Below are 243793 nucleotides of genomic sequence, written 5' to 3'. Positions count from 1 at the left end.
ATCATGCCGTCATAATATAATAATATATAATAATAAATATGCTAAAAGTTAGCATATTTTAGCTTAGGTCTGTTAAATGTTATACCCTGTTTTTGCTCTGGGAAGTCGGGGGTGTGTGGGGAGGGGGGGTTGAAGGTTGTGTGGGGATAAAATTGTTGTAACATTTTTAATAAAATAAAAAGATAGAGAAGTGTTAATAGAGAAGTAAGAAATGTGGGGGAAATGTCATAATAAATGAAATGATAATATTAAGATACGATAAATATTGGAGGAGTAAGAAAGATGTACTTAGATGACATATTGAATGATTGATTATGTATTGTTTGTTTGTTTATAAAATAAAAACTTTTTTTATATAAAAAAAATCATGCCATCATGGCTACCATCTTGACTTTTTAGGGGACAAACACACACCTGTGCTCCTGTAGAAAGATGTTATGGGCTGCATCTACTTGGACTCACCTGATCATCTCTAATAAAAACAGAAATCTTTCTGTTTCAGTTTTTTTTCCCTACTATGCTAGACCTGAATGTAAGTCAATTAGCGGCCCTGGGAAAAAAAGACCACCATGACAATTTAATTCAGTTCTAATGACACATAAGACCAATACTTGAAAACACAAAATCTTTTTATTTCAGCTTTGAGATCACGAAGAGGCTTTCTAGAAACATGCCTTGACTGGCAAATTCAGTAGGATTTATTGATACAAAGGCTTTGACAAAGAGAATAATTTAATACTCACATACACATTGGTCCTGAAATAGTGAAAACTTGGAGAGGGTATCTGAACTGGATGAAAAGTTGCAATTCTCTGGGGAGAATGGCCTTTTCTGCTAGGAAATTCTCAGCTTCATTCCTTGTTTGGTTTATTTTGAATAAAGTGGGAATGTGAATGTAGCATAAAACCTATGTAGGCTTGTACTCTGAAGTGTTCAGAGAGGCTGCAAAGCTGTTCCTCAAGGAAGGCAGTAGGTTGTATAGTTAACTCCTGATTGGGGCAAAATTACTACCCTGAAACCACACAACCTACTACCTCACCCTGCTGGAAAGCTGGGTGAAGCTTCAGCTGACCTTGATTCTTAATGCTGGATCTGGTTCCTCCTTGGTGGGGAGATCATGTCATGAGAAACTTGAGGATACTCGTGACTCACATGATTTGGTCATGTCCTGCCATGCTTCCTTTCTGATTTCAAGTTATAATATATACCCCGTTTCCCTGAAAATAAGACCCAACCGGAAAATAAGCCCTAGCATGGTTTTTCAGGATGCTCATAATATAAGCCCTACCCCAAAACTAAGCCCCAGTTAAGATCGTCAACAGACGGAGGCGTTTAGTACTGTATTTTCCCCAAAATAAGACCTAACCAGAAAATAAGCCATAATGCGTCTTTTGGAGCAAAAATTAATATATAGCTGGCTGGGGAATTCTGGGAGTTGAAGTCCACTCATCTTCAAGTTGCCAAGGTTGAGAAACACTGGTTTAAACGAATTATAAAGAAAGCAACAATATTAGCACCTTCCTCATCTTAAAGCTCTGGATCACCACCTCACTGTGAGGAATTACCTCACAGCCTTTTCTTTCTCCTCCTCCATGAATTCAAAAGTTAACTGTAATGGGAATGTTTCCTGATCTGCGATCTGTCCATCCAGGAGCATTGACTAGGAATAATTCTAGTCAACATCAATTTCGGGATAGCCATTCCATTACTTTTAGACTGATACTTGCATCCATTTGGAAATGGTTTAAAGCTTTTAGGAAATCAGTACGCAAAGGGAAATATTTTTTGTCCTTTTTTTGAATTCTGCAAGTGTTATTTCTTTTCTTTTAGGACCCCCCCCCCCAAATTCAGTCCATTGTTACGATAAATTTATAAATCTGGACCCAAGACAGTTCATTCTGTGTACGGCACGTACAAAAAGACATTATTGGGGATTGGGGTATCTGAGGGGTATGTGGGTATGTACGTGCGCTGTAGCAGGTGGAAAGAGATGGGGGTTTCATGAGGTGGGTGCAGCCACCATCTTAACATCGGGGGGGGGGAATTTGTGGTGGGTGTGCAGGAGGTGTTTGGGGATTGTTATGTGTGTTGGACCTAGTCTTTGGGTGTTAAGTGAATTTCGTTGTATGGGTATACTGTGTATATACGTACAATGACAATAAAGTTATTTATTTATTTATTGTAATAAACGGACTATTGGACTGTAACGTTCCTTGAATTTCTAACATGCCACTATGTCTTCTAAGCTTTTACTCAAAATGCATCATGCACACAAAATAATAAAGCACGGTTTCTAGAAAGCTGGGACGATGCCTCCTGTGTTGCTATCACAGCCACTTCAGGAAAGACAGTAGATTGTATAGTTATCTGACAGTCAGGGTCTAACCCTAAAACTATACAACCTACTACCTCACCCCAAAGGACAGTCTATAAATTCCAGGCCCGTCGCTGTTCATCCATTCGCAGTGTTACCTCCTTGGGCAAATCTGTAAGACAAAAACACAAACTTTCCACAGTAGCGAAGAATTGTTCGCAGGTGCTGGGCCCTGTCACCCCAGAACTCTCTGGACGCTGACTCTTTGCATTTCAACCTTGAACTTTTAATTTATTTGCTGTTAGAGAGCCTTTCATCTTGAAATATTCTAATCAGCAGAAGAAAGGGATCCGAATAGTGGTGGGATTCAAGTAATTTAACAACCGGTTCTCTGCCCTAATGATTTCTTCCAACAATCACTTTGCCAAACTGCTCAGAAAGTTAACAACCGGTTCTCCCGAAGTGGTGGGAACTGGCTGAATCCCACCGCTGGATCTGAACAATTCTTGGGCCCACAGAAGACAGATTCCAATCTTAAAAAGGAGATACTAGCACAAGCATCTGGTAGAAGCCACAGCAATGTGAGTTATTTGTAAAAATAATAAAGGTGGGATATACCGTATTTTTCGGAGTATAAGACGCACCTTCCCCCCCCCAGAAGGGGGTGAAAATTTAGGCGCGTCTTATACACCGAATGTAGCCCCGCCCACCCACTAGCCCCCACCCTTTGGCCTCTGCCTCCCAGCAGTTTACCTCCTTCCAGCAAGCAGCAAGAAGAAACAGCTCGTTTCAGCTTCAGCACAGCCTAATTAGCACAAGTTGATTGGATTGGCCTCCTGACTCTCAGCTGTTTTGCTCTCAGCTGTTTTGCCTGGGCCTTGCTGAAAACGAAAACGAAAGTAAAGCAGGCTATTTGCTGTAACGAGGCAAAATTGCTGGGAGGCAGGCACTGTAAAGCAAAGTTATTCCAACCCTATCTAGCAATGCTTTCTGTTCTCTGATCCAACCAGTATTTGCTCTAATGACCCATATTTTAAGAACCTGAGTTTGGTGAAGCATCCCTTGTTTTGATGTATCTTGGCAATGCTCTCGTGGAGAAACGGAGGAGATTCTTGGTCGACCTTCTTCCTAATACACGGCATCTTGTATGCCTTGTACACGGCATCTTGGAATCCGCAATCTCAACTGCAAAGAAAAAAATATGAAATGCGTAACAGTTTGCGACAAAGTTGATTTCCTGGTAAAGAACTTTCAGAAGTTTTTACTTAGAGGGCTTTAAGAACTACTTGGGCCAACAGACTCTAAATTCTGTTACAGACATCAACTTCCCCCTCCATCTGTTGGTTTATTTTTATTTCTCCCAAAGGTCCATCTCACTAAAGGTGACTCTGGGTGGAGCCCAAGAAGTGGATAAAACCAGGGGTGAAATCCAACAGGTGCTGACAGGTTCTGGAGAACCGGTAGCGGAAATTTTGAGCAGTTCGGAGAACTGGCAGCGGAAATTTTGAGCAGTTCAGAGAACCAGCAGATACCACCTCTGGCTGGCCCCAGAGTGGGGTGGGAATGGGTATTTTGCAATATCCTTCTCCTGGAGTGGGGACAGAATGGAGATTTTGCAGTATCTTTCCCCTGCCATGCCCACCAAGCTACACCTCGCCCACCAAGCCAGACCCACAGAACCGGTAGTAAAAAAAAAAATTGGATTTCACTACTGGATAAAACCACATATAAAAACAACAAGCAAAATGCTTATAAACCACATTTTTTAAAAAAAATATTATAAAAAACAGGAGAAGGTAAGAACAACCAGCAATGGAGCCATCTACACTTGAGTCCAGATTCCTGAGACTCTAGGCCTGATAATAAACCAGGTTTTGAGGGATTTCTAAAATGTCAGAAAGAGATGGAGCTAATCTAATTTGGGGTGGGGGGGAGGGGAGAATAATATTTCATAAAATGGGCCCCACAGCAGAGAAGGCATGTCTCCTGGGACCCACCAAATGCTGGTGGTACCTCTGCGAAATGTAACGGGGCAAGGTGATGTAACTGGGGAGAGATAGTTCCTCAGATAAACCAGGTTATATTTACTGAGAAGTAAGATGCCCTGGACATTCATGGTAAGTTCAGAGCTGATGATCACTCTTCAGGCTCCATATGGCACAGATTAGGAATATTTGGTGTAACAGACCAATCCCAGATGTATAGATGATACACACGTCTGTCACAATTATCAGAAAAAAGGAAGAACCGTTTACGTAAGGCAGAACTATATAGTATCAAAAACATCACTCTGATGCTGAAAATGTACAGCTTGGTGTTAATTTCTCTCTTCCCACTCAGTAACAATTTAATTTAATTGTAATGCAGGCAACTTTTTGGCAGATGGGATCCACAGTGATTGAAACTGTTTATTTAGCTGCCAAGAACCTAAATGGCAGGAGATGACCCAAATCTATCTCCATCTTTTTCCTTCTTTTTTTATTTTTTTTGAAGGGAAAATTAAGAGATATATCAAACTTCTCAGAGTTTGAATGCACCCATTTTAGGTGGCATTCCAACAAAACCTGGTGGAAAATATATACTATTGCTGTTCACGGTTTTGGGAAATTTGATCTAACTTGCGGTCTGTGGGCTGGATTGCGTCATGCGCTGACCACGCCCACGCCTGGTTTAGCGAAGGGGAAAAAAGTTGTGATATGTCATGTGACGCCGCCGTGACAATGCAAGTTTGACACCCCTGATCCACTGCCTCAAAAGGCTCATCTCTATCTCAGAGTAGTAAGTTTGAAACACACCAAATGTGGGAAGACGAGATTTCCTATATTTTAGCTACTGCTTCTATTACACGCCTTCACTTATAACTTCATATTTTTTTCATCTATTGGTCTCCATCTATTTTAGCTTCTTTTTAAGTGCTGTTTATGAGCCAGGGATTGCCCTCAACAGGACTTTACAAAAATCCCTTCCTTTTATGTGTGCAGGCACAACACACATTAAAAAGGAACAGGCTTTGATCTTATACCAGTGGTGGGTTGCCCCCAGTTCGGACCGGTTTGCAAGAACTGGTAGTAAAACCGGTGGGAGGCCCCGCCCACCACCCTGTATGTTGTCATCAGCGATCTCTGCATGCACAGAAGCAAGGCACACACACACGAACCAAGCGATTGCACACACACGATCCTGTTGCGAACCGGTAGTAAAGGTAAATAGAACCCACCCCTGTCTTACACGCATGGCTGCCATCTTGAATTTTTCAACCCCAAGGACACCCTGTTCTCTGTTCAACAGCTTCTTAAGAATTTAAACAATAACTGTCATTAAACTGAGTCATTCAAGTCGTGCATTTTATTCTGGAAGGAGACGGCTGAGTGCCAATGGGTGCTGAAGTTGTAGGAGATTCACACGGCTACTGAGAAAAGCAAATTTTAATCTCAGATTCTCTGCTTAGAAAAATCAGGACTCACTTAATTGCTTTTCAGGTAAATCCAACCTTCATCCTATATATTAACTTCAAACTTGTGTTTAATCCTATTTGTTCTGTGGTTGTCAACATCAAAAAGGTTGGGCTATATCAGTGCTTAAGGCACCTGGCATGAAACATTTTTGCTCCAGGGTAAAAATTTCATCAGTTTTGAAAGTTCTTGTAAATTTATTGCGACTAGTTAAGGTCTTGCTTAATAAATCTGACAACACCTACAGAGCCAAAGTAAGACCTATTCCCCAGTAAAAGCTTAGCTCATCTCCCAAACCACCCCATTCCTAACCTTTAAAGGATGGAAATCATATTCATACATATATATGCAGCGTGTCTTATTACTTCTACTTATTTCTTCTAATTATATGAAAAACTAAAAAAAAAAAAAAAAAAAATCCTAACAGCTGCAGTCATTTTGTCTTCACACCCTTGCATGTACCAAATTTGAAACTGGGTGTTGTTTGTGGGTTATTATTATGATGGTTGATCATGCAGTTAGCCAGATGTTTTATAACTCGATTTGGCATTTATTTATTTATTTGCAGGATTTGGGTATGGCTAGTCTAGAGAAAAGAACTAGAAGTGACATAATAGCAGTGTTCCAGTATTTGAGGGGCTGCTACAAAGAAGAGTGGGGTCAAGTTTATTTTCCAAACCACCAGAGAATAGAACAAGAAACAAGAAAAAAAAAGAACAAAGAACAGGAAATTAATCAAGGAGAGAAGCAACGTGGAATTGAGGAGAACCTTCCGAACAGAACAATTAACTAGTGGAAGAGCTTGCTTTTAGAAGTTGTGGGTGCTTCATCACTGGAGGTTTTTAAGAAGAGAATGGGCAGCTGTGTTCTGCCCCAGCTCCGGATTCCCAAGGATTGTGACACACACCAACGGTCCTTATCAAAGTTATAATGTACAAAGTCCGGCAAAGGTTGGCAACCAGCCCAGAAAACAAGATACGATAAGACACACACTCTCCAAGCTGCTCTGTAATAATTACACATTGTTTCCAGCAAGAAATTACTAACTGCGTGCGACTTAAATAGGCTAAGGGAGTGCCCAATTATCCTCAAACCTTACTCTCGAGGAGACCTCCTCCTCCTGAGTAGCCACTCCTGCCTTTTGGCAGCCCTGCATGCTCGAGCATTGAGGAGAGGCTCCTCCACTTCGCTCTTTCCACTTGAAGGAGCCTCTGGAGGTTCTGAAGGCCCTGGCTGAGTCTCTGCCTCTGGCACCACATCCTCTTCAGCCTCCTCACTGTCCGACGCGAGCGCTGGCTGTGCAGGCTGCTGGCGTGACTCCACACCAGCCTCCTCGTCGTCGGGATCAGCCACGATCCGCGCAGGCCACTAGCGGACCACAACAAGGTGCTTGTCTGAAATGGTATATATGCTTGAACAGGGGGTTGGGACTAGAAGACCTCCAAGGTCCCTTGCAGCTCAATTCTGAACTGAAAAAAATTGATTTGCCCTCTCTTAGCAAACATCGTTTCTCAAATCTGAAAGAGTTGGATTCTACAAAACCAGACATGAATAACTAGGTCAATAACAGAGTTTGGCATAGTGGGAGTGGACTTCCCCAATTGACAAAATGCTCACTACACAACCATTCTCATAAATAGTGCAAGAGCAACCTAGCAACAGGTGGAAAGTACTTATCAACATTTAGGAGGGAATGATTGCTCACTGCCCAGAGTCACTGGCTGAAATGGGCAGCCGTAAGAATTGATTTCATGAATTAATGAATGATCTTCAAGCAGGTCGACACTTCACTCTCAGGATTCTCAGTCAGCATGAGGATCCTAGCACCCCCATCCCCAGGGGACCCCAATTAGAGGAAACCTAACCTGGGTAATGGCAAATGTTTGGAACCTGACTACTCAAGAGGTTCAGCCAGTGGGGAAATCCATTTTTTTTTACTACAGGTTCTGTGGGCAAGGCTTGGTGGGCGTGGCGTGGTGGGCGTGGCGGGGGTGGCAGGGGAAGGATACTGCAAAATCTCCATTCCCACCCCACTCCAGGGGAAGGATACTGCAAAATCCCCATTTCCTCCCCACTCCTGGGGAAAGGATATTGCAAAACCTCCATTCCCACCCCACTCCTGGGGGAAGGTTATTGCAAAATCTCCATTGCCACCCCACTCCGGGGGAAGGATATTGCAAAATCTCCATTCCCAGCCCACTCCTGGGGGAAGGATATTGCAAAATCTCCATTCCCAGCCCACTCCTGGGGAAGGATATTGCAAAATCTCCATTCTGACCCCATTCCAGGGGAAGGATATTGCAAAATCTCCATTACCATCCCACTCTGGGGCCAGCCAGAGGTGGTATTTGCCGGTTGTCCGAACTACTCAAAATTTCCACTACCAGTTCTCCGAACTGTTCAAAATTTCCATTATCGGTTCTCCGAACTGTTCAAAATTTCCGCTACCGGTTCTCCAGAACCTGTCAGAACCTGCTGGATTTCACCCCTGGGTTCAGCTCTACAAAGCATGGATAAAAAATAAGAACATTTTTTAAGAATGGGGACTCGTGGCTTTCAGGATATTGTGCTGCTCGATGGATTTACTGCAACGTGGGTGTTTCAATGCATTTAATTCCTGGAACAAAACTTCTGGGTAGCGCAACCTTCATTAATGGAGCACAAGGAAGTCTTCAAGATGTCAAGAAAGAAGCAAAATGTTGCTGCCATGGTGTTCCACAGCATGCTGTTCTCCAAGTCAATTATTCATAAAGCTTTTGCGGCAAGAACTCTAATTTGACACCAATGAAAGCAACAAGAAAACTGTTACCACAACTGGCAAAAGAAAGCCTCTTTTTGACATTTTTTTCCTTCTTTAGCTGATCCCACGCAATATCCTAAAAGTCAAGCTGGGCTTGAATCCAGGTGATTTCATGAATGCAATCATGTAGTTTTCTTGGAAACTGATTGCCATAATCTGGAATGTTTTGTTTGGGAGGTTTGGGGGGAGGGGGGGGGCTGTACAGCTCAGAAATTCCTGGTGGTCTCTCATCAGAGTGCTAGCAAGATCCAACCCTGATCACTTCTGAGCCAAGACAATGCCGGCAAAGGGGTTGGCATCTGTTGAGGTATTCAAACTTCCTATTTGCTGTTTAAATATATTTACTCTGATCCAATTGGTCTCGAATCCTCCCCGATTTGTTGTGACAAGTCTAGTCCTACTAGAGCAGGGGTGGGGGAACCATGGCCCTTTTATGACTTGTGGACTTCAACTCCCAGAATTCCTTAGCCAGCCATGGACTTCAACTCCCAGAATTCCTTAGCCAGCAGTGGGCTTCAACTCCCAGAATTCCTTAGCCAGCCGTGGACTTCAACTCCCAGAATTCCTTAGCCAGCAGTGGGCTTCAACTCCCAGAATTCCTTAGCCAGCCATGGACTTCAACTCCCAGAATTCCTTAGCCAGCAGTGGGCTTCAACTCCCAGAATTCCTTAGCCAGCCGTGGACTTCAACTCCCAGAATTCCTTAGCCAGCCGTGGACTTCAACCCCCAGAAATCCTTAGCCAGTCATGGACTTCAACCCCCAGAAATCCTTAGCCAGCCGTGAGCTTCAACTCCCAGAATTCCTTAGCCAGCCGTGGGCTTCAACTCCCAGAATTCCTTAGCCAGCCGTGAGCTTCAACTCCCAGAAATCCTTAGCCAGCCGTGGACTTCAACTCCCAGAATTCCTTAACCAGCCATGCTGGCTCAGGAATTCTGGGAGTTGAAGTCTGCAAGTCATAAAAGGGCTGTGCCCCTGCACTAGAGGAAGAGTAAGGGCAGGTGAGGGATGTGTGTGTCACTACTCTTCGATCTGGTACTCCAATTATTTGCTGGCTAGGATTCTACTTCCAGAGCTGTGATCACAGCAAGAAATCCGCTCACAGCAATTCATCCGGTCCTGACGTGCCTACAGAAGACATAACTCAGCTTCCACAGGAACAGCTGAAGCAGGAGGCTTGTGTCTTTCCCACATCTTAGCTTCCTGCTGGCTTAGAGCAGCCCACCTTTTCCCTTGTGTGAGTCTTTCTAAAACAACACTTCATAATTTAGCACACCAATTTATTTTCTCTTCGATCGGCCTTCTCAGATAACTTTCTAAGTCTTAAAAAAAAATTACATTCGAACCATCTGGGTGGTTTGTTTACTAATTGAGACTTTGCGTTCTGTGTAGTCAATTCTTTTAGTAGCTGGCAATCCTCCTAAATTTTAATCTCTTTCAAAAGAAGACAGGACAATAAACAAGTCTATAAAATAATTAGAAAATGAAAAATTACTACCATTTAAAACTATTCCTGAAGCCATTCATATCATATCCCCAAGGCAAAGTGATTGAATATTTAGTAATACGTGTATTTGTGGGAGTGACATCATGATGCATTGATGGGTTACATTTTTTATTTAAGATGAGGGACTATGATACTATATATTATTATTTGACTATTATGTAATATCTTTCATATTTTTATATCTTCTTCTTTTAAATGAAAATAGAGTTTATTTTATCCTATAACAATATCTGTATTGAAGAGAGCTGGAAGTAATTTTTCCCCTACTTTATTTTTTCGGGAGTTGTCATGTTTAAAATTTTCCTTACTGTTCCCCTCCCCCACTTTTCTCTTTGCGTCATAACTTTGTATTTTAACTTTATTTTTGAAACTTAATAAAATTCTTTTAAAAAAGGAAAGAAAATGTCATCGAACCACAGCTGTCTCATGACAGGTAATGTCCATTTGTTATCCATCCATCCATCCATCCATCCATGGAATACACATATGTACACAAATACTTGCTGTCAGAGGAAGGCGGCACATGAATTAACAACCAGTTCGCCCCAGAACTGAAAATGTGAGTGTGCGCGTTCTGTGCATGTGCTTTGCTTGCACACGCGCTTGCATGCATGTGTGCGGCTTAAAAAACTCAGCTAAATAGGACAGCATAGCATCTGCGTGAATCGTACCGATTCGCCCGAACCGGCTGAATCATACCCCTGCTTGCTCTTATATAAATAAATATAGCCTAAAAATTCAATCTCTGTGCCCATCAATGGTTCATATGTGTGTCAATATCTAATAACTTCTATATTTATTGTTGATGCTTACTATTTCAGGACATCTAGCTATGCCAGAAACACAAACACAGGTTTTGCTTCTTCTTTGCACTGTTTGGCAGTATTAACCACTTTTAAGCTCTCTAACTCAGCTTCATGCTTGGGGCACAATGGCTTGGCCCTGCCTCCTTCTTGGATGTCTTTTGAAATCTGTCTATCCTAAAACACTGGGTTTTTTTTAGAGGTCTCCCATAGAAGAACAAACCAGGGCTTAATCCTATTTATCTTCCAAGATGAGCGCAGATGATATTTTATTTAATTGTCATTAATTTGGCCTTGAGATTTACTGGTCTTTATTGGTCTGAGAAAGCAAATAGTAATACTAATACTAATGATGATGACGATATACATTCTTATTTTGCTTACTCCTAGCACTTATTTACCTTAGCAACCAATAAAGTGGATGTTTAATCCAATACTAAGTAAAGGTAAAGGTTCCCCTCGCACATATACGCTAGTTGTTCCCAACTCTAGGGGGCAGTGCTCATCTCCGTTTCAAAGCCAAAGAGCCAGCATTGTCCGAAGATGTCTCCGTGGTCATGTGGCCGGCATGACTAAACGCCAAAGGGGCACGGAACGCTGATACCTTCCCACCAAAGGTGGTCCCTATTTTTCTACTTGCATTTTTACGTGCTTTCGAACTGCTAGGTTGGCAGAAGCTGGGACAAGTAATGGGAGCTCACCCCGTTACACGGCACTAGGGATTCGAACCGCTGAACTGCCGACCTTTTGATCGACAAGCTCAGCGTCCTTAGCCACTGAGCCACCGCGTCCCTTTATTCCAATACCAACAAGAGACAAATAACTCAGGGAAATTTACTTTTTAAAAGAGTAATAAGTAAGCACGGGCAAAGAAAGAGTCAGATTTCGGATTTCCTGACAGTGATTAAGCAATTCGACAACTGTTGCAGACCACTGTGAATAAAGAAAGACAGGAAAACACTTTCTGTAATGAAATTAAGACAAGATGTGAATTGAGACAATACCCACAAAGACCACTAGATGGCACACACCAGTCTCACAAACAAAGAAGGAAGATTAATGCTTGGTCAGCATAAAAAGCCGTTGAGATGTCAAATTTGTTTAAACTTACTCTTTCTCTCACACGCCCATAACATTAGGACACATAAAAAGAGCAGTGGATATAATTCCCCATCAAAAAACCTCTCTGGCTGTAACTGTGTGACTGAATATAACAGTATGAATATGTGGGTGCTGGTAATAATGTATTTATTTATATCTCACCTTTATTTTTGTAAATAACCCAAGACAGCAACTCTACCCAATGCTCTTTCCTTCTCTTATTTGCTCCACAACAACAACTCTGTGAGGTGGGTTGGGCTGAGAGTGACCTCCCCAATAGGATACAAGCACTGAGCTCCTCTATTGTTAAATTGACAACTGTTTTCTCTGACATCTTGATTATGGTTCTTATTTAACTTAGTTGACAGGGAGTTTTGAGGGAGAAATGCCTTCTGATAGAAGTCATGATAATACCACTTTTGTTATGACATCAGTGATCCCCATCATTTGTATGATGATGTGATGATACATTATGACATGACTTGTTCCTGCAGAAAAAACAATGGCTACCAACCTGCCTTCCATTGAGGACCTGGATACTGCACGTGTCAAAAAAGAGGGCTGTGAAAATATTTACAGACCCCTCGCATCCTGGACATAAACTGTTTCAACTCCTACCCTCAAAATGATGCTATAGAGCACTGCACACCAGAACAACTAGACACAAGAACAGATTTTTCCCGAACGCCATCACTCTGCTAAACAAATAATTCCCTCAACACTGTCAAACTATTCACTAAGTCTGCATTACTATTAATCTTCTCATCGTTCCTATCACCCATCTCCTTCCACTTATGACTGCATGACTGTAACTTTGTTGCTTGTATCCTTACGATTTATATTAGTTCCTAGTATGATTGATTGCTTATTTGTACCCTATGACTATCATTAAGTGTTGTACCTTATGATTCTTGACGAATGTATCTTTTCTTTTTATGTACACTGAGAGCATATGCACCAAAGACAAATTCCTTGTGTGTCCAATCACACTTGGCCAATAAAGAATTCTATTCTATTCTATTCCTTGTGGATACCAGGGCTTGCAAGTGTTCTGTCATCAAACTAGCTCCTTCTATACTCAGTAATGTTTATTGCATTTAGGGGTTGTAAAACAATCATTTAACTGGTTTTCCAGTCAAAGGTGACTCCTGGTGACCTCATAACTGTACCCAATTTTGGGTGTCATCTGCAAAGAAAAATGTTGAGAGGGATCTTCTCCCTTACATGTCCATCTAGTAGGATGAATGCAGGCACTGAGACTGAGACAAGAGCCTTGGTAGTACAGTGGTCTAAGGCACCCTGTTATTAAGCTGGCTATTAAGACCAGGTGCCTGCAATTACTGCAGGTTCGAATCTTGCCAAGGCTCAAGGTTGACTCAGCCTTCCATCCTTTTTAAGGTAGGTAAATTGAGGACCCAGTTGTGGGGGCATTAAGTTGACTTTGTATAAATATACAAAAGGATGAAGGCTATTGCTGAGCACATTGTAAGCCGCCCTGAGTCTCCGGAGAAGGGCGGCATATAAATCAAAAAAAAAAAAAAAAAAAAAAAACAATTCGACAATTCGACAATTTGAACTGGGAGTTTATAAAGCAACAACTGAATATAATGGGATTTGGACAAAATTTTACAAATACAATAAACACGATTTACGAGAAGCAAAGGGCCAATATTTTAGTAAACGGTGAACTTACCAAAACATTTCAGCTCAGCAAAGGAGTAAGACAGGGATGCCCAATGTCACCACTTTTGTACATATTGGCACTAGAGGTGCTACTGAAGAAGATTAGAGAGAGTGATCAAATTAAAGGGCTTAAAATTAGGAAAGAAACATATAAAGTTCAAGCGTTCGCGGACGATGTCGTTTTAATTATGGAAGAACCGGTGGAAACAGGTATACAAATATTGGAAATACTTGATAAATATGGAGAAGTAGCGGGGCTCAAATTAAATAAATCTAAAACCAAAATGCTCACCAAACATATGACGAAAAATCAGAAGGAAACATTGGAGAAATCTATGGGAATCCAAATTGTGAAAAAAGTTAAATATCTGGGAGTATGGATCTCAACAAAGTACCTGGCCCTCAAAGAAGATAACTATGTCCCCTTGGTAAAAAGCATAAAACAAGATTTAGAGAAGTGGGGGAAGTTGCAAATTTCCTTCCTTGGGAGGATAGCGACAATTAAAATGAGCATCTTACCCAAATTGTTATACCTGTTCCAAACAGCGCCAATTAAATTAGATAAAATTTTTTTTAGCGAATTGAATGCCACTATTAGGAAATTTATTTGGGGAGGAAAGAAACCAAGAATAGCAATTAGGAGTCTACAAAACAAAAAAAATAGAGGAGGGCTCGGATTATCTATATGGGAAACATATTACAAAGCAGCAATCCTTGTATGGCTAAAAGAATGGGTGACTTTAGCGAACAAAAGAATTCTAACGCTAGAAGGGCATGATCTCCAAATGGGTTGGCATGCCTACTTATGGGAAACGGGGAAAAAAACCAAAACACATTTCAACAAACATAAATTGAGGGACATATTGAAGTCAATGTGGGAAGAAATAAGACGAAAACACTACACTAAAATTCCCAGTTGGCTCTCAACCATGGAGGCGATAATTTACCCAAACGTCTTAGATCATGGTAAAACCGTAAAATATAAAGAAATCCTAGATGAGGCAGGGAACCTCAAAACAATAGAACAATTAAAAGATCAAGGCACTTTTGTTGAATGGTGGACATATGCACAGATAAAATCAAGATATAAAAAAGATAAAGAACAATATGGTATAGAAATGGGTAGCAAAGATTTTGATAAGATTTGGATGAGTACAGATAACAAACTATTAGCTAAATTGTACAACTATTTAGTAGAATATGACCTGATGGAAGAAGTGGTTAAAGGCCCAATGCTAGCATGGGCCAAAAATATTGGGAAAAATATAAATCTGGAAGAATGGGATCAAATATGGAACAACAATATAAAACTTACCAAGGCAACCACTTACAAGGAGAACCAGTATAAGATGATTTATAGGTGGCACCTAGCACCAGCTAGGATTGCCAAGATTTACCCCAACTCAAACCCAAAGTGCTGGAAGTGTGGACACCAGCAAGGTACTTTTTACCACTGCTGGTGGACCTGCTCTCAAGCAAAAAAATATTGGAAGATGATTTGCAATTGGCTTTCAGAAATAATAGGTGAAACCTTTGAATTAGACCCTAAAATACTTCTCCTGGGAATTCTTAAGGCGGAAATGGCAAAAAAGAAGAAATACTTGGCAGTGCATATAATAACAGCAGCAAGAATCGCTTTCGCTCAACAATGGAAAGAGAAAAAAATACCAACTAAGGAACAAGTAATTGGCAAAATAATGGAATGTGCCAAAATGAATAAATTAACATTAGAAATTAATGACAGAGAAGATTCTGATTATTACAGCGTATGGGACAAGTGGTACGGGTGGTTAGAGAAGAGGAAATTGAAATAAAAAGGAAAGAGACCAGAGCAAGTACAAGAAATAGTAAAATGAAATAGAAAGAGAAGATGTACTGTGGATGGTAGGAAATATAATAAGGCAAGGAAAGGTTACATGGGTAAGCAAAAGACATGACTTATGTATTTACTAATTTATCGTTAAAGATTATTATATATATATATACACTAAGAATGATACGAGAACACAATTCTTTATACCATGTAACTGGTTTGCAAAGATTATCTATATATGTACAATATGTAAATTGTATTTATTTCTTTTTCCATATTATGTAACCGGATGGACAAAAATTGTATTATTATAATTTCTTAATAATAAAACATTAAAAAAAAAAAACAAAAAAAAAAAACAAACCAAGTTTAACTTGGTTATTTTGTGTCGGGGAAGGCAGAGAAGAAAATACAGTGCAGATACAGCTCCCTCAAGCACAGATCTCACCACGAATGGAGAGGAACTTACCTTGGAGGGTGGATTAGATTAGTGTTTCTCAACCTTGGCCACTAAAAGTCCATGCTTAAGACGGTCAAGTTTGAGAAACATTGGAGTAGATTCTACAATTTTTTTCAAGTTCTGAGGTGGTTTTATATAGGAATGGTAGAGATGGGTGCCTGAAAGTTCTGCTTCCATTCCTCTTGAAATCTTCCCCAAATGGACAAAGAAACCACATCTTTTCCAGAAACTTCTTGGCCTTGTTGGGTGGCCTTCAAAAGATTACAAGATTTGAGTTGCTTAATGCAACCTCTAAACGGGGCTAATAGTGAACGAGTGGGTGAGCTTGTAATTCAGTGCTTCTGCAGTGGTGGGTTGCCCCCGGTTCGGATTGGTTCACAAGAACCGGTAGTAAAACCGGCGAGAGGTCCCACTCACCGCCCCGGATGTTGTCATCGGCGATCTGTGCATTCTCGCTCGCGCGCACATGCGATCCCGTTGCGAACCAGTAGTAAAGTTAAGTAGAACCCACCCCTGTGCTTCTCCCTATGTTTGTACCAGCATCTCCTTGACTTCTTGGATACTGCTATCTCCTCAAACCACAAGCACTGCCATAATTACCCCCCCATTTGTTCTCTTTTTTACGTCTTGCAGATAATGCACGAAAACGTATCTGCGTGCCACACCGACAGAATATTTCTCGTATCTATTTGCCGAAGCGAACTAAAAAAACGATCAAGGCTGCATTTTATTTGCCTCTGGAGGAGGAAAAAAGATGTTTAAGTGGAAAAAAGGGAGAAGAAGCACCAATATGGTGTACAAAATCCTCCTGCTCTCTGAAAAGCTTTCATCCAAAATATTTTACAAGGCCTTTTTTTGTTTCGCTGCAGACATCAGGGAGCATCTGCCATGCCAGGAATGTTCCTTTTAGGGGAAAACTCTTTCTGTGGTTGCAAAGAGAATTGGTGCCTTTTGTCAAATGACAATAGGGCTTGCCCCCCCCCCCCAAAAGTGACAACTCTTATAGACAATATCACTGCCAATGAGAAGCTTGTACAGCTGTACCACAGCCTGTACAGAAAGTCAATTTTTGAAAAGAATAGCTGGGCAGAAGCAGGGATGTCTGCAGAGAGGACCCAAAGAGACTGCAACCATGTGGGTGAAGTCCTCACTCCTTTTCTTATATGGGTTAATGCATGAAAAAAGGATGGCTCTACAATCACACGGCTGTAGTTCCTTCCCCCCCGACCATTTCAACAGTGCTGTGGAGTCGGAGTCGGAGTCGAGGAGTCGGAGTCAGAGTAAATTTTGGGTACCTGGAGTCGGAGTCGGAGTCGAAAGTACAAAAAACTGAGGAGTCGGAGTCAGAGTCGGAGTCGAAACATTTATCTCCCGGCTCCATAGCCCTGACAGTGCTGTGGAGTCGGAGTCGAGGAGTCGGAGTCGGAGGAAATCTTGGGTACCTGGAGTCGGAGTCAGAGTCGGAAGTACAAAAAACTGAGGAGTCGGAGTCGGAACATTTATCTCCCGACTCCACAGCCCTGCATTTCAATACAGTCTTTTCGCCTTCCAGGACTCTGAATGGTAGACCCTCCAAGTTGCTTTTCCTCTCGGATTTATTGTGCTGTAACCAAGATTTTATTCTGAATTTTTAGATGAGCAGTGCAGCACAAAAGAACTTCCAAAGCTAATAATTAGTTCTTAAAATGATGAGCAAGAAGGGAGCTGTCCAAATGCTAAGGGAAGGCATTATATTATTATTATTATTATTATTATTATTATTATTATTATTATTATTATTATTATTTAATCTTTAGTGAGATTCAGAGCCTTTGAGGCTGGTTAATAGCTCAGCAGCTCGAGTGCTAACCAAGGACCTAGGAACTGTTAAGGTATCGTCGGAGGATGTAAACTGTTCCAAGTAAGGTGGTTTTTTGTAGAGTCAAAATGTTCAAGTCCGGCAAATTTAGAATTTCTAAATAGCGGGATAGCCCTTTGGGTATTGCTCCAAGGGCTCCAATTACAATCGGGACAACACACGATTTCTTTTTCCACAGTCGCTCAACTTCAATTTGCAAGTCCCGGTACTTTGTGATTTTTTTCTTGCTGCTTATCTTCAATCCGTTGTTGTTGTTGTTGTTGTTGTTGTTGTTGTTGTTGTTGTTATTATTATTATTAACACAAAAATGACACTATACACAGCAAATGAGATAACCATGCTGGATTTCGTATCATAAATCACTAGTCGAACACTTCCCAAGCTTTTAGGACTGCATGATGTATTGGCGGATTATGCAAGCAGATCCAAGTGAGGTGGCCTTCTGCAGCTGAGCAATGGTGATCTTGTCAGCACCAATTGTTTTTAAGTGCTTGCCTAGGTCTTTCGGCACAGCACCCAGTGTGCCGAGTACCACCGGGACCACCTGCACTGGTTTATGCCAGAGTCTCTGCAGTTCTATTCTCAAGTCCTGATATCTGGTGATTTTTTCAAGTTGTTTCTCATCGATTCTGCTGTCACCAGGTATGGCAATGTCGATGATCCACACTTTTTTCTTCTCCACAATTGTGATATCCGGGGTATTGTGTTCTAAAACTTTGTCAGTGTGTATTCGGAAGTCCCACAGCAGTTTTGCATGCTCATTTTCGACCACTTTTTCAGGCTTATGATCCCACCAGTTCTTTGCTACAGGCAGATGGTAGTTGTGACACAAGTTCCAGTGGATCATCTGAGTGACTGTGTTGTGACGTTGTTGTTATTATTATTATTATCTTTTATTCATTAAACATGAAACTCAGTCAACTCAACATTTAAAAATGTATCACAAGTATCACTGATTGGCTTTGATGGTTGATATGGGTTGCTGCCCGCATCCTAGATATCAACCAAGTATCTTCTTAAAATGTACGATGTTCCAAGTAGCGCAGTCTTTTGCAGTTCTGCTGGTGTTATTACAGGAAACTGCAATTTCTTGATATACTTTGCAAAATTCTTGGACATGGTGCCAAATGCCCCGATGACAATCACTTTATTATTGTTATTATTTACTCTATTCATCAAACATGAAACTCAGTCAACTCAACATTCAAAAATGCACCACAAATACCATTGACTGGTGCTAATGGTTGATACGGGTTGCTGCCAGCGTCCTAGGTATCAACCAAGTACCTTCTTAAGATGTACGATGTTCCAAGTAGCGCAGTTTTTTGCAGTTCCGCCGGTGTTATTGCAGGAAGCTATATTATTATTATTATTATTATTATTATTATTATTATTAGTTAATCTTTAGTGAGATTCACAGCCTTTGAGGCTGGTTAATAGCTCAGCAGCTCGAGTCCTAACCAAGGACCTAGGAACTGTTAAGGTATTATAATTATAATTATAATTATAATTATTATTAATAATAATAATAATAATAATAATAATAATAATAATAATAATAATTGCACAGTCAGCCAGATGTTCAGACTGGGTTTGGCATTTTTGTCTACCTATCGAGTCCTTACCAAGGACCTGGGATAGGCAAATCTGGATGTTTGACGGTGTTACAGATATCGTTGCAGGATGGAAGCAGTTCCAAGTAAAGCTGCCTTCTGCAATTGACTGATGGAAAATTTGTCAGTGCCTATGGTGTTCAAGTGGTGCTCCAGTTGTTTTGGGACTGCACCCAAGGCCCTATTGCTATTGGTACTATCCTTGTTTGCCTTTGTCATAGTCGTTCTATTTCTATTTGTAGGTCTTTGTATTTTGTTCTCTTCTCCAGTTCTTTCTCTTCTCTTCTGCTGTCTCCAGGCACTGCCACACCTACCATCCAGACTTTTTTGTCTTTCTTATCGACAACTGTTAAGTCCGGGGTGTTATGTGGCAGGTGCCTTTCTGTTTGAATGCTGAAGTCCCAGAGCACTTTAGCTTCTTCATCCTCTATTACTTTTGTCTATTTTATGGTCCCAACACTTCTTGTCTGCAGGCAAATGGTATTTCTTGCAGATATTCCAGTGCACTGTTGTTGCTAATTTGTCATGTCGTTGTCTGTAGTCAGTCTGTGCAATCTTCTTGCAGAAGGTAATCCGTTGGCCCCCCTGTTTCTTTATTCTTCTTCTCAGATGGATTTCATATTGGCAAATCTGAGAAAACTCGAATCTGAAAGCTTCCAAGTTTTCCCCACCCAAAAGAAAGTTCAAGTCCCTGCTCCAGCACCCACATGTCCATCACATGGTCCAATCAATGCACCGTCCCAACTGGAGACCAGGTGCAGGGCAGGATGTCCTTGACTCTCAGAGAAAAGAATGTTATGATGGCTAGATATCTCCCCAACTCCATACAATCCTCCCTCCCAGTTTCCCACAGCACTAAATGTGGCAGCCCTGAAGATCCAAAGTAAAAGATGGCTTCCAGGACTGACATATACTTTAAAATAGATGCATCATATGCATATATGTAAATCCAACACTTTGCAATGACACAGAATCAGGCCGGAGTAAGTCCAATTCTCAATGATTCACATCACCAGAGACAGAAAATAATAATGTGACATTACCCTGATGTGAAAGTTTGCTATTCATTTTTTAATGAAAAATTAGGGCATTTTTCCTACATCTTTAACTGTCAGAGAGCAGGTTCTAGAAGCAATGAGTCTTAGATATATCTACAAGTCTTCAAACCCTTTTTAACCTAATACAGAAGCTGAATTCAAGAGGTCTTACTTTGAATAGGTGATGTCTCTCGCTACCCTTCCTGGATATCCTGAATCAGCAGAGACCCCAATGGCAAATTAGAAACTCAAGTCTACAAAAAAACCACTCATACTAACCAGGTGCTCCACTACCAAAGCAACAACCCAACCTCCCCCAAGAGAAGCTGTGCAAGGACTTTATTTAAATGAGCCCAGAACAGCAGAAAAAGGAAATGGAACATCTATACAGTGGTGGCAGAATGCGGCCGCGTGGGTGGTTATGGGCGCACCTCGTTACGCCCATGTAACACCTCTCCTGTGCGAGCTGCACTGGCTCCCAGTGGTCTTCCGAGTGCAATTCAAGGTGTTGGTTACCACCTTTAAAGCGCTCCATGGCATAGGACCAGGATATCTACGGGACTGCCTTCTGCCACCAACAGCCTCCCGCCGACAAGTTCGCTCCCACAGAGAGGGACTCCTCAGGGTGCTGTCAGCCAAATTGTGTCGGCTAGCGACACCTAGGAGAAGAGCCTTCTCTGTCGGAGCTCCTGCCCTTTGGAATGAATTGCCCCCGGATATTCGTAACATCTCTGATCTCCGGGTCTTTCGCTGCTGACCCTACTGTTCCGACAGGCCGGGGCTGTCTAATTGAATGATTTTAAATTGGGTTTTAACTTTGGGTATTAAAATTCGGCCAAAACTATTTAATGATTTTAATTAATTTTAACTATAATATTGTTATATTTATGTTTTTAATTGGCTGTACACCGCCCTGAGTCCTTCAAGAGGAGGGCGGTATATAAATAAAATTATATTATTATTATTATTATTATTATTATTATTATTATTATTATTATTATTATTATTATACAATACATTCCAACAAAATGGATACCCACACAATTTTATCAAGAAGTCCCCGACCACTCAGCCCAATATGGTGCAACCAACACAAACCCTAAAAAGAATTACACTGCCGTACATCAAGAATATCTCAAAAACCACCAACAGAATACTACAACCACATGGAATCAGTGTAGCACACAAGCCAACAACTAAAGCCCTTCAAAACACCCTAAGCCAGAGGTCTTCAAACGTGGCCGCTTTAAGCTTTGTGGACTTCAACTCCCAGAATTCTCCAACCAGCTATGCTGGCTGGAGAATTCTGAGAGTTGAAGTCCACAAGTCTTAAAGCGGCCAAGTTTGAAGATCTTTGCCGTTAGGAAACGAAAAGACCCAGCAACCCCAGAAGAAAAAAAGAGGAGTCATCTACACCATGCAATGTAAGGACTGCAACAACTATTATGTAGGCCAAAGAGGCAGAAGACTGAGAGAACCCATCCACGAACAATAACTGGCAGTCAGAAGACATGACGAAAATTCTTTAATTTCACAACATAAAGACAGATTTAACTATAGTTTCAACTGGGAAAATGTGACCATCCTAGACCAGGTCAAATCCAAAAATGCCAGGGAATTTCTAGAGGCCTGGCACTCTGACAAATCAGCCATCAATAGACACATAGACATGGACAACATCTATAGATTATGCAAAAGAGACAATTAACCAGCCCAAAAGAGAACAAAAAGACTCCAGCAACTCTCGAACAATAATCAGCAGAATTCTGGAAGTTGAAGTCCACAAGTCTTAAAGCTGCCAAGTCTGAAGACCTCTGGTATAGATTAACTCCAAGGTTAACTTCAGACCAACAATCAAGTAAACAATACCCCAATCAAGAAACTGCCAAAGAGCCATTAGTAAATGGCCCAACCAAAGAATCTCTAAGACCGCCCCACTCACACAGACAGGCAAGTCATCAGAATATAAACTAACAGCAAACAGCACTCCTTACACTGATGATATTACCTCCTTAGGGTAATGAAACGTCTTCAAGAAAATAAGCAAGTTCAGAGAGTACCAAGGACCCCTGATGTCTCTCTCAATAGAATTTGTGGCTCCCTTCATTTTCAAAACTATAACACTCAAAACAGGGGTGAAATCCAGCAAGTTCTGACAGGTTCTGGAGAACTGGTAGTGGAAATTTTGAGCAGTTCAGAGAACCGGCAAATACCACCTCTGGCTGGCCCCAGAGTGGAGTGGGAATGGGTATTTTGCAGTATCCTTCCCCTAGAGTGGGGTGGGAATGAAGATTTTGCATTATCCTTCCCCTGCCATGCCCTCCAAGACACACCACGCACACCAAGCCACGCCCACCGAACTAGTAGTAAAAAAAAATTGGATTTCACCACTACTTCAAAATCCCCTCCCTGATATCCAAAAACCAAGTTTAATTGTTACAATCTCTCCATTATACTGCTTCACCAATGGTGGGACTTCAACAACATGGATTTGAATGCCATCTTTTTTTAAATCCCCTTTTGTCTTTCACTATCTTAAAAGTATGGGAATTTGGTGGAAATTTCTAAGTGCTTTGGAGCCAACTGAGTGAAATCAATTCTGTATATCTACCCAACTTTAGATTATGCAACATACCATTCCTTTTTGCTAAAATTTCCGTAGAGTCTGATATGTAAAGCACAGTCCCTAATTAATTTTTAAATCCAAGCTCTCCAGCTCTACCAGCTTTTCATTAATACCATCCATCCGAAAGATATCAAAAGATAATATTTAGGATTAATGGAAATCACTACCACTCTTTTAAGCTTGTAGGATAAATAAACCTACAGGCTGATGGTAGGAGTAAGGAGATCAGGGGAAAAAACCCTTTTGTAATTACCTGACACCATTCTGCAGTTTTCCCCCAATTCGTGCTGTGAGGAGCCGATAGATTTACTTTTTGTTCATTTGTCTGATATAAGCCTAAAATGACATTTGAGAATGAATGAGGGTTGTCCTATAGAGTTTTAAATGAGCATTTAATTGTCTGATGCACCAGAAATATATTTTTTTTCTCCCTATCCCACTAAGCATATTGTACAATCTCTGTTTCCCCTGAAAGAGCTTACAAGCTAAATCTTTTGGAGACTGAGCTCTGAAATGCCTCTCTTTCAACTTTATTCCCCAAATATTTCAGGAACTATTAAATCTGAATTCGGAAATTTCTCCTCTAATGAAACATATATTTTGAGGGAAGTCAAAATCGTTTTTATTTTCTTATCATTTATTTTACACTATTTATATAGGTAAAGGTAAAGGTTCCCCTCACACATATGTGCTAGTCGTTTCCGACTCTAGGGGGCTGTGCTCATCTCAGTTTCAAAGCCGAAGAGCCAGCGCTGTCCGAAGATGTCTCTGTGGTCATGTGGTCGGCATGACTCAATGCCAAAGGCGCACGGAACTCTGTTACCTTCCCACCAAAGGTGGTCCCTATTTTTTGTACTTGCACTTTTTATGTGCTTTCGAACTGCTAGGTTGGCAGAAGCTGGGACAAGTAACGGGAGCTCACCCCGTTATGTGGCACTAGGGATTTGAACTGCTGAACTGCTGACCTTTCATTTTAGCCTCTGAACCACCGCGTCCCTTTTTATATATACTATTTATATATAGTGCCCAAAGAAAAATGGTCGTGGTCTATAAGGAGCAACCAGAGCATCACACAAAAAATAACAACAAAAAATACTTATATTTATGTGTATTATCTATTTTCAAGGTATGATCAGATTTTGGCTAATACTAAATATATTTCTCTGCATAGGAAGAACAGGCAACAGACTTCAAGTGAAACCAAAACCATCAGATTATCCCATTGGCCTCTTTCCTACTCAACTGTGCAAATCAAACCATTGATCCGTTCAAGCTGTGTGTTGAGAAAGAATCTAGAAACAGAAGCAACTGTTTGGAGAAGACCATGATTCTAGAAACAGAAGCTTACAAGTTTAAGATCCACTAACAGGGATGTCCTCAGAGCATGACAAAAAACGTCAAGATGGGGACCACGACAATGTGATCGAAGTACCACCCATTTTTATTTATTTATTTGGAAAATTTATATTGCCACCTACTCGCTCACGGTGACTCAAGGCGGCTTACAGGAAAACTTAATTTGAGGATGCACCTTGTAGCAGTCAGATCAAGGATTGTAATTTGCTCCTAAGGTGGGCAATTTAATGAGCCATAAAACTTTTATAACCTGATTTAAAAAAAACTGAACTTTTGAGGACTTTCATAGCTTCTGCATCTATTGCTTTTGAATGTTTTCTTCATTTTTTTTTCTCCATTCTGGTCTTTTCCATTTCTCAATTATTTTGGCCACCTTATATGACAATTTTCAGAAAGACAAGGGGAGTTTTAGATAAATGGGAGCACCAATTGCATGGCTCCAGGATATCTGGGTGAAAATTCCCAGATTTCCTTTTTTGTGGTGGCTGTAGTGCTACCTGGAAATAAGAACTTGTTAAATCTCAGTTGCATCTTAGATGAAAGCTGGGCTATCTTCTCCATGTGGGAAAAAAATACAGTAGCCCAACACGAAAAATTAAGACATTATCTCTAATACTGCAATCCCACTCAACAGCAAAGATGTTGGATAAAAACGGATAGTCATGATGAGGCAAAAATGATAACGTTGATAATATTTGAAGTCACAAGCCTACCTGGGGTTTACTGGGCATTTATGTTCTCCAAAATGAACTTTACTTGAGAACATCTATCTGGTATTAAGTACAAATTTATTTTGGATCTTTTTATCCAAACATGTTACCTAATATTTATGGTGGTGGTATGTATATCTACAATACAATGGAGGAAATCTAATGTGCCTGGTGGCTCAGCAGACTAAGCATTGTGATTAACACCAGCTGTCTGCAATTACTGTAAATTCGAATCTCACCAGGCTCAAGGTTGACTCAGCCTTCCATCCTTTCAAAGGTAGGTGAAATGAGGACCCAGATTATGGGGGCAATAAGATGACTTTGTATAAAAGTATGAAGGCTATTGCTTAACGCATTGTAAGCTGCCCTGAGTCTCCGGAGAAGGGCGGCATATAAATCAAATTAAAAATAATAATAATAATAAAATAATAATAATGTGTTGCCCATATAATGAAATTTCTATGAAAGAGAGAAAGGGAAGGGAGGGAGGGAGAGAGAGAGACCATCAAACTGTTGTATCCTTGCTTATCTGCCACTTGCTGATGGACTTAAGTGTTGCTTTGTTCTGAATTGATTTGTTGGGCGCTCAATCAAAGAGACTGTCCTATCATTGGGAGAAACCATTCTTGATGGGTTTGGCCAAGAGGAACATGAGATAATGCATGCTCAGGGGATCTTGGAAGGCCAGAAGCTGCAGGAAGCTGTCTGGATCCGAATCTTGTGGGACTAAATAAGAGGTTAACAGCCTTAGGCTGGTGGTTCACCACTATTTAGTGGAGGTAGAGGTTAAAAGCAAAAAGGGATTCAACAAGCGAAAAGAACTGAATTGGATGCAAGCAGCAACAACAAACTCAACATTTGTCAATGGTGCATTTGGAATTCTGGAGAAGGGTGAAAGTGAAAGTGAAATGAAAGAAACTTTCTACTGTACTTTCCAATCATCAATATTTTTCTAATTGGACAATAGTGGCCAAGGTCCAGAACAAGAGTATTTGTCTTTATGAAAGTCTAAGAACGTCTTTAAAGAAAAACCAGAAAGTCCAGTTGCCTCTTGAACGAAAAAAAAAAAAAGAATTTTTTAAAAAGAAAAATCAGGCTTCGTAGCCTTGGAGGATGTGTGTTTTTTTTCCCCCAATCAGAAGTTTGTTAAATTTTCAAGTATTTTCAAGGTTAAATCTAATTTCCTGTTAACCTGAAGCTCTTTTATGTAAAGTGTATAGATATATATTCACAGACAAGCTTCGCTGTGTCTTTATTTGATGGTGAGAGGTTTCAGTAGTGTCAACTTTTTGTGGGAGGATCACGTTGATGATAAAATGAGATTATTCATGTTCTGGAGAGAAATGCATCTTTTTTGTTAGCTAATTTAATCAAAGCTATCATATAAAATCTAAAGAGGTGAGACCTCTAACCTGTTTCTGAAATAGTGAGAAGAGCAATGAAGTAGACAACCAACCAATCTATGTTTATGGATTGGCCACATACAGTAGTGGCCAAAATTGTGGAAACCTTTTGGGAAAAGTGTATTTTCTAAAACTAGCTAATGACACCACTTTTTTTTGGAGTAGTACCATAAAATTATATATCAGTGGAAAGATGATTTAATCAAGAATGTAATGCAACAACTTTTATGAAGGATTTGCTATTAGAATAGCAGTTACAGTATAAAGAAGAAAAGTGAAACACGCAGAAAAAAACGAGATATACAAAAATTATCACCATAGAAAAAACAAGATATACAAAAATTATCACATCAGTTAATATTTAGTTGGGTAACCTTTAGCATGAATTACGTCCTTACAACATCTTCCCATGGAGTGAACCAAGTCTTTTATTTTTGCAGCTGTTATCATGTGAAACCAAGATTGAAGGATGGCTTCTATTAACTGAGTTTTATTGCTGGGTCGCTTCTGATTAACATGTTTCTTTAGTCGGCTCCATAGATTTTCAATTGGGTTAAGGTCTGGGCTATTCCCAGGCCATTCCAGCAGTGGAATATGATTATCTTGAAACTCCCAAAAAAAAAAAAAAAAAAAAAAAAAGTGGTGTTATTAGCCATCAAACCTCAAAAATACACTTTTCCTAAAAGGTTTCCACAATTTTGGGCACTACTGTACTTATTTATTGAACCAAGTGACATAGCTGTCCATCAACACAAGAAACATCCAACTCAGAAGGCCTATTTAATACAGGTAGTCATCGACTTATGACCACAATTGAGTGCAAACTATCTGTTGCTAAGTGGGACAATTGATAAGTGAACTTTGCCTCATAGTACGACCTTTCTTGCCACAGTTGTTAAGTGAGTCACTGCAGTTGTGGCCACTACTGTGTCTGTTTTAGCCTGTGCAATTTCCCACAGGTGTGGGAAACTCCTTCCCTGATGAAGGAGTTTCTAAGAAAAACCATCCTTCGTCTGTGCACTTTCTCTTTTCTGGATTAGTCAGTGAAGCTTTTCAAATCAGCCAACATGAAAATCACGGCTTGGAATAGCTGCTGGCTGCCACTTTGTTAATTCCTATCGGTGCGAGACACACACACATTGCATGATGTGGAATTGCTGAGGGAAGGGAACGCAGGCAGACATGCAAAGTGTTTAAAATAGGAAACAAGCTTTACTGTCGGAGCAGGTGTGTGTGTGCGTATGTGCATGTATGACAGGTGTGGGTAAACCAGGAATGCATTTGAATAAGGCTTTTGTTACAAGACTGAGGCCACTGCCAAGACCCTTTTCTCTCTCTCACAACCCGCCCCATCCTCCCCGCCCCGGGAACGAACTAGGGTGGCCTTTTTTTTCTTCTTCTGAAAGTCAGACAGGATAACCTCACAGTGACCTCCAATCTGGCTCCCAGCCAAGAAGAATGATACTTGAGGATGGTCTCCCTTTGCAGCATTCATTAGATTTCGGTCCATAATGCCTCCTCTGTTTTCACTCAGCAAACCTTACTGACGAGAGAGTCGAGAATAAAGGCAGATTCCCTTAAATAAAAGCCAATCTCCATGTGAAAGTGGCCCATAAAAATTAATAAGATTCGAGGTATCTTTTCTATTCGCAACCCCGAAGCAGAAGTGAAAGCAGGCAGAGGGCGGCATACTTGGACAAAAGCCCTGGCTAGCACCAACCAGCTCCATGAGAAGTTCTGAGACTAGATTATTGGTGGGGGTGGGGCAGGGGTGAGATTTTATAGATGGTAGAGATGCATGCAATGTTTGGCTCTAAATCCTCTCTTAGGTTCAACCCTTTGAATTGTTATTTCATGCATCTAAAAACAGGGCAGGGTTTCAATTGAGCAGATGCCATCTCAACCGTTTTGATCTCCTCTCTCTGGATGTCCCGCCTAGACCTAATTGTCTTGTTGGGAAGTACTACCAGAAGGAGTACTATCGGAAGGAGAAGTCAGATTAGTAAGGAAGTTGTAAATGGCCAGCAATGGGACAAGAGGGGAATTTCTGGGGCATGGCTAGTCTAGTGAAGAAAAGGACCAAGGGAGACATGATAGCGGTGTTCCAATATTTGAGGGGCTGCCACAGAGAGGAAGAGGGTCAAGCTATTTTCCAAAGCACTTGAAGGCCAGACAAGGAATAATGGATGGAAACTGACCAAGGAGAGATTCAACCTAGAAACGAGGAGGAACTTTCTGACAGTGAGAACAATCAACCCGTAGAACACAAGTTGCCTTCGGAAGTTGTGGGGGCTTCATCACTTGAGATTTTCAAGAAAAGATTGGACTGCCATTTGTCAGAAATGGCGTAGGGTCTCCTGCTTGAGCGGTAGGTTAGACTAGATGACCTATAAGATCCCTTCCAACTCTGTTCATCTGTTTCTGTTTCTGTTCCGACTTCAATCTTTTCATCAACATCCTGCTTAGAGTTGTGTAGATAACCCTGATCCAATTCAGTCTCGCTTTAAGCCTCTGATAAACAAATACTTCTCTTGGAAGAGTGGGATGTAGGCCTAAATTTCCTTATTTTTGGTCTCTACTGACCAAAGTTGTGATCAACATCATCATCATCATCACCACCACCACATAAAATAGAATAATTTTTGAAAATCTATCTTTGAGGTAGAGCAATGACCACAGCGTTCACTTAACATTGCAAAAAAAAAAAAAAAAAAAAAAGAGGTTGTAAAATTAAGTAAGTCACAAGATTTTTGACAGCAATGGATAGGGTCCATTACGCTCATAAGCCGAGAACTACCTGTACCTTCTTATTAGTGGGCTCCTCCTGTACATAGTGAACTCTTCCTTAATTTATTGTTGTCTAATTAGAACCCAATAGCTGTGAAGGTTACATGTAGCAATGGGACCTCAAACTATATAAATAAGGAAACCATTAAAACCCCAAATCTAATCTTACCTTCTGAAGTTGTACCTCTGCCAGGTTTCTAATGCTAACAAACACACAGAAGCCAAAGGAAGGGTCAATGTTGCAAGCAGTCTAAAAAACTGGCCAAACACATGTTATGGATTAAACCTTGTATATATGTTAATTCCCAGCGTTAAACATTCAGCTATTTTGCATTGTTTTCTAAGGGGGAGGGGGGAGGAAACACCCCAGAAAGCTGTTGAACAAACATTTTGCATGTGGTTGGAAGATACTTTTTTTTCCTATATGCAAGCTGATAAAAAGATTCCAGAGGAAGTTATACCCCGTTTCCCCGAAAATAAGACATTCCCTGATAATAAGCCCAATCGGGCTTTTGAGCGCATGTGCTAAAATAAGCCTCCTCCAAAAAAATAAGCCCTCCCCGAAAACATTTAAACGCAGAGCTGGAAATCAGCTAAGATGGCAAGAGGAGCCCTGGTGGCGCAGCAGACTAAAGCACTGTTATTAACATCAGCTGCCTGCAATTACTGCAAGTTCAAATCTCACCAGGCTCAAGTTTGACTCAGCCTTCCATCCTTTCTATGGTAGGTAAAATGAGGACCCAGATTGTGGGGGCAATAAAGTGACTTTGTATAAATATATATAAAAAGTATGAAGGCTATTGCTTAATGCATTGTAAGCCGCCCTGAGTCTCCGGAGAAGGGCAGCATATAAATCAAATTAAAAAAAAAAATCTTGCTCCACGCACTCCAAAATAATAATACGTCCCCGAAAATAAGGCCAAGTGCTTATTTCGAGGTTCAAAAAAATATAAGACAGGGTCTTATTTTTTGGGGGAAATGGTATAAATTGCTTTGGACGTAAAAACTTTTACAAAAAAATGCCTTTAAAATGAGGAAAGAGTCATTTATGGAAACATATGAATTGTACCACTGATTTTAAAATATATGGCACAAGATCAGGTGGGTGGGACACCTATTACAGGAGATCTAGCAGAGACTCGGCACAAATGTGGCCCCTTATGGATTTGTCTTGCACATCATACGTTCCCCAGCAATGGTACTCCTAAAAATTCCAGCTTCAAAATGCTTGTTCGCCCTCTTTGAGCACACAAAATATCCCTGCATATTTTTACATTCCTCCCACCCCCACCCAAAGCCTGGAATGCTAGTGCAACAGGTGGAAACACTGCTGCTCTGCCGAAACCTGACTTGTATTTTCACACACATACCCCCAAAGCTCACAGGACACCCCTAAAACCCTTCATCTGAATGCTGTGTTGATTACCAATCTGCTTTGCATTCGTTAGGAAAACCCCAAATCCATAAATACCATCGGGAACAGAGTGAGGTTACAAAGACATAAGTTGAGTCAAGTGGAACAGGGGTGGGCTGCTGGGGGTTCGGGAGAACCTTTAGCTAAGATTCTGTGCAGTTTGGAGAACCCCCAAATCCCATTCCTGGCTGGCCCCCTCTCACTCTACTCCACCACTCCCCTCCCCGGAGTCCCCACGCAGCCCTTTTTGGATGCAGGGCGTGCGCAGAAGCTCACGGAGGGCGAAAAATGGGCCTACCGGAAGTTTGGGAAGGCCAGAAACAGGCCCGTTTCCGGCCTCCAGAGTCTGGGGAGGCCGTTTTCACCCTCCAGGAGACTCAAGGAAAGCCTCCAGAGCCTGGGGAGGTTAAAAACTCCCACCCCCACCGTGGTGCAGGAGGCCAACTAGGCCACTCCCACCAAGCAACTGGGCAGAGAACCCCTAGCTAAAATTTTTGAAGCCCACCCCTGAAGCGGAAGCATTAAATCAAGGTCAAGACTCTTTTGAGGAAAGATTGCTTGAGTCTCTCTGTCTCTGTCACACACACACACACACTTTCTCTTTTCCTGCAGAGTAGCTTGCAAACTCCTATTCTCCTTCTCAGAGTCACTAAGAGGAGATCCCAAGGTTTGCAAGAGTGAAGCTGGTTGAACCTTTGCTGGATGAGAACGTTCACTGCTGAAACTAGCCAATGTCCCCAAAGAGTTAAGTAATGGTCTGGCTTTTCCCTTGACTGTCATCATCTTCTGCTCCCACAGCTCACAGATAGGTCATGAATAGTTCCCTAAACTTCACCTTTTGTCGCCCAGTCTATTATCTCTGAATCCCAAGGTCTGAGGTACCAATGACACAGCACAATTGTGCATCAGCACTGCACCAAATTTGTTGTAAAATTCCATGCAGAATTGGCTCTGCCTTGACAAGGCACTTGGCTCCATAGGAGGGAAGCGATTCTCCTGAAATTCATAGTTCTAGTAGCCACCACCATTCTCAAGCAGCTACCATGTTTTCCCAAAAAGAAGACATCCCCTGATAATAACCCCAATCGGGCTTTTGAGCGCATGCGCTAAAATAAGCCCTCCCTGAAAATAAGCCCTCCCTGAAAATAAGCCCTCCCTGAAAATAAGCCCTCCCCAAAAATAAGCCCTCCCTGAAAATATTTAAATGCATGCGCAGCCAGTCCCCGCCATTTCCATTGGTTAGGGTTAGGGAGACAGAGCTGGAAATCAGATAAGACGGCAAGAGGAGCCCCATCTTGCTCCACGCGCCCCAAAATAATAAGACCTCCCCAAAAATAAGGCCATGCACTTATTTTGGGGTTCAAAAAAAATATAAGACGGTCTTATTTTCGGGGAAACACGGTATTTATCTTCTGGAGGGCTAGAAGAAGCTTCTGGAGAACCTGGCACTGTCAGAGGAGATCTCAGAAATGAGACAAATCAAAGCAACGTGCCTGTTCCATTCTTAAAATCTAAGTTCCACTGCAACATGGCTTCATAGAGCAGCTTTGAAGGGGCACTATTTATTTATTTGTGTTCATTCATTCATTCACTTCTATTTATGCTTATTTAATTTGTATCCCACCATTATTATTTTTACAAATAATTCAAGATGGTGGCCCTATCCAACACACCTTCTTCCTCCTATTTTCCCACAACAACAACCTTTTGAGATGGGTTGGGTTGGGTTGAGAGACAATGACTTGCCCCAAGTCACCCAATTGGCTTTCATGGCTAAGGTGGGATTTGAACTCACGGTTTTCTGCTTTCTGGCTGATGCCTTAGCCACTAGATCAAATTGGCTTTCAAACCTCCGTCTAAGATCTGCATAGTGCACATAAGTTCAAAATACTAAATTTAGATGCTCCAAGGACAGTTAACTGAAGTCCTCAGGTATTGCAAAAGATAGTTGTTCAAATAAAACATTGGCACAGTACCTGAGCTGATAGGTCAGATTTTGGAAGATTACAGGTTGGGCAGAATAAAAAGGTCCTAACTCCTGGCAAGCAATCCTGAGGAGGGTGCTCCTTCTGTCTTTCAAAACTTCGTTTTCATTCTGTTTTTTTTAAACTGTTTCTTTTTATGTGACTGTATGGTTTTTTATTTATGAACTGCCCAGATTCACATATGTGAGAAGCAGTGGTGGGATTCAGCCAGTTCGCACCAGTTCGGGAGAACCGGTTGTTAACTTTCTGAGCAGTTTGGCAAACTGGTTGTTGGAAGAAATCATTAGGGCAGAGAACCAGTTATTAAATTAGTTGAATCCCACCACTGGTGAGAAGGGTGGTGTAAAAATTTGATAAGTAAATAAATACCGTGTTTCCCCGAAAACAAGACCCTGTCTTATATTTTTTGAACCCCGAAATAAGCGCTTGGCCTTATTTTTGGGGAGGTCTTATTATTTTGGAGCGTGTGGAACAAGACGGAGCTCCTCTTGCTGTCTTACCTGATTTCCAGCTCTGTCTCCCTAACCCTAACCAGAGCCGGGGGACCAGCTGTGCATGTGGTTAAATATTTTCGGGGAGGGCTTATTTTAGTGCATGCACTCAAAAGCCCTATTGGGCTTATTATCCAGGGAGGTCTTATTTTTGGTGAAACACAGTACTCATCAGTTTTTACCTTGTTGATTTAATAGTGTGCTGATATTTTGCGCTTAAGAAAACAAGTGTATCTTTGTCCATCATCTACCATTCCTACTATTTTATCTGTTGTCTTGCATGATTTATGTTTTACCAATTTATTTAATATATAAAAGAAAATAAATAAAAATGCAGCACACATAAAGATGTTTTCTACCTTTTGCTCATTTACGTTCAAAATCAAGCGCTGCTCATTTCTTGAGAAAATAAGAACAAAATGATGTTGTATCAGAGACCACTGCCGAAAAATAGAAGTTCCTTTCAGTATTTCTTTTAAGGAAGTGTTCTATCTTAAGGTCATATATTTTGTACAAAATGTCTCAGTTAGTTAACATAATGAAGTTGGAATGTACATATGGCACATTACCTGCTCAATAGAAAAATATACTGGTTAGGTGACTCCTTGATTCCTTCCTTCCTTCGTTTCTTTCCTTCCTTCCCTCCGTTCTGTTTTTCACATTTCCTCCTTTCCCTTCCCTTATCTTCCTTCCTTCCTTCCTTCCCTCCCTCCCTCCCTCCTTCCATTTATAAACTGTCAAGTTCTAATTTTCCAGGATACCCTAGAAACCTTCCAAAATGTTTAGAACATCTAAAATACAATCAAGGCTGGATTAAACTCTTCGCATCCACCAGCAATCATAATCACTGGCCTCCAAGGGAAATAAGTATAGAACAAGTCATATTTCTGGTCTTCACTTTCAAGACATCTCAGGTATTTCTTGGGGTCAGGGCAGAGGGAGAGTAATGTTTTTTTTCACAGGCTTTTTGGATTCCTTAGAACCTGAGCTCTGCATCCAACCACAATCCTACTTGAAGGCTGCTTTCTGCGAGTTGAGCAGAGGGTGGAATTTGTTGCAGAATCACCAGGATGTTCTTTGCAGAAATGAAGCTTGAAGGATTGGAGCTGGATGTGCTTGCTGGAGTGTCAGATCCATGAGTCACGACGGACTTCAGTTTATTGTTATTCGTCCATCGCTCTATCGCTCCATCAGTTCATTACTCCATCCATCCAACCATCCATCGACTCTTTGGGGCAATGTTCTGTGCCCTTTCAGAGTTCTGCCCTCCAGTAAGCTTCACTATTGGTAGCCATGAGAAGCTGACTCAACTTTTCCCACACAAAGTTGAAGAAATTTCTGAATTTCTACTGCCATGAGCCACAGGGCAAGCCCACTCCTCCTTCCCACTTTGTTGTAGGCATTGCACCTTCAATCCTTTGTTTGGGTCCATCAGGACAAAGATGGGGGATGGTTTCAAGGACCGCTTGCCCACCTTGGAGTCACAGGCTGCCATCACTGAGATCTAGAAAGAACATGGGAGCATAGGAGCTGTGATGGCGCAGTGGTTAGAATGCAAGTATTGCAGACTAACTCTGCCCACTGCCTGGAGTTCAATCCTCACTGGCTCCAGGTTGACTCAGGCAGTACCATCCTTCCGAGGTGGGTAAAATGAGGACCCAGATTGTTGGGGGGCAATATGCTGACTCTGTAAACCGCTTAGAGGGGGCTTTAAAGCACTATGAAGTGGTATATAAATCTAATTACTATTGATATTCAGAAGCTTTGCAGAAGCTCCAGAAGAGTCCTCTTGCTATATGACTTGCCTCTTAACCAAATAAGAAAAAGGAAGGACTATGGGCACATCCTCCTGTCCTGCTTACTGTATTTGAAATCATCTCAATCATGGGGATTTTGCAGTATCCTTGCCCTGGAGTGGGATGGGAATGGGGATTTTGCAGTATCCTTCCCCCAGGAGTAGGGTAGGAATGGGGATTTTGCAGTATCCTTCCCCCAGGAGCGGGGGAGGGGGAATGGGGATTTTGCAGTATCCTTCCCCTGAAGTGGGGTGGGAATGGGGATTTTGCAGTAGCCTTCCCCCAGGAGTGGGGAGGGAATGGGGATTTTGCAGTATCCTTCCCCTACCACGCCCACCAAGCCACGCCCACAGAACTGGTAGTAAAAAAATTTGAATTTCACCACTGGTTCAGGGGCAAAGAAACACGACTTCAGGAAATTCCAACGGGCATATTTTTTTGCAGAGTGGCAATTTCTACGTCTGATTTCTAGAATGCCCTTTGCGGGACTGCATTTGGCTTTTGGCTTCAGACCTGCAGCGAATGTGTTAACTTCACATTTGGAAAGAGCGTTGCCTTTCCGGGGGTGGGGGTGGGGGGAAGGTTCCAGAACTGGCCAAGTATAATAAAAGCTAAACGAAGCCCATTCGTTCGCCTTTTGTCAATATTTTCATAGCAACAAACAGATCAAATGCAAGATATACCAGGGCTGTTTATTTTGTACATCCATTGGGCTTTGATACATTTGATTTCAAATGAATTCCCCATGAATGGTTTTAAGCGCAGCAGATTTAAAACATCTTTTCAAGTTCCGTTTTTTTGCTTTTTGTGTTTGTAATGCAGTGTTCTTGCTCTGTGGGACCTTTTTTTATATATATACAGATTTTATTTTATTTTTTTCTTAAAAGGATGCAAAGATGCATCTGTTTTCATTCACGGCTTTCCCCTAACATTTTAAATGTTAATTTTTACGCTTTAAAAGTATGACTTTTAAGACACCGTCACAGAAATATATTTGATGTTTGCTCATGTTCCGTGCAGTTGCTTTAGAAACTAATTTGTACCTTTGTCAAAAACTGTAGGACGCCCGCTGCTCGCTTATCCTGCTTGGAACAGTAAAGTAAGAAGCAACGGCATGAGAAGGAAGGAAGGCAGTGGTGAAATTCAAATGAAATTAAAGACAGGAGACAGGAGAGAAGGAAAGGAAATCTACCATAGTTTATACCAACTCCATTGATTGTCCTTTCCCATCTAGTCTCAGTCCTTGTAAACCAACTATATACATTTCAATTACCACCTTTTATTCATTGAACCTCTCTTTCTTTTACTGGATCTCATCAACTCCATCAGCCACAACATTCTCAATCTTCCCCTTCCTTTCTACCATTCCCCTTCCCTCCATATATTCATTCTGTTAAGTGATCTTCATTCATTCTTTCTATCTTACTGAGTTACCACAATGTTTTTTCTTCTGGTCAGTGTTGACCTCCTTCATTCAGGACTTGTTAATTTTGACCTTGTCTTTCCTTATTTTATCATTTATCGGTGTTTCTCAACCCCAGAAACTTTAAGATGTGTGGACTTCCAACTCCCAGAATTCCCTAGCCAGCATCTCCTAAACATCTCATTCCCAAAACACTCAATTTATTCTTAGGTTTTTCCTGTCATATCAAATGTTACTTTCATGGAAGACAATGGATAGAAGAAGGGTTTTACTGACGGTTCTTTTTGTTTCTTACAAGAATATTTCTTCTTTTCAACCCCCTACAGAGTACTGAATTCCCCGAATAGTCACTAAACAAATAGTTGTAAGTTGAGAACTGCCTGTATTTCTTTTACCTTGATGCCATCCTTAGCTTATTTCATCCATGCCTAGCAAATTTAACAACATGCCTCCTCTTTTCTTTTTCGAAACAAAAGTATTCCTTCTCTAGAATTGTAAATGTCTTTTAAGTTCACAATGATCAATGACTTTTTGTGCTTCCCTGTATATTTTATCCAGTTGGGGATCAAATACATTTCATTGACCCACTAAATCAATGATTGATGACGAGCCCTTAGGACATTTTAGCGTTTTTTTCATTGTTTTCTTTTTCTACAGTCGTTCTTTTTCACGGGATACTACAGTATAGCAAGATGCTTTGCATGGAGATAAAACTATAGACTGCTTTTCTATTCAGCATTTATCCCCTTCATTTCATTGTGATTTAGGCACAATGGCAAGTTTTATAAAATGAAAACCAGTCCTTAGCTTTTTAAAAATTTATTCAGCCAGAGAGGCCATGGGAGTGGCTGGTACCGTGTTTCCCCAAAAATAAGACCGGGTCTTATATATAATTTTTGCTCCAAAAGATGCATCAGGGCTTATTTTCTGGTTAGGTCTTATTTTGGGGAAAATATGGTACTAAATGCATCCATCTGGCTGACAATCTTAACTGGGGCTTATTTTGGGGGTAGGGCTTATGTTACGAGAATCCTGAAAAATCATGCTAGGGCTTATTTTCCGGTTGGGTCTTATTTTTGGGGAAACAGGGTAGGAATGCAAAAAAAATCAAGATGGCGGCTCTGGCTGCATGATCAAAGCCCCATACAACATTCTAATTACATTATAATTAGAATGTTATGTACATATGCATAAATTAGATATGGTAATAAAAACAGTAATAATGTTTACCTATCTATCTACCTACCTCTTAAAAATAAAAGTTGGGTTTACTATCTTAAAGTTATGGCTATCATCTTCTCAATGCCATTTTTTTCACCCCCCTCTCCCTCTCTGTAAAAGTTCCTGGTAGCTTCATTATAGTTTATTTTTTTTTCCTTTTAATTTCCTTTAACTGCCAGGAGTCCTATTAACTGGGCGATTTGCAAATACCATGTTTCCCCAAAATTAAGACCTTGTCTTATATTATTAGAACCCTGAAATAAGCGCTTTGCCTTATTGCATGCATGCGCTCAAAAACCCGATTGGACTTATTATCAGAGGATGTCTTATTTTGGGGGAAACAGGTATAATAAAACAAACACATTACTTTTACAAATAATGTTAATAAACTAGGAATATTCTGAATCCTGACCTCCAGTTAGCATCTGACTTACCTGACTCCAAAAGAGATCCTTTCATAGGGTATAACGTAGTGGTGTTACTGGGGATTATCATCAAAAAGTAGAAAAAAATTGATATCCTAAAGGGGGGGAAAAAAAGAATGGGTTGAAAAAAAGTCTCATTTTTTTGTGATTTTTTTTTCTTTTGTAGAATATTAACAAATTATTTACATTAAAGAATATTTATAACTGTTGGAATATTTTGTATTTTCAAAACACAGCATCCTCGTTATTTCCAAAACAATGAAATACAGTTTCCCCAAAAATAAGACCCAACCGGAAAATAAGTCCTAGCATGACTTTTCGGGATGCTCGTAATATAAACCCTACCCCCAAAATAAGCCCTAGTTAAGATTGTCTGCCAGATGGGTGCATTTAGTACTGTATTTTCCCCAAAATAAGACCTAACCAAAAACTAAGCCCTAATGCATCTTTTGGAGCAAAAATTAATATAAGACTCGGTCTTATTTTCGGGGATATTATGGTTCTACAAAATAAAATATGAATAGGCCATAAGCGTTTGAATGCTTGTGGTTGTTGCTGGAGAAGGAGGTAGGAAAAAGAGAATTGTTATGTCTTTTGCAGAGATTTGAATGTCATGGAAGAAAGAAATGGTGAAAGAGGCTTGCAAATATTCTTGGAAAACTCAGGAGACTTCCAGATTTTCCACCATGTAAAAGGTGGAATCATGTTTGGGCTATAGCCAATATTGGATTTAGAGATTCCAGATGTGAAAAAACTGAAGTGGGAACTTCCAGAAGATTATAACCAGACTTGGAAGCCATGCCTTCAGCAAACAGCTTCTAGTTACAATGATAATGGACCTTTTTTATATAAACGTTAACAGTTTTCTTCTTATGGATATTATGTCATATTTTCCACAATTGAGAAAAGCACTGAAGACATGAGAAATGTGTCAGCCAGTTCTAAGCTCCCAGTTGGGATGAATTAATCTGAAATGTGCCTAATTTTAATTCTTGAAGGCTTTTAGTTTGTGGATAGTTTTCACACTATGTTCTTCTCAATATATCAGCTGAAGATTTTGCTTCAAGGCTCTTACGTTTTTTATTATGAGGACACTTCAACCCACATTAAGAATGATTGCATCTTGATAGATGCAGGAACACATCTTTGTGATAGATTATTTGAGATCAAACTCTACTCTCTATTTATTTTTCTTCCACTGTCATTTTTGAGGGAAGAAATATCCTAAGGTATCACAAACGAGGTCCATCAACACGAAGGATCAAAGAAGCGCCCTGTTAGAAATCTTATAATTTTCTTCTTCTCTCCTCTCCTCTCCAAACATCTGGTAACCATATTTTCTTAAAGGGGTTATTTAGCACAAAAAGTTGGGGCAAGTATTTTTTTGGCAAAGGAGTCTGGCATGAGGCTCACTTTAGATCAGGTGTTTATTCCAAATAAACTCCTCCTTTCCTGAAAAAGGGACAACTTAAATATCTCTTTAAAACAGCATAGGATGTGATTTTACTCAAAAAATGTATTTTTACATGTGCCTAAGTCTATTTCTGGCAAATCCTTGTTATCTGATGCAGTGAGGTTTACTTAAACTAGACTGGCATAATATCCGGAGGCCTTTACAGATGTTAGTCTGAAACTTAACAATTTGAAAGAGACCCTTCCTGTTCCAATGTTAATATTATTTTAAAATCCTGAGTAGTTTTGCACTTGTTTTTACACAAATGTGCGCTTCAGTTTGAAAGATAAGGCTTGCTTAGTTTTATGCAAAAAACTTCACAACTGATCAACAATTTAGTAAAGTACCTTCAGCATCTAGCCTGGTGATGGTGAGCCTATGGCACGCATGCCACAGGTGGCACATGGAGCCATATTTACGGGCACATGAGCGTTGCCCTAGCTCAGCTCCAGCTTATTTTTGGGCCTTCCGTTTTCGGGCCTTCTGTTTATTTTCGTTTCTGGCCTCTGGAAGGCCTCTGGGGGGTGGGGGAGGCTGTTTTTGCCCTCCCCAGGCTCCCAGAAAGGCTCTGGAGCCTGGGGAGGGCAAAATAACAGGCCTACCGGGCCCACCGGTAACCCTTTTGCCATCACGTGCCAAAAGTGTGGGGAACGCGGGGGGTCCACACGTGCATGTGCGGGGGGGGGAAAGGCGCGGGAGCATTGAATTATGGGTGTGGGCACACACACGTGCGTGACACACACCCCGCTTTCCCCACTCATGGCACGTGACAGCAAAAAGGCTAGCCATCACTGGTCTAGCCTATCACTTAATTTGTTCTACCATGTTTCGTCTATAATCTTTCCCATTGTTGACAAAACTTTGATCGTTGTTCATGCCTACTGCTCTTTTCACTTACTTTTCAGCCTCTCCATCATCTCTCATACAGTATGTTAGTTTTGATAGGCAGTAGAACTTCCTCAAAAATCTTCTCAACTTGTAGGTATCTACAATACTATTGTTACAGTTGCTATCATTTTAGGTTTGTCAGCTTACCAGCAAGACATCCTCCCACTAAGTCGATCAGCTACATATAAATGCCTGCTTAATTGCAAAACCAAGACAATTTGAAACTCCTTTTGCCCTCCCCAGCCCCTAGGAGCACTCTGCAGGCCTCCCAAACCCTCTGCGCACCCTGTTTTTGCGAAAAATGGGACAAACGGGATGGGGCTTCGGGAGGCCAAAAATGGCTGTATTCAGTGTGTAAGACGCACCAACATTTCCACCCTCTTTTAGGGGGGGGGAAAGTGAGTCTTGTACTCCAAAAAATACGGTACCTTCCCTACAGGTTCGCCAATGTTTGCATGGTGTCATCTGTGTCATTTGCATGCGCAAAGCCTTCTGTGCATGTGCAGAGGCTTAAAATGTCACAAAAAAGCAACAGCATGATGTCCGCGCAGGTAGGGAGAGCCTCCCGCAGCCGCCGCTACCGGTTCTCCCGAGCCGGTTAGAACTGGCTGAATTTCACCCCTGCTCTGGAGCACCCACAGAGTGCGTGGGATTTAGCGTTTTTATCTGTTATTTTGTATTTCAAACTTTTGAAATGCATGGAAGAGAAAAGGTAAATATGACTCGTCTTACTAACGGAGCTGATAAAAGTAAGCCTGACTGAAGACAATATGACGTAAGTCGCATAACTTTGGAGAAGAGATATGATTATTTCTCATATCACGGGGAATGTTCCATTGACTCATGAGGAGTACACTTTTTATTGTTTTGTGGGGTCATGACATCACTAAAGTAGAGAAAACCTACTTCCCAGTTTAATAAACTGAAGTTGACATTCAGAAAATAAGTTCATATTTAACACTTCCTTCTCAATTTCCAGCACATCAGAACCAGAATGATCTCACTCAACAAACAAAGCTTGTTATTACGTGTCAGCTTCGGGATTAAAATGACCTTGGTCAATGCAAATTTGCCTCTTCTGATTAATCCACTACAGCTAAATGAGTATTCTATTAATTTAACATATTAAATCCTAACAGTTCTAACACCTTCACCTTCTTAGCAATTAAACCACTTCTTATTACAGTTCAGTTATCTTTATGACAATATTTGACCAATGCATTATTTTATAATATTTAGTAATATAACATCTAACCCTGAAAATGTCAACAGATACACAGGCCAGGTGATTTTGGCTTTCAATCCTGTCATCTTTAAAATACTGCACTAAATCAAACTGTGGTCCTAACAAGAAACTATTTCAAGACAAAATTGCAAAGAAGCCAGCTGACTCAGTGGAGACATGTGTCAACTTATTATTGCCAGAAAATTCTAGAAAGATATCCATGGAGTGACCAGAAATTGATCTCGGCTCAGGAAAAATCTAAATTTACTTTATGTTAAAAGATGGAGAAAATAATCAATTTCCAATGCAATCAAGGCATCTTTTATTGCTTTCTCAGAATATACAATTTTCTCAAAAATTGCTAAATCACTCATCTCTGAAATCTGATTCTTTATATCTGGAATTTTATATCTGGAATTAATCTAGCTTTTTCCATCTCCTAAAGATTATTTTTTTCCTATTATTAAGTGTCTTGTTCAAAATTAAAAAAAAATATTTGTGCTCTAACAATAGCAAAAGAAATAGTTATTGCCATATTTTACTTTTACCATTTACTAAATGGTAAAAGTATTTTATATTGTAATTTCTATAGTGTAAGCCACCCAGAGTCATTGAGAATTGGGTGGCATACAGGTGTTATAAAATATTATTAATATGCATATCTTTGGGAAAGTTGTTTTATATTTGTTAATTAATTTTAATATTTTAAAGCTCTGTTTGGACTTTTTGCTGGCAATTGGATAAGAAAAGGTTAGTTATTTGATTTGTTTATTACTAAGAGATGGGTTATGGGATAAAGAGCTTTATATTTATTAACAAGAGGGGTGAAGAGATTATGAAATTCTTTATACTTGTGATGAGGATGGGAAGTCATTTACATAAAGGAGAGGGATTCTTTGCATTTTTTTCCCTTCCTTTTATTTTTTCTATTTTGTACTCTTATTGGTCTTTCTAAAAATGTTAATTAAATATAAAAATATGCATACTTTACTAAAAATAATTAAATATGTGTATCTTTAAAAATCAGAGAAACATCTACACCTAATTATCTGAATTAATCTGTTCTAATTGTTCCCCAAAGTATTTCATTCTTTATATCAACCGACTTTAAAAAATGTTTGAGCTGGAAACTACTCAGGTTCACACATGGCAAAACTACTTATTTATACATCGTTCTATATATAAAAAATGAAGATCATAGAAACAAACCAAGCAAGAATAACATTTATGTTCAGGTATATTATTCCTGAAACATTATTTTGACAGTTTAAATTAAAACAGTTAATTTAGATTTTAAGGACATTAAATGTGTCAATGGGCACAAATTAAATTAGCACATTTGATTCTCTGTCTTTAAGTGTCAGGCACGAAAGATCAGATCCACACATGAATTAAACTGACATTAATAATGGTTTGTTACAGAATAGAGTTGGAAGGGACTTTGGAGGTCTTCTAGTCCAACCTCCTGCTTAGACAGAAAACCGTACATCACTTCAAACAAATGGTTATCCAACATCTTCTTCAAAACTTCCACTGCTGGAGCATTCACAACTTCTGGAGGCAAGTTGTTCCACTGGTTAATTGTTCTCACTGTCAGGAAATTTCTCCTTAGTTCTAGGTTGCTTCTCTCTTTTATTAGTTTCCGTCCATTGTTTCTTGTCTTGCCTTCTGATGCTATGGAAAATAGATTGACCCCCTCTTCTTTTTGGCAGCCCCTTAAATATTTGAACACTGCTCTCATGTCATCCCTAATTCTTCTTTTCAATAGAGTAGACATACTCAACCCTTGCAATCATTCTTCATATGTTTTAGTCTCCAGGCCCTTAATCATCTTACTTGTTCTTCTCTGCACTTTTTCCGAAGTCTCAAAATATTTTTTGTAATGTACTGACCAAAACTGGATGAAGTATTCCAGATGCGGTCCTACTAAAGACTTAATTTAGATTATAAGAACATTAAATAAATAATGTTCTTTACTAAGGCTATGCACAGAGACTCTAGGCTGATTCCTCTTTTACTCTGCCCCCCCAAGATTCGACCACTCCTTCTCTTTGTGAAGCATAATATAATTTTTCTCCGTTTCTGAAAAATCGGTTTCTACTTCTGAAATCTATATCAGAACTTTGGAATAATTGGAAACCAGCTATTGACTTCTGATTTTCTTCCTCTTTCCTATTTGTGAGTTTTAAAACTAGAAGGTACATATTTTAATAAAACAGATACCTTTTTCATAGAAAAGGAAGTCCACCTATTTCTGTTAATGATATGTCTTCATAATATTATATTAAAATTTTTCCTACATTAAACCCGAAGTATCTGTATCAAAAAAAAACCCTCTCAAGATAATTTTGGGATTTCAACTCTGTGAATCTGTTTGGAATTATTTTAGGCTGAGAATCCTGATTAAATCAATTCCACTAAGATATTAAAAAAGTGACTTTGATGATAATCCATACATGGCACTAAACGTATTTGAAATATATTTTGGTGAAATCAGTTTAACAAATATGAGATACAATGGATCAAATTTTCATTAATAATGCACCCACATATTTACAGATAAGTCCATCTGGAGAATTACCATAATTTGCATGATACGTGTTAATTTATGTAACTGTGAAGCTGACGTCTTTAGGTCATTTGAATAATTATGCAAATGACATTTTTAGGTTTTTTTTTTCCTGTAATTATACAAATGATGAAAACTGTCACAAATTATCTAAAAACACTGACTGTGTGATTTACATAAATGTCACAAATTACGTCAATCTTTATTTAGTGGATATTTAGAAGTAAGATATAGCCTTCTCACAATGATTAATTAAATCAAATTTCAATTTATATAGATTACAATCTTTCTGGAATATGTTGGAAAGGATGCAAGCAAATGAGCACACATTGATGCCTTGGTGTAAAGCTTATTTAGCTATTAATTCTGATCAAACATGTAGAATTGAGGAAAACATAATTAATTGATTGATTAATTAATTAATGTAGCTGTAAGAAGTAGAAGTCACTATTATCTATATTTTCCAGATTTATTAAACTCATGCCACCTAAAGAATTTAGCTCAATTTTTGAAACCAATTTATTATAGAAAAACTAAAGCACATTGTTCCTTGTGTTAGTAATATTAAAAGATGGGAAATTCAAATTGCCCTGATTGAAAAAATGCTGTAGTAGACAAGAGGTTTGAAGACATTTCTTGCTCACAATTTTTTACTGTGTTTCCCCGAAAATAAGACTGGGTCTTATTATTAATTTTTGTTCCAAAAGATGCATTAGGGCTTATTTTCCAGTTAAGTCTTATTTTGGGGGAAATACAGTACTAAAATGTGTCTGTCTGGCTGACAATCTTAAGTGGGGCTTATTTTTGGGGTAGGGCTTATATTACAAGCATCCAACAAAATCATACTAGGGCTTATTTCCAGTTGGGGCTTATTTTTGGGGAAACATGGTTATATTAACTTTGTGCTTTCTTTGGTCAGCACAAATATTCTTCAGGTGAAGCATATTTTATTTGGATGTTCCAAGGTCTTACTTTTCATTTGCATGCTTTTCTTTTTCTTTTTATGATTTGTTATCAAGAGGAAACAGTATCTGACCAAGATATAGAAACAAGGAGGATCAAGGAAGCAATGGAAATAATAAAGAAGCAAATAGCAGTCACAGCCAAGATCAGCTGATACGATAGGTAGAATCTCCAATTTTAGTCGTGCCAAGAAATGTTTCTACCAATCCATCAATGAACGGACTACGCCGAACCAGTCAATGCCTGACAACGAAGGAATAACGCACTTCCGGGTGCAGCTATGGGACAACCCAAAGAGATACAATCAGCATTCAACTTGCATAAAGGAAGTGGATCAGAATAAAAACGAAGCTGAAATGAAGTAATAACAGCAGAAATGGTGGAGAAAAGGGCAACAAATATCAAGAACTGATCAGGAGAAGGTGACAATGGACTGCATGGTTTAGGTTGAAATATATAATGGTTTACACCAGTGGTGAAATCCAATTTTTTTTACTACCAGTTCTGTGGGCGTGGCAGGGGAAAGATACTGCAAAATCTCCATTCCCACCCCACTCCAGAGGAAGGATACTGCAAAATCCCCACTCCCAACCCACTCCAGAGGAAGGATACTGCAAAATCCCCACTCCCTCGCCACTCCTGGGGGAAGGATATTGCAAAAGCCCCATTCCCACCCCACTCCAGAGGAAGGATAAGCAAAATACCCATTCCCTCGCCACTTCTGGGGGAAGGATATTGCAAAATCTCCATTCCCACCCCACTCTGGGGCCAGCCAGAGGTGGCATTTGCTGGTTCTCCGAACTGCTCAAAATTTCCGCTACCGGTTCTCCAGAACCTGTCAGAACCTGCTGGATTTCACTCCTGGTTTACACTCACTCATTGCCAAGCAGTTTAACGACATATCGCAAGAAGGTGAAACTGAAGACTGGTTAATGTCTAGAAAAATCTACTTGATAATGCAAGAGCCAACAAAAGGAGCAGCACCAGGCAACTACAGACCAACTGGTTAGTGTGGGAATTGACGCAGTCCAAAAGTATCTAATCGAAAACAAGCTCTTTCCGTCTATAAAAAAAGGAAACTGCCCAAACTACAGTAACGAAAACACTTGCCTAACTTAGATCCTTAGAAAGGGCTGGATAAGTGGATAAAAACACTAACTCCAGCTTAAACCTCCACAATCAACCATAAAAATGTATTCTTATATACAGGTTAATTTCAAAATAAGTTAATATGAGTGAAGTCTTGTTATTTCGGGCACTGGTGTATTGTGAATTTTGAGACCATCTGGCATCCACAGATACCTGCTCTTGCAGATTTTGAAACTATTTTTGTAGGTCCTTTAATAATCTATCTCTTGGCTTTTATTCAGCTTTTAAAGCAGCATAAAAGGACTTGAGATTTTTATTCCCTGCTTGTTTTTCTCTTCCCTAAAGTTGTCCAAGTGGAAAATGCTGCACCAATGACAGAGTGGGAAGAAATGGGCTGTGGGATGAAGACATTTCTCTAGAGGAAATTATATACGCCGAATAAATTGAGGATGATCCTGCTAGGAACAAAAATAAAATAAAATAAAACAAACTACCGTAGGCTCACCTGAATGAAAGTTTAGGAATTTCTGCTGAGAAACAATGAAACCTAATTGATTTGCATTGGGGGGCAGTTGTGCCATAATTAATTCTCCAAATTCAACATTGGTTCAGCTATTTGGTTCTCATTTACGAGTAGTCCTCGACATACAACCGTTCATTTGGTGACTGTTCAAAGTTACAACAGCATTGAAAAAAATGTGTCTTGCAACTAGTCCTTGCATTAACAACCACTGCAGCATCGCCAGGGTCATGTGATCAAAATTTGAGCGTTTAGCAATCAGGGTTAGACTAACAAAGTTGATAGGGGAAGCCTGATCCACACAACTACCATGGGATTCATTTAGCAACTACTGTGATCGGTACTGTCAAACTATTCACTAAGTCTGCATTACTATTAATCTTCTCATCATTCCTATCACCCATCTCCTCCCACTTATGACTGTATGACTGTAACCTTGTTGCTGGTATCCTTAAGATTTATATTGACTGTTTCCCTATGACTATCATTAAGTGTTGTACTTTATGATTCTTGACGAATGTTATCTTTTCTTTTATGTACACTGAGAGCCTATGCACCAACACAAATTCCTTGTGTGTCCAATCACACTTGGCCAATCAAGAATTCTATTCTATTCTATTCTATTCTATTCTATTCTATTCTATTCTATTCTATTCTATTCTATTCTATTCTATTCTATTCTATTCTATTCTTAATTGTGGCAAAAAAGTTTGTGAAACTGGACACAATTCGCTTAACTTTGCCTTGCTTAGCAATGAAAATTCTGGTCCCCATTGTGGCTGTATGTTGAGGAATATCTGTATATATTGCTTTACAGGTAGTCCTTTACTTACCACAGTTCATTTAGTGACTGCTCAAAGTTATAACGGCACTGAAAAAAGAGACTTATGACAGTTTTTCACAGTTATGACCTTTGCAGCATTCCCATGATCATGTCATCAAAATTCAGCCGCTTGGCACCTGCTTCATACTTATGATCGTAGCTGTGTCTCAAGGTCATGGGGTCATCTTTTGGGACCTTATAACGAGCAAAGTCAATGGAGAAGCCACATTCACTTAACAACAGGGTTACTAACTTATCAACTGCAGTGATTCACTTAGCAACCGAGGCAAGAAAGGTCGTAAAATGAGGCAAAACTCAACAAACATCTCACTTAACAACATAACTTTTGGGCTCAATTGTGGTTGTAAATTGAGGACTACCTGTAATTGACATTATAGTCCCAATGTTCAAAAGGCTTACAAATTCGGCACCGAGTTCTGAGCTGCAAACATCTGAATGACCACCAGAAAGGAACAGTTGCTCAGTAGCTCTTTGCAGCCCTCTAGTGGACACATAGATTTTTACAGTCCAGATCTGGTTGACTCCATGGGACATCCTGGAATAGGAAATCCAAACAGGTGACCGTCAAGATTCTCCGAAGTTGTCTCAGTTGCAGCCTCCTTTTTCTGTTCCATCAACATTTTCACTGCATTATTGCTGCAAAATTCATGTAATGAGGAGCAGAAATCCTTAGAGATGTTGTTGCTTAGTTCTTTTGTTTTTTGTTTGCTTTAAAAGGTTTCAATTCAGCTGGAATTTTTAATTTCCTAGCAATATTTGAATTGTTGGAATAAAAAGCAACTCTCATAATCTACCCCTCTGGGATTAAATCTGAACTCTGAATGGACTACGTGGGCACAGTCAAACGCTCTTGGCAATTTTACACAAGTGGTTTGTCACTCTTTTCCCTCTGAAATGATCTTTTATCTTCTTGGTCAACTTTTCCAGCCGTGGAATTCTTGGTGGTCTCCCACCCATCACCGACCAGATATGACCCTTTTTAAAGATTTTCTCAGCTTGATGCAAGCCTGGCCATTAAAATGCAAGCAAGGAAAATTGTTATCTTTCTTATTCAAATATTCAAATATGTTTTCCCGAACATTTTACCAGAATAAATAGAACATCTTTTATGTTAAAGGGCAGGTCTAGATTTCTTTTTTAAGAAATTTCAATTTCTTAAAAATTTCCAATTTCTTTTTTAAGAAATTCCAAATTTTAAGGACACTAAAGTACAAGTAAAATATATCTATGCTAGTTGTATTAGTTATAGTAGTTAATCAAGGAAAGTCAAGTTACAAAATTAAATTTATGGTTCAGCCACAGTGAAGTGCAATTTAGTTTCCGTGCCATAGAAAACTACTCCCCTTACTATCCCCTTACCAAAGAAAGCAGGATTTTAAAATGTTCAAATACTTTTTTTAAAAAAAGACTTTCAAGTAAAAATGGTTACCTTGTGCGGATAAAAAGCACGGGCAGACATCGTGAGTGATGTTGATATAAAATAAATTCGGGGCTTAATTAAAACTCTTGATTCCTTCCTTGTTTGCCTGCCTTTCATTTCCCTGAAAACTGCAGCTTCATCTTTTTCTCTTTCTTGGTACAATGTTCCTTACGCCCACAGAAAATTAGTATGATGGGTGTATGTGTGTGTGTGTGTATATATATATATATATATATATATATATATATATATATATATATATATATATATATATATATATATATATATAATATATATATGTAATTATAATGGAGAACTATGTTTTTGGAGGAAAAAAAATTGGAATGATAATATAGCATTTTTATTATGATGCTAGTGCTCACAGCTATCAGAATTTAAACCCACAACCTAACTGCCTATCCACCCACTTAGCCGTATGTTCCATTTAACTTAATATAGCTTGTTTCTATTCTGGAATAACAGACTTTATTGCATTTAAACAATTTCGGTGACTAATTCCTCTTCCAAGTAGATGATTGTGCTGCAAAAACCCTTTTCAAAGGGCTAAATTAGTCAGGCTTATTTGCAAGAAGAGATGTTTAGCTTCTCCATGCACCTGCTTTGCTATTGTAATGCACGAAGCTTTAATCTATTATACCAGTTGCTTGTTCTTCTCAACCTGGTCCTTGGTGGCAACAAGTGGAACATGCAAGAGCAAGGCAGAACCAACACTCTACCTGTACTTTCTCCCTTCCAGATGTTCTCCTCCGCCCGCCGTGGCTCCAAGTTGTCTCAGTTAAGGACTCCTTCTTAAGTTTTATAAAAGCACAGCCAAGATGCATCACAGGCTGCGTGGCTGAAATGTCTTCCGGAAGAAGGATGAAACTCTCAGCTGCCGCCCCCACCTCGCTCCAGCCTGGTCAGCAGCCCCGCCCGCAGGAACATTGAGATGGGCTTCCACAAATAGCTGGAAAGTTATATTAAGAAACCGTCTGATGTCCTGCCAAGGTCTTTGATATTCTTCCAGAGTCCAGAGGTCAGATGCTGTTTATTTGGGAGGCAAGATAGGTGCTTTGTAAATCATCCAATTGGTGCTACTTTAATATAAAGGAGCACACACACGCACACGGGAGAAAGTGAGGAGGTCTTTTTTTTTTGGTTCCATGGTTGGGTTGAACTCAAAAGGTAGGAGATCAGCTTGAAAAGGGTTGTAATGATTGGCATTTGGACCATGAATCTCTAGGACCAAAGAGGGAACTCCATGGGGAGAGGGCGAACAGGAAGGACTGCCTAAAACCAAATCCATAAAGGTAAAGGTAAAGGTTCCCCTCGCATATATGTGCTAGTCGTTCCTGACTCTAGGGGGCAGTGCTCATCTCCGTTTCAAAGCTGAAGAGCCATCGCTGTCCGAAGACATATCCGTGGTCATGTGGCCGGCATGACTAAATGCCAAAGGCGCATGGAACGCTGTTACCTTCCCACCAAAGGTGGTCCCTATTTTTTCTACTTGCATTTTTTACGTGCTTTTGAACTGCTAGGTTGGCAGAAGCTGGGACAAGTAACGGGAGCTCACCCTGTTACGTGGCACTAGGGATTCAAACCGCTGAACTGCCGATCTTTCAATCGACAAGCTCAGTGTCTTAGCCACTGAGCCACAGCGTCTCTATACAAATATATGTACTTGCATACATTTTCAAGGTAAGATGGAATGGACCAGAACCACCTATTCTGTGTGCAAAAAGTAGAGTATATATATATATATATAACCCCTGAGCTCTTTGTGTCAAGAAAGATGAAAGGAGCTGCTCACAGATAAGAAGGTATTACGGATTAGATGCCAGTAGGCATCAGCCAGGAGTCTCAAGACTTATAAATTGTATTTTCTAGGGAAGGAAAGCATTCAACCTGTGGGACCCTTTTCTGTATTCAATCCTCTGCAAATCGTATGTGGGATAAAACATATGAAGAACAGTTTCTGGAACTGGGTATGTCTAGTTTAATGAAAAGAAAGACTAGGGGAGACATGATAGCAGTCTTCCAATATCTTAGGGGCTGCCACAAAGAAGAGGGAGTCAAGCTATTCTCCAAAGCACCTGAAGGCAGGACAAGAAGCAATGGGTGGAAACTAATCAAGGAGAGAAGCAACTTAGAACTAAGGAGAAATTTCCTGACTGTTAGAACAATTAACCAGTGGAACAACTTGCCTCCAGAAGTTGTGAATGCTCCAACACTGGAAGTTTTTAAGAAGATGTTGGATAACCATTTGTCTGAAGTGGTGTAGGATTTCCTGTCTAAGCAGGGGGTTGGACTAGAAGACCTCCAAGGTCCCTTCCAACTCTTCTATTCTATTCTATTCTATTCTATTCTATTCTATTCTATTCTATTCTATTCTATTCTATTCTATCCTATCCTATCCTATCCTATCCTATTCATGGATTTGTAAACACCCAGCTCTTTCTAGTCTATAAAACCAAAGCAATATCCAACTTTCATTGATGACTAAGTAAAGAAAAAGAAAACAAGCTAAAATTGAACAAACAGAACCAGCTCTTTGACAGGCAACAAGTGTTAAAATGAAGAAACAGCACAAAGGCACAAACAGAAATGCAGAGTCTCCCTTGCACAACATCTCCCTAGTTGGTACGGTACGCTGTTCCAAGGCAATGTTAGGGAGTTGGTGAAAAAGGCAGTACATTAATGGAGTTCCTCCTGTAATATTTACCCCCCCCCCAAAAAAAAACCATGACAGAAATTAAGCCGGGGGCAGCATTAGACAATCTTGCCATATCATGGAAAGCTGTAGACCAGACAGGAAGAACACAAGGGCAAACCACTTAATACCGTTGCTAAGTGAACTACAAGGTCACTGCGAGTCAAACTCAACTTAAGGGTGTCAATTTTGTGTCAGGTACAAAATACTGTATATAGCAGCTCCAAATTAAAACAATACTTTTGTTTCCCTTCTATTGCCTTCCCTTCCTTTTTCCTTCTCATTTATTTTTCTTTCTTTCCCCTTTTGCCCTTCCCTTCATTTATCTTCCTTTCCTGTCTTCCATTTCTGAAAATTAGAGTTATACTCTTCCCACAATGGAAGTAAAATAAAAGCACATATCAGGGTGGATAAAAATCAATGATTTTTTTAAAAAAATCAAAAAAATCAGTTTTTTTTAATTTAAATCGGATTTTTTGGATTTTTATAGAATTTATTTTAATAAAAAACTTTTGGGGTAAAAATCTATCTTAAGATAGTTTTCTATTTAAGATACATAAATATTTAGTTTATTCAGCATGAAATGGAGCTTAGTTATGTAGCATGAGGCTGTATGTTCTGCAACACTGGGACTATCGGTGAGTCAACAGTGGGTCAAAGGAGTAGCAGAGATAACAGTTGCTCTTTAAAAATTATGATTTAAATCAAGTTGATTTAAATCAAGCCTTTTTACTAGTGATTTAAATCATGATTTAAATTGTGATTTAAATCAACTAGATTTAAATCAAATCCACCCTGGCACATATTATTAGCACCAATGAAAGAAGGTAATGAACAAAGACAGGCTTCAAAGGAAGAGCACTTTCTATTCCTTTGCATTGTCCAATCTCCTAATCAGCGGTGGTAAGATTATTCCGTCTTCCACAATCAGTTTAAAGTGAATTTCACACCCAATCTGAAATTCCTGATGGCCCTCTGAAGACCATCTGTAAAGGAATTGCTATGGGTTTCTCTCTCAGAGGAACAAATTACACCAAGGTCCTTCAAAGGGAATTTGCAGATTCAGGTCAACTTCTGCTAAATTTCAACTGAAAGTTTACAGCAGTTGTTTTAATCAGAAATAACAGTTTCACCGAACAAATGAAATAAATAACTAGACAAATTTCATCATGAGAAAAACAAGTCATTTTTACATCTAGCCATTTGGGACCTCATCTCCTCTGAGTTGGACAAGTAAGACCTTTAGCCAACTTCCAATTGCAGGGACCTGAATTAATCACTCAATACTAGTGAAATCACTCAATCCTATAGTGAAAAACTAAGAATGGTATGTATTAACCTTGCATTTAATCTAAACAGAAGATATAGTTCATTAAAAATGTTTCTCCTATGCCTTTCAAGCAACAATATCTAGTATAATATCAAATACAATCAAATATACATTAGTGACCAAAATTGTGGAAACCTTTTGGGAAAAGTGTATTTTTGAGGTTTGATGCCTAATAACACGACTTTTTTTTGGCGTTTCAAGATAATCATATTCCATTCCTGCTGGAATGGCCTGGGAATAGTCCAGACCTTAACCCAATTGAAAATCTAGGGAGCCAACTAAAGAAACATGTTAGTCAATAAAACGTATGTGGGATATACAATAAAACCCAGTTAATAGAAGCAATCATTCAATCTTGCTTTCACATGAGAACAGTTGCAGAATTAAAAGACTTGGTTCACTCCATGGGAAGACGTTGTTAAGGCTGTAATTCATGCTAAAGGTTACCCAATTAAGTATTAACTGACATGGTGATAATTTTTGTATATCTCATTTTTTCTACGTGTTTTATTTATTTATTTTATTTATTTATTTATTTATTTATTTATTTGCCGCCCTTCTCCGGAGACTCAGGGCGGCTTACAATGCGTTAAGCAATAGCCTTCATGCTTTTGTATATTTATACAAAGTCAGCTTATTGCCCCCACAATCCGGGTCCTCATTTTACCTACCTTAGAAAGGATGGAAAGCTGTTTTACTTTTCTTTATACTGTAACTGCTATTCTAATAGCAAATCCTTCATAAAAATTATTGAATTACATTCTTGATTAAATTATCTTTTCATGGATATATAATTTTATGGTACTACTCCACAAAAATTGGTGTTATTAGCTAGTTTTAGAAAATACACTTTTCCCAAAAGGTTTCCACAATTTTGACCACTACTGTAATGTATTGAAAGGCTGTGATCCACTTGGATTGTCTACTTTTCTGTAAAAGTAGCAACAGTAGAAAATTAGAGGCCATTTTCAGATAAGAGATCAAAAACATTCTGAACAGGAAGTAAAAATCAAATCTGCTCTTTGTTCCTTTCTTCGCTTTCCTTATAAAATAAAGTCATTCTAAACAAGTATTTATTCTGAAGTTGCATAATCATTCTGTGATTCTTTCTTTGCAATATTGCTTGGGCCAATATTGGATTATCTTTCAGGGCAATTATGACCAATTTTGTCTGGACTCCAAAAAGATTTAGTCAAAGTACCTTTAAACCAGGGGTGAAATGCTCCCGGATCAGACTGGATCGCCTGGTCCAGTAGCGATCTTGGCCATTGGTTCGGCGATCCGGTAGCTCCGCCCACCTGCCCAGGTGTCATTACTTCCTGGGTTTTTTTAACCTTCTGTGCACGCGCAGGTTTTGCACATGCGCAGAAGGTCTGAGCGCACACGTGACGCATGGCGCGTGTGCTTCGAAACCGGTAAAGAAAGTAAGTAGATTTCACCCCTGCTGTTTTAATATACACACACAAACACATATAAATGTTTTCATACACCTTCAACTTTATTGTTTATCAGTCGTTTACTCCTACTTTCCAAAGCAAGAAAACTGAGAAATGGTGACTTGATGTGAAAGATAATGTGGTACAAAATAAAGATTTCAAATAAAATGAGGACAGGTTGCACAACCGCTCGTAATTCTTCATGCAGTGTAGCACTCAGAACATAGGATAACGGAGCGCTGGAAAGTGGAAATATGGAGAGATTTCACACATACCTATATGTCAATCCTTGTCTCTAAATATTGTCCTCCCAGTCCTAAACTGCCGTGTTTACAAAATGGTTACAGATTCACTCCAATGTATTTATTTCTGATCTTGTGTCAACGAATCATGCTGACCTTTGACCTTGTTAGAAGATTATTATTATTTTTTTGCCTCTGTCCAGATTCACAGCACTGTAAGTTACTGTGCAATCATTTCAATAAAACTCACAGAGAGAGATACCCCACTTCTTACAAACCGGGCAAGGCTAAAAATGAGTATGATTTATTCCAAAAGACTTAATAACTCGATTTGCTAGAACATCGTAAAGTGTCATCCTACTATAAATATTCTTTCCTAGGCTTTTCCAGATGTTCCCTGTTCTTTTTCATCTTAATGCACATTTATGGGCTGAGACTAGCAAGAAAATAGGTCCCGCTGGGATGATATTAGGACGAGTTCCATTTATCAATCTCTTTCCATCCCTTTAAGCAGACCTTGACTCCTGGTGACATCATGGATGTGACTATATAAAGCTTGTCACAACAATAGAAGTACTGTATTTTTCAGAGTATAAGACGCACCTTAGTTTTTGGAGAGAAAAATAAGAAAAAAGCTGATTGGTGGGTGGATGGCCTCCCAGAATACTCCCAATCAGCTGTTCCCAGCAACAGGTTTGTTGGTTGTGAGTTCTGTGCCTTGCTTTATTTCTGCCTCTGAAAGCCTCCAAAACAGAGCTTCAGAAAAAAAGGCTTTTTTTCTGAAGCTCTGTTTGGAGGCTTTTTTTCCTGAAGCTTCTTTCAGAGGCTTTTATTCTGTTCAATCTCCTTTCTTTGGTATTGGTATATAGATTAACCTCTTCTGATCTGTTGGTTATTGTGTCATTCTCCAGATTTGTTAGCATAGTTTGGTTAGAACCTTTACTGATTCTTCTTTTATTGCTTACCATATTATTTTAGATAAAAGCCTTTCAGAGGCTTTTTTTCTGAAGCTTCTTTCAGAGACTTCTTTCAGCCTCTGGAATCTCCGTTTGTGAGGCTGGGCAGGGCTACATTTGGAGTATAAGACGCACCCAGATTTTCACCCTTTTTTTTGGGGGGGAAGGTGCGTCTTATACTCCGAAAAATACGGTAGTTTTGGGATTTGCCTGGAGTCTTGCTTCAAAATAGTGATCCTTTCTGTTCCTGCTCAGTTTCGCAAACCCAGTTGCCATGCTGAGAATCTCATGGTTACAATGCAAATGATCCATATCAGGAATCATAGAAGAATTGTGCAACTTCGGAATACAGTTTTTGTACGGTTTATAAATAGAAGTTAAGAGTGTATTCTCTCTGTGTGTTTTCTTCCTTGTGTCTAGAATAGATTGCGCCAATCATTTAGAATTTTTCACTATTTTAATGACTGCTCATTCTGCTCAAAAGCTTGTTTGTTTGTTTTTGTTTACTTATTTCCTGCCTTTATTATTTTTACAAATTAACTCAAGATGGCAAATACGGTATATCCTACACACCTTCCGCTTCCTATTTTCCTTACAAACGCAACCCTGCGAGGTGGATTGGGTTGAGAGAGAGAGAGTGACTGGCCCAAAGTCACCCAGCTGGCTTTCACGATTAAGGCAGGATTTGAACTCATAGTCTCCCACTTTCTAGCCTGGTGCCTTCACCACTAGACCAAACTGGCTCTTTATACAGCCAATAATAGTGTTTCGACAAAGAAAACAACAGAAAAGAACACCTTTTGAGTAAGTTTTCACTTGCAAATTCTTCATTCTATGGCTGGTAGTGAAAAGAGCCACATTCTCATTAAAATTTAGTCTCTTTTTTTTAGGAACAGAAACAGCATATAATTGGTAAGATTCGGCTGTGAGGGATTGTCACGGAAATCAATTCTGCAAAGTCAATTCTGAGTGAGGGCAACATTTCCAGTCCTGTATTGCCTTCATTCTGAATAGAATTGCAATAGCACTAGCACTTAAGACTTTACAGCCCTGTCTAAGTGGTTTACAGAGTCAGCATATTGCCCCCCAACAATCTGGGTCCTCATTTTACTGACCTTGGAAGGACGGAAGGCTGAGTCAACCTTGAGCCCATGAGAACTGAACTGCTGAATTTCAGACAGCCGGCAGGCAGCAGAAGTAGCCTGTAGTACTGCATTCTAACCACTATGCCATCATAGTTCATTAGAAATGGATAGGAATAGGCAGGGGTGGGCTGCTGGGGGTTTGCAGGGGTTCGGGAGAACCTCTAGCTAAGATTCTGTGCAGTTCAGAGAACCCCCAAATCCCACTCCTGGCTGGCCCTGCCCACCCCGCCCTGCCCAGGAATCCCTATGTGGCCCGTTTTGGATGCAGGTAAGTGCAGGGCGCACGCAGAGGCTTGGGGAGGGCAAAAAACAGGCCTATCAGAAGTTTCCGGCCTCCAGAGGGCCTCAGTATCCTGGGGAGGCTGTTTTCGCCCTCCCGGAGGCTCAAGAAAAGCCTCTGGAGCCTGGGGAAGGCAAAAACGCCCCCAAAAACACTGTGGTGCAGGAGGCCTACTAGGCCATCCCCACCATGGTCACGCCCACCCAGCAACCAGGCAGAGAATCCCTTGCTAAAATTTTTGAAGCCCACCCCTGGGGATATGGATAAGAGTAGAGTAGAGTAGAGTAGAGTAGAGTAGAGTAGAGTAGAGTAGAGTAGAGTAGAGTAGAGTTGAGTAGAGAAGAATACTATATGGGCCAAGTGTGTTTAGACACAAGCAATTTGTCTCTAGTACATAGGCTCTCATTGTTAATAATAATGTTAATATCATAATAATAATAATAATAATAATAATAATAATAATAATAATAATAATAATAATAATAATAATAATAATAATATTCCCTTGGAGCAATACCCAAAGGGCTACCCCGCTATTTAGAAATTCTAAATTTACCCGACTTGAACATTTTGATTCTACAAAAAACCACCTTACTCAGAACAGCTTACATCCTCCAAAGATACCTTAACAGTTCCTAGGTCCTTGGTTAGGACTCGAGCTGCTGAGCTATTAACCAGCCTCAAAGGCTGTGAATCTCACCAAAGATTAACTAATAATAATAATAATAATAATAATAATAATAATAATAATAATAATAATAATAATAATAGAAGGTAGTGGAACAGATGAGAACGATAAAAGTAATACAGGCATATGACATGGGTAAATATACTTAAAGATAAGACAGTACTGTGGGAGTTAGGTGTTCAGCAGAGTGATGGCACGAGGGAAAAAAAAACTGTGTGTGAGATGTGAGATGTAAGAAAATGTGAGAACATTTTCTTTTTTCTTTCAAACCTCTGCAGTAAAATTGCTGGGAACAAGGTGAAGGTATTTATAGGAAATGTCATTCTATCTCAGAGCACTCCTAGATCAAAAGACATAATCACTCAAGGTGTAAAATACCAGCTAGTTTAGCGCATGTAAAATAAATCCTAGCAATTCCTGCCTCCAGTGGCCCACATCAAAATCCTATACTCCAATGACAGCTTACAGCAAATAGGGAGTTTCTTTCAAATCCATATTTTAAATGTTTACTTTAAATTATTCACACCTTCTTGAAGACAGGAACCCCTAAATTAGCATGGCTGGGTTGTGTCATTTTGTAAGAGGGGCCGACTAAGTCAGCTGTTCTATAAAATTTGACATTAGAAGTTCCTCTTTTTTGGCCCTGAATGCAGCATTGAACTTCAAGAGCAAAATATGGTCTTTTGCCAATTATTCTTTCAGTTTTTCTCTTAAGGGTGGAGCCTTAACTGAAAAACGTTGCCCATTCCTGGTTCAGCTGAAATCTATTTCGCTGTGCATAAAAACCAGCTTTGAATGCCTAGTGTGGCTATCAACTTGACTGTTTGGTCTCCTGGCTTCCTTAATCTTCTTTTTTTTCCAGCGCTTCGGGAGCCTGTTCCGATAATTCGGGACTCACCTGACAGCCAGTGCTCCCTCAGCTGCTTGCGAGGCTGTTGCGTCAAGCCGCACACAGGAGCGCCAAAAGCTGGTTCTTCCCCCATCCCAAGGGTCAGCAGCGTTGAGCTAAGCTGCTGTCCACTGCCCTGCCAGAATTACCTCCCGGTAATCTGGATCACCACAGCACAGCCCTCACGGGATTTGAACCAAAAGCTCTTCACATTGGAATGCTGTCAGCGGCTCTACCAGCTGAGGCTGGGAGCCCGCCATGATGGAAACTGTAGGTTGTGTTAGGGAAAGAAATCCAGGAATTGTTGACCAGAAAAAAGACGTCTTATCTTTGACTGAGACCGAGTCAAAAGCTGGGGACTGTTGGCAGGAGGCGTGTCCTCACAGCTCTGACAGACTCAGTCTAATTGGCTAGCAGACGAGGTCAACCCATTCCTGGATGCTATCTCCACCACAACGGAGAACAAAGAGTTCTCTTTGAATCAAGTTCTAACTATAAATGCAACCTATCCAGCTGTGTAAGGAGAAAAGTTTGCTTTTTGGCATCAACTTTTCTCCACAGGCACAATGGCTTGTTTTCTGAACATGACTGAAAGTGGGAATTCCCACATTACTTCCATAAGATCTCCAAATACTCTGAAACATTTCTTTCCATACAAATTAAATACTTTTTCCTCACTACTCTGGAGGACAAAATTGGGTTGGGATCAGCTTATTCTCTTGTGTACTTGCAGTGCTGATACTTGTTTTACAACCATTACTGACGATTTGAAGTTACGGCATCACTGAAAAAGTGGCTTACAATCAATTCTTGCATTTACAACCTTTGTAGCATCCCCACGGTCACGTGATCAAAATTCAGGCACTTGGCAATTGGCATGTGTTTATGATGGTGGCACCACGTTGGGGTCATGTGATCACCATTTGTAACCTTCCCAGCTGGCTTGCAACAAGCAAAGTCAAAGGGAGAATGTGGATTCGCTTAATGATGGTGTGACTCACTTAACAACAAGCACGACTTTTTTTAACAACCATGGCAAAAAAGGTCATAAAATCAAGCAAGACTCCCGGAACAACTCCCTTGCTTAGCAATGGAAATTCTGGTCCCAATCGCGGTCATAAGTCAAGGCCTACCTATATTGATATATAATCCAATCATCTGATACAGGGACAGACTATTTTGTACCATCCAAGTGTTTGGGATTACAGCCAGAGGTGGTATTCAGCCGGTTTGGATCGGTTTGCCCAAACTGGTAGTGGAAATCGCGGGTTGACCCGCCCACCTTCCCTGGCTCTATGGCATCCTATTTAGGCATGTTTTTGAGGCCAGGCGCATGCACAGAAGGCGTGTGCGCGAGCAAAGCGCATGTGCGGAAGGCCGGGTGCATGTGCGGAAGGCAGGCACATGCGTGAACCGGGCACGCGCACGCATGAAGTGAGTGTGCGTGCGGGAGCCGAACCGGTAGTAACATAATCCAAAACCTACCACTGATTACAGCCTAACTAAGGCTGATGGAAATTGTAATCCAAAACATCAGAATGGCACAAGGATACCTATCCCCATTCAAATTACTAATTTTGCTTAGAGAAAAAAATAATTATTGCATCTTTTTAAACACAAACAAGGATACAGAAGATTATATTAACTTTATTTTACTTTATTTGATTTAGACGCTGCCCAACTCCAAGAGATGTACAACGAAACCAAGAAAATAAAAACACAATACAGTAAATTATGAAAGAAATAACAAAAGGAAATGCAAAACAAGAAGAACTGGTGGTGGATTCTGCTCATCACACCCACACACAATCCCACCTTCTTACTCCAAGGTCTTTAGGGCTTTTCAGAATGCCAGCATGGTGGGACACACACAGGTATTAGGGGATATCTCACTGTTCCTTGTTGGAGGAACATCATCCAAAGTTTCTGGGTGTCTGGCATTCTTCTCCTTGCTCTCTATTTTGCCTTGCAGTGTTAACATCTCACTTTTACCTGTTTTGTTCTTTAGCCTTTATTCTTGGCTTGTTTGTGGTTGTTGGCTCTCTTCAAACTGTGGCCTGTTAAAGGCCACCTCTAACACTGGCATGGAGATTTCCAAGGGTAACCGTCCTCCCTGCAAGTCCCCAACCCTCCTTGCTTAGATGTTGAGAATTGAGGAATAACCATGGAGATTGGACAGCCTCAGGATTTGGGCCTACACAGCACAATCTTAATTCCCACAATTATTTCCAGCTATACTTAGCCTTAATGTTTTTCTTAAACCCACCATTATCGAAGTACAATACAGCAAAATTCAATGGTAAAATAAAGTTTGAATAGTGACCTTTCTAGATGAAGAAGAACTTCTAGAAAGATCTCTTGGTCACACAGGCACACCTTTCTGCTTGCTTAGAATAATTTAGAGCAGGGGTGTCAAACTCAATTTCATTGAGGGCTGCATTAGGGTTGTGTTTGACCTCGGGGGAGGGGAGGGGGCATGACCAGGGTGGGCATGGCCAGCTCGACATCACTCGTGTCGGGGTCACCTTTGATGGCCAAGTGCTAAGGCAGGACTTCCCTCAGACTCTCCCTCCCTCTCATTATAATTTTATTTCCTTCCTTCCTTCCTTCCTTCCTTCCTTCCCTCCCTCCCTCTTCTTATTTTTCCTTCCCTCTTCATTCTCCTTTCTGCTTCCTTCTCCTCTTCCCTTATTTTTCCTTCCTTGCTCTCTTCCCATCTTCCCTTCTTTTTCTTTGTCTTTCCTCTTCCCCTTTCTCCTTTCCTATCCCTTCTTGGATGCTCAAATGCAAAAGGGGAAACATTTCTCCTCTTGTTTTGTTTTGCTTTTAGTTTGTTTTGCTAGCCCTCTCTCTGCCAGCGAAAACGGAGTCCGGGTAGCCGTGCACGACCCCATGGGGCCCCATTTTTGGCCACGATGGCCTCTTGCAGCCCTCTGCCAGTGAAAACGGAGCTCGGGGAGGGGGGGCGCGTGCGACCCTCCCAAGCTTCATTTTCAGTGGCAGAGGCACTGCAGGCTGGTCCTTTGCTGTTTCCAGGGCGATCCTGCGGGCCAGATCTAAGCACCCCGTGGACCAGATCCGGCTCACAGGCCTTGAGTTTGACACCCTTGATTTAGAGACAGAAATACCCCCAAAGCAGGTTAAGTGTGATTTCATTCTATATGTTCACCTCGATTTCGCACATTCATGTGAAATGCAACCCCCAGCAAATCTGTGCAAGAAGAAGCACATGAGGCGAGTTTTAAAACCGGTGAAGGTCAACAAGGAGAGGGAGAAGAAGGAAAAGGAAGGGTGACAACAGCTCAAACAGGAAGCAAAAGGCAGAAGTAATTAAACGCTTCTAGGTCTATTTAGATGCTTGATGAAACTCACTATGAGAACAATCTGTTTTTAATCTTAAGAGGAAATAATGTATACTAAGCCATCTCCTTCAGTTTTTCTAAGGGCTTGAACAACTGCCATCAAAATATCCAGAAATAGATGTAGAGAAATCTCCTGCTTTGTTATTACAGGTGGATTCTATTTTGCATTCATTGAGGAAGACAAAATTTTATAGCTCTATTGGTGGGGGGGAAAGACTTTTGCGTCAGACCTGATGGATATTTAATGATGCCTCCTTGGTATTGGCAAGCATAACTGGACGATTAAGGCTATATGTACTAACTTGCCTGCCAAGAAACAATTGATATTGTTATTACTATTATTGCTATTAATAATATATTCACAAATGGATCGGATTTCCTTTCACTGTTCTTAAAAGTGAAGAACTTTCTTAAGTTCTAAAATCGTTTTTAAGTTATATATTTTCAAATACTTTGGCCATCCTAATGAGAAGGAAGGACTCCCTGGAGAAGAGCCTACTGCTGGGAATGATTGAGGGCAAAAGAAGAAGGGGACGGCAGAGAACGAGGTGGCTGGATGGAGTCACTGAAGCAGTCGGCGTGAGCTTAAATGGACTCCAGAGGATGGTAGAGGACAGGAAGGCCTGGAGGAATGTTGTCCATGGGGTCACGATGGATCGGACACGACTTCGTAACTAACAGCAACATTTTCAGTACTGACATGCTTAAAAGGAAAAGGAAAGCTAAAGAAAAAAATATTTTTGAGAGATCTATACTAACGGTGGAGTGTATGAGCAAATGTGATATAAAATTAAATTATGGTTATTACCCCATCCCTAAAAGTTCAAAACAAAACAACGGGCAAGCAAACATTATGAACACCAGGAAGGAACAAGGAAATGAAAACAGATTTATGCAACTAAAATTTACTGATGGAGGAATTCATGTTGGCTGTGAAATGCCCCATTGCTTTTAACCATCTGGATTTTTCCTCCCCGTAGGCATATTCTGGGCCCTACTAGAACATCTGGTCTGTTCAGTCTTATTCACTACCTTTATCTGCTTGTGGCATGCTCTAACACAGGAGCTTCCACTGAATTTTGGTTTAAAATAGACTTCAAATAAGGATGGAGATGATGAATTATCTAAGAGCTTTGAGGGAATTCACCACATTTTAAGAAGCTTAATGGAATTATCTCTGGGATTTTATCTCTTATTCCATCTCCAGTCAACTTGAATGTCAGAGATGAAATATCCTTCAGTAATTCCTCTAATGATGTGACAACTATCATCCAGGCACCCTCTACTTTTTAAAAAAAAAAAAAAAATCCTAGCTAACATGGTCATTGTTGAGAATTCTGGGAGTTGAAGTTCACATATCAGGAAGATGCCCTGCTAATGTCTGAATATGAACATTCTTTCATCTCTGAAAATTTTAGTAAGAAAACTTCAAATATATGTTATCGATTCTTCCTGCTTTTATCCAACTCCTACCCATCTATCAGTGTGAGATACAAAACAGAAGGATCTTAACAGACTTGAACATTGGTCTCTATCTAACAAAATGAAATTCAATGGTCAAGATCACGTGAAGTGTTAATACCACTCTATAATGCCTTGGTAAGGCCACACTTGAAATACTGCATTCAGTTTTGGTCGCCACGATGTAAAAAAAGATGTGGAGACTCTAGAAAGAGTGCAACAAAGATGATTAGGGGACTGGAGGCTAAAACATATGAAGAACGGTTGCAGGAACTGGGTATGTCTAGTTTAATGAAAAGAAGGACCAGGGGAGACATGATAGCAGTGTTCCAGTATCTCAGGGGCTGCCACAAAGAACAGGGAGTCAAGCTATTCTCCAAAGCACCTGCGGACAGGACAAGAAGCAATGGGTGGAAATTAATCAAGGATAGAAGCAACAGTTAGAACAATTAATCAGTGGAACAACTTGCCTCCAGAAGTTGTGAATGCTTCAACACTGGAAGTTTTTAAGAAGATGTTGGATAACCATTTGTCTTGAAGTGGTGTAAGGTTTCCTGCCTAAACAGGGGGTTGGACTAAAAGACCTCCAAGGTCCCTTCCAACTCTTGTTATTCTATTCTGTTCTAAAAATTGTTTAATTGGTTTCAATGGTTTTCATTAGTTGTTTATTTGTGATTATTTTTGTCTCTCATTTAATTGGGTGAAGCACCCAGAGTCACTTATGTGAGATGGGTAGCAGGTAAATTGAACAAATAAAGTAAAACAAAATAAAAACATTGGATATTATAGACTTGAAATGTGGAGTCCCTGGTACTCTCTGAACTTGGTTGTTTTAAGATAAGGATATTAATAGATATCCTATTCCACTGCTGGAATGGCTTGGGAATAGCCCAGACCTTAACCCAATTGAAAATCTATGGAGCCGACTAAAGAAACTTGTTAGTCAGAAGCGACCCAGCAATAAAATCCAGTTAATAGAAGAAATCCTTCAATCTTGGTTTCACATTATAACAGCTGCAAAAGTAAAAGACTTGGTTCACTCCATGGAAAGATGTTGTAAGGCCGTAATTCATGCTAAAGGTTACCCAACTAAGTATTAACTGATGTGATAATTTTTGTATATCTCGTTTTTTCTATGGTGATAATTGTTGTATATTTTGTTTTTTCTACGTGTTTCACTTTTCTTCTTTATACTGTAACTGCTATTCTAATAGCAAATCCTTCATAAAAGTTATTGCATTACATTCTTGATTAAATTATCTTTCCATTGATATATAATTTTATGGTATTACTCCAAAAAAAATTGATGTTATTAGCTAGTTTAGAAAATACACTTTTCCCAAAATGTTTCCACAATTTTGGCCGCTACTGCACTTGCACTCAATAAGTTGATAACTTAGATGGGGTGGTCCACCAGACTATAACCCCCAGGAATATAGGCTAGCCCAGTGCTTCTCAAAACCTTGGGTGGACTTCAATACCCATAATTCCCCATCTAGCACTTCCACCGCTTCTCCCCTTCCCTAGATCTCATTTCAAAGGTTGTGATGAGTTCTCTCTTCAGGACAGTGTTTGTAAACCATGGCCACCTTCACTTGTGTGGACTTCAATTCCCAGAGTTCTTGGTGGCTGAGGAATTCTGGGCAATGAAGTCCACACATCTTAAAGTGGCTGTAGTTGAGAAACATTGGGCTAGACTAAAGAAGCGGGTATGTTTGTGTGTGGGGGGGAATTCTGAAATAGAATAGTGGCCGACCACATCTGTATTAGTACCAACAAAAAAGGAGCTGACTTTTAACTCAAGGGAGAAAGTGTAATTTGTCTTCTACGTATTCCAGAGCCTTAGGAATCTCTATAAGGCAGATCACAATAAAGATGGACCTCACAGCTATTATCCACTCAACCCATTGCCTTTCAGAAAACGATTTCTTCCCTTTGGAAGGAATCTCACACCCTTAGTCAAAGGCATTGGCGTCTTCTGGTTTGACTCTTATCAGCTTTGCAGTGTAGGAAGTTAGCACCCACCCCTTTCCTAGAAGAAAGAAATATTTTAGGAAATATTAAAAAGGCAGAATATTATGTTTCCCTGTATGAGAAATGGAGAAACATGTTTTAAAGACAAAGCAGCTCCCACCTTCCTGCCCCCCACCCTTTGTTAATGGGCCAGAGGCAGAAACTCAATTCCCTCCCATCTTTGTCAGTGGACCATCATCTGCAACACAATAGGATCCATCTAGCAACAGAAACTAACACAATAGACCCATCTAGCAACAGAAACTCACCACATGACATCTGGGAAGTTTACATCAGCCAGCAAGGCTAGCTAAGACCCCCACCCCCTGGGAGTCTGACAACCAATCAGGATACTCTTTCTGGGCCCCAGGAAGTTCAAAGCCAGAGAGAGCATAAAACCCAGAGACGCACTGCGTCTCGCCCCTTTTTCTGTTCAGGAACTCAAACCATGTGATCCTGTCCACCATTAAACCATCTTTCCAAGCAGTCTCCATGTTTCCAGTGTCTTTTTCCCCACTTGGAGCTGAACCCAGAAGGATATTTCTTCCGACAGCAGTCCAAAACCAAAGAATGCCACCAGATGGTATACCCGTATCCTTGAAAAATTGTTGACTTAAGCATTTCCCCCCACCCCACCCCCCCAATTTAAATTGCTGGGACTTTTTAATACCCACACAGCACATGGTATAATTATCGCAATTTTATAGCTGCCCTAACAAGAGAGATTGAGGTATCAAATGACTTACCCAAAGGTCAGGGAGGAAAGTGGGAATAAAGCTGCAAATAGAAGCTGGCTTCCGGTGTTCTGGACAAGCAACCATGAAACCTACTTTCCTGTTGAAGACACCCTACGAAACACGCCCGTTTTCTGTGTCACTATGTAAGGGAGTAGGTGTTTCAGCAACAGGAGGCAACCAATTAATTAAAACATCCATATTAGGATATTCCTGGTGCTGAGGCCAGGCAAAGCTGAAATCAGATTAAGACTTCTAACCAAAAAAAAAATCCTAAACACAGCTTGATATTATTCTGCAACATCAGAACCCTAAATTTTTAGTCATAAGATGAAATCCAGAAGGATCTCTTTAATACTGTCATACTGCAATGATAATCCAGCCCAGGCTTCTCTGGATAAATGAATTTAGTTTTTATGTCTCCCATGGTGGGGAATGTAATTTATGCTTGCAAAGGATGGTTGGAGGTTCCCCTGGGCCTTCAGAAGAAATGAATTTCTGCTACACCACTGGCTTCTTCCTGGCAGAAGTAGAATTATTGCCGCAGACTTCTCCAAGTTGTCATTCCCAAGAAAGGAAAAGCAAAAAATATTAGCTGAACTGCTAAATCCTCCTAACCCTGCAGTGCATTACATTCAGTTTGATGGATAGCAACATCCACAAGGTTAAAATGATATGTACATGTAGGGGAGATAGATTAAAATTATTTGCCAGATGAAAACATCTGGAAAGGGATGAGTAACACAGGGGGAAAAAAGGAAGTTTGCTCCCCCAGGGGGGGTGTTCCAAAAAACCGAAGATGATGGCTGCGACTGCATGATTGAAGCCCCGCCCCCATTTAATATATCTATCACATGCACGGATCCATCATCCAAGAACAGATTCCAAAGCAAATTTCAGCTGCCTTCACAATGGCTCAAACTGTATCTTTAATAACAATGTAGTAACTTCGTATTAAACTTCTACAAAAGTCCGTATCCTGTAAAATCGCATCACCCTTTAGAAGTAACATCAGCACTGGGAAAAGGGGCTTACGACCCTCACTCGCACTCTCACCCTACGGTCACATGATCAAAATTAGGGAACTTGTGTGTAGTTATTGTATGGTTGCAGCATCCCGGGATCATCATGTCTGACCTTCAGAGCCAGCTTCTGACAAGCAAATTCAATAGGGGAAGCTGGATTCGCTTAACGACCATTTGATTCACTTAACAACCTGAAGCTGACCTGACTGATGGTTTTGAGAAAGTGATAAACTTCTACTTTTAATTAGGTAAAAACCACGGGAACCTGTAGAGTCGGTTTTCACCAGATATGTACCAATATGATATATCCAATAAAGCTATTCTTTGAGAAATCTACCTGCCTCGGAGTTTTCTTTTCTTTTTTTTCTTTTTTTTAAATTTTTTATTATTATAACATAATATGATATTACAAGACATACAACACTTATATATATACTCTCTTAACAGCTATTTCGTGATGATCTTCTAGTATTTACATTTTCTCCCTTTTCCCTTTATATTATTCCAGTTTCTTCTTGTCCCCTCTCTTTTAATTACAGTGTAATTAACTTTATATTTTAACTATAAAGTTAACTATTTAACTAAAGTTAACTATTAACTTTATATTTTCTATACATTGACACTCATTATTTTCTTTTTTACATTTCACCCCTATTTTTCTTCTCCGTTATTCCTATTCCTATTCTCCAGCCACTTATACCATTTGTGCCAGATTATATAATATTCCGTATCCCCCTTTTTCTTTAAGCTCTTTTGTTAATTTATCCATCTCGGCACATTCTTAAGATTTTTTTTATCAACTCTTCTTCTGTTGGTATATTTTCTTTTTTCCAATTTTGTGCGTATACTATTCGGGCAGCTGTTATAATATGTAAGATCAAACATTTTATTTCCTTGGTATATTTTTCCATAAATATCCCTAATAAGAATGTCTCTGGTTTTCCGTTTATAGGTTGTTCTATTATTTTCTCTAGCCATTCTTTAATTTTAGCCCAGAACTTCTTTGCAGCTGGACATGTCCACCAAAGGTGGTAATATGTTCCGTAGCTCTTGTTACATTTCCAATACACTGGAGTTGTGTTTTCTATGGGTCTATACTTGGAACTCTGACAAATAGCTGCAGTGATTCGCTTAACAACTATGGCAAAAAATGTAAAAGCGTGCTGAATTTACTTAACAATTGCCTCACTTACAACAAAAATTATAGTCTCGATTGTGTTCATAATGTCAAGGACTACTTGGATTGTTGCCACAAAAATCTACTCAGGCCCTCCATGAACTCCCAGAGGAGAGCTCAACTCTAGGATATATTTATTTATTTAATAATTTATTTATTTACTTATTTTGTCAAACATGTACAAGATAACAGGTATAAGTATACACATGGACATGAACATAGGAAATGAGTACAGATAAATGGGGACAGTAGGAGAGGGACGGTAGGCACGCTGGTGCGCTTATGCACGTCCCCTTTACGGACCTCTTAGGAATGGGGTGAGGTCCACAGTAGACAGTTTAAGGTTGAAGCTGTGAGGGTTTGAGGATGTAACAACTGAGTCGGGTAGAGCATTCCAGGCGTTGACCATCCTGTTGCCGAAGTCGTATTTTCTGCAATCGAGTTTGGAACGGTTTACCTTGAGTTTGTATTTATTGTTTGCTCGAGTATTATTGAGGTTGAAGCTGAAGAAGTCGTTGACAAGTAGGACGTTGTAGCAGATAATTTTGTGTACTATGCTTAGGTCAGACCGTAGGTGGCATAATTCAAGGTTGTCCAAGCCCAAAAGACCCTTGACTACTTTCAGTCTGTTTATTAGAACATTTTTTAATAGCTGCCCTGCTCAGACAGCAATGCATTCAAAAAATTATCCAACAAAAATGCAATGAGAAGTTAACACACCACCATTAAAACCAACAAAACCAATTAAAAGGTAATTAGAACTAAAATGCAAAGTCTGCTGTTCATGACCTGGTCAAGGGCCAAGACTTAACTGCTTTTCCGAAGGCCTACAGAGAACAGATCACAACTACCCCTGAGCAATAAAGCTGAAAACGAAACAAATTGAACCCTGCTTATTTATAATCCGTTTAGAAAATGTGCTTTTTCCAAACTCATGTACTCAACCTCTTTGTGTATTTCTCATGTTAAACAATGCTATTTGAAATTCTACAATGGCAGAATAAATGAGGGAATTCACCGTAGTTCTCCCTATGGATTGCATTCTGAAGCCTTAAGCGTTAGAAATTTCACTGAGGCCAAGCACTGAAAGTATGAAAAACCACAATTACCCCAAAGCTGGAATCTGCACCCAATCGGACATCTTGACATTCAAGAAATTAACACACACATACCCCAGCCAAGACATACTTTCATACATCAACAGCTGTTAAAAATAACAAGAGGTATTTCGCTTCAGCCACCTCAGTTTTTGCACAATGACAGCAATCGGATCTTTGTGGGTGGATCTGGAAGCCCACACGGAAAGGATGAGCTGGTCAGGACCCAACAGATCAAGAATAGGATAGTAATCTTAATATTGTTGAGGTATAGAGCATCTGGCATTGCCAATGCAGTAAAAAAAAAAAAATTCTTAGCCATCTGCCCAAATTGATACCGAGGATAAAAAAAATCAGATCCAAGGAGAAGTGAGCTCCAAAACTGGTGCACTATTATGTTTTCTTCCTTGGATACCCAACTTTTTTTTTTTTTTTAATTAAAGATGTACAGGTAGTCCTTGACTTACGACTGGTTGACGTTACCAAGGACCTCCCCAGAGTTACTTACAACCCAGTTTCAAGGTTCTAATGGCTACTCCTTTCCCCTGTGGTCACAGAATTGCATTTTGGACAATCGTGAATGGCCCAAATTTACAGCTGTTTGCAGTGCCCCATTCTCACATGACTGATTTTTGGAGGTTTTTGCAGGAAACCAACCTTTATAGTACATTGGGTTTCCGGTTAAAAAAAAACACCCATTGGGTATAATTGGTTCATTTAATGGCCACACTTGCTTAATGACCACGGTGTTCATTTTATGACCACCACAAAAAAAGGTTATAATTTATTTATTTTTTAATTTGATTTATATGCCGCCCTTCTCCGGAGACTCAGGGCGGCTTACAATGCGTTAAGCAATAGCCTTCATATTTTTGTATATTTATACAAAGTCAGTTTATTGCCCCCACAAACTGGGTCCTCATTTCACCTACCTTAGAAAGGATGGAAGGCTGAATCAACCTTGAGCCTTGGAGAGATTCGAACCAGCAAGTAATTGCAGGCAGCTGTGTTAATAACAGGGTGCTTAGACCACTGTACTATCAAGGCTCTTGGGCACATTCACATGATGACCTGATGTACAATGACCACAATCTGTGATTGTAATCTGGGCTCAATTGTAAATCGAGAACCAAGTCTATTAAACTGTTTTTTTAAAAAAAGGAATTGAAATGATAATCACTACAAAGGCTTCCTCTCCCCCCCCTCCCCAACAAATAGATGACAATTGGTGTGTGGGTGGCCTACAATAGGAGTGTCTGACTGCCAAGATGTTTGGAGATGCGATGTCCTTCTGTTTGCAGGCCTCCAACGTGGGACCTCTTACTTAGTGGAGAAATCAAAAGCAGATTTGCTCTCAGTAAGAAGTCTAGTGCCTTATTTTTTTTTTTCTTTTAATATACCAGCGAATAGCATGTGTTTGTTCATACGGGAACAAATAAAAAGGATGTTTTAAGGAACATCACTGCCCCAGCACAGATATGAGATTAACCCTTTCCCTGCCACTCGTGAACTCGGCCATTGAGATCCAACTATTATTTTGGTTTGTTTCTTCCTGTTTCTTTAATACAAGTTGCTATGCGATGTTCAGCCAGGAGGATGGCTCAATTTTTCTAGGAAAACGTCACAATGGATGTCTTTGATGAAGCTGCCCGCCAAACTCTTGAAGATTTTGGGCAAAAGCCTTCCAGCAAAATGAAGCCCACTCTGATCCATTGGGGGAGGGTGCAGTGGTGAAATCCAATTTTTTTTACTACCGGTTCTGTGGGCGTGGCTTGGTGGCCGTGGCTGGATACTGCAAAATCTCCATTCCCACCCCATCCCACGGGAAGGATATTGCAAAATCCCCATTCCCTCCTCACTCCTGGGGAAAGGATATTGCAAAATCTCCATTCCTACCCCACTCTGGGGCCAGCCAGAGGTGGTATTTGCCAGCTCTCCGAACTACTCAAAATTTCTTCTACCGGTTCTCCAAACTGCTCAAAATTTCCGCTACAGGTTCTTCAGAACCTGTCAGAACCTCCTGGATTTAACCCCTGGGTAGGTGGGTTACAAAATTCACAATGGTGAGTGCAAGGACATGATCAAAGCCTTAGATCTTTTTATGTGTCACAACTATTTGATTTCTTTCCACAGACACCACTGGCCCCAATATATTCCCAGTATTTCACGATTCCAACCTGCAGCCATAAGTAGCTTTAGTGAGGCCATCAATGACCTTATTTTTACTGATAAGTAGACATTTCCCAACAGGGAGAATAATCAACCGATGGAACAGAAATTGCCTCCAAAAGTTGTGGGTGTTTCATCACTGGAGGCTTTTAAGAAGAGACTGGACAGCCACTTGTCTGAAATGTTATAGAAGACCTCCGACCTCCTTTCCAACTCTATTATTCTGTATTTATTTTTTTAACTATTCTTTTCTTGTTTTAAGATCCTATCTAAAAGCAGGACTGGAAGTAAATTCCACCAATTTATTATTTGATAATAAACACAGGTCGTCCTCGAATTATGACCACAATGGAGCCCAAAAGTTATGTTGCTAAGTGAAACATTTGTTAAGTGATTTTGCCACGCTTTACGACTTTTGTGGCCACAGTTGTTAAGTGAATCATTGCATTTGTTATATTAGTAACGTGGTTGTTAAGTGAATCTGAATTTCCCAATGGTTTTGCTTGTCAGAAAGTTGCAAAAGCTGATCCTGGGACCCTGCAGCCGTCATAAATATGAACCAGTTGCCAACCATCTGGATCATGTGACCATGGGGATGCTGCAACGGTCGTAAGTGTTATAACGGTCATAAGTCACTTCTTTTCAGTGCCGTGATAACTTTGAACAGTCACTAAATGAACTGTTGTAACTCAAGGATTACCTGTAGCTACTTTTGTTCTGCATTCTGAACTGTTACTTGATATTCCTATTAATAGGAATATTCCTATTAAGAAGCAGATGCTTGTGACTTTTGAGGGATCAATATTCAAACTCACATATAGCTGAATGTGGAAAGCAATGATAGCAATCTGTCAGTGGAAGGACAGGCTTAAAAGTTCTGCCCACACAGTACCAGGAAACCGTCATCAGTGCGGTGTTTCCAAGGACTTAGATACTTCACAAGACTCAAGGAGACCACAAGAGCATGGGGCAATTTTGCTAGTCCTTTCTAGATCTGGATTTCAATCCGTGAGACGGCTTATCTCCAGAAGGTGCTCCATCTCTGGAGGTTTTCAAGAAGAGATAGGATAACCATTTGTCTGGAATGGTACAAGTTCTCCTGATCAAGCAGATGATTGGACTAGAAGACCTCCAAGATCCCTTCCAACTTCATTTATTCTACCTTCTGTGTTCTACTGGTAAGCAACATGGTTTATGACATTGTATACAATGGGAAAGGGGACATTTGAGGGATCAAGGACCTCAAACTTCCAGAAAACCTTCTGGTGATGTTGGGACACTATTGAAGTATAAGAAAACAACTGAATTTTCTCTCCCTTCCTGTTGGTTTTTAAGAATATTAAGGCTTAAATTGTTCCCATTATTACTCTTAGGATTCCTGTTTTTCCCATTGACAGAAATAGCGGTTTGGGGACCGATTTGCACCTGGCTTTTGAGGACTGAGGATCAGAAGGAGGTCAATACATTTGCATCTTCCATTCCCATCTCCAGCCTTAGTTTAAAATATACCTATCACTTGCATTCGACCACGTGTCCTCCAAACTTGGGTGTAGAGGGACGTATGGGGTCTCGGGTGGATATTCCTTATTAAACAACGTCATTATTAATTGTGGAAGTTGTGTGTGAGATACTATTTAGCTGACATGTCGTAATGGGGAAAATGCTGAACTCCTTGGCTCGGAAGAACATGAGTCAATGTGAAGCAATCTTCATTTGCATTTCCAACGGGAGATTTTTATCACGGAATTTCTGAGATGCAAAATGTGTCATTATGGTATTGCTTATTTTTCTCTCCGCGTCTCTGAAGCTGTCAGAGAATAAGTAGGCTTACGTAATGATAATAATTCATTTTATAACAGTCTCGCTTCAAGACTGTGGTTCTAGCAGCGCTAAGCAAACATCATCTTTAAAACCAACTGGTGGGGTGTCCGTAAAAGCTTTTTTTATACTGATTCGTAACAACCCCAAACAGACACCCATATACAAATGGAAGCTGTGGTTTTCTCCTCCTCCAGGTTCTTCCGAGATTGGGGCTGATAAAGTGTCTAAACACAAAGACACTATGGGGGCTTTGTGACTTCCCACAAATAACGCACATTACGGTGGGTTTCATATAATTTTACCACCAGTTTGCCACACACCGAAAATGTGAGTGCATGTGCTTTGCTCGCGCGCGGGGTTTGCATGCATGCATGAGGCTTAGAAAACGTGGTGTTGTGACCCAGGCCCAAGTAGGTAGTAGTCGACGCAAACAGTTCCAAAACAAATAGACTTTATTAGAACAGCTGAGAATTAACTCATTCTCAGTGTAGTCCAAACTAAATCAAAACAAACTCTTCATAACACAAATTCTTCAGTCTAATCACCAACCTTGGTATAATTAGGCAAACTGCCAAAGGCTTCTCTGGGCAAAAGTTCAAAAGCAGAAGACGCCAACAAGAGATAAGTGCAGCAAGACTATCAACGTTGTTTTCCGACAAAGAGCCCAAGAGCCGTTGCTGGTCTTTTAAGCCTTATGGGAGGGGCCAATCATCTCTTGGCCCTACTCCCGAGTCATCCTCTTTGCTTTAGCTGCTCTTGCCTTCTGGCAGCTCTTCTCATACGTGCACTAGGAACAGGCTCCTCCTGTTCCTCTACCTCTCTACTGTCAGCCTCTGGAGGCTCTGGAGTCCGCACATCACTCCCCAATGGCCCTCATCCAGGCCTTCTCCAGCCTCCAGGACTGGCCCATGTTCTTCCTCAGCCTCATCGCTGTCCAACTCCGCTGCCAGCTCCGCAGGCTGTTGGCGCACCACAACACGTGGTTAAATAGGACAGCATAGCACCGGGGTGGGTGGGAGTGGACCCACCCGCAGGTCGTCACTACCGGTTCATTCAAACCGGTCTGAACCGAGTGAATACCACCACTTACGGTGCTTCTTATTAGTTTCTTTTTTCCAGTCTCTTCCCTCAACTTTCATTTGCCCCCAAATCTCTCTTTAAAAAATTACTTCCTTGGACTCTCTGGGGGCAATAATGTCTACAGAGATTCTCAATTGTGCCGGTCATGGTTGTCCCAAATGGTTGTCCTTTTTCCAAAAGCAATTGGGCTTTCCTTTTCAGTCACTTAGAACTGAAGAAGCTTCTTGGATGACAAGTGAAACGTTTTGAAAGGGAAAAAAAAAATAAAAAAATCCAATTGCCTTTTAGAAAGAGCACTTTTGGGACGAGCTCAATAATGTGAAAATGGCAGCCATAATGGCGCGAGGCCCAGAAAAAACAGATGGAGCTTTGAGTCATGGTCGCCTTCATGGTCACCTTCTTGACTACCTCCTCCAAATACACCTGGACTCTACAATAGCTGCTCCTCAGGGCCAAAATATACTGTAACAGGTTCTACACAGACCCAACAAGGTGAGAGATTTACACAAACCTCACTCCATCTTGCTCCTCTCAGGTTCTGAGCAGTTATAGTAATGCCATGACCTAATGATGTGATTTTGTATTTTGTACAACAATGTTTGAGACAAGTACAGGTAATCCTTGACGTATGACCACAATTGAGCCCATCATTTATGTTGCTAAGTGAAATGTTTGTTAAGTGAGTTTGCCCCATTTTACGACTTTTCTTGCCGCAGTGGTTAAATGAATCCACTGCTGTTGTTAAATGAGTAACACGGCTGTAAAGCTGAATCTGGCTTTCCCATTGACTTTGCTGGTCTCAAAAGGGGATCACATGACACACACACACACACCCTCCCCGGGACATTGCAACCATCATAAATATGAACCAGTTGCAAGCATTTGAATGTGACCACGGGGATGTTGCAACAGTCGTAAGTGTGAAAAACGGTCATAAGTCACTTTTTTCAGTGCCGTTGTAACTTTGAACGGTCACTAAATGAGCTGTTGTAAGTCGGGGACTATCTGTACGTTGCTTTATGTGTGCCCCATTGATGCAAATGGCGATGCTGTACATCCAAGGGTGCATGGACATGTTTTTACCTTATCTGCTGTTATTTGAGCAGGCTCAGTACAACAGTGTTAGCAATTTGCATCACAGACTTGAATGGGGCAGAAAAATCTTCAACTGTATTAGGAGCCCCCATCACAAGATCCAGGGATCTGTTTTGAACTGTTTCTCAGGTTTCGGATTAAAGCATATCTATAGCTTTCAGCAAAATTTGACAGATATACATGCTAAAAATGAGTTAAAGCTGTGGAAAGAGCGAGATAAAAGAAGAAAAAATGAAATGGATATGAAAAAGTTAGAAGGATGAACTGTAAAGAGACATATAGTAGTGTCATACCATCTTTGGGTAGAGACTGTTTCAGGATTTTGTGTAATTTCACTGTATTTCTTGTCCTTGGCTTTTATGTTGGGTCTTGGGCCATGAATAAAATATGGAAATAATCATGTGAACAGTTCTAGTCCTTTTAATTTGATTTTATCAGATCAGTCTGAAATTTCACCCAAAGTACATCATGAAACCAAATTGTCATTAAAATAAAACAATCCAGAGATTCGTAACAGTAGGCCTTTCTTCATGATAATGCAGTAGACTGAGATGTGGAATCACTGATATGTTGGGTAACCATGTTTGGACATGAGTGAGTGGAAATTTTAAATGAGCTAAAGGGAAGCTAAGAAAATGTTGAAAGACACAAGCTGCAAGAGCAAGATTTCCTCTGGAGCAGAAGGTGAGACATTCCACCCAGTTGGATGCAATCAACAAGGAACCATGTGAGAAAGGAGGAAAGGCTAAGAAGGACAGATTTCTCACCACAGGAGACAGAGGTTCTCCTCCCCAAAATCCTTCTGGGGTGTAACAAGACTGGCATCTTCCCAGATATAAAGGACAGCCAAGGACATGAGATATTTGGAACAGATCAACCCGAGAGAGTCCTCCTCCCTCTTCCCCTAAAACTATATTATAGAAAGTTAGCACCCACCCCTCTTAGAAGAATGAAGTATTTTAGGAAATATTAAAAAGGCAGAATATTTTATTTTCGCTAAAGGAGAAACATGTTTCTAAAGACAGAAACTCAGAGCTTCAGCTCCTTGCCCCCAGCAGATATTTGGTGTCCATTGAGAAGGACTGGGCCAGCCTATCTACAAAACAAGACTTTCAGCTCCAGGATGATGGGATTATCCTTCAGGGCAAAACCTTTCAGCCACAATAGAGATTGCACAACAAAGCCCGTTCATTGTATCAGCCCAAGGTTCAACCAAACTTGATTCAGACAAGCCTGACTCCACATGGCCCCATGGGAGTCTAACTACAGCCAACAGAATACATGCTCTTGCCACAGGAACAGGAAGCTCAAGGGTTAGGCCCAAGAGAGGGTATAAATAACCCTCACTCTCTACTCCATGTGGTCAGTGACCCAGAATCAAACGTGCTTGGTGGTTCTTCATCATTAAACCATCTTTCCAATCAGCCTCCATGCTTCCAGGGTCTTTCTCCCCACTTGGAACTGAACCAGATGGATATTTCTTCCAACAATATGTTGAGAGGACTACATCAATCATGCATTAAAAATCAAATTCTATCATTTCCCATCCACTTTGTAACACAAACATTGTTATAGGATACTTGGTGCTTCCATCCTCTTTGTAGCTGTGGTCCAAATCAGCAAGTACAAGTTTAAAATACCAACATCTACAAGAAGTCCACTCAAAATGGAGCCCAGATGGTATGAGTGAACACCCCCTAATGGTCCCTGCTTAACCCTTTTTTAAAAATCAACGAAGATTGTTCAGATTGTTCCCCCACCCCAATTAATTTTCCCCTTTTGGCTACTTTTAGTTACTCACACATACACAGTACACCTTGTTCACTCACAAGCCTCTGAAGAACTTCAATGCAGCAGCCAAGTAACACTTTGCAATGCCGAAATCCTGATCTGAAATCAAACACCTAGACAATACTGTTTGTCAAGTTTCAGATACACTGTGGGAGTCTGTTGGGGGCAAATTGTACCTTAGTGATTCAGAACTATTTTCATTTCAATTACAATTGTGCATTAACTATGGTCCTGTGTCTCTAAAATGCAAGTGAGCTTTCCCTATTCAAATATGAGAGAAAGAGGGAGGGAGGGAGAGAGGGGGGAGGGTAGGGGGAGGGCGAGAGAGAGGGAGGGAGAGGGAGAGAGGGAGAGAAATAAGAATCTATTTTTAACATGATACTTGTAGAATTATTCATAGAATTATTACAAAATGTAAAATATCCCATGCTTCCTCTGATTTGGAGGCAATCTAATTGACACCCATTAAAGGAGTGATAGGTACACCTATTTAAACATAAGCACCTTGAGCAAAAAGCATTTACTTCCAGAAGTGAATGCATTAAGATTGAACTTGCACAGTTTCTTTACATCGAATTCATTGAATCGCGTGTGCATTTCATGCTTTATGTTCCACAGAGTACTTAATGTTCCAGCAGTTATATCCTTCCCTCCGAACAAAATAGGATTTTTCAGTCATTTCCTGCGTACTGGAATTGAGCCTAGATTGAAATGATAGAGGCTGTGTGCAACAGGGAATTGGTTGAAATGGTCCAGCTCATTTTCCATCTGTATTGCTGAGCAGAAATTCTCAGCCATACAAAGGAGAATGAGTTTTTAACAAACGGCCCCAAACCTGAGAGGTATTACTTTAAAGGATATAATTTGTGGCAGAGCTTCAAACTGCATAGGAACCTATTTAATAACATGTATGCACATTATACATTCCCAGTCAGGGGTGGGCTGCTGGGGGTTTGCAAGGGTTCGGGAGAACCTCTAGCTAAGATTCTTTGTAGTTCGGAGAACCCTCAAATCCCATTCCTGACTGGCCCCGCCCCACCCACCCCTCCCCTCTCAGGAGTCCCTATGTGGCCTGTTTTGGGTGCAGGTAAGTGGAGTGTGTGCGCGGAGGCTCGGGGAGGGCGAAAAATGGTCCTATTGGAAGTTTGGGAAGTCTGGCCTCCAGAGGGCCTCTGGAGCCTGGGGAGGCTGTTTTCGCCCTCCCGGAGGCTCGAGAAAAGCCTCCGGAGCCCAGGGAGGGCAAAAGCGCCCCCCTCCCCACCCGGGTGCAGGAGTTGACTAGGCCACACCCACCCAGCAAGCGGGCAGAGAACCCCTTGCTAAAATTTTTGAAGCCCACCCCGTTCCCAGTGCATTAATTTCAAGTAAGCACATTCTGGGATGTCCATTTCAGCATGAAGTAACTTTGTTTTACATGGATACGAATGATGCAACTGTCCTCAGGTATATACTGGGATGTATATCAAATTACCCAATTTTGGGTAATCTTTTTTTGAACTCTGAAAAACCTGCATTCCCCTATTTATAAATCCGAGCCCAAACCAGCAAGCTGTATTAATAAATGCATTATATACTTGTTAATGCTTGCTAAGACCTAGCATCTGTTTATTTTCTAATTTGGAAGTGAAGTCGATAGAGGTGCTTTTTTTTTTTAAGCAGAATTTTCTTGCATAGTTTGGATATTTGTATAAATCACCTCTGATTTCGTACTCACAGTGACATTCACTTTAATAATAAAGGAAATAAATAATAAAAGGAAATCAGATCAACCAATCAGTTTCAGCCAGTGACCTGCTAGCTTTCAGCTTGTAAGTGAAGCTTGATTATTGCACTGAAAACTCAATTGCTAATAAATCTAAACTATTTCATTTTAACATTGTGAAGCTTATAATACTATGAGAAGCAGGCAATAATAACAGGCACACTAGAAGCCATACTGATTGACATCAGGGGAACTGCACAAATTACACAGGATAATGTCACTTTTTTTTTTAAATTTGATTTATATGCCGCCCTTCTCCGGAGACTCAAGGCGGCTTACAATGCGTTAAGCAATAGCCTTCATACTTTTGTATATTTTATACAAAGTCAGCTTATTGCCCCCATAAACTGGGTCCTCAATTTACCCACCTTAGAAAGGATGGAAGGCTGAGTCGACCTTGAGCCTGGTGAGAATTGAACTTGCAGTAATTGCAGGCAGCTGGATGTTAAATGCTGCCTTAGGAGGCATTAGCCTCCTACGCCACTCAGGCTTGTGCAATGATGTCACAACATCAATTGTCTTTCTTTCCCACACCAACACTGATGAAGGTATCCAACAAGAATCCAAGTTTGGAACAAATAAAATATGGTATGTATAATAGATCCGCACTAGTTTTGTAGACAGGAAAGAACACTTTTGATTTTATTTTTGATAGCTGGAATTGTCTTGAACCGATCCAAGACTTGACCCAAAGATGCTTTTTCAAGCGGCAACTGGACTTTCTGGTTTTTCTTTGAAGACATTTCGCTTCTTACCCAAGCAGCTTCTGAAGCTGAAGCTGAGTAGCTTTTTGGATGAGAAGCGAAAAGTCTTCAAAGAAAAACCAGGAAGTCCAGTTGCCTCTTGAAAAAACACCTTTGGGACAACCATGATCTGGATGACTGAGAATCTCCCTAGAGACCCAAGACTTGTATTTCTAAGTTTGTTTTTTAAAGCATGCTGATAAAACCAGGAAAATACTTTTTATTGGATGTGACGTGAGCAAAGATCAATGAACAGACCAGAAATTAGTTCTGAAATCCAAGTGCCAGCTTTGGAAGCCATATTAGCACCGGAAGCTTCCACGCTGCCACCTGTTCGTGTGTGGGAAAGTAGGAGGGGGGGATTTAGTAGAGGGAATGTAGTTAGACAAAATAGCATTCTTCTTTTCGGTCAAGGTCAGGATAATCCTGCATCTGGAGGAGGAGTGGTTGGAGTGATATCTCGAGATGGGACGGATGGTGATTGGACCATGTGATGGACTGATGGGCGCAGGGGATGGTTTGGGGGGTTTTGATTTACTGAGGGAAAACCCGGATCTAGTGATTTGAGTTTTCCCAGATGTGCCAGTATACCTACTCTAATAAATGGAACTTTGAGAAAATGCTTCCATCAATGTTTTTAATTGGAGTTGGGTTTTTCTGGAACACTGACACCAAGTTTGTGATTGGTATAAATGTAATTTTAGGCTCCGAAAGTTAAAACAATATTGGTTTCGTAAACGGATTTCAAATTAACAAGTTTTTAAAAGCAATATTACCCCTTTCCCCTTCATTAACATTACCGTGAAGGTCTCCAAAGGTGTGGTGGACTAGGGAGATGGGATTAAATTATCAACCAAAATGGAAATTTAAGTCTTTTTTCATTCTTTGACAATTGGAAAGGTTTGCCTGCACGTGAGTGGGAGATTAAGGAGGAAAAAAGGAAACTGTGGTTGGAAGCTATCTGATTAGCAAGAATTTTGAGAAGCTTCAACTCCAGATGCAGCTGGACATATGGTGCATTCTATGAAATAACCAGCCCTATCTAAATGCATTCCTCCAGTGTTGACCTGGAGACCAAGGCAAATTACGAGTGCATGTACCACTCACCATAACAATGTGAATACATACCAATGTTCTCATATCACATCTTGCGGAGTCTCACATCATCTCACCTTCAATTTCACCTTCTTACATATACAGTAACTGCATACGTATAATTGCTCTCTGCAGGTTAGCTTTCATTTAAAAACAACTATAAATCCTGAACTTCCAAAAAAGCATTGCTATAGTATATAAAATCAATAGCAGGGGAATCAGAAGGAGGTTCTTCTTATAGCAACCATCTAGAAGGACAGATGGTAGTTTTTAGCCAGGCTCTTTTGGGGGAACATGTTAAAAGCACAGAGAATCTCTTCCCAATATTAAGGATGTAAAGAGGTAATCCTAAAAATGGTTTTCTTCGAAGAAGATTTCAAGACAAGTATGAGCTTGCAGAAATCTGGGTAATTGCTTTATTTCAAGAAAAGTCTTGAACATGATCTACACAGTGAGGGTGAGAAGCTATGGCTTTTTTACAACCTGTGGACTTCCACTCCCAGAATTCCTGAGCCAGCCATAAAGAGCCCATAGCTTCCCGTCCATGGTTTATAGGCCCAAATCTCCCTGAACTTCCAAAGATTTGAGCCTGGGGCCTTTCAGTTGCAATGGCTCCCACCCTCCCACTTTTGAACAATGGCTTTAAGAGCGCTGTTTTTTTTAAAAACACCAGTAATTAAACAGTGATGGATTTTATCTATAACTGCGAGCTAAACAGCATTTTTAAAGGCTTAGAGGCTGAGACAAATCACCAGTTTTCAAATTTCTGCCTCGGTTCCAACATTAGCTTCCTGAATATTGACACCACTGCTAATATCAAAAGTCAGGATCTCTGGATGGTTTTTCATGGAGGAATAAATCACTGCCTGCCAAGAGAAATAATTTAAAAACTACCCCCAGATCTTTCTTCTCTAAACAAAGTGTATATATGTGAATGCTAAGACCGTTTATTCCCTATCTAAAATGCTTTCCTCACCAAACTAAACAAAGAGACTTTTTTTTACTTCAAGAATGGCTAAAGGGTTGCTTTTCTTTAAAAAATAAATAAATAAATAAAAATCTTGTTGGTTTTGGCTGATGAATCCCCGTGTGGGGAGATCCATTCTGCCCACAATGAGATTCCATTAGAGATTCCGTTTGTGCCATCAGAGGTCACTACAGCTCAAGCCTGTGCTTTTTCTTCATGCATAGTAATGCAAAGTGATTTTTGAAGTGCTCTGCTGTCTAGGAGAATACCTTGGGGCCTATAAAGAAATAAAAGGCCATAATTCGAGCAGTAATAAGTAGAAAAAATGCTGCCCTTGACCACTAGGTATCTTTTAATGATCTGTTATTATGGCAATGGCATGTAGGAGAAGAAATGTTGATATGGGCTTGTGTGCGCCATCCCACTCCAATTTTGACGGTATCTATGACTCCCCCGTGCCACAAACCACTGACCTTCATCCTTAAATATTTAAGTTTTCTCAATATTTTAAAACTCCAGGGGGAAAATTCTTGGAAAGTGAATGTCCTGCTGATTTTTATTTTTATTTTTTGGTTTCTAATAACACGTTAGTATATAAATATCCTATTTTAATAAACATTATATATTACACAAGGTTGACCAAAGGAAAGAGGGTTCAAAACATACCATCCACACAAAACAATGTTTATAGAATTCTATCCTGGGTATAATCACTTACTGGAAAGCGTAAAATCTGAATTTTATGTTGGTAATAAACAGGGAGGATTTGATTTAAATCGAGTTGATTTAAATCACAATTTAAATCACTAGTAAAAAGGCTTGATTTAAATCAACTCGATTTAAATCATAATTTTTAAAGAGCAACTGTCATCTCTGCTACTCCTTTGACCCACTGTTGACTCTCCGATAGTCCCAGTGTTGCAGAATATACAGCCTCATGCTACATAACTAAGCTCCATTTCATGCTGAATAAACTAAATTATTTATGTATCTTAAATAGAAAACTATCTTACGATAGATTTTTACCCCAAAAGTTTTTTACTAAAATAAATTCAATAAAAATCAAAAAAATCTGATTTAAATCAAAAAAATCTGATTTTTTTGATTTTTTTTAAAAAATCATTGATTTTTATCCACCCTGTTTCCAAGTCTGATTGCCAATAATGTATATGCTGATTGCACAAATTCTTTCAAAGATGATGCGAACAAGAGATCCAAAATATACAGGAGTTGGGCTGTTGGATAAAGCCAAGAAAGAAATTCAGATTTCCATTTAAAATATGGTTTTCAGGTAATGAGCTTAAACCTCAAACTCTCAGCTTAATGTACCTCCCAGTTGGTTGTGAGGCTAGAAACAAATCAAATTCCCATCAGCCATCCCATGCAGATTTTCTTCCAGATCAAATAGGTCTAATATCTAGGTTTGCCCTAACATGCTTTTGGTTTTCAAAGGAAAACCCTGAAGTAGGAAGAGTTGGGAGTTTACACATGAAGAAGAATCAAACCTGACTGGAATGGAATGGCTGACAGGAGGAGGTCACTGTTGTTGAGTCCTCATACATGAAACCACAAAAATATCTGCTGGCAAGAAAAAAACGAATGCACCCATGCATCAGGAAGTAAGCCTTCTGTTTTACTGTTAAAGAAGTACATTCAAGGTGTATCTCAGGTCCTTCAGCAATCTACCATGTCAGGAACCAGCCACCTTCTTCTGACATCATTATTTTGCATTTACCCTGAAAATAAGACCTCCCTGGATAATAAGCCCAATCAGGCTTTTGAGCACATGCGCTAAAATAAGCTCCCCTCCCCTGAAAATAAGCCCTCCCCAAAAATATTTAAATGCAGACAGAGCTGGAAATCAGGTAAGATGGCAAGAGGATCCCCATCTTGCTCCACGTGCCCCAAAATAATAAGACCTCCTTGAAAATAAGGCCACACGCTTATTTCGGGATTCAAAAAAATATAAGACAGGGTCTTATTTTCGGGGAAACACGGGATCACAGGATCTCTTAAGACTGAAAGATCAGTAAAGTCTAAAGAAAAAAAGACAGGATTTAAATCAAGGCTCTTGAAGTTCATAGGTCTTAAGTTACCAAGGCTAAACACCCCTGATTTAAAACACCTCTGATTTGATACTGTCAAACCCTATTTTAATGGCTCATCATGGGTGGAGGGGTGTCTGATGAACCCAAATGTCATAACATCCAAATGTATGCCCTTTGTGCAGTACTGAAAATTGCTGTAAATGGTGTAATTTGCATGAATTTGTTCTGACTACTTGGATACAATAGGCTTGTGAGAATAGACCACAATAGAATGGTGTATAGATGGACAGCCAAGATCCATTAAAAAAAAAAAGAACAAGAGAATTTTCTTGGCCTCATATAAAGAATTCCTTCCAAACCCATCCAGATCAGCCAACAAAATTAATTATCTTCCCGAATAGTTGCTGAATAGTTACTCATTTTCTATACCCAGCACCTAGATTGGAAGATTTTGGTGTAATGTTTCCAATTAGATGGGCAACTTAACTCTCCTACTTCATGCTGTCAATGAATGTCATTACTTCTATTAACACCAGATGCAAATAATTTGGTAAAAGGGTAGAGGAGAATCAAATTAAGGGCATAGGTTGCATGTTTTTTTAAAAAATCATAAACGTACCCAATTTTCAACTTCTATGTAGCACATGTTATTCTGCCAGTTAGTTATTGTAATTATCCTGTTTCATATGGAATTCTAGTATCTCAGGGTCAGGATTAAATGTACAGTTCTTCTATTTTGCTCAAGCTGTACTTCTAGATCAATTACTGGCAGGTCATTATAATATCATATTCTCTGTGGGCATATTCATATATAATGCAACTTGAGTCTTCAGTAACCCTTAAGACGGGCTGATGGGAGGCTGCTCCTCATTTAACTTGCATTTTTTAATTAGATAATCACCAGAGAATGGTTATCCCACAAATCATTTTAAAAACAGGGATGGGTTTTCAAAGCTGCTCATTCACAGTTCAACCATGAGACAGTAAGTGCTCACAAGTGCCATCCATGTGTCACAACAGGCCTCAAAGGATCACAATTGGTCTTCATATTCACTTTTAGCAATACCTACCACTCAGCCAACCAGGCGCAGTCCATAAACCATATTGGTTCTCCAAGGAGGTATAATCTGCTTTTGCAGATCTGTTGTGATCCACCAGCAGCCTGTGGAGCTGGCAGCAGAGTCGGACAGTGAGGAGGCTGGGGAGGAACATGGGCCAGTCCTGGAGTCTGGGGAAGGCTCTGCGTCGGAGGCAGAAATGGGGCCAAGGCCATCTGGGAGTTATGTGCGGACTCCTGAGCCTCCAGAGTCAGACATCAGAGAAACAGGGGGAGCCTGTTCCTAGTGTACATATGCGCAGAGCTGCCAGAAGGCAAGAATAGTTAAAACAAAAGGGACAACTCGGGAGTAAGGCTTGGAGATGATTGGCCCCTCCCATAAGTCATAAAGGAAGAGCAAGGGCACGTGGGCCTTTGCAGGAAGCAACGTTGTAGATGGTATCGGTTTGTACTTTGAAGCTCCATTTTTGACTCTGTGTTTCCGTATGGCCTTGCCAAGATAATTGCCAATTAGGTCTTTGGCAACTTGGAGAATAGAGACCATAGATCCCTGTTGATTACCCTACTAAAGGATCTATATTCCTCTATTTAATGAATCTTAAAAAGTGAAGTCTCTTTTGGTTAAATTCAACTTTTGGTGTCTTCATCAACAAGTCTAGACTATTTTCTTAGCCATAAATACAGAAGTGGCTTGCCATGATGTTCTTCCAGGATGTTTTCGAACTTCCTAGCCCAGACTACAATCCTAGAATCCCTAAATTGTTTCCCACCCAAAATCGAACCGACTCTAATCCTGTTAAATGCCTTTGAGATCAACAAAGGTCAGGTAACTGCTGCCATCTAGCTGGACAAGGGGTCTTACGTCAATGTTTTAATATGAATAAGAAAGCGAAAGCATAACTTTAACTTTTGTTTGAGGATGGATAAGAATTTATCCAGTTTTTGTAAGAAAATTCATGTGTGTTTCAACCTAATACGATGCCTGCATAACTGACTCCAATAAATGCTATGTAGTTTGGGGATATAATAAACAGTTCCTTTACAGATAGTTGTGTACAACGATCTCTGTAGTTTTCATTAGCCTTTATATAAAGATTACTGAATGAATAATTGCAACGAACCCTATCTATCAATCTTTGATCATTAAGGCAACATATATGATACACTGTCTTAAAAAATAGATATAGCTAGTCCTCATTTAATGACTGGTCATTTAGCAACCATATGAAGTTGCAATGGACTGCATTGTGACTGCGTTTTACAATATTTTTTGCCAGTTTCCAGTCTTTCGGGTGGTTTTTCTGCAAGAAACAGCCATTAGAAAACATGGATCCCTGCAAAAAAGTCATAAAATTGAGTCTGGAGACATGGGTGCCTGAACTTACAACTCTGATGACTTACGATGGATATTCCAGGCTGCATTAGGGTTGCAAGTCAAAGTCTACCTGTACTGCCAACCAGTTGTGCTATTCTAATCACAATACTACAGGTAGTGCTCAACTTACGGCAACTGAGCCCACAATTTCTGTTGTTAAGTGAGTCATTTGTTAAGTGAGTTTTGCTGCCCCCCCCATTTTACAACCTATCTTGCCACAGTTGTTAAGGGAATCACTGCAGTTGATAAAAGTTAGTAACCTGGTTGTTAAGTGAATCTGGCTTCCCCATTGACTTTGCTTGACAGAAGGTCACCAAAAGGGGATCAAGTGACCTTGGGAAAACAGCAATGGTCGTAAGTATCAACCAGTTGCCGAGCATCTGAATTTTGATCACGTGATCAAGGGGATGCTACGAAGGTGGTAACTGTGAAAAACGGTCATAAGTCACAATTTTCAGTGCCGTTGTGTAAGTCACTAAATTAAACATTGTAAATCAAGGATTACATGTATTCCCCACCCCACCTTCCGTTGTGGAAGATATAGCAAAACTAGATTCCCACCTACATCTTCTGCCTGTCACAACTACGTTTGTATTATGCATGTGTGTAAATTACACATCACTTACCCTTAATCTAAGCATGCGTTGCAACCTGACAGATGCTTTACAACTCTGATCTTATTTCAGGAATCCCAGAATAATAGGAGGGTTTTGTATGACCAAAGCTCCACCCATGATGAATGCAAAAAAAAAAAAAAAAAAAAGGGAGTGAGGCTTTGATTGCAGCTGCCATCTTGATTTTTTTTGACACAGGTCTCCCTCCCCCCCTCCCGCCCCCCAGAATACTCTTAATAGATTTTGTTGTGTCTATAAGGCGACCACCATAAAATCAGGGATGGGCTTCAAAAATTTTAGCAAGGGGTTCTCTGCCCAGGTGCAGGGTGCGCGTGGCCATGGTGGGCGTGGCCTAGTTGGCCTCCTGCACCACTGGGGGGGGTTGTTTTTGCCCTCCCCGGGCTCTGGAGACTTTCCTCAAGCCTCCAGGAGGGCGAAAATGGTCTCCCAGGCTCCAGAGGCCGGAAACAAGCCTGTTTTTCGTCCTCCCTGAACTTCCACATGCACCCTGCACTTACCTGAATCCAAAACGGGCTGTGTGGGGACTCCTGGGAGGGGAGAGGTGGGTGGGGCCAGCCATGAGTGGGATTTGGGGGTTCTCCGAACTGCACAGAATCTTAGCTAGAGGTTCTCCCAAACCCCTGTGAACCCCCAGCAGCCCACCCCTGCACAAAATGTTCTGTATTTTGCTCAGCAGAACTCAGTTGGGAAGGGCAGAGTTGCAACATGCAAGACCACCTCTGGTGTGAACTTCATGCGCTGATGCTCCATTAATTCCAGTGCACCTGTAGCAAACCTATCTGAGGACCTCATCAATCTGTTATCCTTTCCTTTGTGCAATAGAAGCAAGATAAATCCACCGAACCTTTCCTGCACAAATAATTCATTTCAGTCTTAAGAATTAATCCTTTAGCGCAAAGAGCCCGAGACATTCTCATTGTTTGCAGCTTCGTCATGCTCCTCCTTTGAGAGAGAGCTGTCATTTTGCCAAGGCCCCTTTCATGCCAAAGTGCTGGGTGTTTTTCCATTTATATTTCTAACACTCCTTTCCCACCTTGTGGGATGAAGAATAATGGATCTTATCGGAATTCTATTTTCTCTTTCTTGCCCTCTGAGAACTGTGGCTCACTTTCCTTTCCTTCTATAAAAGAACAAGCCCTTTATTTCATGCTTTCGTTCTGTTGACGCATAGAAGGAACAGGGATACTCACTCGTTTACACGTTCAGTCACCATGCCTGGAAAAAATTACCCAACTTTTATAGCAATAGCACTTAGACTTATATACCGCTTCATGCCCCCTCTAAGAGGTTTACAGAGTCGGCATATTTGCCCCCAACAATCTGGGTCCTCATTTTACTGACCTCGGAAGGATGGAAGGCTGAGTCAACCTTGAGCCTGGTGAGATTCGATCTGCCAAACTGCTGGCAGCTGGTGATCAGCAGAAGAAGCCTGCAGTACTGCACTCTAACCACTGCGCCACTGCGGCTCATAAGTTTGATGAGTTGAGTCACAGCCACAGATGGGGTACATCTGCACTAAAAACCATGTTGATCCCTTCTTTCATGCACCCTTCCTTCCCAAACACTCTTTTTCCCCAGCCATCAATCAGATTGAAAGACCAACTTGGAATAGGACAAGGTTCACACCAGGGGTGAAATCCACAGCTTCTAGAGAATCGGTAGTAGAAATTTTGATCAGTTCAGAGAATCAGTAGCGAAAATTTTGAGTAGTTCGGAGAACCGGCAAATACCACCTCTGGTTGGCCCCAAGAGTGGGGAGGGAATGGAGATTTTGCAGTATCCTTCCCCTGTCATGCCCACCAAGCCACGCCCACAGAACCGATAGTAAAAAAAATTGAATTTCATCACTGGTTCACATCTTACAAACACTCATGGGCAACCACCTGTCTTCGTTCTCAACAGGATTTCCATGATCCCTTCATAAACCTCTAGGTGCAAAGCTGTAATCTAGCAGAACCTCAAAGACCATTTTGGAATCTATACCAAACGTAGGATCTATGGATCACAAAGAATAAATTGCTTCTCTGATTTCATAAGCATATTTTTCTCTGAGACATCCATCTTCAGCAAAACTTATCACCTGTATATAGCTGAATTTTAGTAGTGAAGGGTAAAGAAGGAAAAGGCAGAACAATCTGTGTGGTTACTTTCTCCTGAGTCGCTGGGAAAGGATATGCTAGCACTCCAATTATTTAAAAACAAAAGAAAAAGCAGCAGAAATAGATATTTATATCAAAGCAATCTATGAAATATCAGGAGGAATCTGATAACAAGTTGTGATTTTTGGCTTCCCTAGACTAGCACAGCTGTCTTTCTACAATGTTGTTCAGATTTATAGTTTCTTTTAACTTAACCTCATGCTTTCTTTCCTTTAAAAAAAAAAGTTTAAAGCTTCTATCCCAAGGAATGAATTATATTCAGTGAAGCTTACTTCCAAGTAAACGGCACTCCAAGTAAAACATATTAATCCTTCTATTCTTTTTTCAATTTCAATTCCTACAGCTTATTGCATATCTAAAAACCAGAGTTAAATCTGACTTATTACTAAGCCAATTTTTCTTTTTCTTAAAAAAAAAATAATCCTATTAAATATCTTTAGAATCTAAAATTAGGTCTGAAAAACATTCCCCAAAAAATATTGCCAGAAAGGACAAATTAATATTAAACATTCATCAAATTAAGACATATACAATTGGATAAGTAACTTACAAAAAAATCATTTCAACTGGAAAGCAAGGAGGGTAATAGAAGCTGAAATCTTTCTCCCAAGATCTGGTATCAATTATGAGAGATTTACGCTCTTATATAAAACAGGGCCTATTTGTTTTGAATTAGTGTTGTGATTAAGTTGTCAGAATGGAGCATAAATGCAGAGGTGAACTGATTTGCAAAATGGCATTTTTATAAATTATGCAAGTATGGTGATAGTGATGGTACAGGCCCTGTCTGGGTTTTTAAAATTGTAATTGCACAGAGAAATGGATCTAACAGAAGACTGTGTGGGAGAGGGAGGGAGGTCAAAAAAGTCAAAATGATAGCTGTGATTTAAAGTCCACCTCTTTTTTATATGCCTCACATATGCAATGCATGTATAAAAGAGGCAAACTTTCCATTGTGGAATTTCTCCATTCCTCTTCTCATTGTGGATTTCCTTGGGAGCTGAACATAATTTTTGTTATTATGCTGAGGAAAACCAGCCACGTGGATAAGGGAGCCATAGACTATCTAAGAGAAAACCAGAAGCATTCTTTGAAAATAAATGCTGGATTTTTGCTGCCATGTTGTCTGTACAGCCCAAACAGTAACGTCCCATATAGCGTTTTTCACTGCAGTTACAGGCACAACAAAATGTAAAACAATAATATTTGGGCTAAATCTCCAAGCTACTTTAATTCCAGCTATATTTTTCTACCTGTGGCTACGATTCTAACCATAGTCTCCTTTCCTTGAAAATACAATTAAATAAGATGTAAACAAAAACAAACCAACTACCAAACTTTACCAGTATGAAGACAATTAAGGATAATAAATATTGAAAGAGAAATATATCACCCACCTATTTCTGTGGTCACCTATATAGGGACTTCCCTCTGGGAACAGCTCCAATTATGTCATATTTCCAAAATATACCTGCATCACTGCACAAGGCCTGGTCCAATTAGGTATCCTGAGCACAAACTCAAACTCCAAGAGTGGGTTCTAAATTTTTTTTACTACTACCGGTTCTGTGGGCGTGGCTTATTTTATGGGCATGGTTTGATGGTCATGTGACAATTCTTTACGATTTAGCAGAGGTACTGGTCTACTAGGCTTTTAACTGCTTGCAGAGCTGTACCGGTCTACCCATTTGTTCTTGGCGCGCCCTGATCTACCCATTTGTTTTTCGAGCGTCCCGGTCTATCCATTTCTTGGAGGTACCGGTCTACCACCATACTGCCTTTTAACACTGATCAGCTGTAGGGCAGCCCTTTGAAGCCCTGCGGCAAGAGTTTACACAGTTTTTTTCCTTCTAGCCATCAGCTGGGGTTCGGGAGGCAGCGAATAGATTGGGGGCGGGACCAAATAAAAGGTAAGAATAACACAGGTGGAGCGGTAGGGCCCAGCTCCCGAACAAAGAGAACCGGTTCGGTGACATCATATCGTCACCGCTACCGGCTCGGCCGAACCGGGAGGAACCCACCACTGTCAAACTCCCATCAAATACTCCTATCAAACTTATGTAATACACAGAGAGTGTATTGATGGCATTAAAAGGAAAGGCTCATTTATGGACACTGCAAGGCAAATTAGAACAATAGTCATTCATAACCCTACCAATCATCAGATTCACTTCCTGGTCTTAATCCACATACCAAAAATTATATTTTAGTGATCCACATTATAAGTCCGTGATGGCGAACCTATGGCATGCGTGCCAGAGGTGGCACGCATCGCCCTCTCTGTGGGCATGTGAGCCGTCGCCCAGGTTCAACTGTGCTGCGAATGCGCACGCCCCTCCTGCTGGCGAGCTGCTCTTCGGGTCTCTGCTGCACATGCGCAGGGGGCAGGGCACACGCAGGGGGACGTGCACACATGCATGGGGGGCAGAGCGCATGTGTGGTGTTATGTGTGTATGCGCGGGGGTGCACACGCATGAGCAGGACCGGGGCACACACAGGTGTGTGCACACATTGCATTTTGGGGGTTTGGGCACATGCGCATTCGCATTCGCGCACATACTTTGGGCACTCAGTCCGGAAAAGGTTAGCCATCATTGTTATAGGTAGTCCTTGGCTCACAACCATTCATTTAGTGACCATTCAAAATTACAGCCACACGGAAAAAAGTGATTTATGACCAATCCTCACACTTAGGACATTCACGGCATCCCATTGGTCAAGCGATAAAAATTTGGGTGCTTGGCAACCAACCAGGATGTATTTATGGCAACTGCACTGTCCAAGAGTTATGTCATTGCCATTTGTGAATTTCTCACTGACAAGCAAAATCAATGGGGGAAGCTGGATTTGCTTAATGACTGCATGATACACTTAACAACTGCAGTGATTCTTTTAAGAACCATGGCAAAAAGGGTCATAAAATCGGGCATGACTTAACTGCCTTGCTTAGTTAGCAATGGAAATTCTGGTTCCAATTGTGATTGTCAGTCAAGGATAGAGATGGGAAGGCCTGGGGGAAAAATAAGGAAAAATTGGTGGAAAAAACATTTTTTTCCCAATTTTTTCCAAAGCTATTTGGAAAAAAAAAAGAAAAACAAAACAAATGTTCCCCCCCCCCCAATTTTTCTGGTTTTTTTTCCAGGCCTCCCCATCTCTAGTCAAGGATTAATTTTATTATTGAGTACATCTTGGTAATCAACAGAGAACCTTCTCTTGCCATGAAGGAAGACAAATTACTTGCTTTTGGTAGTAAATTTTGGAGAAAATACAATTTTCTCACACAAATCTATTCTGATGAACATGTGTTTTTTTTCTTCTTCTTTTTTTTTTTTACAAAAGGTTTTGAGTTCCACACATGGTATGCCTCTCAATTTATAGATTAAGATCACACAAAACAGCATAAGCATCTACAGATGCAAGCTGTAAAACCTATTAAATGATATCCAGGATGGTCAATGCTGGAAGAGATTAAACATTTTGCTCACCGAAGGAAGCTACGATCATTCTCGTAAAATGAGTCATTGCGTTGAAAACAGCCCTAATCCATGAGTGGAACTTCAACACTAAATACGATGAATGAAATACAGGAGGAATGTTAGGATACGTTTGTTATTATTTTCTAACTGAATTTGTCAAATAATTTATTTATTTTTTCAAATATTAAATAAATAACGCTTGAGGTAAATATTTTCCCTAAGTTACAAAGAGGTTTTAATTGGAGGTTCAAAGGTTTCCTAGTATTTTGAAAAATAATTGATAAGCACAAAGAAAATATTAATAATAAACCAAATGCAGTCTAAGCAGTTAAACTTGCATTGAATTAGCCCGATTAATTTTATTGCACAAATAAAATTCCATCTTGGATGAGTCTTCAGCAAAACCTGTGGTTTCTGTAAAATCTCTAAAACTGAAATTAAAACATCTAGGTTGAGAATTACACAAGTAACTGAGATTCCCTTCCTTGGATCTCTTTCTGTTTCTCTATCTAATTCAAAATATTGATGCTTTCATTTAAAACAAGTTTATATCTGGACACATAAAGGAAAATCTTTCCCCATCCTTGGTTATTCCTGAGGAATTTGTTTTACTCCCCCAGGATTTTCAAGACCATTTCATTCAACCGTTAGTATTCCATTAAGTTTTCATGACTTGACTTCCGTAGCGTTTTATAACTTTTTTGCCTTAATACATATAAAGGATGACATTAAAATGTTTGAAAATAATAATTAAAAATATTTAAATATGATTTTAAAGCTGCATCTTGAGAACATGTTTTATGCTATGTTTTAGGGGTGTTTTTCACCCCAAAATCCTGAGTGAAAAGTATGTAGACACCTTAACTCTCTTTTAAAAACCAATAATTTGACATGTGAAATAGATCTTCAGAGACTATACAACATTGCAGATTTAATTATGAAAATATTTGCCTCTTACTTCCCTTTGTATGTATTTCTGCCCCATTTTCCCATAACCTACATTTGTCCCATTGTCTCATAACCTACAACAATAATGCTAAATACAGAGGAAGCACAGGTAGTCCTTCACTTATGACCATAATTAGGGCTAGATTTTCCATTGCTAAATAAGGTGGTTGTTAAGCAAGTTGACCCAATATTCTAACTTTTGCCATGGTTGTTAAGCGAATACTGCAGTTGTTAATCAAATCTTAAGTGAATCACACAGTTGTTAATCAAATCTTCCCATTGATGCTGCTTGTTAGAAGCCAACTGGGAAAGTCGCAAATGGTGATCACATGATCCCAGGATCTGTGTGATCTGCACACAGCTGTAAACATCGTAATGCCAAATGCCCCAAAATTGATCAAGTGACCATGGAGATGCTGCAATAGTCATAAGGGCGAGGACTGGTCATACGTTATTTTTTTTTCAGTGCCATTGTAATTTTGAATGTTGGTTAATTGGTTGCTTGTAAGTCAGACTTCCTTAAAAAAACCACCATAGCGATCACAGATTAAAACACAATTTCTAGGCAAGCTTTAGTGGGAAAACTGCAATTTTATGTACATTTGTTTTTTGTGCTTTGATTCTTGTAATAACCAATGGTCAATGAAAGAATGGTGGATGCAAGACCAGAAGGACTACCCTATCTGGAGTAGGATTTGAGGCTGCAATGTGCTTTGACCTAGCGATAGACCATCCATGAATGCCACCTCTAAAGTCATCTTTGAGGAACTCAAAAATATGTCTTTTGTGACATTAGTGAATAATGTAGAATGATTCCAGATGTTCTTGGAATATAATGCTGATTCCAAAATACAATGACAACAATGACAATAACGACTAACATTAACATTCAACTTGGACTACTGTATAGATTAGTCCTCAACTGACATCCACAATCGAGTCTCGAATTATGGTCATAATCGTTGTGGCCGTTAAACAGGTCACCATTTAACTGGACCCGATTTTACAACATTTTATGCAGTGGTTGTTAAGTAAATACGGTGGTCATTAAGCAAATCAATTTTACCCAATGGGCATTTTTTTTTTTACTGGAAAACCGGGAGTGAATTCTGGAAGTCGTCAAAAAAAACATTGAAAATTATGGTCAGGTGACCACAGGTGATGCAAACCATTGTAAAAGTGATCCAGTTGCAATGCAATCACATGACTCTCTGTGTGTGTGTGTGCGCGTGCATGCGTGTGTGTGCAGCTGTTGTAACTTCAAAACCGAGTCATAAGTAGCTTTTTTGGGTGAATCCATTGTAATTTCAAATCGTCACTAAGCGACCGGTTGCAAGTCGTAAACTACCAGTCTGGAGACATGGGTTCAGAGCCCTCACAGAACTCCTTGGGTGTCTCTGGGCCAATCATGTTCCCTTAGCCTTTCTTCACCAGATGCAATAAAATTAGGAGAAATCCCTAATGGATACCTTCTTGAAAACTCTCTAGGAGACATACAATAATTATCCAAAGCAAAATAAATAATAGCTTAAATAATACAAGAATATAAAGCGTTGTATTTTGTGGTTTACATTTGTTTATAACTTGAAATGTAACAGAAGACTTATCTTACAAATCATAAATTTATCAGTATTACAGTATTTGCCATATTATTAGCTAACAATGCTATGAAGAAGAGATGGTAATTCAATAGTCTAGCTTACCATTCATATGTTTAGATATATCATGCATATAGTTTTCGAATGTTGTTATTATATATAGATTCTTAAATTGACCACTGAATTAAAAAAAAAAAAGTATTATGGCAATCTAGGGGGATACAAAAAATGGAATTTGTTTATCCATTTCTGGGGGTGTCCATGGGACAGGGATTTGTCAAAAATGTCAAGATGGCAACTTGATTTCTCCATCAAGCTGAACCACTGTTTTTAAATTTTAATTTGGCTTTTCTCTTCTCTTTAATTCACTGAAAAGCTAAAAGCAAAAAAAAAAAAAAAAGTGATGATTTATAATTATGCACAAAACATGAAAGTGTAATTTGTTGGAAAGGTAACAAAAGCAGATCATCTCATATAGCCCAAACACAAACCAGAATGAAATCACATATCTTTATCCTTGTAACATAATTAAGTCTGACTTAAATAAATCTACTTTGAACTAAGATCCCCCGCACACCAAACCTTCCTAAGAAATGACCAGCGTTGCAAAACCCTCATCTGTCAAAATAAGGTTTCTGATATGTCCTTTCACCAATGCATACCTGAATGACACGTTGCAAACACACTTACACACTGAACACCCCTCTTGGCTCAAAGGGGCCCTCCCTTCTTGAGAAAGAGGCCTTCGGGGCAGCTGAACAGAAAGGACTACCTCAATTAAGTTTGACAGAAAGCTTGCAAGAAAACTGCACGGAACTTTAAAAAATAAGAAGTCAAAATGAGAATAAACCGAGCTTTAGAAAGTGAACCTAAACATTCTCAAACGCCATGGGGAGAGGGGGACTGTCTCTTAGCGCAGGACAGAGAGGGGGGAAAAGGGGGGGCGCGGGTCAGAAAATGGAAAAGGGAGAAACATACAAAAGGAAGGGAAAAGGATGCAAAATAAAAATTGGTGAGATGTTAGATCTTTCTGATCCCCCAATAACTCTTAAGCTCTTTCTGAACTGACCAAGTACAAAATCACTATTTGCATCTTTAAGAACGTGGCAATTTGTTTTAGCGGTAGCCTATTTTTTTTGTAGTGTGGGAGAAAGTCTGTAGCCTCTTGGTCAGAAAAGCAACTGAGATTTTGGGAGATCAGAATCAGAAGTGGCAGGAACCCTGAATGATATCATTTGCGAACTGCCGACACAACCCTCTGGGTCTGAGTACGGACCCACAGGTAACAATCATCTGAGGGCTTTGCACAGTCATCCTAGATAGTCTGCCCATGGGGGCCAAGGCAAAGGGCCCACCGTGAGGACTCCATGGGATGAAGTATCTGTGATCAACCAGTAATTGCACCACTGTGGAAATTCTTAGCAGGAGCTACAAATAGTGGAAATTCATCGGTGCCCTCTTTGTATTACTAAGCTTGGCTTCCACAAGCGTGTTGATACAATGGTCCAAAACCACCACCCCCAAAATGGCACCGAAGACGATGGTATCTAAGCTCTGCTCTTTGTTATGTGTGGCCTGAAGCTTTTTGCCATACGTTGAAAAATTCCCAAAACCTAATGGTAATTTTAAATGCAGTTATGTATTTTACTGGACTGGACCATGAATCAGTCAATCAGTCAGTCAATCAATCAATCAATTGTTGCATCTTTCTGGACTGTTAATTTCAACACTATGGTACTTATGAAAATAATTTAGGTTGCTATGAAACCACCTTTGTTGGGCTGATTAAATCACAGGAGCTATGACCATCCTACCCAGCAAACCGTAGGATGAAAGGATAGAAAAAGAAAGAAGGAAGGAAGGAAGGAAAGAGAAAGAGAAAGAGAAAGAAAGAAAGAAAGAAAGAAAGAAAGAAAGAAAGAAAGAAAGAAAGAAAGGAAGAAAGAAGGAAAGAAAGAAAGAAAGAGCACTTCTTTAACCACATTTTGAAATCCCCCAGGAGAGGCCCATTTCTCCACCAGCTCTGGAATCCAGTTTCCCGTTGCTGATGCATCTGGTATCCCTTGTTACCTTAGTGGGCTGCAGTGCGGCTGGCCTGCCCCATGCAGCACACTGCATCGTACCCCAGGGTTGTTGAGACGAGACGCCCCGTTTTGCTGTTCTGAAAGCAGGCAATGAAATAGCTGCAGCGTGCCAGGACAAGAAGCATCCGCCGAGTTGCCTTGGCAATGCCCCAGACGCTGCTTGCAGACTCTTTCAAGCCCACTGGAGGAGGAGGGGTGGGGTGGGGGACGAAACATGGCTGTCCTTCAGGCCTGGAAACATTTGCAACCCCTCCCTTCACGTCTCTGGGTTTTGCCTCATCTATCCTTACGCAGCTTTGGTTAATGGCCACTTCTAAATCTCTTCGGTTGTACCAACAAGGCAAAAATACCTGAAAGCAAAAGGGTCCTGTTTGGGAGCCCGAATGAGGAACTATTCCTCTTAAGTTTGACTCTTTTCTTCCTAATGCTTCTTTACTTACAACATCAACAACGCATCCATAGGCAGACATATTTATTTGAGGTTGATTTTCCTTAATCATTATTAATTGATGTATCTGAATAGCTAATCCAAGAAAAAACTGGCTATCAAAGTGTAAAAGAGAATACACAGACGTGGTTAACTATATGTTAACTCCATTTCCTTTCTCTGATTTGTCTATTGTTTAATATAAGAAGCAAGTTTTACAGCTGTCAATCTACAGACGGTGTTTGGCTTTATGCGTGGGTTTTTTTTAAAAAAAATTAAACAAGAAATATCTGCCTAAAATCCCTTGGGTTTGGGGGATTTTATAAATGCAATCATAAAATAAATAAGCATATAAATGCATCTATAATGAAGCCTCGTTCTTGCAAGAGGCCCCTTTTAGGCTTCTAGAAGGAAGCAAATCCATAAAAATTTCCCCAAATAAAATTGCTGCAGCAAAGCTCACGACATATTGCTATTTAAACAATTAAACCACCAAGAGTATTTCATTGTAAGGCAATGCTGCACGATCTGCCTTAAAACCGGATCACGTGACTTAAGAACCAAACATGATATTGATTTTATACAAAACCAAAATGGTTGGTAAATGGATGCAAAGCCACTTGGGTCCTTTCTTTTTACAGAGATACAGAGGTAATTTTTGAAATAAATGGCGACTTGGTCGTTCTGACCTTTCTTTTAGGTGCCCACTGAACAACCTGGAGGAATATCGCTGTATTTTGGGAAACTATCAAGGATTAGACAAAGCAACGTCAATCCTCGATATATGTCCTTTGGAAGAATATCCCAAAAGGACAGGGTGACCATTTGCCATGGTCTTTCTAGGTGGTTAAAATCCACGGTCCAAAGATTTCCTCATGGTCTTTCTTCCAAGTTTTAACCAAGTCTTATTTGCTTCGTTTTTTTTAAAGTCAGCCAAGGTAGCTAAGAACCTTTCCCTTATAGTAGCCGGCTATTTTATAAAAGCTACGGACGGACAGAAACCTGGATTTCCCTGTGATATGCTCAAAATACCAGCAGGCACACTGCTAAGCAAACTGAATCTTAATCATTTCCAACCCAAGCCTAAACAGACTAAGATTAATGTAATTTATTCCTACATCAACATGTAACGAACAGAACCATTAATACCTTGTTCTTTACTATTGCAGTTTCCACTTTACTTTCAAAAGCCAATTCATTAAACTGAGATTTGCTTGCTGTGTCACAAACGGACGTGAATTTGTGTTTGAGATGCTGTGAATTTGTGCAAGATCTGGAGCATTTCTCAGACAGCGATTCAGTGGCTCTACCTTCTTGCTTTTATTATTTATATACCAGTGATAGCTTTATAAATACCCAAAACAGAGCAAAATCCCGTTTATAATTAGACAATGATTTCTTATCATTCTAATCGTTGAAATCGCAAACATTGTACCTGGGTGCCATGCACAAAATGAAAGCTCATTGATAAAAATAACACATGCTTTCCATTTTCTCTTTGGATTTACTCTAGGTAGACTTGGGACAGAGTGCCAAACCATTCTGTCAAGCAACGAATACAATTGAATCAGATTTGTGCCTGCTGATGGTTAATTCCCTTTTCACACTGGTCACGTAAGACTGGGAGAAAAGATCCCATAAATTCTTTGTCTGACAGCAAGAAATCTCAGACAGACTTTTTCAACCTGGGAGCACATATTCCATTTTGCATTCCTTAAACACAAGATATAAGATCTGTCTCATTCATAGGCGTCCATTACAAGGTAGCATGACCTTACACACATTCAGATGTCATTGCAAAAGTTAAATGGTTGATGTGATGTCAATCCACCTCACCCCACAGACATCTACGGATTCACGGCAATACAAGGTGATCTGATGATTCATATGGGAGCATATGGGGAAAATTGGGAAAACCAATTTTCAAAATTATTCTATTTTCATGCAGTTTAGTAGGGCACTAAAACCCAGATTTCAAAGCTTAATATTGCTGAGAATGTGCATCACGTATAATTGTTTTGTGTGACATATGCTTTTGCTAATAATAATTAAAAATGTGTTCGTCAAGAAATTCTACCGAGAAAACTATCGGTAATAAAGAGCATTGTTTTAAGAATTCCCCTTGCTTTCAATCTTATAGCTCACAGCGAGTAACTAATTTATTTTAGCCTAATTGTGGAGAGTTTCCTGGGTATTCCCTGTTCTGAGAAATGCTTTGGTTGCATGCATTGCTCTATTTGGTGTGCCTGGCTGTCCCTGTGTTTGTGTGTCTATACTTTTGCCAAAAAAAGAAAAAAGAAAAAAAGAGGAATGGGCTGATGATTAAGAGATTAAAAAAAAAAAATCTCCATTTCTTAATTTGGGAAAAGAAGGAAGTCAAAGCTATGTTGCATTTTATTTAATAAAAGTATGATTTTCCTAATAATTGCAACTTGTATTCATTGTCATTAAAATATACACACCATTTGTGCGACATGGTCAGGCTGGAGTTTATTAATGTATAGCACCTTGTTCGTTCTTACAAGGAACTGAATTACATGTGCTGAACAATGCTAGGCACACACATACCAGAGAGATATTCAACCATGTACAACTTGAGAACAGGACATGCTATTCCCAATAATTGTTCTAGGAGGTTTTTTTTTTTAAGGAAGCCTTTTTCAACCCCAAAGTCCTATTGATCAGTTGATCAAAAGGAGAAATGAGCGACTGAATGCAGATCCTCCTTTAAGGTAAATTGATGAAGAAGAGTTGAGCTTAAAAAAAAAAAAATCAATAGAATATGTGTTATAATATATTTTGTACCGGTCATTTGACTAAAGTGTTATGAACAAATTAAAAGATTGATGTATTTCAACTGGCATAATACAGGGAGCCTTCGTGTGTTTGTAGGCCTTGTTATGCCTATTACCTTTTTCTCACAGAATTCTTTCTTCCACACTGCCCGAAAGGACAACTTCTAAAATATTGGCAGGTTTTCATCAAAAAAACAGGTTTTGAATTCAATCTATTTCCTTGCCAAACCATTGTAAAGGACAAGCCATTTGCAAGGCAGTGTAGAGCCCCTGAAACAGTTGTAGCTAAGCCTAAATCTCACAAAATTATACAGCTAAAAATTACACGCATGCACACACATTCTCTCTCTCTCTCTCTCTCTCTCTATATATATATATATATACATACACACACACACACACACACACACAAAAATACATATATGTAATAAAATATAATGGATGGATAGATAGGCAGGCAGGCAAGCAAACTGACAAGATACTATATCCTAATTCCTGATTGTAATTTTTCTTATTTTAAATGTACGTAGGATTCAGTTCCTAAAAAAATATATGCAGGCTTAATTTCTTCCCATTTCAATAGTTCTGAATGAACTGAGACAGCTGCTGGAAACTTCAAATTTTATATAAAATAAACCCTAGTTTTCTTTTGCACAGCTTTTACAAATGCATAGCATAAACTTCATTGTATTTTTTGCCGAATTTAGTCTTACCCTAAAATTAAGAGATTCATTGAAAGGACTGGTCTAATTATTCTTTAAAATATCTCCAAACAAAATATTTACTATCACAAACAACAGGAACTGTACTACTCCAAATATTGAACAAACAGCAGTAAGTTTTTAGATATTCAGGCGTCAGCAATGCATCCCATTTTTTATAATTGAAATATGCTGATATTACAAAGAACTAAAAAGTCAGCAAGTTTAAAGAATACCTAAATTTTTACTACCTTTTATCCCAAGAGGATGTGTTATCTTGATGCCCAGCTAATAATATGACTAGCAAAAAATATCCTTCGCACATCAGCTGTGATTTCAATTTTAGATACTACTGAAAGAATACAGAGTTACTACAAACTATCACCTCTGTCACACATCCAGGGTTTAAAGCAATCTCTGCGTAAAGTACTTTTTAACTAGATAACTTCTACTCCTTTACAATTTAATATTTTTGAATTTCTAAAATTAAATTTAGTAAATGCAAAAACAGATGCATCAGTCATTAAAAAAAAAACCTCGTTTCACCAGACCGAAATGTTTGATGTGCCAAGTTAAAAAAAAAATCCTGTGTGCAGCAAGTAATGCTGATTTTTTCATTCAGCCTATACATTTATATGTTAGTTATGCCTTGTTTTGCACATATTACATTCACATACAATTTTTTAAAAAAAGCTTAGATGCTTTAGTAATGATCGCATCCATCTTCTTTTATCCACTAATAATGTGGCACACAGATGTAAGTGTGTTACTGTCCTTCTCAAGGAAAGGTGATTGTCGTGAAATTATATTCCCGAAAAAACAGAACTGAATGAAATTATCCTTTCTATTGCAAAAGCCTATATTTGCATTTTTATTCTTAAAACAGAAGAAAAAGCTCCGATGTGTTAAAAAGTTAAGTTCTCTATTGCAGCCATCAGGAGCTGGCACAATTCAAAGCAGTTTCCTACCTGGGCAAAGAGATCCATTTGCTAAAGCTATTTCTTCAACAACTCTCCACCGGGCATTTATACAACAAGGGAATCAGAGGAGAGTGGCAAACTTAAAATGAAATATTTTTTATTTTTATTTTTTTAAAAAGGGAAAGGAAATCTGCAACAGTTTCAAGGCTAACTCTCAAGAACTGAAACCGTAGTTGTTGACCTTTGCGGCATTTTCACAAATTGAAAGCTAGCTGGGTTTTGAAGCAAGGTTGGCACAAGGGATGATGTACCCGATGCTAAGAATAAAGAGCCAACCCCGTTGCCTTTTTCTATTGGGGGGGGGAGAGGATGATTGGGAGGGTTACTCGCCCTCAAGATCCCAAGGAAATCTAACAGATCCCCTTTCTATTTGTCGAAACTTCCTTTTTTTTTTTTCAGGCTCCGAACAGGGCTCCGCTCCCTCGGCGGGCATCGTCCTCGGGGAGAAAGAAAAGGCTCCCCCAAACTCCATCAGAAGCGCTTACAAGGGAAAGAAACCAAGGCTTACCTAGGAGGAAGAAGCTTTCAGCCGCGGGTGAGGAGCCGAGAAGGGGGCCGCCCGCCCGTCTTGCAGCTCTGCGGGTCTCCTGCGAAAAGCAGAGGCGAGAAGAGCGGCCGCGATCGCGCCGGCGTGTGTGTTTTTGCAAAGCGGCTGCAGGCCTGGAGAGCAGCGCTGACCCAGCACGACTGTGCCAAGCCTCTGCAGCCCCCTGCCACCTCTTGCCCACCGCTGCCCACTCCTCCTCCTCCTCCTCCTCCCCCCCCACGGCTGCCAGCTCCCGGCAATAACAATAGGCGAGGCAGAGCGGGCTGGCATGAGAGAGGGAGGGAGAGAGGGAGAGAGGGAGAGCGCCAGAGGAGAAAGGGAAAGGCGAGGGAAGCGTGCGTTAAGCTTGTCTGGCAGTTAACAAGTCTTGAATGAAGAATGTTAGCAAACAGACAAACAGCATGTCTGATGCATGCTAATATCCTCCGAGTCACCAGTGACAGTTTGAATAATGCAAGAGGCGGGGTGGGGGGGGGAGGAGAGAGAGAGAGAGAGAGAGAGAGAGAAATGAAAGAAGCAAGGAGAAAGTAAAAGGGAAAGGAAGAAGAGGAAGGAAGGAGAAAGTAAAAGGGAAAGAAAGAGGAAGGAGGGAGGGAGGGAGGGAAGGAAGGAAGAAGGAAGGGAGGGAAGGAAGGAAAGGAAGGAGGGAGAGAAGAAAGAAGGAAGGAGGGAGAGAGGGAAGGAAAGAGGGAGGGAAGGAAGGAAGAAAGAAGGAAGGAAGAAAGAAGGAAGGAAGGAGGGAAGGAAGGAAGGAAAGAGGGAGGGAGGAAAGGAAGGAAGGAAAGAAAGAAGGAAGGAGGGAGGGAGGGAAGGAAGAAAGAAGGAAGGAAGGAGGGAAGGAAGGAAGGAAATTGGGAGGGAGGAAAGGAAGGATGGAGGGAGGGAAGAAAGGAAAGAAAGAAGGAAGGAGGGAGAAAAGGAAGGAAGGAGGGAGGGAGGGAAGGAAGGAAGGCAATGCCCCTTCTTTATGCAATGCCTGCAGAAACTTTTCCCTACGCCCATTTTGCTGGACAAAATGGAATCACTGCCCTGCCTAGACCAACTCCGGGAGGGCTTAGACCTCTCGCGGCTTCCCGCGTCCCCTCCTTCCCCCCACAGCCTCTCCATTCTGTCTGGAAAGGGGGCACCTGCCCTCCTCCCCAACCTTCAGCTGCTGCAACATCCCCGAGGGGGCTGGCAAGCGAGGCGGCTGGGGCTGGGTGGGAGAGAGAGAGAGAGAGAGAACACAAGACAAGCTCCGGCCAAAGCGAACCGAAGGCGCCGGAGACCTTCTCCCTGCTCTCCGCAAACCCAAACCGGCTTCGGGATGCGGCGCCCAGAGGAGTCGCCCGGCTCCCGTGTTGTGTTTGTTCGAACCTTCCGCTGCCCGCCCTACACGTGAAGCCCAGTCAGGACGGGGAACTGGGACGGGCGTTGGGGGCGTCCACGCGGGCGCGGCAAAACGGAGGCGCAAAGGGGAAAAGCGCCGGCAAAAAAGGGGAATTTTTTTCCCCTCTTCTCCCCCCCCCTCTCAAAAATATCAGGCCGCCGGGAGAGTCACGCAGCCCCCGCAGGCTATTGCAAGCCGTCCGGCCAGGACCGCTCGGTGTAGCGGCCGCCCGGCTAAAGAACCCCACACACGGACCCGGGCGGCCCCGAGGCCCAGGCTTGGCGCAGCCCAGAGGGTTGGAGCCGAGGATGAACCAGGCCTCCTCCTCCTCTTTCCCCTCCTCCTCCGACGCACACACGCACGCACCTCCTCCTGGCTTGCTTGCACGCGCACAAACACCCACCCACCCACACAACCCCGCGCGCTCCCGAGGCAGGCGTGCAAGAGACGCGCCGGCCTCCAGTCGGGCTCGGCGTTGAGCCGGGTGGCGGTGTTTAGTTTGCGCTCCTTCGGCCTCCCGCGATTTTGCACCGCCGCTCCGGCCTCGTCAGTTGCGGGACGGGAGCGGCCGTGCCAACGCGGGAAGGGAAGGGAAGCCGGGGTGGTGGTGGTGGAGGAGGAAAAGGCAGGCGCTTTTCCACACGTGCGCGCTCTTGCGCGCGCGGGAGCCAGATGTTAAAAAGAGGGAGAGCGCGGCCGGGGGGAAAAAAAGAAGAAAAAGGAGGAGGAGGAGGGAAAGACGGTCGGATTCCGCTTTCGACACGGCCTCGCCTCTTCCTTCGTGGGAAGGGGGGGCAGAGAGAGAAAGGAGTGAAGGGGGGAGAAAACGGCGAGGCCCGCCTTGCACACAAAGACCCCGCCGGCTTTGGCACCCGGCTTGGAGAGGGCGGCGAGGTGGCATCCCCGTCGGAAACTCAGCCCGTGGAGGGGGCGCTGTTGCGGCTTTCCGCCCCCCCCCCCGAATTACCACAACCCCTTTCCCCAAAATCCCAGTCAAGACACGGGGGGGGGGGCAGCTTGGCTGCTCGCCCGGCGCCGACTTCCAAAAAAAAACACCCGAGCTTTGTATTTTGGTTCGCTCCGCTGCCGGCATGGGAAAGGCCGCGCTAAGCTGTTGGCACAGCCCCGGAGAAGGGAAAGGGGGGAAAAAGAAAAGAAAAAAAAAAAAAAGGCCCTTCAGGGCAGGCGGTCACGCGCGTGGAGGGGGGCTCGGTCACGCGCGTGGTGGTGGGGGAAGCTCGGCCACGCGCGCCCTCGAGTTTGCCTAACTCGTGGCTCCTCTCCACGCGCCCGCCGCGCTTGAAAGAACCACTTCCTGCCCCGCGAGGGTTTGGCTGGAGCTGCTCGGAGGGCCGCTTCCTTCTCAGGCTGCCTGCCCTGCGGCCCCTCGGTTCCTTTTCCAGCGCCCGTCGCGGAGCGGGAGCGCGCCGCCGGAGAGGCCCGCCGCCGCCGCCGCCTCCTCTTCTGCAAGGTGGGGCGTCCTTTTAGCCTCGCCGGTTCAAGTTCAAGGCTTTCCCGGCCGAGCCAGGCGGGGCTTTGGGGAAGGGCGAGCCGAGTTCAAGGGCTGGAAGCGAGTCGCCTTCAGGAGCCGGCCGACCCCGGGCTTGCTTGGCTCTTTGCGGGCTGGGTGCTTGAGGCAGCAGCGGCGGCGGCGAGCCGAAGCTCCTTGGTGGGTTAAAAACGACAGGGAAGGCCCGGGCAACTTTCTTTTTCTTCCTTTTGCACTGTTGCACACACAACAACAACAACACACCGTTCCTTGGTGTGCCTATTTTGACACACACACACATAACACACACACACCTCGGTGTTTCTCCCCATCCAACTGTCCTTGTGCGTCACATCTCGCCATTTCAATCAACCAATTGAAACCCCACTTTCTTCTTATAAATAGATAAAAGTCAATTTTTTTCTCGATTAGTGGATTTGGAAATGAATGGCTCACGCGCACATTGCACACCCATGCACGCACACACACACACACACACACACACACTTGAAGCGCCAAAAGGGCTTTTGAGTCTTGATTAATTCACCGGAGCCTTTTTTTTTTTTTTTTTGGAAGCATAATTTCAGGGTTCGGTCATGGGAACTTATTTTGGGCAAGCCCCTTTGCTTAGGGAGGGGGTGGGTAAATAAAAGATCCAGTGCGATTCTATCCACGTTTTATAGAGATCACAGAAGTGAGTGTGGGATTGTAACCCAAGGCATTGTCGTGGACCGTGCGTAAGATTTGCACTTGGAAGCATTCACTGCAAAGGTTTCTTGTCACTTCTCTGGCTTGGCTGCCGTCACTTTTGGTGCTTGATAATATGATAAATTTCTCCCTCCATTTCTCTGCAAAATTCTCCTTAAAATGTCCTTTTATAAAGAGTGGGACATCCCTGTCTGGGCAAGTCTTAATTCAAGGCACATTTTCACAGCAAGTCACAGAGCCCAAAACCACCAGTGCTTTCCTCCACCTGCAGAGCCCTGCTGAACATTTAAGATCTGGCAACCTTTTGCAACCAGAAAACTCAAGTTGCAACTCCTGGTCCAAACACACAATGTAGCCCATTTTAACAACTAGCATAGAAAAGGAAATTTAAAACTACAGCACAACAATGTCTGCTGTCTTAAAAAAAAAAAAAAAAGGCACTTTGCCAGCTATTAAAAAAAGTCTTATCTTTGCTCTTTGCTTTTCCATGAAGCTTCCTTTGTTTGTCTATTTTTTATTTCTCCTTGATTTTTTTTCTTTTTAATTCCTTTTTTCAAGATGGAGACTGTCCACAAGTGTTTTCAGTATTTTTTTTAGAAGGTGGAACATTTAAGGCCATTTAAATACAGAAAAGGTTACCGTGTTATATCACATTTTCCTATGATTGTGAACATACTGGATTATCCAGTAAGTGGTCTATATGATTATTTCAGCTGGTTTGCTGTAGATTTCTAGCTTTAGCTTAAGTGACAATGTCCACTGACAAATTCAAATCCACAGTTTTAGTGGAACTGTTGTGAAATACTGATTTAATTTTTGCAAATGATGGATACTTTATTATGTCACCTCAGAGACATGCAACCGTTACCTATCCCAATACCATTAAATAGCTAATATTTGGAAGTTATATACTAGGTAATCAATTCACTGTGACATCAAATATAAAACATCATAGCAGAACAGTAAAATAAAAATATTTGCACACTTTCACGTCTTTTAAATCCTTAAATTAATCCTAGAATTTAGGATGGTAGGATTACAAAAAAAATTTTTTTCCAATAGGAACTGTTACTTCACAATAGCATCCATTCCAAACTATTCCCAAATTTTTTAATTTCTGGAATTCTAGCATCCAAAACATTAAATCATTGTGGAAAATCAGAATAATTATCACACAATGTTTAAAGAAATGTATGGTATGAACATTGTTTTTAAAATGAATTGATCATTTTTGTGTTTCAGTGAATTTTTAGACATTGCATTATGCTTTTTTTCAACTGTTCGTTTTCTCTATTTCCAGTACGAGATTTATTTTGAAATAATCCAAGGCCTCTTCTCAGCCTTCTTGAATTAAGGGTCATAAAAAGGGAGTTTGTGTAAATTTATATATTTGTATCCCATAACTGTCCTAATTTAATTTCCTTATGTGTAGACTAAATGCTGGTTACAGTATAATCTTTAAAATGGCAAAAATTATGTCTAGCACTTCAGTGTTTGGGTTTTAAATGACATACAAGGCCAAAGTTATTATTCTGAATACTATAAAATATATGTCAAGGCACATCTAGTGTATAAGTAAATCTCCTCTCACTCCCAGCCTGACCCTTTCTCTGTTTTTTGAACTGATCTTCACAATAGAGTGAAATATTTCAGAAAAAATGTACATACAGGAAATACAATATTTATAGGCAATACAGTAAGGTCAGAATCACCCACGCAGACGCCAGGAAATTATAGAAGTGGTTACATGGAAAGGCTGAGACCCCCATATGTTTAACATTCAGGTTTCATAACAAACTTGGCAAAATAACAAGTAAAACGAAGCTTTGCACGTCACAGACAGTGGTTTCTTGCACCTCTTATTATTCCATGCTGTGAGAAGACACTGGCTCATTTTTAACAAATGGGTTAAAAAAATGGTTTGCAGTGGAGAGTGTCCTATTTTGTCATTGTTTCCATGTCAATGATTAATATTAATAGCAAACTCTCAAGAAGCAAAACAAAGAATAAGGTCTCTAATTCAGTGAAGCTTCGCCTTTGCAGAAGACTGCCTGCCTCTAAAACTAATATTCACTGTATTCTGAAGTTCTCTTTGGGGTAGCACAGAATAGAAGTGAACATGCCTAAACTTTTACTCACTCGTGTTCAAGAGCCCTGTAGCTTTCTATTTTTCATATATTTATTATATAGAAGATCTATGGGGTGTTTCTTGAATTTGCTATGATTCTGAGCCATGGAATTTTCTGTTAATTACTAAGTTGCTCTGTTACAGTAAATACAGTTACACAACTGAAACTGAAAGTACGTGATAGTAGTACTAAGAAGGCCCCGTGGCAATTCCTTACTTGAGATTATGCAATATTTTAAAATGTATTTCCAATCATTTAAGCAAGAGATACTGAATACCCATTTGTATACATATGGATGCCTTTTAAAAACGGAGCTTTTAGCTGACTTGGTGGGGAAAAAAATCATGTAGTCCATTCTTGAAAGAATATGGATCCCTAATTTCTTACAGTTGTTTAAAAGGAAATATATTTGTTCTATAAAGTTCATATTATTTGTACATTACTTGCAGACAATGAAATATTTGGCAAGTATTTTTGCCAATATTTTAATGTTCTAGAAAGGAGTAGGTTTGAAATCAGAATTTCTTGAAGAGAAACGAGAAGGAAATATAAACTATATTTATACATGAACCACCTTTCTGAAGTAAATCTATTTTTAAAAACTAGTTGTGCTGATACCTACCTTAACTGTAGATGCCTGGCTTTAGCAAAATTAAAAACTGGGTCAAAACTGCATATTTTGGGCCAAATTCCATTTCATCTTTCTACAAATGTTATTTTATTTAAAGCTAGCTAAAAATGAGGGCATCGTGGGGAAGAAGCATTAATCTATTTTGTGAACATGGTTAGCGTATACACATAGAAAAATATATTGGCATTGTTCTACAATTGATAAACTATAACTGAAAACAGTTTTGTTTAGGAAAACCACACATATAGAACTTGCAAATTATTAAAGGATTTTTTCCTCTTCTGTTTTTACTGGAAAATTGAATTTTGATCTTATACTTTTATTGAAAAGTCAAAAAGAAATCAACTTAAGTAATACGAATTATGTAAATACAAAATTTCAAACTTTTTAAATTTTTAATGAAAGTATTAATAAGGACTTAATTCTGACAATATTTTATCACGTTACATTGTATCAAAAAGATAATATTTAGTGTCAGTAAATGTGAAATTTTTCTTTTGAGTAAGTCCCCTTTATTTTAATGATACTATTCAGAATGAAGATTTCTAAAAATATTGTTGTTTTTTTAAAAGAAAAAGCATAAAGGAAGAGTCTGTGACAAATACGGTTTTGTTTGTGGAGCTGTTCTGTAACACCCCTTTAATTATAATCTCTAATACTATTTTTAAGGGCTGTATGTAATGGTTCAAATTTTGATTAATTATTGAGGTCTGTTAATGGATGTGTATGAAAATATAGGAAAGCTGCATGTAAAACATCCTTAATTTAGATGAACATGCTACTTGTAGTAAGAAATAAAGAGAATCTTTAAGAATATTTTGTGTGCATTTGATAATTTCAGTTTACTAATTTAAATTTAGTTATGTCTTCTTTTTGAAACAATTTTAAATACATTACATTAATAAAAAGGACTCAAACGATTTATCAAATACACATTCTCAGAATTTCTTGGGGTTTTGAACATTCCCAATCTAATAATAACAGAAACACAAACGAAGAGGGTCAAATAATGTGAAAAATCACAAGTTGTAGAAAATATTGCCACTGCAGTCCATTTCTGGGACACCTTCTGCCTAGGTGTTGAGGACAACTGTCCATTATTTTCTTTTAAAATTAGCATTGTTGTCTATCTTCACTGCAATTTGGAAATTTCAATCTTTTCTACGGCAGTTTATAAACTTGTCTGCTCAGCAGTAAGTTTTATTGAATTCTACAAAACTCTAAATTCATGTCTGTTCTGCATTTTATGACACTGTAAATTAATTCCTTCTCTTTTTGGCACAGATAGCATAGCAGCTGTGCAATCTGGACACGTAACCCACTTTCGTTCTAGCCCTACTGATATCTAGGGCCAATTAAATTTCAGTCAAGAGGTTTACCTTAAATTTTCCCAGAAGTTATGCAACTTATTGATGCTTTTCTGTTAAAATTGGAAGAAGGCTCAGGACTTATGTATCAAAATTTGCAAGATGGCAGGTACTCCATGCAATGGAAGCCCCACCCCTTTTTATTTGCTCGCAGGAGCGGGGTTTCGAACGCATTACTGTATCCCACTCTTGCAGATTCTCCTGAATAGGCAAACCATTGAAATTTATTTAATAAATCGTAACATTGGGATTCAAATGCACAGCATTTTGATTCAATATAGGATAATGGGGGTTTAAATCAAGTAAGTATATTTAACTTCCAGGTGTATTCTTAAGGAAAAATTTAGAAGATATGTGGAATCGGTTCACATTTGATTGATTGATTGATTATGTGCCATGAAGACAGTGTCAATATGTTAGTGACCATGATCATTTTATATTCTTATATGAAAACATAACGGTGCTTATTATTACGGTGATAGTAGCTTTGTGTGTGTGTGTGTATGTACGTGTGTGTATACATATATACACATACATAAATGTTTAAATCCATATGAAATGCCCATACCAAAGGGCAAAAATATATATGCCAGAGAAAGAAAACTCACTTAGTAGTAGTAGTAGTTATTATTACTCTTATTGTTCCACATTTAATTAAAACACAAAATCTTTTGTCTGTCTTTAAATCATCCCTAATAAAATTGGCATTCCTTTGAGTTGAGCTCAGCTATTGGAAATTCTATAAAAGCAGTTTGCCATCCGATTTTTTTCTGGGTTGTTCCTTTTTTAGTGCCTTGTCTCCTCTATGGGGTTGGCATTTCCTTGTATGTTTCTTTCAAAGATTAATTAGGCCTAACTCTCATTCATTTCTTTGAAATCAGCTAAAATCATGTTAACCGACAAAATTTGCCCATTTACATAGTCATGTCTCCAATCTGATTAATACTTATTTATCCCAAGAGTCTTAACAGAACTTTGGCATTATTGCAGAATTATTTTTATAAAAATATGCGCCATGTTCTTGTTTCTTTAAGAGCAGTCACGAAAACAATTGCAGTAATAGAATTTGTGCAATCAGTAATGCAAAAAGTACCCAAAAATCACTATGCAAGTTGAAAGCGGGTTCATTTTTTTTGGCAATTTTTTTTTTTTAAAAAAGACTTTAAAAGATAGAATTGTGCAACCCAGGTAGGAAATTTAACTATCCTCAATAATAGAGAAATAGTGGGTTTGTGTTTTGAATTGAAGTATTATTAATTCATGGCAGGAGCTACTCCACTTCTCCGAAGTATGGAATAAAAATTTTCCATTATATTTTATCCCTGAATGAAGGTTTATTGTATTTTTCTTACAAAATCAAAATTTAAAAATGCATAGTTTGGGAATGCCTCCTCCAAAATCTGTGAAATTTGGCACTCTTCGAACTTTAATATGGATCTGTGTTTCTTGTACATTCTCCAACATTTTTTTATTCTAGTAAAAAGAAGAATAACTTGGTAAAGGTTGAAAGCTCAAAAATCTTATCCCAATTAGGATTTGAAATTTGGTTGATTTCCTTCCTTTGAAAGATTATATTTTTCTTATAGACAGGAGATGTTCAGAAAACAGTTTTTTTTTAAAAAAAAATATGGTGACCATAATCACACAATTGAAGTACCCACATAAAAAGGGGAGCAGGGCTTTAATTGCGCTGGTGCGGCTGTCATTTTGACTTTTTTGACCTCCGGCATGGACACCCGTCTACAAATGCCATTGCATTCTGGGATCATAACCTGAAAGTTTAGATTATAACCATTATGCGTGGTTTTCCAATTGTAGATTATGAACAATTGTGGTTCTGTTTTTGTCTGATTCCACTTTTAGAATTAAGGTAATTCAAACTAGGTCTATATTGATATAAAACGGGCTGGGATTCTTTAAAAGCCTTTTGGGTGATTGCACAGTGATTGAATAGCTGTCCTTCGACTCCATTTGGAGTCTGATCTTTCATAATGCATTAAAAGTTGTTTTTCTTATTAACTCGTTCATAGTTTTAACAAATCCATTCCATATTCTAAAAATTTTTTTAGAATGTTTCCAAAAATAAAATATTGTTTTTTATTAAACAAACTTCTCTGGGTAGAAAATGAAAGTTCTAATACTATTTACTTATCCACTTAGTTAATAGTTTCAGTTTAGTTATATAAAAATTGTATTGTATTGCCTCAGAAATATAAACAGTGTGCATATACTTGTATACATACATAAACATATATACAAGGCAATGAATGTTGTGTTTTGTGAGAGCAAACTATAATTCTCTTAATTGTATTAAACTCATTTTGCTTTTTTAAACGAATAGCTTCAGTGTTATCTTTACATCAGTTACTGTACTTAAACATTCATTTGTATTAATTTGGGCAAAAGTAAGGAATACAGTTTGGTTTTTAAATTACATTCATTCGTACTGAGCTTTTCTTTTGATTACTTTCTTCAAACAATTTAGTGGAGCAAGATTATATATTATAGCATCAGTTTTCTAACACTTCTTGCTTCAAAAAAGATATTCTTGGAATCTTTATTTTCTCTTATGAAGGTAAAATTGCTCTTTAATTTATTTATAAACTGCGACTGAAACAAAGAAAAGTTAAAAAGAGAAACTACTTGTGTGTTTTTTGAACAGTATAGATTTCTTTTGCGAAGAACACACTCTTCCTTCAAATTGGCACAGAGCGTAAGTTTACTTCGGCATAAATATTTTAACTTTTGAGCTGCCTGTTATTCTTCAGATAAAATTACTACAATGTAAGTTTCAACAGCTCAGTAATTTTTATAATTTCGGGCATAAAATTCCTGCAATTCAGCATCGTTCTCATTTTTTATTGTTGTTGTTACAAATTGGAAGCCAGTGAAAAACTACAAGGCAAACTGTTTTAGTAGACAAATCCTTACTGAATTTAAAAATGTAGATCTTTTTAAATTCAGCCTGGGTTATAAGCAGAAGAGCATAGGGAAATTCTCATGGCTTCAAAGACTTCTTTTTCTGTTTCTTCTAAATAGACTTCTTAGCACTTTTTGGGGTAGCAAAAATACATGGCGTGATACTTTTGGAAACTCTGATCCCAATTCTCTTTCAATAATAAGAGTTTGAATTTCTAGCAGAAGACTTAAACTGGAAGGCTGGGTGTAATAAATTGACATTCAAGACTATTATTTAAAATAATAATACTCTGCAGAAATTTCATATTGTATTTCATCAAAAAGGACTTTGTAAATCACATTTGTATCAAACCTTTGAATAGATCATTCATCAGCTTTAGGCTCTGGCCATAACTAGGAACTGGAGTGAACGCGCCACATTTGCAGGGAAGCATGCTCGTGGCTTTCATTTTCTTTCCATGCCCAGGTTAGACCCGAAGAGGCTTCAATGAAGTTATCCTGATACGTTTTCCCTTTCATGCCAGCACGTGGCCCAAATTAGTTCTCCATTTTGTGATGGCCCTTAGAGAGCAATTCCCATTGAGAAGGGAACAAAGGCCGTAACCCTGAGGTCAGAGTGCAATGCGCGGAGCATGACCTCCTCTTTGTAAAGCTCAACACTGTTTATTTTGCCTAAGTAAAGATCACCAATACATTAACTAAAGAGCATTAAAAGGGTCATATCCCCCAGGAGGGAGATCAGACAAGGAGCTGCTCTCCTTAGCCAGGAATAACTGTTGGACTTAAAAAAAAAATAAAAAAATCTCGGGCCTAGGCATTGCATCCCAAAGAAAGTAGTAGTTGAACATGCTTGCATTTAATTCTAATTGCTTCCCATGCTTAAGAAAAGTATATCCTAAATCTTTTTCTTAACTATTCAAAACAATTTTCTCAGCTTAAAATATTCTCAGCTTGCACTTACATTTTAAAACAGATTTAAGTTTTTTTTTTTTTAATTAAGTGTAATCAGGTTTAATTTTGAAAACTTTGAAAACAAAAAATAATGCTATATGTACACTGCTTCATGAGTAGTAAAGATAGAATTGTTTATTTATTTTTATGTTGCCTCAGGAGACACTGATTCTAATCCCTTTTGACCATCTGAAATGGGTGATTTTGAGCCAATCACCCTTGTCCAGTCTACTATTTCACTTTTGTGCAGGGAAATAGCAGGAGGGAGTATTACATACTTATGATTCTGAAGGAAAAATCAGATATAAATCTATCAAGTCACCTCAGTCATCTCAAAACTACTCAGGAATTTTCCTCACATCTGTTCACTCGATAGATCTCAGGCATTTATTTTATTCTCTATATTTAATGAAAGAGAAGACAAGAAAAAAAGAAAAGAGAAAAAAAGAAAGCAACACCACAACCATAACAATCATTAGATATACTCTACAAGTAATTCTCAACTTGCAATCATTCATTTAGTGACCATTCGAAGTTACAATGGAACTGAAAAGTGAGTTATGACCCATTTTCAGGCTTACAACCATTGCAGCATCCCCGTGGTCATGTGATCAAAATGCGGGCATTTGGCGACTGGCATGTACATTATGATGGTTGCAATATCCTGGGGTTGTGTGATCATCATTTGTATCCTTCCCAGCTGACTTCCAACAAGCAAAGTTAATGAGGGAAGCCCAATTTGTTTAACAACTGCAGTGATTCACTTAACAATCACAGCAAAAAGACCGTAAAATGGGACAAAACTCACTTGCTTAATAATCAAAATTTTGGCCTCTGTTGTGGTCGTAAGTTGAGGACTTCCCATATAGAATGGCTTTTCCTCTGTATATACTTGTGTCTCTCTGTATTTATATATATCCATATTTCATTCTAATCACCTATTAATCATCAATGTCCGGAAACAACTCATCCATGAATCTCCAGTGACATCAGGTCTAACTGGACCATAAATTTATTTTTCCAGTGTTGAAAGACTGGTCTATTAGCATTAATTTGAGACATCGTTGGTGAGGCCGTATCTCAATCCAAACTCTATTCGGTCTAGCAAGGATCCTGGAGTGCCAAGAATCCCTCTCTAACCATTGTCTACAGAATATGCCACGAACTGGAGTTGTTGGTCCTGAATGGTGGTTCTGGCTGAGCCTGTTAAAAAGACAGCATTAGGGGGCCCCTGTATGCAGGTTTGCTAGGACTGCCAGAAAAAAAAAGGCCCATGTGGTAAACCAGACCAAGAAATAAACTCCATCGGAAGGCTAAACTTTATTTTATTAAGATTGGCTACACAAGCAGAATCCCTCAAGTCTGATGGTGCTGGACTTCATCCCACTTCTTACATGCGAGATAATCAGGGAGGGATCCATCTGAACTGCTTCTGAATGGTATCTCATTGCTCTGAACTTAAGAAATGTTTCAGCCCCTTTTATTTAGGAAATGGTTCCTGCGTATTTCTGCCAAGTTCATTTTTCTTGCTCCCTACACCAGGATTTCACAACCTGGACAATTTTAAGATGATATTCAAGCCAATAAATTTTACAAATAATAAAATAAATAATAAAATAAACAAATAAATGTTCTTTTTAAAGTGGAGAGATTCAGAATTGGACTTTTAATAATGTTTTTTAAAAAAAATTATTTCTGAATTCTGAGTTCCTTCTCTGGTATCATACTGACATTGTGTTTGAATATTGGTGGTGAATATCCATTATGAACAGAATTTTATCTGCATTTATTTATATATTTAAAATATTTCCATATCAACCGTCAAATTTTTGGTTGCTGTTTTTAAAGTTGGGCATTTTCCAACACACACACAGAAGAATGGCTACAGTTATCAAGAAGTTGAGAAGACGCACCCCAGTATGCTTAATTTTGGTATCAGCAAAAGTGCTCCAGAAAAAGGTTGCATCTTCAGTGACATAACGATCTGGAGGGCTGACAAAAAGCTATTTTGAGCTCAGCTTGGGTCCATTTAAAATTTATTGCAGATATCTGCACTATTTGGTTAACCTGTATTAGCTATTCATCCCCAAACCAAAATCCTAAAATAGAACAACAGATTTTGCTTTGTTGCTTTGTTGACTTACTGATATGTTTGCACCATTAGGCAGTTTTCTCTAAATAGGGGCTCCTGGAAAAAACCTGTTATGTCCATTTTAACGGGCCTCATGTTTTGAGACTGAAGTCTGAGTAGGCCTAATCTTGGTTTGCTCAACAATATTAGCTATTAGCAAAGGTTAGCACAGACTATTGAAATGACCACTGTCTTGGTCAACCTATGTGGAAGACCAGTTTAAAAACTCACAGGGAAGACAGCTAGCCAGATTTTGGACAGGATTTTCAAGCATGAAAATGTCAATTGATCCACTTCATGTTATGAAATGGCCTGAAAGGGGATATCCAAATACAATGTTCAGCTTTATAATGGAGGCTATTTTTTTTTCCTCCTACAAACATACAATTATATTTGCATTCTGTTGAATCCTATGACCTGGAATGTTGGATGGGATCAAAATGGCAGCTGCAACCTTGGTTGAAGCTTCATTCCATTCTTTTTTTCATGCAATGCACATGAAGAAGATGTGAGGCTTTGGGCACAAGGTCACAACCACTATTTTCACTTCTTTTGGCACGCTCTTCTCCAGGTGCTTGTGCCTCACACCTGCCTATGGTGACCCAGGAGGTAGATACGACATTCTACCATTCGGTGCTAGCTTCATTCAACTCAGGGACATTCTCATTTTTTTTCCTTACTTGTCCTTTTACTTGTCCTTTATCGCCCAAGAACAGAGGTTTTTAGAACAAGTTTGTTGCCAAATCCAATTGTTTCTTTTTTTTAAAGAAAAAAATTAGGAATGGAACTTTTGTGTAAAAGTGGATTCCAGTGTGCATTTAAAATCAACAACAGCTAATGTAGCCCCTGTTGTATTAAAACAAACAACAGGAAATGCTTCACCCCAGCTTTTAAATAAATTAACATAAAATAAATGAAAACCATTCAATTCTGATGAAAATGATATATTTAAAATGTTGAACATACAGGGACAAATTCACCATGTGTTGATCCAAGAGACTATTCAGAAACAGTGTCGGTCTTAATGCCTAAAAGCCAAGAATTTCTGCAACGTGGTATTTATTTTAAAACACTGTTTAAACCAGTTGGCGGGGGAATTCTGGGACCTGAAGTCCAGAATTGCTAAGGTTGAGAAACACTGGTTTAAACAGTGAATAAGTGGTAACTTAAGAATTCCAACCAGTTTCATTCAAAAGCAACTCCTACAGAGAAATGGTCAATATCCTAGCAACTTTGTGCCTCCAATCTCTCGCCACCTTTCCTTGGGTGTGGCCATGTTTCCATCTGTCATGAACTCCAACACCTATGAGTAAAATCTCCCTGATATCCAGACCTTTTCCCCCAAGCAAGTAGTTGTAAGGATTTTGGAGAACAATGACAACAGCCATTTTCATCAAGAACTAGCAGTGGTCACCCAAGGAATAAATAAAAATTTGGAAGGTACACTTTCTCCAGATCTGTTCATTTAGCTCAGTGTTGTAACCCCAGCCCACCACACAAAAATGAAAGGGAGAATAAGTGTCGGTGGGAAAGAGTTTTGTTTAATCAGAGCTAGACTCTAACCATTAAAAGCTTACCTTTCCTAGCCATTAATATTAATTGGAGTTGGATAATAAGCTCACCCAAAAATAGATAACAATGTGTGTGTGTCACAATATGGAAATATCAGCTGATGTAATTCCCTTCTGCACTCATCCCCAACTATTTGGTACTTGTAAAATGACTAAAATATCTATAAAAGTGGAGAGAAGGAAGTGATCAGGATGATTTGAATTGTACTAAATCTATTTTCAGCCATTAACAAGGAAGATGTGTTTATAGTTAGATCTTGTTCCAGTCAAAATGCATTCAATATAGCTGAATTGAAATTTGATTTTAACCAGATTCACTGGAAGTAAATCTGCCACTACCATCCAAAGTTCAGCATCTCCTTTCATCTTGTGCACACAATATCTGTGTGATATTTGGGTAAATTAAGTTCATCTAGATCCAATAAGAATATAGACATCTAAAATATTAAAACATCAAATGAATATTTTATTGCAGAATTCATATAGTTTATCCATCACTCTTTTTCAAGGAAATATGCCACAATATTAACTGAAAATATTAATGAAAATCATGGCAATTACAGGTTTTTTTGGACTGAGATATTATTTTGGAATCAAACCCTAAATTAGTTTCAGTATCAAATTATAATTTTAACAAAAAGGTAATTCAGTATCTATTATTGCATATTCAGTATCCTACAACATAATAAAACAAATCCAGGTGCCCTAGAATTTAACACAGCAGATTTAATTCTTTTTTAAAATATGAGTATTTAATGATGCAAATATTACTTGATCATTGCAGTTTTATTAATATGTGGAAGTAATTGCTGGCTTATCTTTTAAAAACTGCTCTTACTGCAATATAGGTTTTTTTGAGGGGGAGGTATAAAAAAGCACTTCAGCTGATGAAACAATGAATATGAATAAAATTTAAATGTATTATGAAAATGACTTGACTTCTTTATCACTGCTATTCATAACAATTTTAATTATAAGGTTTTTCTGTGTATTATTTAATTTTTTTATTCTGGAAAAAAGCCAAATGCCCAGACAGTCATAATTTCTTCATAGGTCCATTAATTAGAGAGGCAGTCAGTTTATGCATTGTTTTAAATACCAAAAAGGTTGCCAGCTTCCCAGCCTTACTAGGGTCTGTTTGCAAAATTATTAGTGAATGTTAAAAAAAAAATCCAAATAATTGCAAGTACAACCTCAAAGTTTCTTGATGAAATTTGAGGTACATAACTGATAGGAAAATGGAATTATTTCAGTTCCTCATGAGAAAAGCAGCAGGATTCCATTCCATTTTATTTTGAAACAATAGAGCAAAAGGTATTTTTAAAAAATGGGTGGCCTATATAATTCAAAATCAGAATAACAGAATAAGAGTTGGAAGGGACCTTGGAGGTCTTCTAGTCCAACCCCCTGGTCAAGCAGGGGGACCCTATGCCATTTCAGACAAATGACTGTTCAGTCTCTTTTTAAAAGCCTTCTGTGATGGAGCACCCACAAATGCTGAAGGCAAGTGTTCCACTAGTTTATTGTTCTGTCAGGAAAGCATTTATTTTGGTTCAATCCTAATGGGTTTTTCTCCCTTGTTTAGTTTTTCTTTCTTTAATTTTAAGGATAAAGAGTTAAAATGCTGCTGTGTACAGAGTTGAGTGGCCCAACCATGTTTTCCCAAGAAATTTAACTAAAGTTACCTCATCACTCATTCATCGCAGATAATTCAGGATAAACTATAACTGTCTGCTTGCTGTTTGCCTCATTATTTGATAAGTTTCTCCCAAGAAACCTTAGTAATTTTTATAAGACTACAGTATTGCATATAAAGAGGCTTATCAGTCATTTAGACCATAATTAGCTCTTCTCCAAAGTCAGCACTTTTTATATTACGCCTTTTGCCCAGAAGCAACTCCAGAAAAACTAGTTCCTGCACATAAAGAGGTCACAAAGATATTAGTATCACAAAGATTCTGCCCAATCCATTAGGTGCTTTTTGACTGAAAGCAATGAAAGAAGATGAGTTTGGAGAAATATTTCAGAGAAATGCAAGGGCAAAAAAGAGGAAAAACACCTAAGTGCCTATGCAAAATTCCAGATATTCCTGTAATATGTTTTGATAATAATACATTTGTGGAGTTGGCTGTAGCACCGTAAAAACAAGCAAAGCAGAGAGTGGAGTTCAGTTGCAGGGAAAAAAGAGTAAAAGAGATGGAAATTATTTTGTCTAAGGAATAATCACGGTTTTGCTCCCCACTCTAAAAAGAGTAACACACGAGGAAAAGGTTGCAATGTGCAGATGAGTTTTAAAATTTTCACACATATATACACACGTTTGTGAAATGAGTGAGATTTAATAAACAAAATTAAATTATTTCCACTGCATTTCTGTGGAGAAATGTGGACTTCCTTGATAGTGAAAGTCATCTCAGATGCTATTATTTGCAGCCCAATGTAAGGGAATAAAATTAATTTTCAAGTAACTTGAACAAGAATTTACAGTACTTTTTTTTCCTTCCATTTATAAAATGGAAGCTTGTAACATGAAGTGCTTGTGGTTGCCCTGTTTAGAAGATTTAAAAAAAAAAAATTCTGATAAAACTATTACATTCTTCCTGTCCGAATATCTTCACTCTATTTACTATAGGGGTCACTTCTGGGAAAAAAAGTCATTCGTCTGTTTTGCACACACGAGGCAAGTATAATTTAGATCAAATTATTCTTCTTGCACATTTGTAAAAAAGATATTTCTAAAAGTGCAGCTACTTTCACTATGAAATGAGAAACCAATTCCCAAACAGGCATACACATTCATTGTGTGAATGTGTAAATAGGATTGCCTTAATTAGAATAGGCTTACTTCTTTTTGGACATGGCCAATTGTAAAATATATCCCTTTAATCTTTTCGAAGTTTAAAATGGAAAGACATTGTGGGAACCGTCTCAGGTGAACTTAATGTGTCAACAACGGCCTATAAAATGCATTATTTGTTGACAATCCATTTAATCTTATTCTTCATTTATAAAAACTGATCTCCAAAATATTCTGGCCCAAACCACTCTACCGAAAGTCATTCTTCACATACATATGTCCAGCTGTCTGCTCTACCAGTGGGATGTTTTTCAGATTCCATGTTTTGAGACTACCCCTTTTCCTTGAGACAATGCAATCTTTTTCACATACTTAATCTATCCCTGTAGTTTATAAGCAAATGAAACCGGGAGGGGGATGACTTGTAACGGAGGCCAATTTTTGATAAATGGGTATGTTTGGTTATGTCCAGACACTCAGCTGCAGCAACGCAATTTTTGGTCTCCCTGGGAATCTTCTCACTTGCTTTTGATTTTGAAAGATCAGCATAAGGGAGGAACGACGCACAACTGCCAGTTAATATTGGTACCATTTCTGATACAAGAAACAATGCGCACAAACGCACCTGTAAGTGTGTTTGTGTCTGGTATGAGGGGCCCTGTGCAAACCCCAAGATGGTTCCCTTCCAGAGGTGTCTGCAATCGGCCAAAGATGCATTCCCTTTGTATGTAGATCTCATCCCACTACCATGTAGGTAGTGGCTAGGGGTGAAATCCAGCAGGTTTTGACAGGTTCTGGAGAACCGGTAGTGGAAATTTTGAGCAGTTTGGAGAACCGGCAAATACCACCTCTGGCTGGCCCTAGAGTGGGATGGGAATGGAGATTTTGCAATATCCTTCCCCCTGGAGTGGGGAGGGAATGGGGATTTTGCAGTATCCTTCCCCTGCCACGCCCACCAAGCCACACCACACCAAGCCATGCCCACAGAACCGGTAGTAAAAAAAATTGGATTTCACCACTGGTAGTGGCCATGTTTGCAGTTCCCCTCTTGACTTTTTTTGACCTTGTGAGAAGTTTTACATCCAAATATATTTTATTCCTTCTACTGTTTCCATCTTCCCTTAAAATGTTAACAGAATCCACAATGGTCTGAGAATCAGTGTCTCCACTAGATAATCAACTAAAATGAGCAAACTTCCTCAAATAAATTACCCACGCCTAATCCACATATCAAAGGATAAGGTCAGCAAAGGTAAGAGTTAATTAAATCATGTCTCCTAGAGGAACTGTATATTCATAAGAATAAGGACGGGCCTGGTGGCTCAGTAGACTGATAGCATTGTGATTAACACCAGCTGTCTGCAATTACTGTAAGTTCGAATCTCACCAGGCTCAAAGTTGACTCAGCCTTCCATCCTTTCTAAGGTAGGTAAATTGAGGACCCAGTTTGTGGGGGCAATAAGCTGACTTTGTATAAATATACAAAAGTATGAAGGCTATTGCTTAGCGCATTGTAAGCCGCCCTGAGTCTCCGGAGAAGGGCGGCATATAAATCAAAATTTAAAAATAAATAAATAAACATACCTACACACACACACACACACACACACACACACACACACACACGCACCAGGGGTGAAATCCAACAGGTTCTGGAGAACCGGTAGCGGAAATTTTCAGTAGTTCGAAGAACCAGCAAATACCACCTCTGGCTAGCCCCAGAGTGTAGTGGAAATGGAGATTTTGCAATATCCTTCCTCCAAGAGTGGGGAGGGAATGGGGATTTTGCAGTATCCTTCCCCTGGAGTGGGGAGGGAATGGAGATTTTGCAGTATCCTTCCCCTGCCACGCCCACCAAGCCACACCATGGCCCACAGAACCAGTAGTAAAAAAAATTGGATTTCACCACTGACACACACCCCTAAAGTGTCACCCTAGAATCAGCACATAGGCACTTCACCCCGACAAAAACCTTATAAAAACCTGCAGCTGTGCCCCATTTCTCTGCAGCCTGCCCTTAAAAGACAAACGGTTTTGCTTTTAGGAATACATATTTCTTGTTTCCTCACAGCTGTCTGGATTCTCCTTTTTATTTATTCTTGCAAGCAGTTCAGTCCCGGTTCCAATTGGAACCCCAAATTCTGACAAAACCTCCCAGCTCCCTTCCTTTCCTTGCCAAAGTCCGGCCCGGACACTGGGCCAAAGGCAACAAGAGCAGCTCCTCCACTCCTTGCTTTTTCCACACCAATGCAATCTTTTTTTTTTGCTCTCCCCCACACAAGCCAGGCGCCCCAATTCGGGGCCCGGACGGTCAGGGGAGCCGCGGGGAGGGCGCGTTTTCCTCATCCAAGGCGGTGTGTGTATGTGTGTGGGGAGTGTGTGATGTGTGTATCTCAAGGGCAGCGTTTCCTGGGATCCAGAAGAAGCCTAGACGTGTCTGCGGGGTTTCTGCTCCCACTGGCTGCCCCCTTCCCGCTCCCCCCCCCCCGGGCCATTCTCCGGCGTCGGGGGCAGCAGGAGCAGCTGCGGGCTGGCAAGGCGCCCTCTGACCCGATGCCCGGCTTTGCAGAGCAAAGGCTGCACAAACGCAGACTAAACAACGGCCATCTTGCCCGGGGGGCGCCTTCTGCGCGGCTCTTATCGCGGGGCTGGGTTGTGGGGGGGGGGTCGTCTGGAAGGCCTCCAAGTGCGCTCCCGGCAGGCTGGTGTCAGGCCAGGGCAAGGAAGCCGTCTCTTCACCCCCCCCCCGCCATTTCTTTCCCCTCCCCTCCTGCAGACAGTCACGCGCCTCCCCGACGGGAGAGGCGTCCGCGCGCAGTCCTTGCGCCGGGTTGCCCATTGCAGTGGCCAGCCGGGATGCCTGCTGCATCGGGCACGGTGACAAAAAGCCTTCCACCCCCCACCCCCCTCGTCCCTGCCTGTCCTGTCCTGGCGGCCCTGGGGGTGGGAGAGAAAACCCAGACGTCGTGGAAACCGTCTAGCCGGAGGAGTTTATGCGTGCCTGCTTGCTTGTTTGCTTGCCCGCCCGGGAAAAGCAGCAAGCTTTAGAGCAGACCGGGAGTGTGTGTGTGTGTGTGTGTGTGTGCAACCCGGGGTGGGGGTTGGGGGGTGGGAGAGGAAGGAAAGGGAGCCGGGCTTGGGGTCTTTGCCGCGGTTTTGGGGGAGCAACCCCAGCAGGCTCTGCTAGAGGATTTGCGAGGACACATCTCTGAAGGGCTGGACCGGTGCAGGAGGAATGAAGGAGCTTCAAAAGGTCCCTGCTCTTCTTTGGAGGATTGCAAAGGCCTCTCCCTTGAAATCCAGAGGTGGGGGTGGGGGGGATGGGAAAAAGGAGGCCACTGACCCCTCCATGCCCCCCCATCCCGATAATTCTCACCATCCATCAATCTATCCATCCATCCATAAAAGTCTTCACCATCCCTCCCTTCCTCCAGAAAAGTCTTCTTTACTTTTACTTTACTTTTATTATATTTATATATCCAAAAACCAAGAAAATAAAAACAGCTGCAAGGTTAAAACCATGTTTGCACCATTGGTGCAATGGCTGTTTAAATTGTGCAGCGGCAGCCTTTCCACTTTTTAAAACCAGAGGCTAAAAAATGCAGCTCGCTCTTATTTGCAAATTGTGATTGCATCATGTCTATTGCTGGAAATCATTTGTCGCCATGGAAACAATAGCTTGGAGCAACAGGTTCTCTAGACTGGATCCTTCTGAATTTCCATGCCTGAATTTTGGGGAAGTTGCTTTAATTACATGATCTTTTTTTAGGCTCGAGGGAGACTATCCTATATTTGACATTTAAATAACATTTGACACACAGAGAGATAAATCTGTTGCAAACAAGAAATTTCAGAACGTGAAATGTGCATTATCACATCTCCCTCACAGTATCATCAAAATGTAGAAAATATTCTTCCTTCCAACCACCATTTTTGTGTCAATTCAAACCACCTTTCTAGTGATTTTTACGAATTCTTTCAAAAGAAAATATATTTTCAGAGCATTAGTCTCAAGGTAGCTGAATTTTTCAAACTACATTATCTATCTATCTATCTATCTATCTATCTATCTATCTATCTATCTATCTATCTATCTATCCAGTGGTGGGATTCAAATAATTTAACAACTGGTTCTCTGCCCTAATGATTTCTTCCAACAACCAGTTCACCAAACTGCTCAGAAAGTTAACAACCGGTTCTCCCAAAGTGGTGCGACCTGGTGCAAATCCCACCATTCTTTCTTTCTTTCTTTCTATCTATCTATCTATCTATCTATCTATCTATCTATCTATCTATCTATCATCTGTCTGTTGGTCCATCCATCCATCCAGAAAAGTGTTTACCCTCCATGATCCATGGGCATAAATTAGTTTCTCCTAATTCACTATGAAGACCTGAAAGTCCAGGAAAGGGACAAATTGTCATAGAGAAAATCTATCTGTGTAGTTGCTAGAGGTTGAAAACAACTTGACGGCGCATAATCAGATGCTTTGGGCATCTTCCACAAATTTGTATAAATTTGGGATTTCATAGTCTAATGGTTGAACCATGTAATGATTAATATTTTCTATTATTTCTTTGAAATCTGTTTATGACATGTACAGAAATGGAGGTGCTACAATCACATTGTTGCAGCTGCCACCTTTATTTTATTTTTTATATATATCCCAGCCCACAATACGATTGCTGTTGAGTAAGAGTGAGTAAATTCTTGACTAAATCAAGGTCATGTTACAAGTAGTCCTTGAATTATGACTTAAATTGGATAGGGATTTTGGTTGCTAAGCAATGTAATTGTTAACAGAGTCATCATGTGACTAGAATTGATTTTATTACCATTTTACCATGGTCCTGAAGCGAATCATGTGGTAATTGGGGAACGAGGTTTTCCCAAATGATGTTGCTTGTTAGAAACTGGTTCGGAAAGTTCATAAATCACAATCCCAGATCCACAGGATTCTGCAACTGGCCATAAATGCAAGCTGGTTGCCAGGCACTCAAAATGCCAATCGTGAGACCATGGGAGTGGTGCAACAGTCACAACTTTGGAGGACAAGTCATAAATTAATTTAATAAAACATTTAATAAAACATAAATCACTTTTTCCATTTTAACTTTGAACCATCGTTAAATGAATGGTCATAAGTCAAGGACTACCTGTAATGTCTTGTGATCTCTAGTCTGGTGGCATGAGTGTCTGCCGAGAAAGACAAGAGAGGGCAAATAACAAAAGATGCAACACAACTTTGAGATACAAATTCTGCTCTTTTTGCACTTGGGTACATGTATCTAGAGGGTGGGGCTTCCGTTGTGATTTTCTGATGCACATTTTTTATTTTGACACAAAGGCTGTTTGCTACCCTGTTTCTCCCAAAATAAGACATCCCCTGATAATAAGCCCAATCGGGCTTTTGAGCACATGGCAATAAGGCCAAGTGCTTAGTTCAGGGTTCAAAAAAATATAAGACAGGATCTTATTTTTGGGGAAACACGGTATATATACTCCTGTCTGGTGCTAGCATATCACTTCTCTGTTCAATCAGCTACACTCTTTCTGGGAAGTTCAAACAACCCAATTCTATACAATCATCATTAGCAAATTCATTGCAGAACAAACTGTCAATCAAGGCGAGGGCAGCCTCCCCTTAGAAGGGTGTAGAAGAGAGCTCTGAACAGACAACTTTTGAGTTTCAGAGATTTTATGCTTCTGGTTTGGACTTTTCGTTTACATGATGGTTTGTAATATTGATTTATTTAAACTTAAGCCTAACCAGACTGATTGGAGTAAGCAACCCCCTTTCTCCTCTTCCTTCCTTCCTTTCTTCCCTTTCCCTCAAACTCCTGCTTGGTCCTCTCCCAATTGCAAAAGGTTTTCAACTGTTTGAAATGTTGACAGTGAATCCAGAAGAATAGAAACAGCCCCAAAGATCACTGCACGAAATAAACTTTTAGAAAATGTCAAGATGAACAGTGTCTCAATGGTGAATGGCCTGCCATGCGAGAAACGTCATCCAGTGGAAAAACCAGAAAACCCCTTTGCACGGAGTTTTGTTTTCCTATTTTGTTGGGGTTGTTTTTTTGTTTTGGTTTTTTTCTCAATTGCTTTTGGGGCTCTTAAGAGAAACGGTACTGTCCTTGGCGATGGATATGAAGATCTGCAGCTAATCAGGGGCCATTGTTTCTTCCACGAGAGAAAAGCCAGAGCACTCAGCCCCCCACTCAGCCTCACCAATAGCCCCACTTCCAATGTGTCCTCGCCCTTCCCAAGCGGAGGAGAAGGGCAGAGAAAGCCTTGATGGGCCTCTCCCTCCTTCCCCTGCCAAGAGCTCCTTTTGTGGCTCTGTCTCTTTCTGCTCATCGATGATCGGGCTCATAAAAACCAGCCCTTGGCACCAGGGAGCAGGCGAAAATGCTAATCCCAAAGCAACCAGTTGCCGCCTTGGCATCCAGAGGCCTCTTGTCTGAGACTTCACCTTCCATTCAGCCTCTTTCCAAAGAGGCTGGCAATTGACCGGACCTGTCTGCGGGCAATGAATCGAATGTCTGGGTTTTTGTGTGATTTAAAGCCCCCTTTGTGGCCGTGAAAATAATATTTCCCCCCACCCACCCACCCATTCCAGTCTATGACACGGTCACTTTGGGGTGGGGGTGAGTGGGGGGTAGCCCAACCAATGTGCTGATTAAAAAGGTTGATAATCAGTGTCCTATCGTTCGCTCCAAGATCCATTTTCTTTTACGGATCTCTCAGTGTTTCAGCAGATGTTGTTGCAGTGTATGTGGAGGCCTTATTAGCAGACATAATTCAACAAAAATGAGTTCCAACGATTAATAAAGCCATCTTTATAAATACCTAGGTCTTGTCAGAGTGAAAGAATTCAATCCTCAAGAGAAAAGAATTGCTCTGTCTTTCACAGAGGGTTTTAATTTAAATTGGATTCAAAACTGGGCTCCTTTGTGCAAATGGGAGAGGATTGGGTTCTAGAATGAGAAGCATCAGCAGGGAGGAAGGCTAAAAAGCTAAAATGGTGGCTGTAACCGCCATTAAGCTGCCATCTTGACTTCTTTGAGCCATCCTGCTTGGACTTATCCTCCTCCATTTAAAGTTTGATCTACCTGGCCATTTGAGGTGAGTCTACATTGAACTGAACTTGTCCAGTTTGGTCTACTGGCTAAGTCAGTGATGGCTAACCTTTTTGCCATCGCGTGCCAAAAGCAGGGGGGAGCACGGTGGGGTCACATGCAAGCGTGCCCACATCCATAATTCTATGCGCCCCACCCCCCCATGCTCCCCCCGCTTTTGGCACGGTGGGCCTGGTAGGCCCGTTTTTTGCTCTCCCCTGGTTCCAGAGCCTTTCTAGGAGCCTGGGGAGGGCAAAAATAACCTTCCCCACCCACCCCAGAGGCCCTCCGGAGGCCGGAAACAATGTGTTTCCTGACTTCTGGTGGGCCCAGAAGGCCCGAAAATCAGCTGGCTGGCGCATGCATGCATGCCGGAGCTGAGCTCGCATGCCCACCGATATGGCTCCGCGTGCCACCTGTGGCACCCGTGCCATAGGTTCACCATCACGGGACTAAGTGAAGCATTTCTTAAGTGAGTTTTGTCTCCTTTTATAACCTTTCTTGCCACAGTTGTTAATCACTGCCCTCATTAAATTAGTAACACTGTTGTTGAGTGAATCTGGCTTCCCCACTGATTTCACTTGTCAGAAGGTCACCCAAAAAATGGTCACGTGACTCCAGGACACTGCAACCGTCATAAATATGAGTTAGTTGCCAAGTGTCTGTGTTAAAGAATATGAATTTGATCACGTGGTTACGGGGATGCTACAATGGTTATAAGCCTGAAAAGTGATCATAAGTCAGTTTTTTCAATGCCATTGTAACTGTGAATAGTCACTAAATGAGCTATTGTAAGTCAGGGACTACCTGTACAAGATACGACAGGGAGCTAACATGTTTTAAATTTTAAATTTGTTCAGCCAAATTATTTAATTCGTTTTAATCTATTTTAAATTTTGTATTTATATGTTTTATCCTATGGCTGTTCACCGCCCTGAGTCCTTCGGGAGTAGGGCGGTATACAAATTCAATAAAATAAATAAATAAATAAAATAAAACATGGATTTACTTTGGGCAGAAGAAGGCCCAGTTTGGACCACTGTATCGAAAGAGGTCAGAATTAAATTTACACTGAGATCTAAAAGAAAGTCTGTTGGGTTGGGCAATTTTCCAAAGGGAATTTCCTTCTGCAAATAGAACGAATCACAGCAAGTCCCATACCACATTATAAAGAGTTTGGTACCCTACATTTTGTTATCAGATAAGAAGCCCAATCTGGAAACACACAGAAAACATCTAACATGGAATTATCTGTACGGATTGTTAAAAGTGGTTTCTTTACGATAGGCACAAAAACTTGGAAGATAAATGTGCCAGGTGTGATGAGTTTTCCTCCTGAAAATTTTATCTGAGGTAAGAGAAAGTTGCTATTTTTTAAAAAAACAGATTACATTATTTTTGTACTGACTGAGAGAAGGATAAGCTTCATGTCAGTGTGGTTTTGGAGAGAGGTATAGTAATAATTTGGAATTTATTAGTAATAAAAACTATGCATTTTGAGGAAAGGACATTTTAAAGCAGAGGGATGCCATATAAATAAATAATAAACTACATTGAAAAATGTTTTTCTTATATAGCGCTATGAAAATATTCTTTTACATTTATATAAAATCACCCTTATTTTAATAGTTGTTGATTCTAAATGTTCTTCACTAGTTGGTCATCCAGCACTGTAATGCTGTTAAGTGTGTATCTGAGTGAGATTAGGATTATTCGCATCAGTGGTGGGTTTCAAATTTTTTTACTACCGGTTCTGTGGGTGTGGCTTGGTGGGCGTGGCTTGGCATGGTAGGCATGGCAGGGGAAGGATACTGTAAAATCTCCATTCCCACCCCACTCCAGGGGAAGGTTACTGCAAAATCCCCATTTCCTCCTGATCAACTGGGACTCGGGAGGCAGAGAATAGATGGGGGCGGGGCCAGTCAGAATTTTTACTACCGGTTCTCCGAACTACTCAAAATTTCCGCTACCGGTTCTCCAGAACTGGTCAGAACCTGCTGAAACCCACCTCTGATTCACATGGGAATGTTTTAAAATGCATTGAATTATATGTTTTAAAATGCATTGAATTATATGAAATTTCACCGAGAGCTCATGTATGCATAAGACTGCACGCTTAGCTGTACACGGTGACCAAATGACAGTCTTAGTTACATTAAAAGAGATACGTGTGCATATTTAAAAAATGTGTATTTTTAAAAGATACCTAAAAGATTCAGAATATTTCAGAGTTTTTTTAAAATAAGTATATATTAAAATATATAAAGTGTATATATATATGTGTGTATGTGTGTGTGTGTGTACAGTAATATATATGTGTGTGTGTGTGTGTGTGTACAGTGTGTACAGTTGGTGCTAAATGGGCACATAAAAATGTATAAATAAAATAGCCACCACATCTTGCAGTAAGATTTGATGCTCGACCATAACACACACACACACATATAACAATTAATTTGCTTGGGACTAGAAAGATGCTTAAGGAAAGGGTGGCCAGGATTTCTCCAGGTCTGGCTCACACTGCCAGAGACAATCAGGCAATTGTACCTGAACATTTGCTGGGGGTGGAGAGAGTTTGGCTGAAGAGTTCAAGACACAGCCTGAATGCTAATCAATCTTTGGCAGAGATTCAGGTCTTTAAATGGGATTCCCTGCCTATTTCAAAGGGAGACATCAAAATGAGATTTAGCCAGCCTCTCCTGAGTAGAAGCCCCATCTGCATTCTGCAGGATGCCTTTTTTTTTCAAGTGGATTCAGGAAAAAAGAGAGATGATGTTTGCATTTAAATGGGGGCATTACACTTCAGGCTGGGCAAATGTTGATGCGAGAGAAATTGGGGGAACTGCTGCACATCTCAGACACAGATGCGGGATGAATGGATTCTTGCCCCTGAAACCGAGATATCTTCATCGACTCCGGAGAAGGACCCTTCCTTCCTTAACGCCAAAAGCAACGGAAACCCTCTTTTCAATCAAAACCTGCTGTGAGAATCCAATAACAATCACTTAGCATCTTGTTCCAGCATCTCTTCACCTGCCTGGCGTTTGGCGGGTTAAAAAAATCCCACCCACACCCCCCTTTTTCCCTCCCCCCCCATTCCAAGCCCCACTGTCCAAACCTTAAAAGTTTGAAGATATTTAAAAGATACTTAAAAAAAAAACACCCACCAATTCCCCAAATGTTCGATATCCTATTGAACAAACCTACCCAAGAGTATATCTTATCATTAGATACAAGGAGCATCTTCTATCTATCTATCATCTATCTATCTATGTTTCTTTCTTTCTGTCTTCCTTCTTCTTTCTTTTTCTTTCTGTCTTTCTATGTATATGATTCTGTCTGTCTGTCTGTCTATATGATTCTATCTATCTATAATCTTTCTTTGTCTTCCTTCCTTCCTTTTTTTTCTGTCTATGTATATGATTCTATCTGTCTGTCTATCTATCTATATGATTCTATCTATCTATCTATCTATCTATCTATCTATATCTACTATCTATCATCTATCATCTATCTATCATCTTTCTTTCTTTCTGTCTTCCTTCGTTTTCTTTTTCTTTCTGCCTTTCTATGTATGATTCTGTCTATCTATATGATTCTATCTATCTATCTACTATCTATCATCTATCTATAATCTTTCTTTCTGTCTTCCTTCCTTTTTCTTTCTGTCTTTATATATGATTCTCTCTGTCTGTCTGTCTGTCTGTCTGTCTGTCTATCCATCTATCTATCCATCTATCCATCTATCCATCTATCTATCTATCTATCTATCTATCTATCTATCTATCTATCTATCTATCTATCTATCATCTATCTATCTATAATCTTTCTTTCTGTCTTCCTTCCTTCCTTCCTTTTTCTTTCTGTCTTTCTATGTATATGAGTCAGTCAGTCAGTCAGTCAGTCTGTCTGTCTGTCTGTCTGTCTCTCTCTCTCATTTCCCCAAGGGGATTTTTCTCTGTTCCTAAGGCAAAACACCCCCCCCCCACGAATGAATGGATGCATTGCATGAAAAAATACAGTCTCCGGCTTCCCTGGAAAGACACCGAAGGGCCGTTTCCCCGTCCTCGCTCGGCTGAAAAAAGCAAACAGCCGACCCAGAAAGCTCCCCCACCCCCCTTCCACTTCAACCCGGTGCAAACTAATGGGCGCCGTTTACAGAAGGGAGCGAGCGCGACGAGCGCCCCCTGACTGCCACGGCGGGTACCGACGCGGCTGCGTCTGCCTCTTCGGGTGGGCACCAGGGAGGCACCCGAAGGAGGGAAGGGCTGGAAGCGCCGAGTTGGCACCAAGCCACGTCCTCCATCTTAGTCCCAGCTGGTACCAAGCTCCAGAGGAACAAAGCGCATTCAGAGACCGCGCCATCATATATTCATGGCGGGGAAGAAGAAATATACATTCCTGACAACCATAGAAGAATGGGCCCAAGGGCCGGGAATGGTGGCTTTGCGGTTGCCAGCCAGCCTCCCCCTGACCTATAAACCTTTGTGACTGGAACAAATGCAAATTGAGCTGCGTTGCTTCGCCAGCCTCCCCCCCACCAACCCCCTCACGAAGGGTGTTTGGACTGAGTGGTTGTCGGGAGGGGGCTAACAATAAGCCACTGTCCCCCCGTGTAAAAACGCACCGTCTGGGAGGGAAACTGCTTGACAAAAGCCCCTCGGCGGAGACACACACAAACACACACATACACACACACACAAAACCGCAGGCAACGTTGCACAGAAACAAGCATCCCTCTTCTTTGCCCTCATTTGTGTGCATCAAATGCCTCCGACTGCATGGGCATCGCGAGGGAAGAGTGGGGGGGAAGGAGGATTGTTTGGAGACGCGTTTTTAGCAAGGAGAACTCGTTTTATTTGTTTTTTTGTTTTCTTCCTTTTTCTAAACCGAAAAGCCTTTAAAAGCAAATTTAGGGAAATGAAGGGGGAAAAAAAAATATTGCAGAATGAAGGGAAAAATTTTTTGGAACAGAATAACTGGCCTTTGCATGGAAAGGAGGAGAGAGAGAGAAGGAGAAAGATGTCACTCCTTGCAATGCAAATCAGGATGACTCCGATTTCTGCACAGATTTATTTATTTATTTATTTATTGGTTCGATTTATATGCCGCCCTTTTCTGGAGACTCAGGGCGGCTTACAATGCATCAAGCAATAGCCTTCATACTTTTGTATATACCTGCTTAGTAGGGCTTTTGGCCCCCCTAAACGGTGTTCTTTTTTATACAAAGTCAGTTTATTGCCCCCACAATCCCGGTCCTCATTTTACCTACCTCGAAAGGATGGAAGGCTGAGTCAACCTAGGTACTATATATGAAACCCCTAAACTCCGCTGAGGATGTCACCTAGCCTGGTAACGAAATGTTCATTCGGAAACCGACCCACAAGGTCGGAGAACGAAGTTCCACTCTCACCCTCCACCTGAGCTACAGATATTTGCCACCATCACAAACAGATGCCATTGAGTATGTCATCTGCACCTCTATAACTGTCTGGTTTGGTTCTGCAACCCAACAAGCCAGACGCAGACTTCAGAGGATAATTAGAACTGCAGAAAAAACAATTACTATCAACCTGCCTTCCATTGAGGATCTGTATATTGCCCGAATAAAAAAGAGCGCTGTGAAAATATTTACAGACCCCTCGCATCCTGGACATAAATTGTTTCAACTCCTACCCTCAAAACGACGCTATAGAGCACTGTACACCAGAACAACTAGACACAAGAACGCCTTCACTCTGCTAAACAAATAATTCCCTCAACACTGTCAAACTAGTTACTAAGTCTGCATTACTATTAATCTTCTCATCATTCCTATTACCCATCTCCTCCCACTTATGACTGTATGACTGTAACCTTGTTGCTTGCATCCTTACGATTTATATTGACTGTTTCCTAATATGTTTTGATTACTTATTTGTTCCCTATGACTATCATTAAGTGTTGTACCCAGTGATGGGTTGCCCCTGGTTCGCACCGGTTCTGTAGAACCGGTATTAAAACCGGCGGGAGGCTCCACCCACAGATCCTGATGTCATCAAAACGCTTCTGCGCATGTGCAGAAGCTTCTGTGCTTGCGCGCGTGGCCCATTGCAAACCGGTAGTAAAGGTAAGTAGAAACCACCCTTGGTTGAACCTTATGATTCCTGACGAATGTATCTTTTCTTTTATGTACACCGAGAGCATATGCACCAAAGACAAATTCCTTGTGTGTCCAATCACACTTGGCCAATAAAGAATTCTGTTCTATTCTACATTAAAAAAACAACAACAACCAGGTGTAGCTTCGGTCCTAACCTTGTGGCTGCCATCTTGACTTTTCTGACCATTTCCTGAAGACACTCCAGAAGGAAGGCAACTTATATGCGCAGGGAAGGGAAAAGATGCAGGGAAGAGCCTGAACAAATGTTGATGTAAGTAAGAAATTCGTGGCATCATTCCCATAATTTCTTAACGGGAAAATGACTAAATTTAAGTGAAACGTCCCGTTTTATGAAATTAAAAGTTCAGGAAAGGCAAATAGAATATTATGTATAGAGACAAACATCTAAATTTTGGGCAGTGCTTGTCTTTGTCCTTGCAAACGCCAATTGAAAACAGTATTCCCCCCCCCCCATAAATTTGGGCACATGTAAAGTTTTATATATGCATGTCCATCAGTCTGCATGTTTATGAGTATATATTAGATTCTCATCTAGAGCAGGGATCTCCAACCTTGGCAACTTTAAGACTTGTGGACTTCAACTCCCAGAGTTCCTCAGCCAGCAAAGCTTGTGGACTTCCACTCCCAGAATTCCTCAGCCAGCAAAGCTGGCTGAGGAACTCTGGGAGTGGAAGTCCACAAGTCTTAAAGTTGCCAAGGTTGGAGACCCCTGATCTACAGGCCACCAAAAGATACCCAACCAATCACTCTTTGCTGCCATCTACTGTCCAGCTGGATTTCTGCCATCAGATATGGTAGTCCTAACCAAATCACCACTACACACACACACACACACACACACACACCAAAGACACACTGTCACTAAAGTCCTTCCAACAGAAACATCAGAAAATACTAAGGAATAGAAATGGAGCAAATTATTATGGCAATTGTTAAGGGAGGGAAGAGACGGGTCAAAGTAAATGATACTGATGTAAAGAAAGCAGTACTGGAAGGCAGGGTAATCTCTAGGTATTATAAAGGTAAAGGTTCCCCTCACAGATATGTGCTAGTCGTTCCCGACTCTAGGGGGCAGTGCTCATTTCCGTTTCAAAGCCAAAGAGCCAGCGCTGTCCAAAGACATCTCCGTGGTCATGTGGCCGGCATGACTAAACGCCAAAGGGGCATGGAACACTGTTACCTTCCCACCAAAAGTGGTCCCTATTTTTCTACTTGCATTTTTTTACGTGCTTTCGAACTGCTAGGTTGGCAGAAGCTGGGACAAGTAACGGGAGCTCACCCCGTCACATGGCACTAGGGATTTGAACTGTTGAACTGCCAACCTTTCGATCGACAAGCTCAGCACTGAGCCACCGCGTCCCTTTTCTAGGTATTATAAAAAGGGTCAATTTCACCAGGCATGCTGCCTGCCCATATCAAAGGCTAATTTTCGAATTCATCATACTGAAAACATAGGAGAAAGAAATCAGACTCAAGAGGCTTTGAATCGCCTATAAACGTATTCCATATTTAAAAGCAAAGTTACTTGCTGGAATTCTTATATTCCCGCTTCATCTTCATTCATTAATCTTATTGATCTGCATGCAGCTAGAATTGTTCTTTGCTGTACTTATCCAGTTCTGATTGCTACTAGGGAGATCTGGCCGTAAAATTGATTATACCATCCCGTTAAAAGGTGATGATTTGGGGAAGAATCCTTTCTGATTGGATAAACATACAACTGTGCATAGTCCGTGTGATGTGGGGTCCTTGGTGCTCTCTAAGCTGGGTTGTTTTCTTGCAAACATTTCATTACCAAACTAGGGCCTGACTAGCACTGATGATATACTGTACCTGGAAATGTTTGCAAGAAAATGACCAAGCTCAGAGAGGACCAAAACCCCTCATTTCCACCATGAGCTATAAATATGCTCCTCTATTGGTATCATGTAATTCAGAGGACCAGAACTGCGAAGATCCCAATTCCAGTCCATTGGCAGCCGCAGGAACTTGCTGGGTCAGCCTCTACTTTTCAAGCAAATTGTTAGAAATTCTGTTTGTGTAAAGCACCACACAGAGCAAACAAAGAGTACAGTCACCATGTGCTTTACTGCTCAACTATTTAACTGTAACAGGAAATAGGAAACTCTACTTAGAACTAAAGAGCATATATACATAGAGCCAAACTTGTAAATACTGCCATGATGCCATCTTTTGGCTGAATATTACTGTAGTTGTTGCATAGAAATACAGTCCCACACAAATTATCCTCAGAATCGTGGTGGGATAATGTAAATCTTTTGCACACACTCACCCACAATCCATTCCTTAAAACTTCCAAATACACTAGTAGCATTTTTACAAATGCTCAGCATAGCCATTATATCAACCTTCAAAGGTTATTTACTCCTGCGTGTGCTAGTAGAGAAAGGCTCTTCAAAAGAGGTAAGAGATGGCGATGAAGATGGAGATGGGGGGAAGAGGAAGAGGAAGACGGAGAGAGAGAGAGAAAGACTAACTTGAGCTTCTGGAGAAAAAGCAAAATGTAATTAATAAATAAATTAAATAAATCATCTTGGAATCCAGAGAGAGAGACACAAAGAGAGAGAGAAATATCTTTGCCTTTATTTGTGTAGTCAAGACGCTGAGCTTGTTGATCGAAAAGTCGGCATTTCAGCGGTTCGAATCCCTAGTGCCATGTGATGGGGTGAGCTCCCGTTACTTGTCCCAGCTTCTGCCAACCTAGCAGTTCGAAAGCACATAAAAAATGCAAGTAGAAAAAGAGGGACCACCTTTGGTGGGAAGATAGTGTTCCGTGTGCCTTTGGCGTTTAGTCATGCCAGCCACATGACTACAGAGACGTCTTCGGACAGCGCTGGCTCTTCAGCTTTGAAACGGAAATGAGCACCACCCCCTAGAGTTGGGAACGACTAGCACATACATATGTGCGAGGGGAACCTTTACCTTTACCTTACTGCCAGCAATGAAAGCTTCATGGCATTACACAAAGAGTATACTGTATATCAATCGAAAATATATATCGTATAGTCTATTTTTTTCTTAATACTTTGTTCTCTCTTCGCTTCTGTAGATCAGTTTCTTTCTCTTTTCTTTTGCTTCACTTGTATTTAACAACTGCATTTACATGTTGATTAATTAACAATTTGGCTGTTTCTAAGTGCAATGTGCTTGGGCAAGAATTGCCACCATTGTTTTCAGAATTTTAATTTTGCTATCAAAAAATGACCTTTAGCTTAGATGGCTTGAACAAAAGAGAAATAGGGATGCTGATCTGTTTTTTATACTGGCATGAGAGTTATATAAAGCCCTCCCATATAGTGGTAGGCTCTCCTGAAATATCAAATGCTGTTTACAAATGGGAACATATTTTTGCTATGTACCAAACCTTTGAAATTTCACTGTTTTATGGGAATTGGGATTGTATCGTGCCTGGTGTTAATGATATTAAGAAATCAGATAAGTGAAATTATTCAAGTTGCCAAAGAATGGTTGCCAGAACTGTGTGGTTTATATTGCCGCCTTGAGTTAACCATGTGCGAGTAGGAGACAATATAAATTTTCGAAATAAAAATAAATAAATAAATAAATATCTTCTTAGAAAAAGCATTTTTTTAAAAAAACTAAAGGATGCAGCAATATGTGTTACTACCGAAGAGATTTTGTGGTTGTTTTTTTGCATTGTTCATATAATAGTGAATTCATTGGTAAACCAGTGACTACTGATATAAATATATATATATGTAGGCCTTTGGTTATTTGAGTTTTCTCCAGCTAAATGTGTTTGTATGTAGGTCTTTGGTTATTCAGGTTTTCTCCCGCGTAAAATTGGAGGTTTCTTGGCAACGTTTCGACAAAGTCTCATTCGTCATCTTCAGGCTGGTGTTCTCGGCTTTGTGCTTCTAGGAGCAATGCTCACCTTTAGCTGTTCCCTTCGTCTGGCAACTCTGTGCATGCGCACATTGGGAACAGGCTCCAGCTGTTCGTCTGCCTCACTGATGTCTGACCCCAAAGGCAGCTGATAACTGGCATATGGCCCTGGCCCCCTCTTTGCCTCTGATGCAGGGACCTCATCAGAGCCTTCTCCAGACTCCAGGACTGGCCCATGTTCCTCCCCAACCTCCTCACTGTCCGAATCTGCTGCCAGATCCGCTGGCTGCTGGCGGGCCACAACACCACCAGATGCAAGCCATTCTTGGAAGATAGTAAGGGACTTCCTTGATTTCATCTCCCCCCGTCTATGTATCTCCCCCATCTCTGCCCTTTGGACACCTTGCCTACCCACTGCCATCAGCTGTCCCCACTACCTGATCCAGGCTGAATTATAAGAAAAATATGATAGAGAATAGAGTTCATCTATTCTCTACAATCCCCAGGACCCCATTGTCGTCTCAGTCTAAATTTCCCCTTCCTTCATTATCACAGACTCCGGGATGAGCCATCACAGAAGATGACCACTCTGGATGTCCATTTCTTCTCACACACATACCGCGACCACCCACTGCTTTCACTCTTTAGGTTAGAAAAAAGGGAAAACTCCCATTTTTGAGCAGCAGCTGTTTGGTGATAAGGCTTGGTCCTCGCCCCCACACCAAGTTTAAAATAGCTTTTTTTCCACTGATGTCGTGAGAGGCTATTTTGAAGCAAGAAGCATTGCCAAAAAGGCATTAAGAGTTGTTAACCTAATCTTGCGAAGCTTCTTCTTCGGTAATATTGTACTGCAAACCAGAGCATACAAAACCTTTGCTAGACCAATTCTCGAATACAGCTCATCTGTCTGGAACCCACACTATATATCGGACATTAATACAGTTGAGCGAGTCCAGAGATATTTCACAAGAAGAGCCCTCCACTCCTCTGCTCGCGACAAAATACCTTATGCCACCAGACTTGAAATTTTGGGCTTAAGACAATTTAGAACTACGCCGCCTTCAGTCTGACCTAAGCATAGTACACAAAGTTATCCGCTACAACGTCCTACCTGTCAATGACTACTTCAGCTTCAACCGCAACAATACACGAGCACACAATAGATACAAACTTAAGGTAAACAGCTCCAAACTTGATTGCAGAAAATATGACTTCAGCAACAGAGTGGTCAGTGCCTAGAATGCTCTACCTGACTCTGTGGTTTCATTCCCAAACCCCCAAAACTTTAACGTTAGACTGTCTACTGTTGACTTCACCCGATTCCTAAGAGATCAGTAAGGGACGTGCATAAGCGCACCAACGTGCCTACCGCCTCTGTCCTAATGTCCCCTTTTATTCGTATCCATTTCATGTATTCATAATTATGTTTATACTTATATCTGTTATACATGTTTGACAAATAAAATAAATAAATAAAAAGAGGGTTTGGGGGGCAGGTGTTGTAACCTAACCCTAACCCTCCCCCCCGTCTCTCCATCTGGAAAATAAAATGTTATAATTTTTAAAGCAGAATAAAAGCTACCAAGAGCTAATATTTACAATGAGACAGAAAGAACGAGAGAAAGAAGAAAGGAGCCAAGACAAAGTTGCAGAAATTAAAGGAAAGAATTACTGTATAAAGAAGTGACTTACAGTTTTCTTTTACAGCAATTTTATAGCTTTTCATACCTGCATAGCAATAGCACGTAGACTTATATACCGCTTCACAGTGCTTTTACAGCCTTCTCTAAACGGTTTACAGAGTCAGCACATTGCCCCCAACAATCTGGGTTCTTCAGTTTACCGACCTCGGAAGGATGGAAGGCTGAGTCAACCTTGAGCCTGGTGAGATTCGAACTGCCAAACTGCAGGCAGTCAGCAGAAGTAGCCTGCAGTACTGCATTCTAATCACTGTGCCACCAAGGCTCATTATAATTATACAATAATATATATAATATTATTGTATAATTATAATCCATTATTTTTATTCTAATCCTCAAACCATGTATCACAGCATCATTTTTTCTGTTTCCCACAAAAGTCCATAAGAGGTTTCCAATCATTGCTAAAATGTAAACAATGTCGTATTCATGAAATCAATCTGACCATCTCAGTACGTCCCACCATCTTCACTATCCATTCCTCCATTTTGAGTAAAATCATATCTTTCCACTTTGTGTCCCTCCGTCTCTTCATATCCTGCTAGAGAGAACTTTGTGCTGGAAAGAATGTCTTTGAGTTTAAGAAGCTGCAGTAGGCCTGACTGCTCCATCCCCCATTGTATTGCTCTACGAGTATTTTCACAGCTGCTTCCTGGACCAGGGGGAACTTGAGCAAAGAGGGAATGAAAAAAAGACGAGAGGATCCAGGCCCGTATTCGGACTTCTGGTACTTCCGGTAGGCCTGTTTTTCACCCTCCTCAGGCTCCAGAGCTTTCCTTGAGCCTCCGGGAGGGTGAAAATGGCCTCCCCTGGGCTCCGGAAGCCAGAAACAGGCCTGTTTCCGGATTTCCGGAACTTCCAGTAGGCCCATTTTTTGCCCTCCCAGAGCCTCCACGTGACCCCTGCACTTACGTGGCATCCAAAACGGGTTGCGTGGAGACTCCTGGGAGGGGAGGGGCAAGGTGGGCGGGGTCAGCCAGTCCTTGCAACTACCGGTTCAGTGAACCAGATGTAAAATTAGCATCTGATTTGGACAGATTTGCCTGAACCTGTTCAAAGTGGCTGAATCCCACCTCTGGACTTGATTCAAGATAGCATATACCTTTTTACTGGTGGTATCACACTGCTGGCTCATGGTTAATTTGTGATGGACAGAGACACCCAGCTCCTCACAGTTGATATAGATATCCAGGTGATATCCATAGTTAGTATAGATATCCCAAACTTCACTATTTCCTTGATGCATTTGTTTGTGCAATGAGAAAAAAAAAGAACCATTGTTTCAATAGAAGCGAAGGATAGTCCTTGGCTTCAGGAATGAGAGAGAGGAATCTTTCAGGAGAAATTAAGTGAAACTTCGTTAGTGCTATTTGTGAGGATCTCCAGAAGTCCTGCAAACCAGTATTGTAGAGACTCACAGACACAGCCCCATTTCTGGACTGATGCAGTCCTTGTGGGTGCTACGGGCAACACTAGCGGAAATCAATTCTGACCCTGGTCAAACCAAGACTTCTGGTTCTTCTAAACATCATCAGAGTTGACGTGAGCTTTAGGGGGGTTACATACACGGGTGGGTTCTACTTATCTTTACTACCGGTTTGCAATGGGGCTGCGCGCAGAAGCATTTTGACGATGTCGGGGTTGGTTGGCAGAGCCTCCTGCCGGTTTTATATAACCGGGGTGAACCGGGGGCAACCCACCACTGGTTCCATAGCAGAACTTTCCATGATGGGCAAGACCAGAGTTAGTCAAAGCCTTCACATTTTTTGTTAGCTGCGCAGTTGTAATTTTAGCAGGGCCCTTTACTTAACCAGCAACACAAACCACCAACTTTGCTTGCAGAAAAAAGTGAGGAAGATTGCATTTCATCTGAGATGGATCTGATGACATGTATAAAAAGGGTGGCTCTTATATGGAGCAATATACAATCTGTTGACTATTACTTCTTTAAATCAACCACTCTGCTCCCATTTGGAGTTCCTGTATGGATGGCAAGAATGAGGACAGGTAGATTAGTCTAAAAAAATCAAAAGGAGCCAAGTAGCATCTTTTCTAATTAACAGCTTTTTAAAAAGCATAATGTTTTGTGAGCTTCTTCTACCTTTTAATAAAATTGGACAGTCAGAAACAGTCCTACCAGATTCCTCTTTATTTTCTGATGACAAGGGGGGAAAAAATCCTAAAGCAATGTTTTTAAGACCATTTTAAGGTGGGTGGACTTCAACTTTCAGAATTCTGCCCAACCAGCATCATAATCTTTTAATGACCCCATAATCCAGGGGTGAAATGCTCCCAGTTTGGACCGGATCACCTGATCCGGTAGTGATGGCGGCAGCTGGTTCGGAGAACCGGTAGCAAAAATCCCTGCGCGCCCCCACCCCCATACCCAGCTGAGCCGCACAATCATCAGAGGCTTTTTTTTTTACTTTTAAAAGCATTTTTTCTACAACCTCTTCCGACAAAAAATGCTTTTAAAAGTAAAAAAAAAAAAAACCTCTGATGATCGCACGGCTCAGCTGGGATCGTCAGAGGCTTTACAAAACATTCTTTTCTGCAACCTCTTGGCCGAAGAGGTGGTAAAAAAAATGCTTTGAAAAGTCTCTGACGATCCCAGCTGAGTTGCCTGATCGGCAGAGGCTTTTCAAAGCATTAGAAAAAATGCTTTGAAAAGTTAAAAAAAAAAAAAGTTGGCCACGCCCACCCAGTTACATTACCCCCCATGCACCAAGCCATGCCCACAGAACCAGTAGTAACAAATTTTACATTTCACCCCTGCCATAAACCCTTGCGGGTGGAGTCTGGGCAACTGGGCGGAGCTGAGTGATTACTGGCCGGATGCCCTTCCTGTCACCAATGCGGAGTTATATTCAGCAGATATATTCTCATTGTGCCCACAGAGAAAAATAACTGCCCTTACTTAGGATCAAACTCACAACCTCCTGATTGTGAGGTAAGAGCTCCATCTCTAGGCCATTGCACCACTCAATTCCCCAACCAGCATGGAGAATATAAATTCCCAAACCACTCCTGGAATACAGAAGTGGTATTTTCCCCCTGTTGTGTTTTATAACCAGTCGCATCTCTAGGCTTGTGACTGTTGGTCCTTTTTGAAATCCAACAAGGTTGTCCGGATACTGTCCATGATTTGGATGATGAGTGTATTTCTGTTTTTTTCCCTATAGAGAGATTTTCAGAGGTTCTAAAGCACAGAAATCCACAACCGGTTACTAACTGCAACCAGGATATCCAGGATGTGTCAAAAAAGTCAAGATGGTGACTCTAACCCCCCCCACCCCCACAGGCTGACAATTCAAGTTAAGAAGGGGTGAAGCTTTGATAGCAAGATTGCAATCGACATCTTAATTTTTTAAACTTTTTATTTATTTTTATTTATTTTTTCAAGCATATATAAGATAACAGGTAAAAGTATAAACATAATTTGAATACATGAAAAGAGTAAGAGTAAAAAGGAATATTAGGACAGGGTCGGTAGGCACGCTGGTGCACTTATGCACACCCCTTACAGACCTCTTAGGAATGGGGTGAGGTAAACAGTAGACAGTTTAAGGTTAAAGTTTTGGGGGTTTGGGGCAGTGGTGGGTTGCCCCCGGTTCGGACCGGTTCTATAGAACCGGTAGTAAAACTGGTGGGAGGCTCCACCCACCGACCTCGACGTCATCGGGAAGTTTCTACGCAAGCGCGGAAGCGCATACAGCCCCGTTGCGAACCGGTAGTAAAGGTAAGTAGAACCCACCTCTGGTTTGGGGAAGAAACCACAGAGTCAGGTAGTGCATTCCAGGCATTGACCACTTTGTTACTAGTAAATAAATTACACAAGTCATATTTTCTGCAATCGGGTTTGGAGCGGTTTACTTTGAGTTTGTATCTATTGTGTGCTCGTGTATTGTTGTGGTTGAAGCTGAAGTAGTCAATGACAGGTAGGACGTTGTGGCAGATGATTTTATGAGCTACGCTTAGGTCAGACCGAAGTCGGCGTAGTTCTAAGTTGTCTAAGCCCAAAATTTGAAGTCTGGTGGCATAAGGTATTTTACTATGGGCAGAGGAATGGACATTTAAGTGGCAATTGTATTAGTTTTTCCTTGATGGTCTGATTATAGGAGGGGGGAAGAAACCCTAAGAACCAAATTAGGAAGAAAAATTAAAAAGAAGACACGTGTTCTGTCTAGGTTTTTCTACAGAAGCTACAAATGCAGAACGAGTTCATTGTTTTTCACTTCCTATTTGCAGCACAAGATGCTCCCCGGTGTTAATCTGATTTCCTGAAACAATGCCTGTTCTGGATGGTCAGGAATTCCCCATTTGCTGAATTTTTACAAGGCTTTTGATTTATACTCCTGTCATCTTCTCTATTTTCCAAAGGGAAGGAGAGAAATTAAGAACAGGAGGGGAAAAAAATGCCCACAGAAATATGTAGTGATCACTTAAGGAGCATGGACTGTAAGGCCCTTTACCTCACAGGCAGTTGTCACATGGAGTAAAACATCTGCATCACTGGAAGTTTAAAGAAAAATAAACTGGTCAAACATTTGACCAGGATGGCATAAGATCTCTTGCCTTGAGTAGAATAAAATTCTTTATTGGCCAAGTGTGATTGGACACACAAGGAATTTGTCTTTGGTGCATAAGCTCTCAGTCTACATAAAAAGACAAGATATATTCGTCAAGGATCATAAGGTACAACACTTAATGATAGTCATAGGGCACAAATAAGCAATCAAATCATACTAGGAAACAATCAAAATAAATCGTAAGGATACAAGCAACAAAGTCATAAGTGGGAGGAGATGGGTGATAGGAACGATGAGATTAATAGTAATAGTAATGCAGACTTAGTGAATAGTTTGACAATGTTGAGGGAATTATTTATTTAGCAGAGTGATGGTATTGGGGGAAAATCTGCACAACCTGGTGTGCAGTGCTCTATAGCGTCGTTTTGAGGGTAGGAGTTGAAACAATTTATGTCCAGGAAGCGAGGGCTTTGTAAATATTTCCACAGCCCTCTTTTTGACTCATGCAGTATATAGATCCTCAATGGAAGGCAGGTTGGTAGTCATTGTTTTTCTGAAGGTTTAATTACCCTCTGAAGTCTGTGTCTGTCTTGTTGGGTTGCCAAATCAGAGTTATGGAGGTGCGGATGACAGACTCCATAATTCCTCTGTAGAATTGTATTAGCAGCTCCTTGGGCAGTTTGAGCTTCCTGAGTACAAGGTTGGAATAGAAGACCTCTGAGAAGCCTTCCAGTCCTTTGATTCTACGTTCTCATCTCAACAAAGTTTGGGACAGCCCAGTGTGACTGAAGAGTGGAACAGTGTGAAGCTGCTGTTACAGCTGGGCCCTTAGAAATTTATTTCAAGATTGCCATGGATTCAAAGAGCCAAGCAAACTTTGCTTCATTGAGGTCTAGCAGCATCTTCAAAAAGTCCAGACCCCCTTCCATATGATTTCAGGAACATAGAAGGGGGATGGATTGCCTCCCTATGGCTCAGAAGGGTTAAACATTCGAGGAAGGAAGTCTGCAACCTTAAACACTCAAAGAGCCATTTGGACCCATTTCCCACAGAAAAGAAAATACCGGGAGCCACAAAACTCTTCCTGTGCTTGACTATTTCTTGAACGGCCAAAAAACTAGCATGTGTAGTTGAATTAAATGTTCTGTTTTCTTCTGAAACTTTTTTCTTTTATTGGATTTATCCATGGTTGGTCTACCAGGCTTGAAAAGCTCAATAAATCGCGTGCCGGCAGGTGTCGCACATTGGCGGTTGTGACACATACTTTGAGTGACAGGGAGCCACAGCAGAGGGGTGAAAGAGCCACATGCGGCTCCAGAGCCGCAGGTTGCTGATCTCTGATCTAGACATTAGGAGGATCTTTGTGCTAGTGGAACAGGCTGCCACTTGAAGGGAGGAGTTCTCTTTTGCTACAAGTCTTTAAAGAGATGGTATAGGGGGCTCTGCCAGAGATGTTTTCATCAGTCCTGCTTTGAGTAGAAAGATGGAGCAGATGACTCCTAGTCATTTTCCCCAACACCATGTTTCTCTGTACTGCACACAGACGACTAATTGGCTTCTTGCAGGACATTGCAATTATTACAGTAACTATGCTAGTAAATAAATTACACAAGGGTCCAGGGATGACCAGGGTGTGGTAAAAAAAAAAATCAAGATGGTGACTGAGACAAGTTGGAACTTCAATGTGACTATCTTGGTCACCATCTTGGCTTTGTGACCATACCTTGGGCACCTATAGTATGATACAAACTCCAACGAGCAATTAAGAACTAAGGATGCTGTATATGCCATTATTTTTGCCGAACGATGCCCTCAGCACCATCTTACTTGCACCCATTCTCCTCTGCACTTTTTCTCTCTTTTTTGGCTTCCATCCACCTGGACCATTTCTGTGTGGCAGCTGGTATTTTCTCCTCATTACACATGCTGAAGCTAAACCGACACTCTGCCCTCTGCGTATTTTTACATAAATAGTCCCGAAGATTAAAACAAACATATGCAGCTGATGATCGTATTGTGGGACTGGGTTTGGCGCGTGCCAAAAATTATTTATGGAAATATATATTGTCTTCATTTTCGACTAAGGAGGTGTTGAACAGCACTTTGTGTTCTCAATCAATCAACCAATCAATCAGTCAATCAATCAATTAACCAACCAACCAACCAGGGCTTGAAATATGTAGGAATGGTGCTAAAAGTGATATTAGGGTTTTGCCCTATGAGTTCAAAAGTTTGCTTGAATTTTGTAAAATCAAGTAGCCTCCATTAACTGTTGTTGCTATTTAACACATTTTATATCAAAATCTAATCTAAGGAAACTAATCAAGGAGAGAAGCAACTTAGAATTAAGGAAAAATTTCCTGATACTTAGAACAATTTATCAGTGGAACAACTTGCCTCCAGATGTTGTGAATGGTCCAACACTGGAAGTTTTAAAGAAGATGTTGGATAACCATTTGTCTGAAATGGCATAGGGTTTCCTGCCTAAGCAGGGGGTTGGACTAGAAGACCTCCAAGGTCCCTTCCAACTCTGTTTTTTAATTCTATTCTATTCTATTCTATTCTATTCTAGACACGAGATGCAATATCGTTTTTTCTCCTTTCCCAGACACTGACAATTTGGGGGAACTGGGACTGTCTACAGGAAAGTCACAAAGGTCAGGAATGCAAGTGTGACCATGTGATCAACCCCCTTGTCCCTTTTTGGGTGTTCTTGATAGCCCTGTCATCCTGGTCCTATCCGTGTGGCAGGGACTGGGCATCCATCACATGCCAACAGTATCCATCCTAATTTGGCAGACCTTCTTAGAAGGCTGGTCTTGAAGAGCCCAGAACAAACAGATCTTGAGGGTACAGAGAGGGAAGAAGATGGCCAGCACAACACATGTGACATTCCTGGTTTCTCCTGTGGTCACCCATGGATTGGGGATAACTGTCCTATGCCAGTTAGGGGGAGAAGCCCAGCTCTGGCTCCCAATGTGGTTTCTCCAGCTCTTAGTTGGTCGTAAAGGCAGAGCAATATCCCTACTTCCCGTTCTGTATCGTAAATATTTGCAAGGGGTCCATAAAGTGTGGTCAAAAGCAGACAAGATCGCAATATACATAATTGGGGGCAAGACAGTGGTGGGGCTGCTGCCGGTTCGGACCGGTTTGGGCGAATTGGTAGTTCCAACAATCATTTGGCCCTGCCCACCCGCCCCGCCCAATTCTGTCCTATATTTCCTTCTTTCCAGCTCAGCTGATCCGTGTGGCCCAGCTGAATTCCGTGCCTCCGCTGTTCTACTTACTGGGGCTGCCTTAGTAGGTAAGCAGCTGAGCTTCGAAGTGCTGTATTTTGAACGCTGCGTGCAAGGGCGTTAGGCGTGTGTTCACAGAACCGGTTGTTAAACCAGTTGCAGCCCACCACTGGGGCAAGAGGATATTAAGAGGGAACTAATCAGTGGTGGGATTCAGCCGGTTCGCACCACTTCGGGAGAACCGGTTGTTAACTTTCTGAGCAGTTTGGTGAACCAGTTGTTGGAAGAAATCATTAGGGCAGAGAACCGGTTGTTAAATTATTTGAATCCCACCACTGGAACTAATCCTAAATATGTATGTGAGGGAGGGGACTTTTTTCTTTATACTGGAACGGAGAAAGAAACAGCGCAATTGCTTGCTTAGGTTTGGAGAAGCCGTGCTGAACCTTTATTTCTGGTCCTGGGTCAACTTTCCAGGCCAAATGCTGATATATTTCTATAAATCGGGTGAGATTGCAGGCTAGGTTCCAACCTGACAGAATGCGTCACTTGCCTTAATTCCCACCCCCAACCCCCCCAATTTCACAATTTGCCTGCCTGTTTTTCCTAATTATCGGATCTGCATGATGGAGGAGATTGTTTGGACACCTTGCAGCTGATCTTCTCCACTGCCAATTAAATCTGTTCCTTAACTGAATATGTAGCGTTGAGTGTGTAAATGGCAGCCTTCTCTTCAGGTGCTAACATATGCTGGATGCAACAGAGAGGGTGTGTGTGTGTGTGTGTGTGTGTGCAAATTGCAAATGATCAAATCACGTTCAGAATTAACAGCCACCAAATGAGAGATGAGCCCAGTAACCCATCATTTGGAAAAACTAAAATCAAATAAAAAAGCAGATGTTATTTGTGACACAACCTTGAAACACAACCCTTCCTTCCTGCTTGCTGCCTGCAATCCTTCCATCTTGCCTTGTCTTGAATTGCCCTTCCTTCCTTCCTTCCTTCCTTCCTTCCTTCCTTCCTTCCTTCCTTCCTTCCTTCTTTCCTTCCTTCCTTCCTTCCTTCCTTCCTTCCTTCCTTCCTTCCTTTTTGCCTTGCCTTGCCCTTTCCTACCTTCCTTCCTTCCTTCTGTTTTGCCTTGCCTTGCCCTTTCTTTCTTTCTTTCTTTCTTTCTTTCTTTCTTTCTTTCTTTCTTTCTTTCTTTCTTTCCTTCCTTCCTTCCTTCCTTCCTTCCTTCCTTCCGTTTTGCCTTGCCTTGCCTTGCCCCTTCCTTCCTTCCTTCCGTTTTGCCTTGCCCTTTCTTTCTTTTTTTCCTTCCTTCCTTCCTTCCATTTTGCCTTGCCTTGCCTTGCCCTTTCTTTCTTTCTTTCTTTCTTTCTTTCTTTCTTTCTTTCTTTCTTTCTTTCTTTTTCTTTTTTCTTCTTTCTTTCCTTCCTTCCTTCCTTCCTTCTACAGTATCTAATCTCTCATTGTATTAATGGGTTCATAAATAAATTAATAAAGTATATATTAACATCACCCCAACACAAAAGAATCTTGATGGGTGAAGAGACATTGCCTAAAAGCCTATAAATATAATGCCAAGCAGGGATGATGAAGATTATATTATGAGAGTGAATAAGAACTTAGATGAGTGACCGCCTACTTGGAACGCCATCACCTAATTTCTAATCTGAGGGTTCAGAGCTTTTCAAAAACCAACGTTGTTCTTACTTTCCTCCCAGAAGCAGGAGAAATAGATCGCCCTGCTTGGAAACTGATTTTTAGCAGATATTTAGAGACCCCACTCTGAATGAAGGAAGGATTAGGAAAGGAAGGAATGGTTCTGCTAGGCCAGGTTCACAATAGCTCTTGGCTTTCCTAAACATCTTATCTGCCCACCAGTGGTGAAATCCATTTTTTTTACCATTGGTTCAGTGGGCGTGGCTTCGTGGACATGTTGTGGCTTGGTGGGCATGGCAGGGGAAGGATACTGCAAAATCTCCATTTCCTCCACATTCCTGGGGGAAGGATATTGCAAAATCTCCATTCCCACCCCACTCTGGGACCAGCCAGAGGTGGTATTTGCTGGTTCTCCGAACTACTCAAAATTTCCACTACTGGTTCTCCAAACTGCTCAAAATTTCTGCTACCAGTTTGGAGAAATTTCTACTACCGGTTCTCCGAACTGCTCAAAATTTCCACTACCGGTTCTCCGAACTGCTCAAAATTTCCACTACCGTTTCTCCAAACTGCTCAAAATTTCCACTACCGGTTCTCCAAACTGCTCAAAATTTCCGCTACTGGTTCTCTGAACTGCTCAAAATTTCCACTACCGGTTATCCAAACTGCCCAAAATTTCTGCTACCGGTTCTCTGAACTGCTCAAAATTTCCACTACCGTTTCTCCAAACTGCTCAAAATTTTCACTACCGGTTCTCCAAACTGCTCAAAATTTCCGCTACCGGTTCTCCAAACTGCTCAAAATTTCCGCTACTGGTTCTCTGAACTGCTCAAAATTTCCACTACCGGTTCTCCAAACTGCCCAAAATTTCTGCTACCGGTTCTCCAAACTGCCCAAAATTTCTGCTACCAGTTCTCCGAACTGGCCAAAATTTCTGCTACTGGTTCTCCAAACTGCCCAAAATTTCCGCTACCGGTTCTTCGAACTGCTCAAAATTTCCACTACCGGTTCTCCAAACTGCTCAAAATTTCCACTACCGGTTCTCCAAACTGCTCAAAATTTCCGGTTCCGGTTCTCCAGAGCCTGTTAGAACCTGCTGGATTTCACCCTTGCTGCCCACTCTTCAGAAGTCAGAAGTAAAAAGAAAAAGAAAAAAGACCCCCAGCCAAGATTCTTTATAGCAGTGTTTTCCTGGAAGTCCACCCATTTTACAGAACAGCTCTTAAAGGCACCAACATTAAGAAACACCACTTATTATACTGTAGTGAAAAGGATGAAATGATTAACTTCTTAGCTTGGATCTGGCTCCCATTGGGAAACCTGGTTCAGGAGTGCCTGCAGAAGGGCAGTCCTGATGGCAGCTGCAACATCTGATTTGTATTTAGGTCCAGAAAAAGCCATAGCTATAGGCTAGATGGGAAAAGCCATTTGTAATGGCCAGTTTAATATACAATTTGTAAATGGAAGAGACACTTTTTATTCAGGGAAACATCTATGGAGATTCTCAGTCATCCATCCAGGTCATGGTTATCCCAAAGGTGCTTTTTCAAGAGAGCCGAAGAAACTTCTTGGATGAGAAGCAAAACGTCTTCAAAGAAAAACGAAGTCCAATTGCCTCTTGAAAAAAAGCACCTCTGAGATATTCAGGGAAACAGCCGCAGTGCATGCTTCTGGCTGCCATTTCAACATTTTAGATCCCTTTCCCTGTAGAATTCCTTTGCCTGGTTGCTATGCGCTGCCAAAGTACAGAAGCATTTTTAGGATTAGCAAGCAAAATAGACCAGATCAAGCCCATGGATTACTAATGCCAATCACTAAGATACCCTTTTTTTTTTTTTTTGTTAGCAGGAGAAAGTCAGATTAAAAAAAACCTCCTTCATATGTTGTGCCAACATGGTGGTTAAACATACTCATACACACAGCTACCTACTCAATAATTCTTTTGATGGGAAAGCTTGTGAAAGTTTTTTTCTTCTCCCTGCCTGCAACTCTGAATTATTCAGACATGTGAAAAGAAGAGTTTGCCGATAGCAGTGATAAATAAATATGAATCAATAAGGAAAAAGTCATTTGGGATTATCCGACTGTACATCAGAAGAAACTTCAAACATGAATGGAAGAAATTGTGGGACACCCAGCTATAAACTAAATGCTAAAACCCAAAGGTAACATGCATTAAAATAATCTTTGGAATATTAAGTTTCTATGCAAATTCTGAGTTATCAAAATATTAAGACCAACGCATCATCGAGGGTGCCATCAGGTTACCCAAAGAGGTACGGAGAGTGTGGTAACTTCAGATTACCACAGGTCTCTTCCATGTATTTGCTAGGAAATGCTCATCCATCTGAACAACCTTGCCATTGTCCTCATTGTGATGCTATTGGGTGTGTGTGAAGGTAGAACAATGTTTCTCAATCTTGGCTAACTTTAATATGTGTGCCAGAAGTCCTCATCCATCTTGCTATTCTCCTGAATTAAAATCTGGAGAAGAGATGTTTCATTGACACCAATCTAACCTGGTATTTGACAGAAGGAACTTGAGCCTAAAGGCATGGTTGAAGTTGATGACTTCCGGTGGCTCCGTGAAACGCCAACGGAGCTCCTTTTAGGAGCTCCAGCCCTGTGACTCCGTATAGCCGCTAGAACAGCGAAAATCAGCTGTCTAGCGGCTTAAAAACTCTCCCCCAGGGAAAAGGGGGAGAGAAGAGCAGAAGGGTCTGGGTAGAGCTCCCCTAGACCCCCAGGCTATTTTTTTAAGCCTGGGGTTTGCAGGGTGAGAGCTCCCTGAAAGCCCTTCAGAGCTCCGGAGCCGGGATGAGTCTGCTTAAAAATAAGCAGACCGAAGCGTCGCGACCACACCAGCAAAGCAACTAGAAAAATTATAAAGAATTTGGACTTTGGATTTTGGATGCTGGCAGAGTTAATCCAGGAGACTAAAAATGCAAGTATTGTATGTTAACTCCATTTAAAAAGGGAAAGATGGCGCCTTAGGGCGTGAAAACGAAACATATAAGTGAAAGTCCTTGTTAACATCAGTAACATTGTTAAAGCTATCGGGTTATTCAAGAAAAAGATTTAAAGTAGAAGTGGAAGGCATGGTTGAAGTCTCCCTACCATATCTTAATTACTTCCATAGTTAGTTCCAAATTGCTGCCTGGTTTTCTTCTCCATGCTCATTATTAAATACCAAGTTCTGTTGGGAACAACCACATTTTTTTAAAAAATTTTTTTTTATTAAACAGTTTTTTTGAAAAACAAATAAAAACAGATATTTACATCTTCTTCTTTTCAACATCTTCGCATCAGTGATCCATATTTATACATTTTCTCTTTCTTATCTTAATATATCTTTTATACATATATTTCTAGTATATCATATATACATTTTTTTCTAATGGAACACGTAGCCATTGTCTCCATACCAAAAAGCCATGGCAAAAAGCAAACAACCATGCACACCCTTTAATGGGCCCCAGCAAACCAGCATCACACTGGACTTTCCCCCACTGCAGAGGTGGGGTTCAGCAGGTTCTGATCAGTTCTGGAGAACCGGTAGTGGAAATTTTGAGTAGTTCGGAGAACCGGTAGTAAAAATTCTGACTGGCCCCGCTCCCATCTATTCTCTGCCTCCCGAGTCCCAGCCAATCGGGAGGAAATGGGAATTTTGCAGTAACCTTCCCCTGGAGTGGGGTGTGAATGGAGATTTTACAGGATCCTTCCCCTGCCACGCCCACCAAGCCACACCCACAGAATCTGTAGTAAAAACTTTTGAAACCCACCACTGGGTTGTGGGCTTACAAGATGTGCATTTGCACAGTCAGTCTGGTTTCCATGGAACTAATTAGAGTTCAGACTTTGTTAAAACACATGGTTGAACTTTCTGTTTCAAGAATGCAGAGCCAGCATAAACATCAAGCTTCCTTTCTCTGTCTTGCAGAGACGTCCTTAGGATGAGGCAAAAAAATAGAAGGTGGCTGCCCACATAAAAAACAGGTGGAGGTTTAATCACATACAGATAGGCCTTGATCTACAATCAGTTGCTTAACAACCACCCAAAGTTATGACAGACCTTATTAAAAGCTATTTACAACCCGTTTTCAAAGTTACAATCCCCCAAGGTCAAGTGATTGCATTTGGGGCAACCAGCTCACCTTTAGAGCAGGGGTACCTTCGCTACCGGTTCGCAAATGTGAGCACGCACCTCCTCCACGCATGCGCAGAGGGTCTAAAACGGGACATGATGACATCCGGGCAGGTAGGCGGAGCCTCCTGCCGCCGGCGCTACCGGTTCGCGCGATCCGGATAGAGCCAGCTGAATTTCACCACTGCTTTAAAGCCACTAACAGCATCCTGTGGTCACAATTTATGACTGTTTTTGCCCGTTTCCAGTATTTATTTCTGGTTTCTGACAAAAAAAATGCCTATTGGGAAAAATAGATACATTTAACGACTGCGGCACTTGCTTAATGACCACTGCAAAAAAAAAAAGTTAAAAAATAAAGTTTGGTCACATGATGCCTCAACTTACAACCGCAAGAACTTTAGACCGTAATTCCAGGTTCAATTATGATCGTACGTCAAGGACTTACTGTGCCCCCTCCTCCAATTTTTCTCCACAAGAATCAGCCTGTGAGGTAGATTGAGGTGAAAGAAAGTGAGTGGCCATAGTCACCCAATGAACTCACATGACTGTGGGCAGGGGTGGATTCTACTTACCTTTGCTACCGGGGCGGCACACGCGCTCTTCTGTGCATGCACAGAAGTGTTCTGATGATATCGGGGTCGGTGGGCGGAGCCTCCCGCCAGTTTTACTACCAGTTCTATAGAACCGGTGCGAATCGGGAGCAACCCACCACTGACTGTGGGTGGCCTTGAACTTCACCGATGTTGATCCACCACATTGTTGGATGTATGATCATTACACGTATTTTAGATGCATGATTATTTGGGGTTTTTGTTTTTTTTTTTTTTAATTTGATTTATATGCCGCCCTTCTCCAGAGACTCAGGGCGGCTTACAATGTGTTAAGCAATAGCCTTCATAATTTTGTATATTTTTACAAAGTCAGCTTATTGCCCCCACAAACTGGGTCCTCATTTTACCTACCTTAGAAAGGATGGAAGGCTGAGTCGACCTTGAGCCTGGCGAGATTCGAACTTACTAATTGCAGACAGCTGGAGTTAAATTACAATGCATCAGTCTGCTGAGCTATCCAGGCTTCAGTGATGCCATGAGAATTTAGACTAGTGGGAAAAAGGATGCTTCTACACTTTCCCCTTCACCCTATATTGTTTATTCACAATAAAAGTAACATACATTAGAGCAGGGGTATCAAACTCAATTTAATTGAGAGCCGCATCAGCTGTGGTTGACTTTGGGGGGGTCAGCTGAGTGTGGCCAACTGGATGGGCGTGGTCAACTGGGTGGGCATGGCCATCTTGATGCCACTCCCCAAATTGCTAGCATGTTTCCTCTTTGTATTGGTAGACCGGGCCCAGCGTGGCTTTGGACCGATGTTTCCTCTTTACATTGGGTAGACAAGGGCTGGCTCCTTACATTTTCCAGGACAGCCCTGAGGGCCGGATCCAACCACATTGTGGGCCGAATCCGTCCCACGGGCCTTGTGTTTGACACCCCTGCATTAGAGATACTTGTGCATTCATACTTAATAGACCATTCTTCTTCGTTGATTAATGCTTACTTGTCAAAACAAACAACTAACAACATCTTCAGAAAGTCTTTTAAGAGCTACCCCTGGACTTTTGATGCCTAGAACTTATTGACTTTGACCATTCCCTGTAGATATACCTCCGCCATCTTGAAAATTATTTCACAAATACCTCTCTTTCCAACTTTCTCTCTGGAGCAACTTGGCCAACCTCCAAGGCTGATTAATGAATTTCCCTTTGCTTCTTCTCCAGCTGCAGCACACTCATGCCAGGACACACTGTGGAAATCGAAGATCTCCAACCATAAGGAGGAAACTCCAAAAGTCTTTTCAGTAATGACAGAGAAGGTTTACCTCCCCTCCGACAACATTGTTTTACATGCTGTTTTTGCCAGATCTGGTGGGAGAGGTAGAAATTGTAGAGAGAAGTGCTCCTGTAAGTCAGGAGGCCTACTGGAAGCAAATCTACCCAATATTTGCAAATACAGATAGTCCTCGACTTACAACAGTTCATTTAGTGACCGTTCAAAATTACAATGGCACTGGAAAAAGTGACTTATGACCGTTTTTCACACTTATGACCGGTGCAGCATCCCCATAGTCATGGGTTTTACATTGGCATGCTTAACAACTGGTTCATGTTTATGATGGTTGCAATGTCCCAGTCATGTGCGACTTTCTGACAAGCAAAGTCAACGGGGAAGCCAGATTCACTTAACAACCATGTTTAGTAATTTAACAACTGCAGTGATTCACTTAACAAATGTGTCCAGAAAAGTCGTAAAATGGGGCAAAACTCATTTAACACATTTCTCACTTAGCAACATCAATTTTGGGCTCAAATGTGGTCATAAGTCGAGGACTACCTGTACTGTTTGCATTTTGGATCAGTTGAAGCCTGCAAATGCTTTTCAAGGGCAACTCCACATAGAATGTATACAGGTAGTCCTCAACTCATTAGCAACTCGTGTACAGGTAATCCTCGACTTACAACAGTCCGTTTAGTGACCATTTGAAATTATAACGGCAGTGAAAAAAGTGACTTATGACCGTTTTTCACACTTACGACTATTGCAGCATCCCCAAGATCAAAATTCAGATATTTGGCAACTGAGTTATATTTATGAAGGTTGCAGTCCGGATGTTATGTGATCAGCTTTGGCAACTTTCTCACCAGCCAAATCAATGGGGAACCCAGATTCCCTTTATAATCGTGTTACTAACTTAGCATCTGCAGAGATTCATTTAACGACGGGGGCAAGAAAGGTCGTAAAATGGGGCAAGACTCAACAACTCTCTCACTTAGCAATATAAATTTTGAGCTCAATGGTGGTTGTAAGTTGAGGAGTGCCTGTATAAAAAGTACAAGCACCCTTCCAGCATTGATTACGCTACCTAGTTGGGTAATGAAACGTCTGCAGGAAAACCACCAAGCTCAGAGAACACAAGGAGCCCACAGTTCAACCCAGAACTACAAATATTCTCTTTTATCGCTATTTTTTTTTTTTTTTACTCATCTCCCAGTTTTGATTCAGCAAGCTTTTTTTTCAAACCCTTAGTCTGGCAGAAAGAACCAAAATTGCATTGCCTGTCATGGATCCTTATTTGGATTGAATAAGAATTATTCCTGACTCAGGAAGACCTTTGGCAAGATTTGGTGAGCTCTTGCCAATTGGAGCAGACAGACTTGGGCCGGCAGGCTAAACGCGCACAACTTCACATATACCTCACAGGTATATGTATCTCAGTGAAATGGCATGTTGTTTGCGTTTCCATAGTCAACATCCGCATTTCCCTGTTCTTAAGGCTTCTGGCATTACCGCAATTGTTGATGGCAACAGGAACAAAAAATAGGGCATGTGGAGAAGGCAGATCATAGCAGGGGTGAAATCCAGCAGGTTCTGACAGGTTCTGGAGAACCGGTAGCAGAAATTTTGAGCAGTTCGGAGAACCGGTAGTGAAAATTTTGAGCAGTTCGGAGAACCGGTAGTGGAAATTTTGAGCAGTTTGGAGAACTGGTAGCGGAAATTTTGAGCAGTTGGGAGAACCGGTAGTGGAAATTTTGAGCAGTTGGGAGAACCGGTAGCGGAAATTTTGAGCAGTTCAGAGAACCAGTAGCGGAAATTTTGAGCAGTTCAGAGAACTGGTAGCGGAAATTTTGAGTAATTTGGGGAACCAGTAGCAGAAATTATGAGCAGTTCGGAGAACCGGTAGCGGAAATTTTGAGCAGTTCGGAGAACTGGTAGTGGAAATTTTGAGTAATTTGGAGAACCGGTAGCAGAAATTTTGAGTAGTTCGGAGAACCGGCAAATACCACCTCTGGCTGGTCCCAGAGTGGGGTGGGAATGGAGATTTTGCAATATCCTTCCCCCAGGAGTGGGGAGGGAATGGGGATTTTGCAGTATCCTTCCCCTGGAATGGGATGGGAATGGAGATTTTGCAGTATCCTTCCCCTGCCACGCCTACCAAGCCACACCACGCCCACAGAACCGGTAGTAAAGAAATTTGAATTTCACCACTGGATCAAAGCCATATAGGAGAACAGCAAAAGAGGAAAATAAAAGGCTATATCCTTGTATCTATTCCTTTACCTCTCTCTTGGCCTCGGTGACACACCACTTAGCTTTTCTGCTAAGCTCAACTAGTACGCACCAGGAAACTGAACTCATTGTGTGACCAATGCACACGTCAGTGTGTGAGCTTACTGGGAAAGGGATCAGGATATATCCTAAAGATATAAAATACCTGATGATACATATCCTAACGGCAGCTCGGATAACGTACGCAAAGAATTGGAAAAAAGGAAAAAATCCCAACAGAAGAAAAGTTAATAGATAAAATCGCACAATGCGCTGAAATGGATAGATTAACTAAAGAGATTAAAGAAAAAGAAGAGACAGAGTACTACAGAGTATGGGACAAATGGTACCAATGGTACAACGCCTCTACTAAAGATACATAGATATAAAAAGGATAGAATAAAGATGTAAATATGTATATAAATAACTTCCTATGGGCAAATAAACAGGAATAGGGAAATCTAAAAAAAATGGTGTAATCCAAATATAAACATTGTTAAAGGGGTAATCCTAAAGTGGGGGGGGGGGAAAGAAAAGGAGGGGGGTGAAAAGGGAAAAGAAAAAACTACTAGGCTAAGAATAAGGGGAATAATTACAACCGCATTAGTTGAAGAACCACTATGAAATATTGCTTTAAAAGGGAAATTTACTTATATGTTGTATGTTTTGTTAATGTTTTTATATGCGTTTTATATGTGTTTTAATAAAGTTTATAAATTTTAAAAATAAAGATTTCAGCACAGATAGTCCTTGACTTATGACTGGTTGCTTAGCGACTGTTTGAAGTTATGACAGACCTCCTGGGGGCACTTACAACCTGATTCTCAATTTCTGACAGCTGCCCTCCCAACAGTCATATGATCTCATTTCAGGTTCTTGGCAACTGATCCAAATTTGCAATCCATTTGCAACCGCCTACAGTCATGTGACTGTGTTTTGCAACGTTTTTGCTAAAAACTGGCATTTACTTTGGATTTTTGGCAAAACCGGCCCATAAAGAACCATTGCTTTGATTAACACCCTGGGTGTTTGCTTAACAACTGCTTGTGCAGTGGTGGAATTCAATTTTTTTTACTACCGGTTCTGTGGGTGTGGCTTGGTGGGTGTGGTGTGGCTTGGTGAGTGTGGCAGAGAAAGGATACTGCAAAATCCCCATTCCCACCCCACTCCAGGGGAAGGATACTGCAAAATTCCCATTCCCTCCCCACTCTGGACAGAAAGAGAACGAGAAAAAGACCCTTCCCAGAAGATCAAGGAAGGGATGGGGGAAGCGCATTCAGACTTGCAAGGTTCTATTACAGGTAATCCTCAATTTACAACTGTAATGGAACCAGCCCATCATGTTTGTAAGTTGTGATTGTCAAAAAAGCAGGTTTCACACAAGGCCAGGGGTGCTATTCAGCAGGTTCTGACAGGTTCTGGAGAACCAGTAGCGGAAATTTTGAGTCGTTCGGAGAACTGGCAAATACCACCTCTGGCTGGACCCAGACTGGGGTGGGAATGGAGATTTTGCAATCTCCTTCCCCCAGGAGTGGGAAGGGAATGGGGATTTTGCAGTATCCTTCCCCTGCCACGCCCACCAAGCCACAGCATGCCCACCAAGCCACACCATCCCCACAGAATTGGTAGTAAAAAAAAAAATAGATTTCATCACTGCAGCAAAGCTAAAACTATCCCCAAATAAAGAGTTGGAACTAGATGGCTTCAGTGGTAACAGCTCTCCCAAATTGGAAATGGTGACCATGATGTGGTCAAAAAAGTCAAAACGACTTTCATGATGGTACAAAGTTCTTCCTTCAATCACACCCTCGTGGCTACCATCTTTTATGGGCAATTCTGGAGTAGGTACTGAAAAGGACTTCTCTTGCTATGCGCATTCTGGCTTGACTACATGGAGAGGAGAAATTATCTAGCCAGGTAGGAGTTCATGTGGGCCATCTTTGGTTCTGAACTTCAAGGAGATTTCAATACAGGAAAAATACCCAAAAGTAAATTAGTGACTAAAGTAGCTGGAATAAGAGTGGTGTTACAAAGCCAGTCAAAACCCAGTTTTCAACCAATGGTAGCAACTGATGGCCTCACGCAGGGAGAGTGACAGTAATTTAATTGAGAGGTGACAAAGGCATGCTTGTTCTGGCAAGATTGGTATGCTCCAGAAATTATCATAATTGGTTTACTGCTGAAAGAAGCAGGAAAGGGTCTCATACCCCAGTAAATACCAATTATTAAATAAGAAGCTTGGATTAAGGAAAATCCCAAACTCCATCAACAAACAAACTAAGAAGACTGCATCAGCCCCTCCTCCCCCACCAAAACGTTTCTGCCTAATTCATGTGTATTAAAGTTCATCCCGATTTTCTGAGCTTCGAGCACAGCATTTTAGGCTTTCCAGGTTTTTTATCGCTGTTGTCCCCCTCAATATGATTTTAGAGGGGAGGATTTTGTATTCAAGGAACTGTGTTATTTTTGAACGGAGAGAACATCATTCTAATCCTGAAAATAAGGTCATCCGTCTCTTGGAATTGTGTGTTTGTGTGTGTGTGCGTGTTTGTGCATGTGTGTACACTACTTTCATCAAAGCTATTAGGAGGGAAGATTAGCAGCGGACCAGACCTCAATACCACATGGTTCATCAGATGCTGGCAGCAGACAAAAAGCCTATTTATGTTATAAGAAAAGGGTTATGGAACAGAAAGGAGATCAGTGATGCCTGATGGCCAAATAAATCATCAGACCATTGAATAGATCAAGCGTCTTACTCTTTCAGCGATTGAAACTCATTCACTCGACTGAGAGAGTTTCCAAGTCTACTTTGTGGGAGCTTCAAGTCTAGAGAAGAGAAGCTGACGTACAGTACTTGTCTAAGGACTGAGGAAGTCTTCATCTGACCCTCTTCATAGTTTAGGACAGGGGTGAAATTCAGGTTTCAGGGGTGAAACCTGTCAGCAGATTCTGACAGGTTCGGGAGAACCGGTAGCGGAAATTTTGAGTAGTTTGGAGAACCGGCAAATACCACCTCTGTCTGGCCCCAGAGTGGGGAGGGAATGGGGGTTTTGCAGTATCCTTCCCCTGGAGTGGGGTGGGAATGGGGATTTTGCAGTGTCCTTCCCCTGGAGTGGGGTGGGAATGGGGATTTTGAAGTTGTCCTTCCCCTGGAGTGGGAAGGGAATGGGGATTTTGCAGTATCCTTCCCCTGGAGTGGGGTAGGAATGGGGATTTTGAAGTGTCCTTCCCCTGGAGTGGGATGGGAATGGGGATTTTGCAGTATCCTTTCCCTGGAGTGGGGAGTAAATGGGGATTTTGCGGTATCCTTCCCCTGCCACGCCCACCAAGCCACACGACGCCCATCGAGAACTGGTAGTAAAAAAATTTGGATTTCACCACTTGTTTAGGACGATGATACCCTGTTCCGAGAAATCCCTTGCTGAAACTGAAATAGAAATAATGGTGGTGAAACATGAGCTTGATAATCCAATTGAGCTTGATTATCTAGGCAGTAAAGTTGTTGATGTGTTTGTGTGTCCATTTGTGCAGAAAAGGCCACACTACCACTCTGCCTCTTCTTCTTCTTCTCTTAGGATTTTTCTCAATGAGAATATACCTAGAACAAGAATTAGATAGCAATAGGAGTGCATGACAGGTAGAGTGATGACGCAACTATCTCGAAGCACGGGGACCCAGATCTCCCCCTGTAGAGCTCTATTTTAAGTTTGGTAGTTTGGTCACGCTAGATTGGTCTTCTCCTTTCCTGTTAGCCAGCGTGGGGATGGATGATCCACAATGTGAACCAATGAATTGTGGAATGTTGAGAATCCAGGGAAACAGTTACAGACACGTAGTAGACAGATTCTGACCAGGTTCAGCTAAACACAGGGTTAGTTCTTCAGACTATCCCTGTCCATGTATAGCCAGGGTCAGGGATAGAATGGGGCACTGTTTCTCAATCTTAGCAACTTTAAGAGGTTGGCACTTCAAGGCTGGCTGGGGAATTCTGGGAGTTAGTCCACATCAGTGGTGGTATTCAGCCGGTTCTATCCGGTTCGGGAGAACCGGTAGCGGCGGCTGGTATTCCTCTCAGCCGCCGCTACCGGTTCTCCTGAACCGGATAGAACCGGCTGAATACCACCACAGATGTGGACTAACTCCCAGAATTCCCTTGTTGTGACCCAGGCCCAAGTAGTTAGTATTAAATACAAACAGTTCGAAAGCAAACAGACTTTATTAGAACAGCTGAGAATTAACTCATTCTCAGCGTAGTCCAAACTAAATTAAAGCAAATTCTTCAAAACACCATTCCTTAGTTTATCACCGACCTTGGGATAATTAGGCAAACTGCCAAAGGCTTTTCTTGGCAAAAGTTCAGAAGCAGAAGACGCCGACAAGAAATGAATACAGTGAAACAAGAAGCAATTCTCTCAACGTTGTTTTCCGGCAAAGAGCCCAAGAGCCATTGCTGGTCTTTTAAGCCTTATGGGTGGGGCCAATCATCTCTTGGCCTACTCCCAAATCATCCTCTGTGCTTTAGCTGCTCCTGCCTTCTGGCAGCTCTTCTCATACATGCACTAGGAACAGGCTCTTCCTGTTCCTCTGCCTCTCTACTGTCAGCCTCTGGAGGCTCCGGAGTCCGCATATCACTCCCCAATGGCCCTGGCCCCATCCTGCCTCCGACACAGAGCCCTCATCTGGGCCTTCCCCAGCCTCCAGGACTGGCCCATGTTCTTCCTCAGCCTCATGTCTTAAATTGCCATGGTTGAGAACCACTGAACTGGGGAAACTGTGTGTGTGTGTGTCCTTCTCTTCCCTCCAGAAGCCAAACGCAGCAACATTAAATATTGAACGTCATCTTTTGTAATCCCAAGAGCCACAGATAGATCTGCAAGTGAAGGTCCTTGAATGTGAAAGGCAGCGTGAAGGGATTCCATTCGTGGAAGTGATTGTTGAAATGTCAGATCGTTCTGATCGTAAAGATTCCTAGCAGGAAAGTTTCTGGTTTCTTCTCTATTTGTAACTTTGTGATTTGTTCCAACCATTTCTTAATATTAGACCTGTGCTGAAATCTTATAATAAAAGTAGCATTAGCATTCACACCTTTGGTTTCCTGATCTGCGCTACCTCAAAGAACTCAACATTATACATCATGGTAGCATCAAAGCCCAGTCACGCTGATTTGTAAAACTTACGTAGAAACATCTTAGCAACATTAACTTACTTTACAGTACTTATTACTTTCTCGTCACTTGGGTAAAAATAAAAAAGGGAGAAATATTGAAGCCTTACACTCTGACACAGATTTCAATCATTGTGCTCTCATAAATATAAGTGTGCCCCTATTAACAAGAAACCCAACACTCATTGGGTCTACGACAAGTCGCCACGGCCAATTCGCATGGCCAACTTGCCACAGGACAATTTTCCATGGACAACTCGCCACGGGACAACTCGCTGCGGGAGAAGAGTTACACCAATATCGAAGAAATAGTGCAATAGAATCATTAAAGAAAGGATGCCAAAGGAGGGACAAAATGAAATGTGAATGACAAAAATTAAAATAATTAATTTTATAATTTTATAATAATTTTTATAATAATTTTATAATAATTTTATAATAATTTTTATAATAATTTAAAAACTATTTTAAATAATTAAATTGAATTTTTGAATTTGGCAAGTTGACCACGGCAAGTTTCTTGCAGCGAGTTGGCCATCTTGAGTTGGCCTTGGCGAATTGACCATGGTGAATTGGCTGTGGCGAGTTGTCCCATTCCACCACTAGCACTAGCACTAGCACTTAGATTTATATACCACTTCATAGAGCTTTTACAGCCCACTCTAAGCAATTTACAGAGTCAGCATATTGCCCCCAACAATCTGGGTCCTCATTTTACCCACCTCGGAAGGATGGAAAGCTGAGTCAACGTTGAGCTGGTGAGATTCGATCTGTTGAACTGCAGCTAGCAGTCAGCTGAAGTAGCCTACAGTACTGCACTCTAACCACTGTGCCACTGGTTAACTACTATTCCAAAGCCATCTTTATCTTATCCCTTCAAAAATTCAAATGCTTTTAATCATATTGATGGTGTGGCTTGCTAGATACTCATCTGAGTTTTCATTTATTCCCAACAAATCTCCCTGTATGTGGTGTATGCATGTTGAAGCAAATGAAGCCTGCGCTTCCTAATCAGACAATTCAGACATCTACAGAAGTTCATTGTGAAGGTCTGATAATATGAAAATGAGGCATTTTTCATAAAAAGTGAAGACTTTTTTTGCAGAAATTTTCTGATCAAAATTACTTTTATCTTCCCTCCCCCTCATCAGTGCAGGACAGGGTTCTATAGAGTAGATAATACAAATGAATGGCTAATTTTAGCAATGATCAATGGCTTCTGTGTTTTCGAATAATCAGGCAATGTTTATTTCGATAAAATAAGGAACGTTTCCAATAACTCTGGCTCAATTTTCATCGAATAAACATCAGTCATTTTATAAGATGTGTAGAGTGGTGAGATTCCAGAAGAAATACCAAATCGTGCATCCCAGTCCAAGTTATTCAAAAGTAAGTCTGAGTGAAAAAGTTCACATTAACAGAATTTAAATTGCTACATTTCTGAGTTTCCTGTCTCTGAATACTGAAGGGCGATTCTTTAATTAAAAAAATGCAACCAGTGCACATATTAGGAGAAAACAGACATCAAATGCAAATTCACTGAATATGTGCCACACAAATGTATTTTACATTTGCATATATTGTGAGAAATATACTAAAATCCATTTAAAATGTTATGGGGATTTTTTTTTTTAAAAGAAGAAGTGGCAAAGCAGTTTGGCGCTAATAGTATGTCAAAAGTTACAGAGTCATCCTTCCCTCCAGAGGTGGTATTCAGCCAGTTCGTACTGGTTTGGGTGAACCGGTAGTGGAAATCGCGGGTGAGCCCGCCCACCTACCCATCTGCCCTGGCTCTATGCCATCCTATTTAGGCATGATTTCGAGGTTGGGCACATGCGCAGAAGGCTGGGCGCATGCACGGAAGGCACACGTGTGAAGCGAGAATGCGCGCGGGGGGACGGGCGAACTGGTGGTAACAATATTGGAAACCCACCGCTGCTTCCCTCTTCAGAAGAAAAGTTTGGACGATTCAATGGAATTTACTTGAGGATACATTATCTATAGGATTATCAGCTTTAGTGTCATAAACTTGCTATTCAGAATAATTTCCGTTGGAAATAATAGGGATTTCCCCATAAGTGGGCAGAGAGCTACAGATTATTTCAACAACAGCAGTAGGCATATTAAGTAAAAGTAATGTAACACTTTCACATGAACAGATCTTATATGTAAAGCATCAGATGCCCCAATAAAGATTACTCTTTTGGGATGCTCCACGGAGAAGGTCTATCTTCATGGTCATCCAGTTCAAACTGGATTGATGCCACATAATCAATCAACTTTGGTGAAAGTGTAAAAAAAAATAGATCTTTTTGATTTTTGTTTATTCAAACCAGTGTTCAAATACCCAGAGAAAGAATCTTATGACATCATAAAAATCATGACATCATTGGTGAAAATAATACAAACTATGAAATTTGTAGCCTTTCAGGAGGGATATAAATTACCTCATTTGTGTCATTTGTCAAATGATATCACGAGGGGCATGACATCACTTGCACCCTGTATCCCGTGGTGGATGCACTTGGTGCCATTCACTGACATGCACTATTGCCAAAAACCTTAGAATAGAATAACAGAGTTGGAAGGGATCTTGGAGGTCTTCTAGTCCAACCTCTTGCTTAGGCAGGAAACCCTACATCACTTCAGACAAATGGTTTTCCAACATCTTCTTAAAAACTTCCAGTGTTGGAGCATTCACAACTTCTGGAGGCAAGTTGTTCCACTGGTTAATTGTTCTGTCAGGAAATTCTCTCCTGCATTAGTTTCCATCCATTGCTTCTTGTCCTGCCCTCAGGGGCTTTGAAGAAAAGCTTGACTCCCTCTTCTTTGTGGCAACCTCTAAGATATTGGAACACTGCTATCATGTCTCCCCTAGTCCTTCTTTTCATTAAACTAGACATACCCAGTTCCTGCAACCGTTCTTCATATGTTTTAGCCTCCAGTCCCCTCATCATCTTTGTTGCTCTTCTCTGCACTCTTTCTAGAGTCTCCACATCTTTTTTACATCGTGGCAACCAAAACTGAATGCAGTATTCCAAGTGTGGCCTTTTTTAAATTTCTCTATAGTATCATTAAAAAAAGAAGGCTTATATTCCTGACAATCCACAGCTTGCAACTCAACGACTCAAAATTGAATAATACTAGGCCTCACAGATTTTTTTTTTTTAAATCTTCCTCTGATATAAGTTCTATGTAAAGTTTCATAATTCGGTATAATTTCTGTTCCAAGTTTGTAAATTACAATAATTACACTGTTTTTCAACAATGAAAATCATTACATACTTCTATGTAACTTTATTCAAAACTGTAATATTAACCGGCTAAATCTTAAATTGACTTTATCAGATAAAATATGCTGGCCTATACCTGCATTCATCAGAATGCAAGGCCCTATTTAAAATATAAAATTTAACACGGAGAAGTAAAGGAGGATGAAACCAATTCACTTGGATTAACTAACTGAAATTTCCTTAAATGTTGTAAAGTTTGCTCTCCGGTTAACACTATTTTATACAAAGAAAAGGAGGCACATTTTCGACAACTGTACAATACCGTTCCTTTGTTCAAAGAAATGCCCAACTTACTTGTTTTAATGCTTAAAATAATTAATTTTGAGATGCTAAATGAACAAGGTGCATATGTCCAAAAACATGAGGCACAATTATGAAAGATAAAAATCAATTATCTATTGAGTTATACATATATATTATAAATTAAGTCCTTTAGAGAAGCTTTAACATATCAAAACATTTTTCTGTTATTCTCTTTTTCTTGTTTAGAGAAAGGCAAAAAAATTCAAATACAATATAGAACATAGAATAATAAAATGGCTCTACTTATTCACATTGAAGAATTAAATCTAAGTTGTACGTTCGTTTAGCTTTGAACCATTTTGTGCTCGCTCTAATTTTCAAAACTACGTACACGCATGCATACAAAACTACCAAGTTTTTCTTCCTTTATATTTCTAACTTCCAAATCATGATAATGAAGAGAGGGTACTGAATAGATTAGAAGCAGGGATTTTATTTTTTTTATTTTTTTACAAAAGTCCAAAATATGATTGTTTCAGTAAGCATTGCATTTTGCTAATCCAGTCCACGGGATATAAAAATATTTAACTTGAGACTAGACCAGCTCGGCATTGGAAATTACTTTAATAGCTCATCTGCTCTCTTTTTGGCACGCTTTTCCAGTTGCAGGTATGAAATTAAAGTCAAGTTTATTGAATGTAACCTGACTATAAAAGGCGATCTTCTAAGTAATAAAATTCCATTAACCCAAATGCAATCTAAATTATTAATTGCTTGCTGTAATATAAACGTCTATTAGAAGTGAAGGCCACAACAGAAAAAAAAAAAGGATTCAACCCAAATGCTCAGGAAATAAAATCTTAGCGGAAGGACATATACTTAATTTCATGAAGATATTGTTTTAACAAAACTACTTAAGAAGATTCATTTCTTTGTCCTACCATTGAGATCTATGGCCTCATTTATCATAACTACAATTTCTTAGAAATGATCCTTTCCAATTTTAACTCGATTTATTTACCAATCAGCAGTGGTAACTGTAGGGGAGGGGCTTCAAAAGTCAAGATGGCAGTACCCCTGAGTTTGACGCTCCACCCCTTAATCACATAGTAGCTTCCATTTTGATGCTTTTAAATTGCCTCCCCCATCTTACCTTACCTGTAAAATTGTTGCTTTATTTGAATTTGGCCTATCTACAATATTGATGCATTTATATTTTGTTATTCCCCCTTTTTAAAAAAATCCTGCCACCCCCTGAAATAATATTTCCTCCTGGAGGGAAACAGACTCAGCTCATTTAGGATCTCTGGTCATTTATTATTTGCATGAAAAATATGCATCCTATTTTTAAGTAGGCTTTCTTCTCCTCTCCTAACTCCCCATAATAAAAGGTTAGACCAGCTGAGTGAAAATGGGATAAAATGCACCTTTTTAAAAAAACTGTCTTGCAAGAAAATATTTTTAAGTATTAAATATTTATTATGAGAATGCCATTCACAACAGGAAATTTAAAAAAATGCAACCTGTTCTGTCCCCATAATGACATTTAACTAATATAAGGTGACTTTCTGGCAATTCAGCCATTGGAAATCTCATCATTTCAGGGACCTGAAAAATTATTCTTTTGCAAGGATTTAAAAATATTTTCTTGCAAGAAGTTTTTTTTTTTTAAAAAAAAGATGCATGATCTGCAGGAGGAATGCTAACTTTTGCATTGCCGATGGGCATTCCTGGTTTCTCCTCTTTATGGCTTCGCTCAAATACTATCCCAAAATTTCTCTGGTGAGTGTGAGAAGATTTGCCTTTGCTAATTCTTGTCGACAGCTTGTGCTGAATTGTGAGAGGCTTACACTAACCTCAAGGTCAATTGCAATCAAAGCTCTCTGGATCCCTTCATTGAAACTGAGTGGAATTGGGGGAAAACTGGAAGTTTATCACTACAACTGTCAAAATATTTGCCAGGCAAAGAACACGGAGAAACAAAGGAGTAAAATTAATAAAATGGTTTACATCTTTGAAGTCATTATATGAAGCTATACAAGAGCTCTCCTGACTAGATTCGGGAAGATTTTCCTCAAAATTGCTCCTCTACACGGATATTCATCCTTCTCTATTTTCTGAATATCTACCATACCAAGTTCTCTGTAAAACACAATTGAGTAGAAAGCAAATTTAAACACATAAACCTGAACTCAAACAAGGCTTATGTTGCCAGTAACATCTCAAGATAAAAGCACCCGCTTTCTAATTTTTTTTTAAAAAAAGAAATGAGATACAAGCAATGAAAATCCAGACAACAGAGTGTTTCAAAATCCGATTTCAAAACTTCAGATTTAAAAGAATATCCTTGGTTTAAAAAAATAAAAATAAAACAAGAGGAGAAATTAAATTAAGATTATGAAATGTGTTTCTTACCTCCTGTGCAATTGCTGGACAGGAAATTACACATTACGAACACTGCAATAATGTCAGTCCGCTGCTTTAACTCTATATGGAAAAGAAAATAAATGTTAGTTTCATGGAATTTTCCACCCTATCAATCAATCACAGGTATACTCTCAATGGATGACAGTTCAAATTACATATTCACAAGCCTAGGGTTTTTTCCCCCTCTTTTTCTAAAGGCACAAGAGAGAGCAAAGTTTTAAGATTAAAAATAAAGGGTAATGAACCTTCTTGAAATGTCATCCCCATCTTGACTTGTCCATGAAGGAAAAAAAAAATCTTACAAAATATGCATTGAGAATCCTGCCTCAGATTTTACTGTATTTCTACTCCTTACCAGCTGCAAGAGGGCTTGGAGGTGGGGAAGCCCACTGGCCTGATTTGCAGTTTTGCACCGATCTCTGTTCCTAATTTTGCAGCTCTGAACCCAGATGCTGGTTACAAATGAGAGGAGTCCAACTTTATAATAATGCCACGGTTAACAAGCTTGTGGGGAGTTTAGCTTTGGATGCCAATCTTCAAAGGGTCACATAGGTGTAGGGAATTAAATCTGCGAGAATTACATAACCCCCGAAACATTAGAAGTTGTCAAGAAAACACAACAGTGCAGGAAAAAGGAAAAAAAAAAAAAACCTCGGGATAATTTAAATGTTGATCCCAAGCATCCCAATGTGGGATTTGCAGCTGTCTGAGACAGACGAAAGCCAGGCCCAAAAGGGGCCCAGATCCAAAGCTTTTCGACTGGGTTAACTTACCTTGGATTCAAAAGCAGACAAGTGAAACTAAGGCTGTTAGAGACCTCCAATCTTTTGTCGGTGGCGGCTGTCTCTTTACACCCACTTTTTCTCCATTTTGCTGCCATCTGCTGGGAAGCGAGGCCTTCCACAGCGGGTTCTTTTAAAAAAAAAATATTTTTTTTACAGGAGATAAATTTGAATTACACAACCAGCATACAGTAGGAAAGAAATGTGGGTCATGTGCACCCCCCCTTCCCCGCCCTGCTGGCATTTGTTTTCGCGGCCAGCCAATCAGACACAATTACAGATTCAAGTCATACATTTTGAAATACAGCAGAAGGGATACTAGAGGCTGACATTTGACTTCCCTTCGCTTCGCTTCAGCAGCTGCTCTGGGCAAAAAATAATAATAATAATTAAAAAAAAACACCAGCCACCAGTGTTTGTGCCTTGTCTTCGCTGCCTCGATTTCCAGCCGAAACTTGCCAAGGGTTGGAAGCGAGGAGGCGAAAGGCAAGGTTGCATTGGGCAGCATTGCGTTGAGAGAAGTTTCCCTGCCACAGCATTTTCCTGAGACAGGAGGAACGAAATAAACGCTCGAGAGGGTCCATGTCTGTGTAACCGGGAAAAGATGTTTATTCCAAATAAGTTTAATGAAAAGAGGAACTAGGAGAGACATGATAGCAGTGTTCCGATATCTCGGGGGCTGCCACAAAGAAGAGGGAGCCCAGCTATTCTCCAAAGCACCTGAGGATAGAACAAGAAGCAATGGGTGGAAACTAATCAAAGAGAGAAGCAACATAGAACTAAGGAGAAATTTCCTAACAGTTAGAACAATTAAACAGTGGAACGACTTGCCTCCAGAAGTTGTGAATGCTCCAACACTGGAAGTTTTTAAGAAGATGTTGGATAACCATTTGTCTGCAGTGGTATAGGGCGGGTGTCAGCAACCTGCGGCTCCGGAGCCGCATGTGGCTCTTTTGTCCCCCTGCTGTGCCTACGTACCGGCTGAACCCACCACTGGCTGGCCCCACCCATCGCCCTTCCCTTGCAGTCACTCCTCACCTGGCCTGAGAGAGAGGAGAGACAGAGACAGAGACAGAGAGAGATACCTGTTTCTCACAGAAAACACTGGGAGCCACAAAACCTGGGTAGGCCTGGCTGGGGTGTGTGTCATGTGACTGGGTGGGAGTGAGTGACGTCGAGTTGGCCACTCCCACCCAGGTTTTGTGGCTCCCGGTGTTTTCTTTTCTGTGGGAAATGGGTCCAAATGGCTCTTTGAGTGTTTAACGTGGCAGACCCCAGGTATAGGATTTCCCGCCTGAACAGGGGGCTAGACTAGAAGACCTTGCTTCCAGCTCTGTTATTCTGTTAATATCTTTCTAGGTCGGACAGGAGTTCATTTTTGATCAGCACCACACGTGAAAGAAGTTTTTTTAAAAAATCAAGATGGCAGCCACAGAGCTTGGTAGATGCTCCGTCTCTTTATTGTGCTCGTCTTGACTTTGTTGATTCTCTTGCTTTTGCTTTGGGTAAGCAACTTTTCGGTAGGTTGCCCCCTGCGAGAAAAGGGCATGATCCGTTCCAAATGCCCAGCGATCTTTTTTTAAATAATCCCCAGCCTGCTTCCCACAAAACATAGACAGGTTCGTTCTTTCAAAGTGCAAGGGATGCTCTCACTGTGGTATTTCTTCAGTCATTGCATTGGAGAGCTGCATTCTCCAAGCCTGGTGCCCTTCAAATAAAAACACTGCATTTCAAAACCCATAACTTGCGTAGGGGATTATAGGCTTTGCAGTCCAACACAGAGGAAAGACAGCAGAATTTTTCCTGCTACACGAATTGGTCAATATTTTTAAGACAATGAGGAAAGTCACTATTTTTATACTGAATACAGAGTCAATGTGGGGTGAAGAATTAAAGCAGAGAGAAATTTAGTTTTGGATGGCAAAGCCAGAACTAATAATTGCATGATTTGTCGCTCCGTCTTTTAAGTCCTTAATGCAATGCAGATGGGATGTCCATTGACTCTGCAATATCAAGTCTCCTTCACGTAGGATACAAGTAGAAAAACATACTCACAAAATCACCTTTTATGTAGGGCAGTGGTGAAATCCAATTTTTTTTACTACTGCTTCTGTGGGCGTGGCTTGGTGGGCGAGGTGTAGCTTGGTGGGTGTGGCTTGGTGGGCATAGCAGGGGAAGGATACTGTAAAATCTCCATTCCCACCTCACTCCAGGGGAAGGATACTGTAAAATCCCCATTCCTTCCCCACTCCAGGGGAAGGATACTGCAAATTCTCTATTCCCACCCTACTCCATCCAGGGGAAGGATACTGCAAAATCCCCATTCCCTCCTCACTCCAGGGGAAGGATACTGCAAAATCTCCATTCCCACCCCACTCTGGGGCCAGCCAGAGGTGGTATTTGCCGGTTCTCCAAACTACTCAAAATTTCCGCTACCGGTTCTCCGAACTGCTCAAAATTTCCACTACTGGTTCTCCAGAACATGTCAGAACCTGCTAGATTTCACCCCTGATATAGAGGCAATCTTAGACTTACGACCACAATTGAGCCCAACATTTCTGTTGTTGTTTTGCCTCATTTTACAACCTTTCCTGCCACAGTTGCTAAGTGAATCACTGCAGTTGTTAAGTTAATAACCTGGTTGTTAAGTGAATCTGGCTTCCCCATTGACCTTTGCTTGTCAGAAGTTCACAAAAGGGGATCCCATAACCCCGGGACACTGCGACCGTCATAAATACATGCCAGATGCCAAAGCATCTGAATTTTTGTCCCCTGACCATGGGGATGCTACAATGGTCATAAGTGTGAAAAACTGTCATAAGTCACTTTTTTCAGGGCCGTTGTAACTTTGAATGGTCACTAAATGACTCATTGTCAGTCAACGACTACCTGTACATTGCTTTGTCCATCGGCTTTGGACATTGATTTAAGCCTCAGGTGCAAATTAAAAGTCTCAGCAGGTAGCAATAGGGAAACAACAACGTCTGAGCTGAGAAGGACCAGGCTAACTCTTGGATGAGAGACTACTAGGCCAGTGGTGGGTTGCCTCCGGTTCGGACTGGTTCGCAAGAACCAGTAGTAAAACTGGCAGGAGGCTCTGCCCACCGACACCGACTTTATCAGGAAGTGTTCTGCCCCAGCTACGGACCCCAAAGAACGCAGCACACACAAAGTCTAAACAAAGCTTATTTTACTCAAATAACTCAGTCTTTTGCAAATGCAGGCTGTTAATAAACTTTCTTAACAGCCTGCAAGAATCCACAGATAAGGTAATCACAGTCTTACTAGGGTTGGCAGAAAGCCCAGAAGCAATGTTGCAGAGAATCCAAATGCGAAGGAGAGTGAACTAAAGTTGTTCCCTACAGTTTGCTGCAATCAGCATTCCTCCTTAAATAGGCTAAGGGAGTGGCCAATTAGCCCCAAGTCTTACTCTCGAGGAGACCTCCTCCTGAGGAGCCACTCCTGCCTTTTGGCAGCTCTGCGTGCCCGTGCATCGAGAAGAGGCTCCTCCTCTTCGTCCTCTTCACTTAAAGGAGCTTCTGGAGGTTCTGAAGGCCCTGGCTGAATCCCTGCCTCTGGCACCACATCTTCTCCAGCCTCCTCACTGTCCGACTCGAGCACCAGCTGCACAGGCTGCTGGTGCAGCACCACACCAGCCTCCTCATCGTTGGAATCAGCTACAATCCAAGCAGGCCGCTGGCGGGCCACAACAGAAAGCTTCTGCGCAAGTGTGCACGGCCCCGTTGCAAACCAGCAGTAAAGGTAAATACAACCCATATCTGTACCAGGACTATACATCAGTCTGGGACAGAGACACACACATCCCAGAAGCAAATAGCAAACTGCATGTTGTTCCTGAGAAAACATGGAGTCCCCAGGAGTCAAATTTGACTCAGAGAAGACTTGACCCCTTTCCTTGTTTAACATTTCTATTGAGTTATAAGACAAAATAAGATACAAAATACAAAAGTAAATAGGAAAACGGTGGGAAGGAAGAGGGGGAGGAAAAGTGAGGGAGGATAAGAAAAAGAAAAAGAAACATTGACTTCCAACTCTCTCTCTTGCAGCAAAATAAGGCATTAATATCAAATCACAATTTTTTGTTTTTTCATCATAATATGAATAAGCCATTTCTATTTAAAAAAAAAATCTACCAATCTAATCGGTAAAACCCAAAATCAAAGTTTCATTCTTTTCCACTTCAAGCACAAAGTTCAGAAGCGGTCTCCATGTGGAAACAAAAGTACTTACAGTATATTCTTCTCTTTAATCAAAATAGTCAATTTTGCTATTTCAGCCAACTCCATCAACTTCTGCAACCATTCGTCCACGTTAGGAATCAAAGTGTCGAGACTTGGGCCTTTTATTTATGGTTTTAGAATCATAGACTCATGGTGGAAAGGACCTTCTAACACAAACTTTGCTCAGACCCTGGAATCCTCAAACTATTCCAGACCAAGGACTATCTAACCTTTCCTTGAAAACCTCTAGCTATGGAGCCTCCAGAAGAGAGTCAGTTACACTGCTTCATTGTTCTTGCAGTCAGGAAATTCCTCCTTATTTGAGCTTCAATGGCTTCTCCATAAACCTCACTGGCTGGGAATTTGAGGATTTAGAAAGTCCATCCATTTCCAAGTTGCCGAGGTTGAAAAACACTACACTATGGAGTATAAATCCACACCATCTTCCCTGGGACATCCCATGAGGGATTGGGACAGTGGTGGGATCAGGGGTGAAATGCTCCCGGATCGGACTGGATCGCCCAGGGATCTTGGCTGGTGGTTCGGTGATCTGATAGCGATGGTGGAGTGAAGCTCCGCCCACCTGCCTGGGTGTCATTACTTCCTGGTGTTTTTTTAACTTCTGTGCATGTGCAGAAGGTTTTGCACATGTGCAGAAAGTCTGCGCGGGCATGTGATGCGCGCACATGCATGACCGAAGCGAGTGTGCGCGGGGCGCACGCGCTTCCGAACCGGTAAGGAAGGTAAGTAGATTTCACCCCTGGGTGGGATCCTGCCGGTTTAACAAGCGGTTTGGTGATCATGCGCTGTGAGCACGTGAGCTGCATGCACATGTGCAGTTTTACAAAAACTTACCTTCTGTGTTACTGCTGGGAAGTAACACAGCTGAGGCGTGGCAATCCGCTTTGCCGTGCGAATCAGCTGAGAAGATATAGGTCAGTAAAGCACAGGGGCGGGCAGGCGGGCCCACCTGATCGTTGGAGTGAACCGGTTCTCTCCCAGCTGATTGTCGGAACTACCGGTTCGCCTGAGCCAGTCCGAACCGGTAGAATCCCACCCCTGGATTGGGAAACAGCTGTCTTGTCTCCCTTCAGCCATCTCTTCTGGAGGCTAAATCATACCCTCTTCTTTTCACTGCTCTTCATAGGATTTAGACCCCCAAACCTCCCATCCTCTTTGTGGTTCTTCTCCGCACCTTTTCTAGCTCCTCAGCATCCTTCTTGTAGTGTGGCAGCGAGAAATGGCCAGGTGTGGCCTGACCACTGCAACAGAGAGCTGAAAAATGCCCACAAATTTAGCCTCACCTGAGAGCATCGTTTCAGCTCAACAGTTCCATCGGACGATGGCGGTTGCAGGCATCCATCCCTGAATTTGCCATGAGGATGTTTCCCATGCCACTTCCCCTCATCCTGCCTGCAGTTCCCACGCCATTGCTTCCCATGCTGCCGCCCAGCCTCACTGCTATGACATCAACTGCTTAAATAATGGCCCAAATAAATATTGGCATAAGCTATTAATATTGAATGCAAGCTAATGTATCTCACTTGGAATCCCCAGCCTTTTAGCTGCTTGATGAATCACTGGTCAGGCCCAGCGACAGTTGACATGCTGGGTGTAAAATGAAATAAAGGTGTCTCTTTTTGCTAAAACACATGGGCTTGAATGAATCCATTAAAAAAAAATAATGTTACTGGAGATAAGTGGCTTTTACACTCACTTAAACATGGCACCAGACAGAAGCATATGATAGGCTGAAAAATGGCTGTTGCTGAACGATTAATATTTTAAAAACTGTGGCACTGGTGGTGAGAACAGGGAGAGGCCAATTGCATGAATTAAAAAGAAAATGCCTTCCATTTTCTCCACAAGACTGTGAGGGGGCCTGCCCTGCCATTTCTCACAGGGTTTTGCGGTGAAAAGTAAGTCAGCTCTGCTTCTAAGCTGAATTTTCAGCAGAAGGTTTTGAGCACGTTCCTAAAAATGTAAGGCAGGAACTTAACGTGTAAGTACTGAAGGGCCTGAAGGAGGGTCCAAAAATTCAAGATGGCAGCAGTGACGGAGCAATTGAAAGGCCACGTCAGTTTTGCTTAGGTATTGAAGATGAGAGGCACCAGAGGTGGCATTCAATCGGTTCAGACCGGTTCACCCAAACCGGTAGCGGAAATCGTTGGTGGGCCCGCCCACCTACCCAACCGCCCCGGCTATCTGCCATCCTATTTAGGCACGTTTTTGAGGCCGGGCGCATGTGCGGACATGGACACGCACTCACATTTGCGAACCGGTAGGGAAAGTAAGTGAATACCTCCCCAGAGAGGCACCCCACCTTTTTTTTTTTTTTTTGCATCTGGAAGCCTGGGTCAACAAGACCAAGTGGGTAGTCCTCACTGAGGCTAGAAATAGAATTCAGAACCCCAGATAATATGGGGTGGAAAGACATTGGGTTGGTGACACCTCAGCCAGACAATTTAATCCTAGTTTCCAAAGCAAATATGTAGAGGCCACATTAAAATGTTGAGGTTATAAAAACATTCACTAGAGAAGAGCAATCGCCATGATTAGCGGAAAAGATAATTGTGCCATTTTTTTAAAAAAAAAAATACTTAAAATTTATAACTTTCCTGCTATGAGCAGTGAGTGGAGGCTATGGCAGTGATGGCTAACCCTTTTCTCTTCGTGTGTCAAAAGTGCGCACGCACGCAATAGTGTGCATGCCTGCCGGCACCCATAATGCAATGCGCCACCCTGCACAAGCACGCACGACCCCCCCACACCTTCTGCACATGCACATGCACATGTGACCCCCGTGACCCCCACCCCACCCCCCACGCATGCGCCCGAGGGGTGGGATTCAAAAGTTTTAGCAACCTGCACTATGGCGGGGGAGGGGAGAATTTTTGCCCTCTCCTGGCTCTGGAGGCTTTACCTGAGCCTCCAGGAGGGCGAAAACAGCTTCCCCCGGGTTCCAGAGGCCCTCCGGAGGCCGGAAATGGGCCCGTTTCCGCAATTCTGGAATGCGTATCCCCAGGGTCATGTGACCCAAATTCAGAAACTTGGCAACGGTTCATATTTATGACCTTTGCAGTGTCTTGGGAGCACGTGATCTCCTGTTACAATCGTCTGATGAGCAAAGTCAATGGGAAGTCAAATTCACTTAACAACTGTGCTACTAACTTAAACAACTGCAGCAGTGGTGGGTTCTAACCGCTTTACTATTGGTTTTGTGCACGCGCTTTGCGCGCGATCGCCTCTTCGGTGGCGTGCTTTGCGCGCGATCACCGTGCACATCCTCACATTGCTTGCATGTGAGCCAAACTTGCGCTCCGTGCAAGCACGTTGTGAATCAGCCTAGCTGAGGTGCGGCAATCCGCTCTGCTGCACCTCTCAGCTGGGTGAAAAAAGACAAAATAAAAGGTAGGAATACCGCGGGGGCGGGTGGGAGGGCCCAGCTCCTGAAGAAAGCGAACCGGTTCGGTGACGTAATAGCGTCACTGCTACCGGCTCGGCCGAACCGGGCCAAACCGGGAGGAACCCACCACTGAACTGCAGTGGTTCACTTCACAGTTGTGGCAAGAAAAGTCATAAAATGGGGCAAGACTCACTTAACAAATGTCTCACTTAACAACAGAAATGTTGGGCTCGGTTGTGATCTTAAGTCAAGGACTACCTGTATACATTAGCTGCCAATGGGAGTTTGTTACGTTACTGAAATTCTTGTGACTTTATCTCTTTCTTCTCAATAAATCTGGCTGAAGAGAAGACTGTGGTTTTAGGTATCTGCTAAAAAGCTGGATATTTGGGCACGTTTAGACTGTATTTCTTGGCAAATTTGGTGGCATTCTTTGAGGGAGGAAATACTGAGGATGAATTCCTCAGGATGCCATAGCTAGATAACTTTATTTTGGTCAATGGTCAAGCAGGAGATCCGGCCATAGAGAAAAGGCATTCCTAGGTACCAACCAAATAATGCAATGTTACACTCAGGGGTGGGCTTCAAAAATTTTAGGAAGGGGTTCTCTGCTTGGTTGCTGGGTGGGTGTGGCCATGGTGGGCGTGGCCTACTCAGCCTCCTGCACCACAGCGGGGGTGGGGGCGTTTTTGTCCTTCCCGGGCTCCAGAGACTTTCCTCGAGCCTCCAGGAGGGCGAAAACGGCTGTCAGGTTTCGATGTCATCTCAAATAAATTGCACTCCCAAACAATTAATCTTTGCTGAAATATTCCATTTATTGAGTACGACAGATCTGGCACCGACTTCGTCGTAGCCGATACTAACCCTCTGACCCCCAAACCCTTCCCTTTCCGTTCCCCAATTCTCATCTTCTCATTGGCCATCTTCCAAGTCAGTCTCCCCAGGTTCTGACCTCACCCCACAGGAATGTTCCCCCTCCCATCCCATCTCCTAGGGGATATTATCTACAGAGAAAATAAGTAGGTGAAAAGTCAAGCCTCGTCTCCTCCTTTTTATGGCAGCATCAGAATGCTGACAACGGCCTCTCCAGGCTCCGGAGGCCCTCTTCCTGAACTTCCAGTAGGCCCATTCTTTGCCCTCCCCGAGCCTCCACACACTCCCTGAACTTACCTGCATCCAAAACAGGCCGCGTGATGACTCCTGGGAGGGGCGGGAAGGGTTGGGCAGGGCCATCCAGGAGTGGGATTTGGGGGTTCTCCGAACTGCACAGAATCTTAGCTAGAGGTTCTCCCGAACCCCTGCGAACCCCCAGCAGCCCCACCCCTGGTTACACTCTGTGAAAATTTAAGACTAAAAACTAAAACTGAAGTTTACTTAAGGGTGCTGTACAAAAATGTTACGCTTATGAATAGGGGTCTGCAGAGGGGAGAAACTGTGCACAACGGTAGGCACAGTTCTTGATTGATGACCTAAATTGCAATATCACACATGTCATCTTGCCAAGAGAGAGAAGATAGGAAAGGTATTGGCAATGGAGCCTATGAAAATGCCAAGTTGCGGTTGTGAAATTTTTCGATCTTTCACTACCGGTGGCAAAGAAAAAAAAAACTCTTTTTTTATCAACCTTTGAATCCAGTTCTGGGAAAGAGAGTTTCCAAAACCAAATGTGGCAACCAAGAAGGTATGTCTGGGCAACCAGGTAGATGTGAAACTGTGCCAAAGCCCTCTCAAATTGTTCAATCTCAGGGCACTTTGACTCTGCCCACCTGGTCATGGTTCATCAGATACTTGCATTCCAAATCTATTAGGCCAAACTTCCCAGTTGATTTCGCAGCTTTGCCCCTTTAACGGTTGACTCTTCCTTTCTAATTTCCAAGGCCAGATCTACATTCCTTCCTTCCCACCTTTGTGAATATAGAAAATGGGATAACCGAAGAGGTAGGCATGTTAGAACGATGCAATGTTCTCCAACCCAGCTAGGTGAAGGATGGAGGTGTAGTTTGATAATATCTGGAAAGCAGGGGTGAAATGTAAAATTTGTTACTACTGGTTCTGTGGGCGTGGCTTGGTGGGGGGGGGGTAATGTGACCGGGTGGACGTGGCCAACTTTTTTTTTTTTTTTTACTTTTCAAAGCATTTTTTCTAATGCTTTGAAAAGCCTCTGCTGATCAGGCAACTCAGCTGGGATCATCAGAGACTTTTCAAAGCATTTTTTAAACCATCTCTTTGGCTAAGAGGTTGCAGAAAAAAATGCTTTGAAAAGCACCTGACGCTTCTGTGCATGCGCAGAGACATCCGAGTGGGCGGAGCCTCCCGCTACCGCCACTAGCGGTTCATCAAATCCAGGGTGAACCGGTAGCAATTGAAGCATTGGTGAGAGAAGCGATATCAGAAAGGAGAAATGGAAGCGAGAACTATGTGGATAAGAATTTCCCTCTTTTTAGAAATTCCATGCCCATGACATGTTTAAAAAGGAGAATCACACAGTCAAGTCACCGTCATTATTTTTTTTATTCTCCCTGAAGATACCACTATATGGATGTTAGCCATTTGAAGGGCAATCAAGAAACAGACACCATAAGGATTCCAAGAAATCTACTGTATTGTTGTAGAATGGGACAAGAAAATTTGACAGTATGATTAAGTTTTCCGTTTGTCCCTTTGGAGAATAGGGTCAACCTACTCTCCAAAGCAACTGAAGGCAGGACAAGCAATGGATGGAAACTAATAAAGGAAAGAAGAAACCTAGAACTAAGGAGAAATTTGCCAATGGTGAGAACAATCAATCGGTGGAACAACTTGCCACCAGAAGTTGTGAACGTCCAATACTGGACGTTTTTAGGAAGAGATTAGACTACCATTTGTCTGATATGGTGTAGGGCCGGGATGGCGAATCTATGGCACGCGTGCCAGAGGTGACACACAGAGCCCTCTCTCAGGGCACACGCGGCGTCACCAGCTGGTCTTCTGGTTTCCGGCATGCACATGCACGCTGGTCAGCTAATCTTCGTGAGTGTCGGAGCACCAGAAACGGCCCGAAAAATGCCCGAAAAATGTAATTTTTCGGGCCATTTTCAGTTCTTTTTCTGGGCAATTTTCAGGCTGTTTTTGGCCCAAAAGACAGCCTGAAAATGGCCTCAAAACAGCCCAAAAAACGGCCTGAAAAACAACCCTGAAAACTGCTGGAAAATGGCCTGAAAATGGCCCCAAAATGGCCCAAAAACAGGCATGTGTGTGCCAGCCAGCTGTTCATCGGGTTTCCGGTGCTCCAGTGCACGTGAAAACCAGCTGGCTGGCACACATGCATATGCCGGGAACCCAACGACCAGCTGTGCACGCTGGCCAGATGGTCTTCGGGTTTCCGGCACTCTGGTGCACGCACATTCCTGTTTGGGCCTTCGGTGCCGAAAAGGTTCACCATCACTGCAGGGGTGAAATCTACTTACCTTCCTTACCAGTTCGGAAGCGCACGCACCATGCTTCCGAACCGGTACATGCGTCACATGCGCACACAGACCTTCTGTGCATGCGCAAAACCTTCTGTGCATGTGCAGAAGGTAAAAAACACATTACTTCCTGGTTTTAACCAGGAAGTAATGACACCCGGGTGGGTGGGCGGAGCTTCGCTCCACCATCGCTACCAGATCGCTGAATCACCGGCCAAGATTGCTACTGGATTGGGCGATCCAGTCTGATCCGGGAGCATTTCACCCCTGCATCACTGGTATAGGGCTTTCTGCCTGAGCAGGGAGTTGGCCTAGAACCGTGATAACGAACCTATGGCATGCGTGCCACAGGTGGCATGCGTAGCCATATCAGTGGGCACGCCAGCTCAGCTCTGAGAGAGAGAGAGGCTCTGGAGCTTGGGGACAGCAAAAAATGTCACTTCCTGTCCCGTGGGAAGTTAGGAAATGAGCCATTTCAGGCCTCCAGAGGGCCTCTGAGGGAGTGGGGAAGGCTGTTTTCGCCCTCCCCAGATGCATAGAGAGGATCTGGAGCCAGGTGAGAAAGAAAAATGGGCCTACCGGGCCATCACGTGCCAGGAGCGGGGGGGAGGGGGGTTGTGCGCACATGCGCAGGGCAGGACGCATAGAATTATGGGTGTGGGCACGCACACGTGGGAACCTCCCCTCCCTCCTGGCACGTGATGGCAAAAAGGTTAGCCATCACTGGCCTAGAAGACCTCCAAGGTTCCTTCCAACTTTGTCATCCTGTTATTCAGTTACTCCTTCTTGTGCTATCAACATCTGGAGCCTGGATAGCTCAATAGACAGAGCTCTGTAATTTAACACCAGCTGTCTGCAATTAAAAGTAAGATCGAATCTCGCCAGGCTCAAGGTTGACTCAGCCTTCCATCCTTTCTAAGGTAGGTAAATTGAGGACCCAGTTTGTGGGGGCAATAAGATGACTTTGTATAAATATACAAAAAAGTATGAAGGCTATTGCTTAACGCATTGTAAGCCGCCTTGAGTTTCCGGAGAAGGGCGGCATATAAATCAAATTAAAACAAAACAAAAAAAAAAAAACATCAAGGTAGGGTTATTCTGGGTTTCTTATTCCCTTCCACTTCTGAACTCCTGAAAGTAATTGCTTTTCAAAGTCCTTCCTTGACTTTCCTTACCAAGGTCATTTCTAAATTTCTTTAAAATGGTTTACTAATCTATAAATGTTCCAATCTGTGAATAACAGCTAAGAAGTTGAGCAAGCAGAAGCTTTGAGCAAATCCCCTTTAGAGAACTCCGAGGGACTTGAAATTTCTTCGTCCAACACAAAGAAAATTGGTTCCATTTCTACTTGGAATCTGACACACAGAACAGGAAAGAACGTCTCAGCTCTGTAGAGATTCAGTTTTATGCTTACAGAACGTGGCAGATTTAAAAGCTGGCCTTATTTTGCAGTATCCTTAAAAGACCTAACATTTTTCCCCTATTCTTTTTGGCAGGCTGCTCTAGCTAGAACTTTGAGTCCAGCCAAAATAGACAATAAAACAGTCAAGAGGCAGAATGCCAAAATACAACAGCATCTGAGTCCAGAACCTAATTTCTCTTTCTCCCCCCACCCTCTCAATATGATTTGCACAGGATTTGGATTTGCACACACAAAAAAAACAATAACTCACAGGAAAATGTATGTCCTGAAATGAACTCTTCTTATGTTAACATGGTCTGTATAGGATCAGCTGTGCTGATGTAAATATTTCAACAAGTTTTTTTTTTTAAAATCCGTATGTTCTTTTGTTTCCTGTGAAAAAGACACAAGCGCATCGTTTTTGAATGCTTTAATGATCCCCAGATTTTTTAACTTAGCTCAGCATGGAATCGTAAGAAAAGGGTTTTCAAATTGATTTTTTATTTTTTTTTAGATTGCTTAAGAACAAACCATGCTGGTTTATTTCTCCTCTGGGGGTAAAAAATGTATAGTGGCCTCTTTTTTTTTTGGAGTGGCCTGGCAAAGGGATAAAATGAGAGCCCACTTTGCTAAAATTTGCTGACCTAGGCTTTTGGGTTTCCTCTAAAACACAGACCAGCAGAAAAAGAAGCCATGATCTCATCCAGATTGATTGGAAAGGATTGGGTAAACAGATTAACAGAGTTGGAAGGGACCTTGTAGGTCATCTAGTCCAACCCCCTGCCCAAGCAGGAGACCCTACACCCATGATGGCGAACCTATGGCACAGGTGCCACAGGTGGCACACAGAGCCATATCTGTGGGCACGCGAGCGTTGCCCTACCTCAGTCCAGCACGTATGTGCGCGGTGGCCAACTGATTTTTGGGCCTTCCGGGCCCACCGGAAGTCGGGAAACGGGCTGTTTCCGGGCCTCCGGAGGGCCTCCGGGGGAGTGAAGAAGGCTGTTTTCGCCCTCCCCAGGCTCCTAGAAAGGCTCTGGAGCCTGGGGAGGGCAAAAAAATGGGCCTACTGGGCCCACCGTGCCATCGCATGCCAAAAGCAGGGGGAAGCAGGGGGGGTCACACGCGCATGTGTGGGGGGATGGTGCGCATTGAATTATGGGTGTGGATACACGCACACACAATCCTCCCCCCACTACCCACGCTTTTGGCACATGACGGCAAAAAGGTTAGCCATCACTGCCCTACACCATTTCTGACAGATGGCAGTCCTATCTCTTCTTGAAAGCCTCCAGTGATGAAGCTCCCACAACTTCTGAAGGCAACTTCTCTTCCATGGGTTGATTGCTCTCACTGTCAGAAAGTTCCTCCTTATTTCCAGGTTGAATCTCTCCTTGTTCAGTTTCCATCCATTATTCCTTGTCTGGCCCTCAGGTGCTTGGGACAGCATCCTACAAAAAAGTCTTTCCCCCACCCCACTCCCCACACAAAAAGTTGTGGCATGTAAAAACAAACAGGGCTTCAACCATAGGACTGCAGCTGCCATTTTGACTTTTTTGACCCTTCCTGCACCCTTCTGCTAGTTGGTTTAAGAGCCCTGGTTTCCAGAGCTCATGGAGAAGAGGGCTTCTTCCTTGCTTTTACACTGCAGATGCAGGGGACCAATAAGCTTCCTTATGTTCCTGCTCTCTTTTTTTTCCTTACCATTGAATCCTGTAGTAGCCAGCTGTGGCTGATGGGAACTGGATCAGGGGTGGGGCTGCTGGAAGTTCGCAGGGGTTCGGGAGAACCTCTAGCTAAGATTCTGTGCAGTTTGGAGAATCCACAAATCCCACTCCTGGCTGGCCCCGCCCACCCTGCCCTGCCCCTCCCAGGAGTCCCCTCATGGCCCGTTTTGGATGCAGGTAAGTGCTGGGCGCGCGCGGAGGCTCAGGTTGGGCGAAAAACAGGTCTACCGAAAGTTTGGGAAGGCCGGAAACGGGCCCGTTTCCAGCCTCCGGAGGGCCTCCAGAGCCTGGGGAGCCCATTTTCACCCTCCCGGAGGCTCGAAGAAAGCCTCCGGAGCCAGGGGAGGGCAAAACACACACAACCCGCACCATGGTGCAGGAGGCTGACTAAGCCATGGCCACCATGGCCACGCCCACCCAGCAACCGGGCAGAGAACCCCTTGCTAATAATTTTTGAAGCCCACCCCTGAATTGGATCGATTAATAGTTGGAGAGTATCAGAGATGGTCAAGTGTGATATCAGGCACATGGTAACCGAGCTTTGTCCAGTCGTTAAGACTTCTCTGCTCCAAACTATTTTCTCTCCAGCTGTTTTTTCCTCCAGATGAAAACTCTGAAGGAACATTGCACTGGCGAGATCACTTTGGAGAAGGGGAAATTAGATTTTTCCATGGCAAAACTCCTTTTTTCTCAGGAGCCCCAAGAGCTCCTTTCTTTGGACAAAGTGGTGGCATCTGCTCTGACTTCAGTTTAATATAAGATGGGCAAATTAGCATGGTCAGCCTATGCACCTCGTGGTTTTATATCTGTTTTGACAGTCATGTTTTTCTTCCAAGTGAGCTGCGTGTAATATTTGCACAGGGATAAGATTTCCTTGTTAGCCTTGGAGCAGTCAGACTCCCTGCAAAATAATAATAATAATAGATAGCACTAATAGATAACATGTCTTTCAGTGCAACCAAAAAAACATCTTTTTCACTTAATCTGGAATGATGTTGTATTTGGCATGTCTCCCTCATGGCTTAAGAATCTTGCTCTGGCTAAGATGAGGTGTGAATATATATATCTATATATCATGGGGATGCTTTGCAGCTTCCTTAATCGTCAACTAAATTATCCTATCTCCTAAATTATAAATTCTGGGGTTTGTTTTTTTTTAAATGCCCTGTACTGAAGTCTATCTGGGGAAATAGAAGGGAGGAAGAAGGGAAACAGTGGGGGAGAATGTTAAGTAGCTTCAAACAGAACTGTGTTTCTCTCTCTCTCTCTCTCTCTCTCTCTCTCTCTCTCTCTCTCTCTCCTTCCCTCCCCCCCCTCTCTCTTAACTGGCACAACATAAAAACAGAGATTAGGCTGGAAGACTCTCCTAGATTTAAAGTCCAGGATGGGTTTCCTAAGATTTATCATTTAGAATAACAGAGTTGGAAGGGACCTTGGAGGTCTTCTAGTCCAACCCCCTGCTTAGGCAGGAAACCCTACACCACTTCAGACAAATGGTTATCCAACATCTTCTTAAAAACTTCCGGTGTTGGAGCCTTCACAACTTCTGGAGGCAAGTCGTTCCACTGATTAATTGTTCTACTGTCAGGAAATTTCTCCTTAGTTCTAAGTTGCTTCTCTCCTTGATTAGTTTTTTTTAATATTTATATGATCAGAAGGTGTTCTTGTACTTAGTAGATTCCATGAAAGGATATTTCCATAGTGCAACTTGATCAGGGCAATGGGAATTTTGAAACATTGCCAGTTCTAGTCTCAACCGTTTCTCCTAGGCCCGTGATGGCGAACCTACGGCACGTGTGCCACAGGTGGCACGTGGAGCCATATCTGTGGGCACGTGAGCATTGCCCTAGGTCAGCTCCAGCGCACCAGCCAGCTCATTTTTGGGCCTTCCGAGCCCACCAGAAGTTGGGAAATTGGCTGTTTCCGGCCTCCACAGGGCCTCCAGGGGGGTGGAGAAGCCTCTGGAGCCTGGGGAGGGCAAAAAACGGGCCTATTGGGCCCACCGGTAACCTTTTTGCCGTCGTGTGCCAAAAGTGGGGGAAGCACGGGGGGGGAGGGGTCATGGGCACATGCACAGGGGGGTGGGGCTTGGGGGGCATTGAATTATGGGTGTGGGCACACACATGCACGACCCCCCTGCACTCCCCCTGCTTTTGGCACACGACAGTGAAAAGATTAACCATCACTGTCCTAGGCCTAGTTTTCATGACACTCATGCTGTAATGATGAGATATCTAAAGGTATATGCTCATACTTATTTGATAAATAATTTTCTAATCCCCACAACTGGACCAGGTTGGATATACAATTATTTGCACACGGGATCATAGCTTCAAGGTCAATAAACCAAAGAACTACCATATTTTTTGGAGTATAAGATGCCCCTTAGTTTTTGGGGAGGAAAATAAGAAAAAGGCTGATTGGCAGCCTTTTTGCCTCCCAGAATACCCCCAATCAGCTGTTCCCAGAGGTGAATTTTAACAACAGGTTCCTTGGTTGTGAGCTCTGTGCCTTGCTTTTTTTTTTTTTTTGCTTTTTTTTCCCTGCCTCTGAAACTTCAGAAACTCCGTTTCATAAAAAACCTTTTCCTGCCTCTGAAAGCCTCTGAAACAGCTTCAGAAAAAAAGCCTCTGAAGCTCTGTTTGGGGACTTCTTTTCTGAAGCTTCGTTTTTGATGCTTTTTTCAGCCTCTGAAACCTCCGTTTGAGAAGCCGGGTGGGGCTACATCGCCTGATCTGGTAGCGATGGAGGCGGGTGGTTCGGAGAACCGGTAGCAAAAATCCCTGCCCCCCCCATACCCAGCTGAGCTGCATAATCATCAGAGGCTTTTTTTTAAAGAGCATTTTAAAAGCATTTTTTCTACAACCTCTTTGGCCGAAAGGCCTCAAAGGCTTTTAAAAGCATTTTTTCTACAACCTCTTCGGCTGAAGAGGTTATAGAAAAAATGTTTTTAAAAGGAAAAAAAGCCTCTGCCGATCAGGCAAGTCAGCTGGGATCATCAGAGGCTTTAAAAGCATTTTTTTTTACAACCTCTTTAGCCGAAGACGTTGTAGAAAAAAATGGTTTTAAAAGTTAAAAAAAAAAAAGTTGGCCACGCCCACTCAGTCACATTACCCCCCCTCACCAAGCCACGCCCACAGAACCGGTAGTAACAAACTTTACATTTCACCACTGGGTGAGGTCAACAGTAGACAGTCTAAGGTTAAAGATTTGGGGGTTTGGGGAAGAAACCATAGAGTCAGGAAATGCATTCCAGGCATAGATCACTCTTGTTGCTGAAGTCGTATTTTCTGCAATCGAGTTTGGAGCAGTTTACCTTAAGTTTGTATCTGTTGTGTGCTCGTGTATTGTTGTGGTTGAAGCTGAAGTAGTTGTTGACAGGTAGGACAACGCAAGGTGTTTCCCCAACGTCTCTTATATTTGCAAGGAAAGTGGGAAAAACTATCACTAAAGGTCATCTTCACATTTCTTCCTTCTGACAGGCTTTTTAATGAAGCCATAGTTCTCTCCTTCCACCCAAAATTTTACAAGACAGCTGAGCAGAGAAAAATGTTTGCTTGGTTTTTGGCCAGATCCTTCTCCTTTAAGAGACTACGAATGGCACACTGGATTTGCCACGTCCGTAGGGATTTAGCCTACGCTTCCACCATTCAGACAAACTGATCCATACCGCCAGTTGAATCTGGGGATAAAATGTCAAATCAGGCGATGCAGTATTGAGCCAGGGATTCCCCAATTAATTGTACTATCAGGAATGAAGAGACATTCAGCCAGGGTTATCCCCTTGGTAGCCTTGAGAGACAAGTTTCTTTGTTAGCAATCTGCAGAATTATCCGTAGATTAATATGCTTCTTGAGATGGCTCCTGTGAGGAGCTCCTCCTCCACAGAAAATTGGATTTATCTGAAAAGATACTGGTCATCGTATGGTAGAACTGACAGTCTATCGCTGCTGTGAGGCAAATGATGGACTATTGTGGTGGGATTATTTTGTCATGCCCTCCAGTTATCTAAGATATCACTAACCCTCTAACCCTAGCCCCTATGTTGTGGTCTGTCAGCCACCGGCCCCTCCAGCAGCCGAATCAGAGGAGGAGAAGGAGGTGTGGGTCAGCATTAAGGCAACCTGAGAGCTCTGAAGAAGAAGAGGGAATGGAGCTGGCAGAGAGAGAGAGAGAGAGAGAGAGAGAGAGAGAGAGAGAGGTGGAGCCTGAATCGTCCGTCAGCCCTCAGATGGAGAGGCAACAGCTCCCGAGTCTGGAAGTGGCTGATGAGGAAGAGGAGGAACAGCTGGGCCCAGTGCCTGATGCGTGGATACACAGAAGGCAGAGGAGAGGAGAGCAGTGGAAATCTATGGGCTGGTCCTTGGGATGAAAGAGCCACCGCTGCTAGTGAAGCCCCACCCTAGCTCTGGGGATAAAAGGCAGGGGGCGGAGATGAATAGATGTGGCAGACAACTATTCATCTCCCTTGCCAGACAGACTTGTTAGCCTGCGTTGAGAGAGAAACTTTTAATCGGGGCTGCTGGCACCTCCTAATAAAGGAATCATTGCTTCAACTACAGAGGGTTTGTCATATTTGGGGAGCTTGATCAAAACACCCTAGCTCTAAATCTTTCCTATTGAGTTGACACACATTGACACATTTTGTTGTCATAGTGTTATTATGCAGCTGAACTCTAGTTTTACAATTGACAGGTGTTCTCTCTCCAAGGCAAGGGTGAAATCTAGCATAGGGTCTGCTTTCTTTGGAACACTTTCACTTTCCTAGAGTGATCAACTCCCTACGCTCCTCCAAGGGAGATCCATTTGCCCACCAATCATCCACCTCAGAGGTGGTATTCCGCCGGTTCGGATCAGTTTATCCGAATCGGTAGTGGAAATTGCGGGTGCTCCCGCCCGCCCACCTGCCTACCCGCTCCGGCTCTATGCCATCCTATTTAGGCACGTTTTTGAGGCTGGCGCGGAAGGCAGGCGCATACGCGAACTGGGTGCACACACGGCGAACTGGTAGTAACATAATGTGAAACCAACACTGATCCACCTGGAGAACAAGCAGCATGGACCAGGTCAGAAAGAAAGTGGAAATCCCAGAGGGTGGGGTACTTGAGAGATCCTGACTCCAGGGCCCTTAGACCTTCAAAAGCCTGCAGCTTGAACCATCCCAAAGACGAGCTTGGAAATCAGTGAAGGTTGCTGGTACAAGCCAGTCATGTCCTTCAGCTGGTGACCCCAGGCAAAGCTGGTTCTTCAGTAACAAGTGCTTCTGTAGAGGCTCCGTTTGTGTGGCAAAATATATCTCTGAATTCCTGCCCAGCATTTGGAGAATAGATTGGCCTATAAGAAGACAGGCAGTGCTTCCCTTGGTCTTGCAATTCTCATGCCAGCTTTTCCCGTCTCATCTCTCTCCTGCTGACTTTCCAGCCCACTCGTGAGACTTTTCAAAAAAAAAAGTTTTCTTTTAGATAATCGGGGAGGAAGAATTGCATAACCGAATCTTCATGGAAAAAATCAACGGCATTATTTCGTTCCAACTTTGCTGTTAGTGAAGCAGCAGGAAAAAAAGGTCACAGGAAACATCAAGAAATGTAAATGACCTATAATGAGAAACCAGTATGGACTTGGCTAACAGATGCCGCGTTAGATATGTTTTGGCAATGGCCCAGTTCCCCACAGAGCAAAAACCTCAAAATGTTGGAGTTCTGTTTTCAATTCTCCAACCCATGAAGTTTAAGTGGATTTGAAATTAGGCAAAACAGTATTCGCCAGTCTCTCTCTTCCACTTCATAATTCCACAAAATGCCAGGAAGGATAGATTGGTGGGACGTCAATTGGTGCCCCTCATCGGTGGTCTGGAGAATCAGAATTTATTTTTTTATTTTTTAAAAAAAAAATATGAATGCAAAAGTTTTCTTTTTGCTTTCCAAAACTGTACTTGGCTTTTCTCACATCTCTTCCATCTCAAACTGGCTGTCTGGCTGGCCCCTTAAGTGGAAATTTGTTTAGATAGCAATTCAAGTTGCAAAAGTCACTGGCTAGAATCAGAAAAGCAAGAAAAGATTGTCCGGTCAAGCTTAATTAAAGATTTTAGAGAAGACTGAATTTAGGAGTTTAGGGTATCAAGCCCTGTGTATGTTAGAAAATCCACTAGATGGCAGCAAAGAGAATCAGAGTATTCTGTTTTTTGCCCTCCTGTGGTCATCTGGATTGAAGTTTTGCTTCCCCCCCCCAAGCTTGAGTTCCTTTAGAACAGGGAGTTCTGGGAGTTGAAGTCCACAAGTGTTGTGGCCCGTGCGGCTGGTGGCTGATTCAGACAGCGAGGAGGCTGGTGTGGGGCTGCGCCAGCAGCTTGTGCAGCTGGCTCTCGAGTCGGACAATGAGGAGGCTGGAGAAAATGTGGTGCCAGAGGCGGGGATTCAGCCAGGGCCTTCAGAACCTCCAGAAGCTCCCTTAAGTGAAGAGGATGAAGAGGAGGAGCTTCTTCTCGATGCACGGGCGCGCAGAGCTGCCAAAAGGCAGGAGTGGCTCCTCAGGAGGAGGTCTCCTCGAGAATAAGACTTGGGACTAATTGGCCACTCCCTTAGCCTATTTAAGGAAGAACGCCGACTGAAGCAATTTGCAGGGAACAACCGTTCACTCTCCTTCGTGCCTTGATCTTAGTTCTTTGCAAATTGCTTCTGGGCTTTCTGCCAACCATAGTAAGATTACGATTATTTATTCTTTGGATTCTTGTAGGCTGATAAGAAAGTTAATTAACAGCCTTTGTTTGAAAAAAAACACTGATTTTATTTTAGTAAACTAAGGTTTGTACAGACTTTGTGTGTGCTGCGTTCTTTGGGATCTGTAGCTGGGGCAGAAGGTTATAAAGGGGTGCTTTAGAGCAGGGGTGCCAAACTCGATTTCATTGACGGCTGCATCAGGATTGTATTTGACATCGGGGGGGAGGGGCAGATGGGGCGTGGCCAGGATGGGCACGGCCAGCTTGACGTCACTTGTGGCAGGGGCACCTGTGGCGGGCCAAGCACTCTGCCAATGAAAACGGGCTCCCGAGCTCCGTTTTCGGCTGCGACAGCTTCCTGCCAGCAAAAACGGAGCTTGCGAGGGCAGCTCCATTTTTGCTGGCAGAGGCATCGCAGACCAGTCCTTTGCTGTTTCCAGGATGACTCTGTGGGTCACATCTCAGCACCTCCCGGGCCGGATCTGGGCCCTGGCCCTTCCTTATGACACCTCTGCTTTAGAGCATGGGTGTCCAACAGTAGTGGGTTTCACTGGTTCTGTGGGTGTGGCTTGGCGGGCATGGCTTGGCAGGCGTGGCAGGGGAAGGATACTGTAAAATCTCCATTCCCTCCCCATTCCAGGGGAAGGATACTGCAAAATCTCCATTCCCACCCCACTCCAGGGGAAGGATACTGCAAAATCTCCATTCCCACCCCACTCCAGGGGAAGGATACTGCAAAATCTCCATTCCCTCCCCACTCCAGGGGAAGGATACTGCAAAATCTCCATTCCCTCCCCACTCCAGGGGAAGGATACTGTAAAATCTCCATTCCCACCCCACTTCAGGGGAAGGATACTGCAAAATCTCCATTCCCACCCCACTCCAGGGGAAGGATGCTGTAAAATCTCCATTCCCTCCCCACTCCAGGGGAAGGTTACTGCAAAATCCCCATTTCCTCCCGATCAGCTGGGACTTGGGAGGCAGAAAATAGATGGGGACGGGGCCAGTCAGAATTTTTACTACCGGTTCTCCGAATTACTCAAAATTTCTTCTACCGGTTCTCCAGAACTGGTCAGAACCTGCTGAAACCCACCTCTGGTGTCCAACCTTTTGGCTTGCCTGGGCTGCACTGAGTGAAAAGGAATTGTCTTGGGCCACATATAAAATATACAATGTAGTTAATGTATGTGAACAACAATTTTCCTTTATTTTTAAAAATATTTTTCACTATACTTTTTGGGGCTGCAACATTAGCTGAACAGGGCCATATGTGGCCCGTGGCCCATCGGTTAGACACACCTGCTTTAGAATGTGCATTAAATCAAGTTGATGTTTTATTGCATTCTCCATTCCTGTTCTCTCTCAAATCAGTTGGCACTAGCTCAAACTCCGTTGATGATATCTGAAATTGCTTTTTTTTTTGGCCCAAATGTACATCACTCTACACTTCCTTGTAGCAAGCTCCATGTGGACATGCCGAGACCTATTTTCCTAGACTGAAGAGATATTTTACCAGCTTGACACTGTCTATTTTTGTTTAGGTAACCGTATATATCTGATGGGATGAATGTTTACCAAATCATTGGGCAATTGCTTCCTTCTGATCAAGCAGAGATTATGGCAGCAGATCTGGAAAGTATAGAAGGTGGGTAGTTTCTTGGCAGATAACTGAGTGAGTGAGCAAACGGTGGACATTTTAAGATGAACCTGAAGAGTTTAGCAGGGAAGGAAAAGCCTTCAAAATTTCCCCATGGAACAAGCAGAAAATGAGTGGCAAGAAAGCTCAAACTGTTCAACAAATAAATATACTACCCTGTTTCCCCTAAAATAAGACATCCCTGATAATAAGCCCAATCGGGCTTTTGAGCGCATGCACTAAAATAATCCCTCCTCTTAAAATAATCCCTCCCCAAAAATATTTAAACGCATGCGTAGCCGGTCCCTGCCATTTCCTCTGGTTTCCTCCGTGCCCCCCAAAATAATAAGACTTTCCCGAAAATAAGGCCAAGCGCTTATTTTGGGGTTCAAAAAAATATAAGACAGGATCTTATTTTCGGGGAAACATGGTAATAGCTAAGTGGTAAACAAATAGGCTTAGAAGAAGAAAAAAATGGCTGAATGAGAAAATTAGCTATAATATGTTTGTTTTACTCTATTATTCTACAGTATATCCTATGTTACTGCAAGAAAATAGCAAGTGCCAATTATTAAATGAGAATAAAGCAGCCTGTAATTTCCAAGTAGGCATACCTCAGGGCGCAACTACAAGGGAGAACAAGCTGTTTCTTTAAAAATCACCTCAGGATGCAACTCCTAGAGAAGCAGGGTGGACAAACTCATAGATAAGAGTGAAAACTAGGGGAGAAAGAAATTTGATGAATTTAAACACATCTTTAAAGAAGATGTAAATATATATATATATATATATATATATATATATATATATATATATATATAATATTATACACACACACACACACCACCTCTGTGTGTATGTACGTATATATGTATGTACTGTATGTGTGTATGTGTATGTATACACATACCGTATTTTTCGGACAATAAGACGCATCAAGATTTCGAAGAGGATACAAGAAAAAAAATAGTTTTTGGTCTCCGCATGTCTGGTTTTTGCCCTCCGCGGCCCCCAGGAGCACTCTGCAGGCCTCACAAACCCTTTGTGCGTCCTGTTTTTGTGAAAAACAGCCCCGGTTTTGGCCTCCCAAACCTCCCACACATCGCGTTTTTGCCCTCCCCAGCCCCCAGGAGCACTCTGCAGGCCTCCCAAAACCTCTGCACACCCCGTTTTTGTGAAAAACGGGCCTGTTTTTGGTGAAAATGGGACATGTGGGGCGGAGTTTCAGGAAGCCAAAAATAGCTGTATTTGGTGTATAAGACGCACCAACATTTCCACCTTCTTTTAGGGGGGAAAAAGTGCGTCTTATACTCCGAAAACTACGGTATATACACACACATACACACACATACATACCAGTGGTGGGTTTCAAAATTTGTTACTACCGGTTCTGTGGGCGTGGCTTGGTGGGCATGGCATTGCTTGGTGGACGTGGCTTGGTGGGCATGGCAGGGGAAGGATACTGTAAAATCTCCATTCCCTCCCCACTCCAGGGGAAGGTCACTGCAAAAACCCCATTTCCTCCTGATCAACTGGGACTCGGGAGGCAGAGAATAGATGGGGGTAGGGCCAGTCAGCATTTTTACTACCAGTTCACCGAACTACTCAAAATTTCCGCTACCCGTTCTCCAGAACTGGTCAGAACCGGCTGAAACCCACTTCTGATACATACATATGAGCCGAGGTGGGGCAGTGGTTAGAGTGCAGTACTGCAGCTACTTCAGCTGACTGCTAGTTCAGCAGATCAGTGGATCAAATCTCACCAGCTCAAGGCTGACTCAGCCTTCCATCCTTCCGAGGTGGGTAAAATGAGGACCCAGATTGTTTGGGGCAATATGGTATTTAGTATACTGTCTTTGGTGTAAGCCGCCCAGAGTCCTCGGAGAGTGGGCGGCATAGAAATATGACTAATAAAATAAATAAATAAAATAAATAAATACATATATACATACATACATTCACAGGTGGTCCTTCATTTACAACCACAGTTGAGCCCAGAATTTATGTTACTAAGTTAAATGAGTTTTCTTTTCTCTCATTTTACGATTTTTCTTGCCACATTTGTTAAGAGAACCACTGCAGTTGGTAAGTTAGTAACACGATTGTTAAGAGAATCAGGCTTCCCCATTGAGTTTGCTTGTCAGAAGGTCGCAAAAGGGGATGACGTGACTTTGGGACACAGCAACAGTCATAAATATGATCCAGTTGCCAAGCGTCTGAATTTTGATCACATGACCATGGGGACGCTTCAAAGATCATAACTGAAAAATGATCTTAAGTCACTTTTTTCAGTGCTGCTGTAACTTTGAATGGTCACTAAATGAACCGCTGTAAGTAGAGCACTACCTGTACACACACACACTGTTCTGTCCCCGTACCCCCCACGCACCCCCACAGACGGCCCGAAGTTAATAAGCCACACGACAAAACTCTTTGATGATAAAGCTGGCCGCAACCCAGTGGCTAGCTGCCAATTCAGACTTTACTCACACAAAACAAAGATTAGACTGCCAGCATTCCGATAAAACAGGCAGAGTGTCAACAATACAAGGATTAATCCAAATGCAGTCCGATAAAGCAGGCAAAGTCCAGTAACACAGAGATCATGGAGTATTTCCAGTTTTTGCTCATCACAAACTTAACCGGCCACCACACCCACATTTATACCCTGTGGGGTGTGGTCCAGTGACTCAGCTAATCTCTGGAATGCCTTCCCTTCTGCTGTGCACGTTTCTCTCTGCGCCTCTGTCGCGGGTCCAGCCAGCACTTATCTTCTTCATTGCTGTCCACCTGTGGCTGTGGGGACGTGCTTGGCTCTGAGCCTATCGTGTGGCCTTCGGTGTCCTCCGGAGGCATTGCCAGAGAGGAGGGTCCTGGAGAGGGAGGCCTTGCCAACTCCTCCCCCTCACTCTCAGAGTCTGCATCTGTCGATAGCCCAGGCTCAGGCAATGGAGCCACAACACACGCACGCAATTTTAACTGAATTTTAAATGTATTGTTTTAATATTTTATATGTTATTTTTATTGAAAGACTGTATAACACCTAGAATCACCTTTGACAAGATGGGCAGCATATAAGTTTAATAAATATAAAAAGGAATAAAGAAATAATAGTGATAAAATGAATAAGGATATTGAAAAAGTAAGAAAACATGTCCATGTAATATTAATGTGCAGCTACCTAACTCATTCTATTAATTTATATGTTATTAAGTATGCTAAACATAAAAACGTATTGGGGCAACTCCCATGCTTCTGTAGAAAAATGATTGGCCATAACACAAATTAAAAAGGAGTGTGGATTTTGTCCCATGGTTGTGATTGTCAATTATGATTTATTTTACCCATCTGGACCAGTGGTGGGTTGCCCCCGGTTCGCACCGGTTCTATAGAACTGGTTGTAAAACCGGTGGGAGGCTCCGCCCATCGACCCGGACGTCATCAAAATGCTTCTGCTCATGCGCAGAAGAGCACGCAGCCCCGCTGCGAACTGGACGCATCCAATACACCGATGGCTAATAACATTCATATTGTTTTCAAGAAGGACATGACTCTGGAAGTTAATTCAGAGTAGTTAAGGTTGACTTGAAGGAGATTTTGCCTTTTAGGAAAGTCAGTGGGGAAATTGGATGGTGATTCCAACTTCAAATGTATTTCCAGTTCGCATTCAACCTTAGAAATAAAAACAATATTACGCACTCATTAATGTAAGTTGGAAACCGAACAAATAAATCAAACATCCCATCAGCCTTCTAGTGTAGTGATTCTCAACCTTGGCAACTTTTAAGATGTGTGTACTTCAATTCCCAGAATTCCCCGGTCAGCACGCTTTAAGATGTATGGACTTAATTCCCGTGATGGAATATTGATTTATTTGTTCAGTTTCTGACTGGATAAGTATTGCTGTTCTGCTCCATTTGTTCAGCTAGTGAGCCTTTACAGCTGTGTAATGGCGAAAGGCAGCAGGTGAAGCCGAAGCAAGGGGTATTAGATGTGGGTGAAAGCAACCATTTAAAGATATGTACGTGTCCTATTTAAAATATTAGGTAGAAATTCATTACTGTAGGAAATGGCTGTGAATGGTTGACTTGCCTGGACCTGCATGGGATGGATGGAATTTTAGGAGCAGTATGCTTTATAATCGAGTCTCCAACTTACATTAACCAGGAATGCGATGTCCCATTGAGCTTGTCTTCCATTAATCAATGTACAATGAGAAGTTCCCGGCCAACACTCAGTTCATGGAGTCTTTCTTTGCAAAGCTATTTGTATAGTGAGGAATTTGAACAGTGGAAATTTCCTCGAGATTTAATGAACTTCTCTGGGTTCTCTGACCCATGGACGTCCACAAGGGATGCAACGTCATCACACAAAGGCCAAGATGTACCTACTTGGACCAAAGGACCTGAACCAAGAATGTAACCACAATATTGGTGTGATGCAGGGGTGGGCTCCTGGGGGGTTCAGCAGTGTTCGGCCTATCCTCTAGCTAAAGATCGCCAGGGTTCGGCGAACCCCCAAATGTCACCTTTGGCTGGCCATACCCACCCCACCCTGTCCCTCTCAGGAGTCTCCACGCGGCCATTCATCATTCCAGGTAAGTGCAGAGGCCGCACGGAGGGTCCGGGAGGGCAAAAACCGGGTCTACTGGAGGTTTCAGAAATCCGGAAACGGGCCTGTTTCCGGCCTCCGGAGGGCCTATGGACCCTGTGGGAAGCTGTTTTCGCCCTCTCGGAGGCTCGAGAAAAGCCTCTGGAGCCTGGGGAGGGCAAAAAACAAGCCTCTCGGAAGTTCTGGAAGTCCAGAAACGGGCCTGTTCTGGCCTCCGGAGGGCCTCCGAACCCTGGCGGAAGTAGTTTTTGCCTTCCCGGAGGCTTCCCGGAAAGCCTCTGGAGCCTGGGGAGGGCGAAAAACATCCCCCCTGCCGTGGTGCAGGTGGCCAAATAGGCCACACCCACCATGGCCACACCCACCCAGCAATGGGGCAGCGAACCATTGCTAAAGGATCTGAAGCCCACCCCTGGTGTGATGACCCCGCAGTCTTGTTGTTTTTTTGGCAGGCACTGCCGCACAGGTGCATCCACAGGGTGGGACTGAAATTAAAAGTGAGGGAGTCTCCTTCATGTGTCATCATCTTGACCTTTTGACCTTCCAATCCCAGGTGCACCTCTTATCTATGAGCCTTCGTTGAACATTATTCAGTTTGCCAGAAGACAGATCACAGAAAGCACTCTCTTACAGTAAGTGACATGTCATTTAAGTTGGGAAAAAAATATTTCAGGCTTATTAAAGAAATCTGAAGCGACATAAATTAAATGTGGTGCAATAAAGCGCACAAGCTGGGAAAGCAATATATGGAAATAAAAGTGGCATTTCTCCAAGACTTTCCTCTCCCTCCTTCCTCTTTGGCAAATTGACCGATTCTTCTGTTGGGCTGATAAAATTACCCCTGCAATTTCCTGTCTATCTCATTTGATTCAAACAACATTTTAAAAATTAAAATAGAAAGAGGAAAGACCGTAATACTATAATTTGTACACGTTTGTTAAAAGACGCTGGCAGTTTGGCCTAAAATCCACATTTTTTTTGGCTGCTTAGTGATTCAGACTTATTTTCAGAAGTGGTGCTTCTGGCTGCAACTCATCAAAGCAGCCATATCTTTTTCTGTGCTCACACTCTTCTGCTGGGAACAGTCTTTACAAACCCGAGGAAGCCGCAGACATTCCAGAGGTGCAACTTCCTCAGTGATTGATTAAGATGCCTCTGAGAATTTTTGCCAAGTGCATCTTTACAAATAGAGATGACGTATTTCCACAGGGCGCTGACAGAACTGCAACCAAGAAACAATGTTTTCAAATGGTCCAAATGATGAGTTGTTGTTTTTTTCCACATTGAAACAAATTCACTTGTATCTGTGCTCTGAAAATTCTTCATCCTAAAGTATTTACAAAACCGATTTGTTGTTTTGGGGGCTTGGGAGTGCTAGAAGCAGTAACGCTTGGGGAAATAGAACACAGAATCACAATGTTGGAAGAGACCTCGGAGGTCTAGTCCAATCCTTGCCTAAGGTAAGAGGCCTTATACCAGAGGTGTCAAACTCAAGGTCCGCGGGGTGCTTAGATCTGGCCTGCAGGGACACCCTGGAAACAGCAAAGGACCAGCCCATGGTGCATCTGCCAGCAAAAAGGGCCAGCTGAGCCCTTACTTGGACCAAGATGCCCTACACACCGTTACCCATGCGCTGGTCACCTCCCGTCTTGACTACTGCAACACTCTCTACCTAGGGCTGCCCTTGTCAAAAGGCTTCAACTGGTGCAGAATGCGGCTGCGCGGGTTGTGATGGGAGTGTCCCGACACTCCCATGTTACACCCCTCCTGCGCGACCTGCACTGGCTACTGGTTGCCCTATAAAGCCCTTCATGGCCTAGGCCCGGGATATTTGTCGGACCCCTGCAGCCAGCAGCAATCTCCAATCGCCCCAGACAGGGCCTCCACAGGGTGCCGTCGGCTAGACAATGTCGGCTGGCGACCCCCAGGGGGAGAGCTTTCTCTGTGGGCGCACCCACCCTTTGGAACCAACTTCCTTTGGAGCTCCGGATGGCCCCTGACCTTCGCTCATTCCACCATGATTTGAAGACCTGGCTGTTTCACAGCCTGGACCGATGCGGGGGGGGTTTCTTAATAGATTTTAAATAGATTTTAAATAGTTTTAATTTGGACTTTCAATTTTATATTTTTTTAATGTACAATTGTGCATTTTATTGTTGTGAGCCGCCCTGAGTCCATTGGAGATAGGGCGGCATATAAATCGCATTAAATTAAATCTGAAACTAAAAAAAGGAGCTCGGGAGGGCTACAGGCGGCCTTCCCAAGCTCCATTTTTGCTGACAGAGGGTTGCAAGAGGCCGTTGCAGCCGAAAACGGAGCTCGGGAGCCCATTTCACTGGCTCCACCACAGGCACCCCCAACACGAGTGATGTCAAGCTGGCCACGCCCACCCTGTTCAGGTCCACCCCAGCCCCTTGAGGTAAAATATGCGGCCACAATGACATAGAGTTTGACACCCCTGCTGTCAGCACTTCAAGCTGCATTTACTCTAGTGCTGACATAAGAAGGAGAGGCGGAGGCATCTGGAAAGGGACGTTTGACTTTTCACCTACTTATTTTCCCTGGAGATAATATCCCCTAGGAGATGGGTTGGGAGGGGGAAATTCCTTTGAGCTGGAGCAGTAGATTAGGGATAGAATGACTTGGAAGATGGCCAATGAGTGCAGGGGAGTGGGGAACGGAAAGGGAGGGTTTTGGGTCTGGAAGTCAGTGTTGGCTTCGATGGAGTCGGGTGTAAAATGTCGTGCTTAATAAATAGGAGTTTTTCTTCAAAGACTTTGTTTGAAATGCAATTTATTTGAGACGACCTCGAAACCTGACACCTGCCTTATACCATCCGAGACAAATGGATGCCCAATCTTTTCTTCCAGTGATGGCACACCCATAACTCTGGGAGGCAAGCTGTTAATTGTTCTCAGCGCCAGAAAGTTCTTTCTTTGGTCCAAGTTGGATCTCTCTTTGATGAGCTTATTGCCCCTACAAACTGGGTCCTCAATTTACCTACCTTAGAAAGGATGGAAGGCTGAGTCAACCTTGAGCCTGGGGAGATTCGAACTAGCAGTAATGGCAGGCAGCTGAATAATAATAACAGGCTATTAGTCTGCTGCGACACCAGGCTCTTTCACTTCCTGTGATCTTGATGCAATCCCTTTGTTGATGCAGCCTAGGATTGCATTGGCTTTTTGGACAGCTGCAGCACACTACTGGCTCATATTTGAGTGGTGGTCCACTAATATAGCAATAGCACTTGGATTTATATACCGCTTCACAGTGCTTGACAGCCCTCTCTAAGTCAGTTTACAGAGTCAGCCTATTGCCCCCAACAATCTGGGTCCTCCTTTTACCGACCTCGGAAGGATAGAAGGCTGAGTCAACCTTGAGCCTGGGAGATTTGAACTGCCAAATTGCAGTCAGCCGGCAGGCAGCAGAAATAGCCTGCAGTACTGCACTCTAACCACCGCGCCACCACGGCTCATAGATACCTAGTTTCCTCTCACAGTTAGGACTGTGAGTCAGGAACTACCTATTCTGTACCTGTAGCATTTGATTTTTCCTGCCTAAGTGCAAGGCCTTACTTTTCTTTCCACTAAGCTGTTCCTTACTGGATAGAATTCGTTTCATATCACCCCTCACTCTTTCGGCTGTTCAAACCTCTTCTTAAATCCTACCTTCTGTATATTTAGCATGACGTAACTCCTTACCAAAATCATTTCAAAGATGGCCCTTCTGAAAATGCATTTGACCTCCCAAAGTTTTTCAATGATGTTAAGTTGCACTTTGAATCTCTCCATATGTTGTGCTAAATTCGCAAGAAGTCCACTTAGAATTTCTATTTGTACCTTCTCCTCCTGTTTTATCATGATTTCTTGACAAGTGATCAACGTTAGCTATCGTTAATACCAGAAACTGGCACACTCTAACTTTTATGTGAATCTATCAAAAAGTGCTTTCTGCTACCCTATTTTGAAACTTTTTAAGGATCCACATGCTTGTTTAATTTTTGCCCTTCCTCCGGCTCACATTTTTACATTTTTATTGTATATGAAAAACAGCCTCCTACAAAGCTATCATGCTGTGAAATAGCACTCCCCCCACCCACCCCCAATTTCCTGAATGTTTGCATATCTTGGCCATTGAATGTTATCATATTTTCATATGGAGCCGACTGAGAGATTGGGAATCTGAGTAAACAAGTAACGCAAACGTTTCAATTATTTCCTAAACAAAATCACACAATCTAAAAAAAAATGGTAACCACTTCCTTAAATGACTGGCTACACCGCTGTTGGCTGCAAGAATTGCTATCAAACTGCTTCCCATTATTGGTAATCAATCTCTCTCGTCTCTGTGGAAGTCTTTTGGCCCATTCCTTTGTGGGAAACGACTTCGGCTCATAGGCCGTTTGCGACGGGCAGCTACGGAAACCCCCTCTTCACTTCTAAGGCTGCCCCAGACACTTCTGTCAACATTTGAGGGTTTTCTTCCAGCCTTAACTGTTCCTTTCAGTTCCTGCCCCCACGTTTCTAAGAGAGCTAGGACTTGGCCATTTCAGAACAATGAACTTGGTCTCGATCCATTCTTGTGGAGACTTGCTTGTATGTTTTGGATCTTTGCCTTGCTGTATGACTCACTTCGGTGTTATCTGAGGGACAGTTGGCTTGACATTCTCCTGTAGAGTTTTCTGATACAAAGCAGAATTCACGATCCTTTTAGTGCCGGCAACTAATCGAGGTTCCAAGGTTGCAAAGCTTTCTCCAACCCCTGACAGTACCATCACCACGCTGGACAGTTTGCAATGAGGTCATTATTGTGGAATGTAGTGTTTGGTTTCTATCAGACATAACAACGCCCACATAGACCTTTGTGTCCCACTTTTAACTCATCTGTCGTTAGAACAACCTTCCAGAGAGAAATCCAGGTGCTTTTTGTCAAATATGAGATGAGCAGCAATGTTCTTCGTAGTTAACCATGGCTTCCATCACATTACTCATCTATAGTATGCTCTCCTTACATATACTGGCCAAATGTCAAGGCCTACAGGTTTTGGACTTGGATGTAGTTCTAAATTCTCTTTGACTTTCTCAATAAGTTTCTTCTATGCTGTTAGACTCTAGTCCAGAGGTCAGCAACCTGCGGCTCCGGAGCTGCATGCGGCTCTTTGGGCCCTCTGCTGTGGCTCCCTGTCAGGTGATTCCACCACTGGCTGACCTTGCCCCTCACCCTCCCCTCCCAGTCACTCCTCGCCTGGCCTGAGAAGGTAAGAGCGACAGCAGGGGATGGGAGAAGCATCCAAGGCAGAGACAGAGAGATACAGAGAGAGGGGGAGAGAGAGAGACATAGAGAGATACAGAGAGAGAGGGAGAGGGGGGGAGAGAGGGAGGGAGGGGAGAGAGAGATATGTCAAAAGGATTTTGTGGTTCCCGGTGTTTTTTAACGACTGGTTCTCTGCCCTAATGACTGGCTGAGTAGGCATGGCTAGAGGGTCATGTAACTGGTGGAAGAGAGTGACATCGAGTGTGACCACCCAGCACTCCCCCTGCTTTTGGCACGTGATGGCAAAAGGGTTAGCCATCCCTGGCATAGGGTCTGCTACTTGAGCAGAAGACCTCCAAGGCCCCTTCCAACTCTGTTATTCTGTTATGGTGTATGGGAATAATGGTATTTGCAGTAAATTTGCATGAAGAAATGAGTTTTCTAGGGCGGCCTCAATGGTGTGTGTGTGTGTGTGTGTGCATATGTTGTGCATGGATGTTGTTGATACATCTGTCTGTCTGTCTGTCTGCCTGCCTGCCTGCCTGCTTGCCTGTCTGTCTCTCTATCTGTGACTTTTCTCCAGCTTTGCTTTCCAATCTGGGCTTCTTGTCTGACTCTAAGCTTGTACTCCTGCAAGAAGCCTACACAAACCCCCGTTTCTGCTGGGAACTTATCATTAAGAGCCGATGTGTCTCAGTTTCGCCTGCACCATAGGGAAACCAGCTCCTGTAATATACTCCAATTACTGGCTTTTGAGGCTGGTTGACGAAGGATTATCTTCTCTCACAGCTCCGGGGAGCTCCCCAGTCTAATCTTCAATTAGTTCAATTCATGGAGCGCGCTGACAAGGCCAGCCACTGGTTTTCCCACGACTTGCACAAATGGCCTTTCTTCGCACACCCCGCCATTCATCTTCTCCCCCCCCTGTCTCTCCCAAACAATGCACAGATGGTCTCAGGACGGTCTGTTGCAAACTTATTGCATCTGGTCCCTTCAAACCTCCTCTACAAAGAGGGAGCCTCCAATACACGCCAGGACGGACTTGTTTCAGTAACAGCCGGCTTTTCTTTGCCGGAGCAAAGTTATTCACGGAGTCAGAAAACAGGTGGGTAAACAGAAACAACAAGCAACAAATCTCTTCGTCTCTCTCTCTCTCCCCCCCCCACTTCATTTTGTGGTTCCTTGCCAATAAGTCTGGAATAGGCCTACCCCCCCCCCCGACTCCCCAAAAAGAAAGTTCGTTGTTATCTTGCAACAAACATCTTGATTCTCTCCTTTCAATTCAGGAGGAGAGAAAGAAAACCAGCCCCAGGAACCTGATTCAGACAATAGAATAGAATAACAGAGTTGGAAGGGACCTTGGAGGTCTTCTAGTCCAACCCCCTGCTTAGGCAGGAAACCCTACACCACTTCAGACAAATGGTTATCCAATCTCTTCTTTAAAACTTCCAGTGTTGGAGCATTCACAACTTTTGGAGGCAAGTTGTTCCACTGATTCATTGTTCTCACTGTCAGGAAATTTCTCCTTAGTTCTCGGTTGCTTCTCTCCTTGATTAGTTTCCACCCATTGCTTCTTGTCCTGCCCTCAGGTGCTTTGGAGAATAGCTGGGCTCCCTCTTCTTTGTGGCAGCCCCTGAGATATCAGAAGACTGCTATCATGTCTCCCCTAGTCCTTCTTTTCATTAAATTACCCATGCCCTGTGAAAGTTGGACCATAAGGAAGGCTGAGAGCCAAAGAATTGAGGCCTTTGAACTCTGGTGCTGGAGAAGACTCCTGCGAGTTCCTTGGACTGCAGGACGATCAAACCGGTCAGTCCTAGAGGAGATCAACCCTGACTGCTCTTTAGAAGGCCAGATCCTGAAGAGGAAACTCAAATACCTTGGCCACCTAATGAGAAGGAAGGACTCACTGGAGAAGAGCCTAATGCTGGGAACGATTGAGGGCAAAAGAAGAAGGGGACGGCAGAGAATGAGGTGGCTGGATGGAAGCAGTAGGTGTGAGCTTAAATGAACTCCAGAGGATGTAGAGGACAGGAAGGCCTAGAGGAACGTTGTCCATGGGGTCGCGATGAGTCGGACACAACTTCGCAACTAACAACAACCCATGCCCAGTTCCTGCAAGCGCTCCATGGCATGGGACCTGGGTATTTGCAGGACCGCCTTCTGCCACCGATAGCCTCCCACCGACCAGTACGCTCCCACAGAGAGGGACTCCGCAGGGTGCCGTCAGCCAGGCAATGTCGGCTGGCGACCCCCAGGGGGAGGGCCTTCTCTGTGGCAGCTCCTGCCCTCTGGAACGATTTGCCCCCGGAGATACGAAGGATATCGGATCTCCGGGTTTTTCGCTGTGCCCTAAAAACTTTTCTTTTCCATCAAGCAGGGTTGGCATGAAACCCCCCCCTTTTTTTTAGCCTTTGTTAGCTTTTTAAATTGTCAAATGGGTTTTAGTTTCAATGTTTTAAATTTTGGGCCACAGTTATATAATTTTTTAATAATTTTAAATTTTGTATTGGTATGCGTTTTAGTTCTGGCTGTGCACCGCCCTGAGTCCACTAGGAGAAGGGCAGGATATAAATTTAAATAAATAAATAAATAAATAAATAAATAAATAAATAAACAAACAAACAAACAAACAAACAAACAAACAAACAAACCGTTCTTCATATGTTTTAGCCTCCAGTCCCCTAATCATCTTTGTTGCTCTTTTCTGCACTCTTTTTTACATCATGGGGTCCAAAACTGGATGCAGTATTCCAAGTGTGTCCTTAACCATTCATATCTCTGGAGTCACTGGCTGGTTCTGAATGCTCAACCTGAACACCCCAGGTGCTTGAGGAAATGTAGGTGGGGCCCTGGATAACCAAACCCCCCCCCCAAATCTGCTTGTATCTGATGGGCAAAACCTTAGGAATATCCACAGCTGTCCCTTGACCTCAGGCCTTTTTTGACCTCCATGCTGATACTCCTGCACTAGGACTAAGGGCAGTGATTCTCAGCACTTTAAGTTGGGTGGAAAGTTGAAGTCCTCCCACCTTAAAGTTGCCAAGCTCGGGAGACACTGATTTAGGCAGAACATTGGGCAGTAGAGATTTAAGTTCAACCTGCTGTGGATCTATTGCTTTGAAAAAGTTGATTGGCTTTGATCAGCTCTGCAGCCTCTCCCACTTCCAAATGACTGGCCCGATGCAACATGTCGTCAAGATCAAAATCTGAAGTCTCTCAAGTGGAGTTTCATTCTTGATGAGTTCATGGATAGATCCATGTGGACTTTCTGGACAACAACGAGAAGTGAACGTCTTGTCTTCTTCTTCCAGGAAGTCTTCTTGCCCAACTTTTCAATCTAGTCTATGCTCATGAGATTTCCTAGGGTACCCAACCATGTGACTGAAGCTTCATCCATTACGTATGTGAGCTACACAGATTGCAAACATATTGAGCAGGGATGGGCAACGATGGCTCCTTTACGACGTGTGGACTTCAACTCCCAGAATTCCTGAGCCAGCTACGGAACGCTAGCTCAGGAATTCTGGGAATTGAAGTCCACAGTTCATAAAGGGGCCGTAGTTGCCTCCTCCTGATGTAGAGTTTCCATTCCACCATTCAGGCCGCCATATTGACTTCTTCAAACATGTCTTGGGGACATCATTGCCCATCCAAGGATTTAACCAATCCAACCCTCCTTAGCTTTTCGATGGGAGTGAAGTTTGGCTGGATGCTCCTACTTAGTTGGGTCAAAACAGAATTGCCCCTTTCCAAAATACTATAACTTTGTCCTCCATTTGGCCTGATAAAAAAACTCAAGGGTTTTGATAATCGGAGCCCCCACTGCTCCACAAATAGGCCCATTTTGCCTTTTTTTTTTTTCCCCCAGGTTGCTCAACCTCAAGAAGAATCTTTCGCTTTGTGGGCCGGGCTGTGTTTTCCGAAGGCAAATATTCCCACATTGGAGAGGGGGCAGCGATAGGCGGTTACCATCTGCCCACCGTAGGAATGCCAAGGCGGGCCTGGCTGGCGGACTGAGGAGGGAATGGGAACCCTGGCTCATTTGCATATTCATTTGAACGCGTGCCAACTTCAGGCTGAGATTCAATTAAAAGATGTAGGCTGGCTCGGGGTGGGGTGAAGGTGGGAGAACATTCAAAAGATATAAAGCCCAGCTAGTAAATAGGGCATCTGATTTTCCTTCCAGACAATCTGGAGGGCTTTTGAGAATGTATGCTGAAGTGAGAGTTCCCACCATCGTTTGCTAAGAGCCATGCATCATTTTGGTCAGTTCTGCTTAATTTAACTTGGGAACTGAGCCTGAACGTTAAGAGGAAGTTGCAGCCAGTGGAAGGGGACAGTAAATATGCATAAAAAGGCACAGTAAAAAAACAAAACAAAAAAACTTACATTTAAAAGTGCACTGAATCTATGCTGTTCCCTGGTGTCGCTTCAGGCCTTACATGTTATCTACGTTGTTTTCCTTTGTAATGAAAACAAACGGTTTTTATTTTTCTTGTGTATAAAAACAGTGTAGAGGAAAGAAAGAGACAAACGAAAACATTTCTAGTATCACATTATGAAAACTGCACTTTTTCTATTTATTTTATTTATTTATTTATTTATTTTATTTTTATCCCGCCCTTCTCCCAAAGGACTCAGGGCAGTGTACAGCCTGATTAAAAGCACAAAGACAGACAAAATTTAAAAATAATTAAAATTATTAAATGATAGGCTCAATTATAAAACCCCAAATTTAAAATCCCATATTTAAAAACCAATTAAAATCTGTACCTTGATAGCCCAGCCTGGCGGAACAACAAGGTTTTGAGGGCACAGCGAAATACACGGAGATCAGAGATTTTACGAATTTCTGGGGGCAGTTCATTCCAAAGGGCAGTTCTACCCCCCTCCAATACGATTTAGTGATTTCCTTGTTGTCAAGTATTAAAGTAGTTTAAAAGTCACGTGTGTATTAATGAAAAGAACTTGCCTTTCAATCAGGGGTGAAATCCAGCAGGTTCTGACAGGTTTTGGACAGGGGTGGGTTCTAATTTTTTTTAACTACTGGTTCTGTGGGTATGGCTTATTTTGTGGGCGTGGCTTGATGGTCATGTGACAATTCTTTAGGATTTAGCAGAAGTACTGGTCTACCAGGCTTTTAACTGCTTGCAGAGCTGTACCGGTCTACTCATTTGTTTTTGGAGGCACCGGTCTACTCATTTGTTTTTGGAGGCACCGGTCTACTCATTTGTTTTTGGAGGCACCGGTCTACTCATTTGTTTTTGGAGGCACCGGTCTACCACCACACTGCCTTTTAACACTGATCAGCTGTAGGGCGGCCCTTTGAAGCCCCGCGGCAAGAGTTTAAACAGTTTTTTTCCTTCTAGCCGATCAGCTGGGACTCAGGAGGCAGCAATAGATGGGGATGGGGCCAAATAAAAGGTAAGAATAATGCGGGGGGGGGGAGAGCCCAGCTCCCGAACAAAGAGAACTGGTTCGGTGATGTCATGTCGTCACCGCTACCGGCTCGGCTGAACCGGGCCAAAGCGGGAGGAACCCACCACTACCCAGGAGTGGGGAAGGAATGGAGATTTTATAGTATCCTTCCCCTGGAGTGGGGTGGGAATGGAGATTTTGCAGTAACCTTCCTCTGGAGTGGGGAGGGAATGGAGATTTTACAGTATCTTTCCCCCGGAGTGGGGTGGGAATGGAGATTTCACAGTATCCTTCCCCTGGAGTGGGGAGGGAATGGAGATTTTGCAGTAACCTTCCTCTGGAGTGGGGAGGGAACGGAGATTTCACAGTATCTTTCCCCTGGAGTGTGGAGGGAATGGAGATTTTACAGTATCCTTCCCCTGGAGTGGGGTGGGAATGGAGATTTTACAGTATCCTTCCCCTGGAGTGGGGAGGGAATGGAGATTTCACAGTATCCTTCCCCTGGAGTGGGGAGGGAATGGAGATTTTACAGTATCCTTCCCCTGGAGTGGGGAGGGAATAGAGATTTTACAGTATCTTTCCCCTGGAGTGGGGAGGGAATGGAGATTTCACAGTATCCTTCCCCTGAAGAAGGGTGGGAATGGGGATTTTACAGTATCCTTCCCCTGGAGTGGGGAGGGAATGGAGATTTCACAGTATCTTTCCCCTGGAGTGGGGAGGGAATAGAGATTTTACAGTATCTTTCCCCTGGAGTGGGGAGGGAATGGAGATTTCACAGTATCCTTCCCCTGGAGTGGGGAGGGAATAGAGATTTTACAGTATCTTTCCCCTGGAGTGGGGAGGGAATGGAGATTTTACAGTATCCTTCCCCTGGAGTGGGGTGGGAATGGAGATTTTACAGTATCCTTCCCCTGGAGTGGGGAGGGAATGGAGATTTCACAGTATCCTTCCCCTGGAGTGGGGTGGGAATGGAGATTTTACAGTATCCTTCCCCTGAAGAAGGGTGGGAATGGGGATTTTGCAGTATCCTTCCCCTGAAGAAGGGTGGGAATGGGGATTTTGCAGTATCCTTCCCCTGGAGTGGGGTGGGAATGGGGATTTTACAGTATCCTTCCCCTGGAGTGGGGTGGGAATGGAGATTTTACAGTATCCTTACCCTGGAGTGGGGTGGGAATGGTGATTTTGCAGCATCCTTACCCTGCCACACCCACCAAGCCACGCCCACAGAACCGGTAGTTAAAAACTTTGAATCCCACCACTGCTGTGGATACTAGTACGATAGGGAAGGGCAATATTAGAAATGTTTATTTTTAAAAAGAAGCCTTAAAAAATATGAGCATTGCTGAAGCAATTCCCTATGGCAATTGCCACCATGCTATTTCAAACTGACCACTTGGAATTAGTGATGAAATCCTGCCGGTCCTGTTGGGCTCGTGCGAGCTGGTAGTGCCGGCAGAGCGTGGTTTGGTGAACCGGTAGTGGCGGCAGCACGAGGCTCCGCCTACCTGCCTGGATGTCATTACTTCCTGGTTTTAAGACTTTGCGCATGTGCAGAGGGTCAAAAATCGGACGTGACAATGGCACGCGCATGCACTTCCGAACCAGTAGGGAAGGTAAGCAGATTTCACCCCTGCTCGCAATGCACTAGAACAGTGATGGCTATCTTTTTGCCATCGCGTGCCAAAAGCGGGGGGAGCAGGTGTGAGTCGCATACATGCGTGCCCACACCCATAATTCTATGTGCCCCACCCCACGCATGTGTGCACGGCCCCCCTGTGTTCCCCCCAGCTTTTGGCACGCAATGGCATGGTGGGCCCGGTAGGCCTGTTTTTTGCTCTCCCCAGGCTCCAGAGCCTCTCTAGGAGCCTGGGGAGGGCAAAAACTGCCTTCCCCAACTTCCATGGAGGCCCTCCGGAGGCATGAAACAGCCTGTTTCCCTTCTTCCGGATGGCCCAGAAGGCCCGAAAATCAGCTGGCCGGCACGCGCTGGTGCACCGCAGCTGAGCTCGCGTGCACACCGATACGGCTCTATGTGCCACCTGTGGCACGCGTGCCATAGGTTCGCCATCACGGTACTAGATATTCCTTGGCTTATGGCCAGAGTTGGGACCAGAATTTCCATTGCTAAGTAAAGCAGTTGTTAAGTGAATTGTGCCCATTTATTATTATTTTTTTGGCCACAATTGTTAAACAAATTACTGTGACTCACACAGTTGTTAAACGAATCTTGTTTCTCCCCATTAACTTTGCTTTTCAGAAGCTGTCTGGGAAGGTTACCAATATAAACCACATAACCTTGGGATACTACACCGTTTATAAATAAAAACCAGCTACCAAGGGGCCCCAATTTTGATTCCAGGACCCTTGAGATGCTGCAAGGGTTCTAAGTGCGAGAACAAGTCATAAGTCTTTTTTCCCCCTGTTGTAACTTTGAGTGATCACTAGACGAATGGTTATAAATTAAGGACTACCTATACCTGTAATGTCTGGAGTAATGTCTTATCCAGGTGCGTATAGTGCATATACATGAAGAACTTCCAAAATGCTCAAGAGATGCCGTATTAACAATCCACACTTTGAAAGTGGATTCGTGGAAGGTGACTATTCTTTTGGGAGGCTTCTTAATGCTGCACTTCTCCTTGCTTCCAGGAGAATTTAAGGGGAGGCCCACATCCACCCAATGCCAGAAGGCAGGCAGTTTGGTAGTTCGATCCTAACTTACTAAAAGTTGACTTAGCCTTCCATCCTTCCGAGGTGGGTAAAATGAGGACCCAGATTGTTGGGGGCAAGATGCTGACTCTGTAACCGCTTAGAGAGGGCTGTAAAAGCACTGTGAAGCGGTATAAAAGTCTAAGCGCTATTGTTATCCTTGACATTTGGAAGAGCAAGCAATGAAAGGGTGGGCTGGATGACCTTGAGAGTCCAATAGATCCTAGTTGACTTAATTTTGGGTCACTGTTAAAGATCCATAGCTTTTTCTTGGCTGTATCTGTATTCTATCAAGGCGTCAGGAATTGTGGATTTAGAGGGCATGCAAGATGGGTAAAAACAGGGGTGAAATCCAGCAAGTTCTGACAGGTTCTGGAGAACTGGTAGCGGAAATTTTGAGTAGTTCGGAGAACCGGCAAATACCACCTCTGGCTGGTCCCAGAGTGGAGATTTTGCAATATCCTTCCCCCAGGAGTGGGGAGGGAATGGGGATTTTGCACTATCCTTCCCCTGGAGTGAGGTGGAAATGGAGATTTTGCAGTATCCTTTCACTGCCACACCCACCAAGCCACGCCCACCAAGCCACGCCCACACAAACGGTAGTAAAAAAATTGAATTTCACCACTAGGTAAAAACAAAACAGCAACCTACATCTACATTAGCAGCAATGGAGTGTTGATATTATTGTCTGTCAACATACCATTTTTTTTTTTGAAAGAGGCAAAAGAAGACTTTTGATTAATATGGTTAAAGGATTTGCATCTGTTATAATTGCAATATAATTTCCAGTTTTCCTGCTTTTCTCCAAGGGGCATCAAGGGTGCCACTCAGCTGGATTTGTTTAAAGATGTTGAGTATTTCTCAACAAACTCTTCGCCCATCCTGTGTTCTAATCCTGATTTGCCATGGGGTGCTTATGTGAGGTTGGACGCAGTTCCCCACTTTGGTGGGAAAAAAAGATGCAAACGAAGCAGTTCTGAATGCTCTTTATTACTAAATAGTAGTCATTCAAGTTATCTTCTGTTCTTTCAAACAGATCAATACATTCTTTTTGCTACTCTTAGCAAAATTTTGGTTTTTCTTACATTTTTAAACATACCTTTATTGCAGTCCTATCCTCTTCCTTCCTTCCTTCCTTCCTTCCTTCCTTCCTTCCTTCCTTCCTTCCTTCCTTCCTTCCTTCCTTCCACCAGCATTCTTACTGGTACAGGGTTGAATAAAGAAATACAATAAAAACAACAAAAGACCTCTTTAAAAAAAACTTGCAATATTGTAAAGCGGTGCCTTTTGAATCAATGAAATTGTTCAAATGGTTAAACATTTAAACATCCTTCAAGCCTCCAGTCCCTGCATTTTCAGAGCTGTTCGATAAACCACAGATTTAATGTTTAGCAAGGGGCACTTAGTGAGCTCTCAAAGACATTGATATTCCATATCTCGACCATGTTTCTGATACAGCATCCAAACAGGTTTGAGAAAACATTACCTCAAACTGCCTGGCATCCAGAGGGATCAATAACGCTCCCTGGGTGGATTAATCTCTGTGGTTTCCATCTTTGCAAATGGAAATATACTTTCTTTAGTCGGATATTCAGCTACGAAATTCGTCTAGCATTTTTTTGGCCTTAATCAAAAAAATTTCATACAGTCCAAGGTGTTTGACATCACTCATTTCTAGCTTTCCATAAGATCATAAATTCCTGCGGTATGAAATCATTTCCCTCATGTTTCCACTAATTTAATTCAATTTCCACTTATTTAATCTCAATAGTAGTTAACAGGGGCTATTACAAGTGGTAAAGAGGAGCTGCTCTCTGTGTTGCTTCTTCTGTTTATGATGCTCCTGGCAGATAAGGGGGGGGGGGAAAAAAGGGCAACTGATATTCATAAATTTTAGTGCCCTGCTATATAGTCAGATATAAAGACAGCCATTTAAAATGGTCAAAGTGAAAGTGATTGTGCTGTTAAGTATCTAAATTCTGCTAAGTATCAATTGAAACATTTGGCCACATTCATTTATTTATTGGGTTGTGTTTTTATGAACTGACTATAAAATCACAAACAGGGAAAAAGGTAAACAATGTAGAATGTTAAAAAGAAAGAAAGCAAAATAAAAATAAGATAACACCCTACCCCAAAATATACAAGATCCATAGACATTTAAAATGTCTCTCCCTCCCTCCCTCCCTCCCTCCCTCCGTGTGTGTGTGTGTGTGTGTGTGTGTGTGTGTGTGTGAGAGAGAGAGAGAGAGAGAGAGAGAGAGAGAGAGAGAGAGAGAGAGAGAGAGAGCTATGTGTATATAGTATATATACTGTATGGTATATATTGGGGATGCAGTGGCTCAGTGGCTAAGACACTGAGCTTGTCAATCAAAAGGTCGGCAGTTCAGCGGTTCGAATCCCTGGTGCCGCGTAACGAGATGAGCTCCCGTTACTTGTCCCAGCTTCTGCCAACCTAGCGATTCGAAAGCACGTAAAAAATGCAAGTAGAAAAATAGGGGCCACATTTGGTGGGAAGGTAACAATGTTCTGTGCGCCTTTGGCGTTGAGTCATGCCGGCCACTTGACCACGGAGACCTCTTCAGACAACGCTGGCTCTTCAGCTTTGAAACGGAGATGAGCACCGCCCCCTAGAGTCGGGAACGACTAATATATATGTGCGAGGGGAACCTTTACCTTTACCTTTATGGGATATATTATCTATCTCATATAGTAGTTATTATCTCATATAGTAGATATTATCTATTATTATCTACATTTTCAATAAAAGATGTTTGTGTTTATTTTTATTATGTTTAGTTAATTTAAGTTGGTCAGTGATTCCTTCATACGTTGCAAATAACACCAATTCTACAGAAGATTCTTGAGCAGCTGGGGACATGATCTTCTGTCAAGGCAGAAGACACCAGATTTATCTGATTGCCCAAGAGGAGAGGTTTAGTAAGGGCATCCTATTGACCCAAGCATAGACAGTCAAGTCTGAAAGTCAACTGTCCAACAGGGCAACTTCTATTAGCTAGCTTGATCTACTGGCCATACCATCAAGGATCTCAGCTCATTCTTCCTTATTCAGTTTGAGTGAGGGCTATATAAGCCAAGTCAGAGATGCATCTGCCTTGAACATAGCCCAGATTGAGCTGTAAAGCACAGTCAAACTAGTGGTGGATTGCTATTGGTTCGCCCCAGATCAAGCGAACTGGTAGCAGCGGCGGTGGGAGGCTCCGCCCACCTGCTTGGACCGTGAGCGAGCCAGTTAGCGACAGGTTTTGAAACCTACTACTGAGTCAAACGTCAGCAGTTAACCACAGGAAATGTTTTATGACATTTTGTATTATGTCATAAAATGTTTTATAACATTTGCCAAATTTCAACTCCAAGGGAGCCACGGGTCCTGGGTTTTGGCTGCATTTTGTAAGTTAGTCCATGTGGCTTACTTTGATCAAAAATGTTTTGTCCTATGATGCATAGTTTGGCCCAGTTAAAGGTTACAGACATGAGAGTTTTATTAGTATATAGGTTAATATCTCCCAGCAGCTAGTAGACTACCGTAGAAGCTTGTTCTCACATCCACCCACCGTGGCACAAAAATGCCCATGAAGTATTTCTAGAGGAGGTTTTGATTGCAGCATTGTAAGATGGCATTGTAAGTTGACCATGATCTGCAATCATCCCTGAGAGGATATGTCTACCTGCCTTCAACACAAAAAGCAGTGGCAACTTAAATTTGTCCTTAGCTCTTCCAGTTTTAAAATAAAAAATTTCTATCTTCTTCAGACTTGCTGTCCGAATGATTTACTCTGTCTCATTCCTGAACTTGGTGACTTGGTCAAGAGGAGGCATCAGCTGAGCTTCTAAGGACCGATTCAGGCTGCAAGCAGGCATGGCTCCAGTGACTGGCATTGCCTTCCACAGCCTTCTTGGCTTGGACTTGAAGTCGAGTTCGCTCATTTCCATGGAGGCCTCTGTCCAGGTAATGCCCACCTGTGTTTTGCAAAGTCCATAGAGGCTTTTCATAGACTCTATATATACAGCATTCGTCTCAGGGGAGGGCTTCAAAAATTTTAGCAAGGGGTTCTCTGACTGGTTGCTGGGTGGGTGTGGCCATGGTAGGCGTGGCCTAGTCGGCCTCCTGCACCCTGGCAGGGGGGGAGCTTTTTGTCCTCCCCAGGCTCCAGAGGCTTTTCTCGAGCCTCTGGGAGGGTGAAAAGAGCCTCCCCAGGCTCCGGAGGCCCTCTGGATGCCAGAAATGGGCCTGTTTCCGGCCTTCCCGAACTTCCGGTAGGCCTGTTTTTCATCCTCCCCGAGCCTCCGGGCGCACTCTGTACTTACCTGCATCCAAAACGGGCCGCGTGGTGAAACCTGGGAGGGGTAGGGTGGGTGGGGCGGGGCCAGCCAGGAGTGGGATTTGGGGGTTCTCCGAACTGCACAGAATCTTAGCTAGAGGTTCTCCCGAACCCCTGCGGACCCCCAGAAGCCCCACCCCTGATTCTTCTGCCCTTCTAGAAAATCAGAATAATGGTTATTAAAATGTTTTATTAGTCCTTTAAAAGACCAGTAAATCGGTAATAAAAAGTGAGGCTGATAATTTTTCTACTTGGAAAAAGATCCATTCGTGATTCTTTCTTGGATGGGGGCTGCTAAAGGTTTTCTACTTTGCCAACATGGATGTTTGCAGGGCCATAATTTCTTCTGCCTTTATTACTTTGGAAGGGAGGCAGCCTCATTTTCCACATCCTAAAGAAGTTTTATGTATTTCCCAGGATGCTTCCAGATGCTACTGGTTGTGTCTTCTCACTGCCAGCCCAGCTTTTCTCTTGCAGCCTTTCCAGAATGGGCAATTTGAGAGCTGGAGTGGACTTGAGAAACATTTTGCCACTTTCCTTTTTTTAGCCCAATAATAGGAGGTCTTGGAAACCTTTGCTTGAAAATAGCCCAAAGGGCAGATGTGGGCAGAGGGGAAGAGCCTGTCCGGATTTGCTGAGCGTAACTCAGTGCACCCCTCTTCAGTCCACCAATTTGTTCAGAGGGCTACTTTTGGACCCAGAACTGCCAATCATTCAGAAGTCAGAATAACAAAGTTGGAAGGGAACTTGGAGGTCTTCTAATCAACCCTCTGCTTAGGCAGGAAACTCTATACCCGTGATGGGGAACCTATGGCATGCGTGCCACAGGTGGCACGCAGAGCCATATCAGTGGGCACGCGAGCTCAGCTCTGGCACTCATGTGCACGCCAGCCAGCTGGTTTTTGGGCCTTCTGGGCACACCGGAAGTTGGCAAACAGGCCATTTCCGGCCTCTGGAGGGCCTCCGACTGGTGGGGAAGGCTGTTTTTGCCCTCTGGAGCCTGGGGAGGGCGAAAAACGGGCCTACTGGGCCCACCGGGCCATCTCGTGCCAAAAGCAGGAGGAATACGGAGGGGTCACGCACGCATGCGTGGGGGGGCGGGGTGCATAGAATTATGGATGTGGGCACACACGCACGCGACCCCCCTTCCCCCCGCTTTTGGCACGCAATGGCAAAAAGGTTAGCCATCACTGCTCTATACCATTTCAGACAATGGTATAATTGTCCAATTTCTTTTTAAAAACTTCCAGTGTTGGAGCATCCACAACTTCTGGAGGCAAGTTGTTCCACTGATTGATTGTTCTAACTGTCAGGAAATTTCTCTTTAGTTCTAACTTGATTCTCTCCTTGATTAGTTTCTATCCATTGCTTCTTGTCCTGCCCTCAGGGGCTTTGGAGAACAGCTTGATTCCAGGGGTGGTATTCACTTACCTTCGCTACCAGTTTGGAAATGTGCACACGCATGATCTCTGCGCATGCACAGGGCCTTCCGCGCATGTGCAGAACATCAAAAACGACGTGATGATGTCCGGGCGAGTAGGCGGAGCCTCACACAGCCGCTGCTATCGGTTCACCCAAACCATATAGAACCGGCTGAATAGAACTATATATATAGAACTATAGAATATAGAACTGCTTGACTCCCTCTTCTTTGTGGCAACCTTTAGTCCTTCTTTTCACCCTTAGTCCTTCTTTTCATTAAACTAGACATACCCAATTCGAGCAACCACTTTTTATATGTTTTAGCCTCCAGTCCAGCCCCCTAATCATCTTTGTTGCTCTTCTCTGCACTCTTTCTAGAGTCTCAACATCTTTTTTATATCGTGGTTACCAAAAATTGGATACAGTATTCCACGTTTGGTCTTACCAAGGCATTATAAAGTGGTATTAACACTTCACGTGGTCTTGATTCTATCCCTCTGTTAATGCAGCTTAGAACTGCATTGGATTTTTTTGGCAACTGCTGGCTCATATTTAAATGATTGTCCACTAGGATTTCAAGATCCCTCTCACAGTTTATTTATTTATTTATTTATTTGTTTAAATTTCTATACCGCCCTTCTCCAATGTAGGACTCAGGGCGGTGAACAGCCAAAGTAAAAACAAGACATACATACAAACATACAAAATCTAAAAACTGTTTAAAATAATTAAATAATTTTGGCCGTGATTAAAACATTCCAATTTAAAATCCATTTAAAATTTAACTCAAGCCAGCCCAGCTAGTTGGAATAAATGGGTTTTCAGGGCCCGACGAAAAATCCGGAGGTCTGTTATTGTACGTAGCTCTGGGGGGAGGTTGTTCCAGAGGGCGGGCGCCGCCACAGAGAAGGCTCTCCCCCTGGGGGTCGCCAGCCGACATTGTCTGGCGGACGGCACCCTGAGGAGGCCCACTCTGTGGGAGCGTACTGGCCGGTGGGAGGCTATTGGTGGCAGAAGGCGGTCTCGTAAGTACCCCGGCCCTAAGCCATGGAGCGCTTTAAAGGTGGTCACCAACACCTTGAAGCGCACCCGGAAGACCACCGGAAGCCAGTGCAGCTCGCGCAGGAGAGGTGTCACGTGGGAGCGCCTCGTCGCCCCCAAAATCCCCCGCGCGGCCGCATTCTGGACCAGCTGGAGCCTCCGGGTGCACCCCAGGGGGAGCCCCATGTAGAGAGCATTGCAGTAGTCCAGGCGGGAAGTGACGAGTGCCTGAGTGACTGTGCGTAGGGAGTCCCGATCTAGAAAGGGGCGCAACTGGCGTATCAGGCGAACCTGATAAAAAGCCCCCCTGGCCACGGCCGCCAAATGATCTTCTAACGACAGCCGTGCGTCCAGGAGGACGCCCAAGTTACGAGCCCTCTCCGTGGGGGCGAGTGATTCGCCTCCAATAGCCAGCGATGGCGTCAGCTGGCTATATCGGGACGCCGGAAGCCACAGCCACTCGGTCTTGGAGGGGTTGAGTTGGAGCCTGTTTCTCCCCATCCAGGCCCGCACGGCCTCCAGGCACTGGGACATCACTTTAAGGGCATCATTGGGGTGGCCTGGGGTGGAGATGTACAGCTGGGTGTCATCAGCGTACTGATGGAACTCCACCCCGAAGCCACGGATGATCTCACCCAGCGGCTTTACATAAATGTTGAACAGAAGGGGCGAGAGGACCGACCCTTGTGGCACCCCACAAGCAAGGTGCCTCGGGGTCGACCGCTGCCCCCCTGTCAACACAGATTGCGACCGGTCAGAGAGGTAGGAGGAGAACCACCGCAAAACGGTGCCTCCCACCCCCAACCCCGCCAACCGGTGCAACATGATACCATGGTCGATGGTATCAAAAGCCGCTGAGAGGTCTACTACTGAGCCAGGTACCACCTATACTACAGCATACCTGTGCATTTGTTTTTTCTTGCCTGAATGTAGAACCTTACTTTTTTTCACCATTGAATTTCATTTTTTTTAGAAAGCGTCCAATGTTCAGGTCCATCAAGATCCTTCTGTATCTTAAGTCTATCTTCTGGAGTGTTGGCTATTCCTGCTAGCTTGGTGTTGTCTGTGGGTCTTTATTCAGATTTATTCCAAGGAATTCATTTCTGGCATGGACCACTCCATGAGTGGTTACAATCTCCATCTTAAAGATAAAGGTCAAGGTTCCCCTTGCACATATGCTAGTTGTTCCTGACTCTAGGGGACAGTGCTCATCTCCATTTCAAAGCCGAAGAGCCAGCGCTGTCCGAAGACATCTCCGTGGTCATGTGGTCAGCATGACTAAACGCCAAAGGCGCACGGAACGCTGTTACCTTCCCACCAAAGGTGGTCCCTATTTTTCTACTTGCATTTTTACCTGCTTTTGAACTGCTAGGTTGGCAGAAGCTGGGACAAGTAACGGGGGCTCACCCCATTATGCGGCACTAGGGATTCGAACCACTGAACTGCCGACCTTTTGATCGACAAGCTCAGCGTCTTAGCCACTGAGCCGCCATGTTCCTTAATCTCCATCTTACCTTTTTAAAACATCCCATGCCACCTGGCACTGACTCCTGCCATTGCTTACCTGCAGTGGCTTATCCCTCTCCTGCGGTTTAGCAAGATTTATGGTGCCTCCTTTGATAAAGTTCTCTAACTTTTGCTTTATGCTTTGATTCCAATCACTGGTAGCGGCCACTGTGGGAGGTTCCGCCCACCCGGCCAGACGTCATCACGTCCCGTTTTGACGCTCTGCGTGTGCGCACTCACATTTGCGAACCGGTAGCGAAGGTAAGTGAATTCCACCCCTGATTCCAATGGTTTTATGGTGTCCTTTTTTTGTCAATAAATGATTTTTTTGGTCTTAAAACAATCTTTTAAAAACTGTAGTGTTGCAGGAACCAAATGAGTGCCCATTTCAGGGAGTTCAGGGAGACAGAATATGGTTTCCATGCTTCCAGGTCCTGTGCATAGAATTTGATTTTTGATTACCTTAATCCAAGATTACAGTCCCTGCCGAAGGATGGTAATCTTTTTGCCAGGGGGTGTAATCACTCCCTGCTTGATCATCGTAATTCTAGACAAAATTCTTCTCTCCTTTTTTTTAATGCTAAGTACAGTTTGGTTCCATGTCTCGTTCTTTGTTACCTCTGGCCAGGACTGAGACATGTAAACAAACACAAAACATTCCCAGCTTGTAAACCAGCCCAATTTAGCCTTACCAAGCAGGCGTGAAGAGGGTCTCTGCAGGATGTCCAACTAATCATCAGCTTGAAAAAGCGTTCCTGCCGAAGAGATGGCATCTCCATTGTTCTCTCTGCACACCATCTCAATCCTTTCTTTCTCCTCCTTTGTGCGCCCCCAGAACAAAGGTCTGACCAGGCTTGAACTGGGCACCGGGCCATGCGAACAGATGGGTAGAACGACATGGGCAGCCAGATGCCCATGTCTGCTTGTGAAGGGAGGGGATGGAGAGCAGAGTTAAGTAGCCGGCTTCAACGGCTCTTCATTCTCCTGAGCCTCTTGCCACCGGAGGCAAAATCCAGACAGGGAAATCTGCCCTTGTGAGATTTTTTTTTTTAAAAAAAACCAATTCGGCCTTTACGTTAAATGGAAAATGTACCTGTGGGCTGAGAAGTGCAGGATCAAGGAAGCCAAGACTATAGCAAGGACAGAAGTTTAAAATAAGTGACAATAGTAGGGATGAAAAGTATTCTATGCCACCATTAGACTGCTAGGGCACCACGTCAAATACAGATAGACTTTGATGTACAATCATTTGTTTTTCAACCATTCTAAGTGTAAGAAGTTAAAACACACGGCTCTCCTAGAAAAATGAAGAATAAAGCCAATAAAAATGAAGAATATGGCCAATAAAGAATTCTATTCTATTCTATTCTATTCTATCCTATCCTATCCTATCCTATCCTATCCTATCCTATCCTATCCTATCCTATCCTATCCTATCCTATCCTATCCTATCCTATCCTATCCTAAATGAACTGAAATGTAAGTTGAAGTCTACCTGAAGTTTTTAGAAAGATACTAGAAGTTAAAGCTTAGAACTTCTACAGAAAAGACTCCTTACCAGTTTATCTGTGCCTTCCCTAAACTTTATGGTTTGGTCATTATAAACACAGTTGGTCCTTGACTTATCAAATTTCATTTAGCAACTGTTCAAAGTTATGACAGCACTGAAAAAGTAATTTATGAGCGGTCCTCACACTTATAACCATCGCAGCAGTCTTACAGCCATTTGATCAAAATTTGGGTGATTGGCAACGGGCATGATAGTCCTTGAGCTACAACCAATTGTTTAGCGACTGTTCCAAAGTTACGACAGCCCTGAAAAAAGTAACTTATGACCGGTCCTTGCACTTACAACCATTGCAGCATCTCCTCGGTCAAAATTTGTACCCATGGCAATGGACATGTGTATGACAGTTGCAGTGTCGGGGGTCACTCAATCTCTACTTCCCAGCTGGCTTCTGGCAAGCAAAGCCAATAGGGAAGCTGGATTTGCTTGTGATTCATTTAACAATTTAACATTGTTAAATGTTAAATGTTAACAATAATCACTTATTCATTAAGTGATTTGCTTAATAACCATGGCAAAAAAAGATCAAGAACAATTGGGCACAATTCTCTAAACAACTGTCTTGCTTATGGAAATTCTAATCCCGATTGTAGTCATAAATAGAGGACTACTGCATAGGGCTGGAATGTTAATCTCTAATTCTGCACCAAGTTGGGTCATTCAAAACCCCAGTGGGGCCTTGATCACATGCTCATGTGATCAAGCAAGAGCCTGGTGGCGCAGCAGACTAAAGCACTGTTATTAACATCAGCTGCCTGCAATTACTGCAAGTTCAAATCTCACCAGGCTCAAGGTTGACTCAGCCTTCCATCCTTTCTAAGGTAGGTAAAATGAGGACCCGGATTGTGGGGGCAATAAGATGACTTTGTATAAATATATACAAAAAGTATGAAGGCTATTGTTTAACGCATTGCAAGCCGCCCTGAGTCTCGGAGAAGGGCGGCATCTAAATCAAATAAATAAATAAATAAATAAACTTCAGATGCTTGGCGACTGGTTCATACTTACGACCATTGCTGTGTCCCAATGTCATGTGATCTCCAACGATGGAAGAAGAAGCAGAGTGTCTTCAAAACAACACAAGCCACAAGAGGGCCATTAAAAGGCCCCATGGATTTCCCAAACCATGGTGAGTCTTTGCAGGAGGGGAAGGAGAATCATGTGGCAGAAAATGGATGTCATCTTTTCTTGAGGTTTGTTGTTGGTACCTGCTCCCAAATTGCTGATCCTGTTAGTTTTTGTCTCTTCCTCTCTCTCTCTGCTGAACATCAAGAGTGGAGCTAAATATGAATCGGCCTTCAGATCCAGGGTTGGGCTTCAAAAAATTTAGCAAGGGGTTCTCTGCCAAGTTGCTGGGTGGGCGTGGTCATGGTGGGTGTGGCCTAGTCGGCCTCCTGCACCATGGTGGTAGTGGTGGGCATGTTTGCCCTTCCCAGGGTCCAGAGGCTTTTTTTGAGCCTCCAGGAGGGCGAAAACAGTCTCCCAAGGCTCCGGAGGCAAACGGGCCTACCGGAAGTTCAGGAAGGCTGGAAATAGGCCTGTTTCTGGCTTTCCTGAACTTCCGGTAGGCCCATTTTTCTCCCTCCCCGAGCCTCCGTGTCAGAGGGGGGTTTCAGCAGGTTCTGACCAATTCTGGATAACTGGTAGCAAAAATTTTGAGTAGTTCAGAGAACCGGTAGTAAAAATTCTGACTGGCCCCACCCCCATCTATTCTTTGCCGCCCAAGTCCCAGCTGATCGGGAAGAAATGGGAATTTTGCAGTAACCTTCCCCTGGATTGGGGAGGGAATGGAGATTTTACAGCATCCTTCCCCTGCCACACCGACCAAGCCATGCCCACCAAGCCATTCCACGGCCACCAAGCCACACCCACAGAACCAGTAGTAAACATTTTTGAAGCCCACCACTGCTCCGTGTGCGCCCTGCACTTACCTGCATCCAAAACGGGCTGCGTGGGGACTCCTGGGAGGGGCGGGGAGGGGTGGGTGGGGCCAGCCAGGAGTGGAATTTGGGGGTTCTCTGAACTGCACAGAATCTTAGCTAGAGGTTCTCCCGAACCCCTGCGAACCCCCAGCAGCCCCACCCCTCTACAGATCCCAAGCAATGGTGTCCTGGATTCCATTCCATCACATCATTTTAGCCTTGGTGTGCTGTGAAATTTCTCTTTGTTTTTTTTTTTTTTTTAAAAAAGAACTTCTTCCCAAAGACGAATTCACTTGATCTGTTCAAATACTCAGGAACGGGTGGGAGGGAGGGTCCTTGGGAGACTGGGTTGTCTCATTTGAATTAGGCCTGTTGACCCACCTCTTATAGGAGAGTCTTTCAGGCTGCTGCTTTTTAAAAAGCTGGTTATTTAAGGCCTCTGGAACCCTTCCAGCGGCTCGCAGAGCAAATGGCGTACATCTTGAGAGACAACAACCAGATGTTTTATGAGGAAACGGTCAAAGGCTATCTTTGCTCTTCTTTTGGGAAGGCATGCTTTTTCTTCTATGGTTTCATTTAACACGCCAAACGTGAAAATCTTTTCTTTTCTTTTTTCTTTTTTAAAAAATTGATGAATGAGCATCTTGTTTTCTGTGGGACGCTTATCTCCTTCGTCTCCCAGACTCCAAAGAAAGTGTTCAAACAGCCAATAAGACCACTTCCTTTGAGGTGGGGAAGGGGGGGGTATTTCTTCTTCTACTCCCTGCCACCATCCAGAGTTGCTCCTCTCCACCCAGAGCAGCAGGTGCTGCTGAAGCCCAGCCTTTAATACAGGGATGTCCAACCAGTGGTGGGATCCTTCTGGTTTAACAACTGGTTAGGTCAGGAGTCAGCAACCTGCGGCTCTGGAGCTGCATGTGGCTCTTTCACCCCTCTGCTGCGGCTCCCTGTCACTCAAAATATGCAACACAACCGCCAATGTGCGATACCTGCTGGCCAGTGGTGGGTTCCTCCTGGTTTGGTCCGGTTCGGCCGAGCCGGTAGCGGTGACGATATGATGTCACCGAACTGGTTCTCCCCCCCGTCCTCCCACCCCCCCACCCCCCGCGTTATTCTTACCTTTTATTTGGCCCCACCCCCAATCTATTGCTGCCTCCTGAGTCCCAGCTGATGACTAGAGGGAAAAAAACTGTTTAAACTCTTACCGCGGGGCTTCAAAGGGCCGTCCTACAGCTGATCAGTGTTAAAAGCAAACAAATGAGTCAGGTCGTAAGTGCGAGGACTGGTTGTAAGTGCGAGGACCTTCCAGAAATGACTCTGACCAGCTAGCCACGCCCACCTAGTCACATGACCTCCAAGCCACACCCACAAAATAAGCCACGCCCACAGAACCGGTAGTAAAAAAATTTAGAACCCACCCCTGCTGCCGGCACATGATTTATTGAGCTTTTCAACCCCCGGTAGGCCACCCATGGATAAATCCAAGAAAAGAAAAGTTTCTGAAGAAAACAGAACGTTTAATTCAACTATATATAAATTGGTGGGTATATAAATTGGAAATTAAAAAATTAAATTAAACTATATAGGCTAGTTTTGTGGCCGCTCAAGAAATAGTCAGGCATGGGTAGGGTTTTGTGGCTCCCGGTGTTTTCTTTTCTGTGGGAAATGGGTCCAAATGGCTCTTTGAGTGTTTAAGGTTGCAGAGCCCTGGGTTAGGTGATTGCGCACTGACGCGTGCTATGCACATGTGTACAGTTTTACGAAAACTTACCTTCCGCGTTAGAACTAGATGCAAAGCGCGTGCGTGAAGAGAACCGGTGGTAACACCGGTTGGAACCCATCACTGGGCCCAGGGGTGAAATGCTCCCGGTTCGGACCGGATCCGGTAGTGATAGCAGCGGGTGGTTCGGAGAACCGGTAGCAAAACCCCCTGCTTTAGAAAATTTAGAAAAAACGCTTTGAAAAATTAAAAAAAAAAATGTTGGCCACGCCCACCCAGTCACATTAACCCCACCACTACTACCCACAGAACTGGTAGTAACAAATTTTACATTTCACCCCTGACTGGGCCTATTTGCATATGAAACTTAATTAATGGGCTCACTACTCCAACCCGGAGTTTCACATGTGAAAAAGAAGATGGGGCTTCAACTGCCATCTCGACTTTTAAGACACTGCTCACCCACAGAGATGCCCTCGCTTATGATTGCCGAAGTATAGATGGTTTGAAAATCATTAACTACATTTGTCCAGAATGGTATAAGGCAGTGATGGCTAACCTTTTTGTCGTTGCGTGCCTGCACCCATAATGCAATGTGCGCATGACCCCCCCACCTCCTGACCCCCTGCACATGCGCGTGTGCCAGAGGTGGGTTTCAGCAGGTTCTGACCAGTTCTGGAGAACCAGTAGCAGAAATTTTGAGTAGTTCGGAGAACCGGTAGTCAAAATTCTGACTGGCCCCACACCCATCTATTCTCTGCCTCCCAAATCCCAGCTGATCGGGTGGAAATGGGGATTTTACAGTATCCTTCCCCTGCCATGCCCACTAAGCCGTGCCACACCCACCAAGCCACACCCACAGAACCGGTAGTAAAAAAAATTTGAAACCCACCATTGGCGTGTGCGTGCAACTCACCCGCACATACGTGTGCAAACCACCCATAGCTTGTTTTGGGCCTTGTAGACCTCCCTGCAGTCTCCTGGGACCAAACACTGCGGCCCATTTTTGGTCCCAGGCGGCTGCAGGGAGGCCTTCTAGGCCCAAAATGGGCCACGGGGGGGCATGCCACACCCCCATGCTCTCCCCTGCCCCCTGCATGCACGCATCACCCCCCCCCACATGTGCGTGACCCCCCCCCACCCCCGGGCATGCGCAGCAGAGACCCGAAAATCAGCTGGCTGGCAGGAGGCGCGTGCACCTGCGGGGTGAAGCTGAGCTGGGCGACAGCTTACATGCCCACAGAGAGGGCTCTGCATGCCACTTGTGGCACGCGTGCCATAGGTTCGCCATCACGGGTATAAGGTCTCCTGCTTGAGCAGAAGGTTGGACCAGAAGGCCTTATTCTATGTTCTGTGTACTTATGAGTAGAGACTGGCTCTACACAACATACATAGAAAAAGGTGGGGTCTGAATGGGTGTGAGTTGTGGTGCATCTGTTCTGATCCAGGAACACAGAAAAAGCAACCAGAAGTTGAAGACAACTAATTAGGACCTGCAACTTCTTTCTGGGAGCATCTTGTTCACCTAAGAGCCGTTCCGACAAACATCCCTCTATGATTTAACAGCAATTAAGTGTGTCATCTGAATGCAGGACTATGCTGCTGCTGTGAAGTGAAATTTTTATTTATTTATTTATTTATTTTTATATGCCGCCCTTCTCCGGAGACTCAGGGCGGCTTACAATGCGTTAAGCAATAGCCTTCATACTTTTGTATATTTTATACAAAGTCAGTTTATTGCCCCCACAAACCGGGTCCTCATTTTACCCACCTTAGAAAGGATGGAAGGCTGAGTCGACCTTGAGCCTGGTGAGAATTGAACTCACAGTAATTGCAGGCAGCTGGATGTTAAATGCTGCCTTAGTAGGAGGCATTAGCCTCCTATGCCACTCAGACTCTTTGTAGCAGTTTAGTTCATACTTAAGCTAAATCCTTGGAAGCAGAGATAGTCCTTGACTTACAACTGTACTGAAGCCTGCTCATAGGATTGTGACGGTGTTGTGACTGATCCGATTTTACAACCATTTTGGTGGCCATCGTTAATAGGTCATCATGGTCACTGAGTGAATCTACGGTCATTAAGCAAATGCCACGGTTGCTAAGCAAACTCATTCTTTGCCATGGAGCGCTTTTGACGAAAATTGGAAGTAAATGCTGGCTTTTGGCAAAAATGTCGTAAATCATCTTCATATGACCACAAATTGCTGCAAGCATCTGTAAATACAGGTCATGGTAAATGTTAAGTACCTTCCCGGGGCTCCTTCGTAACTTGGAACTGGTCGCTAAGCAATCGGTCATAAGTTGAAGACTACCTGTAGCATTGTCCTGCATTCATTCAATATGTTTAAGAGGGACAGAGGGAGGACTAGATGCAAATAAATTAGCCCAAATATTTTTAATACAGTGCTCAAATACACCCAGAGCTGTGTTTGAGGTTCATCTTATCCAAGGAAAATATTTCCAGGACTAAAATCATACTGAACTTGGGAATAGGAGGAAACAGGAGGATTCCTTGGAGTCTGGACGGCAGATTTGGGGCCTCTGATGCTACAGTTCCTTCACCCCTGGAGAGGGCAGGCGGGGTGGGTGGGACTCTGATTAGAAGAATGCAAAAAATAGCCCTACCTGCAGATGAAGCAGGTAGACGAGCAGCCAGGGGTGGGCTTCAAAAATTTTAGCAAGGGGTTCTCTGCCCAGTTGCTGGGTGGGCGTGGCCATGGTGCGCGTGGCCTAGTAGGCCTCCTGCACCACAGCGGTGGCAGGGGGGGGGCTTTCTGCCCTCCCCAGGCTCTGGAGGCTTTCCTTGAGCCTCCGGGAGGGTGAAAATGGCCTCCTCAGGCTACGGAGGCCCTCTGAAGGTAGGCCCGTGTTTTGCTCTCCCCGAGCCTCTGTGCGCGCCCTGCACTTACCTGCATCCAAAATGGGCTGCCTGGGGACTCCTGGGAGGGGTGGGGCGGGGTCAGTGGGTGGGGCCAGCCAGGAGTGGGATTTGGGGGTTTTCCGAACTGCACAGAATCTTATCTAGCAGTTCTCCCGAACCCCCAGCACTTCCACCCGTGGGAGCAGCCCATATTGTTGAATGCTTTAATTCACCGACAATACACTTTAAAAAAAAACAAATAGAAGTATTGTTCATATTAAAAAAGAAAAGAGGTTAGTTTGTCTTCAGCTTTCGGGCGGGGGAAGAAAGAGGCTTGGTAAGGTTTTCAGATGCGGAAGAAGTCTGTTGCCCCCTTGTGGGAAGGAAACCGGATCACAAACAGGTTCAGCTCTTTGGCATTTTGATGCGAAGCCCCACAAATGTTATTTTTCTTCCCTTACCCCACTCTACACTCTTAAAAAAAATCCCAAAACTGGGGCTGCAGGGGAAATATTGAACATATTTCAACCTTACAGCTCCATTAAGCTGGAGTTTAGTCATGTTGTGGTTTGGGTTCATTGTTTGTTTTTAATGTTTATCCTCTTTTATCATTAGCATGAAAAAAATGCAATTCTATTGTGGCTCGGTGGCTAAGACGCTGAGCTTGTTGATCGAAAGGTCGGCAGTTCAGCGGTTCGAATCCCTGGTACCGCCTAACAGGGTGAGCTCCTGTTACTTGTCCCAGCTTCTGCCAACCTAGCAGTTCGAAAGCACGTAAAAAACGCAAGTAGAAAAACAGGGACCACCTTTGGTGGGAAGGTAACAGCGTTCTGTGCACCTTTGGCGTTTAGTCATGTCGGCCACATGACCACGGAGACGTCTTTGGACAGCGCTGGCTCTTCGGCTTTGAAATGGAGATGAGCAGCGCCCCCTAGAGTCGGGAACGACTAGCACATATGTGCGAGGGGAAACTTTACCTTTACCTTTAATGCAAACATTATTCCAGTACATATATAGTTCTAATACATGACTATATTTTTAATCTACTCTGTAGAAATGAGTCTCATATTTCATTATACTCGTCCATACAAAGTCTATATCTCTAGGCAATCCACTCGTAAGGGGCAGGGGCAGGGGCACTCAGGGGTTCAATCCATTGAATAAATGATACCATGCATGTATTTTTCCAATGCTGAAATATCAGTCTATTGGCCATAATAAGGTCATGGAGTATCCATTTGCATTATCTGAATGTCAAATTCCATTTACCAGGTATATAGTTCAAAAGAATATTATCCTCTGAAAAGTTTACCTTTTGTCCCATATAATCATACTTATATAATACACCATTTTCTCCCAAAACATGGCAAGTATAGGACATTGTAGAAAAGTGTTTTAAAGATGCATTATCTCTATTACATCCCCCCAAAAATGCTGTTTTGAGAGTCCTCTTCTATACAAATGTAATGGAGTCCAATACGTTGTAATATTATCTTTTGTGGTGTAATTTGAGATCCATTGATACTATTGCTATAGAACAGTGACGCTCTCCCATTTTTCTAAACAATATAAGAACCTCTAAGATACTATGAGGCTTCTGATGCACAGGGCATTTGCAAGTAGGTCAAAAAAGTTAAGATTTTGTCCATGACCTGGGCTTCAATTGTATAGTAACCGATACTATCTTGACTCCCCATTCCCTAACAAAAATACTCCTATTCATGCAGGCCTCGTCTTGGATTTTGTCCTATGCTTCTATAGCCCTTCCCCATAACATGAATTAAATTTAAATTGCACCATTGAGAGGCCATCCAACTTCACAAGATTCTGGGTGGCTTGCAGCTTTAAAACCAAGGACCAATAGTAAAAAATAAAATAAAAAAAAAATGGATGGTAGACAACAGAGAAACCCATTAATAATAACAGATTAAAAGTCCCAAAAGGACTTAATACCCATCTATCTCAAGGCCAGGGTTAATAACCAGCTCTTCAGCAATATCCTCAACATCATAGAATCATAGGGCTGGAAGATACCTTCAAGTCCAACCACCTATCCAAGGCAGGAGTCCTTATAGCATCCTGGTCAAATGGTTGTCCGATATTTTCTTGCAAAGCTCCAATGATGGAGCACCCACAGATCCAGGAGGCAAGCTATTCCATTGGTTAATTGTCATTTAGAGCTCTGAGTGGAGGCTGTTTTAGTAGAAGTCATACTTCGCAGGATCCGAAAGATAACATTGTTTAATTGAAGGAACTTGCAGTGTTTTTACTCTGCCTGATCTCCATTAAACAGCCAGCCAAAGTCAGAGATAGACAATTAATCACATAACCAGGCCTTATGCCGTGGTGATAACCAGCACCTCATATTGTACCCAGAAGCCAAGTGGCAAACAATGCAGCTGACAAAATAGTGATGCCACATGTGTATATGTGTTTGTTGCTCGTGCTGCTGCCTCCTGAATCAGAATTTTGGACGTTGAAGCTTCTGAGTGATCTTCAAGGGGAGTCCCACGTAGATCACATTGCAACTGTCAATTCAACAGGTGATTAGCATGTCAGTCACTGCCTGGAAAGCCTCATGATCCAGGAACAGCACAACTGGCACACTCTTTTGTTAGAAATTCTGTTCATATAAAGCACCACACAGAGCAAACGAAAAGTACAGTCACCATGTGCTTTACTGATCAACTACATAACTATAACAGGAAACAGGAAATTCTACTTAGAACAAAAGGGCGTAAAGTAGATACCATATATCCAAACTTGTAAATACTGTCATCTACTGGCTGAATATTACTGTAGTTGTTACATAAAGTATATATTCCAACAATGAATTCCAACACTCTTCAAGTAGGGATTGATAGTCCAAAGTAGATTCTCCAGGCTATCGGCTAGTTTTGAATAGAAATGTATTACGCCAAGCAAGGATTAACTTTTGGGTTTGGTTCAGTTGTGGAATTCAAATTTTTTTACTACTGGTTCTGTGGGCATGGCTTGGTGGGCTTGGTGTGCATGGCTTGGTGGGTGTGGCAGGGGAAGGATACTGCAAAATCTCCATTCCCACCCCACTCCAGGGGAAGGATACTGCAAAATCCCCATTCCCTCCCCACTCCTGGGGGAAGGATATTGCAAAATCTCCATTCCCACCCCACTCCAGGGGAAGGATATTGCAAAATCTCCATTCCCACACCACTCTGGGGCCAGCCAGAGATGGTATTTGCTGGTTCCCCCAACTACTTAAAATTTCTGTTACCGGTTCTCCAAACCTGTCAGAACCTGCTGAATTTCACCCCTAGTTTGGTCTTTAGGACTCCATGGTGCCAACTTCCATCTTCTCTTCCATCACTAACTTCCAGTTGACGCCTCTGAAGATGAACTTGTCTGAAGTTCTTCTTCTTTCCTCTTTATGAGTAACAATTTGACAGGATTTGGCCTTTACATTATGGAAGTCAAGCTTTCTAGCAACCAATCTTAAGTTCCCTTAGGAAGGTTTAAAGATACAATTTGTTTCAGTCCAGGAAGAAGGCAGTGAAACCTGGGCATTACTGAAAATACAATTCTTAGCTAGGCATTTAAGACCTAGATTTTTATGTTTTATTATTTTATGGCTTTTTATTTTCTTGAATTAGGTTATTGACCATTTGGGCTGGGTAAGGAATGACGTGTTTCATTACTATTGCTCCTTTAGTGACTATAATTTATTTCTGGCTAAGCATCAGTCTTTGATCATTCAATGTTGTTCGATACTTGTAACTATTGATTGTCTTTGACATTCTGATGTTTTGTCTTTTGAGATTTAAAATCGCATTGAAGATGATGCAAAAATTCTTATAATACCCTGTGATTTCACCAATGCAAATGAATATCAAATAAGAAAAAGAAACAAAAGAAATAAAAGAAAAAGCTAAAAGCGTAAGAAAGGAGGAAGGAAAAGAAAAAAGATATAAATAGCTTCCCGTGTTCTTTACAGCAATTAAAAATACAATTATCCCTCTTATTCTATAGTTACAACATAGCTCTCTTCTTTCTATAATCTATTCTTTCTAATCACCAAGGCCATAAATCACAATTGTTTCTGTTTTACACAAAATGTCCATAAGAAATTTCCAGTCAGCAATAAATGTAGATGTTGATTTTTTTTTCTCTGCTCAGAGAAGTCAGTTTGGCTCATCTCAGCAAGTTCATTCATCTCCACCAACCATTCCTTCAAAATGGGTTGTCCCGAATCTTTCCATCTTGGTGCGTACAATAATCTTGCTGAAATTATCACCTACGAAAACAAAGTTCCATAAGCTTTTTCCAACTGTCCGTCCATCAGTCCCAAAGGAAAAACTCCTGCTCTCCATGTATAGATACTGCTATAGAGGAAGAGACTTCCTGTTCTCACACTTTTTTTTCCTTATACATCACCATTCCTACCCCCCCAAAAACAGTTCTGAATTTTGGAAAACACCCCAATAAAGTGGTAAACTTTATTTATTGGAAGTGCAAATTGGTAAAAATCAGGGATTGACTTCTACTAGAACAGATTGTCCCAAACATGGTGTTCTCCAGATATCTGGGGACAGTTCAGGGATACCGGCAGAGGTAAAGGTAAAAGTTCCCCTCGCACATATGTGCTAGTTGTTCCCGATTCTAGGGGGTGGTGCTCGTCTCCGTTTCAAAGCCGAACAGCCAGGCTGTCCGAAGCCATCTCCGTGGTCATGTGGCCGGCATGACTAAATGCCAAAAGCGCATGGAACGATGTTACCTTTCTGGATCGGGACTCCTTATGCACAGTCACTCATGCCCTCGTCACCTCCCGCCTGGACTACTGCAATGCTCTCTACATGGGGCTCCCCTTGAGGAGCACCCGGACGCTCCAACTAGTGCAGAATGCAGCCGCATGGGTACTTATGGGGGCGACATGGCACTCCCATGTAACACCTCTCCTGCGCGAGCTGCATTGGCTTCCAGTGGTCTTCCGGGTGCGCTTCAAGGTACTGGTTCTCATCTTCAAAGCGCTCCATGGCTTAGGGCCCGGTTATTTACGAGACCACCTTCTGCCACTGATAACCTCCCATCGGCCAATCCGCTCCCACAGAGAGGGTCTCCTCAGGGTGCCATCGGTCAGGCAATGTCGACTGGCGACCCCCCCGGGGAAGAGCCTTCACTGTGGGGGCACCCGCCCTCTGGAATGAGCTACCCCCAGGATACGACTGATCCCGGACCTCCGAACCTTTCGCCAAGCTCTGAAAACGTTTCTATTTCGGCAAGCTGGGCTGGCTTAAAATTTTTATTGGTGAATTTTATGGGTAAGGGGTTTTAAATTGGGGATAGCCATTAGGGATTTAATTTTGTTTTAAATGTATTTTAATGTATTTTAATGTTTATATTGTATGTTTTTTAATCTTGGCTGTTCACCGCCCCGAGTCCTTCGGGAGAGGGGGCGGTATAAAAAATTTAAAAAATACAATAAATAAATGAATAAATAAATAAATACCTTCCCACCAAAGGTGGTCCCTATTTTTTCTACTAGCATTTTTTACGTGCTTTCGACCTGCTAGGTTGGCAGAAGCTGGGACAAGTAATGGGAGCTCACTCGGTTACGCGGCACTAGGGATTCGAACCGCTGAACTGCTGAACTTTCGATTGACAAGCTCAGTGTCTTAGCCACTGAGCCATCAAGAAATATCAGAATGATGTCATAATCATGCAGTTGTGAACACCAATTTGAAGCACCGCCACCACTGTGGGTGCCCTTAAAACACCTACAGTGAACTAAAATGTTTAGCTTCTTTGGGGCATGCATATGGTCTCAATATATCTGCAGGGCCCCTAATTGGAAAAGGGATACTATGGATGGCATCGTTTTTTTCTCTCCCCTATACTGATACCCACAAATCCTTGGAATATAAAACCGTAAGAAAGCTGGGGATCTTGTAGTCTTCCTTCAGAATATCTGCGTGATGGGAGGCTAAGCAGCCTTGCGTAACCCAAGATGAAGAATATCTAAGGCCGGCGGTGGTGAAAGGAAGATGAGCTGTTGAAAGCAAAATAGGAACCAAACGTACTGCCAAGCAAATCCCTCCAGGGAGTTTTTGAGGTTTCCAAGGCCAGAAGAAGCTGTGTCAAGGCAGAATGGATGTGCGACTGCTGGAAAGCACCACTCGCCATGATGTGGGAAATGTGCATTGAAATTTCCCGTGGTTTCTTGAAAAATGAATTGCAGCTGCAGTGTGTGTGTGTGTGTGTGTGTGTGTGTGTGTAGGGTTTGGAATGAGATGGAAGACTGGGAGGAGGAATGAGGGACTGTTCCTTCCTTGAGCTGCTTTACTGGGAGAAAATTCTTCCTGGCTCTGTGCAGGGTAACAAAAAATTGCAGGAACCACACTGCTTTTTCTTTGTGTCTTCTGTTCAAATAAACATTTGCTTAAATATCCCATGAGAGAATTCTGTTAATCCCAGATCACAACGATTTTTGTTTCCCCAGCAGAATATTTCTGAATCTTGGCAACTTTCAGATGTGTGGATTTCAGCTCCCAGAATTCTCCAGCCAACAAAATGCTGGCTGAGGAATCCTGGGAGTTGAAGTCCACACATCATAAAGTTGCCATGGTTGAGAAACACTTCTCTAGCTCAGGAGTCAGCAACCTGCGGCTCTGGAGTCGCATGTGGCTCTTTCACCCCTCTGCTGCGGCTCCCTGTCACTCAAAATGTGCGTCACAACCACCAATGTGTGACACGCGCCGGCACACGATTTATTGAGCTTTTCAACCCCTGGTAGGCCAACCATGGATAAATCCAAGAAAAGAAAAGTTTCAGAAGAAAACAGAACATTTAATTCAACTGCATATGCTAGTTTTGTGACCAATCAAGAAACAGTCAGACACGGGAAGGGTTTTGTGACTCCCGGTGGTTTCTTTTCTGTGGGAAACGGGTCCAAATGGCTCTTTGAGTGTTTAAGGTTGCAGACCCCTGCTCTAGCCCATCTCTATTTCTGCTTGCAAACCACATTTTAAACTCTTTTGGCAGACTGGCTTTAGAGTTAATAACAACAACAACAACAACAACAACAACAACAACAACAACAATAATAATTTTATTTCTATACCACCCTTCTCCCGAAGGACTCAGGGCGGTGTACAGCCTATTAAAAGCACAAGAGTTGATCTTCTGCCGTTGTTTCTTAGCCTACTTAAGATACATCTTCAATGTCTCCCAAAATCCTTGCTCTTCCATGCTGTTTTACATTTCCCTGTGGTTGTTTTGCCATTGGTATTACTAACCAGGCTGTGTTAGATCAAGCAAAGAATATCTTACTGGTACAACTAGGTGGGAAATATTTTTTGGCAGATTTCAAGGGTGTCCTGGTAGGGAGGGATTCAAGGACATCACGATAGTGGCCAAGATCATACAATTCAAATCCTGGTGGCCACCATCTTCGCTATTTTGACCCCTTCTGCAAATTCCTCGATTTGAACGGTACTGGGGAGAAAAAAAACACTGCTTTTCACGGAGGAAAGGGAATGCCAGTTTGTTCTTATTTCTCTCCGCTAGATGGCAGCATTGCCCCAGTGGTCACCCATCGGAGGCTTGATTTGCTGAGTCTATGTCTACTAAGGGGCGATATTCTCAGCTGCAATTTCTCCCACTCCCCGACTGCGTTGCAATTGAATTGTAAGAGAAATGTTCTTTATTGCAGCTTTATTGGAAGCATCTTAGTCACTTTTTGGGGCCAGAATGGGAAACCTGCCCTTCTAAACAATTCTGCCTGTAGCCCAAAATCCCAGGGCCTGTAACCAGAATGAGGATAAAGCAAAATGCAATAACATGACAACTTCATAACACTAAATAAGAAACACTCACATGTTCAGTAAAATAAAATAAAATAAAATAAAATCCCTGCTGGGACAGAAAAACAAATGTGTGTTTTCCAAAAACCCGCTGTGAAATGCTACCTTTTTGGACTAAGATGCTAAGATGCGTTAAAGATGGTTGGTAGGTAAGGGACTCAACTGAAAGAAAAGGAAATGTAAAAGAAGCTATCGACATAATCTAAAGCATTGGCAACTTTAAGGTATCTGGCCCAGTGGCGGGTTGCTCCCGGTTCAGACCGGTTCGCAAGAACCGGTAGTAAAACCGGCGGGAGGATCCACCCACTGACCCCAACGTCATCAGGATGCTTCTGTGCATGCGCGCAGCCCCGTTGTGAACCAATAGTAAAGGTAAGTAGAACACCCGCCCCCCCGATCTGGACTTCTACTCCTAGAAATCCCCAGGCAGCATTTTGTTGACTGGGGAATTGTGGGAGTTGAAAGCTGCACATCTTAAAGTTGCCAGTCACCTAAAGGCACTTGACGGATCTTGGTCAACGTAAGTCAGCAGGTTTGCTCCTGATTAGGACTTGAAAGGGAGACCACAAGGAGATCTCAGCCTGCTGGAATAGACTAACAAAAACCAAAACATTCTGAAAGAAGGTTATACTTCTTTAATTATATGGGCATTTTTACCTTTCTAGTGGCTATTTGCAAAACAGTCTGGGGAGGCATGAGGCAAACAGAACTAATATAGTGTAGTGTACAGCACAGTATTTATTTATTTATTTATTTATTTATTTATTTATTTATTTATTTATTTATGTATTTATTTGTTCAAGTTGTATGCCGCCTTTCTCCGAAGACTCAAGGCGGCTTACAATGCATTTAAAAACCATTTATAAAACATTAAAAGTTAAACCATTAAAAAATTAAAACCCATTCACACCATTCATGGCCGGATCTCGCCAAATCGCAGCAGCGAGATCAACGGCTCCAGGCCTGCCGGAAAAGTCTTCACCGCTTTTCGGAAGGCCAATAGGGTGGGGATGGTCCGGATCTCAGGAGGTAACTGGTTCCAGAGAGCCGGGGCAGCCACAGAGAAGGCTCTCTCCCGCGGGCCCGCCAGCCGGCATTGTTTAGCTGATGGGAGCCTGAGGAGACCAATTCTGTGGGATCTTACCGGTCGCTGGGAGCTATGCGGTAGAAGGCGGTCTGGAAAATAACCTGGCCCTGAGCCATGTAGGGCTTTAAAGATAATAACCAACATCTTGTTTATGCCTTTTTGTTTATGCCTTTTAGCAAGTGCTTGGCATTTTTGCCCTCAAGTCGGTCTCTTCTGTTCTTTTACTTGGTAATGATCATTGTTATTATATCAAATTACTCTTACAGCAAATATTACATATTATTATATCAATTGCAGTACCTGGAGAAATAGGGGAGGAAGAAATGGACATCAGTAATGAATGGTATACATTTGCTGTGTTGTTTCAGTTCACTTCTTCAGCGAATTGTGTACCACCTTATTATACACAATTGTTTGCAACAGTTTAACACAGCAGCATAGCCATCCCGATTATGCTGCTGTTTAAGTCTGTCCTTAAAAATTAATACAGGTAATCCTGGATTTACAATCATTTATTTAGTGACCTTTCAAAGTTACAAGTGATTTATGACCATTTTTCACAGTTACGACCGTTGTAGCATCCCCATGATAATATCATCAAAATTCGGATGCCTGGCAGTTGATTCATACTTATGACAGTTGCAGTGTCAAACAAAAATGCTGGGTTCAAATCAGGGGTGAAATGCTACCGGTTCAGACCGGTTTGCCCGAACTGGTAGTAATAAAAGCTACAGGTTCAGGTGAACTGGTAGTAAAAAAAATGCTACCGGTTCGGGAGTACTGGTATTTCCGACAATCAGCTGTGCCGCGTGATTTATATTCGCTAGAAAGCAGAAAATCCTGCTTTCTAGTGAATCTAAATCTTGTGGCACAGCTGTTACCTGCCTTCACTGTTCTACTTACCTTAGAAAAGGCTTCTTAATCCTCCTTTTTCAGCGCTGTGCGGTAGCACCTGCAGTGCACATGCGCGCAAAGCACACATTTGGTGCGCACTGCGCATGCACGCATGAAGCGAACCGGTAGCGAAGCGAACCGGTAGCAGACTTCAGAGCATTTGACCCCTGGTTCAAATTGTGCTCATAAGTCAAGACTACTTGTATTATCAGGACACCGAGCCAACAATGATTTTAGCTATTCAAAGGATGCTTCAACATGTTTCCTCAGCTTTGGCAAAAATGGATCTCTGAGGAGTCTGTTCCAGAGGGATGGGATCATAACTGCGGAGCATTCAATTTCCCATGTGAATGGGGAGACCCCTCATGTCTGCATATGTCAGATTCCTGGTGACCATACCCATGGAGGCGTACCAGCAGAATTAAGGAAGTATAACCTTCTTTCAGAATATTGTGGGTTTTTTTGTTAGTCTGTTCTAGCAGGCTGAGATCTCCTTGTGGTCTCCCTTTCAAGCCCTAATCAGGAACAAACCCGCTTACTAAGGTTGACCAACGTGCCACAAACTTTACTTTGTATTGCAACGGAATGGCCCCTCAGAAGATTCCCTGGATCCCTGCGTGAAATACATCATCCTGAGCGATCTAAATATATGGCCAAAATAATTTACTGTTCTGGTGTTTTATATTTTGATACATATTTCATAGGCTGTTTTTGTCAAAATTTAAATGTATTTATTTATTCCGTCAATGTTCAGCAACACCAAATGACAAAACAAGCGATAAAAATCAGGAAACACAACCAGGGTCAGAGAGGAGGAGCGGGTGCAGCCACATACCAGCAACTACAAATAAAATAAATAAAAATAAATCAAACAACTCCCTGTCTCATCCAACATCAATAAAATCAATACAATAAAAGTATGCAACCAAATATACATAACTGGAAAATAACTAAGCAAAGTATTCCTATGAATAATGGTCTTTAATTCTTTAGCTGGTTATTTTCCCCCTCTACAGTAATAGCCAAAATTGTGGAAACCTTTTGGGAAAAGTGTATTTTCTAAAACTAGCTAATGACACCACTTTTCTTTTTTGGAGTAGTACCATAAAATTATATATCAATGGAAAGATAATTGAATCAAGAATGTAATGCGATAACTTTTATGAAGGATTTGCTATTAGAATAGCAGTTACAGTATAAAGAAGAAAAGTGAAACACATAGAAAAAACGAGATATACAAAAATGATCACCATAGAAAAAACAAGATATACAAAAATGATCACCATAGAAAAATGATCACCATATCAGTTAATACTTCGTTGGGTAACTTTTAGCATGAATTATGGCATTATTACAACGTCTTCCCATGGAGGGAGCCAAGTCTTTTAGTTCTGCAGCTGTTATAATGTGAAACCAAGATTGAATGATGGCTTCTATTAACTGGGTTTTATTGCTGGGTCGCTTCTGTGTATATTATCATTGCAGCAGCACAAAATTTTGCTACTGCACGAGTGGAGGCTGGATTTGAATCCTGAAGGAGATGGTTCACATAGAAATGATCTGATCTCCCTAGAGATCTCTACACAGGAGGGACAATGTACGTTGATCGGATTGTCCCTCTAGAGCTAGCTGGTTTATGCACTAATGCTGTATACTGTTATGCCGTACGAAATAATAACCAGAAACTTTCTTCAGAAAAAACACAGCTGTTACAGCAGGCAGAAGTGAGCAAAGTCCCCCCATTTCCACTACCTCATCAGCTTACCTATTATCTGTGACTCTAGGTCCTAGGGGGACCCCCAAGTTGTGAATCTAGACTCTAATGGAACTCTCAAGTCAAAGATCTGCCCTTCCAGAGTCATGATCAAAAAACAGACCAAGCATCGTACAATTTCTGGACTTCACCTGGCTTCTTCTTGGCTCCCAACATTCTTGGCTTCACCCAGGGCAGGGCTCTGCAACCTTAAATACTCAAAGAGCCATTTAGACCCATTTCCCACAGAAAAGAAAACACCGGGAGCCACAAAACCTGGGTGGGCGTGGCCAACTCCATGTCACTCACTTCTACCAGTCACATGACCCTCCCTAGCCATGCCTACCCAGCCGGTCATTAGGGCAGAGGTGTTAAAAAACACCGGGAAGCACAAAATCTTGTATATTTATTTATTGGTTCGATTTATATGCCGCCGTTCTCCGGAGACTCAGGGCGGCTTACAATGCGTTAAGCAATAGCCTTCATAGTTTTGTATATACCTGCTTAGTAGGGCTTTTTGGGCCCCCCTGAGCGGTGTTCTATTTTATACAAAGTCAGTTTATTGCCCCCACAAACCAGGTCCTCATTTTACCTACCTCAGAAGGATGGAAGGCTGAGTCAACCTTGAGCCTGGTGAGATTTGAACTCACAGTAATTGCAGGCAGCTGGCAGCTAAGTGCTACTTAATAGCACTTTAGTCCGCTGCTCCACCAAGGCTCCTCCTCTTTTTGACATCTCTCTCTTCCCCCTCCTTCTCCCCCCTTCTCCCTCTCTCTCTGTATCTCTCTGTCTGACCTGGCTGCTTCTCCATCCCTCACCGTCACCCTTACTTTCTCAGGCCAGGTGAGGAGTGACTGGGAGGGGAGGGCGAGGGGTGGGCCAGCCAGTGGTGGGATCACCTGACAGGGAGCCACAGCAGATGGCCCAAAGAGCTGCATGCGGCTCCAGAGCCACAGGTTGCTGACCCCTATCCAGGGTGAAGATGAGTAGTTGAAGTTAACTCAACCTGAATAAATAGATGACCTCTCTGAATGGCTGTAGGGAATCAGGAAGTAGCAGAACCACTATAAAACAGTGCCCCACATCCCTTGCAGGAAATCCAGAAATGTAAGGGACCAAGGGGGCATGCTTCCCCTTTCCAGATCCCAGTGAAGATCCTCCCCTGGTTTGCTCCGACACCTGATCGAAAAGGATCTAAATAATTTACTTCTTCTATAATCTCTGCAGTTGTATTTGTTGGTTAAAAAGTTATCTTCAATGGAAGCAATTCAGAGTACAAAATGAAGATATGTAAGTAAAAGCAGCTATCTATGTATTATTTTATTTATTTATTTTATTAGTTTGATTTATATATGCCGCCCTTCTCCGGAGACTCAAGGCGGCTTACAATGCATTAAGCAATAGCCTTCATACTTTTGTATATACCTGCTTAGTAGGGCTTTTTTGCCCCCCCAAGCGGTGTTCTATTTTATACAAAGTCAGCTTATTGCCCCCACAATCCGGGTCCTCATTTTACCTACCTCGGAAGGATGGAAGGCTGAGTCAACCTTGAGCCTGGTGAGAATTGAACTCGCAGTAATTGCAGGCAGCTGGCAGCTAAGTACTACTTTAACAACAGCAGTTTAGTCCACTGCACCACCAAGGCTCTTGTTGCATATCTTGATCGTATTGTTGCATATCTTGTAAATGTTGCATATCTTGATCGTATTCATGATATAAACTTAAGAAAGTGAAGGGTTGAATACTAGATCACTCAGGCTGGCCAATTGTCATTCTTAAGCGATTTTTGCCTCAGTCTGGCACAAATGTTAAAACAGGGTCTGCCCACAGGCCAACTGATAACTAAGATGCATCACAAAAAGAAAAATGCAGGAGCGAAAAAAGGAAAACAAAGTCTGAAACAACTAGATCTTTCTGGCTGATTGGCGTCTCCACCTTAACCTAAAATTCTTTGAGAGGGGGGAGACTTTGCTCCCTTGGCTATTGGCAAAACTCTTCCTTTGCAAAACTCATCCGTGTCCCTTCAGCAACCATGATTTGATAACTATTTTTACAAATATATTTTGGAGTGTTTAGAAAGTTGTTGTTTTGGATTAATGTAATTTCTTCTGCTACGCCTTAGCTATTGTACTGTGAGTTTGTGTCCTGCAATTTAAAAAAAATCATTTATTAATGGGGTTTTTTTTAGCCCCTCCCTGCTGCAAGTTTGGACAGTTCCACCACAGCTGAAAATATTCCCTGTATTGTATTAAATATTGCATCAAATCAATGTTATGTACTCATTTCTGCCAATATTACTTTATTCAAATATTAACAGGGCTGCAATAGCTGACTTCTACATCCTAATCACAATTTACCATGCATTTCTTCACTTCTTCAAATTCATACCTACAGTATATGCTAGCAAGAATTAATACAATGTGAATAGCAGACTTCCTGCTTCCTGCAATGGGAACTCTGGTTCCCACTGGATAAAAATTTCTTAAACTGACTTTTGTCAACAGGATCTCTGACTGCAAAACCATCGTTGCCCCAAAATCTAATTGGTAAAAATGAAAATCAGAAAAACTCATCCTATCATTAATTTGGGATCAATTGTCCCGTACAATACTTCTCAATTAGTAGCACCCCATAGTTATCACACAATTTAATTATATATTTATTTATTGGTTCAATTTATATGCCGCCCTTCTCCGGAGACTCAGGCTGTCTTACAATGCGTTAAGCAATAGCCTTCATACTTTTGTATATACCTGCTTAGTAGGGCTTTCAGGCCCCCCTCTAAGCAGTGTTCTTTTTTATACGAAGTCATCTTATTGCCCCCACAATCCGGGTCCTCATTTTATCTACCTCGAAAGGATGGAAGGCTGAGTCAACCTTGAGCCTGGTGAGATTCGAACTTGCAGTAATTGCAGGCAGCTGGTGTTACTTAACAGCACTTTAATCTGCTGCGCCACCAAGGCTCTTCCAATGACATGCATGGAACTAAAAAGGTTTATTTTCTTCGTTTTCTTGTATTTCTTTGTTATAATTCTTTGTTTGCCTTAGGACTGGATCAGTCAGGGTGAAAACCACTTACCTTTACTACTGGTTCGCAACGGGAGCACGCTTGCTTCTGCGCATGTGCAGATCATCCATGATGACATCCGGGTGGGTGGGTGGAGCCTCCCAACACCATTACTACCGGTTCGCAAAAACTGGACCGAACCGGGAGCAACCCACCATTGGTGAAAACATCTATTAATATGATAGATATGATTACCTATACTTTCCTACTCTATTATACAGATGTTGTGGCCGTATTCCTTCTAAATGACATATTTGAGAATACTGACGTTGACTCCAATTTACAATCCAGTTAATGAGCTGCATTTGTTAGTATTTTTACAATCTGGAAGGAAGAACCTGCTACTTTTCTGTCAAATCAATATTGAGCAGACACATTGTATTTCCTCATTTCAAATGAAGGTGAACAGGAGATTTCCTACATATTCTCTTCTAATAGAGAACCAGAAATCTTCTCTCACTGCCCAGAGTTTCTCTCTGAGGAAGATGGGTGGTTAACAAATAGGAAATATAAGTAAGTAAGTACGTACGTACAAATACTGTGTGTGTGAAATCTAACTGAGCACTGAGGTCAGTTTTGCTGCTGATCCTGTAGCAGTCTCTTACAGATTCAGGCACGGAATGTATGTGCATAATAAATGCATTTATTTCAAAAATCCAGGTGAAATTTTCTCTGGAGTTCCAAGTTAAAAAACCCTCTCATTCTCGGGCTGAGCATCTCAGACATGTCAATGCAAGCAGAATAATTCTGGAAATACAGCAGAGCATCTGGAAATGAAAGTCTAGATCGGAGTTTCTCAACCATGGCAACTTTAAGACCTATGGATTTCCCCATGCTGGCTGGGGGATTCTGGGAATTGAAGTCCACAGGTTCTAAAGTTGCCAAGGAGAAAGACTGATCTAGCGCTTACCCATTGAAGTACTATAACACCACACATTGTGAGGCACTGAGCTAATTCTACTGAAACAATGGACTCCAAACCACAAAAACTAGCTTTGCTCAATGAAGTCTGAGATACACTTATATAGAAGTTATATAGAATAACAGAGTTGGAAGGGACCTTGGAGGTCTTCTAGTCCAAACCCCTGCTTAGGCAGGAAATCCTACACCACTTCAGACAAATGATTATCCAACATCTTCTTAAAAACGTCCAGTGTTGGAGCACTCACAACTTCTGGAGGCAAGTTGCTCCACTGGTTAATTGTTCTAACTTCTTCTCCCTTGCAAGATGTTTTCCCATTGAAATAGATTTTTTACCTATATTCTCAATGGAATAGTCCAAGTCAGGGCTCCACCACCTGGCTTTACGGTTGGTATAATTCAAATCTTTAACGTTTGTTCGTATTTTAATAGGAGGAAAGTTGAACAATCTTTTTTTTTCTGTGGCTTCTTCCAAGAAGAAGAAGAAGAAGAAGAAGAAGAAGAAGAAGAAGAAGAAGAAGAAAAGAAAGAAAGAAAGAAAGAAAGAAAGAAAAAAGGGAGGAGGAGGAAGAGGAGGAGGAGAAGAAGAAGAAGAAGAAGAAGAAGAAGAAGAAGAAGAAGAAGAAGAAGAAGAAGAAGAAAAAGAAGAAGAAGAAGAAGGAGAAGAAGAAGAAGGAAAGAAAGAAAGAAAATGGGGAGGAGGAGGAGGAGAAAGAAAAGGGGGAGGAGGAGGAGGAAGAGGAGGAGGAGAAGAAGAAGAAGAAGAAGAAGAAGAAGAAAGAAAGAAAGAAAGAAAGAAAAGGAGGAGGAGGAGGAGGAGAAAGAAAAGGAGGAAGAGGAGAAGAAGAAGAAGAAAGAGGAGGAGGAGGAGGAGGAGGAGGAGGAGGAGGAGGAGGAGGAGGAGAAGAAGAAGAAGAAGAAGAAGAAGAAGAAGAAGAAGAAGAAGAAGAAGAAGAAGAAGAAGAAGAAGAAATAATAATCACTTGTAAGAGCATGCCCAGAATCTGAGTTTCTACTATCATATCCGATTTCATTGAAGTGGAAGATTTTGAAGGCACAAAGTTCCCCGGGGGCAATGAGTAATGCTTGTATTGAAAATTCCAGGGTGAAAGATGGTTTCTTCCAACCTGATAAGAAAGCCTTGAGCAAATCTGGGGCTAAACCTCCAGCGCCTGTAAAGAGGAACCGAAGAAATGCTGCAGAGCTCTGCTCCCATCACAAGCCTTTGCAGGATTAGCAGCATTTCTTATGGCTGAGGCACTGGGGTTGGTGTGGCTTGGCTTCTTCCCTCTTCAGAGGCCTCCTTGGCACTTTCCCGGAGGGGAAGAAAGGAAAGAAGCAAAGCGAAGCCTCTACTATATTTTGTTCACCCGGACAGGCAGGGAGGGTTGTCCTGCCTCTTGAAGCAGATTCAAGGAGTCGTTTTGCATGGATTTTTATTCCAGCAAAATGCCTCTTTGAAGAATTGCCCATGGATTCAACAATATGTACATATAGTTCAGTTGTGTCTGACCCATTGCGACCCCATGGACAACGTTCCTCCAGGCCTTCCTGTCCTCTACCATCCCCTAGAGACCATTTAAGCTCACGCCGACTGCTTCAGTGATTCCATCCAGCCACCTTGTTCTCTGTCGTCCCCTTCTCCTTTTGCCCTCAATCGTTCCCAGCATTAGGCTCTTCTCCAGTGAGTCCTTCCTTCTTATTAGGTGGCCAAAATATTTGAGTTTCCTCTTCAGGATCTGGCCTTCTAAAGAGCAGTCAGGGTTGATCTCCTCTAGGACTGACCGGTCTGATCGCCTTGCAGTCCAAGGAACTCGCAGGAGTCTTCTCCAGCACCAGAGTTCAA

The 243793-nt window shown here is 42.1% G+C and overlaps 1 protein-coding gene across 6 annotated transcripts; it reads right to left on the bottom strand.

Annotated features, from left to right (window-relative positions):
- Positions 1–611: 611 nt before the first annotated feature.
- LOC132709695 (uncharacterized) lies at positions 612–169623 on the bottom strand. Of its 6 annotated transcripts, none has more exons than XR_009620687.2 (4): positions 169437–169612; positions 168652–168723; positions 38086–38171; positions 612–3499 (listed from the first exon to the last, which is right to left on the bottom strand). XR_009620687.2 is itself a non-coding variant. In XM_087873302.1 (4 exons), exons 1-4 carry the CDS (start codon positions 152418–152420, stop codon positions 2428–2430), a joined length of 309 nt encoding a protein of 102 aa, XP_087729428.1. In that variant the 5' UTR covers positions 152421–153000; the 3' UTR covers positions 612–2427. The 6 variants fall into 6 exon arrangements, 2 of the variants coding, with proteins under 2 accessions (XP_087729428.1, XP_087729425.1); XR_015728784.1 differs by lacking the exon at positions 169437–169612 and adding an exon at positions 169019–169427; XM_087873302.1 differs by lacking the exons at positions 168652–168723; positions 169437–169612 and adding an exon at positions 152401–153000 and having other exon boundaries at positions 612–2486; positions 3356–3499.
- Positions 169624–243793: the final 74170 nt, after the last annotated feature.

This window comes from Pantherophis guttatus, chromosome 7, assembly GCF_059756535.1.
Source record: "Pantherophis guttatus breed Tessera chromosome 7, ASM5975653v1, whole genome shotgun sequence".
Lineage (NCBI taxonomy): Eukaryota > Metazoa > Chordata > Lepidosauria > Squamata > Colubridae > Pantherophis > Pantherophis guttatus.
Note: the sequence above shows the minus strand (reverse complement) of the source record. Positions and strands in the feature narration are given on the sequence as shown.

What these genes read in the sequence shown, in the direction of transcription:
- LOC132709695 (XM_087873299.1), bottom strand. Translation starts at nt 97,711, where the DNA reads ATGTTTCGTCCCCCACCCCACCCCTCCTCCTCCAGTGGGCTTGAAAGA. An exon ending in CCGCACTGCAGCCCACTAAG is followed by an intron (nt 38,172 to 97,481) that starts GTAACAAGGGAT and finishes CCCCCCCTTTAG; the next exon opens with GATATCAATTTTTTTCTACT. An exon ending in AGGATCTCTTTTGGAGTCAG is followed by an intron (nt 3,500 to 38,085) that starts GTAAGTCAGATG and finishes TTTTCTTTGCAG; the next exon opens with TTGAGATTGCGGATTCCAAG.